Source organism: Dipodomys spectabilis, unplaced genomic scaffold (assembly GCF_019054845.1).
Source record: "Dipodomys spectabilis isolate Male_0828 unplaced genomic scaffold, ASM1905484v1 ptg000163l, whole genome shotgun sequence".
NCBI lineage: Eukaryota > Metazoa > Chordata > Mammalia > Rodentia > Heteromyidae > Dipodomys > Dipodomys spectabilis.
The window spans coordinates 8195311-8420123 of NW_024870840.1; the positions used below are offsets into that span (position 1 = coordinate 8195311).

The 224813-nt window shown below is 39.9% G+C and overlaps 4 protein-coding genes and 1 long non-coding RNA gene across 5 annotated transcripts; 3 read left to right on the plus strand and 2 right to left on the minus strand.

Annotated features, from left to right (window-relative positions):
- Positions 1-7074: 7074 nt before the first annotated feature.
- Ntn4 (netrin 4) lies at positions 7075-104932 on the minus strand. The gene is made up of 10 exons (XM_042693191.1): positions 104369-104932; positions 100918-101447; positions 64072-64350; positions 46202-46328; positions 43723-43911; positions 22272-22485; positions 21370-21485; positions 14852-14920; positions 12295-12465; positions 7075-8444 (listed from the first exon to the last, which is right to left on the minus strand). Exons 1-10 carry the CDS (start codon positions 104421-104423, stop codon positions 8308-8310), a joined length of 1887 nt encoding a protein of 628 aa, XP_042549125.1. The 5' UTR covers positions 104424-104932; the 3' UTR covers positions 7075-8307.
- Positions 90684-97436, plus strand: LOC122119188. The gene is made up of 2 exons (XR_006149516.1): positions 90684-90731; positions 97398-97436. It is a non-coding gene; the product is annotated as an uncharacterized LOC122119188 (long non-coding RNA).
- Positions 104933-151520: 46588 nt separating the features above from the next.
- Positions 151521-157385, plus strand: Snrpf (small nuclear ribonucleoprotein polypeptide F). The gene is made up of 4 exons (XM_042693383.1): positions 151521-151663; positions 154809-154934; positions 156725-156789; positions 157153-157385. Exons 1-4 carry the CDS (start codon positions 151661-151663, stop codon positions 157217-157219), a joined length of 261 nt encoding a protein of 86 aa, XP_042549317.1. The 5' UTR covers positions 151521-151660; the 3' UTR covers positions 157220-157385.
- Positions 157386-157481: 96 nt separating this feature from the next.
- On the minus strand, positions 157482-193415 carry Ccdc38 (coiled-coil domain containing 38). The gene is made up of 15 exons (XM_042693037.1): positions 193376-193415; positions 192226-192326; positions 189962-190124; positions 187030-187094; positions 180211-180374; positions 180026-180106; positions 177642-177793; positions 175220-175312; positions 174267-174318; positions 172862-172931; positions 170502-170653; positions 168575-168710; positions 162494-162699; positions 159663-159756; positions 157482-158427 (listed from the first exon to the last, which is right to left on the minus strand). Exons 1-15 carry the CDS (start codon positions 193413-193415, stop codon positions 158314-158316), a joined length of 1683 nt encoding a protein of 560 aa, XP_042548971.1. The 3' UTR covers positions 157482-158313.
- Positions 193416-198496: 5081 nt separating this feature from the next.
- On the plus strand, positions 198497-216020 carry Amdhd1 (amidohydrolase domain containing 1). Its single transcript, XM_042693382.1, has 9 exons — positions 198497-198683; positions 203372-203478; positions 203737-203801; positions 205433-205710; positions 209640-209865; positions 212154-212278; positions 214124-214217; positions 214902-215062; positions 215919-216020. Exons 1-9 carry the CDS (start codon positions 198544-198546, stop codon positions 216004-216006), a joined length of 1284 nt encoding a protein of 427 aa, XP_042549316.1. The 5' UTR covers positions 198497-198543; the 3' UTR covers positions 216007-216020.
- The last annotated feature ends 8793 nt before the right edge of the window (positions 216021-224813 follow it).

Sequence of the window (224813 nt, forward strand, 5' to 3'; positions counted from 1 at the left end):
TCTGGGCCTGGGTGCTGTCTCTGAGCTCTTTAGCTCAAGGCTAGTGCTCTACCACTTGAGCCACGTATGTGGTGCTGAGGAATTGAGCCCAGGACCTTATGCATGCAAGGCAAGCACTCTACTATCATGGGATTTATATATTGGACTACCTTTTCCATGAGAGAGTTAGAAAGGGCAAATATCTAGTGCCACAAAGTAGGTTCTAAACTACCCTTTATATGTAATGGTATTTATTATTTTCTTAAATGTTACTTTACTTTCTGTGTAAAAAAACTAAAAACATTTCATAAAGATTCTGAATCTTGAAAAAAATCAACTGTGGCCAATACAGGGCCTTATGCACTGCTTCTTAAATAGCCATCACCCAGTTCTAGGAGGCTAATCTTTGGGTTGAGTATGTGTAGTGGTTCTTAAACAATTTTGTTTTCTAATAAAACATGTGAAATTTGAGGGCTAATAAATTAAGTATACTTATAAATACTGTTAAAAAATGTCTTCTGTATTTTTACTTCAAGTGATTTAATATAACATTTACCAGAGGCAGAGCACATGCTGATAAAAATATCTAATTTTGTACTCTCAGTTATCAAAATCTCTCTAGGTCACTGAAGGGCAACTGTCCATGTAGGAGGTCAGAGAATCTCTGTGTGCAGGACAGAAGGGCTTCTGATATAAAGAGATACTGTTTACAGGGAGGCAAGTCATATATATTTTCTTGATTTTGATTTTTTCTTCTGTATCTAGCAAAGAAGATATCCTGTATTTTACTTCTTATTTGCAAGAATGAGAAAAGGAAAATGTAGTGTGCATGGTTATTGATATTTATTTGCATTTTGAATACTCATTTTTTTGAGTGAGGGAGTGAGGTAGTCTCTATGTTGGCCATTCCCAATGACACTACTTCACCCCTCTCCTTACTTCTTGAGCCTTTCTGGGGATGGTGGTAGTGGTGGTGAAATTGAGTATGTGAGCAGGACTGGCACTGCCTAAAGGGAAATTAGGAAGCTGTCCAGGCAGCCTGATTTATGAGGCATTGAAAGCCACATCTGACCAAAAATATCCTCTCCACTGGCCTGCCACCAATGCCTGAGATTCTCATGATTAGAATCACCCATTAAAGCTTTCTGTACACATGCATGGCTTCTTGGGGTCATAAAACATTGTGTATGGGGAAATTGGGAAGTAGGAAATGGGAAAATATCTCATTTGAATTATTTTATTTTTATCCATCTATCAATCCTTTGGTCTAGAGTAACATATTCATAGGTTAAGTTCTGTTTTATACCAGAGGGAAGTATTATTTAAGGATTATTTAGGTTTTGTTTGTTATCTTAGTGTGATTCCCAAACAATATTAAGCTCAGGACATGGGAGAGAAGATGACCCTAAGTGAATTGAGAAGTTAAGGCATCAAAGACAACTTTAGGTACTTAACAGTTTAATTCCAGGTTGAGAAATAAGTATAAATGTTAGAGGTATAGCCTTTCAATGTTTTCATTCTTTTTTTTTTTGGTTGTTGGTCACAGGGCTTGAACTCTGGGCCTTGGGTGCTGTCCCTTAGCTCTTCAGCTCAAGGCAAGCACTCTACCACTTGGGCCACAGTTCCACTTCCGGTTTTTTGGTGATTTATTGGAGATAAGAGTCTCACAGATTTTCCTGCCCGAGCTGGCTTTGAACCATGATCCTCAGATCTCAGCCTCCTGTGAGCCACCAGTGCCTGGTACCATTTTCATTCTTAAGTAACTTAAGTATTTCTTTTTTTCAGTGTTGGGGATTAAGCTATGCAAATGCTCTCCCATTGAACTATATACCTCTAGCATTGGTAATTTAGTTCTTATCCCCATAACAGGACTAAGAATTGTTATTCATGAAATTTGTGTCAAAGGTCAAATCGATTTATGACCAATTGGAGACATATTTGCAGGGACAGAGCTAATGGATAATTCTTTGACTTTATGGATCTACTGCAAAATAGTATCTTAGAGCAGGATTTCTCAGTCTTGTCTGTACTCCACCTGTATCTGAGTTGCCACCAATACTCATTAAAATTTTCCTCCTGGTCCCTACCCTGACCTTTATTATTTTTTATTTTTTTGGTGGCAGCGGTGGGATACCCTGACCTTTATAAATAGTCACCAAGGGAAGAGCCTGAGACTCCCTTACAGGGATTAAAAGGCCATGTTTTCATTAATAGTCCATGTCTGCCAATAATTACAGTACTACTTAAGAATAATTGATTTTAAGGCTGTATTAGAGCAGCTTTAAAGTAAAAAGTATAAATTGTAAAGGTAGATGGCTAGCTTTACCACTTAGTTATTTTATGACTTTGGGCAAGTTATTTGCCTTTTCCTGGCTCTGTTTCAGCCTAACTGACTTAACAAAGCTATTATTACAAAGCTGATCTATGTGAAGTTTAGCATAGCATCTGGCACATAATGAAAACAAAGAGTCATAATTATGATAAACATGTACATTGAAAAAGCTTTTTGGGCAATGTTACTAATAGTATTTTGTGAGTAGGCACTTTGTAAATGGCAAATTTAAAATTATATTTTTGTATATAATAAAACATTGTTTTTCTAATTTCCTACTTACTATTTATGTGAAGTTTCTGTATTATTTTGATCTGTAGCTTTTCTAGGTCTTCTAACACAGACAACAGCAAGTAAGTTAGACAGAAAAAATTTTGTAGTAAGTATTTAGAAATATCTTATATAAATTATGGTGCCAAACAATAGAGCACTGGTTTGCATATATATGTTACTTTTATTAACATGCTAATCGTACATAAGGGTTTACTGTAATATTGCCATACATGCATAGAATATACTTTGATCAAATTTACCCTTTTTATTCCTCTTTGTTAATTCTCCTTCCCCCTTTTAAAACAATTTTAATGGGTTGAATTATTTTATTTGCATACATACATATGAAGTACTTTGATCATATTTGATCCTTATAACTCTCTTTTTTTGTCCTCCCTTTTGGTTGAATGTTCTATTTTGAAATACTTTACATATTTCTAGTAGACTAAAAGACCTGGTTCCACTTCCAGTTCTTACTTTCCTTCATTCTTTATGTCTTTGTCCTTTATTTCCTGCCTTTTCTCATTGGACAAAGTGCTTAGATTCTTTAGTTTTCCTTTTTTCTGTTTCTTAGTCTCTTTCTAGTAGAATTCTTTCCTTCTTATTCATTTTGCAAGCAGAATTTCTCTACACAGCACAAGTCAGAGCCTAGAGAGACAATTGGAAGCCCTGTTAAATCTCATGATATCTAATTCATTGTTAATAAATTCAAAAGCAGCTCTTTTGCTCAAATGGATCTTCAAAGGCCACACTAAGAGAAAAAACAGTGGAAGGGGGGAAAATGGAGTCCTTTTTTTTTTTTTTTGCCAGTCCTGGGACTTGAACTCAGGGCATGGGTATTGTCTCTGAGCTTCTTTTGCTCAAGGCTCATGCTCTCCCACTTGAGCCACAACACCATTTCTGACTTTTTATGTTTATGTGGTTCTGAGGAATTTAACCCAGGGCTTCATGCATGCTAGGCAAGCACTCTACCACTGAGCCTGAAAAATGGAGTCTTAATAATCTCATCTTAGTATAAATTATGGCAAGCAGCATTACTCTAATGGTGATGTAACAGTGAGAAAGACAGCAGAAAATTATGTATTCAGGGAGCAAAATACTTTATAATTCTGAGTAAAGAAAAGGAAACCTGGGCTGGGAAGGTGGCTCAGTGGTAGAGCGCTTGCCTTGCATGCCTGAGGCCCTGGGTTCGATTCCTCAGCACCACATAAGCAAAAAGAAAAAAGCTGGAAGTGGCGCTGTGGATCAAGTGGTAGAGCGCTAGCCTTGAGCTGAAGAGCTGAGGGACAGCGCCCAGGCCCAGAGTTCAGGCCCCATGACTGGACCCCTGCCTCCCCCCCGCCCCCCAAAAAAGAAAAGGAAACCAGAAAAGACAGCCAGTGAAAAAAATAGTGCAGCTAGCATCACTCCCCAGGGACACTTTTCTGAATGTAAGAATTAGTCAGAATTAGTGTTTAAAAATATGAAGTATGTGTTGAATGCTTGGATTCAAACCTGGGCTTCATAATTATTAGCAAAGTACCCTTGAACAATTGTTAATCTTTTGTGCTTCAGTCCTTATCTAGAAAACAGAAATAGTAGTAGCCTGCCCCCCTTCCCCTCCTCTATGACTGCTTGGAAGGAGAATTACATGTGAGAGTAACACATTTAAAACACTTCAGAAATACATCACTTATAAAAGTCTTAATCATTGCCTGTTATTTTTTTCCTCATTTTTAAAATTCACTAATTTTAAATGTTTAGTGTCTTGAGGTTGTGAGCAGATCACAGTTGTAATTCTATAAAATTTTGCTAACACTGGTTATTTTTCTTTCTGGTAAGCAAGATTTCTTGCCTGGATGCTGTTACCTCTTGCTCAGGTTAATGCAATTCAATCCAAGGCTTTAGGCATTCCAGGTAAGTGTTCTACTACTAAGCTACATTCCTGTCCCTAAAACCTTCTCTCTATGGAACATGCAGCCTCACATTACAGAAATACCTATTTTACCCAGTGTATTTCTTCTCCAATGTTAAATCTGTGCTGGGCCTAGGGCTTGAACTCAGGACCTACGTTTTTGTTTTTTTTGTTTTTTTTTTAAACTCAAGACTAGTACTCTCTACCTGAGCCACAACTCTACTTCTAGCTTTTTGGTCGTTAATTGGAAATAAGTCTCACAGACTTTACTGACCTGGTTGGCTTCAAACTGTGACCTTCAGATCTTAGCTTCCTGAGTAGTTAGTATTGCAGGCCTGAGCCATTGGTGTCCAGCCATTCTGAATTTTTAGTTGTGATGCATGAGCTAATTATAAATCTTAAAATATATCATTTAAAAAGAATTGCTGGTTTCAAACATTTACTTTTTTTCATTAGATACAAATCCCAGAAAAATAGGGAAAAGTTAAAATTTCTTTAGTGAAAGTATAAAAATGTAAGGACCAGGGGATCATGTTCAAAAAAGTATTTTCAGTCAAACCATTTAGACAAACCATTCTCTGAGGGAATGATTGAAAAACAAACCATCAGTCATACCAGGCACACCCCTTTGCTTTTATTCCATTTTTATCATACCAATCTCCCTTGCAAAATTGAAGTTGTTGATAAACATTTTCCTCTCAAACTGTGGGAAATAAGTCATGAGTGACCCTGGCTCTTTGATAAGGTTAGGAGACTTCTGCTTATCATTGGAGCCATGAACACAAAGCAATTCAGTCCTGGGGCCTGTGACCAAACTCAATGGCCAATCAGTCTTGCTCACTAATATTATTCTCAGGCATTCCAGAGGAGTGGTAAAGGGGCAGACAGCACAAGACATTTTTAAGATTTTCCCTACCCTCTAGAGTCTCTAAGTCTCTAATCATTTAGAAAAGGATTTTTTTGCAAGAACCTAATATATCCCCCCCAAAACTATGTTTGTCCATACTAGGTCTTGTTCTGTTTAGTATAGCCAGATGGACACTGTTTTGTGACTTGTGGTCACATCCCCACAGATTTGACCTCACTTAGTGGACTCTATTAAAAGATTATCCTATTATTGAGAATTTCCATTGCATCAAAGACTAAATATTAGTAACATTCCTCTTCAGGGAAAATGATGTAAGAAGAGGCATAGACTATGTTACCCTGAGGCACATCATGTGGATAGGTATGTGGCGATTACACAACTCTCTGCTGACTAATAAAGTCTGATGGTACATGGGGGCAAAGCTCTGGGGGCAGAGACTTTCCCAGCAGTTCTCAAAGGAAGTATTTGTGTTTATATGAAGCCATAGATGGAAGTTTAATTGGCCTCTGTTGCCTTGGTACCGAGTTGATTATTTGGTAAGATGCTGTGGAGAAGGTATATAAGGAAGTGTGGTAATGTGATGGATGATGGAATGGAAATGGGGTCATGAGGATACTGACTCATACTGTTTGTTTGCTTTGAAAAATAAGGAACACGAAGTTTCTTTTTTTCTCCTCCTTCTTTCTGTGTCCTCACTTCCCTCTTTCTATCTCTCCTTTTTTTTTTTTTGGGGGGGTGCGGTCGTGGGGCCTGAACTCTGGGCCTGGGTGCTGTCCCTCAGCTCTTCAGCTGAAGGCTAGTGCTCTACCACTTGAGCCACAGCGCCACGTCCGGCTTTTTATCTTTTTGTTTACGTGGTGCTGAGGAATCAAACCCAGGGTTTCATGCATGCAAGGCAAGCGCTCTACCACTGAGCCACCTTCCCAGCCCCTCTCTCCTTACTTTGGAAGTGAAAGGTTACACAGGAAGTTTAAAGCTATAGTGGAACGGCTGCAAGTTAGTTCAGAAACAAAATGTTAAGAAATTATTGTAACGGGAACATTTTTTTCTTTTGAATGTTGCAAAAAAAAAAGTACTTGGAAAGAGGAACTCTAAAGTGGAAGATTCTGGTCACAGACTGGCTTATGTTAGCTTTCTACTATGGTGACAAATACCTGAGGTAAGCATCTTAAAGGAGGAAAGACATATTTTGGCTTACAGTCAGAGGTTTCAGTTCATGATCACTTGGCTGTGTTGCTTTTGAGCCTGTGGCAGGGCAGAATGCCATGGAGGGAGTGTATATGAGAGCAAAGTTGCTTACTTCATGGCAGCCAGAAAACACAAAGGAAGGGGTCAGGGTTCAATATTCCTTCAAGGGCACACTTCTTTTACTTGACTTTTGGTGGGACTAGCTTTTGAGCTTAGGACCTTGCATTTTCTTGTCATGCCGCCAGCCTTTTTCAAATTTCCAACAACAAACTTTGATTACTTTTAAAATTAGTTTATAAATAAATGTGCTATTAGAATTGTCTTATACCTGATTTAAAAAAAAGTTCATGCCAAAGGCTTCAGAACCTAAACCTGACTGAATTAGCTCCCACTCTGTTCTAAAATCTTAGAATAACTGGCAGAATACTGGGCCTTCTTTTTCTCCCTTAATTTACTTTCTTAATTTAAGGAATTTAGATTTAAGTTCTAAATTTAATGTTTAATGTCACTGAAAGAGTTGATCAAGAAATGAGACAAAAATCAGGTGATCATATTCCTTTATTACATATATGACATATAAAAACAAATTAACAAGCAATATATATATATTTTTTGCAAGTCCACAGGACCTCAGGAAACATAAATTCTGTATGTGAATTTAATCTTATGGCACTGTGGGTTCATGTATATTCAAATACAGAAGAAACTTTGTGTATAATGGTTACGCATGGGTTCAGAAGATGAAAAATTTGGTAAATTATCACATACATTGTGTTAAAAATAGTAAGTAAATACAGTGACCTTACACTGTTAATAAGGAGAAGGAGCAAAACTATTTCAACATTCAGGTTTAAATACTAAACACAAAAATAGAACAAATTCTGTGTCTACATTAATTGTGAAGTGTACACAAGTGCATCATGAACAGCTGAGATTTTTAAAACTTAAAGTCCACTTCCCCTTTATGCAAATGTATTTCTATACTTCAGACTTTTTTCTCTTATTTTAAAGTCTCATTGTATTTAATTTTCAAGCATATTACCATGGCCACTATGTTGGAATCTAGTCGCTAGCTCAAAGCTAGGCTTCATGTCAATATACTCTCTTTCTATGTTGTTTCTCACATAGTTTCTCCAAATGTTCAGAGTTAAATCATACAATTTCTTTTACATCGTCCCTTTGTCCACTTGGTGTGGCAGTGCTTCTGTTTTAGTAGGGTTTTCATACATACCCTCTTCTTTTCTTCCATCAACAGCAGTCTCCAACCATTTACAACACAAGTTGTAGGTAGTAAAGTGCTTTATACAAGAGAATACTATATACATATGGAGAGGCTCCATTCAACATTCTACAGACCAAAGGACACAACAGACAAGAGAAGGCTCTTTTTAAGAAAACCTTTCCTGATAGTAGGGTTGGGGATTCTTTAGAAGGTCCTTAATTACTTAAGTAGCATCAAAGCTGAGAGGAATCCTTGTTAGAGATACTGTCCTCAGTGGATTACTAGGTATCATACTGCTATTAAAATATGTCACTAGTTATGTCTTTCATTTCCATAGAAAACAGATCTCAAGATTTTTCATGCCTCTTTATGAAACAAAACTACATTTAAACATAGATCCAAGAGAGACAGGTTGGACAAGTCCCATTCATTGGAACATTTCTCTACATTTTGGCACTTAAAATTCCAGTCTCATTTTTGAGGTCTCTTTTAAATTACATTTTGTGTTTTGTACACAGAGAAACTTTATTATGTACTGTATACCTTTATTGCTACTTGCACTCTCTTTTTAAAATATCCATGACTTTTCTTCCAAGAGATGGTTTCCAGAGCTGGACAAAACTTTTCATGTTTACGATTAATTTACCTGTTCTTACATCCTCATGTCCGGCTACAAGGTACTCCAAACCTAAAAGAGAACAGAATTAGGAGCTACATAGTATTTTATGCTTTATTCAATGGAGAGGTAAGACTTCAGCAGTTTTATATATTTGTAATTCATAGTTTTATATAGTTTGGTTAAAACAGAAGAATAACACAATTTCCCAAGCAATTTTAGTGAGACTCTTCTGCAAAATAAAATAAACAGGGTTAGAGATGTAGTTCAGTGTTAGAATGTCTGCCTAGCTTTCTTACGGTCCTTAGTTCATCCTTTAGTACTACCAAAAATAAATAAATCAAAAAAGTATATTTGTATGTATGTATGCAATAGTTTTGGTATATAATCTAATATCCAAAATAGAAACATCCTCTTTTAAAAAATACAACAAGCTGGGCACTGGTGGCTCACGCCTGTAATCCTACTCAGGAGGCTGAGATCTGAGGATAACAGTGCAAAGCCAACCTAGGCAGGAAAGTCTATGAGACTCATCTCCAATTAGCGACCAGAAAACCACAAGTGGCACTGTGGTTCAAGAGGTAGAGCGCTTGCCTGTAGCTGAAGAGTGCAGGGACATCCCAGAAGCCCAGAGTTCAAGCCTCATGACCGACAAAACAACGACAACAACAATAACAAATAGGGCTGGGAAGGTGGCTCAGTGGTAGAGTTGCTTGCCTTGCATACATGGGGCCCTGGGTTTGATTCCTCAGTTCCACATAAGCCAAAAAAGCCAGAAGTGGCCCTGTGGCTCAAGTGGTAGAGTGCTAGTTATGTGCTAAAGAGCTGAAGGATAGCGCCCAGGCCCAGAGTTCAGACTTCATGACTGACAAAAAAAAAAAAAAAAGAAAAAAAAATTAAAAACACTACAAAGTTTTTTTAAAAAAAAATTCAAGATTAAGTCTAATTTTTAAAGAATGTTTATTGCAAAGGTGATGAAAGAGGAGTTACAGTTACATAAGTCATGTACTGAGTACATTTCTTTTTGAATAGTGTCATCTCTTCCCTCATTTTCTCCTAGTTTTTTTTCCTCCCAGTTGTTCCCCCTAATATTTTAAATGAATTTACTTAGAAACTATCAGTAGAATATATACTACAGGAATTTCCCATGAATTTAATGTATAAATATAAATGGTGATGAATAAATCCATAAGTTACAGAGCAACTTTATAGCAAATAGAATACAAAATAATGCTATCTTTTACATCTTTGCATACTGGAGTTTGAACTGAGAATCTGGAGCTTGCTAGGCAGGCACTCTAGCACTTAAACCACATCTCCAGTCTATATTTTACATCTTATTGTTACATTACATTTTTCTATCTCTATGCTTTGACATCTATATGTTTGAGAATACTAAGTTTTATTTTGTATACATAGAAAGGGAAAAATATATTTTAGTGTTAGTACTGGTATTATAAAACGTGAATGCTAAGTGAATGTTTTCATGATTTAAGAGATGCCAGATTTGCAAGGATACACACTTAGATTGCTCTCTTTTTAAAGTAGCAAAGGAAGCAAGTTGAGGTGTAAAGTTTCAGAGTTCTTATCAGCTTTCTTTCTTTGGACTTAGCTATTGAACTTGTAAAAATAGAAAGAAAAAAAAAAACAAAGTAAAATGAAAGAGTGTCTGGTTTTGCTTTGGCAGGTTCCAATCTTCTCTTCAAAGCAAGTAAACATGTTTTCAAGAATTCTTTGAATAATTGGGCTTATGTTTTCAATTGTGATGAACTCAGTTGATTCTTTGACTCTGGCAGAAGCCTGATTAGGAAATATAGTTCACTTCCTGGAGGGTGGCTCAGTTGGTCAAGCTTTTGTTTTTAATATCTTAACTGAAAAACCAAGCAGAGTATTTTTTTCTTCTTTTGCCAAGATAATAAAAGAGGAATAAGGAAACCTCCTAAGCACAGATCATTGGAAATAGAAGAACTGAAATTAATGATTCTTAATTTCTTATAATTTAAATCCAGGATTACTATTATTTCAACTTATTTTTGGAAACTACATATTTTTATTATTTAAATGTCTTTTCTCCTTTCTTAACATTAAAATGTAAACGAGTTAAATAGAAAAGAGTGTTAAAAAGTAGAAAAGAGTGTAGGAAATACTTAACAGTTGAGAAAACATAAAAACTTATTTATTATTTAGATGTTTGGTGGTATATTTTATCATTGCTAGTCTCTCTCTTCTCTCTTTGTATTTTGTTTCTTAAAATGCATTAATGGCTACAAAGACTTCTGATTAACATAAATGCGGTTTCCTAGCTCATAGAAAGAAGAAATTAAATCCATAACATAAATTATGCACCTGTTTCAACAGTACTGTTAAGATACAGATGACAACTATATAAACAAGAAAAAACAATACAATACATAAACTTGGAAATAGAGGACTTAAAAATTATTTGTTTATCTATAACCCACTCTCTCAGAATTACACTGCCATTATCTGGGTTCTGAGAAAGGCAAATGAGGATGCTAAAGTCAAAAACCTAAACCTTGTACTCAAATTGAAGTGAATAGTCTACAACACAGTTTGAAGAGTGTTCATATTCTTGTAGAGTGTAGAGCAGTAACATCTTTGTTCACAGGCTTCTTTTCACCCCTGCCATACATTTTAAGGTTCAAACAAAATTTCGCTCCATTGCAAGTTTCTCTAAAATGTATTAATTTTTTTCTGCTGTTTCTAATTTGAAACAAGAATGATCACTTAATGAAAAACAATATGATGAGAACTTGAGACTTGTTTCTATCCAAGAGAAACAGATGCTTCTCATGCAACAGTAAAATCAATTTAATATTATTTATACAGATGGGATTTTACATTTGAGTTTCCTTTGGGAGCTCAGATAACATGCTAGTGGCAGATAAATTCATGAAAGTGATTTCTATGCAATTGACACCTGGAACCAATCTAAGACTATTCTTTTAGGACAGAAAATATTAAATTACTGGGTTTTAAAATATTTTACTTATTTTTTCACACATACACGTATCTCCATTTTTATGATATATAGATATTTTTAATTTTATTGTGAAGGTGATGAGTTACAGTTACATAAGTAAGGTAGTGATTATATTTCTTGTCTAACTTGTGACCCTTTCCCTCATTTTTCTCCTCTTTCCTTTCCCCCCATCTCCAATCCCCGCCTCAAGTTGAACAGATCATTTCCAACATACTGTCTTGTGACTATTGCTGTTGCATAGGTTCCCCCTTTGTCCTTTGTCTCACCATTTTGTTGTTCCCCTTCCTTTCCCTAGTTCAGATATGTATATATAATACCCAGGGTACCAAAATCAAATGCAGTGACAACAGGGGTAAACCATAGGGGGAAAAACAAAAAAGAAAAAAAAAATCACATAGTACATTAAGAAACAACAACAATAAAGCAAAACCTCTGTGTCCATATCTTGGAGTTCATTTTGCAGTATTTTACTTCTATATAACACATACAAGAGAATTTTTTTTATGTCAATTCTAAGAATTCCATTTGAATTTTTTTTTTTTTTGGTCAGTTGTGGTGCTTGAACTCTGGGTCTGGGCCCTATCCCTCAGCTCTTCAGCACAAGGCAAATGCTCTACCACTTGAGTCACAGTGCCATTTCCAGTTTTCTGGTGATTTATTGGAGCTAAGAGTTTCACGGACTTTCCTTCCCTGGGCTGGCTTTGAACCCAGATCCTCAGATCTCAGCCTCCTGAGAGGCTAGGATTACAGGAGTGAGCCACCAGTGCCCAGCTCCATTTGAATTTTTCCAAAAATTCAGATGGTGGAAAGGAGAGATGCCCATAATGAGTTTACTTAGCTTGTGACCCAGAGAACATAAAACAAGTAGCAAATTGATGAGACAAGGTAGGTGTTAAGATAGGAAAGTCAAATGCTTACCAGGATTGAGGATTGGACAAGTGCAGCCTCTATTTGTCCATGATTCTGGATATAATGTTCGCTTTCCCCGTAAGATCTTTAGTTTGGTGGATTTTAAGACTTTCTTAATCTTCACATTGACCTCAGCATGGGACCCTTTATCATGAGCTGATAAAATCTTTATTTTTAGCACTGTAACAACATATTTCAAAAAGTCAAAATACATAGATTGCACCTTATTTCTGAAATTTGGACAACTTAAATAGGCATTTCAGAGTATAATAGAAAAGTGAATGTGGAAATTTACTTTAAAAATCATCAAGATCATTCATCTTTGCACTGGATCATTTATATTAATAATATTCTTAATTCTTGGGCAATTTCACTTTCTTCTCCCTCCCTTATCGCTAAACTAGGAGGCTATCAACCATTTGCCTATTGCAAATATAATAAATATATTCAGCTATCAAATCTATAGAGAAACAAGAAGAATTGTTAGCTTTTATTTAAAAATCGTTTATACTGTATGATGTTATGATAGAGAGCAATCTGTTGTGACCAGGATATATTCTAAAAGTGAATATCTAATATTATCAATCATTTACTATTCTTTTTCTACCCCTGCTATATAATGCAAGATGTCTAGGATTGATGGATCTGTCCTTGTGCATGATGGCAGAACTTGAGTCTTTTTATTTTTAAGACAGATTAAAACTATTTTTGAATTGACACAGAAAAATAGTACATATTGTTGGAAACCTACATGAATTTTAATATATATATATTTTGAAACAGAGTAAGCAGAATTACTCAATATTTATCATTTCTCTGAAGTGAAAAAAATCCTTTCTTCTAGTTTTTTTTAATATTCAGCATAATACATTATTATTATAGAGCTTCAGTATTCTGCTTGGCTTGTGATTCTGCCATTCTCTTCCACCTATGGAATGGATGTAGCTGAAGATTAAGCAACAAGATTAAGCAATAAATTAGAGTGGGGAAACAGACCTAAGGAACACTAGGAAACTATTTTTCATATCATTAGGTGAGTATAGAAGATTGTGTGTAATGAAAGAATCCTATCTTTCTTTCCTCCCTTCCCTTTCTCTTCTTTCCTTTCTTTCTTTTTTCTTTCTCCTTCCCTCCCTCCCTGCCTCCTTCCCTCCAACCCTCCCTCCCTCCCTTCCTTCCTTCCTTCCTTCTTTCCTTCTTCTCTTTCACAACCAGGACTCATACTTGGCATCTGATGCTTTCACTCATTGGCTGTCTGGCTGTACCACCTGAGCCACACCTCCAACCCCAAGAACCCTTTCTTGGTTGATCTTATATTCGGAGAGTAAGGTTGTATTCTCAGATTTTTATCAATAGTTTAGACTTGTAAGAAGTCTTAAGTATTACTCATCTCATCTTGTATATTTTAAGAAACTAAGTGTACAGGTCAAGTTCACTTGAGCAATTGGATGGTTAGAGGTAGAGTTTGGATGAGATGAACACATGAAGGGCTAGCATAGAACTTGGTCCTGTCTGATGCTCATTAAATGCTCAACCATGATTATCTCACTATCCTATAAGCTCAAAATTACAGGGACCTTATCTGTTCACAACTATTATACAATAAATATTTTATAAAGGAATAAACAAACCAAATGTTTTTTTCCATAAGCCAAAAGATTAGACAGGGAAAAACATTTTTTTGCAATGAAAATGTATGTACATTGTCTTTTAATATGTACATTTCCTTGAAAAAAGTACATTAAAAGATAAGCGTTTTATTACATCTTTTAGAATGATCAAGTTGTCTTCAGTAAAACATTAATACAGCTAATTTAAAAGATTGATGAGTTTTCAGAGCTTCCAATGTGATATTGAGAATCAACAGATATTTTTCACTGAGCTAACTGACTTTGGACTAAGTTGTCCTCTTTCTGGCTTTTAGAATTTACCGAAAGTAAATGCTATTCCCTGTGAACTGCCTTCTCTTTATTGGGCACTACGCATTTCAAAAGTTTTCTTCTATTGTTTAGCCAATTATGGAAGAGAGAGAAATATTTATGTAATTTTAGATAAGATTTATATGGTTCTTGCCACTTTTTAATCTTTTATAAGATTAAATACAATGTTATCAGGAACATAAATACAGTACTTGGCTTCAGAAATCTCTACTTTAAAAATTTCTCTTTATTCTAATGCATATTTTAGGCCATATAAACAATGGAGCAATAAAAAAATTTCCAGTGCTAATTAAGAATGTGTTAGCAAGATAAGGCATCTTGATATATTTAATAGCCAATATAAAGCCATTTAGAATTTGAAAAACCATCATACTTAAGGCTGTTCCATTTTCCTTTTTCTATATGATGATTGCCTGTCATTTTTGAAAAGCTCAAATTATTCAAAGAAGTTGGGGAAGAACTAGGTAGATATCTAGTCTTCACAAACATATATTCTTTTTTGGCATTTCTTAAGTATCTAGGATGTGATAAGTAAGGTGGTAATATCATTAGCCAGGCCACCCATTTCCTTAAAACTCCATCCTTCATTTGAAAGATAGAGAAACATTGGAAGACTTCAGACTTACCATATGAATATTTCATTCCACAGAAAGCCTTGGAGTTTCCTAACACTTGTTCCTTACATTCACATTTACCTATGGAAAATAGTGTCAATTATTTAGGAAGAAAGGGAAAGAGAAGAAAAGAAAAAACAATAACAAAAAAGGAAAAAGTCCACAAGTAAATCCAGATAGCACTCTAAACCTTGAATGATCCCTACAAATAAGCAACCATAAAGTCATTCAAAGGCAGTCACTTTCTGAATTGAATTAGTTACCATCTGATAAAGTACTGACCTACTGGAATTATAGAAAGTAGTAACAATGCCATACCTTCAGTGCTTATAATTGATGTTATAGGTAGCACCTTATAATAAGAACAAATAATTGATCTTAGGGTTAATATGTACCAGCTGGTACTGGAAGAAACCCACCATTTTGCTCCAAAAAAAAATGGAAAAAATTGGGGCTGGAACAGTGGCTCAGTGGTTGAGTGCTCACCTTGCATGCATGCGGCCCTGGGTTTGATTCCTTGGCACCACATATTCAGAAAAAGCCGGAAGTAGTGCTATGATAGCTCAAGTGGTAAAGCGCTAGCCCAAGCTGAGTTCAGGCCCCACGACCGACCCCCTCCCCCCCCCCCAAAAAAAAAAAAGTTTAACAAGTAGAAGTTTGATTAAAAGAGTGAGCAAAGACACTTAAGAGTGACAGGACAGACGTTATGGAAGAGTCAGTGGTCCAGTTGCTTAAAGGTATTGGCTGAGAGTGAGTGGTTCAGGTATTGACTGAGAGTTAGTGGTCCAGATACTGAATGAGAGTCAGTGCACCAGGTACTTACTGATTTGAGAATAATAATAGAGGGCATGAAGGAGGACCTTTATTGTTTCACTATTAGTGCTTAGCTTCAGTTTGTTAGATAAAGAGATTTTTCAGCTGGGCACTGGTGGCTCAGGCCTGTAATCCTAGCTACTTAGGAGCTGAAATCAGAGAATCGTGTTTTAAAGCCAGCCTAAGCAGGAGAGTCCGTGAGACTCTTGTCTCCAATTAATCACCAGAAAACCAGGAGTAGTGCTGAGGCTCAAAGTGGTAGAGCACTAGCCTTGAGTAAAAGAGCTCAGAGATCACATTGAGGCCCTGAGTTCAAGCCCCATGGCCAACAAAAAAAAGAGATTTTCTCTTTCTTTTCTCTGGGCCTGGACACTGTCCCTGAGCTCTTCAGCTCAAGGCAAGCATTCTACCACTTGAGCCACAGCCCCATTTCCAGTTTTCTAGTGGTTAATTGGGGATAAGAGTCTCATGGACTTTGCTTGCCTGGGTTGGCTTTGAACCATAATCCTCAGATCTTAGCCTCCTGAGTAGCTAGGATTACAGGTGTAAGCCACTGGCACCCAGCTCAAGAGATTTTCAAAGCTATCAGTTTGAAGGGGCTACTTGAATTAAAAATTACATATTTGTGGAAATTAATTATGTATTGGAAGGAGAGGAAAGGAGGTAGAGATCAATTAGGAGTTAGTGAATTCAATTCTTATAACAATAACTTGAATGATAAAATATGTCATGAAATAGATGAAGAACTTTAACCATATGATCTTATTTAATTTTTATGATGACCTTATGAGATAGGCATTATTAACAACGACAACAAAAAAGAATGAAGGCTCAGAGAAATTACCTGTATAAGGCATCATAGCTAAAAAGTAGAAAAGCCCTAAAACCTAATGGAACTCAGAATGGACTATACTGTTTCTCTTTAGCCTATTAGCCTTTTAGGAATACCTAAAAGGTCTTTCTTTGGCTGCTTTGTAATATCCATTTTTTTTATATGCTTAGAGATCAGATACTAAATTTGTTGGTCAAATCAGACTTGGTGACATATCCCTGTGGGCCCAGTGACTTAAGAAGCCTAGCATTGAAAAATAGTCTGAGCAACACAGTGAAAAATCATTCAAGAGGGGAAAACTTTCTTGTTATGCCTCAACCTAGAAATATTTTCAAAAAAAGAAATTTAGGAGGGGAGAAAAGTGCTTAGTTATCCTAGGTGCCTAGAACATTAATTTTTTTAAAAAAATTCCAACTTATTTTTATGGATTCAATAAAGAAAATAAAATACTCTGTAAGTAATCCTCTTGCCCTGGAAATGTTATTTTAGTAATTAAGTTGCAAGTTAGACTCAAATCACATCAAAAACATCAAGCCCTTGACCACTGCTTGAGTAAGTAAACATGCTTAATGGGTTTTACAAATGTATTTTTGACCAAGAGCAACTCTGGTGTCTCATATTCTGCTTATTAACCCCACTTACAAATTCATTTACTTCTGAAGCCATTGAATTTCCATTTTTTCTGGCACCTTGGAGTTAGGTGTTCATCCTGCTGTTGAGAATTACTCTCTCCACCTGTGTTCTGGATTCTTTTATTTTCAAGCTGAATTTTCTTACACTCCTTTTCTTTTTTTCTTTTCTTTTTTGTCAGTTGTAGGGCTTGAACTCTGGGCCTGGGAGCTTTTCCTGTGCTCTTCAGCTCAAGGTGAGTGCTCTGCCTCTTGAGCCAATAGCACCACTTCCAATTTTCTGGTGGTTAATTGGAGATAAGAATCTCATAGACTTTCCTGCCCAGGCTGGCTTTGAACTGTGATCCTCATATTTCAGTCTCCTGAGTGGCTAGGATTACAGGTGTGAGCTACTGGTGCTCAGCTTTAGAATACTTTTGAAAAGGAATATCATTTATAGTTCTGTGGTATGTTAAAGCCAGTTTTGTTATTTAGAAGGTAAAATTTCACATCTGGTGTTTTCTTTCTTACAAGAAATGGTAATAGTTAAGGGTACCAAGGGGATGGGTATATAGGACAGTGGTAGAATCTTTGTCTAGCAAGTGCAAGGACCTAGACTCCAGCCCTAGCCTCAAAAAAAAAGGGGGGGGGGAGCCAGGCACTGGTGGCTCACATCTGTAATCCTAGCTACTTAGGAGCTGAGATCTGAGGATCACTGTTCAAAGTCAGCCTGGGCAGTAAGTCCTGTGAGACTCTTATCTCCAACTAACCACCGGAAAACTGGAAATGGAGCAGTGGCTGAAAGTGATAGAGTGCTAGCCTTGAGCAAAAGAGCTGAGGGACAGCGCCTAGGCTCTGAATTCAAGCCCTACAAATGACAAAACAAAAGTCAGGGAAAGAAGAAAGGAGGGAGAAAGAGACAGAACACAGGAAAAAAAGAAGGGAAGAAAAAAGGGAGGAAAGGAAAGAAGGAGAGAGGGAAGGAAAGATAAAAAAGGAAGCATACATTTAAGAGTGCTTTATTTTTTTATTTTTTATTTTTTGGGGGGTCTGGTCATGGGTCCTGAACTCTGGGCCTGGGTGCTATGCCTCAGCTCTTCAGCTCAAGGCTAGTGCTCTACCACTTGAGCCACAGTGCCACTTCCGGCTTTTTTTTTTCTGCTTATGAGGTGCTGAGGAATCGAACCCAGGGCCTCCTGCATGCAAGGCAAGCGCTCTACCACTGAGCCACCTTTCCAGCTCCCAAGGGTGCTTTATTAATACAATACTTGTATTTATTATTGTACTTGTATTTTATATTAGTATACACTTGTATTTGAAAAGTTTTTGAATAGAAACTGATTATAGATCAACAGATATATATTACCTAGATTAGAGAGGATATGCTTGTTTATAACATGCTTAACAAACTGGTCATCAAGGCACCCAGGAGAACTTTCCTACACCCAAAGGGAACCTTGTTGTTCAGCAGGAAACTGAACAAAGTCTTCCTGTATCTAAAGCTCATCCACATGAATCTCATAGGCTCCCCAGGGACATCACAGACTAGCAGCTGTGGTAGATGTGAAAGTCTGGAGTCATTCTGATCTAGCACATTACTTGCTCTATTCTTCCAGTTCCCTCAAAACATGACTGATGGGCTTAGTGATGTGTTACAGTCCTCACAATCAGGTCTAGCAGGTAACATGGTGGGGGGATTATAAAGACGCATTGTTTCAAAAAAGTGTAAGTAAACTTTCAAAGTTAACATTTTTAAATTCAGATGAAGTAGCATTAAGGCAAATAAAAGGTAAAGATTTATTTTCTTTTTCAAATGCCTAAAAGATAAATATGGCAACTTCATATTACTTTATTTTTCTCCCACTCTTCTTTCTTTCTTTTTTTTATTATTGTGAAAATGCCATACAGAGGGGTTACAATTACATGGGCAAGATAGTGAGTACATTTCTTATCAAGCATTGTTGCCTCCTTTGTTTCCCCTTCCCATCCCTTCCCCTCTCCACTCCCTCCCACCCCCCTTTCACACCCCCATCCCCCCCCCCCCCCACTCTTCTTTCTTGTTCTAAACTGACCAACAGGGCACTGGTGGCTCATGCCTGTAATCCTAGCTGCTTAGGAGGCTGAGATCTAAGGATCACAGTTCAAAGCCAGCCTAGGAAAGTCTGTGAGACTTTTCTTTTTTGGTTGGTCATAATGCTTGAACTCTGGGCTTGGGCACTGTCCTTGCACTCTTCAGTTCAAGGCTAGCGTACTCCTCGGTTTATTGGAGATAAGAGTCTCATGGACTTTTCTGCCCTGGCTGGCCTTGAATCGTGATCCTTAGATCTCAGCCTCCTGAGTAGCTAGGATTACAGGTGTGAGCCACCAGCACCCGGCTGCTGTGAGATTTTTATCTCCAGTTATTTACCAGAAGACCAGAAGTGGCACTGTGGCTCAAAGTGGTAGAACCTGAGCAAAAGAGCTCAGAGACAGAGCCCAGGCTCTGAGTTCAAGCCCCACAACCAAAAAACAAAAACAAATCCAAAAACTCATGATAACCATTGTTTGTAATGGTAGAAAATTAGAAATATCCGAAATGGAAAAGCAGGAGAATAAAACTAATATATTTACTTAATAGAATAGGCAAATCAAAAAAACCCCACACATACTGAGATCAAAACTATTTTTAAAAGGTAGGTAATTTATATGCATGGACTTAAAAAATAACAATAGGTAATAAAATAATTAAAACATGAAGACAGAAAACAAATAAATTTATGATTGTAGTTATTCTGAGGAAGAAGGAAGTACTAGTGAGGTTGTGGTTTGGTACACTCAAATATATCAGTAACATCTCGTACTTCAGATGAAAGTTGGAAGCATATATGGGAAAGTGTGAGATCTGATAACACTTTGAACGTATTCTTGTATAACACTGTAGCTGCTTGTAAATGTTTCATAACACTAGCTTTAAAGTTTTATTTGTACTATTTGGTGAGCCCCAAGTTAGATTTCATGCCCACATTTTTGTTGTTGTTGTTCTTTTGTTTTGTTTTGCTAGTCATGGGGCTTGAACTCAGGACTGGGCACTGTCCCTGAGCTCTTTTGCTCAAGGTTAGCATGCTATCATGCTGAGTCATAGCACCACTTCTGGTTCCCCCCCTTATCCCGCCCCCTCCTGCTGGCAGTTAATTGGAGATAAGAGTCTCATGGACTTTCCTGCCTGAACTGTGATCCTCAGCTCTCAGCCTCCTAAGTAGCTAGGATTACAGGTGTGAACCACCAGAGCCAGGCTTCATGCTCACATTTGAGTTTGTGTTACAGAGCAACTTGGTTCACTAGGAGTATGGCTCAAGTGGTAGAATACCTAGCAAATGCAAGGATTTATGTTCAATCCCCAACACCCTCAAAGAGGGGTCTGGGGAGAACAGTTTGGTTCCTGAATAAAAATGTTTGACTTTCTACAAGTATGGACAGGTTCAATACAGAAATAAAATATCTACACCAATATCACAGTATGCTCATCCAAAGAGGAAATAGGATAATTGTGTCAGAGGAAACTACAGATTTGGACAACTTAAAAGAGCTAGATTTATGTTCTGAACAGTATTTCATGTTCAACTAATCTTGATTATTTGAATTTTACTGATTTTGCTACTTGGCTTATATTTATATCATTAAGTGACTCTTGTTTTCTAGTTATACAAAAGCTATTAAGATAGAGTTCACAGTAGCTTTTGCCTTGCAGTTATTAAGTTCGACTAAATCTGTAAGAATATTTTTCCTTTATTTTATTTTATTTTTGTTTGTTTGTTTTTGTCAGTCATGGGGCTTGAACTCTGGGCCTGGGTGTTGTCCCTCAGCTCGTCAGCTCAAGGCTAGCACTCTACCACTTGAGCCTCAGCACCACTAGAATATTTTTCCTTTAAATGAGTCTGTGCATTTCTAAACCTGATATATTCAGTCAGCTTTTAACTGTGTAATGAGTGAGTTTTAGAGAGAAGGTAATATACAAATTTTTAGCAGTGGGAAAATGAGATTTGGGGCAAGTTTTTCTTTTATGCGAGGTTTTACATTTTCCAAATTTTCTATACTAATGACTTATATTACCATAATAATCAGATATAGACAAAAGTGTATTAGAATACCTCTAGGTTATATTTCAGTTTCATATTCGTGGGGCTATTACTTTATTCAACCCTACAATAAAATCCCAGTGCAGACCTTCTAGTTTGTCACATTCACTGTTCCTCAAGACCAGACATGGATAATTAATCACTCAATTTAATTTGTCTTACCTGAATGTCGAAGTGCGGAAAATCCTTGCTCATCCTCCCATTCCCAGGTTGGTTCACTCTTATTGTGTATGGACTGGAAGTTGGGAATTTCTTGATACCAGTCTAGGTCTGTATTACTAATAAGATAGAAATGATTATTTTATTTTATTATTATTTTTATCAGGAAGATATGTGAGTGTTTATTTCATAGCCATGTTAAATTTACCATTTGGAAGCTGGTAGGGGTAAATGTGGAACAGCATATTTTCAATCAGCTCCTCTAAATGCCTGAGACCATAAACACTGGGCTTCTAGAATGTGCTTCTCTTACAGTTGATGATGCCTCCATTTTCCACATGTGGCTACCAATGGGAGCAAGAGGCAAGACCAAATTGATGTACACCTTTTATTGTTGCCATCAAAACTATGGTCAAGGTTTCTTTTCCAGTTTCATTTTCCACATGATTGAACTATTAAATAAGGGACAGAAGTAACTGCCAGAAATCTTTGGTTAGCCTCCATTTGGCAAATATTATATATGCCTATTTGGAAGCTGAGGTTGCCTAAGACATCATTTGCTTCACGTTCTACAACAGTTGAAATGATGATTTTATTGCAGAACATTTTTGAACTTATGTAGATATGAAGCTATTCCTAGAGATTAAAACCTTATCATCTATCTTCCAATATTTCCACTTTCCAAAAAGCAGCAGTGTTTTAAGAAATTATTTATTATGACAGATAATTTGTTTTGCAAAATGAACCAGATGACCTTCAGAATCTTGGAAGAACAGATTACTTGGCTTTGCAAACTGACAAAAATTGTTCAGAGATATGAAAATAATATATTTTCTAAATCACTTGAAAATCTTCCAAAGAATCTGCACTACACGTAGATGTGAGCAAAAGGCATGCACACGTACCTGCTGATGCAGTCTCCTGTGAGGGGGTCACAGTTCCCTGCACAGTCACAAGGTCTGCAGCCATAGTCTCCAAAGCCCCAGTATCCCACCATACACCTGTCGCAATGGGGTCCTGCCACCCCAGGCTTACAAGGACAGTCACCATTGCTGGGGTCACAGAAGGTCACTGAGCTGAAAGGAAGGATAGCTGATCCAACTGGATGGCAGGAACACACTACAATGGAAAGGAGGCAAGAATGGATTGTAGATCATCTGTGTAGAGATTAGGCCTGGCAATCCCCAAATGGGTTTTCTTCATCCCACACCTTTCTTCTGAGACTCCTGTTAGCCAGTTGGTGTATGGTCAGGTTAAGAAAGTCACTCAAATTACAGATAAATAAAACAGTCAGAAAGAGCATGTCTGCTACAAAAAGAACCACATAATGTATTAACTTTTAATGGCTTTTGGTTGAAGTGATGAAAACAGTGAAGAAAACAGAAGGAACTGTCATTGAGGAAAGAAGGAAGGAAAAGCAAGGAAGTTTTAAGAAAGAAGACAGCATAAGCTGTGTTAGATAGGTGTGGATAGGGCAAAGGAGAATGAAATTGGATATTGAAATGGTTTTCTGCATTTAACAACTGGAAGGCCATTGGTGTCCTTGAAGAACCATTTCAGTACAGTAGTGAGTAGAAATGTAAATGAGAGCTCAATTGAGAATGGGGGCAGAGGAGTTTATGCTGAGATAATTTCTGGCATAGAAAGGAAATGATAACTTCAACTGGATTGAGAAATGAACTCAAGTGAAGATTTGGAATTTTGCATTGTTTTAAGATGGAAGAAATTATAGCAAATTTGATGTGGATGATTGATAGGAATGATCCAGTAAAAGGGGGAGAGGGTTAATGACCAAAAGAGAGAGGAGGGAATTGTTGGAGAAATACTTGAATATATTTGAGTAGGGAAGGGGCAATGGAATTTGGTACAAGAGAAGTTTAGGGCAGGAGCATGACCAGCCACACTGACAGGACAGATACAAGTAATCGGGTGAATGCAATATAGAAACTAGATGGATTTCCCTTCCAATTGCTTGTATTTTTTTGGATGAAATCTTGATACTTCTCAAAGAATCAAATGAAAAATGCTGGAGAGAACTTAGTCCATACCCTTCTCTCTCCCTCCCTCTCCCTCTCCCTCCCTCTCTCTCTCTCTCTTTCTCTCTCTCTCTCTCTTTGATTGGTCATGGGCCTGGGTGCTGTCCCTCAGCTCTTCAGCTCAAGGCTAGTTCTCTACCACTTGAGCCACAGTGACACTTCCGGCTTTTTTTGCTTATGTGCTGAGGAATTGAACCCAGGGCCTCATGCATGCAAGGCAAGCACTCTACTACTGAGCCACCTTCCCAGCCCCATACCCTTGTCTCTTATTAGGCCTTTGATTCAAGGTAAGAAATGTACCTTTCCTGAACCTTTTTTTGTTTTGGTTTTACTACAAAATCTACAGCTTGTGATGATTTTGTAAGGGAAGTTTTTTCTTTTATTAATTTACTTTATTGTTACTCTAGAGGTGATGTACAGAGGGATTACAATTACATGAGTCAGGTAATGAGTAATTTCTTTCATATTGTGTCTTTTGTTCCCTCATTCTCTTCCAGTCCTTCCCTCCCATCTCCATCTACAAGTTGTATAGTTCACTTTCATCAATGTCCAATGAGCTCCACTATTGCACTTTTTCTACTCTTTTCCCCCCAGAGTTCCATGCTCTCCCTCCAATTCTTCCAAAGACACTACATAAAGTAAAGAAGATAGAATCATCAAAGACTTTTTAAAAACTAAAAAAAAGGGAAAAAAGAAAGAAAAAGAATGTTCTTGTTTCCATATGTTAGAGTTCATTTCAGCATGTATATTATATGAAAAGGAACTTAGGCATTGCACCTTTGTGGTTTTTTTCCTAAGAATATCCTCTCTTGGTCTCACTGTGTGTGAGCATTAGAATCCTGTGTAATTTATCGTATCCCAGTGCATTTTAGATCTAATTTCCACATACCAGAGAGAAAATGTACTGTTTGTACTGTTTAGCTTAGCTCACCTAACATGATTTATTCTAGTTTCATTCATTTCCCTGCAAATGACATTATTTTATTCTTTCTAATGGCTGTGTAAAATTCCATTGTGTACAGGTACCACATTTTTTGGGTCTGTTCATTTATTGTAGGGCATCTGGGCTGTTTCCATATCTTGGCTATTGTGAATAGTGCAGCAATGAACATAGATGTGTAGATGTCTTTATCATATCCTGGCTCATGATGTTCAAGGTAGATTCCCAGGAGTGCTGTGTATGGATCTCAGGGAAGGTCTGTGTTTAGTTTTTGAGGAACCTTCCGAATGCCATACAGAGTAGTTTTACTAGTTTACATTCCCACCAACAGTGCAGTAGGGTTCCTTTCGCCCATATTCCTGCCAACATTCTTGTTCTTCAAATACACAATGTTGGTCAATCTTACTGGGTGAAATAGAATCTGAGTTGTTTTGATTTTCATTTCCTTTATGACTAGGGATGATGAGCATTTCCAAGGTCAGTTATTTTAAATGAAACTCCAGCAAGGCATATAACACAGTGCATGATCTAGAATAGGCCAGTTTTCCCTGCCATGTCTAATCAACTAATATTCAGATCCCATTCTCTCCCTTTCCCTTTTCAAACCTTTATTTACTGAATGTTTTGTCTTTAATCTCAATTTGGCTTCACATCTCCACTTCTCAACTATATATGGTATTTCAGCGAGATAACCACCCTGTCATTTCAAGTCCTTTGCCTCTAAAAATGGAAATAAGAACATACTTATCTTTATATAGGTATAAGATGAAATGAGACAAAATGTATGAAAAGCTGTTAGTTTGTGCCTGGCACAGATTACTAGTAGTAAATTAATTAAGAATGCAATTAAAAGTTTTATGTAGATATAGTTTCTATGTATGAAAATGGAACTCACAGCCTTGTAGGGGAAACAGGAGTAAATGGAAGATACCACACAATGTGATGTGCTTGTTATAGGCATATATAGAGACCAATGGCTGTTTCAAGGAAGGCAAAGGAGACCTAGGCTAAGAGAACCACAAAGCCCTCACAAAAGAGGGCTTGTTTTGAATATGAGCCAGCTTGACAAGTTAACAAGGAAGGGAATGTAGGCACTTCTCATCCAGGTTGATTTTAAGATACTCCCCACATTGCAGTTTGAAAAATGTTTGCATTTTTAATTATGGTGAAAATAACCATAAAACTTACCATGTGGGCTAGTTTTAGATGTATGTTTTTGTTTTTGCAGTTTTTGTTCCTGTACTTTGTGGAAGGAACTTAGGTTCCTTCATTGCTCAGTGCTCGTGGTAATGTCTGCCTTTCCCATCTTGTCTTTTCCCCTACTTCCTCCAGTTAACTTCTCTCCTCTGTGTTGCCCGTTTGCTCTGTATTTCCTATTTTGTGTATCACAGTGCATTATTATTTTCTGTTTATTTACTAGTCTCCCTTACTCATTGACAGAAGGATCTTTATCTTATTTTTGTTCTGCAGGCCTCAGAGTAGTGTCTAATACGTAGTAGATGCTCAAGTAAGCATTTGTGAAATTATTTGAAGGACATTTCAGGCTGTGGGAATCGTGTAAGAAAGGAAATGACCTATTTGAGGAATGTGAAGAGAATGGGAAGTAGCTGAAGGGAGATGAGGCAAAATAAAAACTTGTAGAGTTAGGTTGGATTGTGTTATAAGTCCAGATTGTGGAAGGGCTCATTCCAAGAAGCTGAATTTTGTTTTATGGATATACTGGACAATGTTTTCATGACAGAAGAATCATGACAAGAGTTCCTTCCTTCCTTCCTTCTTTCTTTCTTTCTTTTCTTTCTTTCTTTCTTTCGTTCTTTCTTTCTTTCTTTCTTTCTTTCTTTCTTTCTTTCTTTCTTTCTTTCTTTCTTTCTTTCTTTCTTTCTTTCTTTCTTTCTCTCCTTCTCTCTCTCTCTCTTTCTTTCTTTCTTTCTTTCTGGTCCTGGGGCTTGAACTCAGGCCCTGGGCACTGTCCCTGAACCTTTTTATGCTCAAAACTAGTGCTATACCACTTGAGCCACAGGGCTACTCTGGCTTTTTCTGAGTAGTTAATTGGAGATAAGAGTCCCAAGGACTTTTCCTGCCTGGGCTGACTTCAGACCATGATACTCAGCTCTCAGCCTCCTGAGTAGCTAGGATTACAGTTATGAGCCACCGGTGCCCAATGTAATTTTGACAGGCACGTTGGTGGCACAGTGTAGATTAGACTTGTATTAGAGAAATCAAAGAAATGAGAGATAACATGGTCACGACAAAGGAAGTAAGTACATTTTGGAATGGGATAAAAGTGTGCGTATTAATTTTTTTATTTAAAGTTATTGTTGGGAGGTTTGGTGATACATCCCTGTAATTCCAGTACTTAAGAGGAGTTTGAAGTTACAGGATGTTAAGTTTAAGTCCAGCCTGGGCTACATAGCGCGATCCTGTCTCAGAAAAGATAGAGTTTTGAGACATCTAGAAAAGCTATAAGAAAATGTTGATAGAGAAAAACAGAAGTTGTGGAAGATTTCAGAGTTTCTCATTTAGGAAACTGAATCACTAGTATTTACAGACTTGGAGTGTAGGGCTAAAGGAACCTGAATAAAATAGAACCATATGGGGAGTGAAGGTATGGGAAAGAGCGGAAAAAAGGGATGAATTCAGACATACCAACTGAGCTACCTAAAAGATCTGTTAATAAGTCACTTTTGACAACTGGAAATCTGAAACTTAGGAGAAAAGTTGAGGTCACTGAATAGTTTTGAGAGTTGTTAGCTGATGGAGAAGGCTGGTTGATACCTCTCAGGGGTGGTGGTAGAGTGAGAAGGTAACCACTGAAGAATATCCATGGATATGAAACAGAGAATCAGGGGCCAGGTAGAGAGGGAGGAGAAAAATTAAGAAAGTTGTTATAGAAACCAAAGGCTGAGTGTCTCAACTAATTAACAGTGTCAAATCATGGAATGTTCAAGTCATCTAAGATTGATAATAGATCAGGAACACTGTCAATCACTGGAGGCTCTTCTGAGAGCAAGACATAGAAAGTATAGGCAGTGATGACATACTACTGTGTTTAGATTTCTCATCTTTAATCAGGAATTATTAAAGCATTGGTTCTTAAGCTTGCATTACTTAGGATGAAATTTGCAAAAACTCTTTTTTTTTTGGTGGTGGGGGGGGTCTGGTTGTGGGGCCTGGGTGCTGTCCCTCAGCTCTTCAGCTCAAGGCTAGCGCTCTACCACTTGAGCCACAGCGCCATTTCCGACTTTTTTCTTTTTGCTTATATGGTGCTGAGGAATCGAATCCAGGGCCTCAGGCTTGCAAGGCAAGCGCTCTACCACTGAGCCACCTTCCCAGCCCCAGCAAAAACTCTTTATGTAACCTCCAATCCTCAAATGCTTCCTTGGTTGAAAACAAGTATAACAGCAGTAAATGTTGCTTTTTCAGTAAAAGATATGAATTATTCTCTTGGGAAGAATCACATATTCTTCATTCAATCTACCAGCAATGATAGTTATTAATGATAACTAATATTTACAAAGCATCTATAGTTTAAAAGATGTAGTCAGTCCTTACTCAAATCCTTCAAGGCCTTCATAATATGACCCCAGCGTACTTCTCCAGTTTACCTTTCATTACTCTTTTGCTTATAGCTTTTATTCCAACTAAATAATACCATTTGTGGACATACCCCACTTTTTCCTGTTCTGTGCCTATATTAATTTCTGAAAGGGAAATTCCTTTTTCCACATCTGTCTTTCAAACTTAGACCTATTCAAGATATATCGCAACTGTCAGCTCTGAGCATTGTTTCAATTCATCCATTTGGAGTGGTTAGAGTGCTCAAGTATGAGTTCTGTTGGCCAATATCTTGTTAATGACATTTCATTACTCTGGCATTATTGGAGTTTGAACTCAAGGCCTTACTTGCTAGGCAGATGCTGTACTCTCTGAGCTGCATCTCCTTCCTGGCAAGACAGGACTTTGAAATTCAGATGTAATGATACCTAGAAGAGAATAGTGAGGTGCAGCACTCTTTGATCCAGCAGCCTCTCCTACCTCCCCAGATGAGAGCCCATGGCAGCCACTCTAGGGGCAGGTTCACCTTCTTTTAGAAATCATTCTTCATTCTAAAACAAGACAATATAATCCTGTCCTTTCTTTGGAACCTTCAGAGCTTTAAAAATAAAATTTCTTCTTATAGCTGTGATCATGTTCCATTTTGCACTCATATAGACAATGAATGCTTTCCTTCTCTCCCTCTGTCAAGCCATTTATAAGCTCCAACATGGGCCACAATCACCTATTCTCTGTATTTAGTTTATACATTAATAAGCCAACAGCTGGGAAGGTGGCTCAGTGGTAGAGCGCTTGCCTTGCATGCCTGAGGCCCTGGGTTTGATTCCTCAGCACCACATAAGCAAAAAGAAAAAAGCAGGAAGTGGTGCTGTGGCTCAAGTGGTTGAGCGCTAGCCTTGAGCTGAAGAGCTGAGGGATAGCGCCCAGGCCCAGAGTTCAGGCCCCACAACTGGACCCCCCCCCCCCAAAAAAAAAGAAAACCATTAATAAGCCAACAGTATAGAAATGACTTTTTTTTTTGTCAGTTGTGGGGCTTGAACTCTGGGCCTGGGTGCTGTCCCTCAGCTCTTCAGCTCAAGGTGAGCACTCTACCACTTGAGCCACAGCACCACTTCCTGTTTTCTGGTGGTTAATTGGAGGTAAGAGTCTCACAGACTTTTCCTGCCTGGGCTGGCTTTGAACCATGATCCCCAGATCTCAGCCTCCTGAGTAGCTTGGATTACAAGTGTGAGCCACCAGTGCCTGGCTTAGAAATGACTTTACTACCATTTTTTTGTTTGTTCTTTACTCCTGAATTTAGTCATTCTTTCATTTTTAATTGTGTTATTATTTTTTTTGTGTGTGGCACTTGGATTTGATCTTAAGACCTTGTGCTTGGTAGAGGGATGTCTCCAGCACATCTCCAGAAATGACTTTAAATGAAATCACATACAAAAGTTTTATGATTTTGAGATGACTAAATAAATAGTTACTATATCCTTTGTTAAGTCAGCTTGTTTTTTGATAGCGGCTAGGGAAGACTGATTGAGTCAGAGGAGAGATACTAGAGGACCTTAATCCATAATAGTATAATGGCATCCTGCTTCGATAATTTTTTACTAATAGGAAATTGAGTGTTTTTAAGAGTTGACCTCTCTGTAAGACCCTGTATTTTAAAACCTACACACATTTCAGGAATGGCCAGAGAAGAATGTGATTCTATCACATGTGCTAGTGGATTTCTGTCAGTGTGACTTTTTGCATAATTACAAGATGAAAATACCACTGGGAAACTATGCAGAACTAGCTCCAGGCAGAAGGTCTGACATCTTTCAGCCAGCACACTAAGACTTGCCTTGCATACCTAAGTCCTGAAGTTTGCCAGCAGTCAATATCTGATGTGTAGTTCTTATTTTCTCCCAGAATGCAAATATATTTTCTTCTTGCTTGAGCAGAGGAAGGCTTTTCTTAAGTTCTGGTTCAGTTTTGAGTTCCAGCATATACTTTGTACTGATTGTTGATTCAAACTGCAACTACAGCATGCACTTTTCATGAGGAATATCAGTTATGACCCAGAATGACATAAATCCTTGACTTCAGCTTTGTCTTCTTGTTATAGATATGAATCCCATTAGTAAAGACTGAACTTTATTCTTTTTGTTATAATTTTCATTATTGAGAAAATGTCCTTAGAAGCTGAAATTGTGCTTTCCAGTGGCAACCAAATATATTTAGGAGCTGTGTGGCCTATCTAGATAGCAAGTCATTCAATATTGGAGTCATCATTTTCCTCTACAACAGTCACCTTAAGCTATTCTCTCAACCATGGTGAGAAAGTGAAAATGTTATTTTAATGACCATCGATGTCACAACCATTCTTTAAAAGTGCAAATGACTTACACTGAATAGTTCAGGAGGTACTGTGGAAAGAATACTTAAAGGAATAATAAAAATTCAAAGCAGTTGAGATAGAGGAAATAAGTATTTTACAAAAGATTTCATAATTGGTTCACAATAAATTTGTATTATTTGCTAATTCAATTTCTATCTGCAGTAATTTGCATTAATACATTCAAATTAGATCTTCAAATTCTATTGCATTAATACATCTATGCTGTTTAATGCTGCCTCTCTTTGAAGCAGTTACATACAGGAAAAAGGACACGAAGCTGCTCTGAGGGCCTTCTAACAGGAAATACAACACTCAATCAAACAGCATGTGGACACATTTTTAAACAACCTTCTACATCCATAGGCTGTAAAGCTAATATTTGTTTCAATCACAAGGGCTAATAATAAATACAGCTGTTTGAAAATTGCTTATAAGCTCTCTTAAGACAGAAAATAAAAGAGGCAATATAATAAGCTTAGTACAAGCAGAAGCTTGGGAGTCAGACTGGGTGAGTTCATGTTCTGGTTTTGAGGGTTATTATAAGACTTAATGAAACCTGACAATTCTCAATTTTCTTACTAATGATATAAGAATAATGGTATCTTTGCCACAGGGTGCTTTGAGGTTTGAATAAGGAGGGTAGGAAATGATAAAAATTACCTGGGTCAAATAATTATTATTTATTCTTGTTGTGCCAGTATGAGAGCTTGAACTCAAGCCATGAGCTCTTACTTTTTTTTTCATTCAAGGCTGGTGTTCTACCACTTGGGCCATACCTCCACTTGTGGCTTTTCCCTGGTTAATAGGAGATAAGAACCTCACTGTCTTCTGCCTGGGCTGGCTTCTGTGATTCTCAGATCTCAGCTTCCTGAGTAATAGGATTATAGGTGTGATTACAGCTCTTGGCTCCAAACTATTATTTTAAAAATGCCATCTACCCATACATTCTTCTATTACCTCATCTGCTAATACCTTCACCAAAGAGTTCTTTCTGTTTCCCTCCCTTCCTTCCTTCCTTCTTTCTTTTTTTTTTTTTTGGGTCCGGTCGTGGGGCCTGAACTCTGGGCCTGGGCGCTGTCCCTCAGCTCTTCAGCTCAAGGTAGCACTCTACCACTTGAGCCACAGTGTCATTTCTGGCTTTTTTCTTTTTGCTTATGTGGTGCTGAGGAATCGAACCCAGGGCTTCATGCATGCAAGGCAAGCGCTCTACCACTGAGCCACCTTCCCAGCCCCTTTCTTTCTTTCTTTTTCTCTTTCTTTCTTTCTCTCTCTTTCTTTTTCTCTCTTTCCTTCCCTCCCTCCCCCTCTCTTTCTCTCTTTTCCTTTCTCTTTCTTTCTTTCTCTTTCTTTTCTTCCTTTCTCTGTCAAAGTGTTCTTGAAGTTTAGTTTGAACATAAACTGTTAGAAACTAAAAATACAAAAATAAATACTAAGACTAAAATCTCTTAAGAGGAGAGAGATGTACAAATAAATACAGGGCACTAAGTGTTATAACTATGCCTGAGAACACACAGGAAAGAGCAGTAACTGCCTTATTGCAGGTGTGGATTATTATTTCTTTTAAGGAAATAAATGATCTCACTGGCTTTGCCAGTATACTGCTTGCCTTATACCTGGGAGGAGTATGCTGGGAAACAGGAGCACAGGTTTGACTACTCCAAATTCTTTAGAATTAATTTTCATGTTCCTTTCCTGGGATAGAATATATCAACCCACTATTTCTCATTTTGTAGGCCAGTCTATGATGAGAAAAAGTAGAGTGTGATCTGTGGCTCTGCTGTGTGCAATGATCTACACAGCAGTGTTTTTCAGGACAAAACTTATAGCTGTCTACTTTCAGGGACATAGTAAATATATAAATTCAAGGACAAAATGCCAGGAACCTTTATGGTTCCCTTGATTCTGATGGAATTGCTAAAGCCTTCAGTGAGGAGGAAACCATTGCTGCCACTCCATCTTTATTCCCACATTTGGAGGAACTCTAGTTGTCTGAATGTTTTCCACTCTTTTACCAAGGTTGCTGTAAGAACAACCCCTTGGGCTTGGCAGATTTACCTCTAAATTCTCAGGACTCCTCAATATTACCTGATAGCGCTAACTTTTGATTCTCTGTTAGTAAAAGCTACATTGGGAGCAAAATACCCTGAAAGTATTTGCTACTGATTTAGCTTTTCTAAAAACAGAACTCAAAGTTCAAGGCCCTTAGCTGGGAAAGAGACCTTTCACCACCATCCGGTGGCCACTCCTTTAGCGGTGCCTCCCAGGCTCCCAACATCGTTCTCTCCTGAAAAGGCCAAGGCCCTACAGAACTTCTGATGGGAGAATTTTTAATAACAAATTCGTTTCAAAAGCTGACCAGCTGCTGGCTGAGCTTCTTAGAGGAAATATAACTGAAAGGAGATGAGTATGAAATGCAGCTCCAAGCAGAGAGAAGATAGTATGAGCTGTTATAAATATATTAAGTGTGAAGTTAAAGAGTAGATAAAAGGAGTCTTCCCTCTTTTTTTGTTCTTTTTTTTACTCCTTTCTTTGTACTATCAACTACTTCTGCTGGTAGCCGAACAGCCAGAAAAAAAATAAAGACAAAAATGATAAGTGAACTTTATTCTGTGAAAGGTAATATAGTTCCCATGGAACTTGTTTCTATTGATCCTGGAAATGTTACACATAGAGTGTTCAGTGATAGTTCTATAACATTCAAGGTATATTTAATTTCAATTTCCATTATGCTTGAATAACCTTACAAGGAAGTAGTAATCTAAATTAAGATTTGTCTTTTATTTACTGAAACTCAATCTAATGAGTTGTCCATCCCACAAAAAGAGGAAAATTCATTTATGCATAAGATCTGCACAAATCTTACTTAATGCTTTTTAAAAAATGACTGTAATGCGGAGTAACATTTCCTAGATGTCTTCTTTAAAATTTTGAATATATAATGCAGATAAATACTAAAGTCATACTTTTTATCTTTAGTTCCTTACTAAGTGACTGCTGCTCAGACCTTCTTTTTGATTTTTGTGTCATTCCTTTCCTGTTTACTAGTTGTAACTGAGCCAGTTACTATTTATTCCTGGGTATATCTAAGCAATCTTATGTAGTTAAAAAATACAATTTTATACTCTTGGTTTGCTTCTTAATTTAAACTAAAGAAAACAATTTTGAGTATATACCAAATGTTATTGCTGGAAAACTTTGGATGTAATTGTTAACACTATTTTGTTTTGAAGAATTTGGTTATATCATGTCTGTTTAAGTTGTTATAACTGAAGAAATACTACCTCCTCAGCCTCCTGTGTTCTAAACCTACTTAGGCATCCCCTACCCACACACACTCATCTATGGTCATCCCGAACTTCTTTTTTCTTTGGAAAAACATCCTATTCTCTACTGACTTCATTGATCTTAGATCTCCCACTTTGAACAATATGGTTAGTCCTTGATATAATGTGTCATGGCACCTCTTCTCTTGCATATTATACATATTATAATCTTTAATCACTTATTTACTTGGGGGAAATTTAGCTGTAATCCACTTACATGGGGTAGGGACTCCATTTTATTTTATGTTCAGTGATTAGAATAGGCCTGGCACATTCTAGGTGTAAATAGGTTTAGTTTTTAAAAAACCAATGTCTGTGACTGTGTCACTTAATAAATATTTGATTTTTTTTTTTTTAATGATTTTTTTTCTGATCATGGGTCCTGAACTCAGGGCCTGGGCGCTGTCCCTCAGCTCTTCAGGTCACGGCTAGTGCTCTACCACTTGAGCCACAGCATCACTTATGACTTTTTTCTGCTTATGTGGTGCTGAGGAATCAAACCCAGGGCCTCATGTATGCAAAGCAATCACTCTACCATGGAGCCACCTTCCCAGTCCCCCCCCCCTTTTTTTTTTTAGGTTTTTTTGTTTTGTTTTGTTGTTATTGTTGTTTTGTCAGTCATGGGTCTTGAACTCTGGGCCTGGGTGCTGTCTCTCAGCCCTTTAGCTTAAGGCAAGCGTTCTACCACTTGAGCCACAACGTCACTATGACTGTTTTTAAACTAGCATACATTGGTTGGACAAGGGGAATTTCATTGTAATATTCCTACCTAGTAGTGTAATGTATCCCAATCATTCTTCATCCCTGTATCATTCTCCTTTACCTCACTTCCCCTTCTTAAAACAATTTCAGCAGGTTTCATTGTTCTGTTTTCATATATGCAAATAAGTTACCTTGGCCATATTCATCTTCATTTACCTTCTTCATTAGCCCTTCCTGATCTTATTTGTAGACCCTCATTAGAGCCTGATTTTACTTTCTAGTTAATTCATTTAAAAAATAAATATTTCTTAAATTTTTAACAAATTGATGGTGTTTGGTCTTCAGCCATCTCTTCACAATTTTTGTCTCATTTCCATCTCTGTACTGTAAGGCCAAGAAAGTAGAAGCCACATCTTTACATGTATGTATCTGTAAAACCCTAGGACCACACCTGACCCATATTACCAACTCTGTCTTTGTTGAATGAATGACCCTCTCGGTAAGTAACAACTGTGATTTTATGTTTTGTTAAAAACCTCTTGAAAGACCCGTACAAACCCTTCTATAGGATTTTTAGTCTTTCTTTCGTCAGTCATGGGGCCTGAACTCGGCCTGGGCGCTGTCCCTCAGGGTTTCAGCTCAAGACTAGCACTCTACCCACTTGAGTTACAGCTCCACTTCTGGCCTTTTCTGTTTATGTGGTACTGAGAATTGAACCTGGAGCCTCAGGCAAGCACTCTACAACTGAGCCACCTTCCCAGCCCTGGGTTTTTTAGTTTCTTTGCATCACAGCTCATAATACCAAGGTAATAGAAGCAGAAAACATACCCTCCCCCCATAAAAAAAAAAGATCAGAACACAATAGATTATTTTAAATCACCAGGTCATGACTTTCCTATGTTTAATGTTTCACTCAGTCAGTTTTATTTGTTCATATTTGTAATAAAAGCTCTGCATTTTAACTCATCAGGAGACATTCTCCATCTATATATGCCTCTCACCAGGAACAATTTTGTTTTCTCACATTAATCAAGTTGATATTTCTTTTCTTTTCCTTCATGTAATTATATCTAATTATAGCTGTTTAAAGATAGTACATTTTGTTTTTGCTATACTACTGCATGCTCTTGTACCTTTAGAGTATCTGTAGAAAACTTTTGCCTCCTTTCTGAGAAGTTTCTTAGTTAATTGAGTACATGTATTATCTTCCTCTCACAGTTCATTAGTATTTCTTTTACATTGGCCTATTGGGAATACCCCAGTCACCTCCATTTTTTGTTGTACTAAGATTCCTGAGGATGAATGCAGTTCTTCAATTTGGATTTTTTTTTAATGCCAGTCCTGGGGCTTGAAATCAAGCCCTGGGCAATGTCCCTGAACTTTTGTGTTCAAGATTAGTACTCCATCACTTGAGCCACAGCTCCACTTCCAGTTTTTTAGTGGTTAACTGGAGATGAGAGTCTCACAGACTTTCTTGCATTGGCTGGCTTTGAACTGTGATTTTTAGATCTTCGCCTCCTGGGAAGTTAAGATTACAGGTGTGAGCTACTGGCACCCACCTGTATAAAGTTGGTCAAACAAACCTGGGTTAGCACTGACTAGTTGTATGAACTTAAATAATCTTTCCCATCAAGTTGAGCCTTACTGTCTATCCTTCCTTATGTGTAAATTAAAAAGGCACTTGTAACTCATGGCCTGCTAATAGAGATAACTTACATAAATTGCCAGCATGTCTATAGTCATCACTCAACAAATGCTAGTATTATTTTTTTATGTCTTTCCTAATTTGTCTGATTTTTTGGATTTTTTTGGATTTTTTCCAATTCTTGATTATTTAATGCTTGTTCTCATCAAATATAGAATGGCATATTATTTATTGAATAAATTACATTTTCTGTTTGGAAATCACTGCAGAGAATATTATGACTTCTCCCACTTCTCTTCCCTACCTTGACTTTTATTAATCAATTTGAAAGGTTCTCCTTTTGAAGGATGAATTTTAATATGTGCTATTTAATTTTTTTCAGTACTAGAGATTGAACCCAGAGCCTAACATTACTAATGGAATCATTCTCCTCTCTCCCCTTGGTCCTTTCGTAGTTTTTTTTTCTTTTTTCTTGTGTGTGTGTGTGTGTGTGTGTGTGTGTGTGTGTTTATTTTGTATTTTTGAAATTGCATCTTACTAACTTTGTTAGAATGGCCTCAAACTCAAGAAGCTCCTGCCTCTGCCTGTCCTGTAGCTGAGCTTAAGGCATATGCCGCCATACCCAGCTTATTTGATGTTTTTAAAATGATTGTTATAATTATTACGTACACCTATTTTTTCTCTATTCTTTTCACTTCTTAACCCTCTGGTTTTGTTTCTTAGTTTAAAAGAAAAAGCTAAGATTAAGGTTTTCCAACTATTGCTGCCACCTCACTGATTCTATTTAAAGTTTCCTTTTCAAAAACATATTCATATTGATTCTATGCCGGAGTCACTCACAGTTGCTTTGAATATAAACCAAAGACAGCTATACTGTTTATATGACACAAAATGAACTCACGGTGCCTTTGCCAAAACTACAGTTTGAAAGAAAAAGTCCACTAAGTTACTATCTGAAGAGACTTCAGGGAGTTCTGGGAAAAGATGGACTGGACACAGACACAAGAGTAAAAAATAGAAAGTGCCCATGAGTTCCTAGATGTGGTGTGGTAAGGTATTCTGGATATAATTTTTACTTGTAAGAAATTGAAAGAGAAGGCTCATTGTACTATAGGGAGAATGAATAATTGTTGGACAGATATATGAGTTAATAATGTACAAATTCTTCCTGAGAACCTTGTGAGAAGGTACTCATGACTAGACTGTGAAGGATTCCCATTCAGGTACTTTCATTTCTATCACTTGAGAACTTTTCACCTAAACCAGAAAGAAGAAAAGAAGAAAAAGCAAAAAAGCAAAAGAGTTTTGGATGACAGATCCTTTTTTTCACAAAGATGCTAAATTGTTTTGGGTAACCATAACCAAGTAGTAAGTGATATCTTGGTAGATCTTACAATATTTAAAAATTATGAAGCTGAGCACTGGTGGCTTACTTCCTGAAATCCTGACTACTCAGGAGGCTGAGATCTGAGGCTCATGGTTCAAAGCCAGCCCAGGCAGGGAAGTCTGTGAGATCTTTATCTCCAATTAACCACCAGAAAACCAGAAGTGAAGCTGTGGCTCAAAGTGGTTAGTGCACTAGTCTTGAGCACAAAAGCTTAGGTACAGTGCCCAGGCACTGAATTCAGGCCTCATGACCCATGTATCTTTTTTTTTCTTTTTGTTTTATTGTGAAAATACTGTACAGAGGGGTTATAATTACATGGGCAAGATAATGAGTACATTTCTTATCAAGCATTGTAGCCTCCTCCTTTGTTTCCCCTTTCCATCCCATCCTCCCCCTGCCCTCTGACCCATGTATCTTGACATAGAAGTCAGGACACAGCTAATTGGCTGTGTACTGAAGAGGGAGCTAATTCTGTTCTGAAAGGCATTTCTTTAAATATCTCTTTAAAACATGTTCTACTAAAAAAGACATTTTCTACACAACACTGTCATGGAATAGTTATTAAAATTTCCTACTCAATTTTCTATCCATGCAGCATTTATCATATCCTTTAGTGCTAAAATGGAGAGATGGGGAAGGAGATATTTCATGATCTCAATGATTATTCAATAATTATTAAAATACCAGTGCCATAACATACCTACGAGAAGCTTAATGCTACATTCTAAAGTATGTCAGTGTGGAAGCCAAACAAAATGTCATTGTAATGGTCAACTAATTTTATTACATTACAATAACTCAGTTTAAAGTATAAGGTATTTATGACCAAATAAATTTATACATCATGAATAAGAAGGAGTTCTCTGGTTAGAATTACCAGGTATTTATTTTAAAATGGTTACATAGAAAACAGACATCTTAAATTTCTGCCATAAATGTTCTTGGAGAAAAACAGAGGTCCTATATCAGACATTGTTCAGTTGGAGAAGATAGCACACAAATGCTAAGCAGTATTTATGCTTATCAGTGTGTCAGAAAAAGTGTGTCTAGCCAGACTTTGGGTAATCCTTTAAAATTTTCTGCCAGAGATACAGCTTATTCAGTGGTAGATTAAGTTACAGATAATTGTTAGCATACAATCTCTCATCTAAGGATGGAAATGAACAGTGCTCGCCCCAGAAATAGAACTGGCATATGCATTTGTTCTCAGATGCCAGCCAGGAAACCAAAAGGCGATATTGGACATCACTAATAATGCTTGTAAAGATAGGATGATTTCTAGCCTTATGCTTTGATATAGGTACTAAGTCAGGAGATCTGGGTCAGGCCTTAAAGATTCCCTATGTTTGGTAAGTGCTCCCAAGTGTTTCTGATCCACATCCAGATTTGCAAGCCAGTGATCACAGGGAGCAGTGAGAAGTGCTTGAGTTTAGAGAAGTGGGCTATGGAAACGGAGGCTAAGCTTAGTCCAAAGGACAGAAGCCATCTCACTTGTACCTTAAGAGTCTATCTGGCTTCCTAATGAACAAAAATGGTCTAGTAGCTTAAAATTGACCATGGTGGGAATATTTAATCCATAGAAATTGGCAAATATTCCAGATTACCTCCCATCCCCTCATCCCAAACACTGAGTCACTACATCACTGTTTGGTTAAGTTTTTCTTACATTTTTAATATGCTTGCCATAGAAAAATCAAGTAGATTATATGATACCAAGGTCTTTAGAGATTTCAAATGCATTCTTCTACAAGAGACTATGCTATTTCAAACCAGGGATAATACTGCTTGAAGTACTTCAGTACTACTTGAAGTACTTCAGAACTATATTTTCCTTCCGTCCTTTGTCAGTTTGCTAATTTAAGCCTCCATTTCTGTTCTCAGCTCTTGTTTCAGCTGAAGAGATTCACATTTTCCCTTGTGTTTACAGACCTTAAATGCACTGTTCTTTAAAACACTTCTTTCCCCTTGAATTGTAGAAATAAGTTCAGTTTCAATGATCCCCACTTGTCTTACAAAAACAAACAACAATTCTGGAATCCTCAGAAGTGATATCTTGGCACGAAAATGTGTAGTTGATTGTCTGGTCTCACAGTAGACTCCGCTCATGGTTGAAATAAAGCGGAAATCAGAACAGAGATGATTTAATTGCCCCCAGGAATAAATTTACTGGCCAGTATATTTGGTTCAGGGCCTTGTTTATTCAGGTTTGATGAATTTATGATAATTAATGTGTACACATAAGGACCACCACATTTAGCACAGTACTTATCAGGAAAGTTATAGGGAAAAAACACTCTAGACTATGAATAGGACAGTAAGTTCTTGGCTTATTTAGTGGGAAACTACCTAAAACTGATTCCCAAGTTGTATATCGTTATATTTGTTGAATACATTAATAGGCCTAAATAAAATGTATCATTAATTCATTTTATTTTCTAGATCAACTCATTAAAAGCAGCAAAAGTACCACTTAGATTGAAAAGCTGTACAAGCTTTATGTTTCAGTACTTTTGGGGAAAAAAAAGCATCTCTCAAAGAAATATTTGGTAAATTTCCTCAAGGAAGTCCTTTAAACTGTCCCACCCACCTCCATACTCTCTTTAAGGCACTCGGTATCTTTTCAGTGATACTGACTTTCTGTAGAGTGAGGATCACAATAGTTTTTATATCAAAGCACCAACAAAACTGGAATGAGTTAATTGTCCTTTGGACATTGAAAGAAAACAATATTCATCTGCAAATGTATTCTAGTATAATAGTCATTATTGTTCTATTATTCATCATTATTACCACCTTATTGCACTGAAATAATCTACTACTGTCAAATTCTCCCAATGTAGAATGTAAGATCTTTTAGGGAAGACCTTATCATTTGAACAGATACCATGTACAACTCAGTGTCTGATAAAAAGGAGACACTCTAAATGTTTTCTACATTAAAATAAGCTGTAACATATACTTTACATTTTTCTGGGCTGCTTCTTCAGATTTTCAGTAGTTCCAAGTCTAGAGAAGATACAGACTGGAGATTGCTCAGGGCTAGTTAATACTATGTCATTATTTTATTGTCAGAAACATAAGATTTATTAATTTCTTTATTATATAACTGTAGCCTCTAATACATGGATATTAGAAATCAATATGCAGAACCTTCTAGAAAATGTCTCTTCAGACGAAATCTTCATATAAATATGGTCACAAAATGAGATTTATGATGTCTATCAACAAATTAGGCCCTGAGAAATCCTGAAGTAAAGCAACTTGTGATTAATTTATCATATCCTAAATTTAGAGACATGTAATTCCTACCAAAATCTGTTGGATGCCTGGTTAACTATGGTGTTCAAGTGAACAAAGTAGTTAAACAATTTAATTCTTGAATAAGTGCTAATTTTTTTTTTTAATGTGCTGGTCCCGGGGCTTGGCTTGAACTCTGGGCTTTAGCACCATCCATGAGTTTCTGTACTCAAGGTTAGCACTGCCACTGAAGCTATAGCTCTAGCATTTTGGTGCTTAATAGAGATAAGAGTTTCACAGACTTTCCTGCCCAGGCTGGCTTTGAACCATAGTCCTAAAATCTCAATCTCCTGAGTAGCTCAGATTATAGCCGTGAGCCAACATACCTGGCTCAAATGCTTTTAATCTTTGTTGAAAAGCAGCCTACAGCATTCTCAACATTGGATGTGAGAATTTTGTTAAGGTGCATATTTGATGTTGTAGGTCTGCCTTGAAATCACAGTTTGTACATTTCTAAACAACCAGACATGCAATGAGGCTAGTCTGTGGACCAAACTGAGGAGTAGTTACTTTTCTGCCCTGTTAAGAACAGTAGGACAAATATAATAAAATTATTATTTTAAATAACATTGTGAATGTTGGTGATGGAACCACACACTGAAATAGTTTAATTTTTTAAAAAATATCAACTTACTTTTCTTTATGTAGTTCAGGCTTCCCTCAAACTTGTGATCCACCTGCCTCATCTCCACTGCTAGGATTATAGGCCTGTGTTACTATGCTTGGGTTTTGTTCTTATTCTCTGTTTCTGTTCTCCTTACTTCACATCCCCTTTGCTCCCCTGCCCTTTCTAACAGGATATCACTAGGAAGCCTAAATTGGCCTCAAACTCGTGAAATTAATAAGGAAAAAAGTTTTAGCAATATCTCCATCAGTACCTTGCACAAACGTGTTACATTGTAAGTACTAAATATATGTTAGTTTTATTAACTTATATTTAATAAACTTTATTATCAGAGTTAATAACTAAAAACAATACATGGATATATTTGCTAAGGAATTAGTGATATGCAAATATTACTAGACAACAAAATGTCAAATATATTACCAATCAAGCAATATACTATGGAGAATATTTAGATAGAAGAATTGGATTGCTACCAAGTGTTGAGATCAAGTGCAGGCTCAGAAAAGGAAAGAAAAGGACCAGAGTAGTTTTCTGTACGAAGGTACCAGTAAGGAAACCCATACTAGGAGTGATTAGCAATGTGACTTATTAGTAGTTTGTAATTTTAAGTCTTTCAGTAGCCCACGTGTAGGTAATCTCAAGACAAGAAGCTGAGGAGCTCATCCAGAAAAATATATTACAATTACATTATTATGTTTCAGGGTTTTTGTGTACTTGTTTCTAGAATGTCTTCATATGGTGCTGATGAGTATATTGCAATGGTTTTGGTTTTCTGATAACTTGAATATAACCTGTAAATATCCACTTGGCGGTCCCAGTCAGTTATACCAAATGAAGGATATTGACTGGTTTTCAACTACTTTGGGTAGGTCAATGCGTGAATTACCCTTGTTCGTTTGCTGAGATGTCAGACAACTCTAGCCAACCACTCATGCTTTGCCACTGTTATGTTCATACTGCTGTGGTGCCCTCCCTGCTCATTCTTACCTTTGTGTCTATTCTTTTTTCCATTCCTTTTTTTAGCACTGGTGGTTCTCTTGCTGGGAGCATCCCTAACTCATGTTACTTCATACTCCCTTTGTGGAATTCAGAAGCCATTACTTTCTCCTCTGTGAAGTTAAAAATGTGTGGCTTGAACAACCTGGGTACTGTCCCTCAGCTCTTCAGCTCAAGGCAAGCACTCTAGCATTTGAGCCACAGTGCCACTTCCAAAAAATGTGTAGCTTTAAAGAGCAATGTTCGGTTTTTCTTTTAAAAACAAAACAGGCCACAAACTCAAGGATTTTTAATGTTCATTTTCCATTGTATCGCTCTCTTCCTGTCCCCATTTTGGGGTTAGAACATGGTTTCCTTGATAGGAAAAGGAAGAGCACGATAATCAATCTCTATTTGTACCCCTGAGTTGTTTCTGTTGTCTTATAATTTCCCGGCTGGTAGACATGTAAATACCAATGTAGTTATTTGAGCTGTTTATCCATTCAACATCAGTCAACCTCTGCTTTCACTCTTCATAGTCATGTGTAGCAGACCATGCATATGATTAGGTGGATCCCTTAAAATCTGTTCTTTTTAAAAATAAACTTTTTCTTGGAGTTATGCCAACAAAAAAGCTGTACCCATTCTGTAAGAGTTTAGTGTATGTGGGGAGAGCATGAAATTACTGGTAGACTCCAAATTAGTTAAGCCACAGGGAGGCCTAGGAGCAGTGTCAACCAAAGTACATTCATATTGAAACCAAAACCTGTGGGGTATTTAAGATGTCCAAGTTCCTCATAGAAAACAATGGTAGGATAACCCAGTTGCATATAAGCACTCTTTTATTAATTCCATTCCATATATTATCTAATTTTTATTCACTTTTCTTTAATCCTCAGATCCTCTTAAAACTTTCTCTTTTCTCTTTCTCTCTCTCTTCCTCCCTCTCCCCCTCTTTCTTCCCCCCTCTGCCCCTACCTCTCTGTCTCTCTGTCTCTCTCTTTTTCTCTTTGCTGCATTTGAATTCAGGGCCTGGATGCTATCCCTGAACTCCTTTTGCACAAGGCTAGCAAAGTGCCACTTCTGGCTTTTTTTTTCTGAGTAGTTTATTGGAGATAAACTACTTTATTGGGCTGGCTTGGAGCCATAGTCCTTAGATCTCAGCCCCCTGAGTAGTTAGGATTACAGGATTATACCTATTGGCTGCTGTTTTCTTTTTTCTCTTTTATTCATCATCTTGTTCCCTCAAATGTGATGCTACAAAAAATTATTTTACTTCATGGATTTTATTTCAATGATTTTACTTCATGAATAGTGTACTGTTTTTGCCTAATTGGGTTGAAAATTCTTATCCCTTATCAATGGAGAAATAAAACTGATATCTCTTATCTGAGAATTTCATGACCTCTCTCCTGTGGACCAGGAAAGTGAAGGAAGGAATGACTCATCTCTTTTGTATAAAACACCCTTTATTCTAGGGCTCATGAGCTCACTTACCTTTGCAAGCATCTGGAGCAGAGAAGGGTCTGCGGAGGTCACGGTAGAAGCCGGGCTTACAGCGCTGGCAGTGCTGACCTTCCGTGTTGTGCTGGCAGTTGTTGCAGACACCCCCGCTGCGATTCCCTGATGCCTCCCACACACTGATGTCAAAGTGACAGGTATCAGCATGCCCATTGCATTTGCAGGCTGCAGAAAAGAAGCAAAGGAAGGACACAAGGAATTAAAAATAGGATAAGATACCTTCTCCTATTAATCATATTTATAGCTTGTGAATAGTGTATACAGTATAGGAATAAAAATGTAAAAAGGAACATGATGAGAAGTCTAGCTTCTCCATACTCATTATCTTGTTTCCCTTGCCTTTAATAGATTACTACTCAATAGGGTAAAAAAGTTAGTGTTAGGATATGCAGGGAAGTTAACAAAGTATAATTTGTTTATTCAGGCAGGGTTAGTCTGGTTGTCTTGAAACTGTATTTTGGAAAGACTATGAGTAAGTAGCCATAATTTCTATTTGCTCTTTTTTTTTCCTTCTGTTGGTTGTGGGGCTTGAACTCAGGGTCTGGGCGCTGTCCCTGAGCTCTTTTGCTCAAGAAAAGCTCCACTTCTGGTTTTTGAGTAGTTAATTGGAGATAAGAGTCTCATGAGGACTTTTATGCGTGGGTTGGCTTCAAACCATGTTCCTCAGATCTCAGCCTCCTGAGTACCTAGGATTACAGGCATGAGCCACCAACACCCAGCTCTATTCCCTTTTTGATGGTAACATTTCACTACTTGCAGTCTTGCTATTTCCCAAGGGTCATCACTGTGGGTCTCCTGACCTTGCTAAGAAAAGCCAAGGCTATCTGGCATTATTTGAAAATGACAAATTATATGGAAGATCCAAGGCAGAATTCATGTTCACTCAAGAGCCTGGAAAGAAATGTCTGGGGGACAGGCATGACTACTCTTCTACAGAGTACTGCACCCCAACTGTTCTCATTTTGGTGACTATAAGGCAATTAGCTCTAAACACCTCACTTTCTTACAGAAGAGGCTTGTTGTGTTATGTAATCATTGCTCAGTTGCATTTCTGTTTGCTTGTTTTTGTACTGGTCCTGGAGCTTGAACTCAGGGCCTGGGCACTGTCCCTGAGCTTCTTTGGCTTAAGGTTAATGCTCCAGCACTTTAGCCACAGCTCCACTTTTGGTCTTTTCTGAATAGTTTATTGAAGAGAACAGTCTGGTGGACTTTCCTGTCTGGGCTGGCTTTTAACCATGATCCTCAGATCTCAACCTCCTGAGTAGCTGGGATTATAGGCGTGAGCCACCAGTGCCTGGTGCTCAATGGCATTTCTAAGATCATCAGTCAGTAGCATCAAGTGGTTTGTCTCTCTGTTCTATGTATATTTTAGATATGAAATAGACTTCTGAAGAAAGGATCAGAATGGCACTCCAGGAATTTTAGAGAAATACTTTAGATTCTCTTGATGACTGATTTATAGTAAGAATCTAGACTTTTTGTGGATGTCAACTGTATTTGAAAATATTTATGCTATTGTTTTTCATTGTTTCCTTGATGTGTTATGATATTTTGACCAGATTCATATCTTTAAAAACATGTATTGTAAGATAATTTAAGATTCATGCTTTGAGGAAATCCTTTACATTTCCTAGAAATGAAATAAATCAATTTGACTCGAAATTATGCACGGTAAGAGATTTCTCACAACTTCACCCATGGTACTTGTCTTTAAAAGTCCTTATAAAAAATGAAGCTTATGAATATAAACATTACTAAGGACATGTGAATTTCTCTCAACATTTAAAATTGCAAATAGAAAAGTAGTTTGTATTCGAATGTTTTTTACTTGCCTATCTAATCTCTAATCTCAAACCCAGAGTTAGTCCTATTTAAAAAAAAATCTCATTCTTAGTGATTTAATTTCAAATCTGATCCATCATTACAAGCATATTAAGTGAAAAGAAAACATGATGATATTATGGGAAAAGTTATCTAACTGGAGTCTTAAGACTTGGGATCAACAATTCCTGACTGTTTCATTTATTAACTTTGGCAAGGCACTTAATGAGCTTTAGTTTCCAGGTCTCAAAAATGGGATGAACACTACTTGCTTCATTGACTTGTTCTGAGAACTAAATTAAAAATAACCATTTTCTTTAGAGTTCCAGAGCTCACCTATAGTCCTTAGTTGCTCTTACGTCTCTCAGGGTTCCATTATATCAAGTTCTCAAGGAGAGTACTTATTTAGGTGCCACAAAGTATCTGAGCAAATAGATAACATCTTCTTGGCAAATCAATCCTATTAGCATCTTTGCAAACTATTACCAATGCTTGAAGAAATAATAGTGGTGATTGTATAAGTTACAGTCTCTGACACCCATTACTTCATATTTTGTTTTTAGAGATAACAATGGGTTCACAGGCAAGTTTCTACTACAAGAAGGCATTTGAGTATTATGATCTTGTTACTTACTTCTGCACTCATTAGGAGCCCCTGTTTTTCCATCAGCTGCCTCCCAGGGCCTGTCATTGTATAAGGGTGCGCAGTGCTGGCAGTTGCTGCCTGCTGTATTGTGCTTACACATGCACTTCCCATGGACCTGCAAACAACATTGAGAGCTGTGAGACAAATGAGGCCAAGAAGGGCATTCTTCCCACAATCTCATCCCATTGGTTGGCTTTAGCCATTGACATTTGTTCACTTTCCTGAAGAAGTTAGCTAGCAGGAAAATAAGATCCCCTAGCTAGTCTGTCTTGTTATTAATTAAAAAGATAAGTAATGCTTTTTTCTTGACTATAGGACATATGACACTAAGGAAGGGAAGGAAAAGGAAAGGAGGAGGAAAAGGGAGGAGAAGAGGAAGCAGGGGTGGAAAGGGAAGGAAAAAAAAGGAAGGAAAGAAGAAGTACTGTTAAGAAGTATTAAGTGAATATGCTAAAGATAAAGGCCAATAAGTGCCTCATACAGAAAACTTAGTCTCTGAGGCTGTGTCATGATGGGTATATAGGATTGTCTTTAGGGAGTAAAGGTAAGAAGAACACAAAAGGAATATTCAAAGGATAATCAATAAATCAGATGTATGCAATGGAGACATAAGTTCTGTCCAGATCTCTAAACTTCAGTCTCAAGAGGTCAGAATTTATCCTGTAGACGATGTTGATCAACTGAAGAGTTTTGAGTACGGAAATTATCAAAAAGTATGTAGATATACTTACTTTTCTTCATTCCAAAGCAAAATTCTACTTTTTGCCTATCTTGCCTATTATGATCTTCCTTCCCTTTCCCCTTTTACTGTTTCTTCTCTACATCTTCCTTTCCCAATAGCAGATGGTACCCACATGTATTTTTAAAATAACATTCAGAATCTCAAAAGGTTGTTCATTAATTATTGTTTACTGCCCTCTTCTATCTGTTGTACTTTAGGCTACTATTTATTGAGGGCTATATGAAGATAGATGTTGAAGAATATTGTTAGTTTTCTTTAGAGGAAATCAACTGCTGTCATAGCTTCAATTTATTAGGTTTGGTCTAAGGATGTCCAAGGACTGTTAGTAATTTCATTCCACTCATAGGTTCATCTTGTCCCACAAATTTCAGGCCTCAAGAGGTCACAGGTATTTGGGGTAACATCTCAAACATTCACATGTATCACAAGATAATGTTGAAGTGGTCAATTCCCTTTGGAATAAGGATTTTAGAGCATTCTCTTGCTCCCACATTTGAAGAATTGGGATGAACCTCCCAGGGTCTGAAAGATGCTATTCCAGCAAATTTTTCTGCATACAGAAAAATTCAAGGAGCTGTCATTTTGAGAATTACCAAAAATAGCTGTAAATCATTACCTACACAGTTTGAAATAAGAAATCCTTCCTCAGCGATACAACTGTTGCTGTTCAAGCTTGAAAGATCACCTACTATTTGATGCTCGTGAAAAATGTGCAAGTAAAACTAGGACTTCATTGAAAAAAACTTAGAAGTTAAACAGAGTGAGCTCTTGTTGAGTACAGAAACAAAAACTAGGTAAAGAACAGGAAAATGGGGTCATATGCTTAATATTTAGTTAAAGAAGAGTGGTATTTGGTTGTCTAATTGGAAAATAAGAAAAGTTAACAATGAAACTACAAGTATGAATTACCTAAGACATATTCTGGATATTGAAATAGTTCAGAAACACCTCGTTAATTCTAAGAATACTTTTCTGTTTTGATGTCGTTTTCATAGTTATAATTTCTTGAGTTTATTTTCTATTGATATTACTCTATTTTGCTAGTCTTTTGCAGCGCATTTATCTTCTAGAAAGGGTGTTTGGGCTAACAAAGGGTCTCTTACAAGCTTTGAAATTATTGAAGAAATTGCTGAGACAGTACGTTCACTTAGATCTATGCATACTTAGATCTATGCAGCTTTGTCAGAACTTTATTATATGTTCAAGCAAAATAGAGATAAAGGAAAATAGTATTTCTTTATACTTGAAGCTATTGACATAAGAATTTAAATGGGAAGCCGGGCGCCGGTGGCTCACGCCTGTAATCCTAGCTACTCAGGAGGCTGAGATCTGAGGATCATGGTTCAAAGCCAGCATAGGCAGGAGAGACCGTGAGACTCCTATCTCCAATAAACCACTAGAAAAACCGGAAGTGGTGCTGTAGCTCAAGTGGTAGAGTGCTTGCTTTGAGCTGAAGAGCTGAGGGACAGAGCCCAGGCCCAGAGTTCAAGCCCCACAACCACCCCCCCCCCCAAAAAAAAGAATTTAAATGGGAGAAAGATGAAGAAATTATTATCTTTTATATCCCATCATTGGGAGATATTCAGGACTTGCCTACAAAAGTTTTTCATTGTTGTTCCTGTCAGGACAGAAGACTTTTGGTAGTCAGATATCATGTCATTCAGGACAGTGACCATGACAAGAGTTTGTGAGAATGTGGTTACAGATAGCATCAAGCTTGTGCGATGGATATTCACTTATCAGGATGTTGCAGAATATTTAAATATTGGATGGATGATGAGCTTAGGCAGTCTTCATGGTGCTTTTGAGTCCTAAGGTTCTGTGATTTTAAGGACTTCTTTTATGTACTTTGGATACTATTATGTTACAGCCAACTATCTACAATTCTTTGTACTAGAAAAGATATGAATAACAGAGATAGCTCCTCTTGCTTTCTCAGCAGTGCAGAATGTTCCAGAATTATCTGACATCAAACAAGGGAGAGTCACACAATGTTTCTTCTTTCCCAATGTGACACAAACAGAAAGATAAATAAATACTAACAGTCTCTGAAGATAGACTTTTATTTTTCTATATACTGGTAATAATTAAACGAAAATTGTACTTCATTCATTTTTTTTCTTTCTGCTTTCTTCCCTACTTCATGGTTCCCATTGTTTGTGGCTAATCTCAGACTAAGTATTATTCTAGTTCCTCCTCTCACATAAAGATGTACTTTGTCATCTGGTGGTGATGCTCCCCCACATATTCACCACAATGGAATTTCAAAGCAGAAAGCAAGAAAAGTATTGGCAGATTCATGTTAGCTAGATTCTCTAAGGGAAATCTGGTAAAAATTTGCTTTCCAGCTGCTTTCCAAGAAAGATGGCAACAACTGGTGTTTGACTCTCTTGTTGTTTAAGTCTTACTAAAAATGATAACAAAAGGAGGTGGGAAATAAGATGTTTTTTTAGCTTAGTATTCAGAAATTTATGGATTTCATAAGTGAAATGATCACCTTGTATCATTATTGTTCACATTTACCTGACTTTATTTTCATTCATTATCATGCAACTTTGAATTCCAATGGAAAACAAATATTCTTTCTCATTCTCATTGAAAACTTTAAAAAAAGTTTTGTAAAAACAGGCTATAAACAGTGTTTATTGTATGAGGCAGAGGAAAGGGCCCACATGGGGACAGCGGCAACAACTAGTGGGCTTCTGTGTAGCTTAAAAAATGATTTAGAAAGTACAACAATGCTATGTAGCAATGTTAGACCAAATGAAAGTAAAAACAGATTCCTAAGGAGATAGTACGTTCCCTTTAGAGAAAAAGGATTAACTTCTAAAAGAATGAATTTCTTATGCATGAAAAGAGATAAATTCTAATAACAAGTTAATGTGTTAGATCTTGCTCTTCTTGTTCAGGACCAAAACATGCACAACAATACTACCTCAAAAACGTATGAATAGAAAGCATTGTGGGGAAAACATGTCTTTTCATTAATAAACATGACCTTTGCCCAACAAATATTTATGTGTTTTAATTTAACCAAAGTAAAAGTTCTGCTTGTGAAGATGAAGCACAATAATTGAGTTTGATGAAAATGGGCCATGAAACATTCTGTCAGAATGAGGCAAAACAGATTAAAGGCCAAGTATTCCAACTCTTGCCCAATAATCTAGATAGGAAGAAGGCAAGCAAAAATTAAAACCTTGAATTTTATTCTTTGGTCTATAATGGAACACTAGAGAAAACAGCTCTTATCAGAAAGCATGGTCAGCCTGGTGGCTCACACCTGTAATTGTAGTTACTCAGGAGGCTGACATCTGAGGATCACGGTCTGAAGCCAATCCAGCAAGACACTCTATGCTGCTCTTACCTCCAATCACCAAAAAACCAGAAGTGGAGCTGTGGCTCAAATATAGCACTAGTCTTGAGCAAAACAGCTCAGGAATAGTGTTCAGGACTTAAATTCAAGCATTATGACCAAGGGGGGGGGGGGTAGCGTGGTCAGTAAAATATAGATAGGTGTAGGACAAAAGCAGTTAGGACTACAGAATAAAAGTTGGCCAGCTGCAGGTAACCTGAAGTTCTTTTTGTAACAATTCCTTTCTTTAGTTCTAATAATTTCTCTGGTTCAGGAGATCTTCACAAAAATGCCCTTACCCTCAGGTGGGGCATAAAACGTATCAGCAGCCATTATCACCATCTGTTCTCAGTCCTACAACTGGACTCAGAATAGTCTGAAGGAGGAAGGGACTTGCTGGCATAGACAAAGGGAATGTCCTAAGGCAGAGAAGGAAAGAGCCAAAGACAAACTATGGCTACTTCACTAATTTGCCAAGAGCCTGCTCTGACTGACAGATCTGGGGAAAAAAAAAAGCATGAATGGAGCCAATGCAAATTTTGTAAGAAAGTGTTAAGCTTTTAGCATTCTGTATGGGAATCAAGTGCTTATCTGCCTCTCTCCAGTGGATTGTAAACTTTCAGAGAAGAAATGTCAATTTCTTTGAATTCTCAATAACTGACCTATAGAAGATTTTCAGTAAATATGTGCTAGTTTTTCATTCTGCTGATATTTACTTAGAGGAGCATTGAGAATTTAAGTTATTGAGATCAGTCCCATTTTAAAAAACTACTAAGAAGGCCACCAGCTAGTTTTGCATTTGAAGTGTGAACAAGATCCTTTCAACTGTTTATCACATTCAGCTTTGTTCACAGTACTTCCTGTAGAGGATGTATTAACTCATACCTAGTGTCTCCAGGAGATGGACTGGAAGCCTGAGGGATATGAGGGTCATGGAGATGATGAGAAATAACAACAATAGTAATAGTAATACAGCATTGCTTTACACTATCCTAGGCATTGTATAAATACTAGCTAATTTGTTCACACACACACACACAAAATCCTATAAGGTGAGTATAATTACTGTTAGACAATTTCACAAATGAGTAAACTGAGGCCCAAAGGTCTTAGTCATTCTCCCAAGGTCACAAACTCTACCAGTTTGACTCTAGAGTCCCCCAATTAATTACTGACCTATCCTTTTATATGACATTGGAGTGTGAATTTGAGGGGCACATTTTGACCAAGTCTCTCTAGGGTGACACTAAATGAAATGATGGGTATATCCCAAACTAACTTGTCCTTTAAGAGCTTTTCAGAATAGAAGCTAGTTTAAACTCCTGGAGAAGCCAGGCAGTTCTGAGGGTAAACAGTAAAGGGAAGATTGGTCCCAATTTCCTTCTGCTGACATGAATGAGTTCACAGCAAGTAGGGGCAGAGGATGCTTTTATATATTCATTGCTTCCATGTACAACTTTCCTATCTGCACACTGGAAATTCTGATGCCTCCTAGGGGAGTTTTCATGACACTGCAAGCATTAATAAGTCATAGGAAACTCCACTGAATAAATCGAAACTGCAAAAACAATGCAATTGAAGTCCTATTAAAATAGGTTCTGAGCCGGGCACCAGTGACTCACACCTGTAATCCTAGCTACTCAGGAGGCTGAGATCTGAGGATCTCGGTTCAAAGCCAGCCCGGGCAGGAAAGTCTGTGAGACTCTTATCTCCAATAAAAGCCACTAGAAAACCAGAAGTGGCACTGTGGCTCAAGCGGTAGAGTGCTCACCTTAAGCTGAAGAGCGCAGGGACAGCGCCCAAGCCCAAAGTTCAAGCCCCACAACCAACCAAGGGAAAAAAAAAAAGTGTTCTGTAGATAGCACCTCTGTTATGTTATCCCTAATCAGAATAGTCTGGAGAGGGATAGTAATATCATATGGGTGATGATTTTACAGTCAATTTTCATTGGGGTAATGAAGAATAATAAAGATTGGAACGGGTACTTAAAACTACTTTTGCTGAAAAATATTGACTATTTACTTTGGCCCATAAATTAATTAAAATCAAAGAATCAAACTAAATCAAATTAAAAGAAAAGCTAAGTAGTCCAGCTTCCTCCATTTTGTATCTGTATCCTTTGTCCTGAGACACTCTCTCCTGCAGTTACTTTACAGCCAGCCATCTTAGAAGCCAGGCAAGAGCAATAGGAGACTGAACCACTTGTTGAGAATCAAGGATCAAGACTCCTAGTATAGCAAGGCCCCACTTGGCCAATGCTGAGATAATGGACTATCTGCTGCCACATATGACCACCAGAACACATTTGTGACTGAGACTGCTTAACTATGCATAGTTTTTGCCTCCTGCCTCTAGTTCTTTGTCTATTTAAACCTATAGCTTGGGTCTGTACCCCAATAGCACTTCAGTTCCCTGAAGATGGACTGAAGTGTTATTGTCCTGTGGTTTCCTGTGCTTCTGAATAAATCTTCCTGTGTCCTTCATCATGTCTTTTTATTTGAAATAGAGGAGAGAATGGTTGGACCTGAACATGTGGAGCAACTGTAGTTTTGATGTGGGGTCTGAAACTCCAGTTTTAAGAACTCTGTGCAAAGCTAATGTTTCAGGTGCATTTTTTAGATGAGGATTGCTGGCTTATTTCCCTTTTTTTGCATGAATACATTTTGCATGTAATATATTTTGATTTTATCTGAGTGAAAGTGTATCTATCTCATTAAATATGCAGTTTACCATTAAAAAAATAGGAAATGAAGGGCTGCTCAGAAACACACACACACACACACACACACACACACACACACACACACAATGTATGCACTCCAAATTGTAGGCATTGATTTTCAAATCAATATGGTTTGGCAGAGTTTTAGTTTATAGTATCATGGCTAGAACTCATTAATACGGTAATTCTTTTTAAAGCCAACTGAGCCAGGTATTGATGTCTCACACCTGTAATCCTACCTACTAAGGATGCTGAGATCCAGGATCATTTGAAAGCCAGCCCAGGCAAGTAAAGTACATGAGCCAGGAAGATACATGAGACTCACCTCCAATTAACTACCAAACAAACAAACAGAAATGAATTTGTAGCTCAAGTAGTAGAGTGCTAGTTTTGAGTACAAAAGCTTAGGGACAGTGTCCAGGCCCTGTATTCAAGCCCCAAGACTGATACAAACAAAATGCCAACTAAGAGATATTAAAGTGTTCTCATTGATTTAAAATGCAGAATTGGCTCAATAGCACCTTTTTTGCAAGCAAGTAGTGCAGTATAAATGTTGAGATCCTGAGTACTTTTAGGTAGGAGTCTCTTTCCATTTAGTGAAATTATTTCTTAGAACAAAACAAATCTTTCCTTTTGTGGAGCCAGGAATAGAGACTACTTTTCTAACTATGGACTTAAAAGGTTCAAATATAGCACTTGCTAGGGAAACTTCATTAACCTTTCTTTGCATAGTTCCCTAATTATTAACATAGTATTCTTATAGCTGAGAAAAATCATGATATACTCTTAAAATGGGCAAAAGTATACATTTCTAGGCTATCTCTGTGTCTTATTATCATTTATTTATATCTAAGTTATAGCAAACTAATAGTAATGCAAATAATTCTTATCAAACTCACATCAGTTTTGTTTGCTAGAATGCACATGGCCCCTTATACTGATCTGATTTGCAATTATTTATAAATATATTTCAGCATTATTTGCTTATACATGTGTGATTCTTTGAATTTTTATTTGAATTGGTTGTAATATTTTACTGGTCCTTAGTAATAGATTAAATATGTCTGCATAGTATCTGTTAATATATCAGTGAGAGTCATGTCTTTTTCTTTTAAATTTTTATCCATTTTTATTTGTTTGAAATAGAGTCTGGCTGTGAACCAGGCCAGACTTGAACTTAATGATCTTCCTGCCTCAGCCTCGGGGATGCTGGCATTACAGGTGTGAACCACTGTACCTGGCTTTAAAATTTTATTCTTCAGCACTTCCATTTATTACCCTCCCTATGTTACCTAAAGATTTTTTTTTTCATCAGTTATGAGACTTGAATTTTGGGCCTGGGAGCTGTCCCTCAGCTCTTCAGCTCAAGGCAAACACTCTACCACTGAAGCCACAGTGCCACTTCTGGTTTTCTGAGTGGTTTATTGGAGTTAAGAGTCTCACAGACTTTCCTGTGTGGGCTGGCTTTGAACCGGGATCCTCAAATCTCAGCCTCCTCAGTAGCTAGGGTCACACGTATGAGCCACCAGCGCTCAGCTTACCTGAAGATTTTTTTTTGTTTCATTTAAAATAAAAAATAATTAAAAATTGACTTCTAAAAATGGAAATTTAACATGCTTTATATAGGTAAGTGGGTTTGAATACTTATGTTTTCTGAAGACTGATATAACTAGTTTCCTTCTTTCTTTACCATCAGGCACTTTTATCTTCCTTCTGGGAAAACATTTCTGTCATAAAAGTACAAATAACATTGAACTAAAAACTATAGTGCCCATAAGGCTCATGAAGATGGCATGTAGATAAGATTGTATGATGACTAATTTGAGAGCTTTCTTCCCTCCTTACCACTACTTCATTGCACAGAACTCTTTCTCATTTGTTCTTGATTTCCAGTGTGTGTGGGGGGGGGGGGGGCGTGGGGGCACGCGCACACATGCACGTGTGTATGCTCAAGGCTAGAACTCTACCACCTGAATTACAGCTCTACTTTTGGCTTTTTGTTGTTGAACAACTGGAGTTAAGAGTCCCATATATTTTCCTAACTCAGCTGGCTTTGAACCATGATCTTCAGATCTCAGCCTCCTGAGTAGTTAGGATTACAGATGTGAGCCTTTGGTGTCTGGCTTCCAGTGTGTTTTAAAAATTATTCTGACTACTGGGCTTTGAAAAATAATTTGGGTGCAATAGATAATTTATTACAAATGAATTGGGCTAAGATGTATGTGTGTGTGTGTGTGTGTGTGTGTGTGTGTGTGTATAATTTGGTTTCAGATTTACATGCATGTCATGTCAATATAAGAAAGCATGATGATGATGATGATGATGATGATGATTGTTGGTCCTAGGGCTTGAATTCAGGGCTTGGGCACTGTCCTTGAGCCTCTTTATGCTCAAGGCTAGTGCTCTACCACTTTGAGCAACAGTACCACTCCTGGCTTTTTCTGAGTAGTTTATGGAGATAAGAGTTTCATGGACTTTCCTGCCAGGGCTGGCTTTGAACCGGGACCCTCAGATCTCAGCCTCCTGAGAAGGACAATGTTTGTTAAGGCATTTATTTTAGTGTCACAAGGTGGTACATGCTTCTGTGTTTCTCATTGGCTGCAAGCAGCCATCTGCTGTGTAGATAATTTTCTAAGGCCCAAGAGTGATGTTATAAATACCTAAATGGTCCTTGACAGAAAAAAGGATCCTCACCCTTGTAAGTTAGAACATCATATTGGCTCCCTCCCCACTAGCAGCCACAATTTCTCCAACTGCAAATATCACTAGACTTTGTGCAATTCTTGTCCATTGGCAAATTTTGAGTCCCCTGTAATTCTGAGTTTCCTGACATAGTACACAGATGATTTGAATTTTCTCTTAAGCCAAATGGCTGCCTGATTAACTAAGCTCAGTTATGAGGACAGCTGCTACAAGGCCATGCAGTTTGCTCCAACTCTGCTCTTACATGTGACCCCCAGTTAGTTTGGTTTTCATAGTTTTACTTTGCACTTGACTTTTTATACACCAACTTGTCCAAGGTCACATAGGAAATCAGTGGCAGAATAGGGAGCAGAACTCCCAAGAGATTCCTAAAATATTAGAAGCTCCATCTTAGAACAGTGATGTCATCAAGGGAATGTTTAAAATTCTTCCCACAAATACCTAAAATAATTTCTTATATTGTAATCTTATTGATGGGGGAAAAAGGAATCATCTCAATTTTAATTTATTAATACCTGTTTAATTTTAATCATTAGTAAAAATAGTAAACATGGATTAACGATATTTAAGTGTTAAAAATCTTAATATGTTTTAAGGCAAGAACCTGGGAAAGTGGGCAAAAGCAAAAGCAAATAGACTCATTCGGTAGGCAATTTATCTGTTAAGCAGAGTTTGACATGAGAATGAAGGAAGGTTTTGTTCTGTCTTTTAGGATTTAGCTGAGTTTTTATAATGAGTTGGGGGCCAGGTAAATTCTATTAGAATTACTGTGGGGGTTGTTAAGTACTTTTCACCCCATTCACATTCACTTGCTCAATGTGTTCACATAGCTTTTGCTTATTTTAAAGGAAAATTCCTTTGCAAACTACTTTGCATTCTCTTACAAAGTTTTTTTTTTAGATTCATTCTAGTTCTCATTTCCAACTGTTTTCCTTCTCTCCTGACAGCTCTGTGCGACTGTCACTCAGTATTCTATCCAGTGTAGAGGGTATTACAAAAGTTGACTTGTTTAAGATAAATGAGCCCCTGATTGTAGTACAAGAAGCCAGTTGCTAGGACATATTTTCTTCCGTAGTTTTTTGTTGTTGAATTAATTCATTCAGATGATTCTCTTCACATTGGAAAATTGCCTGTTTCTAGGTGAGTCTTGTAAAACACAGTCTTTATCACTGAGCAGCTGATATGCAAGATCAAAGTAGAAATAACTGATTTATCAAAAAGCTGTGGGGCTGGAGGCATGGCTCAGGTCATAGAGCACCAGCCAATGAGCAGAAGCAAGCAAAAGAAACTGCGTTTGAATCCTGGTCTCAGACAAAAAAAAATCTGCTTTTTAGCAATTCTTATCAGAGTAGACAGCCATTAAGAAATCTGTGATCATCTGCATGTGGCCAGAAACAGCAATCATTGAAAACATCTATCTTCTTCAAAGCTCCTGTAACCAAAGATGTTGATTTTAAAACATTTTAGTGACCAGGACTTGAAAAGAAATATACTAATTCTTCAAAATTCCTATTTAAACAGTTTTTTTGGTTTGGTTTGGTTCATTGTTGTTGTTTTTTTAAACTTTGTATTTTCTTAATGAGATAGGATTCACATAACAGAAATTTATCATTTTAATCTTTTTAGTGTATTATTCATTGTATTATTCATTTAGTGTATTATTCAGTATATTTACTTCTGTATGATTTATTGCCAGGATATAGAAACAGCAGATTTTTTTCTTTTGTATTTTGAACATACACCCTACAACCTTATTAAACTTGTTTATAAGGTCTAATAGTTCTTAGTGGGGTTTTTTTCTCCCTATAAAAGATATATGTCATCTATGAATAAACACTATATTATTTCTTCTCCTCTAAGCTGGATGCCTTTTCTTTTTCTTGTTTAGCTGCCATGGTTAGAATTTCTGGTACAAAACTGAATATATGGTGCAAATAGGCATCATCTTCCTGTTCCTGATTATAGCATGTGGAGGAAAGCATTTGGTCTTGAACCACTAACTAGGACTTTTTATGGATGACCTTTAGTATTTTGAGAAAATCCTTTTCTATTTATAATTTGCTCAGTAATTTTTTCATTTTTTACAAAAGAAGTTGGGTTTTATCAAATTCTTTATCTGCTTCTCTTGAGAAGATCAGGTACTTTTTATCCTTATTTATGATTATGACATCAACATTGGTTTATTTTCTGATGCTAAACCAACCCCAAATTCAAAATATATAGGCATCTAGATTTTCATTGGATAAATATTTATGGTCAAAATATAATACTCTCTTCTTAGGAGGAAGTATACTCTTTCTAATAATTAGAAAACATAGTGAATAAAATGTATTAGTCATGACTAATTTAGTCATAACTAAGTAAAATAAAAATATTTTAAAGATTTATCTTAACTAAAATGCCTAATTCTACAGAATGATTATGTTAGAGGCTTTTTTTTAAAAAAAACTTGTGAAAATTTAATACAATAAATTGGAAAAACAGTATAATTTATCATGTTGAGGGAATAGCTGATATATTTGAGTCAATCTATGTCTTACGAGATACTTTTGTGTCTTTAGTTTCTGGGCATTCCATATAAGCAGGTATTTCTATGTTTGAATGGAATAATTTATTCCTAAAACTTGTACATTGTAAACTTTAAAAATTACCACTATTTAACATCTCAAGCACAAAGAGCCGGCCCTTGCTTCTCTACATCTGTGTTGCACAGTAGCAGTTTAATTCTCTGGCAAGGCTGTTTCTATCTCAGTTCAGAATCTAAGAGAGTAAATAGAGTGGAAGGTCTCAGATAAATTAAGAATACATAATCTCACACTGAAGCAAATTGGCAGGCCTTGTGTTTGGTTCATATTAGGAATATATTGTGTCACCATTGGTGATAGATTAACATATCTTCAGATTCTAATGGGAACAATGAAACAAGTAGGGTTGCTACTGCCTTTCAGTAGCAGCAAAAATCCAAAATGTTCTCTTCCTAATGAAGCCAAAGATATCCATTAGCTATCCCCCAAAAGACAACCACTTCTAAATTAGTTACTTGCAGATTATCTAAAGTGATTGCTTTCATTCTTTCTCATTTTCTTTCCGTTGGGCAATCCACTAATCATTGAATGAAGGACAAATGAAAATTAATACTAATATCTTGGTCCATAAGAAAATGTGGATGATGTGAATATATTGCCTATTCCTGTAACAAGAGGCTTTATTAAGATTTTTCTTGGTAACTACTGGGGTGACAATAGAAGTTTAGTAGTCAGAAGTAATGAGTGTGAATTATTGCCCTGTTACTGTGACTTCAGATAATCAAACTAGCCTCTCTACTTTGATTTCCTTTATCTTCAGAATAGGTATAAAACCATGTTCCTCCCAAGTCACGGTAAGGATTCAGAGCTGGGCATGGTGCTACCTATCTGTATTCATAGCACTTATCAGGCTGAGAAAAGAGTATGATGAGTTCAAGACCAGCCTGGGCTACATAGAGACATCCTGTCTCAAACCAAACCAACAAACCAAACAACAACAAAACCCTTTATAAAAGTTAGAGCAGCTAAACTTTGGTGATAAGAATTGTCTTTGCTCTTTTACATCCTTACATTAGATAAAATGGTTCATCATGACCTTTTTTTTTTTTTCTGCTCTTGGCATAATGTCATCCCTGTGTGGATCCCTGCCTTTCATAGCACAGCAATAAGAAAATGGACTTTGGTGTCTGGCACCAACACATAACTCTACCTTTATTAGCTTTTAGGAAGTCAGTTAACATTTGCAAGCTTCAGTTCCTCATCTATGAAAGAAAGTTATGAAACTTTATATAGTTATCATAAAGAATAAAATCAATATTTTCAGTATGAGAGCATAAGACCTGGCACAGTAAGTGGTTAATTATAATTATTTGTATTTGTAACATATGGCGGTTAAAATGTTCAAATCTATAAATTTAGACAAAACTAATTTATAGATGTTCATATCCAAACATGCATGTATGTTTTATTATATAGGAATATTAAAATTTTTTATTTAATGATCCCACTTAATAGCTTAGTAATTATGTTAAAATCTTCTGTTCTTTTCCTTAAGATTGTGAAGATTTGCCAAGCACTGGTGGCTCATACCTTTTATTCTAGCTACTCAGAAGGGTGAGATCTGAGGCTTGCAGTTCAAAACCAGCCCAGGCAGGAAAGTCTGTGAGATTCTTATCTCCAATTAACCACCAGAAAATTAGAAGTAGAGTTGTGGCTCTACATGCTAGAGTGGTACCCTTGAACAAAAAAGCTGAGGGACCAAGCTGAGGGACAGCACCCAGGCCCCACAACTGACACTGACAAAAAAAAGATTATGAAGATTCAACAGAGTTCTAAGTATACTTTGGTTTTTCAAAAAATAGTAACGTGTGTGTGTGTGTGTGTGTGTGTGTGTGTGTGTGTGCGCGCACATGCGTGCGTGCATGCATGCATGCATGCGTGTGAGCGTGCACCAATATAGAGCTATAACTCAGAGCCTGGGTACTGTCCCTGAGCTTTTATGCTCAAGGATAGTGTTGTACTAGTTGAGCCACAGAGCCATTTCTGGCTTTTTGGTGGTTAGTTGTAGGGAAGAGTTTTATGCACTTTCCTGCCCAGGCTGGCTTTGAACTATAATCCTCAGGTCTCATACTCCTGAATGGCTAGGATTACAGGTTTCCAGCTTAATGAATTTTTTAAAAAAGATGAAAATAATGGTCTTAAATATGCTCTGAAATTATGACACATAAAATATGTAAACACTAATACATAAATAAGTATACTGATTCAGTTGCTAAAAACTTTTGGAATAAGACAATATGAATAATTCTAAAACCTGCTTTAAATAGCCAGGTGACTAAATAACTATCATTAATTCCATTAATATGGTTCCACAGGTCTCAACGTTGACACTGAGATATAAAACACATAGTCATAATATTGACTCTGTTTGCTAATGAGTTTCTGATAACAAAAGAAAAGCCACCTTCACAAGTATAGCTCAAAGCACTTAAATTTCACATGGTACTCTGAGACCTCTGTGTAAGCCAATGGATATTTTAGTAAAACTCCAAAATGCTCCACATTCCTTCTTATTCCCATCCATTATCCAACAGCTGTAACATCACCAGCTGTTAGGAAACAGTTCTCCACAGCTGCAAAGAGAAGAACACTTAAAGTCTTTTCTTCACATAATTCCTGGGATCTCAACAGGCTGGAGTCAAAGTAGAGTTTTTCTTGCCACAAACCCCCTAATACTGTAAATATGTCAAACAGCACATAATCAAACATTTATTTTTGTCATTACTGGAAAAGAAGTGGATGAGGGAGAAAGTGTAGACAGAAGTGGCTAAGATATTAAATATAATAGTAACAGCAATGTAAGTTGCCTTTACCATAACCCAGACACTGGCCATCATATTTATTTATTTATTTACTTACTTTTGTGTTGGTCCTGGGGTTTAAACTCATGGTCTGGTTGCTGTCTCTTATCCTTTTTTTCCCCTCAAGGCTCTCTACCACTTGAGCCACAGCTCCATTTTCCAGCTTTTTGGTGGTTAATTAGAGTTAAGAGTTTCATGGACTTTCCTAATTAGAGTTAAGAGTCTCATGGACTTTCCTGTCTAGGCTGGCTTTGAATCATGATCCTGAGATCTAAGCCTCATGAGTAGGTAGGCTTACAGGCATAAACTGCCAGCACCTGGCTTGCCATCATGTGTTTGAATCTTCATAGTAACTACAGAAGTGCATATCCTTATTTCAGAAACTGTGACTCAGTGACAAGGAGTAAATGCTGGGATGAGTCACATTCAGGTTTGTGTGGCTTCAATACTAGGTTCTTAAGCCTTGCATTCTTCTGTTTTCTACAAGATAAAGAGGTAAAAAAGTAAAACTGGAAAAAGCTAAAAGGAATGATCTGGGAAGAAGGGGGGGGGGTCATGTAGAAGGTGGTATTATTTAAATTTTTAAATTTTTTCTCCCAAAGAAAGGAGCAAAGCCTAAAATCTCACTTAGCTTTAGAAATAAACCAAGTATCATTTCCATTAACTTCCTTAACTCACTATCATTAGCCATGAAAACTTCTAGCCCTTATTATATCAGATTTCATTAAGTAGTTACTCATTCCAGCAACAGCGTGAGCTGTGAGAACCAGCATAGGGTTCTCAAACGCTAGCAAGCATCTGAATCATCTGAGGAGCTTTTTACATAGATTGGTAGGCCCTTCATCTATACTCTTTGATTCTGTAGGTCTTCTGTAGAGGCTGAGAATCTGCATTATTTTTCACAAGCTGTCAGGTAATACTAAGCAACCTGAGGTGAGGCAGGAAATGAGGTTTTCATTCTATGGAGCCCTCTCACTCTTAACTTCCTTCAGAAATGGAAAAACATTTCATAATCCCCTCTACTTGGCTACTTAATTTCTTCTTAGAGGCTCACTTTATTGCTGACAGAATATTGTATAGAATAATTTTATTTTAAGGCTTCTACAAAAGTCTGTTGAACCTTGAGTGAATAATTATGCCTTACTGAAACTGTCAAAATAAAGAGAAACTTCTGGAGTTTTTTCCCCTTAGGAAGTATTGATAAGTCTTTGGAAGTTTATATTCAGAAAACTTATTAATTTTTTTAAAGAAATGACTTTTTAAATGGACACTCATGAATGTTTCATAAAGCTTTTTGACGATGCTGGCAATTCAGTCCCATTGATGAAAGCTTTTCAGGTTGTCATATAGGTCATTCATTCTACAAATATTTATAGTCTGCCTACTCTGTGCTACATTATGGTGTCTCTAGGAGTGACTTGGTCCTTTTGCTCAGGACTCTACTTTGAAGTGGTCTTATAAAGCTTGGATTATAAGAGACAGTTTAGGAAACGAAAGGCCTGTGTGTTGTACTTTCACTAATTCACTAAATATAATGGTGGAAATTTATGAGCAGCCTACTTGACACAAGCCTTTTAGTTTATAGACAGTATAGTAGATAGATCACGGGCTATTTTGAATTCAAACCATAACCTGAATGGATCAAGATATACCAAAAGTATTACAAACTTTGTTTGAGGCACTATTTCAAAGGTCCTTTGGTGTCTAGAAACCAGGGGGTATTTATTGCATGAAAGCTGCATTCTTTCCTACTTCAGAAGCCTGAAATTTACTTCTAAAAGTAATAGACTATTTCTCGCTTTGTTATTCATTACTTGCCTGCCTCTCCCTAAGACCATGACCTTCCTGAGGACAGAGACTATATGATTTTTGCATCCTCAGGACTTAATTGTCCTATTCATCTGAATTACCCCATCAATGCTAGTGATTCAGCCCAGCCAGCACATGTTGTCATGCTAGCTAATTGATCCTTGGCTCCTGGTAGTCCAGCCTATACCAAGATGGGAGAAAGAAAAATATGGAATCTACCCTTTAACAATGCAGCAAGGATACTCTGAGGCCTTTTTACTTTTCTGTGTGGGTTTTCTTTGCTCAGAAATGTCAAAACAACATATAAAATTAAAGGAGTAGAGTGTTATCCTAGTTACCTTCCCCTTGCCTAATCCTCATACATGGCTCTAAATGTGTCCCAACAAGACACTTGTTATCTGAGACCTTCTGTTTCTTTCTGGAAGATGATGAAATATGGACAAATAAATGATGATACTAACTTTTTATCATCTTCCTATTTCTCTGATGCAGTCATTCAAATGTTTGCTGACCTCCTACTTCTGGCTCAGCTAACACATTAAGTCTTGAGGATGCAAAAATCATACAGGCTGTGTCCTCAGGAAGGTCATGTCTCCAGGGGAGGAGGCAGGCAAGTACAAGTTCAGAGGAAGCACAAGAGAAGACAGAGAGGTTAACTCTGCCTTAGAGTTCAGGGAACTGGGGGTTCTTCACAGAGGATCCTTCTTATTCACGCTACTGGCTAGAAAGCAAAGAGACCAGGCATTAAGTTGAGGTTCTTTTTTTCTCTACTTCAAAATCTACTCAACAATGGTCCCTATTTACTGCCAAAGCTGGCTTCAGTGCAGTAATGCCACTAATATGATTATGCCTGCCTCTTGCTACTGATCACCTTACACTTCCTATCTGAAGGCCACAGTATTAAAAACTGGCATGGATGTTTTCCAAGGAATCTAGTTATCATGCTTGACTATGATTCTAAAATTGAAGCTTCAAAAACAAGTTATGAGGCACTTTAAAGGATGGTTGTGGCAGTAGAAGAGAGAAAGAAACAAGAAATGCTATGTTGGCATATAGCAACATTCAGGAAATTTAGACAACTAATGCCCAAAGCTGAAGGTAATTTGTGGTTTCTTTTTCATAGATTAGGATTTATTTTACCTACCACATGGAATGTTCCTGGGGCCTTGACAGGTCTGAAGCCATCAACAGGTACGCACTGATCAGCATGGCCATTGCAGAAACAACTGCCCTTGACGATGAAATCATAGATTGCATAGTGTGTAAAATGTTGAGGCTTTGTATTCAGGTCATTTCGGTGGCAGGGACAAGACTGCCGTTTTAGCAGCTGCACACGGAGGTTGGTGATCTTCAGCTGCTCCTGAACTTTGGCACTATAAGGGTTCTCCACATCATATGGTGGTGACAAAGCTCTGAAAATAACCTGTAAAGAGAAATAACATACCATGTGTGCACAGGACTGTATGCAAACCCCAAATTGTTTGCCCAGTGTACTCCAGTTTAGTTTTTATGTCTTGTTATCTGTGAGTGATGAGATAACATAGACCATAGTTACACCTGGAGAAAGACCCACCTTCTTATTCTAAGGAACAGATGTGTGGCCTGTGTAGATATAGACTAAGTATACATTTAAGTAGCCTGCAGAGATTTGGCTTCTTGAGAAGGCAGCCAGGTATAGATCTTGAAGAAAAACATTGTTAGCAGAAGGAACAGCAAAATTAAATGCCCTGCAATGTACTCAAGCTTGACTTGTTCCAGAAAGAACAAACAAGGTCAGTGTGAAGCCAAGTGTGGTGGTGCACAGCCTACTTGGAGATTAACATGGAAAGATCACTTGAGCCTGAAAGTTTGAGACCAGACTGGGCCACATAGTGAGACTCCATCTCAAAACAAAAATGAACATCACTGTGACTGTCTGTGACCGGAGATGGAGGAGCAAAAGTGGCTAGAACAGACAGAAAACATGTGCTAGGTAACATAAAGCAAACCCTTTAGTGGCTAAAGTTAAGAGATTTTCTAACTAGTGAAAACACTGGAAGGCTGTAGACAGAGAAGATATCAAATTTGAACCGTTGTTGTTGTTGGCTGTGGGGCTTGAACTCTGAGCCTGGGCACTGTCCCTCAGCTCTTTAGCTACCACTTCAAGGCTACCACTCTCCACCTGAGCCATAGAGCCACTTTCAACCATTGTATTTTTTAAAAGGGATACCTTCAGTTTGGGGGAAAGACTGGATTTTTTTTGTTTTATATTTATTTATTTTAAGAGTGATGTCAGAGAGGTTACATTTATATAAGTAAAGTAATGAAGGTAATGAGTACATTCTTGTTGAACATTGTTATTCTCCCTGTTTTCTCCCACTTTCCCGCCCCCATCATTGCTGCTCCCCGCCCCCCCCCCCCCCCCCCCCCGGTTGTAAAGTTCATTTCTAACATAGTGTCTTGTGAGTATCACTGTTGCATTGGTTCATCCTTTGTCATTTGTCTCACCATTTTGTTATTCCTTTATCCTTCACCAAAATGGATAAACATATATACAAGACACAGGGTACCAAAATCAAAACCAGTGACAACAGGGGATAAATCAAAGGGGAGAAAAGCAAAAGAAAAAAGAAATAACTTCTTTACTCTTATTTATTTAGGTGCTGAGTATTGGACCTAGGGCCACAAGCATGCTAAGCATGTGCTCTACCACTGAGTGCCCTTAGTTTTTGCCTTTTAGAATGCAGTCTGGATTCTAGGCTAGAATCCAGTCTAAGTCCAATCCCCAGCACCTAAATAAATAAGAGCAAAGAATTTAAACAGGTAGACTAGTTAAAGAGCAATTGCAAAATCAAGTTTAGAAACTTACATTTTTAAATGAAATATGCACTTTCAAATACTAACCAGTTATTGATTGGGGCTACACTACTACTGCTACAAACACCTTAAGGTTTCTAGAACTGTCTGATAAGCTTGTAGCACCTTTGTTCTTCATGTCCTTATCTATAGTAAAAATACTTCCCTTGAGGACAGATTTGGTTTCTGAAATAGTCAAAATCACTTAAAGTATAGGGAGAAAAGTGACTGTCAAGTTGGTTAGCAGTACTTCAATGCAAGGTTAATTATCAAAATTTCTTATTCTGCAGTTTATAGACTCTAAGGGCAATTTAAAACTGGTTCTGAGATGGAAACTGGAAGACTACTGGGAAGCTTTTGGGTATGTGTGAATTAATATATTATAGGAGGGTGACAAAGAAGCTCTGGGTTGAGTGGCACAAAACTCTCTAATGGATCTGTTATCTGGGGGAGCAAGGGTCTGGTGAAAAAGGAAATATTTTGATAAGCAAGTAGTATGAAAATAAAGTCATGATCAAATATAGAAAAAACGTTTTTTGAAAAACTTCCATTTAGTAAGAAGGTATCCAAAAGTAACTTACAGAAAAAAAATGATTTAGGAATAATTTGGCTATAAAAATTTTGTCACATAATATTTTTCTTCACAAAAAGCATTGAAAAGACAAAAAAACAAAAAATGAGAGTGTAGGATCACATCTCCAGATCTATAGGAAACAGAATTGTCCTCAGCAAAACATCATCGCAGGAGGTGGTAACTCAAGGTACACCCAGCCTCCATGAATAGCCAGAATGATTCTCTAGAAACAATAGCTGGATCACTTCATTCCCTTGACTCTCCATCTCCATTCCAACACCCCATTTTCTTCAGAATAAAATACTAGCTCTTCAAATGGTTCTGCCATATTTTTGTTCATAGTAGTACTACTTGACATTTTCTATGTAGTTGACTTTCCAGTATACAATTAAATTTCTTAGGGGCGATCACTGTTGTGTCCCAGGTTAGTGCTTGGCACACAGTAGATATTTAATAAATTTTTGGTAAGTGACTTAATCACAAATTTATTCTTGCTGCTTAGGTAATAGATAAGGACTCCAAAAAACTTCCTTATGTTCTACATAGATTGACACGCTGAGTTCCATGTTATAGTATTAGAAGGTGAGAGGTAATAACTTGTTTTGTGCAAACATTGTAATAATTAAACCATGTGTATACATTTTTATTTAGTTAGAAACATGTAAATCTTACTTAAAAAGCTACTTCTAAAATAATATTCACTACACCTATTTACAGGTGAAGTGGTAGAAAACAACATATTTGGGAATAAATTTTTCCAGCAAAGTAATAGGTCATGTATTTGAGAGTCAGTGTAGAAATCGTGCCTTTTTCTTGTAAAGATAGAAACCAGAACATGGTTTCATGTTTTCATATTTTGAAAGACAAAAAACTTGACTGCACTGTGGTTTTAACTGGGATTTATTTTTAAGATGCCATTGCAAACACTAGCATTTTTGTTAGATGTTCATGAAGAACTCTTGCCCTAAGTAGTATAAATGATGTGGCTACCCTACTGTTTTACCAATCATAGTAACACAAGGACAAAGGAAAGAATAACTCAGTGCTGACCAAAGAAGTATTCTGCTGAAAAGTCTATGGTGCACTTCTGTATGTTGTCTGCCCACCCTTTCCTTTTCCTGAACATTGGTGGCAGCTGTTTGGTCTCTTGGTTCCGGTCACATATTTACCCTTGACATTTACCCTAGCTCCCTCTCTCTCCCTTCCCTCTGACCCCTCCCTGTCTCTGGGAGTTGGTTCAGCAAAGCTGGAGGAAGATCTCTCAAGGTTTGGGACAATTTAGAAGCCCTTTTTGCTTCCTGATCTCAGCCTGTGGAGGCTGAATGGCAGCTCTGTCTGGGCGTGCATGACACCACAGTTGGCACGCTGCTATCAGTAGGGAAGGGACATCATGACCCCGGAGGCTGCCTGCTGGAAGGGATACAGCAGAGTGCCACAGACACAAAAGTCAACGGGAATTTAAACCATGAAATCTATTTTTTTTTTTTCCAGAAAGGAGACGCCTTAATCTGATACCCTGGGAAGTGGATCTAGCCTGGATCAGGAAACAAAGAAGCTTCTGGCAAGTCGCCCTTTGGGTCCCACCCAGGTTTTCTCCAAATGTCCCCAGAAGAAACCTGTGTGGCACTACTGAAATGAAGAAAGACAAAATTTAGAAACCCTCTATCTCACTTCAGTCTTTTCTGGATTTTGTCACCGTGAGGACCAGGATGTATCTATGGGTCTCTGTCTCGGATTGCTTCTGAACATACACCCCGACAAGGTATGTTTTAAAAGCCAAGATCAAGGTTTTCAGATGAGGATCAAGCATAGTTTGATACTTTTGTCCTGTCAGTGCTATTGGCTGAGACGTCACAATCCTGTCTCCTTAAATTAAGTAAATTTTATTATATTTTAGTAGTTACTGTTTCTTCTCAGTGGAAAAAATATCTGTCACTTAAAATGTAGAAGACAGTAGATACCTACAAGGTGATCCATCCCAAGACAACTAGCAATTCTAGTAAGTAGCAATTCTCAGTAACCTTTTCTTCTAAATGTCTGTGTCCTATATACACACACATGTTTAGTATCCTGTCAGCTGCTTTGTATACCTTTGTGAGTATTCTTTCAAGCTGATAAACACATCCCTACATCAGTGCTTCTCACAGTGTGGTCCTCAGACCAGCAGCATCCCTAGTGATCTTGTTAAGCACATTCTTGATGCACATTCTTGAATCCTATCCTAGATTAACTGAATCTAGTTTAACTCTGCAGGACTGACCCAGCCATCTGTGTGTTAACAAGCCCTCCAGGTGATTCTTATGCACAGTAAAGTTTCATACTATTCTTGGTATTAGCCAAAAGTTCTGGAAGCTGTAGGAAAGTCTGAGAAACAACGTTATATAATTTTTGACACACACACTTAGAAAACCAGTGCATGGAAATGACATAATTTATTTAGCCAGGCTGCAATCAGTAGGCAAACTGATGAATAACATTTAGCTCAAATGTGGACACACATAGTAAAGTTCCAAATGTGAAATCAGTTCATCAAAGAAAATGTATAATAAATTTAAAAATATTTAATCTTTTGAATGAATCATGGACCCTTTGCTGCTTAGTTTGTAGAATCTTCACATTTTCCTGGTATGGCCTGACTTCTCTGAATGTAGGTTCCCTCAAACTTCACCTGAGGATGTGCATTCTACCATTTCTTATGCCTTATGCCCTGGTTTAATGAAGCAGTCATTTGAAAGTCCTAAGTAGGTTAAAAATACTTAGGTTGACTTTCATTGGTAGAATTTACACACATACACATTAAACAGTATCAGTACAGTCTGGACAGAATAAAGAGTAAATATCAAGCTAAAGGCATGGTTTAATAGTAGAGTGCCTACCTAGCAAGCTTAAGGCCCTGAGTTCAAACCCCAGTACTGTAAAAAAAAAAAAAGTAAAATAATGAATATTAGGTACACAGAATCTAAGGAGGTCATACCTAAAATTTCATTGCCTATGCTGAATCATAATAATTGAAGAAACATGGAATTGGGGATTATAGCTCAGTGGTAGAGTGCATGCTTTACATGCACAAGGCCTTGGGCTCAGTCCCCAGCACCAAAACAATACAAATTTAAAAAAAAAAAGAAAAAGAAAGAAAAGAAAACCACACAAAATGTAGTTATCATGTAAAGAGTTCCTTTTAGCTACTATCTTGGGGAGCAGTTCAAATCCAAGTTGATTATCCATTCTATGGATACCTTTGGAGTTGTGCTTTCCATGCTAGTACCTGTACACTCACCCATTATGAGTTGCTATTTACTTGGCTGTGTCTCTCATTAGTGTTTAGAGGGCAGGGATCTTGCTTGGTTGCAGCTGTATCCCCAGCATGTCTCATAGTCTCTGGCACATTGTAGCATTTCATAATTACCACTAAGATGTATAAAATATATAACTGTTCTTTGGATTTCATTTAAAAGACGCAAACAGAGAATAGAGTTAGAAGAACTAAGAAAGCAAGATGCTCTTATCACAAATCCTGCACTCTGGAAGAAAGAAGCTTATGAGCCTCTCAAAACAGCTCCATGGATTCTTCATGTTCTTAAGAAGGATCAGATAGATATGAGCAAACAACCAAATAAATACAAACATTGCATCTTTCCCATGGCTTCTGGACTCAGTTTCTTATTTACCAAAAATGGGGCTTTGGGAACATAACTGCATTTGTCCTTTTGTTCCTTTATTATTTACTTTCTTCTGCTTACTTTGGATTCCTATAACCAGTTTCTTGAAATGGAGCCTTAGATCACTGATTTGAGACCTTTCTTTTCCCCCCAAGTCATTTTTCAGTTGCATTCTTAGCTTTTGTTGTTTCGCTTCTTTTCACCTTTTATTCCTCCTCTCCTTTTCCTTTCTTCTTGGTGGTACTGGGATTTGAACTCAAGGTCTTGATTGCTGGCAAGAAATGGAGCATTTGAGCCACACCCCCAGCTCTACTTCCCACAAGTGTCTTCATCTTTATTCAGTTGAAAAATTGTTACAAATTTTTCTTTTGATTTTGTATTTGACCTATAGGTTATTCAAAAGTATGTTAATTTCCAAACATCTAAGAATTTTTCTGATTTTTTTTGTTGAATACGAATTCAGAGGAAATACTTTGTGTGATATGAATTCTTTCACATTTATTGATACTCATTTTGTGACCCAATTCATTATCTATCTTGATAAATGTTCCCTGTGCCCTAGGAAAGGTACTGAAATCTCCAATTATAATGACCAACTTATATATTTCTTCTTGCACCTTTTGCTTTATTTATTTTGCAATTGGGTGCATTACATTTAAGGTTGTTTTATTGTCTTGATAGGTTGACTCTATCAGTATGAAGTATCCCTCTTTATTGCTGGTAATTGTCTTTGCTCTAAAGTCAACTTTAAATGAATCAGATAACCACTAATGCTTTCTTTTGAAGTGTCTTTGTATTATAACCTAACACCATCATTTTAATTGAGGCATGCAATTATATTTAAAGGGTGTTTCTTATAGATAGCACAGTTAATCCTTTAAAACATTTTATTAATCTGATAATCTTTTCCTTTAACTAGAGTGAATTTTTCTGGGTTTTTTTTTTAATTGATCCTGGGGCTTGAACTCAGGGCTTGCATCCTATCCCTATGCTCTTTTGCTTAAGGCTAAAAGCTCTACCACTTTGAGCACCACCCAGTTTTCTGGTGGTTAACTAGAGATAAGAGTCTCTAGGACTCTTCTGCCTGGGCTGGCCTTGAACTGTGATCCTCAGATCTCAGCTTCCTGAGTAGTTTAGGATTACAAATGTGAGCCACCAGTGACCAGCACTGGACTGTTTATATCTTTTATATTTAATGTGATTATTGATGTGGTTATGTTTAACTCTGTTATGATATGTTTTTTCTTGTCTTCTTTTTTTCTGTCTTCTTTTGGACTAATTGTGTGTGTGTGTGTGTGTGTGTGTGAGTGTCAGAGAGAGCGAGATACTAGGGTTTAAAATCAGGATCTCAAAAAAAAAAATCAGGATCTCATGCTCACTTAGCTTGCTTGCTCAGCTGGTGCTCTATCACTTTCTTTTAGTTACATTTAAAAAATTATCCATTAGTAGATGCAAAAAGGATTTACCATCCACAGTTTCATTTTTCCTAACATGCTCCAAGCTGGGTTTCTGCTTTCCTGACTAGGTAATCTCTAGAAACATGTATGGGGTTTCTGATGTTTTTAAAGTGTTGTAGAGAGTGGGGATTCTGATTTTCAAGGAAGGAGAAGGCTGGACAAGAAGAAGACGCAATTGACATATGGGTGTTCTTCTGTGGAGCAGCTGGCTGGTTTAATTTTAGAATATATGTCCTTGACTGTACCACTTTAAGTGAAGCACCTACTTGTCTTGGAGAAGTGTGTCTGTCTTTTGCGCTGCACCTTAATCCTCTAGCTCACACTCCATAGCCTTAGGCACCCTGTTTCATCAGATAGCCCACTTTTGAAAATAGGGGAGTCTTATCTCCTGAGATAGGACAGTAGGACCCACTAAGGCTCTCATTGAAGCAGCCTGAGGAATGCAGTGTACTCAAGTGACTTACTTGTACGGTAATAACCTCGAGTTGTAAGTACACAAAAGCCTCTTTGCATGTTTCAAGGGCATATTTACAGTTTTAAACTGATGAAAAGACTGCTTTTTAAATATCTTCAAAGGGAAGAAGAATGACAGAACTGCAAGGAGGAACAACAAACAGCAGAAGATCAAAATAAAAATAAAATCTAAAATTTACCCCAAATGTATGGAATCCTAATGTTTCCTTTGCCTTTGGAGTCAAAGGACATGAGTGTCAGAAGTCTCTTTGCAATCAGTGATCCATACCAACTAGGGGAAACTGAGGCACATTAAAGTAACCTGTCAAAGGCCAAGCAACAGGTAAAATGGAATCCAGAAACTTCCAGCCTAATGGTTTTTTTCATCCTATTACACATCTGCTTTGCAACTAGTCATTCCTGGTCCAAATAAAATTTAAAATACAAGATTAAAGAAAATATCACATATGGTTCATCCTACCTGTACTTGTGATTCTAATAAACGCATGAGATTAATGGTATCCTTTGAAAATGTAATGATACTGATTCCTCCTTGACACACAAAGATGCAGGAAGTAATTTAAAAACAAATCACTGAGATAAATCACTGTAACAAATCACTTAAAATCTTAATAAATAAATTGGCTGGTATGTAACCTTTGCCTGGGCACATGTCTTCTTGCTTTCTTTAGGATGCAGCCCAATCGCTGAACTGAGCTCAGGGGCTGAATTCATTGACAGACCTCTTAGATGCTGATTATCAATCTGGGTAACATCCCAATAATGATGAACTTGATTTTTTAAAAATTAACGTGCTTGGCCATATCTTGGATAATTGATACCTTGTGTTTGCTTGCTGTGTTTTAGAATTGCATATATGGATCTACCTCTTTTACCTGCCCATCCCTTGCTGCATTTTTCTTTTCTTTTCTTTTTCTTTTTTTGTTAGTTGTAGGGTGTGGGCCTGGGCGCTGTTCCTTAGCTCTTCATCTCAAGGCTAGCCCTCTACCACTGGAGCCACAGTGCCACTTTCAGTTTTCTGGTGGTTTACTGGAGATAAAGAGTCTCATGGACTTTCTGCTCAGGCTGGCTTTGAACCGTGATCCTCAGATCTCAGCCTCCTGAGTAGCTAGGATTACAGGCATGAGCCACTGGCACCTGGCTTCCTTCCTGCTTTTGTTCCCACTCTTTGTACCCAACTTCCCACTCTGACCACAGTATCTTCTTGTTCCTAGAAAACTCTGTGATGCTCCCTTCCCAGCCCTTGTCCTCCATATGCCCTTGAACACATTTCACACCATTGATGCCCAATGCCTCATCCTCTGACTTGGCCATCTCAAACTTCCTGGGTATCATCTTAGATGTCACTTTGTTCAAATTTTCTTCATCATCCTTCTTTTTCACAGTCTAGATTAGATTCTTCTCATGTGTTATTTCAAGCACCAACACCTTTATTTCTTCCAAACTCAGAATTGTACCACATCTATTTTCTACTTGCTTAATTGCTTTTATTTCTCTGCAGATTACAAGCTCCACAAATGCAGGTGACCTTGTCTGCTTGCCCACAAGTGCATAGCCAATGATCAGCACATATAAGAAACATAGATTTGTTGACTTTTAGTCACATTTCATAATGACTTCTATTGGTCAAACTGCTTTTATCTTTTCTTGTTCCATTCTTTCTTTTTTTTTTTTTTTTTTTTTGGGTCCAGTTGTGGGGCCTGAACTCTGGGCCTGGGCACTGTCCCTCAGCTCTTCAGCTCAAGGCTAGCGCTCTACCACTTGAGCCACAGCACCACTTCCAGCTTTTTTTCTTTTTGCTTATGTGGTGCTGAGGAATCGAACCCAGGACCTCAGGCATGCAAGGCAAGCGCTCTACCACTGAGCCATCTTCCCAGCCCTCTTGTCCCATTCTTAATCTATGGTGTATTATTCCTTCTCATCTGAGAAGGAAACTCTGAGAAAATGTTAATTTATTTAAGATCATCTCATGAGTAAGTTGCAGAGCTAATATTTGAACAAAGGTTATTGGAGTCCAATTCGGAGCTATTACTGTACATCACAGTTGACTTTATTCAGTTATAGAATATTTGAAGAAGCTCAGGTGGTCAGAGGACTGAAAGTTCTCTTCTAGAGCATCAACATGGCAAAGAGGAGAGCAGTGCAGACAAGGAGAGATGGTGCTAAGGGGAAGAACAGCTCACATGAGAGGCAAAGGAAGCAATGTGAGAACAAAAGCTAACATGAAAAGCCACACTTTGGGGTCTACCATGGTGATATATCAGAAAGAAGAGCCTGAAAAAATACAAGAAAGGATCAGTAAGCAATGCAGGAAAACAAATTTCATTATTGTAGAGGCACAAAAAAGAAGGGTGTAAAGAAAGAAACGTAATGTGCAATTAAGAAGAAAAGAAGACTGAAAACCATACTGAGTTTAGGTAGATAGAGATAGCTTTGGGACCTTGGAGGGAATAAGGGACAATTCATAAAGGTTTCAGAAAAAGCACATGGACGAGGGAACCAACCATTCAAGAATTGAGAGATTAACCAGGCACTAGTGGCTCATGCCTATAATTCTAGCTACTCAAAAGGCTGAGACCTGAGGATTGTGGTTTGAAGCCAGCCTAGGATAAGAAAGTCTGTAAGACTCTTATCTCCAATAAACTACCAAAAAAGCAAGAAGTGGAGCTATGGCTGAAGCCTTGAGCAGAAGAAGGTACAGACAGCACCCATGCACTGAGTTCAAGCTCCAGGACTGGGGGTAGGACTGGGGGGAGGAGAAAAAAAGAAGTGAGAGGTGACATTTGAGTTGTTTATAGATTTCAGCTATTATGAATGAGAGTGATAAGAATATTCGCATGGGAGCCATTTTGAGGACATAAGTTGCCACTGTACACTGGTGCTGAGGAAAGGAAGCACTAGGTGGTATGTAAGTAAAGGTTGATAAGGAGCTGCCAGGCTTTTTTCTAAAGTTGTAGTGCTCTACTGTATTTCCACGGATGGTGTATATAGACGGTTCTAATTGTTACACATCTTCACTATCACTTAGGAATTACCATTCTTCTTAACCCTAGCCTTGATAGTGAATGTGAGCAGTATCCCATTGTGATTTTAATTTTAATTTTCTTGTTGACTGATGGTGTTGAGCTTTTTATTAATGTTTTTTCTAACTGAGGTATATTTTTTTATAAATCACTATATATAAATATATGTTAGGCATGATTTTTAAATGGTTTATCCCAGTCTGAGGCTTTAAAAAATCTTAACAGTGTTTTAAAATGGTTTAATGTTTATGAAGTTCTGTTTATCAGTATATACCTTTTAACAGTTTGTGTTTCTTATGCCCCATCTATGAAATTTTTGCTTGACTCAAGATCATATCTGCTTTTTTTTAGGAGTTTTACAGATGGTAGCTCTTACATTAAGTCTAAAGCCCAGTTTGAATTAATTTTTCTGCATGTATAAACTAGCTATTTACATGTGATTGTCTAATTCATTCTTGTGCCATTTGTTTTAAAAGCTACTCATTCTTTGAATCCCCTTGACAAGTTTGAGATGCATTCCTTTCTGTTTCTTTTGTTTGCACTTTATTGAACTACTTAGATTTTGTGGATTGATTATTTCCATCCAATTTGGATTTTTTTCCTATTATTTTTCCTTCTTCAAATTGTTTTTGACCTCTGCTTCTTTTAGACTATGATTATGTGGATGTTAGAACACTGAATATTTTGCTCTTTCTCTTTGTACTTCCTTTGGAGCTTCTATTGGTATGTTCACCAACTTTTCTTCTGTACTGTCTAACCTGCTGTCAACCTCTTGTGTTATACATTTATTTCAGATATTATATTGTCGTGCTTTTCATTTATGGAAGTTCTATCCCTTTCCGTGTTTTCTCTTTTTTTGGGGGGGCTGGGTCCAGTCATGGGGCCTGAACTCTGGGCCTGGGCGCTGTCCCTCAGCTCTTCAGCTCAAGTCTAGTGCTCTACCACTTGAACCACAGTACCACTTCTGGCTTTTTCTGCTTATGTGGTGCTGCGGAATTGAACCCAGGGCCTCATGCATGCAGGGCAAGCACTCTACCACTGAGCCACCTTCCCAGCCCCTGTGTTTTCTCTTTTTAACATGTTTGTGTTGAGCATGTGGAACATACTTATAATAACTGCTTAAAAAAATACACTTATGGGGCTGGGAAGATGGCTCAGTGGTAGAGCGCTTGCCTTGTATGCCTGAGACCCTGGGTTCGATTCCTCAGCACCACATAAGCAAAAAGAAAAAAGCTGGAAGTGGCGCTGTGGCTCAAGCGGTAGAGCGCTAGCTTTGAGCTGACGAGCTGAGGGACAGCGCCCAGGCCCAGAGTTCAGGCCCTACAACTGGACCCCCCCCCCCCAAAAAAAAATACACTTATCTGCTAATTCTACCAGTTGTGTCATTTCTGGGTAGGTTTTTGCCTTTTCTTCCAGTTCCTAATCAGAAATTGCTGGGTGCAGTGACATTTGCCTGTATTTCCACATATTTATGGTATGGAGATTTGAAGGATCATGATTTGATATCAGCCCAATAAAAAAGTTGCTGAGACTCCATCTCAAATAAGCCAATGTGATGATGACGTATACTTATAACCCCATCTATAAGAGTGGTATAAATAGAAGAATCATGGCCCAAGACAACCCAGGCAAAAAGTTCTAGATTTTATCCAAAATTTAGGGCAAAAGTGTTGGTGGTTTGGATCAACTAGTAGAGCTCTTTTGCCTAGCAAATGTGACACTGTGGACATTAGGAACTGTGAATGGGTAGGTTCTTGCTGGCTAGATTTTTAAGTGCTTCTTTAAGAAAGATTACACTGTGTTCTGATATGTAATTGATTTCCCTGGGATAGGATGATCCCTTTGAGTAATGTTTTTATGGGTGTTTTGGGTGTGTGTGGGTGTGTATGCACGTATGCACACGCCTCTTGTGTTTGTGATGTAACTCTGTTCCACAAGGCATGTGCTGTAAAAATCCTGGTCATCTCTGGACAAGATAGGATAGTTTTTGCCAGTTTTTAATATTTGTTATGATGAATCAATCCAATCTACCCTTTACTCTAGAGTGACAACTCTACTGTGAGGCTTTTTGACATCCAGAGAACATTATTGAATGCCTTTCCAGACTGTATTGTGGGGAAGATGAACTATTTCTAGTCTATGAGAACACTAGGGATTATTCAACTTTACTTTCTGGGGACTTTTTTTTTTCCATTTTTGGAGGTTTAGCTCACACATAGTCAGCTTGATATTCAGCCCAAACTTTGAGAAGACCTTTGTACAGACCTCTGGAGTTGTCTCTTTGGGTAGCGTCCCTCCTCTCTAATGTTCTAGTGTCTTATAACTGTCTTGGCTTCTTTGAGCACTCAACTCTGTCTGCTTAACTCAATGGACCAATGGAATCTGGGTTTATTTTCTCATTCTACATCTTAGAACTGTCACATCAGCAAGCAGAGGCAATTATAGAGCTTGCCATGTTTCTTTCTCCTTTCTCAAAACTCAGTCTTGTGATACTGTTTCCAGTGACTAAAAACAATTATGTTATAGAATTTATCTGACTTTCTAGTTTTAAATTGTGGAAATACAAATCTATAGCAGTATTTTCTCATGACAGATGCAAAAACCCATTTCAAATTCATGGTTTTTAAGATGGTGCATCTTGTGAAATATCAGGAATGGGACAAAAGATATGTTTGAATACATAAATGTAATTTTTCTTTCTTTTCCTGTCCATCATCTACCTCCCTTTCCTCCATAAAGTGTTGTGGTGGTTGATCTTGACAGTCAGACAGTCAACTTGACTGGACTGAGAAGCACCAAGGAGATTACAAAGCTGTTCTGACTGTATGTCACAATTAAGGGTGAAGACCTATCCTACAAGCAAGAAGCATCATCCTATAGATTGGGGGCCTGGATAGACTAAATCAGGAAAAAGAAGAAAGCACACTGGACACCAGTGGCTCATGCCTGTAATCCTAGCTACTCAGGAGGCTGAGATCTATGGATCCTGGTTCAAAGCCAGCCCAGGCAGGAAAGTCTGTGAGACTCTTATCTCCAATAAACCACTCGAAAACCGGAAGTGGCACTGTGGCTCAAACGGTAGAGCCCTCACCTTGAGCTGAAGAGCGCAGAGACAGCGCCCAAGCCCAGAGCTCAAGCCCCATGACTGACAAAAAAAAGACAAAAAAAAAAAGAAGAAAAGACAAAAAAAAAAAGAGAAGAAAGCAAAACACTGTTTCTCTCTGGTTTCTTGATGTCATAATGCAAGCTGCTCTGCCTTGCCACTCTTTGCTTGCTATGATGGATGCAAACATCTGAAATGGTGAGCCAAAGTAACTCATTTTTTTCTTTAAGGTGTTAACTCAGATGTCTGGTCACTGCAAAAAAGAAATGACTTAGAAAAATGGTACAAGAGAAGGAAGATGTTGCTGTGTTTAGAAGCCTTTAGAACTGTTTCATGGGAAGAGTTTACCAAAGGTTAGAGAAGAGGGCAAGAGGAGCCCTAGAATGTTGTACACAGAGCATGAATGTTTCTTGTGGGAGCTCAAAGATCAGAATGCTGATAGGAAGGTAGACATTAAAGATTATCTTTAGAAGATTTCATATGAAGACAAGGGACTCCACCTGGAATTGTACTTGAGGCCATTTGTGTGCATTGTGGCAAATAACTTGTCTATATCTTGTCCATGTCCTGAGACTTTGTGGGAACTTGAGTTTAAAGGTGACAGACTAGGTAGTATAGCAGAGGACATTTTAAGGCAGCCCAGCATTTAGGCTGTAGCATGGGTTTACTGGCTGCTTTTAGTCAAGTTTACAATGAGACTTATGAGCAAATTTTACAAGAAGTGCTTGTAAAGTTAAAGCCCAGGCCAGAATGGCTGCTGAAGAAATCAGATCCATTAAAAAGAAGCCATGTATCAAGGCTCAGGAATTGGCTGTCTTCCCCTCCACCCCCTAGACTAGAGACACAGGGCAGGCTTAGGGATGTAAAGAGGCCTATAGGCCTGATTTTTGCTCAAGTTGGCATCATATCTTGGTTTTATCCACAGGATGCTGGTTTTGCAGGCATGCGGAAAATAAGAGTTACAAGAGATCTTCAGAGAGGTTTTCACACAGACTTCTAAGGGACAGTTGGGGACCAGGCAATGTGTGCTAGAATCAGATACCTGCACGCTTCCTCTGAGAGGGCAAAGTGTGAAGCTGTGAGAGAGAAGCTGAAGAAATAGTAGAAACTCCAGGCTGTCAGACATGCCAAGAAAGAGGAACATCTGCTGAGGAAAGCTGCAGGCAATGAGTGGCACAGGCCAAGAGAGAGGCCTGTAGCTGCAAACACCACAGCTATAGGGCAGGGGCTGCCTAAGACCCTTTGGCGCTCACATCGTGACACCATATGCTCTTGATGCTGGACACAGATTTCTAAGATTTAATATTTGCCTTTCTGGGTTGTTGTTGTTGTTGTTCGTTGTGGGGCTGAACTCTGGGCATGGGCGCTGTCCCTCAGCTCTTCAGCTCAAGGCTAGTGCCCTACCACTTGAGCCACGGTGCCATTTCAGGCTTTTGTCTGCTTATGTGGTGCTGAGGAATTGAACCCAGGGCCTCATGCATGCACTCTAGAGGCAAGTACTCCACCATTGAGCCAAGTTCCCAGCCCCCTTGCTGGATTTTAATCTTGATTTGGCCTCACTTTTCCTTTCTCTTGCCCTAGCCTTCCTTTTTTGGAAAGTAATATTAATGCAGTGCCATTGGCTCTTGAGAGTATGTAACTTGTTTCCAGATCTTCATAGGTGTTCACAGTTGAGTTGACTTTGGACTTGGGCTTTTGGACAGTGTTGGAATTGTTAAAAGTCTGAGTACTCTTGGAGAGGGACTTGAATATATTTTGCATTCTAAGATGGACATGGGCCATTTTAGAACCAGGAGTGAAATGTTATGGCTTGAGGAGATTTGTTTGGGTAACAAGTTAAGAACAGTACCTGTGGTGCTTTATCTTGATTGTCAACTTGATTGGTGAGAAATACGTAGGAGATTAGTGAAGCACACCTCTGAGGAAAGTGTATCTCTGATGGTATTTCTTGACAGGATTAACTCAAGGTAGAAAACCTGCCCTGAATGTGGGAGGCACCATCTTATAGGCTAGGGGTATAAATGGGAATAAAAGGGGAAAAGGAGAAAGCCAGGTTATGTTCTGTTTTGCTTGCTTGCCACCACAATGTGAATTGTTCCATTCCTCCTTGTCTCACCATGATAGACTGAAACCTTGGAAATCATATGACGAAACAGGTCTTTCCTAACTCTAAATCCTTTCTCAGGTTATTTGTCACAGCGATGGAAAAGTCTGACCCAAGTGTAGAATATTCTACTTGAGATTTTTTTCTCTTCTGCAAAGTACAGTTGCAGGCATTGTTTTCTATATAATTTGTTATATTAGGAGATATAATCAGCATCTAAATAGCAGGAAATAGATTATTGGAGATATTATTTTCCTTGAAGTAGAGGAAAACTACAACTGCTTCTAGAGTGTAAAGTTCCTAGGCTTTCATTTTGGCCTTATTGTCATTCAACATGATCTGAAAAAGCTATTTCTATACTCTGCTATGTCTCAGCTATGTAATTGTTACATCAACATATTTTAATGAAGAAAGTAAAGACAAAATTTGCTGAGACAGGGCAATGAAGATATTCTTTTAAATGAGGTGTATGAAGAGTCAACTTTGGTTTTCATACACACATATAATGTTAAAAACGAACATTTCCCTGAGTACTATAGAAAACCACAGCTGGCCTTAATTTTATATTAAAAGTAGCTTTCCTGTTGAACATAGGTTGTGCCTTTTGGGGATTTCCATAATGCAAACTTCTACTAGAATGTGATTTCAATTTTTATACAAGAGACTTTATCAAGAGCAAACAGATGTCTTGATTAAGGGTTTTGTTTTCTTTTCTTTTCTTCCTGTTTTTTTTTTCTTTTCTAAGTATTAAACACTATGGAGAGATCCTGGCTACCAAACAAATAGACTTCAAAGGGACCTCCCACCTTGCACTAAGCCACAGACAAATATTTGCTATTACTATAGAACTAGGTAGGCTAGGGCCACTCTGCCCTTCACTTGTAGGAGACCTTGAGTAGCAGTATTAATTACCACTATGAAAAGTTTTCCCAGTAGAGATTAATCTCACATATCTTTCCCATTAAGTTTCAGTCTGAGGTATGAGGATTTGTTTCAGGAGTTGAATTAAGGAGAACTAAGAGCTGAATCAGGAAGAAAGATGTGTAAAAATAAAGCCTAGCAATTAGTCTCTGAAAAGTTATAGCATGTAATCTGTTTTATTTACATGTAGAAGATACCAATGAATATATTTTCTAGACATTTTTCCCCATACAATGTCAAGCAATTTCTAACCTCTACTTCTGAATATATCTCTTTCCAATTACATCCTTTTTTTTTTTTTTTTTGGTCGTGGGGCTTGAACTCTGGGCCTGGTCGCTGTCCCTCAGCTCTTCAGCTCAAGGCGAGCGCTCTACCACTTGAGCTACAGCGCCACTTCCGGTTTTCTGGTGGTTTATTGGAGATAGGAGTCTCACGGTCTCTCCTGCCCGGGCTGGCTTTGAACCGCGATCCTCAGATCTCAGCCTCCTGAGTAGCTAGGATTACAGGCGTGAGCCACCAGCGCCCGGCTCAATTACATCCTTTTTGATTCAAGTATGTTTCAGAGGTTTTTCTATAATCCAAGCAATATTCAGACTTTAAATGTCATAGTCTTCCAGTATAGTTAACATAGTTGACTGAGTGTAGTGGAGACAAAGACACAAGAAGGGAAAATGTATTGAGACTCTTTGAGGTAGTCTCTTACACAGTCATCTCTACTGTGGGTAAAAGGATGCAAGACTGAAGATCCAGTGTCATTATGGGGAAGTGTAAGGGGAGGGAAGAGTCACTTTATATCTGAATTACAGTGTAATGATATCATCTGTACTCTATTATTTACATCATTTGAGGTTGCATGACAACTGAAAGGGACAGGGAGACTGGCAGGTAAACAGGCTAGGCTGAGTTAATCAAGGGGTGGAAGGGTAGAGAAGCCACAGAAGGCTAAATACTCAGTAGTTACTTGTGAAACAGACTTGGCACTCCCTGTTCCCTAAAAGCAGTAGGGCTGGACAATGACCAAAAGGTTAACATGGCCTTTGAGGATGACAGTACCAGGTCCACCTGCATAAGCCACATTCACAGCATCAGCCAGACCATCTAGAAGTAGCTAAGTGCATCACTAAGCATCACTAAGTTCTTAAGGGAGGACAGTTAAAAAGAAGCAGAAATAACGTATCTCTGAACTCCTGGCTATGAATCTCCACATGTGCTTTGTGTATGTTTTATAAACTCCTTGGAAAACAGGTGTGTTTGAGTTCTGGCTACAGTATTTCAAAGCGATAATTCTTTAAACATACTGTAACTCCCTAACTTGAATAGGACCTTAAGAAAGATTTTGAAAAGCATGTTTTGTTCATCCCCACAACAAGCCTGTCATATAACATTACATAAAAATCCTTAACAAACAAATAAAAGCAAGTCTAGAGGGAACCTGGAGAGGAGGAAGACCAGAAACCTCACTCCTTGCTCATGCTAAATTCACTACAGAGCACCCCCTAAACATAATCACTTGGAAATTCCTTCATGAATCTGAAATGCCAGCAAGGTGTGGGTAGATGCATTTCTTTCTGTTTTGATAAGATATTTTAGTTTAAACTCAGGCTTTTATCTTACATACCACTGTCATCTAAATATATCTTAAAAACTTAGCTCCTTATCTTGTACCTAACATTCATAGTGCAATTTTAAAATAATTCATTCATTCACAATGTATACAACTAAATACAGACAGGAGAGACACAAATTGTCCTTTTATATCAAATATAATCAGTTCTCTCCAAATTTAACACTTCCTGTTCTCTTCTTGCTTATCTAGGAAAATGGTTTGGGCCACTGTTATAATAAGATGTATGTAATTATTTACATTGACTTTAATATTAAGTGGCCAGTATTGATGTTTTTCTCTAGCCAAATGTCTGTTTGAAAGCACTGAGTAAAAATTGTAGAGCCTTGCTACTGGATAGCATTGACAGGAGAATACAGTGCAGGAAGTCCCTAACTTATAACTACATTGTTTTTCAAAATGTACTTTTAGGTCAGTTGTCTAGACATTAGAACCATTTGTAAACAGAACATGTCTATTCTTTTTACACTATCCCCAGAGCCTGAGAGATTGCTAGATGCATAGTAGGCGCAAATATCTACTGAACGACCAAATGAATCGGCACAGTTTCTACTTCAGTGATAATGCAACATTATATTACTAGGAGTTAGAACTTATATAGTACTTAGCCATTTCTAAACACATTTCCATATGCCTCATTTTAGTCTTTCTACACTGACCTAATTTACAAATGAAGACTCTAAGATCCTTACAATAAAGTCAGCCACTTAGGCTACTTGGTGGCTCAAGTATGCCAGAGAGAGTTGGAACTGAAGTAGTGCAGGGGAGGTAGGGAACTGATGTAAAAGCTAGAACTGCCAGAACCAGGGGACCAACCCATGTGGGAGTCTAACTCCTGTACTCATATTGTCATATAGCATCTGGCAATATTAGAAAATATAGATAAAATGTAGGCATAGTGGCCCTCACTTGTAACTTCAGTGAGTGAGAGGATTTCAGTCTGAGGCTAGTCATGGGCAAAAACAAGAGACCCTACCTGAAAAAATAGGTATGGCATGGCTCAAGTGGCACAGCGATTGCTAGTTCAGGGCCTGAGTTTAAACCCTAGAACTGTGAAAAAGAAAAAAAATAGATATACTATCATCATTCAACACAAAGTGCTCAGAAGATATTCATTTCCTTTTTATTTCTGCCTTTCCTTTTTCTAGCTGTTAAGTGACTTCCTTATGTTTAATTTTTAAGAAGAAGGAAGCTTGGCATGGTGGTACACACTTATAATCCCAGTATTAGAGAGGTATAGGCAGGAGGGGCAAGAATTGGAGGCCATCCTGGGTCATATGCTGAAACAATGCCAAAAAAGAACAAAAACAACAACAACAACCTCAAAACCCAGCTCCTTTCACAGTAGCAAGAAATGAGGTCTTTCACAAATATGTACTCCAAAATTTAGGGCGCTTGCCTTGCTAACAGGAAGACAAATAAATCTAGCTGTGGTAGTGCTTGACATAAGTCCTCTGCTATGAAAAGATGAACATGAAAGATGTCTTTATTGTGGTGTTTGAACTCAGTGCCTCGAGCTTACTAAGCAAGTGTTCTGCCACTTGAGCTGCACCTCCAGCCCAAAGATTCCCTTAAGTCATAATTTGCATATTCAAAGTTGGATAAGACCTTTTTAAAGGACTCTGAGACAAACCTCTGATTTTGCACACAAATTCTCTAAAATATTTCCCAAAGTAAATTTCTTCAGCTTTTCCTGAAATATATCATAGGATGAGAAATGGAAGAGTGTTCACTTTGTCTTTGGATACATTGAGCTTTTAGAAAGACTTACTTTGGTCCTACTCTGGCCTTCTGAAAGCATCAGAGTCCATTTAATCCCTCCTCAAACATCTGAAGAATGCTAGCAATTCTTGGACATCCATAAATCCTCTCTCATAGGGGAAATATCCTGAGTTAATTGTTAATTACATAACAAAGTTTCTAATTGATCTCACCAGTTCTGCTCAGCTCTCTCTAAACAGGAATATCTTGACCTGAGCATGACATTCTTGCTATGCTTTAACTAGAGAAGAGGACAGAAGGACCATTCTCTTCTTTGTTTAGAAAATGGTTCATCCACTAATGTGCTCTAAGGCCACATTAGCTTTTTTTTTTAGGCAGTCATGGTAAGTTGTTAAATCACATTGAAATCACAGTCCACTAAATTGTTCAGGTCTTCTCCACACATGCAGCGGTAGGTCACATCTCTCTGGTGATAACACAGCAGGTATTTGAAAGGAAGAATTTGTATGTATTGCTGACAGGTTTATTCTCATAAATTCTGCTTAAAGATCTTCCATGTGGGGATCCCTGTGGTTCCTTTCCAAATGTGCTATTATGTTATTCCTGCCCAGTTGTGCTGATGGACCTTTCAACACTACCCACAGCATCAAGTCCAAAGTACTTGGCTTATTCAGCACTGAGCCTTCGGGGCCAGCTTCATCAACCTCTCCTCTCAGAGCCTCTTCCCCCACTGCTCATTGCACCATACTGCACCATTCTGCAGATTAACTTTCTTATTCATGGACACTATTTTCTTTTGTTTTTGTCAGTAGCAGGATTTGAACTCAGGGCATGTGCTTGCTCAGTTTGCTTGCTTGCTTGGCTGGTGCTTTACCATTTAAGCCATGCCTCCAGCCCTACTTTTTTCTGCTTAATTAGAGATGGAGACTTCTAGAATTTCCTGCTTGAGCCAAATTGGAATTACTCACAATCCACTAGTGGTGTGAGCCACTAGTATCTATCCTAACAGACTTCACTATGGAATTCCCTTCTCCACCTTATCATCCATGCTTTTAAGAGAGAGCAATTTAAAAGTCTTAACCAGATCAAATTCCTTAAAGACAGAAATATACTTCAGTGAAGTACAGCTAATAAGGAAGATATTACAGCTTAGAAGGTTTTTTTTGGTGGGAGGTTGGCAAGAAAATGTTGTTTTGCGTTTATAACAAAATGATCTTTATACTGCTTTCTTAAAAAAATTCTGTTTGGAAGTGGCGCTGTGGCTCAAGTGGTAGAGTGCTAGCCTTGAGCTGAAGAGTTGAGGGACAATGCCCAGAGTTCAAGCCCCACAACCAACCAAAAAATAAAATAAAAAAGAATAAAAAAAATTCTGTTCAAACAAGTTTCCCCTCCTTGCTCTAGAAAATCAGGTGAGTTGGAGTTGGTTTACTTAAAAGAGCAGTTCTTTGGGAGAGAATAACTAGCTTGTTAGTTTATCTGATTGAAACAAATAGCCACATAGACTGTCCATAGACAGTGTCACAAAGCGACTGTTTCGAGAGTCACAAAACAAAACCACCTTTGGGTCAACACCAGGCTGTAGCAAGAGCCCAGCTGGCAGTACTATAGAATATTAGCATGAGACCTTCTTCCCAATCACTTGCAATGACTTTGATGAAAAATTGAATGAAATCCTAACCAGCCTTTACAGGTACCTTACATTGTTTTTTCTGAGAGGTGGTGATAGGGGTGAACCTTTCTTTGTTCCAGGCCTCTGCTGATTAGCCACAGAGCCTGTGATTGAAGTTTGCAAAAGAATGGAACCCATGACATCATCCTTGTTGAAAAACTATACTTGACAACAGTCTGCCTGAGGATCAGTCATCCTAAATGGCAAACTTAGGAGACACTTGGCAAGTTGTCTCTCAAAACACACTTTTAATGTGCCCGTATACCCTGTCCACTGCCATAAAAGTGACATCAATCACAAAAAGCAATGAAAAGATGGCTTCCCTGATATTAAAAACCACTTAGCTTCAGAGCTCATTTATTTGATAAACATGTATTTAATATGCCAGGCAGCAAGTTAGATGCTAAGGGAATTGTCTCAAGGTGTGGCCAACACTTTCTTAGGGAGCTCACATAAGCATGTGATGACTACTGGGTAGTGGTGAAACTAAGGGTGCACACCTGTGACACACCATTACAGTGCACCTAACCCAAAATGTTGGCAGTAGGCAAGGTCTAAGAAAATTCATTAAGGACAGATGGGACATATCTGTGGATTCATCCATCCATCCACCCACCCACACATCCATCTGTTTGGCAACGTAGCTACATGAATGAGAGGTAGGACTAGTGGGAAGGAAAGAGCCGAAAGCCGAGGAAACAGGGCAAGAAAGAGCATGACATCTAGAAATGATACAAGTAATTCTAGACACACTGGAGGCTAAAGCATGAAGAAGAGATGGGAGTGAGGCCAGGTGGCACTCAGTAGGGACTCGTCATGTCACATTAAAGAAGGAGACATTATTATGAGGAAACTGGGGAGTCAGTGGAGACTTAAGCCAGGAAGTATCACTTGGTATTCTAAATAGATCCTTCGGTGTGCAGTATAGGGAATAGATTGGAGAGTAACCCAGATAGACGAGAGAAGGGCAGGGAGGAAGAAAGGAGGAAGGGAGGGAGGGAGAGAAGGAGAGAAGGAAAGAAAATCAGGACCAGGACCATACTGTAATATGTGTACAGATGAAAAATAATGATGTTTTGCATGACAATAGTGGCTGTGATGAAGAAAGGCATACATACTCAAGAGGGACCCAACTATCAGAAACAGATAAAACTTCACTTGAAGTGAACTGAAGGAAAATAGGAATGGAGAATGAATCTCAGCTTTCCATTTTGATGAGTCTTAATGAGCTAGCTGGTGAAGCCTCCTTTCAGGTTGAAGATTATCAGAATGGAAGTCCACTGAGGGTGCTTTTGAAGAGGCCCTGGGTTCGATTCCTCAGCACCACATAAGCAAAAAAGAAAAAAAGCCAGAAGTGGTGCTGTGGCTCAAGTGGCAGAATGCTAGCCTTGAGCTGAAGAGCTGAGGGACAGAGCCCAGGCCCAGAGTTTAGGCCCCACGACCGGACCCAAAAAATAAAAGAATAAAAAAATAAAGTAGCAGGCAAGCTCTTGATCTAAGTGTGAGCAGGAGCTTGAGAAGGACATAAAAAGAAGAGAGGATGAGAAGGCTCATTGTAGGAATGAAAAGGAGGTGAGGAAAAGATTTCTGGGCAAGTTTTTGGGTCGAGGTGAGTGAAAACAAACTGTTAGAGACATCTCTTGCTATAATTGTTATTATTTCCTCCCAAAGAGTTCAGCAATCTAGTCAGGGAAGAAAAAGGCAAGCAGCCAGATTGATCTCATATTGGGATGTGGTAGAGACAAAGAGCAATGGAGTTGAGGGCATTGGTAAAAGGTTCCAGAGAAAAAATCATGGGGGTGATCTTAACATGATGTCCATTTTTTCAAAGAGCCAGAAGAAAGAGAAAATAAGTAGTCTACGGGGCCATAACAAATGCTTTGAGAGAAGAGGAGTAAACTAGAAAGAAAAAATGTCCAAAAGTGTCAAGCAGAAATGAACAGTTCATAGGAAGTGAGAGTTGAAAAGCGAAGGTTGAAAATTACCCACTGTTTGTTTATTTTTTTTGTGAACTATACATTATTTTTACAAACTTCCCTCTTCAAAAGCACCCTCAGTGAACTTCCATTCTGATAATCTTCAACTCTGATAATCTTCAGAGAGGGAGCTGTTGGTTTTATTCATCGTTTGGTATGTTGAGATGGAAACAAATGATGGTTGTGGAGAATGAAGTGTCTGGTTTTTTGAAACAGCCATTGTTTGATGTGTCCACGTTTACCTTTGGCTTTGTTTGGTGCTAGAGACTGAACACAGGTTGGGCTCTTCCATTGATCTACAAGTTCCATTCTGTCTTTGTGTGTGTGTGTGTGTGTGTGTGTGTGTGTGTGTGTGTGTGTACTGGAGCTTAAACTCAGGCCTGGGTACTGTCACTGAGATTTTTCACTCAAAGCTGGCACTCTATGGCTTGACCCACATGTTCTATTAGTTTTTTTGCTAGTTAATTGGAGATATAAGAGTTTCTTCGGACTTTCTTGCCTGAGCTGACCTCAAACGGAGATCCTCAGTTCCCAGCCTCCTGAGTAGCTAGGATTACAGGCATGAGCTATTGGCCTCTGGCTCCCAGCCTATCTTTAGTTTTTATTTGGAAGTAAAAGGGAAATCAGAAGGCTATTCATTGGGACATAGGCTATGAGAGAAATGTAAGCATCAGTAAAGCAGACTAAACAATACAAGAGCATAGTCATATTTTCTTTCTTTAACTTATTAAAACAGAGAAAGCTTTTTCAGAAGCAACCAAAAGACAAATGGACATGATGTCATGTAGGAAGCATTAGAATATTTTTCATAATTATTTTTTCAACACATGAACTGTGATTATCAAGTGTAAAGTAACATCAACAAACATAAGTTGAGGCCTGGGGAGAGTTCTGCTCCTTTGCCAGTGCAAAAGGATGTAGAAGAGAAAAGAAATATGATCTAGAAAGAAGGGCGTTGTTTTTCTTTTTCTCCTCATTAGCTAGAGAAAACATCCAAGGAAATAATTTGTATCTTAAAGATAAAATGAATACACACAAAATAAGCACACACAGGGGAACTTTTCTCTAACAATCTCTAAGTGTTAGTTTTCTATTCTCTTTAACATTAATAAGCTGTGTGTTTTTTAAAATATGTACACAAAGTAAAACTGTGAAAATGTAAACATTTTTTCTTAAATTATATTGTCTAGCCCTCTGCTTTAGGTAGATGTTCTTCAATAGATCAAATTTCCTAACACACTAGCCTGAAGACGGTGGCTTACATCTGTAATCCTACCTATACATGAAGCTGAGATTTGAAGATCGTGATTCCTAGCCAGCCAGGACAGCAAACTCTGTGAGACTTTTATCTCAAATTAACCACCCCAAACATAGAAGTAGAGCCGTGGCTCAAGTGGAAGAGAGTTAGCCTTGAGCACAGAAGCGCAGAGACAGCACTCAGGTCCTGGTTTTAAGCCCCAGGATTGGCACGTGCACCCATGCGCGTGCACGCACGCGCGCGCGCACACACACACACACACACACACACACAATTTCCTAAAATACTAAATAAAAATGTGAACAATGCTATGCTTTAGATTTGTCTCTCAAACTGTAATTACTCAAGAGGTGTTTCCAAAAATTGCTACCATACCGGGAGTTTTGAGAGTTGTACATAAAAGGATATAAAGTTGGATAGTTTCAAGTGAAACAGTCAGGTGCATGCCACAGTCCTCAGAAATTTGAGACCAGCTTAAGCAGCCATACCAGACCTTGTCTTAAAAGAAGCAGAAGCGGAAATGGAGAAAGCAGAGGAAGAAGAAGAAAGAAGAGGAGTAGGAGGCAGCAGGAGGAAGAAGTAGAAGAATGAGATCATTAAAATCTTAAATTCCCTAAAAATTAACATTCCTCTTTCAGCATGGCATTTTCAGAGATGTTTTTCTCCTCTAATATAATTGATTTGAACTATTCTTCTTTTCTTTCCCCTCACCATTGATAGTATTTTTTCTTCTCTTTACTTTTTCTGGTTCTTCTTTCAAAAACTTAAAATTTGCCACTCCCAACTTCCCCTTCTCCCTTGGCATTTTAGAATTTATACCTATCCTGAAATTTTCTCATTGTGGTAACTCAATGGCATTTAATTCACATTGTTGCTTAGCCATTGGGCCCATAACTTAGACTGGCTGTTGTGTATGCTTTAAAATTTTAAATGTTTTCAGTAATGGCAGCATCAATAGACAAAGTTTAATCCTCCAGGCTCAGTTCCTAGACCTTCCTCTTTTCTACACCCACTCCCTGGATGATCTCATCCAGTTTTGTAGCTTTAAATATCATCTCTTGCCAAGGCAACAGTGATACTCAATAGACACTATGTTGGAAATGAACTTTACAACTTGGGTGGGGGAATGAAGGGGAGAAGGGGGGAAAATGAAGGAGGGGTTAACACTTCAAAAAGAAATGTACTCATTGCCTTACTTATGTAACTGTAACCACTCTGTACATCACCTTTACAATAAAATTTTAAAATAAGTAAATAACATCTCTTCACACCAGCCACTGGTGGCTCACACCTGTAATTCTAACTACTCAGGTGGCTAAGATCTGAGGATCATGGTTCAGAGTCAGCCTGGGCAGAAAAGTCCATGAGACTCTTATCTCCAATTAACCACCAGAAAACTTGAAGTGTTGCAATAACACAAAGGGGTAGAGCATTATTAGTGCCTTCAGCAAAAGAGCCCAGGGACAGGGCCCAGGCCCTGAGTTCAAGCCTCATGACTAACAAAAAGAAAAAAAAATCTCTTCCCCATTGACTCCCACATTCATGTATTTCATCCAGACTTTTCTAAACTCACAGACCCATTTGTCTTCTTAGTATCTCCACTTGGGTGTGTAATAGGGAACTCACAATTCTCTGGTATTCCAGGACAAACCTGTTCCCCCCTAGTCTTTCCTTCCCATCTGTGTAAATGGCTATTCCATCCTTCCATCCTCAAGCTGCAAACATCTTTACTCTTTTCTCCTATATCCTATATCCAGCCTGTCAGTAAATGTATTGTCTCTTTCTAGAAAAGACATCCAGGATTAAACTATTTTCCTCATTTCCATGTTGCTGCCTTCTATCCATACACCATCAGATCTAGCCTGAGTTATTGCAACAGCATTCTTACTAGTCATTCTGCTTGCTGACTTGCCCTCTTTGCCTCTTTGGTCTTAACACACAAGGCAGTTATCCTGTTAAAAACAGATTATAGCACTACTCTGTTTAAAATATCCAGCAGCTTCCATTACGACTCAGAAGAAAAAACAAATGCCATTACAAGTTTATGCCCTTAAGGAACTTCCTTAAGAGGGAAAGAGCACCAGGTACAAGTGGCTCATGCCTGTAATCCTAGCTATTCAACAAGTTAAGATCTGAGGATCGTGGTTCAGAGCCAACCCAGGCATGAGACTCTCATCTCCAATTAACCACCAAAAAAGCTGGAAGTGAGCTGTGGCTACTGTGGCTACACTGTGGTAGAGAGCTAGCCTTGCACCAAGAAACTCAGGGACTGAATTCAAGCCTCAGGATGAGGCAGGGAGATGACTGAAAGAGGATGTTTAAAATAACTAACTGGCTTTAATTGAACTAGGAATAAATTTGTCCCATTCTGGAGCATCTTGAAATTTTGTCCCCGTCACCTCTTGGATCTCACCTATTCCTCTGCCTCTTTCCTCTTTCCAACTGCTTCGGCATCCTCTGCTTCCTGTCCTGAGGATACCTATAGGCTCTTTCCCTACATATGTCCACAACTCATTGATTTTCTTCAGAACTTTATTCTTGAGAATTTCCATGGAAGCTCTATTTAAACATTAATCTTCCTTCCCAGATCTTTTTTCCCACTTTCCTGTTTAATTTCTTCTTGCATGTATCACTATACATATATACATATTTTACTTGGTTAGGATCATGCATTGTAGAAAGTAAGCAGAGGGCAGGAATTTTTCCCTTTTTGTTTTGTATCTCCAACTCATGACACATAGGAAACACTCTACAAACATTTATTTTAAAAAATGAATGACTCATGACTACTCTGAAAGGATCAGCACTTAGTATCCAACAGTCAGTAGTTACAGTATTATTACTTTATAGTTATCTTCATAGAATTCAGTTCAACAATGTCTTATGGACAGTTGCTCCTTAGAGGGATCTGTCCTGGGTGCGGAGGTTGTGGGGCTAAGAACCCCAGACTGAATACAGTGATAACAGGGACTCTGTCCTTCAGGGAGCAAACTCTATGGGGACATCAGGGCCAGTGGACATGACATATAATTTCTTGAGTAGCCAGGAGTGCAGAGGGAGAGATTATCCCAAGTTTCCATACACTTCTGATTACTGATCAGAAGCATTTGCTTCCATGTTATCTGATGTGATTCATCTTCCTCATCTGCCATAGTTCCCAGTCCTCCATACATTCCCATTCTAGTTTATATAGTTTATAGAGCTCTTTATTGCTTGAAGCTCTTATCCCTGAGATACCTAACTTCCAGTTATCTATCCCTCATCTGTTCATCATCACACCTTAGTTTTTCAATGAGTCATCAGATAACTCAACACTTTATAATTGCTCAAGGCATCCAGAATATTTTGGCCAAGTACTACCGAAGTTAAACCATCAACTAAAACAAACACAAAGCAAACAAATCCTACGCAGACTTTTAAAAATAGTTAGCAAGAATACATTTTGGGAAAAAAAATATACCCTTTGGAATCAATGAATCAAATTGATTGGACATCTGGGCATTACTATGTAGCTTCTGTAAATAATTATAATGATAACTGCTCTGTGGGTTTTCTTTGAATGAAAGGCATTTTTAAAGAAAACATGCTGCTATAAATCTCTAGCTGCATCCCCTAAAGGAAGAGAGTAGTTCAAGGCTGGGTATAATCACACTACTATATGTAAATATACAGAGCATTTTATTTTCAGGGAAGTACAACAAAATTATAGCTGAGATTGTGCTTCAAGATGATACATTAATACATTAGATGAATAACTTAAAAGTAGTTATTCACTAGATAAAAGTATTCTCTTCCTCTCTAAAAACAACCTAGTCAAAAAGCATGTGAACCTAGGAAAGTTGAGATGGATGGGAATGAGATAAGTAAGTGTGCATGGGGGAAATGATTGAAAGGATGATTCTGATCAATATTCATTGTACACATAAGTGGTCATGTTAAATTGAAACAACTATTTGAAGATAACAAAAAAGGGTAGAAAAAAACTATGTGAAATGGTATTAGAGAATCATGCACTTGTTCCTATATAGCTTATTTTAAAGGATAATGGGTAATGTTAAGTGCAAATAGTCTTTACTTGTTACAGATAACTTTTTCTACTTAATGTAAGAAAATACTAACTTTTTTTTTTTTTTGGTCTGGTCGTGGGGCCTGAACTCTGGGCCTGGGTGCTGTCCCTCAGCTCTTCAGCTCAAGGCTAGCGCTCTACCACTTGAGCCACAGCACCACTTCTGGCTTTTTTTCATTTTGCTTATGTGGTACTGTGGAATCGAACCCAGGGCCTCATGCATGCAAGGCAAGCACTCTACCACTGAGCTACCTTCCCAGCCCAGAAAATACTAACTTTTATGCAAAGTATATATAATCTTCTAGGAATCATCCATTAAACTGTAATATGCATACCATTCCTAAAAATTATCAGAGTAATTTGGTTTTACTTTTCTCTAATTTACATTTTGAAGTAATAATAAAGCCTATCCAAATGAATAATTTTAAAACAAGTTAATTATCCCAGCATATGTTAGTTCATCATCTATTTGGTTCTGACTGAGTTACTTTGATTTACTAAGTCTCCATTTCTATGTCTCTAAAATGGAGTTTATTTTCCTTAATCAACGAGGTTCTTGTGACAATAGGGGATACAGTACCCTTACAGAATGAGTGGCCCCTGACTTAAGACTGCTGCTGCTGAAGACATACACATGAGCAGAAGTCAGTAATTGAGGAAAACAAGTGGTTAAATGAACAGGGTTTACAAAGCATTGTACTCACATTACTTTGTTTTATCTTTTAAGTTAAAAAAATTCCAAGTGTCTGCTGGGTGCAGTGACTCAAGCCTGTAATCTTAGCTACTTGTGAGGCAGGGATGGGGGTGGAGTAAGGATCAAGGTTTACTTGTCAGTCTGGGGAAAAGAAAAAGTTCACCAGATTCCCATGTCAACCCATGCCCCAGACACAGTGGTGTCATCCTAACAATTCTGGGAAACACAAATAAGAGGATCACAGTCCAGGGCCAGCTGAGGTGTAAAGTGAAATTCTATCTCCAAAAAACCCAAACAATGTAAAAGGGGCTGGAGATGTGGTTCAAGTAGTTGAACTCAAGCACCCTTCCTCCTCCCCTCCCTCAAAAATCTAAGTATAGCTTAACATATAAATGTAAATACCTATAAAAACCTGTTTAAGTCATTTAGCATTTTCTGTATGCTGTGACATACTGACTTTATCACTGTGTCTCAAAACTAAACCTAAAGAGATTACTAAATGCTTAGATCTTGAAAGGCATATTTTATACACAACATTATTTGGGAGTATTAATTGTGTGCTACCTCTTATTATTTAAGGAATCAGTCCATAAATTATCACATTAACTGTCTTACCAGTAAACTGTAAGGACTGTGAAGGAAAGGAACATACAGTTTTTGTCTTTCAGGCTACCTGCTTTGGCACAAGGCAATTTGAATCTAATATATTTAGCCCTGGGCTCGAAGCACAGTTTTTAGCTATGCTGTCATAGACAAGTCACTTAAACTCTATTTCAGCTTCAGATCACCCATGGATAATATTCTTTTCCATCCATAGCATTAAGATTACTTTTTTAGCTGTGCACAGGTGACTCGTACTTATAATCCTAGCTACTGGAGGATGATAGTTTGAGGCCCACCTGGGTAGCTTCATGAGTCTCTCAAGATGGGCACAATGTCACTTGCCTGGCATCTCAAGCTATGTGGGAGGCTAAGATTAAGAGGACTGCAGTATCAGGACAACCTGGGTAGAAAAGTCCATGTGACTATCTTCATAGAGGAAAGCTAGACACTGGTGCATGCCTATGATCCCAGTTACAACAAGAAGCCTAAAAGTTCCGATTTCCAATGTGACCTTTAATTATAGACATTGTTCATCCATGAACACTTGCCACTACTCAGTCCTTTTTCTGTCCATTCTATAAATCACAAATCCTTTAATACATTTTAAAATAGCACACTCCCATGTTGTCCTTCTCCATCCTCTAACCTCTTTTTGTTGTTATTGTTCTTCTTACTATTTATCACATTCTAACATATGGTATATTTTTACTTATTTCCACTCCAGTAAGAAAGTAAGTTTAGTGGGGACAGATATTTTTATGTTTGGTTTATTGCTATATCTCTAGAACCTGGAATGGGATCTGACACATAGCAGTTCAAAACTTATTTGACTGAATAAGTGAATGAACAGTGTTTAAAATTCTTTATTAATTGTCTTTCCCCAAACTATAACTTGTCTAATGTTCTACCAACTCAGTTTCTCTATGTTAACAAGGCCTTCCGCTCCCATCATTAGGTTTATTCATTTCTCCCTTTCTGACATGTAAGGATATTCTTCTACCTTTTCCCTACAGGTTATATCATCCATCCATTCATTTACTTCCAGATTTATTGACTGCTTATGTGATCCAAACCATGTGCTAAGTGCTGGAGCTGAGACAAGACTAACTCAATCCCTACCCTCCTTGTCCATTCAAGGATTGCTTGAGAATCCTTAAAGTACTGTACTCCCTTGGCTCTTGGCTTCTCTTACCATAACTCCTGGGTTTACTTTGAAACTGTGGTTGGTTTGGTTGCTATCCAATTTTGAGTTAAACTCTTTTAATAGTAAGTTAATAGAGCAAAGAGCAAGGGATGCTCACTTCCAATGAATCCATATCTGCATCACTTTTCTGTTGAGCCAGTAGAAGAGGTGCTTATTCCTGAACAGTGATAGTCAAACTTCCTGATCCATAAGGCCTGAATGTGCAGGACCTAAGATGGACAACTTTTAATTGACAAAGTCTGTTTTGGTTTTGTTTTTGCGGGACTGGGGTTATTATGCTGAACTTAATATGACTGCTGAACCACACCTCACTGGTAGTTTTCACTGGTTATTTTTAGGATAGGTTCTCTTTTCTTGTTTGGGTGTGCCCTAGAGCTGCACTCTGACTTCTTTAGGTTTCCTGTCATTGCTGGGATCGCAGGCATGTGGCACTAAGTCCAGCTTTCTTCCATAGAAATGGAATTTCTTGGACTTTTGTGCGTAGGCTGCTTTGGTACCACAATGCTTGCAATCTTAGCCTCTTGAGCATATAGTGATGACAAAAGCCTGCCACTGAGCCCAACTATGGGTTAAGAAGGAGTCTCATGAGCTTTTCTGGCTTCAAACTGTGCAACTCTCCCATTCTCAGCCTTCTAAGTAGCTAGGATTATAGGCATGAGCCCCTGGCACTAGGCTGACAGAGAGTCTTGAAATCATCCCATGCTCATGGCCCTAGGTTTGTCTGTACCTTTCACCAGAAATTTGGGAGCACTTAGTTCCTGTACCTAAGGATTTCCCCCATTTTGCTCTGTGGACCTTTTAAATTCCTGAGAGTCACTTGGAGTTCTGCAAAGAGAAAATCCAATGGCCAAATACCATCACCTATTTATTTCTCCCTTTTGGTGATGCAAGATAGACAATTAAAAATATTGGTGTATTTGCAAATATTTAACTTTGTTATATCCAGTTGCAATAGCTTGAATGAGTCTCTCATGTATTTCTCTTCCAGCAGTTGTGGAGGAGATGGTCAGTAACAGAGAGAAAACATAGTTTTATGGAACAAATATAGACTTCAGGAGGTCATAAAGCTAGTGACTTAGTCACTAGCCTTCGGTCACACTGCTGGGCAAGACACTTTACCTCTGAACCATAATGTCATCTCCTAGGCTTTAGGAGAACCATTTTAGGATAGGGCCATAATTCCATTCTTTGAAACTTCTAGTCAGTTTAGGAAGTTTGTATATCAGGTTTAACTGGTGTTGAAAGTGGTCTTTTGGGTGGTGGTGATGAGGGAGGCATAGCTCAATGGCTTAGCCCTTGCCTACTATCATTGGGTCCCTAAGTTGTATAACCAGTACTCTTGTCTCCAAAAACATGGTCTTCCGGGTAGTTTTTGGACCTATGTTTTAAAATCTTCTCTCAGGGGCTAGGAAGGTGGCTCAGTGGTAGAGCACTTGCCTTGCATGCCTGAGGCCCTGGGTTCGATTCCTCAGCACCACATAAGCAAAAAGAAAAAAGCCGGAAGTGCACTGTGGCTCAAGTGGTAGAGCACTAGCCTTGAGCTGAAGAGCTGAGGGACAGTGCCCAGGCCCAGAGTTCAGGCTGCACAACTGGACCCCAAAAAAAATCTTCTCTCAAAAGAGAAGACTGATTACTCAAAAATGAAGCTACAAGATCTCAAAATTCAAAGCTGGAAATGAATTGTGTCCGATATGTCTTTATGGTAGCCTGACTAGTAGGGTAATACCTATAGAAGTTATAAGCAGTCTAATGCAGGAAAAGACAAGTCTCTGATTTATAAATAAGCAATAAATGAAATTTGAGGCTTTGATACTGGGTTTGAGCCCAGGGCCTGGTTTTTGCTCAGCTTACTTGTTCTGCTGGCACTCTACCACTTCAGACTGGGATCCTCCAGATATTAGCCTCCTGAGTAGTTAGATTATAGGCACAAGACACATGCCACCAGTGAAATTTGAGACTTATTATTTGAAATGAGATTAATTGGCTTATTTTTTGGAGTACTCAACTTCCAAAGATATAGGCAGATGATACCATAGCTATAACTGCTAACTTAATTTGCTGCTCAGCACTAATTTAGATCCTAAAGTGGCAGGATAGAGGCAGGTTAGCAACATTTCTGGGAGGCTTCTGTGGTCCTTAAAGGAAGATTCTCTTCTACTGACGAACTTTGAAAGGAAAGATTAATTCCCAAACTTATCCTATGAAGGAATGAAATTCTGCTATGACTTAATGTATGCTTATGGGGGGAAACGAAGTGGCACTGGATGCTATTCTTGCCATTAAAATGTAAATCTGGGGCTGGGAAAGTGGCTTAGTGGTTAAGTGCTTGCCTAGCATGTAGGAAGCCTTGAGTTCTGTTCCTCAGCAGCACTTAAGCAGAAAAAGCTGGAAGTGGCATCAAGTGATAGAGTGCTAGCCTTGATCAAAAGAAGCTTAGGGACAGTTCCCAGGCCCTGAGTTTAAGCCCTAGGACTGGAAAAACATAGTAAGTCTGGCCCAATGCTGGTGGCTCATGCCTGCAATCTTAGCTACTCTAGAGGCTGAGAGCTGAGGATCCAGGTTCAAAGCCAGTTTAGGCAGAAAAGTCTATGACAGTCTTATCTCCAATTAACCAGGAAAATATTGGAAATGGAGCTGTGGCTCGAGTGGTAGAGTGTCAGCCTTGAGCAAAAAACAAGCTAAGGGACAGTGCCCAGGCCCTGAGTTCAAGCCCAGTATCAGCACACAAACACACACACACACACACACACACACACACACACACCATGAATATGTTGAATTAGGAACTAAAATGAAAAATATTTATAAACTGGATGAAAGGGTATGTTGTAATAACTAACAAATTTTGGAGTTCTTAGACTCTGATGTAGGCAATGATGACAAGAAGTCATCAATGTCTTTAAAGGAGACACAGTTTGCTTCCAATAGGTTAGATAACTGCTTCTTTATTATTGTAAAGTAGCTATTGGACCGTTATGATCAGTTCAATTTGGTATCTGCTAAGTGAGCATGCCTGCCATCTGGTTCTCAAAACTGTGTTTTTGCTGCTTCATCGATGCACACGGCCCAGTAGCACTGCGATGTGAGGAGCCAACACACATTTGTGGATCAATTCCAAAGCAATTTGAGAGTTCTAGCCACTCACTTGTTTTCCACACAAACTGTTCTCCACTTAAGAAAACAATGGCTCTAACTTATTGTCTCTTTTCTGTCCTGGTATCTTTAAAAATGTCCATCATGACAGGGAACACAAATGGGCTCTCAATATTAAGCAAACAGGGACCAGGAGCAAAGTGGCAACCATCAGTGTGCAGCTTGTGTGTCTATGAAGTAGCAAAAATCCAGTTTGGGCAACCACATGGCAGGCATGCTCACTTAGCAGATATCCCATTGAATCAATTATATAAAAGTCCAGCAGCTACTTAAAGATGACTAAAGTAACAGTTGTCTAACCTAGAGTGGAAGCAAAATCTGCCTTCTTTTAACTACCTATTGTCATCAAATTCCAAGAAGGCAAAAGTCTAACATCTTGGGTCCTTTCTTGGTTTGGTGCCAGCAAGCATTGTTCTTGGTAGTCTTGTCAGGGTGCACAGAGAGCTACAGGTAGCTGGTACAGGTCTGTATGTGTTCATGGGAGTGGAAGGAAGAAGTTTCCAAAGCAATCTTTTCAGCAGATCCCTGGCAAGCAGTGCTGCCCCACAACCCAAGGCAGAATTAGCACAGAACACAGTGCCTGACACATACCAGGAATTCAATGTTTAGTAATGACAGCCATCCAGGAAGTTTGTGAATAGTTATATAAATGACTGTTAGAAGAGTGCTTATCTTAGTGTCTGTAGCCATTGTAATTTGTGCATTGGACATATGCCTAATGCCTAGTCCAGGCTTCTCAATCATAGCACTATTGCCATTTGGGGCTATAGATAATTCCTTGTTGAGAATGGAGGAGGGATACTGTCTTGCTAATGCTGAGGGTTTAGTAGCATCCTTGGCCTCCACCCACTGGACTCTCATTTTCTATGCCTCCCTCCCCCCCACCCTTCCAGAGCAAAAATATCTCCAAACCTTGCCAATGCCCCCAAAGTCTGGGTATGTGTGTGAAATCAGATACCTAGTTAAGAACTACTTATTAGTCTGTATATTAATGACATACCAGGGTTAGAAAGAATATTGCCTCTTCTTTGTTTCTGAATCACTATTTCTTGGTCTGTTTACTGAAGGTATTAGAGTCTGTTAATCTGCTTTCATCCACTTCCCTCTGAATGTTCTCATATATCTGGGGAGCCTTTTAAGGTACCTCCACTTATGTTATTAAAAAGGAGGGGGCCCATTTATCCCTTAGGAAATGGAAAATATTAAGCAAAGACAAAAAAGCTTACAGATGATTACAGTTTTGCAAAATGAGTATGGGCTGCAATGGGGTCAGGGACAGATCCAAGTCCTTTATATGTTGGGACCCATGTGTAGGTGAGTCCCAAAAGAAGCTTGTGTTAAAAGAAATGACTCCATTTCTTGCTCTGAATTCTTGGAATCTCAATGATAAAACTCTACTGTCACACAAAAGTATCCTTCTGACAAACAGACTTTTCCCCTCTGTTGGCATTGTTTTTATTTACTTCCTTTTTATATGAAAACAGTATCAGAAATATACCACTGTGGCTCCAGGAACAAACTTATCTCAGTAGCTCTCCCCCTTCAGAAACAGTATGTAGTCCTGCTAATTGAAGAAACCAGTAGCCTTGTAAACTTCTAAAGCAAAGTAATGATATGTGTCTATTCTTCAGTTAAAAAAAATTAGAATCTTAGAATTCTAACTGAAACCCAGGCCAATGGGCAGTCTGCTTGAAAATGACTGCACATCCTTGTCACAGGGTGAGGAATAATTTATGACAAATAAAGCTCATGAAAAATTCTAATTTCATTCATGTTGCTACAAGTATAGCTTCATGCTTTAAAAAAATGTGGGCTGGTAACATTTTTCTAGCTTATTTACTTACAGTGTAGAGTTAAACAGGTGTCCTTACCTCTCCTCCAGTGCACGGAAATGGGTTGGAGTATCGAGAGGTACAAATGGCTCCCTTCTTGACAACATCATCTTCCAAGCCAAAGGTGGCTGAGCAGTTAGTTGCAAAGTACTTGTATGGCTTCCATGTCTTTCCAAAGTCCTGGGAGCGGTCTAACACCATGGCTGCAGGCCTGGGAGACTTGAACACCATAATTAGGTGAGTGAAGTAGAATTCAGCTTCCAGATCTAACTGGATCTTTTCTCTGTGCACATCCTCTGCAGACTGCCACCATGTGCGGGGAAATCGGAAGGATGAGTCTGCCATGGCAGATGGCAGGTGAGCCAGGTGAGGATGGGCAGCATTGCACTTGTCACATTTGGGCTGCCGGCAAGTGAGATCTACATTCTCGCTGTAGAAGCAGTACAGCTCTGTAGCGTTCTGACCACAGGTGGTGTCTGCCCACAGTTTTCTCCCTAAAGCCAGATTCCCCATACGAGGGTTGCAGGCTTTTTCACAGCGGGAACTTGCTCCAGCTACTCCATTCAGTCCTAAGGACAGAAATGCATATGTCATTCAAGACCAATCCTTTGGGAGCTCAGTCTATCTGCAACAATCAAGGTAACCCCAAAGACCCATAAGGCTTTCCATAAAGGGGAAAGCCTACCAAACTTAACCATGAATAGTTTCTGCATTTGTATGTACAAGTGTGTGTTTGATGTTCACATATAAAATTCACAAAAGAGAAAAAAATCATTTCAGATAAAGGATGAGGGAGGGAAAATGGAAACATTGGGGTGAAGAATGTTGGCCTAATAGTTTCAAATACTTGGCATCCTCTTCTTTTAAAAACATGTAATTGTTTTTGAAATAATGACTGGAGCAATATAAAAAGTAATGTGTTTAAGATTGCCTAAGTTAATATTTCAAATATAATTGAGTCAAGTTGAATTTGGTTTTGTTTCTATCTCATATACTCATGAGAGTATATACTCACATGCTCTCATATGAGAGTACATTTAGGAGGAAAGTAGGAACCTATTTTCTTTATATCTTTAAACCAATGAGGAGGGATAAATCCCTGAAGAAAAGCATTATGAGATGTTTAACACATAGACAATAGAATGTCACTGAGGGAGGTAAAGCTAGAAGCCTGGATCTTAAATGTGCAAAATCTATTTCTAATATTAAGTAAATATAATGTGAAAAGGCTGCCAAATGACAGCTTCTTGAATGCTTCTACCTATGACAGGTTTTGTAGTGGTTGGTTACCTGTTTGCTTAACAGGAGAATGTTTACAGTCTGGCAGCCACTAAGAGTGCCTAAATATTGTCTGTGAACTAAATAAAACACCTTCTTAAAGAAACACCCTTCCTCTCAGACAAAGGTCCAACAGGCCTTAATGTTTCAAAATTGCTTAAAATGATAAACATTATCTGTTCATTAACGTTCTGACTACATACCGTAATCTTTTAATTTGAGTTTGTCATTTTAATTATGAACACCTTCAGCAAAAAAAAATCACTTATTTTAAAAGTTAAAGCAGAGAAGCAAAAGAAGGAAAAGGAAATCAAACCTCAAATTCTGCCTAATTGAACGTTCCTGCTTAAGAGGGAACACTTCTGAACTGTTATCACTGTAGTGTTGGAAGGAGCCAAATGACAGCTTTAGCTGGAAGGAAGGTTCACACACTGGCAGAATCACCACCCCCTCGGCAGTATTGTAACCAAAATAAAGGGGTTCCTTAGATGGTATTTTTTAAAACGTCAAATTAAAATGTGCTCCATGCCTCGGCTCTGTTTGCCATTATTCTGATTACCGAGGGCAAGGGCTGCCTGTGGTCAGAATCACACAAGCACAGTGTGCCATGACTCACCTGGGAGGCATTTTTTTTTGGGGGGGAGAAGAAGAATACTGCCTCTACAAGTATTTTTTTATTTGAAACGCTTGCCTGGTGATAGTTATTTACAAGAATTGATTGCTCACTTTTTTTGCTGCTGAATTGTTTGCAACGTGAAAAACTTTATTAAAAGTTCACTTTTTGACTGGGTTGCACCTAAGGGAATCTAAGTGAGCAGAATTAAAATGTTAGACCTTTGACAGCTTTCTGAGAACAATTACTGAGTAATTATACAATGCCCCTACACGAATATGTCCCGGAAAATTAATAATCAAGAATAAGAACAATAAAAAAGAAGAGAGCAAAATACTTGGAAATCTCTACAGCAGTGGCCGAGCAGACCAAGCCCGGTGTCGGATGCTGACTCTTAACCCTAAAGCCTGGATTTTCCTGGATGCCAGGGGCTCAGCGCCCCAGAGGGGAAGAAACTGAAGTGGGGAGGGCGAAACAGGGAGAGAGGAGAGAGATACAGAGACAAGAGACAGACCAGAGAGATGCATGCAACAATACTCTAGACTCGGAGCCAGCCACGTCCTCCTCAGTGGCTGGATGGCCGCAGACAGAGTCCCTTACTCCTCCCCCCCCCCCCCCCCCATTCCCCACAGTTGCATTTACTATCTGGAAAGCAGGTGACCTGCAGGAGGGAGGGCGAGGAGCAGAGGGGCTCCCGAATTTAGAAACAGCGAGCTGGGAACCGGTGGCCTAGCGGCCCGTCCAAGGAAAGCCAGGACGGGGGGGGGGGGGGGGGGGGGGGCGGTGCTGGTTATCTGACGCCGCCGCCCGGCCAGTTGTCCAGTAACGCACGCGGGGAGCGGACCCGCCTCCGACCTCCCGCAGGGCCCCGGCCAGGGTACCAGTTCCCCAGGGGCGGCCAGGCAGCTCGGTGCACACACCCTGAGTGATCGCAACCTGCGGATCCCAGCCCAGGGGCGGAAGGGGGGGCACTGCGTGGCGGTCCCTCTGCCCTCCCTTCCCCCCCACCAGGGGAGAAGACGCTCAACCCCGCTCCAGGTGGCCCTACCTGGTCCCCGAGTACCAGGGAGCGAGGTCGGGGGTGGGGAGGGGGTCCGTCGGGGATGGCTGTACACGCGACACCGGCCCCGGCCCACGCGCGCGCAACCCCCGGGTCTCCGGGCCACCGCGCCCTCCTGACTCCTCAGGCCACGGAGAGCCGGGGATGGCGAGCTGGGTCCTTTGTTCCCTTACCAAGTGCAAAGCCAAACCCTGGTTTGAGTAAGACCCCCCCCCCACACACACACACACAACCACCACCACCACGCACACACACCCAGGTCTCTGGATCTCTGGCGGGACGAACCCAGGATAGCGGGTGACCCAAGGGCCGCGGATAGCGTTAAAAAAAACAACAAACTCGATAGTATTTGAAACTGAGGCGCGGGGGGGGGGGGGGGGGAACACGGCCATCCCCGTGCCGAGTTCACCCTGGAGCCGAGTTCTGTGCTTCCTAGCCCCGGCTCCCCAGCACCCCCCCCCCCCGCCCCCCGAGTCCCGAGCCGCGGGATCGAAGGAGCGGGGGAAGGGGGGTGGGGGCCCGGCCGCGTCTCCACCCACCTGCGGCCACCGCCGAGCTGAGCCAGAGCAGCAGCAGCCGCGCGCGGCTCCCCATGGCCAGGGAGAGCCGGGAGGCAGCCCGGACCTCTCGACTGTGGGCTGGAGCGCCAAGCGTCCTCGGGAGAGCCCGGGGCTCTTTATTTCTTCCTCCTCCTCCTCCTCTTCTTGCAGCGCCAGGCTCGGGTCAGTGGGCACCGGCTGCACGGAGCCGCGGGCCGGGGCCGCTCCGGGTGGCGGGGTGACCCTCGCGCACCGGCCTGGAGGGGCGCGGGCACCTCGGGGGTGGCGGGAGCCCCGGGATCATAGCCGGCTTGCTCGCCCTGCCCTGGCGATCGGCGGCCCTGGGGGCCGGGGTGGCGGGGGGGCTCAGTGCCCGTCGCCGCCGCTGAACTTTGCGAGACCTTTCACTTCCCCGCCGCCGCCTCCCGGGCGTCCTCCTCCGCCTTCGCCACCTCCTCCGGCTGCCGCCGCTCCGTCCCGTCCTTCTCCACCGGCAGTTCCATGGGATGCATTTTTATTGCAACGCCGCCGCTGCGGCGCTCCGGTGCCAGCCCTCCTCCTCCCCTCGCACCTCCACCCCTTCCTCCCTCCCGCCCGCCGCCCCCTCCACCCCCCCCCCCCCGCGCGCTTGACAGTCCGGGCGGACCTGGTCGCCGCCGCCGCCGGGGGAGGGGTCTTCCCCGCCGCGACCCGCCACCCCCGCCAAGACGGGGGCCGCCTGCCCACCTCCGGCCCGGGCGCGCGTGTACGCTGTCCCACGGCTCGGGCGCACGCCCAGCATCTCCCCGCCCCGACCCCCCGCGTGCTCTCCAGCATCTCCCCGCCCGACCCCCCAGTGCCCTCCAGCATCTCCCCGCCTGACCTCCCCGGTGCTCTCCAGCACCCACAGGCCTCCCGTGGGAAGCGCTCTCCCACCTTCTCCTGGAACATTCCTGAGAGCGGTTGGCTCTGCTCAGTTCAGGTCAGGGCATGCCAAGGGGCTTTATAAAAAAGGAAGAAGAAAAAGCAAGAAAGAAGAAGGGCGGCGGGGGGGGGGGGGGAGCCAACCAGGCCAGCATCTATTTTCCACACCCCCCAGCCAAAAATAAAATAAAATAAAAAAGCCCTTCTTCCTCTCCTGCCACTTCTCCCAGGCCCACGACCCAGGTTGCAGAACCCTAGCTCAGCCCAAGGTACTGGAATGCTTCACTAAGTAGCGTTAGCTGCTGCCCCAGGGGGCTGGGGGATGCAGCCTAGCTGCACAATTACTGTCTACAGGGGCTGAGGATGGACGTATTGTAGGATGAAAGGTGTTTCCGATCAAATTCAGTGTGCTGGAAGGCAAGGCTCAGGGACTAGCTAGTGGGCAGTTCAAGATCACCCTTGGCCAGAGGCAGGGGCTTAACAAAGAGACCGGCAAGTCCCTTCCAAGCACTCTCCTGTAGAGTATGGTGGTGTGCTGGTGAGCGATAATGTTATGAAATAACTTATTCAGAGCAATTTAGTGGCAACCACAAGCAGCTAATTGTAGATAGCATTGCTCAGGGCTGGTGTTTATGGGAGGAAATTAAATAGCACTTGAGACTGAAACTTTTGTAACTTCTGTGAAAATGTAATTCTGCTTACACATCCAGGGAAATTGGCAAAAGTTAAGTCAAAGGCAATTTCGTTTTGCAGCATTTAGTGAGTGCCTTTGAATAGTTTCCAGAAAAATAACTGCTTTCCAGATACCATTGAGTTATTACAAGTCAACAATGTCACTGGTGGAGGTAGTTCAGAGCCCTGCCTCACATGTAGGTATTATTTATCATGAACTAGCCCAGAACATATAACAAATTTTTTGTCTCTCAGGAGGAAGTGGGTTGAGGTCGGAGTAATCTACCCAATAGACATCAAAATGATTCTTTTGGCCAACTCTGGGAAATGGGAAATGGTACAAGCTGGCAATTTATGTAACATCACTACGTTAGAAATCATTTGAGTTTTCAAACTTTGACAAGGTTGGCGCTCCATCTCGCACAGATAGGCTCCTAATGAAGCCACCAAGAGTCACCTCTCCATCTCTGAAGCACTTCAGCTTTTTATATTAAGTAAACAAAAGAAAATTGTAGCAGCTGAGGTTCTTAGCACAATTATCAACCCTATAGCCACAGGGGGAAAAAGAGAAGATACTTAATGAGTCTACTATGTTTAGGCTGAACTATTTCATGTCTCATTTCAAATAGCAACAGCAGTTACCCTCTTCACCTGTCATACATTTATAACATACTTTCCTTCATTGCTCTATAATTTGTCTCCTTTAACAAAATGGTAAGCTTCTTAGTGATAGAACTCTCTTTGCTATGTAGTTTATACAAAACATTAAAATATTGGGTTTTGTTTTTGTTTTTGTACCTTATATTTCTTGTTGTTCTCAACTGAGAACACTTGCCACACATGCAGTAAATGTTCATTAAGTATTTTTGATTGTATTATGTTAAAATTGTTGTATACTGAGAACAGGGACTCAGAGGAAAGCCAGTGAAATCAATGATTTTTCATATATAGTCATCTTGGTTCATATATTCCCATTTTTCTAATCAATTTCATATGCTTAAGCTCTATGTAATTTGGACAACTTATATTTTCATTTTGAAGAGGATAGTTAAGGAAAGTTTACTAACTTATGGAAAATCTTGCCAGTGGTTTATCATTGCCTATGATTTTGTGCTTCAAAAAATTTCTGTAACACTCAGAACTTTTTAAATATTATAACTTAGGAAGTTTAGCAAACAGAAGTTTCAGCACAAGTTTTCAGAGCCACATAATTTACAAATTAAATCTAGAATATTCCTGATGAATTGGAAGAATGCTAAAGGGGCTCTTAATAGCTGAAAATCGATAACAAAATGTTCACACACTAAAGATACAATGCATGAGAAATCCCTGGGCCTTCACTGAGATTGTTTGTGCAATTATAATACAGTTGATCATTGTGATGGTGAATCTTGGTTGTTAATGTGATTGGACTGAGAATCACCTAGGAGATTAGTAAAGCACGCCTCTGGGTGTGTCCAGGAGGATGTCTCCTGAGAGGATTAGTTAATGAGGACTCTGACCTTAAGAAAAGAATTAACCCCTTCAGGGGAGTCGTAATAAGATGACATTATTGGGAAGTGGTGAAAAGCAGGAGGAGGGGCCTACTTAGAGAACTAACCCTCTAGTGTTAAATCTTCAATGCTTTATCTTGCTTTGACTCATCCTGTATCTCTTCTTTTCTCTGCTTCCTGGCTACCATGATGTGAAGTGCTCTATTCTGTCAAGCCTTCCCTGCCATGATGGACTGAACTTTCTGAAACTTTCTGAAATCAAAATAAATCCTTTCCCCTTTACATTGCTTATGTAGATATTAAAATTGTCACAGTGTTGAAGTCATATCTTTTTGAGACCACAGCATATTAGAGGTCACCATTTAGAATGGAGCAGGACTCTGTTAAAGGCAAGGGGAGAATTGAAGCAATCTAGCAATAAAGAGAATAATGAAACTACAAAGAGCATAAAAAAGGAAACCTCACAGCAGTTGAAGGCTTATCAGTTCAGAGAGAGCATCTCAGGCTATGAAGGTGCCACTCTGTTATAACTCAGTACAATAAGTGAGCTTCCTAGGGTTTGGAGGACATTCAGAATCACACAAAACCATCACATCCAACTTCCTACTCCATTGTAGCCCTTCCCCATGAAGTCTCTATCCAATGACCACAGTTTCTCTTTTTGTTCTTAGCATCCCAATAAACAAAAGCCCCCAAAGCCGCACTGCTACTTAACTGTGACATCTCTCCTCTTAACATTTTCTTTATAAAGCTGGGTGCCAGTGGCTACTCAGGAGGCTGAGATCTGAGGGTTGCCGTTCAAAGCCAGCCCAGGCAGAAATGTCCGGTGAGACTCTTATCTCCAATTAACCACCAGAGAATTGGAAGTGGTACTATAGCTAAAGTGGTAGAGCGCTAGTCTTGAGCTGAATTGCTGAGGGACAGAACCTCCAGGCTCTAGAGTTCAGACCCCACAACTGACAAAAAAAAAAAATTCTCTTTATAGCTTAGTCATCTGTGACTGTAGAGAGTAAGTCCAGTTTCTCTGCTGCTAAGTATTTAAACATTTGAAAAGCCAGGTTTTTTTCCAAATATATTGTTATTGCTATTCTTAAGGTGTTCTCTGAAGGGTGAAATCAAGTTTTATTGCTTCTCATAATGATTTTTCTTCTCCATGAGTGTGTTTAATCATAGATATGATATCCAGACCTCACCGTCTGTGTCATTCCTTTAAGGATACACTCTAGTTTCCCTTCCATCATGTACTGAGAACTCAGCTCCAAGTCTGACAAGATACTTGAATATGACAAGATCCTTGATCATTTAATTTAGATCTAGGACTTGTAATTCTGCACCTAAAAATGCACTAGCAGCTTCATGGTGGTGGCTGACATTATGCTTGATGTCAACTAAAATCTTTTTCATGTATTTATAGCTGGTAGTCATAAATAAAAGGAGAAATATATTTTGTGTAACCACAGGAAAGAGTTACAATAAAATACATTGTGTATCTTAACCATTTGCTAAAATGCTGATTTAAAGAATAACTTGACAAATTCAAAACACTAAATTTAAAAGCTGGCTAAAATTGTAAAAAGAAACATTGTGTTTAATGATTCTTCAGTAATATCATACATATGTGGCATTGTTATACATTTCCAAGGGAAGACTTTGAAAATAGTGATGTTGGCTGGGTGTGGTAGCTTATGTCTATAATCTAAGCTACTCCGAAGGCTGAGGTTGAGAGGGTTGAAGTTTGAGGCCACCCCAGACAAAGAGCTGTGAGACACCATCTCAGTCAATAAAAGCTGAATGTGGTGGTACACACGTCCTCCCAGCTACATAGAAAGTATAAACAGAAATGCAGTCTGAGTCTAGGCATAAACATGAAACTATTTAAAGAAGGAAAAGAGCCAGGCACCAGGGGCTCACACCTGTAATCCTGGCTACTCAGGAGGCTGAGATCTGAGGATTGCAGTTCAAAGCCTGCCCAGGCAAGAAAGTCCATGAGATTCTTATCTCTAATGAACCATCAGAAAACCAGAAGTGGCACTGTGGCTCAAAGTGGTAAAATGCTACCCTTAAGCAAAAGAGCTCAGGGAAGGTGCCCAGGCCCTGGTCAAGCCCCATGACTTGATAGCACAAAAGGACTGGGTGTGGGGCTCAAGTGATACTAGAATGTCCGTGTAGCAAATGCAAAGCCCTGAGTCTAAACCCTAGTGCCACAAACCAGAAAAAAAAGAGTGATATTTTTAATATACCTGATATCCTTCTTCCTTCATGGAACTATAAACATTATCTTATTATCCCTATGGCACCAGTGTGTGGGTAGGAACAGGAATAGTCGTGATCACTTACAAAGGGAAAGTGATAGGAACCATGTAAGTGCCAAGCTTAGATAGTAAGTAAATGCATACATACTGCGGAGAGAAACTGGGTTTGCAGATTTTAAAAAACAAACAAACAAAAAACCCACACCAAACCCTTGCTTATCTACCGAGCTGTAAAAGCTTCTCTCACTTTTGGACTGGAAGCCCATTTGGAGATGAGCAAATGGGGCAATGCTTCCATTGAAAGAATCCTGCATTCTGTATTCTACCTGGCCCATGCCCTTCAAATGCCCTTTACAAACATCATCTTGGGAATTTCCTTAAGCTTTAATCTAAGCCTTCTGCCAATGGCACTGTTCCTTGCTGCTGTGCTTCCTGGCCACAGCTGCTCATTCCTAGGAAGGGAGTGAGGCCTTTGGAAACACATGTGCTCTTCCAGGAAGGTAACCAGTACTTTTCTTTTTTAAAAAAATGCACACATGTTCTCTCATGTTCAAATTAATTATATGGAGCCTAGAAAATTTAAGCAAACAAGAAGAGTTCTGTTGTTATTACAGAGATAGTTACTACTGGCAGCAATATAGCCATCTACATGGTGAGCAATGGTCCTGTACATAGCTGGCAGCTAAAATTTTCTACACATATTGCACTTTCTGGCATTGATTAAAAGATGCTCTGAGACAAATTACCACTTTTTTTAGTGTCAGGAAGTAGAGAATAGTATGGCAGAGATTCTTTTTCTTTCTTTGTTTTGTATGGCAGTGTAGTGGTTAATGTCTGAATTATAGGGGGTCTCATGTCTCCCTTCTGTAGCTTACTAGCTGTATGAGTGTGGATGAGTTTCTTAATCTCTCTGTGTATCCCTTCCACTTTTGCTACTGGGAATAATATGTCAAATTCATAAGGTCGTTATGACTATTAAATGCATTAATACATATCAAGTGTTTTAGAAAAGCATAAAGCATCTTACTTTGTTAAGTCCTTCATGTACATATAGTTTCTTTTGAACTACTGCCCTGAGATTCCATCTTCAAGTTATAGATCAGTAGATTTAGTGAACATTTGCTCAGGGGTGGCTCTGGATTAGCTGTTTTCCATTTGTAAAAGGGAGGGGAGGAAAAGTGTGAAGCAAGCAGTCTTCTCTAGCTGGAAGGAAAAAGGGATTCATACCCATGGGCACCTCTAACTGTGACTCTTTAAGGTAGGCATCCAACCAGGATGGGTGAACTGAAGCTCAGAAGAACAGAGTAACTGAACGTAGGTTGTGGAGCTAAGGAAACAGACAAGTCAGAATTTGAACTGCTGTGTGGCTGTGGACAGAGCCACATCCTGGCCTCAGACTGTGATCCTTTGGTCTCTATTTCCTGAGAAGTTGAGATAACAGGGATGTGCAACCATGTCTAGTTTCTAATTTATATGATAAAAAAACAGCATAGAAAAAGATACTAGAAGTTATTTAATCAAACTCCTTTATTGATACAGAAAAATGAAGGCCCATTGAGATGACACATTTTAAAGGTATTATTCCATAGGCCCTAGCCTAGTTAAGTTTATACATAGCTAGCTGGGGTTATGACTAAGCTGATATTGCAGATTTAGCCATCTCTGTGCTTGGATCAATACTAAAGAATATTCTTTGCAGAATACTCATGTTCAGTGATATATATATATACATATACATATATATATATATATATGTATATGTATATATATATATCCTGGTTTTTGAGTGAGCTACTCAAAGAATTATAATATTAGGTTCAACAAAGTTACATAGAATCTCCCAGAATTTTAAATGCACTATGTCAGGTGTAAATGTCTGAGAAAGTAATATATAATTGTACTAAAAAGGATTGCATTCAATTGCATAAACGGAAACACAGCCCCATAGTGTAAGCAAATTGAGATGGATTTTTCTCACATACAAGAAGCCAGAAGTTACACAATCTAATATAGTAGGACTGCTGTTTAAGGAGTCATCCGGATTTTTGTGGTTTTCTTCCTCATGGTCACAAGGTAGCTGCTACACCTCTAGGATTTGTGTTCCCATTTTAGGCCAGAGAAATGGAAAAAGAAGGAAGACAGATACAGCCAAGTGAGCCTTACAAAGCTTTCCTAACAGCCTCATGCCTTTGTTTATATTTAATAGTGCATAATTGTGTTAGATGGTCTCGTCAGATCTCAGGAAGATCTGGGGAGCACATTGCCACCTTTAACCAAGATGGAATTCTACTAGAAAGAAGGGGAAGTTGATATTAGGAAGACAGCTAGCTAGATATATCATCAAAAGCTAGTAGTTTCTCCAATGCATTTGGGCCAACACTTACTAACATATTCCATGGCTCCTCCTGTTAGCAGATGGGTTTGTGCTGTTTGGCTTGGCATGCAGGCTTTTCGTGCCATACCAGTTCTTGCCTTGGGCTTCTCGCCACCACAGTGAACTTCCTGCAGTCTCTGAGATGGTCAGCTGCCTCTTCTTTCCTTCTGGCTCACTCTGGTAGGTTGGAGATTAAGTTCTATCCATGACTGCTACGACCACTTTCCTTCCTTCTCTCTTCCAGAAGGGTGAGTTCCCCTCCAGTAGCCCATGGCACTCCCTGCCCCCCAATTCCTTCATAATACCAAGCTATGTTTTTGTTTTTTGTTTTTTACTCATTTCTGGAGTGGGAAAAAAACCCAGGGAACAAAATTGAGTACATGCTTTCAATTGTATCTAGGGGTAACATACTGATGAAGAAGGAATGGAAAGAAATATATCAAACCTGAGATGATTTTTTTTCTCTAGCAATCGCATATACTAGACATAATTACATTTTGCTTTAAAAATACAACTTAAGACAGGATTTTTGTTGTTGTTGTTGTTAGTTGTGGGACTTGAAATAAGGACTTGGATACTATCCCTGAGCTTTTTCTGCTCAAGGCTAGTGCTCTACTACTTCTGAGTAACAACACTACTTTGGATTTTTCTGGTGGTTAATTGGAAATAAGAGTCTCAAGGCCTTTCCTGCCCAGGCTGGCTTTGAACTGCCATCCTCAGATCTCAGCCTCCTGAGTAACTAGGTTTACAGGCATGAGCCACCGGCACCCAGTAGGGAGGATATTATTTAAAAGCATGAAGCAGTGGCTGAAGAGTGACATGTTAGGTAGCGATGGAACATGATGAATCTAGAATGGAGAAGCTACATGGTAGGAGAAGACTTTAGCTGGGCCCTAACAATGGCAGGAGTGGATGGAAATATGAATATAAGTGAACCTTCTAGGTGATGGGCACTTCAGGGCTTAGATGTGAAAATGTGAGTAGAGATTTTTAGGAAATGCAGGAAGATTAGTGTAAATGGGGGGGGGGGGAGAGGGAGAGGGGAGAGGAGTAGAAAGGGCCAAACAGATGAAAGTTTTGGTGAGTCAGGCCATTTTGTGTTAGGAAGTTCTACAGTATAAGCCTTCACTATCTAGAAATGACCTGTGTCATAGATTGGATAAGAGAGGGGAGGCTGAATGACTACACTATAAGGTACTTGAATCTGTAAAAAGCCCATGATCTCTTAAAGCAGTAATTCAATTAAAAACCAAAAGTTATCCCTAGGTGGAATTTCAAAATATATGATCTAGTACAATGTCTTTCACACTGTTTAAAGCTAGAAAGGCTGCTAGCTTGGTTTTGCCTCCAGGTCTTTATAACCTTAGATATTGTCTAATTCTAAACTTGTGCTGCAAACACAAGCATCTTTCTGAATTTTTATGTCAAATCTCACAAGATGCAATTAGAAAGCAAATTATGACACAATTGTCTTTAGCCCTAAATGGACCTCATTGTCTAGAGGGCTTCCTTTTCCCAGCTCTCATTTATTGATATTGAACTGTAACAGTGCCTCCAGAACTCAAGGTAAGAACCTCAAGTGTGCGTAACATTTTGAAAATCTGTAAATAAGGTGTAAAAGAAATTAGAAGTCTATAGTCACTCAATATTACAATAAAAAGAAGTTCCTTTATAATTTTTTTTTTTTTTTGTCGGTCATGGGGCTTGAACTCTGAACCTGGGCGCTGCCCCTCAGCTCTTCAGCTCAAGGCTTAGCACTCTACCACAACCACAGCGCTACTTCTGGTTTTCTAGTGGTTTATTGGAGATGAGTGTCACGGAAGCCGGGCGCCAGTGGCTCTCACGCCTGTAATCCTAGCTACCCAGGAAGCTGAGATCTGAGGATTTCGGTTCAAAGCCAGCCCGGGCAGGAAAATCTGTGAGACTCTTATCCCCAATAAACCACTAGAAAACCGGAAGTGGCTCTGTGGCTCAAGCGGTAGAGCACTCGCCTTGAGCTGAAGTGCCCAAGCCCAGAGTTCAAGCCCCACGAGCTTAGATAATCTACCTTAGATCTTTTGTACTCCGAAATGCTGTTAATCACACAGATATTCCTTACTCAATTTGAGGAATTGAAACCCTAAAGCCAAAGTCAATACAAAAACATTTATTGCTCTGAAGTCTATGCATGTAGCTTTTCCCTCTGATAGAATTTATAGATGTTTACTTTGTAATAAAGGGAAAATACATCATTGCACTTTATACTCTCCTTCAGGAATGTTGGAATCAATATAGGGAGAAGGATTCTGCTTTAAAATTATTTACTATTGTCAGGCACTGGTGTCTTATCCTATAATCCTAGCTACTCAGGAGTCTGAGTTCTGAGGATCATAGTTCAAAGCCAATCCAGACAGGAAAGTCCATAAGACTATCTCCAATAAACTGCCCCCCCAAAAGTTGGAAATGGAGCTGTGACTCAGGTGATATGGTGCTAGCCTTGAGCAAAAGAAGCTCAGGGGCAGTGCATAGGCCCTGAGTTCAAGCCCCAGGACAGGCGCACGCGCACACACACACACACACAGAAGATTTTCTATTGTTATAATCCATAAGATGCATTCTAAATATTATGTATATATTATTTCTATTATGGTTTTGGTAATGAAATCAAATAGAGTTATTTTAACACTTGTGAAATAATGCTAAATTTCATATTGAAAGGAGTCCTGCTACCACAAGGGATTTCTCAATCCACTCATGACCCCATAGGAATTTAGTTGTGTGGATTATTTTATTCTCTGGTCTCCCATCCACCCAACAGAAGGACAAATTACTGTCATTTATTTTGGAAAAGAAAAAAAAAACAACGAAAACAACCCACAATCAAGAACTACAAAATTGAGGAAATAAGTAGTCAAAGTCAGTAGTTTTGAATTCTTTTCTCTTGTTTTATTATCTTGCCTTGGGCATGGCACTTGTAAATACACTAAGAGTTAAATACACTTACAGTTTCCCAGTGTGTACTTTATATATGTATAAAATTTAATCGTCTCTTTGTGGACACAAAATACCAGAAAGCAGTATATAAGTGTGTAGAATTTGTTTAAATTAACTTTGTTTAAAGTAATTAGAGTCCTGTCTCAAAATAGACACTATGTCAATCTGGGTGACATTTTCCCTTATGTGCTCACTTGATAGGATTTTTTCCCATTATAATCTGTAACAATACCTAGCATTAAATAAGGATTCAGTACATGGAGGACCCTGTGCCGAATACTCTGTATACATGATCATCTTCAAACCAGTCACCCTGGAAAGAGACCTTAAACCACCATCTTTAGTTTAAAAAAGAGAAAGGACACTCACAGCCACTGAGCTGAGGCCCAAATCAATGAACTCCAAATAAAGTCCATGAACAAAACCATCATATTCCCCAGTGGAAGGGTGTTGGGGAAAATACAGAGATGCAGTAAGAAGGGCCAGCCCATGCTCTGAAGAAACCAGGTCCCTTCTGATATATTTCCTTCTTATCATACACATATCCATACAATGTTTGTTCTATTCTCTTTTCATTATTAAGTTATTACAAATTCCATGAAGACATCTTTGTGTGTGTGTGTGCATGTGAGTGTGTGCTGGTCCTGGAGCTTGAACTCAGGGCCTGAGTGCTATCCCTAAGCCTTTTTTGCTCAAGGCTAGCACTCTAGCACTTGAGCCACAGTTCTACCTCTGCCTTTTGGTAGTTAATTGGAGATAACAGTCTCACAGACTTTCCTGCCTGGGTTGAACCATGATCCTCAGATCTCAGCCTCCTGAGTAGCTAGGATTACAGGCGTGAGCCAGCCATCTATTCTATTGAATAGATATACTTTGCTCTACTAATGTCATACTTATTGATAAGGACACATGGGCTGTTTTCAGTATATTAATAATACTTTTTATAGCTATCTTTATGGATTAAATGTTTTCATATTTTGTGGTGGTGTCCTTATAGTATGTTAAAATAAAAATACCAGGTCAAAGGAAAGGTACACTTTAGCCATATTACAAAATTTCTTTCTAAACAGCTAGTATCCATCTATACACTTATCATCAATATTTGTTATCTATTTTGCCTCATTAGATACTACTTTTTAAAATATCTAGTTTCCTAATTTGGTATGTGAAAAATGATCCTTTGATTTGCATTCTTTATCTGGATTGCACTTGAAACTGAACTTTTTTTCTGAGCATGCTAATCAATATTATTTCACCTTTCCCACAAACTACTAAAGGCCAAATTTTGTAACTGCCTAAGGAGGTTAGACCTTTCTTCTTTTCTAGTATGTGCATCTAACCCTACCAATTTCTTCTAAACACTGCTTTTTCTGAGCCATATAAATTTTCCATTTAATTCAAAGTGTGTGTGTATGTGTGTGTGTGTGTGTGTGTGTGTGTGTGTGTGTGTGTGTGTGTGTGTGTGTGTGTTCCATTACTGAGGCTTGAAATCAGAGCCTCAAGCTCTTGATCATTTTTAAAAATCATATCTGGTGTTCTACCAGTTAAGCCAGGCTTCTAGTTCCTCCTTTTTGCTTGTTAATCAGAGGCAAGAATCTTATGAACTTGTCTGTCCATGCTTGATTTCAGCCTCATTGTAGCTATCATTATAGGCATGAGCCATCAGTACCTAGCAAATTCAAAATATTTTTAAGTTAACTCTTGAGGTTTCTTATTTGGGCCGTAAGTTATTTAGAAATATGTTGATTTGCACATATTTGAAGATTCTCCAACTGCTTTAATCCCATTGTGGTTTAAGAAAAAAACTGTATGGTATCTGTCCTTTTAAGTATCTGAGGTATGCCATAAACTAGCATGTGATTTACCTGGCTGTGTATTTCATATACAGAAGAATGTCTGTTACACCTTTGTTGATGGAATATCCTAAAAATTAAGTTACACTTAAAAGTATATACTGTGAGAAACAGATTTCTATGCATACTTTCCTCACAATTTTTAGTTTGTCTGTCATCTCTTTCTAACAATGAAGAGGATGTGTGAAAGGAAAAGCAGGGTGAGAGGGTGAATCAGAAATGCAAAGAAAATGTGGGGAGGAAACACCAATCACGTCACTAGTCTGAATTTTTTCCATATTATATGTGATATTTTTATGTCTACTTAAAAAAAAGGATATTGACAAGGGATTTTTATCTACATCTGTATTCTTGAGGATTCTTATTTTATAATGCAAATGTAATATCACAACCCTTACAAACAGCATTTATAAAGTCTTTTGCTTTGATTTTTCTTTTCACTGTACAATACCAGATGCTCCTAGTGATACAGTTGTTAAGAGTAACTATAGTATAGAAAGGTTAACTGATTACATAGTGTTTTAAGAGCTGCTTCAAAAGTAATCAGTCTATTTGGAAAAAAACCTTTTCATAGCAAATGTGCTCTTCCTTTAAAATGTAAACATTGAGTCAGTCTTGCAAGCAAACATTGACTGCACAGTTGGTATAATTACTCTAGTTATAACAATGCCAAAACGTGAAACATAGGTTTACTTTTTAACTCCAACACTGTTCAAAGATCACTTATTGGCCTCTGAAGGAACAGGTGGCATGCCAGTTACAGTTTAACAAGTGGCCTTAGGGTGAGGTATAGTCATTTAGATACCTTTAGATGCTTTCGATGCTCTCATGTGTGGCAAGGTGCACTTGCTAAAACATTTTCTTCTAGATTTGGAATCCTATGTCAGTATCCCTATTAGGTAATAGGCAGGTATTCCAGACTTTGTTTCTGAGTCATGGAGGAAAATTTCAATCTTACAATTGAGATAGCAATTTCTTTTGCCAAGAAATCACACTGTTAATCTTGTAATGTTGACATAAATATCTAGTTCTTGATAAATAAGATAGCTTTTTATACATACACACATATGTATCATATTCATTCATCTTCTTTATCATACAGTTTTATATTTTTTCTAACAGAAATGCCATTAAATTATAGTAGGCTCCCCAAAGAGGTCAACTCAGTTGCTATCCATGGACATATCTATTGGGTTGAGTTGGGTTGGAATTGTATTACATTTAGGGTTAATTTGAGAAGTGTTTATATCTTTAGGGAATTGAATTCACATTTTTACAAACATGATATAATTCCTCATGTAATTAGGTCCTCTAAAACATATGAATTCAGTTTTATAATATTCTTCATAAAAATCTTAACCAATCTTTCATTAGGCACATTTCTAGACATATTTTGGTTATTTTTATGAATTATATCTTTTAAAATATAGTATTTTCTGCTTGTTGTTGGTGTATGGAAATGAAATTTTCTATATATCAATAGCATATTCTGTAACTTTACTAAATTTATAAATCTAATCATTTGTAGTCTTAGATTTTTTCCATATAAATACCATGTACAACTAAGTAAAATTTGTTTCTTCTCTTCCAATATTTGGGGCTTTTCCTCCCAATTTTATTTGTTTTTCTTTCCTAATTACATTGGTTAGAACATTTAGTATATTTTGAATAGTCACAATATTGGAGAACTGGTGACATTTCAAATTGTTTTGTGAGGTAAGTGATGTGTCTGAAAGTGTTTGGTTACCCAGCACTAGATTGTTTTATTTTTTTTGTTCAATCCTTGGGGTTGAACTCAGGGCCTAGGCATTGTCCCTGATTTTCTTTTGCTCAAGGCTAGCACTCTGCTTGTTGATCCACAGTGCAACTTCCAGCTTTTTCTGAGTAGTTTATTGGAGATAAAAATCTCAGAGACTTTTCTGCTCAGGCTGGCTTTGAACCTCAGTCCTCAGATCTCAGCCTCCTGAGTAGCTACGATTACGGGTGCCACTAGCACCCAGCTAGTTTTTTTAAAGTAAATATTTTTGTTGTTATTATAAAGGTGATGTGTACAGGCATTACCATTTCATTTTTTAGGTAATGAATATCTCTCTTTTCAGACAATGTCACCCCTTCTTTACATCTCTCCCAGTTTTTCCCTCCCATCCCTATCCACAAATTTTGCAGCTCATTTTCAATGCAGTGTCTAGTGAGGACCACTGCTGCATTTGTTCACCCTTTGTCCCTCCATTTCTGTGCCTCCGCTGCCACCTCCTCCCAACCCCCAACAGATAAATGAACAAACGAGACAAAAAGAAAAGGAAAAAACCCTCATTTCCATTTCAGCACTAGATGTTTTGTACTGAGAGAATTTAAGCTGTGGGAGCTGCACTGTTTCTAGAGTCATTTCCTGTCTTCAATCTTTTTTCTGTATCTTTACTTTTCCAACAATTTGATTTGCTGACTATACATTTTCTAAGTTCATGTTTCACATTTGTTATTTCCAGTGACAAATGTGTGAGTTGAAAATTGTTGTGAACTTCCTTCCTGAGAAATTATCTTTCCAAATACTGCCTGATGCAGGGCTGCCAAATATACAGGTTGCTTCATGGTATGGCATCAAGGGCATCATTCATATCAGTGTTTCTGTTAGTGGCATGATCTTGAATGGCCCAGGGCATGACCCACAAAGGTGAACCTAATTTCTGTCTGGTCTTCTTTAATTAGGACTATGGGATTTCTTTTAAGCAAATAGTGAGAATCAGCTAATGTTTGACTCCCAAACAGCTATAAATGTGTTTTAAAACAACCTTTTTTACCTTGGCTGCAAGGTAAAAATGTCACGTCTGGGAGATACAGCACTATAATATAACTTATACCGACAACTTCCTTTTTATCAGAAATCAAGTATGGATTTGATGTTCTTTGGTTTAGTATTATGTAATTAAGCAAATGTCACTTCTATTTATATAAATACAATAAGGACAAGGTTAAAGATGGAAAAAATGGGGAACTTCTTCAGAGAAAAGGGGATATATGTATATAAAATACAATTACAAAAAAATCTCAGTAGTTGTGTTGATAATATTGTTATGAGATATAGTAAGGTGGTAATGATATTCATAATAATAGTAATAATGACAAACCCATGAATTCTAGTTGTTTGGCTTAGTTACAAGTTTAAATTGCATTGAAGCTTATTTCTGTCATAAAAGATCTCTTCAGATAGAGAGAAAGAGAGAGAATTATATATCATAACTGCTGTTTCCTTAATAATAAATGTCACTCTTAATGATATAAGCCAAACTTAAAATGACATCAGATTCTGTTTTAAATTTAAAAGCTCCATCCCATGCCTAAGCAATGTCAAAATTAATTTGTTCTGATTAAAATCCTAAAGATCAATTTAGAAAGGTAGGCTTTGTATTATATACTAAAAAGGACAAATACTATAGCCAACTTGTCTTTGTAGCTACATATCTAGAGCTTTAAGATACATGTATATATACTTATAGAGAGAGAAAGATATATCTCTCTATATATACACATTCACACACATAACTGAATATGTTTTACTACAAGCAAGATATCTATTGGTCTATGATCTGTGTGTATACTTATGTGTATGTATATATATGTGTGTATACATATTCATGCATATGTATACACAGATATGTACATACATGCACACACATACATTGTTGTGTGATATATATACACAATATTTATAGATTATGAAATACTTTACCACTCATAATTCAGTATGCGTAGAAATGCCACAAAGGGAATAATTTAGCATAATGTGCGAAGTATATACATGTAACTCAGTTACATAATCAGAAAAAAGTACTGAGGTAGCTAGGGATATAAAGCTATCATGAGCACGATAGAAAAAAACAAAGTTTGGATGCTCTGAAATAATGCTTGAATGAGAGCTAAACAGTTGGCGAAAAAGGAGACAGTTTATAAGAAAAAGTGATAAATATTCAAGAGTTAGAAAGCAACTTACAAAAAAAAGTAGTCCCAAAGGATAAAGTACATGAAGCTTGTTGTTGCTACAAAATGGCCCAAGGCAGCAACTATGATTAATTCATCTTTCTAACCAGTTCCAGTTACTGGTTGAGAACTTACTGAGACTACTAAGTTCTTAATAAATATTTGTTTTAAGTAAAGGAAGTGATCAGTGAGATAGCTTTGTGGCCAACTTAAAAATATCCCAATTCATCAGTGTCATGTGTGGTTAAGGAAAATCTGTTTCTGAGTTGTTTTGTGGGTGTGGTTGACAGTCAACAAGGGTGATACAGCAGGGAGACAGTAAACAGATCAGAACAGCTACAAAAGTGACCTCACCATGGGTGGGCCTGGGAAGTCAGTTCTTGTGCCCGCACATTAGTTCTAGAGAGCTCTCCTAACACAGAGGAGAAGCTGACAGAAACAGAACCAATTTCATCATGAAGCACACAGAAAACATTAAGTAGGTAGTGGAAAACGTTGAATGAGGAGGAAACTTTTTTAGATGTTTTTGTAACTTTCTGTACCTTTTATACCTCTTCGACTGAATTCTTTCTACCTCTACCTTAGGAACACAAGCAAGACAGGGATGTTGCTCTGTAATCCACTGAAAAACCAAACTCGAAAGCTCCTGGTCATAATTTCTACACTAAACTAGATTACATAGTAATTATATATGACAGCCAAGAAGCAAAATGGCTTCAAAGTTTTGTTTTGATTTTTATTCAGTCATGAAGCAGCGATTAGCCTTCTTCTCAGTCCTAATTAATGATTGTAGTCTTACTTGCCAGCAAAAGCCATCTAGAAGTTTCTGAACCACCCACTGGCGTAATATACAAGAAAACATAAAATATCTAGGATTCTGTTGGAATAAGGAACAGAGGTGAGAAAAGGCAGGGTACATGTGTTTCCTCCCCCCTTGATCTCACTCATAAAATAGATAAAAAACAACAGTTACTTTATCAAGCTGTGGTAAGGTTAGGTATCATCAATGAAAGCCCCTAGAACAATGTTTGGCACATAATAAACACTTAATAAAGGTTAATTATTATTTATATTTATCTTACCAGGTACACCAGTTTTCCTTTAAATTTTTTTCACTAATTAGCCTGTAGAAAATGTCAATATTGAAATTTTATTGTGTCTTTCATTCCTGTAGCCTGAGAAAGTAATTTCTAGCAAGGCACTTATATTTCTGTAAAGTCTAGATAATTTATTTGGATGTATTCTGTATTGCAACAGACTAACCTACCATAACTTGCTATATAATTGGACATTCTAATTGCTTTAATGAAAGTGAATTACATGATTATCAATCATGTTGTCAAAACAGAATGGAGAAATGGGTCTGAACTCCAGTGTCTTGACTCTAGGCTGGAATCCTAGTCAACAGCACAGTGGTTTGGGACATGTAATCTACCCCCTATGCACCGCACCTTAGTTTTTCTCATTTATAAATTGAGATGGTAATATTATCTATCTCATGAAAATTAAATGAGTCTTTTACATGTAAAGTCCTAGGAATTAGGCCTTGCACATGATATCACATACATGTGAGCTACTTGTTTGGTGTTTTTTTTTCTTTTTTTTTTTGGTGGGGGGGGTCCGGTTGTGGGGCCTGAACTCTGGGCCTGGGCGCTGTCCCTCAGCTCTTCAGCTCAAGGCTAGCACTCTACCACTGAGCCAAAGTGCCTCTTCTGGCTTTTTTTTCTTTTTGCTTATGTGGTGCTGAGGAATCGAACCCAGGGCCTCAGGCATGCAAGGCAAGCGCTCTATCACTGAGCCACCTTCCCAGCCCCTGGTGCTTTTTTTCTACATTGAAAAAATACTTTTACCAACTGATATTCATAAGCTTATCATTAAAACATTCGTAGAGAAAAATTTAAATTTCTCCACACTAATTACCTCAAATATATTTACTACCTAGTTAAAATCCAAGCTTTTCTCTCTAGTTTAAATATATTGTAGTTATTTATCACCTTAATTCTATTTTAATACCAGATTCATTTAGTTAGGGTCATTACCTTTTATTATTATTTCTTTTTCCAAACTCCAAACATATGTTTAAATTACAATGTTTATAGCCAACTCCCTAACACCATAAACTATTCAACTATAACAAATGTAATACATACTTAGAATATTTTTATTTTTTCACTCAGACACTGCTAAACATCATAAATCATAGGGCTTAAAATATTTTAAAGTACATGTTTGTGTATTTAATCTTTATGCTTAACTACTGTTTATGAAGTACTGAAATTAACAACAGGTTCCAATCAAGCAGTGACATATACTAGTGACTCATCACATTTTAATGCTGCTGAATTTGTGGGCTTCCTGTGTGAGTTAGCTAAGAGATACAGCAATTCAAAGAAGAATGACAAAACACTTTTCTATTTCCGGCTGAAATTTCCTTTTAAAGAAAAGTGTTTTACAAATAATACAACTCAAGAACAGTTGGTAAAAGAAAGCCTGGGAATTAGAATGCTCTTAACAAGCATCTTCTAGAGCTAAAATTTTGAGATGAAGAAGCAAATGACTTGAATATCTTGAATATATATTATCGTTATAAGAAAAGATGCATCACTTTTTTTTTTTTTTTTGCCAGAACCACTATCTCCTAGAAATTTTCCAAAAATGATGCACATAAGGCAGGCTCACGCCTGTAATCCTAGCTACTTAGGAGGCTGAGATCTGAGGATCACAGTTCAAAGCCAACCCAGGCAGGAAAGTCTGTGAGACTCTTATCTCCAATAAACCACTAGAAAACAGAAGTAGCACTGTGGCTCAAGTGGTAGAGTGCTCGCCTTGAGCTGAAGAGCTGAGGGACAGCGCCCAGGCCCAGAGTTCAAGCCCCACGACCGACCAAAAAAAAAAAAAAAAAGCATGTAGGGAAAGAGGAGAGGTGCCTGCTCTGTATTTACTTTGTCTTTTGAAACTTGGAGTTGTTTCTTTGGCCACATACATGAGTTGTGGCCACAAATTTGTGTATCTGCAGGAAAGATGATATTGTAGACATCAAGGGAATGATGTTGTTCAAAAAAGAACACCCTATTAATGTTTCCATGGCAAAATGAGATAGCCTACAGTGTTACCCGGCATGTTGTTGGCATTGTCATAAACAAACAAGTTAAAGACAAAGTTCTTTTTTGGGGGTGGGGAGGGGTCCGGTCGTGGGGCCTGAACTCTGGGTCTGGGCACTGCCCCTCAGCTCTTCAGCTCAAGGCTAGCACTCTACCACTTGAGCCACAGTGCCACTTCCAGCTTTTTTCTTATTGCTTATGTGGTGCTGAGGAATCAAACCCAGGGCCTCAGGCATGCAAGGCAAATGCTTTACCACTGAGCCACCTTCCCAGCTCCTGGGCAAAGTTCTTGTGAAGAGAACTGAAAAGAAAAAGACATGTTTTTTTAAAAAATTAAGAAAAAGAAGCCAATGGGATCAGCTGTCCTACTCATAATTACAGGAAAACTCTGCAGACCTGAGAAAAATGAGCATTTTCAAAGCTGGGAGAGATTTCTGGAATACATGGAGGAAAATGATCAGAAAAAAGAAGGAAAACAAAGAAAAAACTTCTGAATTCAGTGAAGATACCACGATGCTCTGACCAGAGCAGCATACTTTGTGAGAGGAGCTGGGCTGCTGGAACCTTTTTCCAATGGACTCCTGGTATAATAAGTACAAAAGAAAGGCCTCTGGCCTATGAAATAAAAATGCAAAATATAAACCTCTGCAGTTTACATAAGAACAAACTCTTCATCCATTGTTGTCTGTGTCAAGATATAATAACATCTTGTTGAATCTCTCAGTCTGATCTTAATGCCTAGCATCAAAACATACCTATATACCAGGTGTAAGTGACATGGGGCCACACATCAGTGATAAGAGCACCATGAGAAATACAATAAAGAATGTATTTGGGTCACTTCCAGGAAACTTTCAGAGGCATAATAGAAAAAAAAAAAGAGAGAGAACAAAACTTCAAAGGCTTTTTAAAGTTAATTTATAAAGAAGCTGAAGTGTCTGGTGTGGTAGCACACTACTGTAATCCAAGCACGTGGGAGGTAGAAGCAGAAGGATTATGAGTTTGAGGCCAGGCTGCGCTACTTAAGGGAGAGACAGCCTTGAAAGCAAACCAAACCAACCAGCGAAAGAAGCCAGTGTGATCAGCTATCCTACTCTTATTTACAAATAAACATTAAACTTATATTACTTCAACTATGTCTTCTCAGCAAACTGAGTGTTTTCTTCTATTTTGTACTGGATTTTAAACAGCACTTGTTTAAAATCAATGGACTATTCAAAAATGTGTCCTGTTCTGCTTCTATTCTGTGATTTATAAGGAATTAGCATTAGCACTGCTTTAGAATGTAAGTTGAAAAAAAGCATTTTACTTTCCACCTCAGAGTAATTTTTAAGCCACATCAATTATTTTTCATGCGCAGCTGTTTTTTATCCACAAATTATTGCTTGAGGCATTATTGCTTTACCACACATTTCAGAAGAGAAAGAATGAAGGGGAACCAGCTACTCTACAAATGTCTTACATACAATAGATTGGCCCAATAAAAAGGGGGAGATATAAACCAAAACTTTTAAAACTTTTAAGACTATGTAATCTACTTCTCTTGAATTTACTTAGCACTAATGAGTTGATTCCCAACTTGACCCTCCTCTACCATTTATTCATTCAATAAATACATTCTAGGAAACACTGTCTCCTTTGACACAGGATTTGCCCATAAACCAAGCATCATGACCCATGCCTCGAATCCCAGCACTCAAAAGTCAAAGGCAGGAGGATTATAAATTCAGGACCAGCTTGGGCTACAGAGTGAGATAAAATAATGAGATAATACTACAAAGCAATAAAACACATTGCCTAGATGGTTAAAAAAAAGTTGAATGGAGATGATGAAGTGGTTTGGCCAGGTTAATAAGTGGCATAAAGACCTTCTAGAAAGATACATAGAAAGGCTGTGAGATACTGAATGTTAATGTTCTATGGGATAGTCCTGTCATATGAAGGAACAAAATTTAGCAAAAATTTAGCAAAAGAACAGAATTTTGTGCTGCATAACAGCTTAAAGTTCTTCTAGCCCAATCTTTCTGAGCATGCAAAATTCTTTTACAACAGGACAAAGAACCACTTAGCATCTACCATCATTATGATACCTGTTTGTTCAGCATTACACTTTGTTCTTCGTGCTGATCTAAAAGATTTAACAAGCATTAATTCAGGTAGTCTCATAACAACCTGGCAGCACAAATATTATCATTCCCTCCACGTCATAGAGAAGGAAATGAAGCGAGGAGAGGAGAGTAATTGCCTCTGGTCACAGAGCGGGTATGTGGCTGAGCCAGGACCTTCCTGCAGATGGTCTGCTGGCACAGACCATACACACTCTGAGCTCACATTTCCCAGGGTAGATGGCCCTGCCCTTGCTGGCCAGCTTCAGTGATAAGATGAAGTTGAAAAGTTTCAAAAAGTTTTCTTAATTTTCAGCGCTATTTGTGATGTAGATTTACTATGTACAAATTTAGATTTCATTCACAAAATATCGTGGAACTTTAAGGATTTGAGTATAAGTGATTTAAAGTGGCCACAAAGTATAGTCATGTAGTACTTGCTTAATACTAAAACCAAATGATGTCTGACAAAAACTTCTCTTAAAACCAGGAACGGTGGTATACAACTATAATCCCAGCACTTGGGAGACTGAGGCAGGAGGATTGGGAGTTTGTAGCCAGCCTGGATTACATAGTGAAAATCCATTTCAAATAAAAACAAAACCAAAAGCAAACAGATTCTCTTAAAATAAGTAAAGCAAACCTAATTTGACCAATCTAGTGATTCTGTACATAAAAACAAATATATTGTGAAAGTTTTTAAACAACAGAATAGCTCAGATTAGTATAAAATATATATGAACCAGGCAATTAAGGACCAAATTTCTCCATTAATTTTAAGAATGTTTACAATTTAGAAATTCCCATTGGTGTTCTTTAAAAAAAATCGCTGTGTTTAGGGGAGACTACAAGGAGTGCAATAATAGTTCTGCCTCCAAAGCCAGGTTCATACCTTCCTTAATGTTGGCTTTGCCATCTCTGTGGATGATGACCAAACATCTCTTATGGCAACTCCAGGCAGATGCCTGCTGTCACACTTACATTTTGGAGGGATGGTAATTTAACTGGGGTAGCATTCAATCAGGATATAAATGTATTTTCTGTTTTGCTAAAATCATACTATATTAAATTCCCTCCTACACCCAATTATTAATATTGTGTTGTCTAAGAAGGAGAAAAGGCTACAAGACTTTCAGATGTGCTCATATGCTCAGGTATGCCTGAGAAAAGATGATGTAAGTCGACCCTGGAAGCAAATCACACTTCATTTAGAAGACCATGTTGTCTAGTCCTCGTAACAGGTGGAGGCCTTAGCTGAAATTCTAGCTATCATCTGTGTGGACACAGAGAAAGCTCAGGCGAGACTGGGGTTGAAGCTTATCAATAGAACATTGGTTTAGCATGTTCAAGGCCCTGGGCTCCATCTCTAGCACTATTGACACCAACCCAAGGAGAAGGCTCAGAAAAAGCAAATGCTTTAGCAAGGATCCTAATCTGGGGTCCATGCATGGGATTTAAAGAGAGCGGCAAATCTGCAGAAACTACATGTCACAACTTCCGTGAATTCATAGGAAAAATTTCAGAGTTCACGGCTATTAGGATCATATTAGGTGTTTATTTCCTTTAACAAGTTACAGTTGTTGGTTTAAGAAGTCTTTATTTGTTCAAAATCCAATGCTTCATAAACTGAGATATACCGTTGGGGTAAAAGATCTGAAGCTGTCTCCTCTTCATTGACTACAATGGAGCTTTGCGATGAGGGCTTTCAGCATCTACCTGGAATCTGTTTCACACACCTCGCTGCAATTCCAAATGAAAATTTCAAACATCTCTTGGAGTCCCTGGTATCTTTTGTGTATTCAGTTGCCATGATTTCTACCACCCCATTATGAGCTGCAGATGCCAAGGCCCAACAGACATGTTTCCCAACTTCTGGGTGTATGAGTAGTGTAGAACACCCTCAATTTTCTTTATTTTCAGTATCAACTTGGCAAATCAATAAAGCACATCCAAATTCATCTTATTCCAACCAGAAAGAGCTCAGATTTAGATAGTTAATACATGAAGTAAAGTGACATCTAGTGTTGGTTAAGTGACACTGAACTCTAGTTAAGATCGGGGATTTTACATTGTTTGGTGTTATATGGCCAGCTCTTACAGATATATTTTTTGTTTTTGTTGTTAATGCTTGCTTTTTTTTTTTTTCGTGTCAGCCCTGGGGCTTGATTTCAGGGCTGGTGCTGTCCCTGAGCTATTTTGCTTAAGGTTAGCACTCTACCACTTGAGCCTTAGCTCCACTTCAGCTTTTTTCGTAGCTATTTAGAAGTAAGAGTCTCACAGGCTTTCCTGCCAGGGGTAGCTTCTAACTGTGATCCTCAGATCTCAGCCTCCTGAATAGCTAGGATTATAGGATTATAGGCCCGAGATACTGGTTCCTGGTTTGCTTTTGTTTTTAAGAAACAAAACACACTACAAACACACTGTAAAAACACAGCTCAATGTTCTGCCTTAGAAGGAAATTGAGCCCAATGGATCCTGCTAGAATTTGTACCTGAAAGGTAAGGAAAATGTGAATTCCAGGGAAAAAGTCCTTGAGACATTAACTAGTTAAGCAAAATAGTCTGGAAAATTATTTTTTCAGAATCTATTGGCAGCACAGGAGTGGTATCATCACGGTGGTTGTATAGTGGTGGTATTGCAGTAGGGGTAATGGCGGTAGGTGTAGTGGCAGTGGGTATAGAGAGAGTGTAGTAGTGGAGGGTATAATTGCGGCGGTATAGTGGCAGTAGTGTAGTGGTGAAATAGGGATACTGGGTCAGGGCTGGGAAGGTGGCTCAGTGGTAGAACGCTTGCCTTGCATGCCTGAGGCCCTGGGTTCGATTCCTCAGCACCACATAAGCAAAAAGAAAAAAAGCCGAAGTGACGCTGTGGCTCAAGTGGTAGAGCGCTAGCCTTGAGCTGAAGAGCTGAGGGACAGTGCCCAGACCCAGAGTTCAGGCCCCACGACCGGCCCTTCTTCCCCCCCCCCCCCCCAAAAAAAAGAATACTGGGTCTAACCAGTGACATCATGGCCACGTGGTGGATGATAGAGAATTGGGTTCAATTGGTATCATCTACCAACTGGTAGAGGCAGGAAGTACCACCCTAGGTGATGGGTGTGTCTGAATTACTAGAGGCAGGGGCAGGGACATGGACCATAGGTTACTGGACCTGTCAGTCTTGTGCTTCCAACTTGAGAGACTCTTAGTTTACTGTGACCCTGCCCTCTACCCCTGATGCTATTTAAGCCCAAACCAGCTCAGGTGCCATTGTACCATGCTAGTGTCTCCTGGCTCCTGGCTAGCTCCTCCAGTCACCATGGCGTCCCATTTCAGCTCTCCAGTGGAGTTGATCTGGTTTGTTGGTATTGTTTTTCTGCTCTGTCTTTGCTTTACTACTGTCATGGCTCAGTTTTCTAACAATGTTAAGTGTATTTGGGACAGGAGTCCACCTGCAGTTGCCGGCTTTCCAATAAAGACTCCAATGCGAACTCTTAAAATGTGACTTCTCTGTTTCTTGCAACTGAGTTCCAGTACAACAGTGGCAGTGGCAACAGCAATGGTAACAGAGTGGAGCTGAAGAATTCTAAAAGCAGCAGGGGGAGGAAAAGATGGAGAGCAGAGGCAATGGACACAAGGGACCACAGAAGTATAGAGAAGGGGAGAGCAAGGAGAGAGCCAAGACTGAAGAAAGGTAGTGAAGAGCTAAATATGAGCCACTATAGAACCTGACCACAGGGGAGCTATCAAGTCTTCAAAAGCTAAGGGTCTTCACACCTAAGGGCTGAGAGCTGCAATACTAACCACCTTTGACAGCTAAGGTCCCAACATCTTAGGCCCAAGAAGTTATAACACTAGGTGCTAGTGGGAGCTGAGGGTTTCAACACCAAGGTGTTCCAGGAGATACAACATTAGCAGACCCCACCTGCTTCATCTGGAAGTCCAGAAATAGAATAGTTGTCACATGCTGGGGCCACTAGTGTTTAAGGCCCAGCTAAATAAACTTCCAACCTGAGTACCTAGAGCCATAGGTGTCTAACTTCTAAAACCTGAAGCAATAAGCCCCCAGCTGGTAGGCCCTGGAGCTAGAAGCTGCTGTGCCTGCCCAAATAGCTCCAAGACCTTAGGCACTCAAGAGCCTTGACTGCCCAAATTAGAACAGCTTCTCCTCACCTCTGCATAATTTCTTGTAGCAAAAAGACCCACCCAGCCAGTTGGTAACAATAGCATGTATAATATTGTGAAACCAGATCTTTCTATTTTTCTTCTTATTCTCAAGTACACAAAAAGAAGTCATCAAATGTTCCATAAGGAATTAAAGTGTTAAACTTAGGTTCTTTCCCAAGTCTCCAGGGATGGGGAAACTACTTAGAAAAGACATCAGTGGTCTGTAGACAAATGAATATCTTCTAGAGGTGCCTTTACACACTGACAACACTCAGGCCTCACTTTAGAACATTACCTTTGAGGCATTGTATTTGGCTCTTATTTTTAAATGTTGTTTTCAGGTGACTGTAATGAGCATCTAGGGTTAAGATCACTGTGTTAAGATGAGAAATACTGTGTCAGTAAGTGGCTCTTCCTCCTTTACAAGGAGGAAGAGGAATTTAGAATTCTTTTCCCCAGGGAAAGTGTTTTCCATGTAGAAGAATACAAAAAAAGTCACTCTCATATCCTCTTCCAAATGTAACCTTGCTTAACATCTCCCTTCTTGCTTAGCTTTCAGCGTTTCATGCAAAAAAAAAAGCCCTATCTATCTAATAGTTTCTAATCTTCACCTGAAGGCGCAGGTGGCTCATATCTGTAATCCTAGCTACTGTGGAGGGTGAGGATCACACTTCAAAGCCATGTCAGGCAGGAAAGTCTATGAGATTCTTACTTCCAATTAACCACCTAAAACAGGAAGTGGAGCTGTGGTTTGAGTAGTAGAGCACTAGCCTTGAGCAAAAAAAGCTCAGGGATGGTCCCCAGGCCCTGAGTTTAAGCCTCATGACTGACAAAACAAAACCAAAAACCATTTGAGAAAACATTTTTGTAGACATAGAGCAATAGAACTATTTTCTTTTTTGCTTTCCACAATGCATTATAGGTTGCCTTAGTTAACAAAGAGTGAGCATATTCTAAATAGATTCACTGGAGTCTGGCTTCATCTGACAAAAAGAATTATATTTATTCCCTGTGTGAATAGAGCTCAGAAGCTCATTTGTGCAGACGGAGTAGGGAAGTAAAAGAAGAGAGAGCAGGAAAACAGTAAGTACGTATCTTCCAACTGTAAAAGGATATGAAACAAGCCTCTTTTTGGGAATGAGAAGTGCAGGTTATAGCTGTGGATTGGAGGTTTTCTTTATGCAGACTCAAGTGCAATCTTCACTGTTGCGTAAGATAAGACCCAGGGGAGGTAAAGTGTTTAGAGCTCAATCTCTCTCTCCCTCTCCCTCTCCCTCTCCCTCTCCCTCTCTCTCTCTCTCTCTCTCTCTCTCTCTCTCTCTCTCTCTCTCTCTCTCTTCCTTCCTTCCTCCCTTCCTTCCTTCTTTCTTCCTTTTCCTTTCTTCCTTTCTTTCTTTTCTCGGTCATGGGGCTTGAACTCTGGGCCTGGGCACTGTCCCTCAGCTCTTCAGCTCAAGGCAGACACTCTACTACTGGAGCCACAGCGCCACTTCCAGTTTTCTGGTGATTAATTGGAGGTAGGAGTCCTGGACTTTCCTTCTTGGCCTGGCTTTGAACCATAATCCTCAGATCTCAGCTTCCTGAGTAGCTAGGATTACAGGCATAAGCCACCTGCACTAGGCTAGAGCTCAGTTTCTTTCTATTACATAAGAGTTTGGGGAATCATGTTGGTTTCATGGCTCTTACTTTACAGCTAAAATCTGGCTGAGCCTTTCCAGGAATTCTGGTTCTAGTCTAAGGCCATGATCTGCCTATGAAATGTTCCTAGCTTTAATTTTCTTTTTTGAAAAGAAACAGATTTTTTTCAAGCACATTTTATGAACAGATTATAATATTGACTGATTCCTCAACATTTGGAAACACACAAAAAAATTTAAAAACATAATTGTATCAGCCAAAAGGAGCTACATTTTGACATTTCTCTCTAGGAAAAGGGTAACAAAAAGGCAGAAATACATATGCAAATTAGGAATGGGGTAAAATGGGATGCATGAATAAAAGCAAGTAGGAGAATATTTATTAATTTGTGAAAATAAAACAAGGGATGCATGACTTGGAATGAACCATAATTTACTACAAACAACCCAGGAATACATAGCAGAAAACCTAAGCAGACCAAAATTAAGAAAAAGTTAACATACCCAACAAAGCCGAAATTTTTGTAGAAACCTTCTTCTACAGTGGATATCATTATGGTCATCATTTTATAGAAGAAGGAATCTTGAAATGCCACACAAGTCATTCGTAGAGCTGGGACTTATCAATAATTTCTATGACATCATCTCTAAATAGATCTGTCTCCAGCAAGAAAAAGTTCAATCAGTGGTAGAGAACTCACTTCACAATCAGTAATAAGCATCTCCTCTGTGCTTGGGTACTGTTCTGCATGCAGGGAATGTGGTAATGAATGTAATGAATAAGACACAGTCCTTGAGTTTAAAGAGCCTCTAGTTAAGTCATGGGTTAGCAACAGTCACATAAACTCTATTGTAACACGTTTACTGCCCTAACAGAGGTAGGAAAGTGTTTTTGGAACCCAGATGAAGGAGCAATGCCTTGGAAGACTGGGTATAGCTCATTTTGACATACTATTTGGGCCTGCTTTAAAATGGGAGATAGAGGAGAGAGAGGAAAGCATTCCATGCAGAGGAAACAGTGTAGGCAAAAGCAGTGTATTTTACATAATCTATACATCGACATCTTCCCTAGGTCCCTTTTTAAGAACAGTACAAAGAAACACTCTGCTGCTCTTGATGGGCCACAGATCTCAGCAGCATTCTCTTCTTCCTTCACAGCAAAAACTATTAGGTCACATTAAAATGATAGTGATATTTGGCAGAAACCTACTGTATCCTTCCCTAATGAGTTGTCAGAGGTTCTGCCATGCCATTTGTCTTCCGAACAGGTTTTTATGAAGGCTGTCAGTAATGAGCAAAGATGGGGATACACAATATATTCACAAGTCGGCAGGAGGCTGAGAATCTGTTCATTCAGAGTCAGCAGGGGACCGTGGGAAAATGTCTATTCTTGAAGCATGCCTGTGAAGGACTCCCATTCAAAGGACAGGGTGGGGTTTGTCAGAAGCTAAGAAAGTCTTGCTCTAATTTAAACTCCTAGGCGTTTCTGTGGGCCCTCTGTCTGCTTACAGGGAATGAAATACAGCAGAGCAGACATTCTAACTTAGTGATCTTACTTTTGACTACTCACCAAACCAAATTCACAAACAGACAGATGAATGGGATGCTATGCAGGTCATGTGCATATGCAATTAAGATATGACTGCATATCCACTTGGGTAGCAACATAGGAATGTCACTGTCTTACTGTGGCAATTACCAAGTTTGTGTAAAATTAAGAAATAAGGTGGTTTCGGGTGGTGTACTTGTTTTATTCCAGAAGTGCTTATAATCCATTAGAGGATCTAAGGAGCAAAGTTGGGAAGCAGACAGATACAGATTCTGTGGCTTATTGTTTGTGGGATGCTGAGCAAGTCAAATGTAGTTAACAATCCCTTCTTAACAGGATTGCTGTAAGGATTAAAGGAGGCAAATGCATGTAAAGTGTTAGCAAATAAGTGCCCAATAAATGATAGTCATAATGTTGATGCTTCAGCAGAATGTGATTGTAATGTAGCAGTGTAGGCTTTCCTCAATCAGAATGTGTAATTATAGAGGCATGAAAACTTTTATAAAATCTAAATAACTGTGGACAAATAAATTATATATATATTTATACCAAATACATTTTATATTTCGAACAGATACAAATAAAATCTAGCCTGTTATTTCTACTCAGACAGAAAACAGAACTAGTTTTTATTCCCCTTCTTTAATTTATTGTCTTTCTAGGTATTGTGTTAGAGCTGGGATGGTCCCTAATCTCATTAATGCAAAACTAAGGTCTGGAGAGGTCAAAGATAGCAAAGAGGTCAAAAGACAGCAATAGTACCAAGTTTAATATTTATACATTTTTGCTTTGAATTACAGCAACTAGAAGAAGTACAGCTTGATAAATACTAAAAATAAATAATAGAGCTTACGTTTGATGTAGGATAACACTGACTTTTCCTATAATTAGTGTTTTTCCATACCTAAGGACAAATATCAATTATCTAGAACACTGTGAATAACATTAAATACCTCCTTTCTGTACTCTTTGAAGGAATAACCTACATCACTTCTATAATGTATGAAAAAGTATCATAAAAGTTAAAAGTTAAAGAACAACTCACGATCTCTCACTGTAGGTGTCATATAGCATTAAATGCAGAATCACATGTGACACTGGAAAATCTTAGTTCCTGGCATGTAGTTGATACACCCGTCAAGATGGTCTATGCTGTTGTGTTCAACGTGGACTAAGTATATAAAGGTCAAGGTGAGATACAAGAATTCTCGACAAAAGATTCTATATGCAAATAACACAGATATGTTATTTTTTGCAAGTCAATGTTACTCTATAAAATGTGGTAATTATGGCAAAATGAAAATAAACTTATTAAACCTTTTAGTTCAATAATTTTTTTCAGTCATACCCATTCAGTCATGCATAGAAAACTGTCATCTCCAGTTTAGACTATTTCTGATTAGTCAGCTATTCTGAAGCAATGCCAATCAGAGTAATTATGTCATCATTATTCCGACAGTTAAATACTCCATTAGTTCACTGCTGAATACACAATTGGTCTGATACTCAGTCAAGATACCATGTCTAATATTAGCGACTGCTCACAATGTGCTTTTTCTAAGTTATTTCTTAAAAGTTTAAAAAAGTAACTCACAATGAAAATTTTGGTTAATTAAACAATGTGTCAGACATTTTCAGCTGAAGATCTGTTTGTAGATATTTGTAATAATGCTTACTAAAACCAGAAGTGAACACATAGCTCATAGGAAATTGTCCTGATACATGTATTAGAGACAAACGTCATATTAGTTAATAGAAAGTTATTTTTCTGTCAGTCCTGGGACTTGAACTCAGGGCCTGGGCACTGTCCCTGAGGTTCTTTTGCTCAAGGCTAGCACTCTATACCACTTGATCCATAGTGCCACTTCTCATTTTTTCTGTTTATGTGGTACTGAGGAATTGAACCCAGGACTTTGTGTGTACTAGACAAGCACTCTACCACTAAGCCACATTCCCAGCCCAATAAGTAAAAAGGGAATTGAAGGCATTCTTTCGAGATTGACCAAACTAAACCCAAAACTCAAAACATCAAATTAGTTAACAGTTTGAAGAAAATGCTGGATTTTGAAAAAAGATTCCTTGATGATTGTCAACTGTCAGGGACACATTTCAACGAATCTTTGCACTGGCATTGTACCATCCAGTACAATGGGTTTGATGACATAAAGAACACCAAAAGGCACTGTAACAAATAATGCTGCTTCAGGAAGTCAGTGGCACCTAAATTTCAAATTTACCAGCAAAAACTTAGAAGTGGAAGATTGGCTCAAGTAGACTGCTGTGAGCAAAAAGCCATGTGAAAGCACAAGGCCCTGAGTTCAAGCCCCAGTACTATTGCAGACACACACACACACACACACACACACACACACAGAAGGCAATGGCTAGTAAGTTTGCTGTGTTAAAAATAATCGACTGAGGTATATCCTGAAATAAATGTCTATCCACTGGGAAAAGTGAAATGAAAATTTTCTCAAAGTAAAACACTATAAAAATAATATTTGGATTTGACCCACAGAGAACAAAATCTTCCCCTTAAATTAGTGAGTGTCAAGACATTGACTATGCCTATGCCTCCCAAAGGACACTGGGCGATGTTCAGAGATCTTTTTAATAATCAGGTTTGAGGAGAGAGAGGAGAGATGCTATTGGATTCTAATGGCAGTGTCCAGGAATGCTGTTAGATATTTATAGACCCCACTACTTCCCTAACAAAGAATTATTCAATTCAAAATGCCAGTAGTCAAAAAACATGCTGGAGACAAGTAGTAGGATGATTGCCAAAAATGTGTGAGTTTACTTAATGCTAGTGAAACATACCACTACAAATGTTAAACTAATAAATTGAATATAGTATATATTTTTAGCACACATGTACACAGACATACACATAAAATCAAATGCTGAGATTGAGAACCTAAAACCATTGAGAGTCCTTCAGCAAAGTATGTACTTTGGTACTGCTAGACAGATCAGAAGGTACTCTGTACCTGGTAAAATGACATTTAACAAAACAACTTTTTTTTTCTTATAAACTGTATTTCTTCCCCCCCTTTTTTTTTTGTCAGTCATAGGGCTTGAACTCTGGGCCTGGGCTCTGTCCCTCAGCTCTTCGGCTGAAGGTGAGTTCTCTACCACTTGAGCCATGGCTCCACTTATGGCTTTCTGGTGGTTAATTGGAAAGAAGAGTCTCACAGACTTTCCTGCCCCAGCAGGCTTTGAACCGCAATCCTCAGATCTCAGGTTCCTGAGTAGCTAGGTTTACAGGCGTAAGCCACCAGTGCCTGGCTTTCCTTTCCTCTTGACTTGTTTCCAAACTTTAACCAGTTATGAATGATCCCTAACAAAAGTCTTCTCTCCTGCAAGCCTAGTGCTGCCATAAAAATGGCAACATTATAATTTGGTTTTCTGGCTCAAACTAGTGTTTGAAAAACAGAGGCAACAAGGAAGCTTAGACTGATACAGCCTCCACCACAGGATAAGACAGGTGACTTCCTTGACAGACCAGCAGACCCATCTGTGAGATAAAACCATACCTCTCACAAGCACAAACCCCAGTGTGGGGTTCTGTCAGGTCAGTGAATTCCCTAGCACAGGCCAACATCACACAGGTCAGCCTTTTGTTCTGCCTATCTCAGAGAGGGGCTATCTTGCGGGAGGTCCTCCTGCTTGAGACTGAGGTACCCAGAGCATCAGATTACATGGGTTTCAGGCAAACCACCTGCAGCCAGCCAGGTTCAGAAACTTGAGACACAATTGGGATTGGAAACAAAGAAATAATCAGTGAACAGTGAAATCTGTAGCACCCAGTGAGTGTCCAGGTAGCCAACAGCCATCAGAGGTAGACACAGATAGGAAGGATTGACCTTCTCATTGAGAACAACTTCATAATCCCAAAGCTAACCATTCTGGAATACTGAAGTCCTGGCCTCTACTGGTAGAAGCATGATTACTGAGTGATCAGTTTACACTGATTGCAGGCAGGCAACCTGCAGCCAGGCAGGCTTTGGAACTGAGCCACAACACAGAAATGGAAATTAAGGAACATCTGGTGACCAGAGAGAGCTGGGATACCCAGCCAGGGTCCAGATGGCAAATTTCCATCAGAAGTGAACATAGGAAGGAAGATTCTTAATTCAGGCCAGAGTCTTCCGACAACTTCATTCCCTGAAAGCCATTTCTGACAACAAAAGATTCAGCCTTTGCTAGTAGACAATCCACACTACAGAGAGATCAGTTTACATTGATTGTGAACAGCCTGTGGCCAGACAGGCCTTGGGACTGAGCCATAACTAGAGAATTTGGCAAACAGATTTAGGGACTTCTGGGTCATCCAGCCACAGTATTCCCATGGAAGACTGCCATTTGAGGCTGAGAGTGAGAGAGGTAGAGTTTTTGATTCCAACAAGCTGAGGGCTCCCAAGGAGAGCTGGGGAAGCTGTTGGCAGCCCCACCCTGCTTGTGAGAGCCAGTTGATTAGCTGAAGGACCCTTCAGAAAACCAGAAGCTCACCTCTGCTGGTGTTAGTTCACATTTCAGGAGCTGTCAGCTCCTCACAGGCAGTCTGCAGCCAGGCAGGCCTAGGTTCTGAGCTGCATGTACCCTGGAAGCTTGGCGATCAAGGAGAGCCAGAGAAGTAGCCTTGGAGAGGGAGGGATTAGGCACAGACAAGTTGAAAATTCAAATCAGCAACAGGAACACGGGCAGTGAAAAACCTGGGAGTTGGAGACTTCACCCTTCCTGGCTATAGTAAGTGCCAATGCCTAAGGACCACTGTAACAAAGTACCAAGCCCATGGTTAGCAGAGTATGCAGAAACTAGGAGCAATCTGATGGCTTTGGGAGCTTACTACTAAACCCAGAGCTAACTGGATAACCCCACCCAGTCTCAGCTTTACCACAGGGTGGCAAACTTGCTGATGGGCAGGTTCTGAAAAAACCAATACTTTCAGAAGCACTTGAGTTCCTCAGATCATCACTTGTGAAGAACTCAGTGAGCTATTTATTCCCTTGTACATGAAGGGAACACTGGGAGAAGCCCATTTGCTGCCCCAGTGGACACTCCTGTGTAGCAAGTAGGGTCTTAATGGATTTATAGTCTAAAAAGTACTCAGTGAAGGCAGAGTTCCAGTAAAGGAAGGAAACTTCCAGGGTGGAAACAGCACAGACAAACAACCTTCAATCAATCACACCCTCAACTCACATATAACACCAACCCAAACACATGGAAATACAAGAGACTCTAGCTAGTTTCGTCTATCTGAGTGGTGTAGAGGGTCTAAGCCTGGCACTGTGAGCATGTGGGCAACAGCCTGAACACTAAGCTATTCCTCCAGTCCAGTGGGGAGAAACTACACAGTAACTCTTCCAACTACACAGTCCTTCCTGAGCAATAAGTACACTTCATCTTTAAGACTACAAGTGATTAAAATATTCACCCAATGAATTGACCTCAGTCACATAAATCTTACTGTAGCAACACAAAGTTCCATAACATCTTCAAAGATTAACCATCCAAGAGTAGCAGCTGCCAAAGATACTGAAGAAGAAAGCCTAAACAAAGAAATCAAAAGCATGATTGTAATATGCATCACTGAGAGGTTGAGTGTGTGGCTCAGGTGGTACAGTGGCAGCCAATGAGAAAAAGTGTCAGATATGAGTCTGAATCCCAGTCTTGGACCAAAGAGAGAGAGAAAAAAGAATAATTAATGAAATGAAAGGTGATATGAACAAAAATCTGAATAAATGCAAAGAGGATGTGGACTAATACCAAAACAAAGGAAGACAATCCAGAATACCTAAGAGGAATTCAATAAAGATACAGAAGTCCTGAAAAAGAATCAACTGAAATTCTGGAAATGAAAAGCTCAATAATTCAAATAAAAGAACTGAAAAGTCTCCCCGATAGAGTGTATCAAATTTAAGACAAAATATCAGGGGCTCAAGGATAGTATAGATATATTAGAACAGTCAAATGAAAAATTATGAGGGAAAATTAAGAAATATATGTGGAACACGCAAAGTTGGCTACTATTAAAAGATCAAACCTAAAACTCATGGGCATAGAAGAAATAAAAGTGGTGAAACCTAAGGGAATGGACAACATACTCAATAAAACAATAAGAGAAAAAAACAACCCATGTTTGAAAAAGCAGCAGCCATTCAGTTATAGGAGGCCTTTAATCTACTAACAGACTAGACCAGAAAAAAACCCATTCAAGATACACATTAAGTGTGCAGAATAAGACAATAATATTGAAGTGGCAAAAGAGAAGCATCAAATCACACACAATGGTAAACCCATCAGAATAACAGTAGATTTCTTTCCTGAAGCCTTAAAAGCAATAGGGCATGGAATGATGTGCTTGAAGCACTGAAAGTAATCTGATTAATTTAGATTTATCTGTCCAGCAAGGTTATCATTCATAACTGAGGGACAAATAAAAATCTTCCATGATAAAACAGAAACAAAAGCAATTTATGACTACTAAACCAGCACTATGCAGATACTTGGAGAAATCCTACACACAGAAAAAAATAAATGTCAACATAAAAATAGAGGAGAAAATAAATCCTACCACTGAGCATATAAGCAAGTAAAATATGAAAGAATCCAACAAAAACAATAAAGTGGCTAGAATTACTGTGAAGCTTTCAATAATAACACTGAATGTTAATTATCATCTCAAGTCTCTAATCAAAAGGCATAGAATTGCAAGGTGGATTAAAAAGCCAGACCCACTCAGGGCCACATTTATTAGTTCTGAATACCCTGAGCCTCTGAGCATCTTGTTGGGGCAGATGGCAACTGAAAAAAAAAAACCAACAAAAACAAAAAACCACGGCCTGGTCATTTATTGCCTACAAGATATACAATTTACTGACAAAAACAAATACTAGCATACAGGGAAAGATTGGAAAAAGACTTAGCAAGCAAATGGATCCCCAAACCAGGCAGGAGTAGCTAGCTATATTCGTATCTTATAACCAACATCATTCAGAAAAGACAGAAGGTCACTTCATTTTAATAAAGGGATCAATTCATCAAGATGAAATAACAATTACTAACGTGTTTATGCCAAATGGCAGGGTGCCAATTTCATTAAACAATCACTACTAGACTTATTTACACAGCTAGAACCCAACAAGATGACATAGTGGGAGACCTCAATACTCTATTCTTAACCACACAAAAAACCAGCAAAGAAATCTTATAATTAAATGACATTATATAACAAATGGACTGGACACATCTGCGAGTACTTTATTCAACAATGCCTAATATGTATCCTTCTCAGCAGCTATATAACTTGCTCTAAAATAGATCATATTTTAGACATAAAGCAAGTAAGTCTTAGCAAATACAAGAAAATTGAAATAATCCCATGTTCTACAGAATAAAACTAGAAGTCAGCAGCAAAAGAAACTATAGAAAATATGCCCCCAAGTTCAATCCTCAGTTCTAAAAGAGAGAAAGAACAAGAAAGAAGAAAGGAAGGAAGGAAGGAAGGAAGGAAGGAAGGAAGGAAAGGAGGGAGGGAGGGAAGGAGGGAGGGAGGGAGGGAGGGAGGGAGGGAAGGAGAGAAGGAAGGAGGGATGGAGGGAGGGAAGGAGGGAAAATATTCCTTAAACTTGTTAGGGAATTCTTCTGCATTCTTGTTTGCACAGCTAATTTTTTCTTAGCACTTTTTATTTTCAGAGAACAATCATATATTCAGCTCTAATGAATTTCTATAAATTCCAAATTACTCATTTATATTGTGTACAGTATTATAATAAATACTCCAGAAGAAATGAGTAAGAACAGTGTATCTACTTTTCTCCAGAAACCTAAAAGTATATGAAATCATCTTATGAAGAAATTACCTCCATTGATCTCATATAAATTCCTGTATTTGTCATGAACTAAGACACCAGTATGTTTAGATATGTAAATACTCACTATTGTGCTATAGTTGCCTAGAGTATTCAGTACCAGTAATGCAGTGCAGGCTTATAGCCTAAGAGCAAATAGGCAATACTTCATAGCCTAGGTGTCAATTAGGCTATACATCTACTTTTGTAGAAGGGCATTCTGTTTGTATAATGCAACAAGCCTGGAGATGTATTCCTCAGAACACATTTCAACATTGAGCAATGCATGATTGTATATAGAACAGATACTAGAGACAAAAGATCACTAGATTCAACCTTTGCATTTTTTTCAGTTGAGGAAAATGAGAGCCAATGTGTTAAAAGATACCTATTCAAGGATGCAAAAAGTTTACTGAGTAAATAAAAGCTGGAGCCTCAGTCCCTTGGTGCTACTCTACCTGTTTAGAAGGAATTTTATTATGTTTTCGTCACTAATATCAATTATCTGCTTATTTAGTTATTCAATCTCTGACTATTATCTTCCATCACAGTTTTCTGCACTTGTTTTCTCTACCACTCCCTACATTCTGCCTTAAACCATATGGCCCTTTTCAACCCTCCCACTTCCTAGAATGTTCTTATAAAGATCACAAATGACGTCATTGCTCAATCTAGTAGACAGGCTGAGTGTTTCCAGTCTTCATTCAGCAGCAGCAGCATGACAGCATGGATTACTTTCTCATCTTGAAGTGCTTCTTCATGCGGTTTCCAGCAAATCACTCTGTCTTAGTTTCCTCCTCTGTTGTAGATCTACTTCCCATACTCAATACTGAAGTATTTCTAGATTCAACCTTTGACTATCTTCTCTTTTTAAATTAGTGCCTACTTTCTATAGCAAGCATGTTTTTATGCCATTAGTAGGGCTACTGTATTCATCTGTACAGGTGGTAGGTAGGGATCACCTTCTATGTGCACAATACTAACCTAGCCATGTACTCTGTCATTAGGCTCTATCAACCCCAAAGGAGGGATGCTTTCCTTCCTTCCTTCCTTCCTTCCTTCCTTCGTTTCATTGGCTGTGGGGCTTGAACTCAGGGCCTGGGCACTATCCCTGAGCTCTTTTGCTCAAGATTAGCACTCTACCACCTGGCCAAAGTGCCACTTCCAGTTTTCTGGTAGTTAATTGGGGATAAGAGTCCTTCAGACTTTCCTGCCTGGGCTGCCTTTGAACCATGATCCTCAGATCTCAGCCTCCTGAGTTGCTAGGGTGCAGGCACGAACCATCTGCACCTGGGTGAGGGGTGCCTTTTCTTAATTTCTCCACTTAGAGGGAACATCCTTTTCCTTTTGTGCTCATAGCAGTCCTGCCCCTTAGTGAGATGGACATATAATGTAGCATATCTACATGTATAATTTAAGATTAAATATAAAAGTTATACTGAAATGTGAGGCAGAAATAAATAGAAATAATTTATAATAAAAGTAATAATTTGGTGGACAAATGTATAAACACTTCTATGCTAGCAAGTATCATGAAATAGTCATCAATCAAAACCTATAAACAGGGTTATGGTGGTTACACTAGTCATTCAGGCAAAACTTGGAATGTTGGCATCAGTTTCCAAAATAGTGAACATTTTTAGCTAACATTCCAAACAAAATCAAGTACAATATTCTTTGTATTTACATGATTTTTTTTTAAATTAAAGAGTAGAGGGCTGGGAAGATAGCTCAGTGGCAGAGTGCTTGCCTTGCATGCATGAGGCCCTGGGTTCGATTCCTTAGCACCACATAAGCAGAAAAAGCTGGAAGTGGCGCTATGGCTCAAGTGGTAGAGTGCTAGCCTTGAGCTGAAGAGCTGAGGGACAGCGCCCAGGCCCACAGTTCAGGCCTCACATCCAGAAAAAAAAGAAAAAAGAGTAGAATTTTTGGGGGGTCGTGGGGCTTGAACTCTGGGCCTGAGTGTTGTCCTGAGCTCTTCAGCTCAAGGCAAGCACTCTACCACTTGAGCCACAGTGCCACTTCCAGTTTCCTGGTGGTTAATTGGAGATAAGAGTCTCATGGACTTTTCTGCCTGGGCTGGCTTTGAACCAGAGTAACTAGGATTACAGGCATGAGCCACCAGTGCCCAGCTGACAAGAATTTTTATGAAAGATAATGATAGACACCTGAAATCTCTGGAATATATTATGTGCTATGTAAATATTGGCTGTTGTTATCTTATGTAACCCTGTGAAACATTTAACCCATTTTATGATAAGGAAATAAACAATACCTAGTGACAGAGATTCCTGATTGCCTGCTCCAAACATCCTACTGGTATTTACTACCCTTAATTCTTAGCTGGGTACAGGGCCTCCTGTCCTGTAGCAATCTGTATTCCAGCAGAGTGGCCATATATCATGTTCTGGTCAATACTCTATGTAGCAGAAGGATTGTGCAGTGGCTTTTATAAAATTTCCCTTAAGGACGGTGGTGCTTGCTCAGCTCGCCCACCTCCTTTTTCTGTTTAGTCTTTACAACACATATGTGGTAGGTAGAGTTCCTGTTTTGGATGATGAAGATGAAGTTTGGGCCCAAGGAGTGACAACAGCCGGGGACAATCAGCGCATCCGAAGATTTCATTTTCTTTTCTTTCTTTTAGGTCTGAGACCAAGATTTGAACTCAGTACCTGCTGCCTTTTTGCTCATTGGTTAGTGCTCCAATCCCTAAGATTTCATTTTGAAATCAATTAATTATTATTTCCTCAGAAAGGCCTTCTCTGATTTCCAGAAAGCCAATTCACTAAATAATACATTCTGAACTATGCATTTATTTAGAAATTTTGAGTATAAAGCAGCTTGTGGCTGCTAGGATATCTGCCATTTCTGTGGATGGATTTCTGTTAAAAAAAACTTGTGCTGTCTTCTCTATTTTGAGTTGGAGCTGTGGTTCTCCCTTTGGTGATGACAGTGAATCTAGAGGATTACCTCAAAACCTGCTTTGGGTATATAGTGGGTGTATGGCAGTTTTTGGTGTATCTGTCATTTAGCAAATTGATCTCTAGGCAAATTTTGACGAAGCAGACATACTTAACTTACTCCAGGTGGTCTTGGAATGTACTATGTAGCCTAGGTTGGCCTCAAATTCTTGATCTTACTGCCTCTTCCTCCCCAGTGCTGGGATTGCAGGTGTGAGCCATCATGCCTGCCTACACCACCCCAGTATCCATCTTCTTTCTCAGCTCCCTTCCTTACAGCAATAGTAGCTGAAATTATTTACTTTCTGACAAGCACCTATATCATCCTTTCCTTTTGAAGCTTTTGTGTCCACAGCACCTAGAATAGTCACCTGCACATGGTAACACTTGAGGAAATATTTGTTGAATTAATGAATGTTTCTTTTTCTTTTTTCTTTGCTGTTCATGGGGCTTGACCTCAGGGTCTGGGTGCTATCCCTGAGTTTATTGTGCTCAAGGCTAGCACTCTACCACTTGAGCCACAGTGCCACTTCCAGCTTTTTCTGAGTAGTTTATTGGAGATAAGACTCTTACAGACTTTCTTGTCTGGGCTGGCTTTGAATCACAATCCGCAGATATTAGTATCCTGAGTAGCCAGAATTATAGGCATGAGCCACCAGTGCCTGGCTCATGAATATTTCAAGAAGAAAAACAAATCTTTTAGTGCTTTAAATATATTATAATTGCGTTAATCATCACAGACTTTGGGAGATAGCATTGTTGGCTACCTCCCAAATTCAAAGTCAGGAAGCTCATGGCTGCTTAGATAGGAATTAGAAGAGACTGAATTCTGAATTCATACATTTAATTTCCACACTAATCTTCCTCTAGTACAACAGAGATGTTCATGCTACAAAAAAACTCACAGAGATGTGTAGACAAATAGGAAAGAAATAGCATTGTATAAGCTATCCCTACAATGATGTTTAAACCAGCAGCAAATCAAGTCACTATTTTAAATGCCAAATACTTTGGATATAATATCTAAAGTATATTATGTAGCCATTAAAATATTACTGGAGAGGGCTGGGAAGTTGGCTCAGTGGTAGAGTGCTTGCCTTGCATGCGTGAGGCCCTGGGTTCGATTCCTTAGCACCACATAAGCAAAAAGAAAAAAGCCGGAAGTGGCGCTGTGGCTCAAGTGGTTGAGCACTAGCCTTGAGCTGAAGAGCTGAGGGACAGTGCCCAGGCCCACAGTTCAAGCCCCACGACTGGCCAAAAAAAAAAGAAAAAAGAAAAGAAAATGCAAATGTTTACTCCATTAGTATTATGCAAACACTAGAGCACAAAATGTTATTTCAATTATATTAAAGTATATGCAAATGTATTCATAGAATAAAGAAAAAATAACAAAGTGTTAACAATGGTTATTTCAGCATTCAAATTAAGCTGATAAAAAGATAAAAAAGATGATTAAAACTTGATAAAAATATCAGAATAGAGCAGAAAATAAAATGAAAGAAATTAGAATATAAGAGGACAAGTAAAATTATAACAAGTAACCAATCTAATTATAAGTATGGCAGAAAACATTGTCCATATTTCTCTTTCATCCTGAGCATTGCTAGACTATATTTCTCAGCTGCCATTGGAGTTAGGTGAGGTCATATGACCATGTTCTATACAAAAGAATGTGGAAATTGATGGGTGCCCATCAAATCTCCCATGGATGATCCTCTATGCTTCTTGTTCCTTCTGATGTGATGCAGAAAAGTAAGGTGACCGTAAAGCATATGCTGAAGAAAACCTGGAGAAAGTTATACCTGGAACAGGAACACCTTTTTTGGACACAAGTGGAAAATAAATGTCTATTTGTAAAGCTATAGATGCTTTAATTAGTATATCAGGTTATGATCTCTAATGCAATATAAAAGAAAAATAGGTAAATAATATACAAGAAATAAGCTAGATGACTATAAAAATACAAAAGTATCTAAAATATGCTCATCACTCAAGTGTGTTAAAGTGAAGTTTGAGGATTATTTATATACACGTGGTAGATGATATGGAATTATCAGTTTCATTTCAAAGTACTGTGAATAAAAGACACATTAGTAGAGTACAGAGCACTAAGCAAATATGGTAATAGATAAAATCATAAAGCCTCTGTTATACCACTCTGCTTTCATAAAAGCAAGTAATTCTCTTTTCCATACTCTGTGTCCAAATTAGCCTATTCTTCTGAGTAAGTAGGGTGGATACTCTGCTCCCTTTTAATTTTTGTATCTATTCTATATATTTAGACCTATAATATTCAACTTGGCATAACATTTTCAAGTCCAAATCTATTAATGCATTTATTTATTTATGGTGAAATTTGCAGCCAAACATGGTAGTACATGTCTACAATCATAGTTCACAAGTTCAATGCCAGCCTAGACTACATATAAAGTTTGAGGCTAGCTAAAAAACTAAAATACTGTTATGTGATTAGGATTCTACTGCATGCTAGGCAATTACTAGTAGAAACAGTGAATGAGTTAATGAGAAAAATAATATTGAAATAGATGTGTCATATCTGGGTAATGGAGAAAAATGACCCAAGGAAGTCCATGAAAGCTTACTAGAGGCTGAGTGTGATGCTCTACACCTGTAATCCCTTCTATGAAGAAGACACAGTAGGAGCATCTTGGTCCTAGCTGACCTTGTGTACGTGTAACAATGTGAGATCCTAGCTAAAAATAACTGAAGTTAAAAAAACAAGAAAGACCCAGGAGCGAGCAGTTGCCTAGCAAGCACCAACCCCAGTACAGTCTTCCCTAAAACAGGATTAAGCAGGACCATGGAGGTAAGATGAGGAAGAATTTTCCAGGGAAAATACAGCAGAAGAAAGAGACTCCTGATTGGAGAGAATCTCCTGTCTGAGTACCTGAATTGTGAAAAGAGCATGATTCTTGTCAAGGTCACAGGCAGGCCTTCTGGTCTGTGGGACAGAAAGGAGAGAGTTGAAGGAGTTTCTCTCAGGCTGTTGCGCAGGAGAAATTGGCCAAAGGTTGGAGAGTAACCAGGAATATGTCCAGATTCTCATTTTGTTTTGTAGGAGAGGAAGTGTGAGATGCATCTGGGCCATAGGGTAACAGATGAAGAAGTAGAATAAAGAGCTTCACTTTTTATTCAGCAGAGACTGGATTCAGTGGAAACATCTGAGGGATGAGGGACATGGTTAAGGTTGTGGGGAAAATCCCACGGGGCTTTGTTTTATTCAGTATTAAGTTCTGAGGGCAGTGAAGTCCTCAGTGAGGCTGATCATCTTCCAAGTGCGCTTGTGGCTATTTGAAAGTTGACTCAAACATCACACTGGAAACATGGCAAAGAACTAAACTGAATTTAAAGTCAGTGTTCAACACTGGGCATTGGCTGAGTGGTCCTCTCCAAATTGAATCTAGAATCTTAAAAAAATAAAAGTCACCAGTAATCCAGAGTAGCTAGGTATCTAACATAAATGTCCAATTTTAGTTGTTTATTTAATGAGAATGGCTTGCAAAGCATCCATAGTACCTGCGGTATCTATCCAGATCCAGGGCCTTTATTTACAAACCACTGTTCTCCAGTGGTTCTCAACCAGGGCAACTGAATTCCCTAGAGAGGCATTTAACATTTGTTGGGCCTCACAATTTAGGAATGAGGGAATTCCTACTGCCACCTAGTGGGTAAAGCCTAGAAATGCTGCTAAACCTGCAACATCAGGCAACTCACACAAGAGTATTCGGCCCAAATGGCAATAGTATTGAGGCTGAAAGTTCTGTTTTAGTCTAATCCTTTCACAGTATGAATGAAGAAAAGAGGACCTAGAGTAGTGAAATGACTTTTCATTTTATTTAACGGTTTTTGATTAACTTTTAACAAGGCAATATAGTCAAGGGTTCTAAGAACAGAACATGAGGTATGCAAGACTTGAACAGAAATTTCTCCAAAGAAAATACAGCACAAATGGCCAACAATCACATGAAAAAATACTTAACAGCACAAGATCTAAACCACAATAACATACCACTCCACATCTATAAAGTTAGCTCCAATGAACAAAAGCACACCTCCACAAATATCAATTTTCTTCCTACATAATCACTCTAACATATCAGATATATCTTTACCGTCTATTCTATATTTTTATTTTTTAATTTTTTGGTCTGTCGTGGGGCTTGAACTCTGGGCCTGGGTGCTGTCCCTCAGCTCTTCAGCTCAAAGCTAGCACTCCACCACTTAGCTACAGAGCCACTTATACCGTCTATTCTAATACATCATACCTTCTTCCTAGTTTTCTCCTTTTCCATATTTGCAAACCTTTGTCTGGTTCCAATTGTCACGAATGTGTTGAATCCAGTAAGACATCTCCCATCCTGCCACTGTCCTTCCACTGGGTTCCTCCCTCACTTCATTCAGGTTCTGACACCCTGTGCCAGGTTATTCTTCCCTTTGGACACTCTCCTGTGTCCCTTAGGCTCTAATATTCCATGTCAGGTCCCCCAAAGCCTGCTTCTGAGCAGCCCCTAGACCTGCAAGGCCACCAACACTACCTCCTCGTCTTTCTGCTCAGGCTTGGACATTCTACTCTGAGACATTCCTATCCTCTAGCACAGATTCCTACTTTGCTAGGCTCCTCCTAATTATGTTCTAAAATGTCCTAGAGGAGGAGAGAAGCCTTTGTATTAACAGCATTCACTACCACTCTGGGAGGAAGTGGTTAACTCTATGTAATGGGGTGGGGGGAGTTAGTGAAGGCAAGATAGTCCATGTCTATTTTGTTAACCTCAATAAATAGTTCATGGATAAATAGTTCATGGTCATGAACTATTTATCTTGAATGATAAATTCATGCTTAGACGTTTGTCTACCACTGGAATTTTGGGAGTACTGGTAAACTCAGTTCTTACCATAAACAAAGCAGTGGTAAACTCAGTCCTTACCACACTATTCATCTTAATTAGAAGCTGTTTTCTCTGTGTGTTCACATTATATTCTATCTTGTATTCCAGTTGTTCTGATGGATATTCTATTCAACCATTTGTCAACATGACAATACTTATTAAAGTCTTTGGAAATCATAATGCCCTTTAATCTAGGAATTTTATATTCTAAGGATTTATGGGTAAGAATCAGTATACACTTAGGGATAGATGTACAAGTATGCACAATACCCATTCTTCGTAATAGGGATGGTAAAAGCATATAATTACTAATTACATTTGCATAAGTTTAATGGAGATGTTAAATCATATTTTGGAGGATTTTTTAATTATATTAGTTTGCTCAATATAAAGTGAAGAATATGTTACCAAAGTAAAAAATCCTACATGTATATTTATAGTATACCAAATAAATAGTATATATAGTACAAATATATAGTATATGTAGTATATATATATGTGTGCTACATATATATACTACATATACTATATATAGTATACATAAAAAAAAACACAAAAACTTAGTTTTCTTTGATTGGTGAGATTACCCCTTACTTTAGGCTTATTTTTTTTTACAAGTTTCTATATTTTCCACAAGGTATATATAGATAATATAATACTTGCAATTAAAAAGATATGAATAGTCTTTTTCCCACTTAACTAAAAATAAAATATTTAATATTTAACATGAAACTACTTTAAACACAACTATCTTCACGTAAAATGCTGTAGTACTTTGATTCACTTTATTGAGAAAACAGCTAAAGATACAAGTCAGATTTCTAAAGTATATTTTGAGGTTTTGAGAGGTCACTTTCTACAGTGGAAAAAGCAAAGAACTTTTGGGTTGAATTTGAACTGTGCAGCCCTGATTAAGTTATAAGCTGGACCTGTATCTTATCTTTAAAATAGGGCTGTATCCCAAATTATACAGTAGTGAGATTTCCAAAAGGATTGTTAAGAGTACACAACAAAATCCACATCAAAGCTCAAGATTCATAAAATGATTGACAAACTAAAAGAAAAACCCACTGAACTTTATAGTAAGTAATTACAAAAGCAGGTATAAACTACACACAGAATCTTACTTTAAAAAATTAATGAAAGAAAAATTAGCCAGTTGGGCTCACATCCATAATCCTAGATACTCAGGAAGCTGAAAAGTATGTGAGTCTCTTATCTCCAAATAACCAGCAAAAAGCCAGTACTAGAGGCATAGTTCAAGTGGTAGAGCACCAGCAATATGTGCAAAGCTCTGAGTTCAAGTCCCAGAATCTGCAAAAGGAAAAAAAAAGGTGTTTGTTTGTTTGTTTGTTTTACTATTTCTGTGTTTCCCAACATTTACCTGGGCAATATTAAGATAACAAGTAACTGGGAGAGAGCCAGCGAGGGATGTGGTGACATTGTCCAAAAAGAAATGTACTCATTATGTAGCTGCAACCCCTTTACATCATCTATAGAATAACAATAAAAAGAAAAATAGTAACAACTCAAAAAGGTAACAGTTAACTCACCAACTAAGCTTTTATTTGGCCAAACACAATTCTAGACACTTTTACAAGATTTACTTCTCCCAACAACTGTGGGAATGGTGACGATTTTACACCCCTGTTACAACAAAGGGGTTAGGCGACCATCCAACACCATTCCACGTGACAGACGATGACTGGAGCTCCAGTTGCCACCAAAGCCTTCCTACTCCAAGCCCCCAGACTGACATCCAATGCCCAATTCTAGGTCGATCTCCTCAGGGCTACAAAGAAGCCAGTTCTCCCCGAGTGTGCACTGCCCAAGAACTGCAATCGTATGTCGGATCCAGTGAGCCGATCACCTCTGCAGCGAGGCTGAGAAAACCACGCGACCACGGTGGTCCCTCCGCGTCCCACGCACGCGCCCGCCACGGCGTAGAAGCTGCCCACGTCCTGAACTAAAAGCCCGCGCCGGGTCTCGGCTGGCGATTCGCAGCAAAGCCCCGGAGCAACTGCGAGCCGGAGGCAACCTGACCTGGTCAGAAGTGAAATCTGCGCCCGACCTGGGGTGCGTTTCCCTCCCCAAGCCTTTCAGTAGAAGGGGGCCGAGGAGAGCCCCGAAACGCGGGATCCGTGGGGCAATGGACATGGCGAGAAGCCATGTCTGGAGTACTCGGTACCCCAACCCCGTTCCATCCTGGACCCCGGCAGCGTCGCCGCGCCGCTCAGGACACTAGAGCCCCGTAGGACGGCTTCCCAGAGGGCTGCGCGCCGGGGGGGCGGAGCCTCAGTGTAAATGCCTTCGTTGGTTGCTAGGAAACCCTCCTTCCTCCAATCAGCACTCATCTCTTTGGGCCCAATCGCAGAAGCCGAGAGAGTGGCGGTGAGAGGTGAAAGGTGACGCGGTGCTTTGGCGGCCATTTCTCTCTCGGCTCAGGGGTGCGGGCTCGCAGCAGCGGCTCCGGTCACGAGGGACAGGCGGCGGCGTGGCGGTCGGCGGCGGGGAGCCTGTGGTATCCGCCCGTGTTCGCGATGGTCAGGAGAAAGAGCTGGCGGGGAGGGGAGGGGAGGAGCGGGAGGGGAGGCCGGTCTCGCCCGGGCTGGCGGCGGCGGCCCCGCGCGGTTCCCATTCATCCCCGCGCGGCGCGGCCCGGCGCGGGCCGCCGCCCCTTTCCCTCCGTTCTGGCTCCGGGGTTCCCGGGGCCCTCCCACCCGCCCCCCGAACCCCGCTTCCTCCGCCTGAAGCCTGCGGGGACCCCCGGCTGGCAGCACTCCGAGGCGGGCTTTTCGCCTCCCGCCTGCCAAGCCCAGGCCGGGAGCCTTGGTTTCCTTCGTGGAGCGCCCTGTACCGGTCTGTAGCTGTTCCTGGGGGCCAGGAACTTGGGTTACGAGGTCTGTGCTCCAGATGGACTCCTTGCTGTGTGGATCACAGCAGACCTTTGGAACTGCTGGGGAGAAGGCAGGCCGGGGGCCGGGAAGGGAAGGGGGCGGCTCGGTACTGGAGTGCTGCTGAACGATTGCCGCCCTAGGTAAAGCGGGGTTTTTAGTCTGAAACCTAAGTGACAGGAAGAGCCGGGAGAGGAGAGTACCAAGCAGTCGGAGAAACCGCAGCCCGAGCCTTAGGCTGCTTCTAGAGTAGCAGCTACAAGATGGAGGGGGGAGGACCTTTGAGACCATCGTAGGAAGTTTTGATTTCGACTGCTAGTGCAGTCAGAAGCTATTGAAGCATTTTAAGCGGAGATATGCATGGTTTGATATGCGCAATAGTACTTGCTTCAAGGATCATATAGTTGAGATGCTGGAAGGTTCTGTAGTCCTTAAGTTCTCAAGATCACTCTTGAGCATGCTGATCTTGATTCTTTGGAATGACTTGAGTAGATGGGGAGGGGGATCGAGTGGATCTCACTGGGTTCCTTCTGCAGTTGTGTAGTTGAGACTCTCAATACTGAATTGTTTATGTGTCTTCTAAGATAGACTCTGTGCTTCAACACTCCTCTTGCCCTTTGGAAATAACTGTCATCCATTAGAGCCGAAGCATTCCTTACTTCAGGGAGCCTTTCTGGTTTTGTTTTTCCTCTGAATTAGTGCATCCCCATATATGCATTTTGTAGTCTTCTCATAACATCTTGTAATATACACATTATGTACAAATAAAGCATTGCATATTTGTAAGATGCAGTGTAATTATTTATATACCCCCCTCCCAGGAGAACAGATGAGATTGTCATAGCATCTTTTTTAAAATGTCTATATCTTTTTTTAAATTTTTATTTTTTATTGTGAAAATATCATATAGAGGGGTTACAATGACATGAGCAAGAAAATGAGTACATTTCTTATCAAACATTGTTGCCTCCTCCTTTGTTTCCCCTTCTCATCCCTTCCCATCCTCCCCCTCCCCCCCCATCCTCCCCGTCCCACCCTCCCCACCCCCCCCCACCCCCACACCAAAGTTGTAAAGTTCGTTTTCGACATAACAACTTGTACATCTCATTGTTGCAATGGGTCCACCTGTATCCCTATTTAAACGATTTGTTTTTTCCCTTCCCCTCCACAAATTATACCAACATCAAATTTAGTGAAAGCAGGGGTTATACCGTGGGGGAGGGACATACAAAGCAACAAAGAAATAGCTTATAAATATGTTAGAAACAATCGCATGAAAGAAAAAACATTTGAGGGTTGGGAAGGTGGCTCAGTGGTAGAGCGCTTGCCTTGCATGCCTGAGGCCCTGGGTTCGATTCCTCAGCACCACATAAGCAGAAAAAATAAGCTGGAAATGGCGCTGTGGCTCAAGTGGTAGAGTGCTAGCCTTGAGCTGAAGAGCTGAGGGACAGCACCCAGGCCCAGAGTTCAGGCCCCAGGACCAGACTCCAAAAAAAAAAAAAAAACATTTGAATCCTTATCTTGGGGTTCATTTCACCTAACATCAACTTATCTGACCTTTTCTGCTTGTCTCAGACATATACTAATTATTGCAAATAAGGGAAACCATGGGACCTATGTTTCTTTTTGCCTAGCTTACTTCACTTAATACAATTTTTTCCAAGTCTTTCAATTTCCTAACAAATGGGCAATGTCATTCTTTCTGATGGAGGCATAGAATTCCATTGTGTATATATACCACATTTTCTTGATCCATTCATCTACTGAGGGGCATCTGGGTTGGTTCCATATCTTAGCTATAGTAAATAATGCTGCAATAAACATAGTTGTGCTGGTAGCTTTAGTATGGTCTTGTTTTTAAGGCAAGCACTCTACCACTGAGCTACCTTCCCAGCCCATAGTATGGTCTTGTTTGTGATCATTTGGGTAAATGCCCAAAAGTGGAATTGCTGGGTCTATGTGGAGTCTTTTGAAGAACCTCCATACTGATTTCCAAAGTGGTTGAACAAGTTTACACTCCCACCAACAATGCAGTAAGGTTCCTTTCAGTTCACATCCCTTCCAGCATCTGTTGCTATTAGAGTTCTTGATTATAGCCATTCTAACTGGGATGAGGTGGTATCTCAGTGTTGTTTTGATTTGCATAAAAATATCTTTATTTCTTTCGCACTTGACAGTGAGTGAGAGAGGTATTCAGTGTCTCTTAGGTGAATAATGAATATTTCATTTTGATAAGTTGAAGATGAAAATGGATATTTAAATTTCCCCGATGCTTTTCAACATATATAAGTGAAAATTACCAGGCCCCAGGGGCTAACCTCTGAAATCCTAGCTACTCTGGAGGCTGAGATCTGAGGACCACATTTGGAAGCCAGCTTGGACAGGGCAGTCCATAAGACTCTTATTTTCAATTAAGAACAATAACAGCAACAAAAAAAACGAGGAGTTATGGTTCAAGTAATAGAGTGCCAGCCTTTGGCATAAAAGCTCTAGGATAGTACACAGGCCCTGAATTCAAGCCCTAGGATCGTTACCCCAAAAAAGTGAAAATTATATAGTAAAGTAATAGGGTAACAAAAGTTGGGTATTATCCACAGTTATAGTCCCTGCCCTCTGAGGCACAATTCAAGAGTTCCACACAAGCCTGGGCTATAGAAGAGACCATGTCTCAAAACTATAACAAAAATTAAAAATTTGCTTCATTTGAATGTGATAAAATATTCTCTGATAATTTGACAGAGTGGAAAGTAAACTAAGCAAGAAGGCTCAATTGAATACTTCTTTCTTCCTACAGAGTTTACCTCTCAATCCCAAACCTTTCCTCAATGGACTAACAGGAAAACCAGTGATGGTGAAACTTAAGTGGGGGATGGAATACAAAGGCTACCTGGTATCTGTAGATGGCTATATGAATATGCAGGTAAGCTCAAAAGTTTAAGGATTATAAAGTTGTATTTCTTTTCCTGCTGCTTATTCCACAGTGCTATGTGTGACTAAGAAGAGTGTGTATATATATATGTGTATATATATATATATATATATATATGTATATATATATATATATATATATATATATAAAAGCTAGGTGCTATTGGTTCAAGTTACTAACTTGATTAGCTACTTGGAAGGCTGAGTTATGGAGGATTGCAATTTGAGGCCAGCCTGGGCAGAAAAATCCAAGATTCCATTTCAATGGAAGAAGCTGGGCATGGTGGTGTATACCTATCATCCGAGCTTTTTTGGTAGTTAATTGGAGATGACAGTCTCATGGACTTTCCTGCCCAGGTTGGCTTCGAACCATGATCCTCAGATCTTAGCCTCCTGAGTAGCTAACTAGAACTACAAGCATGAGCCACTGACACCTGGCTTAATCCTAATAATTCTTATAAAGCATAGTTTTAGTCTGAACAGGACTCATTTACTAGGCTATAGAAAAATCTGAAAACTTTAGCTAGTGTTTTGAAATATTCTGGAATTGATGATAGTTACACAACTATATATGGAAAAAGAGTCAACTGTACAGTTTAAAGTGAGTTTTATATTATGGGACTTGCACTCAACTAAAAAAGAATGATGCATGTATTTGCTTTTTGGATTTATGTCGTTTCCTAGAGTTAGAAAATGAACCTTTAAGCTGGGAACTGGTTGCTCACGCCTGTTATACTAGCTGTTCAGGAGGCTGAGATCTGGGGATTGCAGTGGAAGCCAGCCCGGGCAGGAAAGACTGTGAGACTCTTATCTCCAGTTAACTACCAAAAACCTGGAAGTGGAATTAGGGTCAAGTGGTAGAGTGCTAGCTTTGATCACAAAAGCACAGGGACAGTTCTCAGGCCCTGACGTCAAGCCCCAGAACTGGCACACATACAAAGTAACTCTCCTCTCCTTCTTCTTCCTCTTCTCCTTTTCCTCCTCTTTTTGGAGATAAGGTCTCACTAAATTAACATAGGATGGCTTCAAACTTGTGATCTGCTTGCCCCTACCTCCCAAGTGCTGGGATTATAGCAGTGTACCACTAGTCAACTAAACACCTTTTAAGAACCCTTTCTTTTTTTTTTTTTTTAAAGTTTATTAGTACATAAACATTTTTAAATAGTTATTGTTCTGTTCTTTAGCTTTGTTGAGTAATACATTTTAGCCATAGCTTTTGTATAGCTGTTTGAAGACCTCAGAATGATTTAATTTACATGAAAAAATGATTTCAGTTCTTTAGAACCGAATTTTCAGAAAACCTTTTTTTTTTGGCAGGTTCTGTGATTTGAACTGAGAGCCTAAACTAGTTGCTAAGCTGAATGTCTGCCACTTGAGCTATACCTCCAGTAGAATTTTTTGTTATTGTTGGTCATGGGGCTTGAACTCAAGAGCCTGGGTGCTGTCCCTGAGCTCTTTTCTCAAGCTCAAGAGACACAGTGCCACATCCAATTTAGAGGCTGCCTTTCTCCACACACTTTATATATCTACTGGAAATATACAACTTGAAAGGTGTAACAACTCACATTGAAACAAGCTTTATTGTGTATTTACATTCATAAATGTTATTTTATACTGAATGTTTGAAACAAAAGCATTACAGTAGTAATAGAAGCTGATCTTGTGTAGCGTAGACAGATTTGAGTTGTTGGCATAGAGGAGACTCAGTTAATATGTTCTCATCAGTAGGTATATTGTTCTTTTCATGATTAAACTTACATGTATTTTCTTTTTAATTTAAAGCTTGCAAATACAGAAGAATACATAGATGGGGCATTGTCTGGACATCTGGGTGAAGTTCTAATAAGGTAACATAACAGGAGTAATATATGTAAGGTCCTACTGATAAACATTAGAAATGATTGTATAAATAAACAGTGCTTCCGTTTTGGAATTATTTTTTAAAAAATCATTATTTACCAAAGTGCTCTACAACAAAAGTCTTTGAAGTTGTTAAATCTGTCATCGGCATAGTTTGTCATTAAAATGCCATGACAAGCACATGTTATAAGGTAAATGCCACACGCTCTTTAACAAATCTATATAAAACTTAAGAAATAATAGAATCTAGTATTCTGCATTTTCATAATCAAGAAAAGCTAACACTGGTAATACAGATCATAGATGGTTTCAAGTTGAAACAATAAAATGGACTGTTTTTCTGTTTACAGATGTAACAATGTCCTTTATATCAGAGGTGTTGAAGAAGAAGAAGAAGATGGGGAAATGAGAGAATAGCCACTTGGGGGATCTTTTTTATATATATATTTCTAGACAATATTTTTTTCCAGTCCATCTTGTGACAGAAGGTATTGAAAAAAAGATGGGAAATGAAAGAATGGCGCCTTTTTGTGGGTTTTTTTTATATATATATTTCTAGACAATAAAAATTTGTCAGTCTGAATTGCTTACTATTCATATGTAGGTATTTACATGCAAAGCTCATTGTTGAAACTGTATACTGTTGACACATTCTTTTTTTTTTTTTGTAAGGTTAATACTTTTTCTGTAAGAAGCGAATATATCCCTTGAATGGTGTTATAAAAGTGAATTTCAGCCCTTATCTATTAAATGAAACCTTTTAAAAGCAACTACTTTAAGGTTTTTAAGCCACTTTTTACATGTATAAAGTTCAACATTTCTTATTAATACATACTGTATTACTTAGCAAACTACATGCATATTCTGTATCAGTATATGCTAAGCAAATTACATAGTATGGCTAAAGTTGAAACCTCACCTAGAAATTACAGTGTGGAGATAGGACAGAACAGAAATAGTGACCTGACATTTAGGTTCAAAGGGCTGTGCTTTGTTCACTTGAGAGAAACTTTTCTGAACAGAACTTAATGTGAGATGAAAACAGTCTTAGGGGTATGTTCTGACACCATTAATTATCAGAAAAACTCTTGAGACTTTGAGAGTTCTGCTCTGTATCATTCCAGTTTTGGTGTATGTGCTGCTTTGTACACTCTTAATGTACATTCCATACTGTTAAGAGCATACTATGAACTTCCCTTTAGTCCAGTTGAGAAAATAGTATTTAAATTCTCATGTCAGAGAACCGGCTGTTATTACATCTTAATGGTCATTTCCCTATATATAGGTATATCCCCAAGTGGGACAACTCAAAATAGACAAATGTTTAGCCGTATGGAATAGTACTTAAGAATAATAGGAAGCTTCAACAAAAAAAGGAAAATAACTCCGATCCTAAACCTTTGCAATAAGGGTCTGTCTTCCTTAAATTAGGATAGTGTATGTGGCAGGATCTGCCATTACTCAGTCAAAATCTATGAAAACATTTGTAATAAAAATCTTGTTGCTCCTTTTCAACTAAAAAAATACTCTTCCTCCAGTGATTTTGCTCGTGAGTCAGTGACTAGAACTATTTCCTCTTTGTTAGAAGATAGAGGTTTTGAGCGGTAGACGAGTCGTCTTCCCAACTGAAACAAAAGGAAAACAATATTAATACTAATAGCTAGCTCTGTTCTATTGAGGTACATAAAATGTTAATGTTGACTTGGTTTTTACATGAACAAAACTTTAAAATACTACTCACAGTTCCAAGGGATAATCTAATGGATGTCCAACATTCTAGGCAAACTTAAATGGCAAATTGAAAAGGGAAGATCTGGGTAAAGTCAAACATGCTCCAGATAATGGCCAGTCTAACACCATATTAGAAACTAACATTTGATTTCTCGACAAGTGCCATAAGTGAGTTTTCCTTCCATGATTGAGAGAGATTAAAAACCACGGAAAACAGCTGGGTGCTGGTGGTTTATACTGTAATCCTAGCTACTCAGAAGACAGATCTGAGGATTCTAGTTCGAAGCCAACCTGGGCAGGAAAGTCTAGGAGTCTCCAGTTTATCATCAGAAAACAGGAAGTGGCCCTGTGGATCAGAGTGGTAGAGTGATAGCCTACCACTGAGCGGAAAAAGCTCAGAGATAGGGCCAGGCCCTGAGTTCAAGCCCCACAACTGACCCTCCAAAAAACCTCAGAAAACCAAGTACTTTCTTCAGATGAGCAACTATAGTTTTGTCATACCAGGAAGTTTCTTTGTAAAAAAAAAAAAAATGGTCCCATTACTGGGGCTTCACCTCAGGGTGTGGGCACTGTTCCTTAGCCTTTTGTTTAAAACTACCACTTGAATCACAGGCCTACTTCCAGCTTTTTTGGTAGTTAATTGGAAATAAGAAGCTTACAGGCTTTACTGCCCAGACAGGCTTCGAATCCATGAACCTCACATCACAGCCTCTTGAGTAGCTAGGATTAATAGCTAGTGTTGGAGGTTTCCCTCCCTCCCTCCCTCCCTCCCTCCCTCCCTCCCTCACTTCCTGTCATGGAGCTTGAACTCTGGGCCTGGGTACTGTGCCTGAGCTCTTCAGCTGTAAGTGCCACTTCCAGTTTTCTGGTGGTTAACTGGAGAATAAGAATATCATGGATATTCCTGCCTAGGCTGGCTTTGAACTGCAATCCTCAGGTGCCAGCCTCTTTGGTAGCTAGGATTACAGGCATGAGCCACTGGTGCCTGGCAAGGAGGTTTCATTCTTGACATGTGCACATACATATACAATATTTTCGTTTAGATAAGTTATAAGGTGTTTTGATTTTGCATCACAGAAACAGACCCTTGAATACTGTTGTGGCTAGACTCAGTGAGCACAAAACAGACCTTTTTCTTTGGTTGTGCTACGGCTCTTTCCAGAGCAGCTCTTAATCTTTCCTCTTGGTGGCGTTGTTTTTCTCTCATTTTCTCATCACGCAGCCTGTCACAGGAGGGAAGGAATATTTTTGTAAAAATTCTTAAATCCACAGAAATTTTAAAGAGTCTGCATCATTCATATTTGATAACGACCTATCTAAATGTAGGGTCTTCTATAACAATCCCACTTTGAAATGGGAAGGAGTTTCAGTATCATTTTGGAAGAAAAATATACCCACATATTAGTCAAAAATATGAGCAAGTCTTGTCACTCGCAACCTAGCATTTTCTGTACCATATTAACTTTCAGTTATTTTATACATACCTGTGTGTATGTGTGGTGAAATATATATTTTTAAACTTCTTTAAAAGTAACAGAAAAATCACAAGTGTGTAGCACAATGCATTTCCAGCAAAATGTACGGCTCATCTTTTTGAATGATATCCTAAATTCCAATAAGTTCAAGTAGTCTTTTTTAGGGATGTTGTAAGGGAAAAAATAATTGATGCAAATTATCTAGTATAAGATTTGGTGCAGAATAGCTATTCTATGGTCCTTTATTATTATGTCTTCAGTATAAAAGTTATAAAGGGTGGGGTGGGGGGAACCAAAGCTTTTTTTTTTTTTTTTTAGTAGTACTGTGTCTAGAACTCAGAGGCTCATAGCTTGCTAGGTAGGTGTTCTATTACTACCACTTGGGCCATGCCCCTGGGCCCCCTTTGGGTTTAGTTCTGTTTTTCAGATAGGATCTCATGTTTCTGCTAGGGGCCAGCCTCAAGATTGCTATCCTACCTATACTCTCTGTAGCTGGGATCACAGGTATATGCCACCATGTCCAGCTTAAGATAGGGTGAGGTGTCCTACTAGCTTTTGCCCAGAGCTACCTTTAAGCTGTGACCCTTTCAGTTGTTGTTTTTGTTGTTGTTGTTGTTATTGTTGTCGGTCATGGAGCTTCAACTCTAGGCCTGGGTGCTGTCCCTAAACTCTTCAGCTCAAGGAAAACGCTCTACCACTTAAGCCACAGCTCCACTTCCCATTTTCTGGTGGTTAATTGGAGATAAGAGTCTCATGGACTTTCTTGCCTGGGCTGGCTTTGAACTGCAATCCTCAGCCTCCTGAATAGCTAGGATTACAGGCGTGAGCCACCAGTGCCCAGCCCTTCCAGTTTTTTGAGTACCCATACCCAGACCCATATCCACATTTTTAGTGCAAGTCAGTATACTGAGGACACTTATGAAGAGAACAATCCTCTTCCAGATATTCTTTTTTAAGTTTGTTTTATATTCAATAGAATTTCATCAGATCTTAATATATTCTGATTTCATTTCTACAATATATGGGAGAAACTATCCCCAATAGTAATATAGTAAAGAAGTAACAAACATTAGTGGCTAGTATCTCAGACTTTAGTATGTGCTGAGTGGTTCCCTCCCTGCTTTTACATGGATTAATTTTTTTTTTTTTTTGGTCAGTCATGGGGCTTGAACTCAGCCTGGGTGCTATCCCTCAGCTCTTCAGCTCAAGGCAAGTGAGTGCTCTACCACTTGAGGCACAGCGCCACTTCTGATTTTCTAAGTGGTTTATTGGAGATAAGAGTCTCATGGACTTTCGTGCCTGGGCTGGCTTTGAACTGCCATCCTCAGATCCCAGCCTCCTAAGTAGCTAGGGTTACAGGTGCAAGCCACCGGTGCCCAGCTATACATGGATTAATTTAATCCTCACAACAATCCTGTGGGATAAATACCATTATCACTGCCATTTAACAGATCAATGGAATGGCCTGCCTTATGCCACCTACCTGAAGTCTCCCAAAATAGTAAATAGTTGAGCCCAATAGGCAGGTTTTATGTCCATGCTTGCAGTTGTACTATCCTGCCCCTTATGTTTTTTGCTAAAGCCTAGACATCCCACTTCAAAACTTGACCTGTACACCACCTTGTTCTAGTGATTATATTTGTTATAATCATTGTTCCAAACAAGATACATAATGTCTTTGTTTAACTTGTAGAAATCTAGATACCAGTGTATTCTAAAAGACCCTGATGAGGTATGGGATGGGGTTTAAGGAATGATGACCCGCAGGAGATTGTCTTGAGGAATAAAAGAGTCAGTGAGTAAATGCTCTATCAGTGTTGCCAGTTTGGCACCTCCTTGTGTGGCTCTGACTCTTAGGAGTTTTGTTTTTTTGTTTTCTTGGGTCCAGTCGGTCGTGGGGCCTGAACTCTGGGCCTGGGCGCTGTTCCTCAGCTCTTCAGCTCAAGGCTAGTGCTCTACCACTTGAGCCACAGCGCCACTTCTGGCTTTTTTCTTTTTGCTTATGTGGTGCTGAGGAATCGAACCCAGGGCCTCCGGAATGCCAAGGCAAGCACTCTACCACTGAGCCACCTTCCTAGCCCCTTTTAGGAGTTCTTTCATAGAAGGGGGTCTCCCTATGTTTCCCAATGAAGGGCTCCTGATGCTATGCTTCGGGACCCTGAACGTAAGTGCAGCCCTTGTATGTGCTAGCTATTCAAAAATGTTGCTATAATGAGAGTTCACACTGAAGATTTATGTTACCAGGCTAAAGGGTGAATTCACCTAGCTCTTATACTGTGTTGGTTATCAATGGTAATAAATAACACATTCTTTTCTAAGAACATTTGATGAGCACATACTAAAGAATAGCCCTCTGAGGAGAGCACCACCGCCTCCCTCTATGGCAATCCTTGCCATCCAACCAACTGCTCAAGGTGGAATCCAGGCTAAAGCAGCCACGCATGAGGTCATTCACTACACTTCTATGAAAAGACATTGACAGTACTTTTGCCGTCTCTCCTTCTGCTTTATCCTCTCAATCGCCTCCATATTTTCTTTGGGAATGGACTCGATGAGATCACTCAGTTCCACCAGGCGATTCTCTACTTTGACCAGTTTCTGAACTGCTGTCATGCTGCCAACCTCAGCTTCTCCAATGCACATAGTGTACACTTGATTGATTTTTTTACTAAGTGACTGTATCAGCTTTTCCTGAGATAGAGAAGAAAAGAAAGAGCAGAAAATAACTATGTCACTATGCTCACTCAATAAATGCAAGATTCCATTTTATTACGTTACAATGAAAAGTTCTATAGCATTAAATGCATCCTTTTCTTTTGGTGCAGGAGGTGGAACCTGTATGTTAAGTGTACGTTCTACCACTGAGCTCCACCCCCAGCCTCCTAGATGTTTCCTTTGAAAAAGAAAAACTTTAACATCATAAAGATCAGTGATAAGTGGTATTTATGTCATGGTTTACACCATGGATTATTTTCTCAAAACATTGAAGTGTTAAGTATAAGAAGTAATGGAAGCTGGGTGCTGGTGACTCACACCCGTAACCCTAGCTACTCAGAAGGCTGAGATCTGAGGATCAGGGTTTGAAGCCTCATATTTCCATATCTTCAGTTAACCAGCAAAAAGCCAGAAGTAGACTTGTGGGCTCAAGTGGGAAAGTACTAGCCTTGAGCAGAAAATGCTAAGGGAGATCATATGGCCCTGAATTCAAGTCCCAGTACTGGCACATACACACACACAAAAGGTAATGGTAATAAGACAAAACCTTGTGGCTCAGACATTTTTATCTGACTACCTAAACATTCAAGCACAGGCCATTACACATTTTAAATCTATCTGTGCCACCCACGTCATGTGTGAGCCCCCACTTTTTAAAATTCTAATGGCTAAAACTATAATGATTCTGGGTGATGGTTATTTGCATACATGCCCTGTCTTTCTAAGCACCTAGAAGAAAAAGGCTACTTGTAATGTTCATAGTTACACCCAAAACAGTGCATTGCACATAGCTACACACTTAATAAATGTTTGCTGAATAAATGAAAGTATTCTATTAGAGAAAACGGTAAGCAAAAGAATTTCCAGGCTGGCCTGTGAGAGCCTTTAAAAAATTTTCATGGCTCTCCATTGGAAATCCATTCTAAAGAGGTATTTGGGCCAAACCTTGCTGATCCCTGTACCTCGACAGTGTGCTGTTTAAACTGTCCATGGAGTATCTTGAGTGTGGAAGTAACATGTTTCGGGACCATGAAAACATTCTCATTCTCATTTTCATCCTCGCTCTCGTTCTCATAATCCTCTGTAAAACTGGTGTCAGATGCTAAGAGGGTCTCAAGAAACTGCTGGGCAAAGCAAATTGTTCTCCAGGGAATATTCTGCCCCACTTCCTGGTTCTGCTCAAGAAGATGAGAATCACCATAAAGCTGAGAACAAACAAACACCCAAGACCTCCATGATGCCTACTTCTGTGGACAGCCCATTCTGGAACCACACATGCCCTCCAGAGGCACCAGCATTCAATGAAAATCAGGATCTGATACCAAGAGTGGATTTCAACAGCTTGTCTCTTCCCCGCCTGCCTTACTGAGCATTCTTGTGGTTCTATTTATCATAAAGTTCCTTTTTTCTCTCTCTAAATACTTAGTGTATTCCCTATTAAGAAAATCTTGGAGAAATATGAGAAAAATCTTGAAATATAAAATAATACGTAAAAAAAAGAAGTCTTATTTGCCATTAACCCCCTCAAAATAACACACATTTCCTATTTATATAACTACATATTCCTTTTAGAAACCTTGGAGATCTATAGAAAAATAGAGGAAAAAAAGTAAAAGCCCAGTGGGCTGAAATCTGCTATATATGGCAAAACACAAATCCTTAAAGCAGGAACAAAATACATGGCAGTTTTAAAATAGATATTCAATACTAGTTTTGGGGAAAAGCAGCTTAAATATGAAAATGGCTGTGTTGATGGTGACTGGTTAGAGTTTTAGAGATGAACAGGCAGTAACTTTTCACAATATCTTTTCTCTATCTTCCCCATCTAAAACATGCTTCCTTATCAAACAGGAGAGGAAAAGTTGTGGCATTTTCTTCAAATAACAAGGTAGAAATAACATTAAGTTAGTGATGGGAACGAGATTAAGGAAGATAACTTATGTGTAGAAAACAGATGTGACCCAGCAAAGCTAAAGGACAGAGAAAAGAACCAGGCAGAGACCAACTAGTGACAGCAGGCAGAGAAGCGTGAGGCTAGATATCTGCTCTTGCCACCAGATGGCAGGCCTAGCCCAGAGCAGGGTGGAGGCGAAGCTGACCTGGACAGCTGCAGAGCAGGACTATGGATTAGAACAGCAGGGTGAGAACTCCAGCCCAGCAGTAAAAGGCAGATGATGTGACCAGAGCACTATTTTAGACTGAAGAGAATGCCATCACAAGTTCTTCCCAACCCAACAATTCTGTAATGCTACTCCACACGTCCCAGACTTCCTGGCTGATGTACAAAGGACTAGAACAAGACAACTGAAGCTCCATTTCATGTCCACTGGAAACCAACTGGAACCAGATGGATGAAGCTCACAAATGGTGAGAGAAAGGAGGACACATCACATGATTCCATGTCTGCAAAGTTCAGCGGATGGTAGGAGAAGCCAGGATGGTATGGTAGTCACCTCTGAGGAATGATGGAGACTGGAAAGGGGAAAAAGGAAGACTTTTAGGGGCTGCTGATGATAGTCTATCCCCTGTTGAATGGTACATGACTATGTTGAGAAGTACCCTAATTGTTTATGTATGTTTTTAAAAATTTGTGATCCTAGAGTTTGATCTAAGTCCGGGTGCTCTACCACTAGAGGCACACCTCAATGCTTTTTGCTGAAGTGTTTTGTTTAGTTATTGTTTAGTTTTGTATTTTCAGTACTTAGGTTTTAGCTCAAGGACTTGAACTCTACCATTTTGAACTATACTCTTTGCCCTTATTGTTTTTGTTATTTTTCAGATAGGTTTTGATTTTTGGCCAGCAGCTGGACTGTGATTCTCTTATGTACACTTCTTGTCCAACTGGGATGGCAGGTGTATACCACTGTGTCCAGCTTCTTATTGGTTTGAGATGGAATCATTGGCTTTTTGCTGGGACTATCCTTTTGATTTCAGCCTTCTGAGTAGCTACAAGCCACTGTACCCAGCTTATTTGTTTTTCAGATAGAGTTTTGTGATGTTTTGCCTGGATGGGTCTGGATTACAGTCTGTGTTTTTACACTTACTGAGTAGCTGGAATTATAGGCATGAGCCACTAGATCCAGCCTAAGTTTTACTTTAAAATAAAGGGAAAAGATGCAGGGATTAGGTACAATTAGAAATGTGACCATTTTGAAAGAATGAAATACTTGTAATTATCATAGCTCCAAGTAATCATTTTTTATGAATATCAAAAATAGGTACCTCGGGGCTGGGAAGGTGGCTCAGTGGTAGAGCTCTTGCCTTGCATGCATGAGGCCCAAAAAAAAAAAAGCCGGAAGTGGCGCTGTGGCTCAAGTGCTGTAGAGCGCTAGCCTTGAGCTGAAGAGCTGAGGGACAGCGCCCAGGCCTAGAGTTCAGGCCCCATGACTGGCCCCCCCCCCCCAAAAAAAATAGGTACCTCACATATATCAGTAAAGATAGAAAACAAAAAAATGAGTTGTGACTGTGTATTTGCTGACAAAGGATTATGTTTTGTATATTTTGAGATCTGAAGGGATTGGGTTGGAAATTGGTAGGAATTGGTAGGGAAATTGTAAGAAAAGAATCCTGTGCTCTTCTGGGCTTTTTTTTGTTTTTTCGGGGTCCAGTCGTGGGGCCTGAACTCTGGGCCTGGGCGCTGTCCCTCAGCTCTTCAGCTCAAGGCTAGTGCTCTACCACTTGAGCCACAGCGCCACTTCCAGCTTTTTTTCTTTTTGCTTATATGGTGCTGAGGAATCGAACCCAGGGCCTCAGGCATGCAAGGCAAGCGCTCTACCACTGAGCCACCTTCCCAGCCCTTCTGGTTTTGTTTTTTTTTTTCAACTCTACTTTCTCACTCTATGCTGAAGAGTTCTGGAAGACTATAAATTATCAGCCCATTGTCCAGAGTGTATATATACATTGGGCATAACTGTGACCAAAATTTTAATGGCTAGCCTTCAAAAGGTAATTTTCTCTTCTCTAGGGATCTGGTGGCCTCAATGGTGAAGAGAATTAAAAATCCCACTTTCTTCCAAAGTTGAATGAAAGGGGCTCACTTTAGTGGAGGTTTGGTAAATGTCATAGATATTTACCTTACATTTCTTCAGGTCAGTCAGCTTCAGAATTACTTAAGATACAATTGAAGAGTGCCATCAACTGAAGAATGGGTACACGAAATATGGTAGCTATGATCGAGTATCACTCAGTCTTTTTTTTTTTTTTTTTGGGTCCGTTCGTGGGGCCTGAACTCTGGGCCTGGGCGCTGTCCCTCAGCTCTTCAGCTCAAGGCTAGTGCTCTACCACTTGAGCCACAGCGCCACTTCCAGCTTTTTTCTTTTTTCTTATGTGGTGCTGAGGAATCGAACCCAGGGCCTCAGGCATGCAAGGCAAGCGCTTTACCACTGAGCCACCTTCCCAGCCCTCACTCAGTCTTAAAAGGAATTCAGTTCTGATACATGTTATGTATCAGATGCAGTTATGTAAAATAAGCTAGACACCAAGGGTCAGCTACTGTATAAGTGCACTCAGGTGTTACCTAGCAGAGCCAAATTCCTAGGGATGGAAAGGATGGTGGTTGCCGGGGAACAGAAGAGGAAGGGGGAGAAGTTAGTGGTTCCTGGAGTTTTGCTTTTACAGTATGGAAGAGTTCTGGAGATTAGTTGCAGCACAACACAAATGTACTTAACACAACTGAACTGCATTTGTAATCATTAAGATGTTAAAATGCATGTTGAAATTTTGATGAAAACCTGGAAAAGATAGTAGTGATGGTCATGCAACATGGCAAATATACTTAATGTTACTGAATTACATTTATAATAGGTGGTTTTATACACACACACACACACACACACACACACACACACACACACACACATAATCTGGCAGTACTGGGAATTAAACTCAGGACTTCATACTTGCAAGGCAGGTGCTCTGCTACTTCAGCCACACTCCTATTTTGTATTAGTTATTTTCAGAGTAGAGTCTTGCTGTAAACCTAGCTCAGTCTGGGCCAAGATCCTTCCTCTCGTGCTTCTGTGTCACTGGGCAGAGAGGTGCACAATGCTGTGCCCAGCTATTGTGTTTCCCCTACGCTGGGATAACAGGTGCACGCTACAACACCCAGCCATTGGTTGAGATGGAGTCTTGTAAACATCTTTTCTCCCCCTGGGATGGCCTCAACCTGTGATATCCCACCTCCCAAGGATCTAGGATTACAAGCTGGAACCACCAAGCCTGGCTCAAATGTATGTATATATGACTATAATTTTTAAAAAATGGTTAAGAAAGAAATCTTGTTATAGCTCTTGCTACAGTTTTGCATGAGTCCAGCTCATGCTAACTCAGGTTGTAATGCCCTAGGATGAGAGAGAGAGAGAATTTAAACTGCTTCTGCTTGTTAATCTAGTAGGCAAGGGGGGATAGTCATCTTTTTCTGATGAAGTTCCTAAAATCTATCTGAACTCAATCTGTTTGAAAAATCAAGTGCATGGCCATAAATATATTAGCCTCAAAGATTCACATTGAATTGTTAGTTCATTTGAGGACATCCAAGAAAAGTAATTTGAGATGGAGGTCTGAATATTAACCTCAGCATTCATTCAGCAAACATTTATTGAGCACCAGATTTATGAGGACATTAAGCAATAAGGCAATCTTTGCACTCAAATCCCTGCCAATTTGAATTTTTCCAGTCTAGTAAATTGACCATTTACATCCTGGCAACAATGATGCTGGTTTTTCTTTGGACTGGCGATTGGTTTAAACTCCTCAATTCTAATGCTTAGGCAAATGATGATGATTATCTTGAGCCCAAGTAACAGGCATTGGAAAAACAACAACCCAAAAACAACAACAACAACATCATTACCTGAGTATCTGAATTAAATTCTCCAAAACTGAAGAGCCTGGATCTCAATTCCAATTCTGCTGCTTTTTCCTCCTCTCTCACACACTGGACCTTGAGCATTTCCTTGTGCTCCAGCAAGAAGGAGACATTGGCATTTCTATTGTAATAGAAGAGAGGGATCCTCGTCTCTAAGTTGCTTTAACGAGGAAAGCAGCAATCTGGAAGCTTCAGCCCTCTTTCAGAATGCATCATCACTCGCAACTAGCAAGTCAGACAGGACTTTGTTTTGGAAGACATGGCCTAAAGTGCTCAAGTTACAATGAGGAAAACAAACAACCGCTGCCTTTTGCTTCCATCAGGAGTCATTTTCCCCTGTCTGCTCTTACGGTTCCCTGAAGATGCCCAAACACAGAGCAGCAGAATGGCAGCTTCAAGAACTCAGGCTGTAGTGTGTGTTCTCAAGCTAGGTATGTGTTCTCAGATCTGGCCAATTAGAAAAACCTAAGGAGCAAAGGAATCCCTCCCTTACCCAGAGATTAGATTCTTGGAAAGAACCTCTGGGTCACAGGGCTTACCTTCTTTTCCCTATCTGCCTACACCTGTCTTATCCCAAAAAAGTATGGGGGGGGGGAGGGCAGGCATCACACACTATAAAGACTGAGAATAATACAGGATTCAAAGGACATGTAGTGGTAATGGTGGCTGGGTTTTGGACAAATTAATTTGTTCTGAAGATACGTGTAGCTTGATTCATTGTAAAAAAGATTTCCATCTTCTGGCAGGAAATGGTTCTCAATGCCTGGCTTATGAAATCGTAATCCCTTTGCACAACACAGTAATAACAATAAAATTATATTTAAAAGTTTTACCCATTTTTTTCCTAATGGATAGAAATAGAGATCTATTCTCTGCGGCTATTTGAATCTCTTTTGTGAAACAATAATAATATAAAATTTTAGAGTAAGTATGCAGCCTCCTTCCCCTGACATAAGTCTTGATATGAAATAGCCCTGATATAAAACGGTATAAGCCAGGCGCCAGTGGCTCACGCCTGTAATCCTAGCTACTCAGGAGGCTGAGATCTGACGATCATGCTTCAAAGCCAGCCTGGCCAGAAAAGTCCATGAGACTCTTATCTCCAATGAACCACCAGAAAACTACAAGTGGTGCTGTGGCTCAAGTGGTAGAGCACTCACCTTGAGCTGAAGAGCTCAGGGACAGTGCCCAGGCCCAGAGTTCAAGCCTCATACTATTTTTCTTGTTATGGTACTGGAGTTTGAACTCAGGATCTCACACATTCGCTTTTGTTATTTTCTGATAGGGTCTTGTGTTAGTTTTCCTGGTTGGCCTAGACTTTGATCCTCCTATTTACTCTTCCCACATAGCTGGTACTATAAACATGCACTACTTCACTCAGCCATGGTTTCACTAGCTTTTGCCCAGGATAGCCTCTTACTTCCACCTTCTCGATTTCTACCCAAGTAGCTGGGTTTATAGGCATGAGCTACCATGCCTGGTTTAAAAGATTATACTACTAAATAATAGAAAGTTATTTTTCTGAGAGTCACAAACTAGAGAAAACGCACTTATTAACACCCAAAACATGACATGATTTAATTACAGAAATGATACCTAGCTATGTGATGCGGTAAACATTATACTGGGAAAAAAATTAAGGCTGTAGAGACATTGTCTTATTTTTAGTCTTCTAAACTATCGTTATTACTAGCTAGGAAGACATGTTCACAAGGAAAAGGAAGCGGGCCAGGCTATTCTATGCAAGTACAGCTTCTCCCTTTCACACCCATAGAGTAAACTATTATTAATTTTAAAACATCCTACCCACATCCTGAGACGTCATGAGCAAGAGCCATCATCAATGAGCTGGACATAGCTTCTGGTCAGGAATTGCTTCATAGATTAAATACTGTTGTTTTTAATGACTTACATCTTATCCTGTATAATTTTTTCTCTTCTGTTGACCTCATCAAGATTTTCATCTATTTCTTGGGAATACTGGACCAGATTAAGATTTTGCTCTTCCAGCTCAGTGAGGACTTGAAGTAACTCTTCTGGTTCCTTGAAGTAAATCTCAGGCTCCTAACCAATAATGAAGAATGCAAGTCATATATACATATACAGATACATACATACACATACACACATGTAACTCATCTGGAAAATGGAGTAAAGTAACACTGGTGCTAGCCAGATTGCCATCATTGTGACAAGAATACCTGAGATATCAACTCACAAGGAGCAAAGGTTTGATTCAGAGTTTCAGGGGTGTCAGTCCAGACACTTGGCCCATCACTTCGTACTTGTGGTGACACATCATGGTAGGAGCACATGGTGGTGGCAACCTGTTCACCTAATGGTGGCCAGGAGGGAGGAGACATGGGCCAATGTCCCAGTAACCCCTTCAGGGGTACATGGCCAATAACCTAACTTTCTTCCACTAGGCCCCACCCCTAACTTATCTTTACTACCTCCCAAAGCATGGGCCTTTATGTGAACATTCTTTGGGTGACCGTAAGATAGACAGGGAGAGAATTGATGGGAGCCTTGCATATTTCCAAGTGGGAGATGGCTCTTTGGAAAAGGACAATTTAGGAATGAAAGGAGATCAGAGACACTAGATAGAGTAAGAGAACACACAAAAAAAGAGTGCAATCAGGAAAAAAGAAAAAAGAAGGGGTATAGCAGACAAGAAATCAAGGACAGACATTATGTCGAAAACAAACTTTACAACTTTGGTGCGGGGGGGCGGGGGGGGGGAGAGGGGGAGAAGGAAGGATTGGGGGGGGCAGGGGGAGGATGGGAAGGGATGGGAAGGGGAAACAAAGGAGGAGGCTACAATGCTTGATAAGAAATGTACTCATTATCTTGCCCATGTAATTGTAACCCCTCTGTACAGTATTTTCACAATTAAAAAAAAAAAGAAATCAAGGACAGAAAAGAGGGAAAGGGAACAGCAAGAAAGAAGAAATAGAAGACAGAGGTTAAATGAAAGTGATTTTCTCCTCACCTTGCAATTATTTTCTTTCATATTTTCCAAAGTTTTAAGAATAGTTCGTATGACTTTAAACATTTTTTACAAAAATGACTTGTGTGTTCACATATCTATTTTCATCATTATTGACAAGGAGCAGAATCAACCTTGATGTCTATGGATGGCTGAATGGGTATTAAGAATGGAATAGAGGAAATGTAATGCAGACATATAATGGAATATATTCAGACTTTAAAAAGGAGAACTTGTTGATGGCTGAACTTTGGGGAAAATGTTATATGAAAGAAGCTACCTATAAAAAAGACAAATACTGGGCTGGGAAGGTGAGTCAGTGGTAGAGTGCTTGCCTTGCTTGCATACATGAAGCCCCCGGTTCGATTCCTTAGTACTACATAAGTAGAAAAAGCCAGAAGTGGCACTGTGGCTCAAGTGGTAGAGTGCTAGCTTTGAGCTGAAGAGCTGAGGGACAGCGCCCAGGCCCAGAGTTCAGGCCCCACGACCAGAAAAAAAAAAAAAAGACAAATACTATACTATTTGTATGAGTTATCTAACATAGCCAGTCTCTTAGAAAGAGCTAGAGAAGTTGGGAGAGGGGGGTGTTCAATGTGGGCAGGGTTTCAGTTTTGCAAAAGGAACAAGTTGTGTAAAGATCTTTTCTCAACAATGTGAATAATTAATGCAACTGTGCACTTAAAATGCTTAATTCTGTTTATAGGTTCACACAAAACACAATTGTTAGCTGGGTGTTGGTGGTTCACACCTGTAATCCTAGGTACTCAGGAGGCTGAGATCTGAGGATCATGGTTCAAAGCCAGCCCAGGCAGAAAAGTCCCAAAGCCAGCCCAGGCAGAAAAGTCCCCATGAGACTCTTTTTTTTTTTTTTTTTTTGCTGGTCATGGGGCCTGCATTCTGGGCCTGGGCACTGTCCCTCAACTTTTCAGCTCAAGGCTAAAGCACTCTATCACTTGAGCCGCAGCACCACTTCCAGCTTTTTCTGCTTATGTGGTGTTAAGGAATTGAACCTAGGGCCTCATACATGCAAGGCAAGCACTCTACCACTGAGCCACCTTCCCAGCCCTCCCATGAGACTCTTATCTCCAATAAACCACTCAGAAAACTGGTAGTGGTGCTGTGGCTCAAGTGGTAGGACGCTAGCCTTGAGCTGAATGCTGAGGGACAGCGCCCAGGCCCAGAGTTCAGGCCCCATGGCTGACCAAAAAAAAAAGCACTCCGAAATACACATGTATGCTTTTCACAAAGCACATTATGTAAATTGAGAAATAACACCTGGTTACCAGAGCAAAGTTGATGTCATTATCTAAAATGAAATCCAAACTGTCTTCAGAGCTGCTACTCTCAGGCCGGCTGTAAAAGAAAAAGAATTCTTTGTGACTTTTCTGTCAACATATTGGCTTTCATTGGGCTCCAACTGAAACAGTTCTTTTCAGCAGCCTACCAGTTAGCCTGTTAGGAAACTGCTCATTGCAGAAATCAGTGTGGTGGGGCTGGGAAGATGGCTCAGTGGTAGAGCGCTTGCCTTGCATGCCTGAGGCCCTGGGTTCGATTCCTCAGCACCACATAAGCAAAAAGAGAAAAGCCGGAAGTGACGCTGTGGCTTAAGTGGTAGAGCGCTAGCCTTGAGCTGAAGAGCTGAGGGACAGCGCCCAGGCCCAGAGTTCAGGCCCCACAACTGGACCTCCCCCCCAAAAAAGAAATCAGTGTGGTTCCTGAGAATTCAAAAGAAATTTGCTTAGCATCATCTTAGCATCATCTACCTAGATATGACCATATTAGATGATGCTAAGTGAAATGAACCCCAAGATAGGGACACAAGCGATTTTTATCTTTCTTGCTGTTGTTTTTTAATGTACTTATAATCTACTATGTGATTGTACAGTATCTGTACAATTATATATATATATGTATATATATATATATATATATATATATGAGAAAATTGGGTTCAGTTCCAGTAGAGGGTGTGGCTACAAATGGGCCATATAACAAGGATCCTCTATGGATGTTTTGGATTTGCTATGTCTGTGTCAATTTGCTGACTGTGGCATTGGGCTACACTTTTGTAAGATGGTGTGCTATTGGGAGAAGTTGGGGCAGTGGAACATGGGATCTGTCTGTACTATTTTTAGAATTGCATGTGAACCTATAGTTAGCTCAAACTAAAAGATGAATTAAAACTCTAGTGATGGGTGAATGCTGCAGAAATAGAGTGGCTTTGGGGCCCCTAAAATTCAGAGTCAAGTGTCTGAGTAATCATTGTGGGCACTGTAATGCTGCCTCAGAGCTCTCCTTCAGGGCTAGTAACCTAGGCATACTATATTTTCTTAAGTCTCCCTTGTCAAAGCCAGAGTTGAAAACGAGCCCTTTTACAAAACAAGTGTACATGAATCAACAGTCCAGACTACTGTAATAAACCATAGGACAGTGGATGGTGAGAGAGGAAAACCCCAGAGGCAGGGGACTGGCACTTTCTACAAATCAGACTTGCAGGTCCTTGTCAAAGAATTCAGATGCCAGAGAGCTGGGTCACCTCAGGAGCACACAGAAGCAGCTCCAGTATTTGTCCTGATATCTGGGACAATCTGAGATGGGGGTCTCTGTGTGGGGGGAAGAGGGCTAACAAGAGCTACTTTCTAAAACTCGCTCTCAGCTTCAATGCAGGTGACTAAGTATGTACTGTACCTGAATGATTTCTTGGCCTCTGGGATTAAATTGGCCTTCTTGAGGTGCTTTCCTGTTCAGAGTGCCCGGGGAAGTCGTCCCATTGTGATGGTATAGGGAGAGAAAGAACGTGGCTTTAGAAATTAGTCTTTGCCATTTGGGATGAGATATTCAATTTCACTTCACATTACTGTTTCAAGTTGTGATCGTTTTATCGTCAGAAAGATAATCATATGGAAAATGGAACTTCTACTGAAACTGGGATCCAAGAATAAGTATAAAATCAAAGGCATTTTGGCTGCGATGGTGGGGGACATGATTTGTCATAAGCATGTTGTAACTACTATTGGAAGTCACAAACTAGGGACCAAAACTAAGAAATGCATGTTAATAGATATATATGTGTGTGTGTGTGTATATATATATATATAACTAGTATATACATGTTCATGGGTTCCTGTTTGTATATGTATATGCACATATGTGTATGAAAGAGAAATTAGATGTGTTATACATGTATGTACACATAACACACACACACACACACACACACACACACACACACACACCCCACGCTCACATCCACACCTGATAGGGCAGGTACTTCCAAAATGGGGAAGTTCCTAGCTTGAGCCCACACTACAGATCTTGTGGTTTTCATAGGAGGATGTTGATTTTTAAATGTCCAAAAATCAAACAAGGACAACACACTGGAGCCAATTTCCTGGCCTGTGGTTGTAGGGGCCTGTGGAGGGAGGAGGGGACCATCCATCTAAAGGGGATCATGGCCTTAAAGAAAGTTCTGGAAGTTTCTATGCTTCCCAAGAGAGATTTATCTAAGTCACAGACCAATGGCCATCACTTGATTGCCCCTGGCCTGGTGTCCTGGACTGTAGCTAGGCCTTCCTTTTCTACTTGGAGGAACATTCTCCAGTTTTCCTTTGGGGAATTAAGTCACACTTCTCAACTTTTACCTTTGTTCACTTTTACTGTATAATGTTCATCTGATGATGTTTTTTCAGATCCATCCACCCGGTGGTGTTTTTTATGTGAACTTCCCGTGCTTTCTAAAAATGAAAAAAAAAAAAAAAAAAAAGGAGGAGGGAGAGGAAATATTTTGTTTGTTATGTTTTTAATGTAGAATGCCTATTATAGAAGTTAACAGTTTTTATAGATTGCGATGAGAGTGTCTCATCATCAGGGGAGATTATTTTTTGTAGAAACTTTCAGACTCTGAAATACAAGATGGAGATCTCTTATTCTGCAGGTGATGAAGGTTGGTCTCTGGCATAGGCAGAATGGACTTTGGGAGATTGAGGGGCTCCATTGGTCCTATCAGTCTGTCATTACCTGTGAAATTCCAGTAATTGCCACTGACACTTCTTGACTAAGTGGGTTCTGAGCATTCCTCTATTTACATATGCGTCTAGGAGGACTAAGTCTTAAGCTGTCAAGTGCTTGCAAGTAACTTCTTTATTTTGATTCATATTTCCCTCTTGCTCCATTTTTCTTTTTCCTTTTCTTTCTTTTTATAGTACTGGCATTTGAATTCAGGGCCTTGTGCTTGCTAGGCAGGTGCGTTACTGCTGAGCCATGCTCCAGTCCTTTTGTTTTTAGTTTGTTTTACAGATAAGGTCTCATGCTTTTGCCTGGACTGGCTTCAGATTGTGATCCTCCTATCGCTACCCTACCTATAACACCATACCCGGTCCTACTTGTTCAGTACCCTTTAGTGAACTGTGAGCAAGTGTCAGTACACACACATACATACACACACACACACACACACACACACACACACACACAGGAGAGATGAGTGGTAAAATGAGTAAGGTAATCATCAGTGGTATCCTGGGAAATGCTTAACAATCAGCTCTCTGAAAAACACAATCTCCTTTACTTGTGCTTTGCTTGTGTCTGTGATGTAAATGCTCATCTCTCAGCTGGGCTCCACTGTGGCTCTCTGTCTTTTGGGACATCCTGGAAACACCCTAGGAAGAAAGCTGTTTGCTTCATTGCCCTCTCTTCTCCCAGGGATTACTCTGCTTGGTGCTTGGTGGGCAAGGTCTGCAAACTCATATTTCTTACATTTAACTAGCTTTCCAGAATGTTTTTCAGGTGGGAACATGTCTAGTCCTAATTACCACATGTTGCTGAAGTCTTCCATTTTTCTTTCTACCTCCATTTTTGATCACTGATGAAAGTGTTTATAGAATGAGATCAATTTCTAGTCCATTGAGTTGACTTCCCTACCGCTATTCTGCTTACTGAAATGGCATGACATTGTAGTATATAATATGCTAAAGGAATAGTAACTTCCTTTATTACTTTCTCACTTCAAAGTATTTGTTTCTAGGTAACAGTAGCTCATGGTTGTAATCCTAGCTACTTAGGAGTTGGACATCCAGAGGATGACAGTTTGAAGCCCCAGACAGAAAAATCTTTGAGAATAATAACCAAAATAACCAACCAAGTCAGGATGGAGGTGCAGCTCAAGTAGTAGCGTTCCAACCTAGCAAACGGGAAGCCATGAATTCAAACTCCAGAATTGGAAACAAAACAAAACAAAACAAAAAAATCAGTACTTGTTCATATTTCTTTGGGTAACATGTATACATTCATTTCAGGAAAATTGGTAACTTTATAAACTAATCTTCCTATCTGAAAACATAAATCTTTCTGTTTGTCAGACTAGCAGGTCACATACTTTAAGGGTTTTTTTTTTATTTAATTTGCTTATATATTTATAGTTAATAAGATCAGCTTATTTAAGATAATAGGTTAATAAAGTATATAAAGATATAAAGTATATAAAGATATAAAGTCAATTGACTTTATATCTGTTGACTGTATAGAAAACTTTATTATATTTAATAGTTTTTGAGACCTTTAGAAGGATTTCTATGCTATTTATTTCATCTCAAAATAATAAGTTTCTCTTTTCTATGTATATATTTTTATGGCTTTACACTTGCAATGAACCTGAATTTCCAAATGAACCATTTATAGTAAGAGGTAGTAGGAACCAGGCACCAGTGGCTCATGCCTGTAATCCTAACTACTCAGTAGGCTGAGATCTGAGGATCGCAGTTCAAAGCCAGCCCAGGAAAGGAAGTCTATGAGACTCTTATCTGCAATTAACCACCAGAAAACCAGAAGTGACACTGTGGCTCAAGTGGTAGAGTGCTTGCCTTGAGCTGAAGAGCTCAGGGACGGTGCCCAGGCCCAGAGTTCAAGCCCCATCACCACCACCAACAACAAAAAAGAAGTAGTAGGAATCCTTGCTCAGGTTTGTTTGTAAAATTCTAACTATTCAAATAAATACCACCCAATTGAAGCAGAATATTTCAGAATCAAGGCTATTTACTTAATTAAAATTAAGACTACATGACTTACTTGGTACTATTTTTGGAAGAACAGTATTACTTTTTTGCGCCTGCTCTTTTTTTAGTGTTTGTTGTATTTGCCAGTGTTTTGGAGATAATTTCAACAGAAAATATCCATATTGCATGTACTCCCTGAGAAGGAATTCTGTTTTTGTTATGTCACTTCAAAAGAAACAAGAATATGGTTAGTTCCATCAGTATTAAAGCATATAAAATACTTAAAATTAATTCTCTTGATAATATACTTATATAACAACGTACTCACAAAATTAAAAGTGTGACTATAAACATACAGGCTTCAACAATGTATGATTAGAAAGATACCTATAAGGCTGTTATCTGAATAAAATATGCTAAAACTAGCTGGGTGCCAGTGGCTCATGCCTATAATCCTAGCTACTTTGGAGGCTGAGATCTGAGGATTGTAGTTTGAAGTCCATCCAGGAAGAAAGGTCTGTGAGACTCTTATCTCCAATTAATCACAGAAAAAGCCAAAAGTGGCATTGTTAATCAAGTGGTAGAGTACTAGCCTTGAGCAAAAAAGGAGCTCAGGGACAGCACCAAGCCCAGAGTTCAAGCCCCAGGACTGGCCAAAAAAAAAAGTTAAAAACTATAATTTTCCTTTGCTTCCTTATTTCTGAATGAAGCATTGTACTGTATTAAATTTTAGACACGGGAAGAAATTAAATAGAATAAAAGACAGTACTGACCCGAGGGGAAGAGAGAATACTAACACTTTGTGATAACCTACCATGTACTGAGGGGATCATTTTATCCCTCTCACATCGTACAGGTAGCTGTTCTCACTTCAGTCTTTTCTTTAGAAGAGATGGATGCCTTGCAAAGTCATCCTTTGAGTGTGTAATAGAGTCAACACTCAAGTGGGACCATGTAATTCCCTAATGCTTAAGATACCTGACAGATATCTGGACTGAAAGGTTTCCACCCTTGCTCCACAATGGTTGAACCCAATCACATTACAAAGTAGACCCAAAGGAATGCAGGTCAGGAAAGCTCAAGTGAAAAGGCGCTCATCTTTCTAGGTCTTCCTTATTAAGATCCTTGTCAGTATTCTTACTGCTATTATAGCATATCAGTGTACTCAGCTTCCATCCTTGATCTGTTAGGCTCTTCCTTCAGCTCTGGTGAGAGCGAGGCTGTCAAGGGCTGTCTGGAGGGTGTCACTGGGTGGCCACTGTGCAGAAATGTAGAACTGTACACAAACATAGAGGCTGCTATTGGGAGTCTACATATATTCTTGGAACAGACAGAATCATCAAAGTATATCACAGGGTGAGAGAGGGAAAGGAATTCTTTATGCTGAAGGACTTTCAATGTCACAATCCTTAAACAGAGGAGGAGGCTTCTGTGGCCAGGATCTCTTGTGGGTCCTGTAATTATTGTCCCAGGATGGTGAATCTTTATGGAAATTTAAAATCAGTTCAAGTGAGTTTCCTCGACTATAGAAGAAAGAAATATGCAGGTTCAAAAGACAGTGGCAGAGCCAAGTGCTGGTGGCTCATGCCTATAATCCTAGCTACTCAGGAAGCTGAGATCTAAGGACTGAGGTTCAAAGCCAGCCCAGGCAGGAAAGTCCATGAGACTCTTATCTCCAATTAACTAGCAAAAAGCCAGAAATGGAAGTATGACTCAAGTGACGTTCTACTAGCCTTAGCAAAAAAACTAAGTGAGAACACAAAGCCCTGAGTTCAAGATACCCCTACTAGCATGCACATATGTGTATGTACACACCTACACACACACACACACACACACAACCGCACATACACAAAGTGGCAGATGATACACAAATAAAAATATAAATCCCAACTCCTGCCCTTGTAAGTTTTTTCATTTTACAGATTAATTGCAATGTGAGATTCTACTTAACTGGAAGTATAAATTGATTAAAAAATCGTAAGGCAATTGTAAGAGGAATCCCAATTACAGAGAGCAAAATGTAGGGCAAAAAATGTATCTTAAAATGAATAAAAAAGATTCATTATTTAGCCTGACATTGCTTTGTCTTTCAACCCATTTCTGTATCGGCAAGTTAGAAGACTTTTCCAGACAGAAGTCATGTACTACTGATACCCAGGCAAGAATAGTCCTTGATTGATAGACTAGTAGGACTAATGAATTAAGTAGTTAATTGGAGATAAATGTCTCATGGACTTTTCTGCCCAGATTTCAAATCTCAATCTTCATATCTCAGCCTCCTGAGTAGTTAGGATTACAGGTGTGAGCTACCAACCAGCTCTTGATCAGAATCGTCATTGCCACATAGGTCTTCTTGCTGAGCATCGATAGGCATCTTTATGGAATGTAAGAATCTAATGCTAAAACATCTGTAGGTTTTATTATCTAAAGGGGAGCAAGTGGCCCAGACCTCACCTTTTTATCACCTGCATCTCCATGTTTGCTTTCTTCAGCTCGGCTGTCATTTGGAGTTTGTTTAGAGTTTCTTGAGCTGCACTGCAAAGTTGAGAGAGCTGGGTTAGCATGTGCCATTGTGGGTTCTGAGAAGCGAAAACAAAGCAGCAGTAGGGGAGGGGTTTGGCTAGAAGGAAGACACTGACACTTTGAGAGCGTCTACAGATCTCTGGTCATTTTCTCGAAGGAACTCTTCAAAGGCCATCGCGTCCTCCTGAAGCTTTTTCTCTGCTTTTCTCAGTTGATTCTCCTTTGTTGTTATACATTTATCAAGCTTTTTAATCGTGTTTTTTTTGGTCGCCACAGCATACTGGGAATATTGAAAATGAAAGTGCATCAAGAACATTAGCACACATTTCTAGAACATTCCAGCAGTCTCACAATAAAGAGGAAAAAACGCTATACAGGAAGGGATCATTTGTGTTCAGAAGTCATAGTAGGAGGACATCTTGGGACAATGGCTTAGCTTTTAGTTCACAAAGGAATGTGACCTTGAGGGGTAGGGAGAAGGGAGGTGAGGTCCTCTAGCTTACTTGTGGGAGGAGAGTCAGGGTTGTTGCAAATTGGCTCTGCACGACCAATCAAAGAGCTATGAAGCTGTGAAGAGTTACATAACTCTTCCAAGAGCTGGGCTATCTGCTCCCAGCATGCAACACCCTCCGTCTTTCTTTCTAGGCCTGCGTCAGCTGGGCTGTCTGCAGCCTCCACGTCTACCAGCTTCTTCTCCAGTAGGAAAGGCCAATGGAGAAAGCAATTTCTACTCCACCCTGCCAATGACACATTCTTCTGAGCCATTTAGGAGAGGCCTGTTTAGACCCCTAAGTACAATTTCCACATCTACCTACGTGTTTTTAGGACAGAATGTAAGAATCTACTTGAGTTTTTAATGTTATACATGAACAATAAATGATAAATAAACAAAGCTACATCCATTACAATGAATTTAAAGCATAGAAATGACAGCTGGGTGTGGTGGTGCATGCCTGTAATTCCAGCACTCAGAATGAGCAGGCAGGGACAAACCTAGGCTATAGAGTGAGACCCTGTCTCAATAAATATTTATGGGTCAAACATAGAAATGAGATAATTTTAGGAAATTACAATCAATAATTGGCCCTCTGAGTTTATAACAAAAATATTTTATGTATTACTTTATTCCCCAAGTGTTTATTGAATGTTTGCTATGTGCCAGGTCTGTTTTGAGTGGTGAACAAAGTAACCATGATTGCTTTGACAGAGTGTCTAGTCTAGTCAAAGAAGAGTTGATGATATCCAAAGGAATGGGTTACCAGTGGGCAAAGGTAAGAGAAGACTAGCCAGTGCAAAACTTTCTGATAAAAATTAATCGGAAACTGGACAGAAGAAAGGAGCCAATCATGTCTCAGAGACAGCTGTGTGGTTCACTGACCAGTGCCTCTACAGGGAAGAAAGAGAATGTGTGGGGTATTTCAGAAACAGCCTGGAGGCCCTGTGGCTGCAACACAGCGAACAAGGTGAGGCAATGGGAAGAACGAGCTCACAGACAGCCAGGGACTAGAGCAGGTTCCTCCAGATCTTCAGCAGATGAGGGACTCAATCTTATTACTGTGCAGAAGAGATTGGCTGAAGGAGATCAAAGCAGGAACAGGAGGCAGGGTTTGGGGGGTGAGAGCAACAATTTATATTGTGATATACTTTGGTGTTCTTGAATGTGGATGGTAGGGAGTTGAAAATAACTCCCAATATTTTGGCCCAGTCAACTAGGAAAATGGAATTATTATTCACAGCACAGGGAATCTTGCATGAACTATGGATCGCAAGCACAGCAAAGAGTAAAACAAAAGCAAAATTTTGAAAATGTTAAGCCTGAAATGCCTACATATAAGTAGAGATATTAGGGGATTACAGTTGCATCTCTGAGTTCTAGAGTTGAGGCAGAAGGACCAATTTCAAGAAATAAATTTGCAAGATTTCAGCCAGGAGACTGGCGAGAGTGTGGACAGAGCAGAGAGGGAGGACTATGCATTAGGGCATTGTAACAATTCAAGAGCAGGGAGAGGAAGAACTATGAAGGATATATGCAGTATCTGGCAACCAGTTCCTGGAGACCAACTAATGAAAATGTTTCCAGAAAGATAAGAGTTGAGATGTGGTATGATGGATCAGGCCTATCATCCTAGAAGGACAATCCTGGGGTTCAAAGCTAGTCCAGGTAAAGTTAGCAAGACTCTATCTTTCAAAAACAAAAATGAAACAACAGGGAATATAGCTCAAGCAGCAGAGTGTTTGCTAGCAAGTGTGAGCCCTGGGTTCAATCCACAGTACTAACAACAACAGAAGCAAAAGATAGAGTCAAATGGGTCAACTTTGACTCCCAAGTTCAAGGAAAAAGAGTACTGACAATTTGGTGTGCAATCAGAAGTGATGTTGGCAAAAGCAGTGTTGGTGGATGATGTGGACAAAAACCTGATTGGGGTTAAGAGAGAATAAGAAGAGAAGTAGAAGTGGGAAATGAAGACAATTCTTGGAAAATTTTTTGCTTATCCAAAGGAGAACACCAGATTGAGACAGAAGATGGTAAGAAATCTGAGAGCTAATGAAAATTTCTTTCAAGGTAAGTAACAAGATGTTTGTATGTTTGTGACTCTAAGGGAAAACTAACCTTAACAAAAGAGAGACAGACTGGCACTGATGGCTCATGCCTGTAATTCTAGCTACTCAGGAAGCTGAGATGTGAGGATCACAGTTCAAAGCTAGCCTGGGTAGAAAAGTGCGTGAGAGTCTTATCTTCTTTTAACCACCAGAAAACCAGAAATGGAGCTATGGCTCAAAGTGGGAGAGTGCTAGCTTTGAACAAAAGAGCTCAGGCCCGGTGCCTGGGCCCTGAGTTCAAGCCCTATGATTGACAAATAAAATAAAAGATAAGAAAATTCCTGGAAAATCATTACCTTCGCTCTAGTTCAATTGAAGCATAACTGATGTTTAACAACTCCACATGCTCAATGTACATGAATTGGTAAGTGTTGACATAGGTGTACACTTGGAAAATCATCGCCACAGTCAAAATAGAGAATAAATCCTTAATGCCAAGAAGTTTCCTCAGCCTCTTTGTAATACATCCTTTTTTTTCCCCTCTTTCCAATTTGTTGCCCTGTCAGCCACTGACATGTTTCTGTCTTAGAGACTAAATAGAATTTTCTAAAATTTTACCTAAATGAAATTTAAGTACAAACTATTTTGCTGACTTTTTAAACTTGGCATAATTAGACTCATCCATGTCATTGTGGATAACCACAATATATTCCATATTACTGTTGTATAGTTGTCTATCATGTTGAAGTATTGACTTTGTTTACTTATTTACCCACCCATGGATGTTGCATTGTTTCCTGTTTAGGTCACTTCAAATAAAGTTGCTATAAACATGTTTGCTTTTTCTTGGTTAAATACCCAGGAGTAGAATGGTAGTGAGTAATTAGGGCCGGGTGCTGGTGGCTCACGCCTGTAATCCTAGCTACTCAGGAGGCTGAGATCTGAGGATTGCGGTTCAAAGCCAGTCTGGGCAGGAAAGTCCGTGAACCTCTAACTACAATAAACCACCAGAAAACCTGAAGTGGCACTGTAGCTCAAGTGGTAGAGCACTAGCCTTGAGCTGAAGAGCTGAGGGACAGCGTTCAGGCCCAGTGTTCAAGCCCCACGACTGACAAAAAAAAAAAAAAAGAATGGTAGTGAGTAATTAATCTTTGGCCCAGAAATGTGATGTCTCCTACTAAAATGTGAAACTTATTTCTTAGCTTGCATCTATGGTGGTATTTCAGAGCCTTCCTAGCTCTTGATATCTAGTTTTAGTATTCTACCTGTGGATATCCAGTTTTCCCAGCACCATTTGTTGAAAAGACTATCTCCAACATACCTTTTAGACTCTCTTTAGCCATCTGTCAAAAATCAAATGGCTGTTGGTTTGTGGATTAATGTTTGAGTTTTCTAATCTGTTCCATTTGGTCTTTGTGTCTATTTTTGTGCCAGCACCATGCTTTTTTTTTTAAATTACCATAGCTTTGTAGTATAATTTGAAGGCCAGTATTGTGATATTTCCAGCATTGCTTTTTTTTTTCTTTTCAAGATTACTTTGGCTATTTGGTACCTTTTGTACTAGTTGGTGACCATTTTGTGCCTTCTATCTAAATGTAAGAATTGCTATTTGGGGATTTTTATGGATATTGCTCTGAATTTGTAGATGTCTTTGGGTATTACAGTCATTCATGATATTGATTCTGCCAATTCATAAGCATAGGAGGCCCTTCCATCTTCTGGTACCTTCTTCAATTTCTTTCTTCAGGATTTTATAGTTTTCTTTTCTTTTTGGGGGAGGGGGTCAGTTGTGGGGCTTGAACTCTGGGCTTGGGCGCTGTCCCTGTGCTCTTCAGCTCAAGGTGAGGGCTCTACTGCTTGAGCCACAGTGCCACTTCTGCTTTTCTAGTGGTTTATTAGAGATAAGAGTCTCATGGACTTTCCTGCCCTGGCTGGCCTTGAACCATGATCCTCAGATCTCAGGCACCTGAGTAGCTAGGATTACAGGTGTGAACCACTGGCACCTGGCTCAGGATTTTATGGTTTTAATTGTAGAAGTCTTTCAACTTTTTAGTTAGGTTTATTCCTAGGGTTATTTTTGGGGTTTTTGTTTGTCTTTGCTGGTCCCAGGGCTTGAACTCATGGCCTATGCACTGTCTCTGAGCTTATTTTGCTCAAGGTTAATGCTTAACCACTTGAGCCACAGCTCCACTCTCGCATAGGTAGTTTTATTGGCAATAAGAATCTCACAGACTATCCTGCTAAGGCTGGCTTTGAACTGTGATCCTCAGATCTCAGCCTCCTGAGTAGCTAGGATATAGGTGTGAGCCACTGGTGTCTGGCTGGAATTTTGTTTTGTTTTTTTGTTTTTTGTTTTTGAGGCTTCTTTAAATGGAACATTTTCTTCTAATTTCCCTCTCAGCCTGTTCATTGTTGGTATACAAAAAAGATACTGAGCCGGGTGCTGATGGCTCACACCTGTAATCCTAGCTACTCACAAGGCTGAAATGTAAGGATCACAGTTCAAAGCCAGCCCAGACAAGGAAAGTCTGTGAGTCTGTTATCTCCAATTAACCATCAGAAAACAGGAAGTGGGGCCTGAGCTGAAGAGCTGAGGGACAGTGCCTAAGCCCAGAGTTTAAGCCCATTACCAACCAAAAAAAGATACTGATTTTTGTTGATTTTACTTCATACTATGTTGCCAAGGGTATTTATAAGATGTAGGAGTTTTGAAGTAGAATCTTTAGAGTTCTTTAGATATAGGATCATATAACCTGCAAATGGGGGTAACTTGACATTCTTTCCCTGTTAGCATCCTTTTATTTTTCTTGCCTTATCACTTTGACTAAGAAGTCCAATATTATCACATACTTGTCTTAATACTGACTTTAAGAGAAATTATTTGCTTTTTCCCACTTAGTGTGATATTGGCTGTAGGTTTGTCATGTATAATCTTTATTATATTGGGGTACATTCCTTCTATTCTTATTTTTTTCAGAGCTTTTTTTTTATCACAAATGGAATTTAAATTTGTCAAAGGGTTTTTAAAAAATTAGTTGAGATGATTATGATTATTGTTTTTGATCCTGTTTCTGTATTGTATTACACATTATTGATTCACATATATTCATGCTTAGAATAAAACCAATTTGATCATGACATGCAATCTTTTTGATATGTTGTTGAGTTTAGTTAGCAAACATTTTGTTGAAAAAATTTTCATGTATGTTCATCCGAGATGGCTCTATAGTTCTCTTCGTTTGTTGTGTCCCTTTCTGGTTTTGGAATGACATAATACTAGTTTTATAGAATGAGTTTGATAGTGTTCCTTCCCTTTCTATTTCATGGACAAGTTTTTGAGTAGTTCATTAAAGGTCTTGTAGAATTTTGCTATGAATATCAGATCATGGGCTCTTCTTTGTCAGTAGATTCTTTATTACTGTTTCAATCTCTTTATTTGTTATAGATCTATTAAAATGATTTATATACTCTTGGTTCAGGCTTAGTAGGTCAACTTTATCTAAAAACAAATCAATTTCTTTTGGAGTTCCCAGTTTATTGTATAAGTTTTCCAAGTATTTCCTAACGATTGTGTGGATCACATCACTAATTTTTTTTAACCTAGGTTAACCTAAAATTATGATCCCCTACTTCTGTCTCCTGAATATCTGGGATTACAGGTATGGGCTGGGCACAAATACATTTTCACTTACTCATTAGCATCAGAGACTTTAATAGATGCAGGCTGTCTTTAGATGATTGATTACATACTTGACAATAGAGATTTAAACAACGCTCAATTAATTATTTTCATAATTATCTTCCCATTGAGATACTAAGTGAATATGTGTAGTCACATCAAGATACTAAGTGAATATTGAATATTCATATAGAGATACTAAGTAATCACATTTTCAGTTACATGGACTGGTTTCTCATTAAAGGTTTTTGGTGGTAGGATAAAAGTTTTTTGTTATTTTCATCAAATGCTGAAACAAAGATATGGGTTAGATTTCAGAATTCTCTGAATTTCCAGTGTGCTTTGATTCCCACCATATTCAACCAAAACTTCAAGAAGACCTAAATTAAATTGGATTTCTTGAGTGTCACCAAGGTTTTTGGGGGAGAGAATTGAAAAAATGGGAGATATCCTCAAAAGTAATTTTCCTAATAGATTACTAGAATATAAACTCCCCGAGGAATGTGTGTGTGTGTGTGTGTGTGTGTTCACTACTTGGCACATGGTAAACATTCAATAAATATTACCCAAGTAAATGAAGACAAGAATGAACCAATTCATTCAGCCAATAGACTTGGGACATGTTGTGAAAAAATACTATGTCAAGGCAAATATTTGGCAATGCAATACAAGATGTTTTCTGTTCAGCTAGTGGAAGAAAATTTATCTTTACTACCTCAAGTAGAAACCTGCTTCTCTGGTCATTTATAAAGTCAAAGAGAGTCTTTTTTGCATCTGCACCTGTAAAGAATATTGAATATTGTCTTTAATGTTCATTATCTTTCAAAGATGCTATATGGAAGAAGAATAAAAAAATCATTACATTCAGCATGTATCTAGACTTAATTTTGGTGTCCAATTGTATTCTAGAGAATTCATTACTACCTATTTGGGTCCTGAAGTTTAGCAACGTCAATATCTTTGCATAAGTCCCTTCAAGTCAGACAAGGGGAGAGGAGGAGGTTTTTTCTAAGCCTGTGCTGCAATGGACAGGATGAAACTGCTTAAAATCATAACAGATAGTCAATCTAGACAGAAACATGGGGTCCTCAGGCAACATGTTTTTTGACACCACAGCTGAATTTGTATCAGGAAAGGAGAAGATGATCATTCATTTGATCATGTAGAAAACAAGACAGGAAATACTAAAAAAAAAACTATGAAAAGTTTTTTCCCCCCAGTTTGGAAAATTATACACATAAATCACTCAGCGGCGGTGAGGTGTGGCCACGCAGTCACATGGACACAATCTCTGTTTCTTCCAAGCTGAAGCTTTAAGAATTACTACCCATTTCTCTCTGGCTCTCCTTTTGCTGTACCTTCTGCAATGTACCAGATAGGGATTGTTGCTTTAGGAGGAGGAAACCAAGGGGAAAACACCAAATTTGAAAGACAAACAATACTTATTCTACCTCTGGCTTTTTAGAAAGCTTCTGAAATAGAGACTCAAAAGTTAGCCTAAGTAGTTTATGACTTGGTTACATGTGGTATTGGCAGAAGGAAATGAAGCAATAGATTATAAAACACTCAGTGACTTCTTAATAATTGTTAGCCACTATTATCTAGACAATACAATTAGAATGTGCAATCATTTCATTTTGCAGGCCATTATATAATGGCAACAACAATTGTACTAGGTGGTAATCACTATTACTTGGGAGGTAACAACAAGCTTTGGAGTCAGACAGGCCTTGACTTGACTTCTGTATCCACTTAGAGCTTTGGGGTGACTCAAACTCACTGAACTACATTCATCAGGTACAAGGAAGAGGCAAACACATCTGATGGCATTTTGTTGAGGATTAAACTATATGCCAAAGTAACCAGCCCATAAAACATAGCTCTCTTTTAAATCTTAAAAAATATTATAGCTGGGCACTGGTGGCTTACACCTGTAGTCCTAGCTACTACTCAGAAGGCTGAGATCTGACGATCATGGTTCAAAGCCAGGCTGGGCTGGAAAGTCCATGAGGTTCCTATCTCCAATTAATCACCAGAAAATTGGAAGTGGTGCTGTGGCTCAAGTGGTAGAGCACTAGCCTTGAGTGAAAAAGCCCAGGCCTTGAGTTCAAGTTCCAGGACTGAAAAACAACAACAACAAACTTTATATAATGGAAATCATCAATACTGATGAAAGAGGAGAAGCATCTAATGGACCCCCATGTATTTGGCACCTACTTCAACACTGTTTGGATCATTTTATCCATCTTATCTTTTGTCCCTCTCCTCCATTTTCCCTTTCTGGAGTACTATATAGAAAAATCAGAATCCTTGGATCATTTTATCCATGAGTGCTTTTGTATATAATTCACCCAGACAAGGCAGTTTCAAAGCATAAGTATACTACCACCTTCACCTCTAACAAAACTAACAGTATCAGGGCTGGGAATGTGGCTTAATGGTAGAGTGCTTGCCTGGCATTCATGAGGCACTGGGTTCGATTCCTCACTAGCACATAAACAAAATAATAATAATAATAAAAAAAAACCTAACAGTTTCAGCTAGAAGCTGGTGGTTCATGCCTATAATTGTAGCTATTCATGAGGCTGAAATCTGAGGGTCATGGTTCAAAGCCAGTTTGGGCAGGAAAGTCTGTGAGACTCTTATTTCCAATTAACTACTCAAAAAAAGCCAGAAGTGGGGCTGTGGTTCAAATGGTAGAGCACCAACTTTGAGTGAAAAGGCTAAGGGTCAGTGTCTAAGCCTTGAGATCAAGCTCCCAGTGGGAGGGGAAAGGAACCAAGTCAATTTCCCTCAGAATTCTTTCTCAGATATATGACTTGCTATTTTAAATGTACTTGATGACTTTCAGCTCGCCATTATATGTGAAGTCAAACTGAGACATAAAGATAAAACCCACCTATAATCAATTATTCTTTTAATTATTGTAGCTACTTTTCATTAGCATCTTATAATATTTTAGATGCTAAAGGTCAATAAGATCAGGGTTGTATTTGATTTTGTTTTTGCAATAAAAGGCAAGCTTATTTAATTCCATTAGCTTCCTAGTTCTATGAGTTTTTAAGCATGAGCAATCCTAGTTTCTCCAACCTTAGAAAATTTCTATATTTCTACATCTAAAACTCAGTAGGAGCTGGGTGCCAGAGGCTCACACCTTAATCCTAGCTACACAGGAGGCTGAGATGTGAGGATCACAGGCAAGGAGGTCCATGAGACTCTCAGCTATAATTAACCCCCAGAAAACTAAAAGTGGCTCTGTGGTTCAAAGTGGTAGAGTTCTTACCTTGAGCAATGAAGCCCAATGGGTGGCACCTGGGCCTTGAGTTTAAACCCCATGACTGACAAAAATAAACAAAAAACAAACAAACAAATCTCAGTAGGGATAATCAGAGTCTTTAGTTTTTTAAGTTACCCCGCCCCCACCTTTGCCAGTGAGTTTCCTCTTAAAAGATGTGAAAATCAGTTAACCTTTTTGTTGGAAGGGTATGTTTCCTTATTTAAAATAGACTTCTCTCCTGCCTCTCAACATCTAAAGACTCTCTCCATCACTGCGAGACAGCTGTTTTTCTCACCTCCAGAAAATTCCCCAAATTACTTAAGGTAATATTCAAAATCATGTTGTCCAAGAAGTAGTCATTCAGACTTACCTTCTGTCAACCTGAGAATGAGAGTCGGATCTAGCCCCATATTTTCCAATGAACCGCCTGGGTCAGAGTAAAAAGTCAGCTGGTTCAAGTGTGACCGGCTCTTCATTCGGGAGGAGAACGTCGTCTTCTGGTAGACTTTCATGCTACGGTTCAAAACTTTCTCCTGTCCAAGTGGAGAATGACATTAATAGAATGATGCTTTATTGAGATAGTGATCTTATATAAAACTAGTCTTTATAACATAGGCTATTAAAAAAAAAAGCAATTCTAAATTCTCACCTTTGAAGGAGTGTGCACAGTTTTAATTTTAATTCAGTTTTTAATTTTTTCCCCCATAGGAACCTGAGCAGAAATATTTCTAAAAATTAACTGGGCACTGATGGCTCATGCCTGTAATCCAAGCTACTAGGAGGCTGAGATCTGAGGATGGCAAGCCCCATAATGGAAAATCTGTGAGACTCTTATCTTGAATTCACCACCAGAAAACTGGAAGTGGTAGTAGAGCACTAACTTAAGGGAAAGAGCTCAGGGACAGCACCTGGGACCTGAGTTCAAGCCCCACAACTGACAAAAATAAACAATAAAAATTATATATATATATATGTATATATCTTTGGAGTCAGGTGCTAGTGGGTCACATCTGTATTCCTAGCTACTCAGGAGGCTGAGATCAGAGGATCATTGTTCAGAGACAGCCAGGGCAGGAAAGTCCATATGAGACTCTTATTGCTCCTTAGCTACCAAAAAAGCTGGAAGTGGATCTGGAATTCAGGAACAGCGCCCAGGCCCTGAGTTCAAGCTCTAGGATCAGCACACACACACACACACGGAGAAACTGAAGCTTTATTAAACTTTATTTCACCAATATGGGACTTTTGGTTTTTTTTTCACATCTTGTCCTACAGGCAGGCCAAACTTGTAAACTCTAAGGAAGGACTGGTTCTACAGAACTGAAAACTTGAGAGGAAACAGACCTCCAGAGTGGAGATATATTCATAAACTCCTGAATTTTATTAATATTCTTTCCATTTAATTTTGGGTTCAGTTCAATGAAACTATACAACATCTGCAGAAAAGTGATCACACCCAGAGGAATCACACAGAGAAGAATCAACTGTTAAGCCTTTCTTCATTCTATTTTCTTTCCCTTCTAATCAAGGCTGAGAAAGTCTTGTTGAGCCTGGCCTCAGGGAGGAAAGGAAGAAATCTCTAGAAATGTGAACCTACCCATGACATCAAGGACCACAGAAATAGTGAGATTAGTTGTGCAGATACCACAGGAATGATTGCCTCATTGCAGATGTAGCTTTATACCAAATATTTCTAAAATGATACCCTCTCCTCTACTTTAATCCTCCCCCCCACCCCCCACTGCCAACACACACAGAGACTTGTCTTATCCCTTTCAGCTTGGTAAATTTTGACTTGTTCTTAAACATTCAGTTCTAGTTAGCTCAGTGAAGCCTTTATGTTTACCTGTGTGTGTGTGTGTGTGTGCACGTACACACAAATACCCTTCCTTCTGTCTTTTCACCAACAAAGATAAGTATGCCTTTCTCTGTTTCCTGTGCATGCCTATGTTATTATAGTCTATCAACTCTAACATGCCATTTATTTTATGGCTCTTAGAAAGAATAAAGATGTGTTGTTATTTTATACAGGGACAATGATGGATGACACTGTGGAAGCCAGACTCAATTTCAGAAATGTGAAAATGAATTGGATGCCATTAGTTCACATCTGTAATCCTAGCTACTTAGGAGTCTGAGATCTGAGGACTGGAGTTCAAAGCCATCCAGGCAGGAAAGTCCTTGAGACTTTATATCTCCAATTAACTACCAAAAAGCCAAGAAGGGAGGTATGGCTCAAGTGGTAGAGCACCAGCCTTAGGCAAAAAAAGCTCTCAGTTCAAGCCACACTGGCATGTGTGCCTCCCCCCCCCCCCCCACACGCACAAGGAAAATGTGGATGCAAGAATCAGGAAAGTGGGATGCACCATATCTGTCACACTGGATTATAACAGTATCTGTCTCCTCTCATTAGGTGGCAATCTTCACAGGTCTCTGCATTGCACTTGATGTTATTATGCTGTTGCTGCGCATGGCTGTTCCCCAAACAGCGTCCTCCACATATGACACTCACTGTGTCAATATCTGATACCATGTCTTAACACATAAAAGCTCAAATAAGAGCAAATTATTCTACCATTAATGAGGATTGCAATTTTCACACACACACACACACACACACACACACAATCATACCTTTTTCTTGGCCGCCAATTCATTTTCTTTAAAAAGAAACAGATCTTTGACAAAGACCTTATAAGGCTTGTCCTTGTTGTCTGAGTCATGTTTTCCTTTACCTAAGAGACAGAGAGAGGTGGGGGGAAAAGGAAGGAGTCAGAGAGGGAAGGAAAGAAGGAAAATGGGAAATTTTCTTTCAAGATTAACCAAAGAATAATTTCTTCCTCTTTTTCTTTTGGCCAGAAGGGTAGAGCTCCCCCTAGCAGCGGCAGAGTGAGAGGCATCGTGGGGTGTGTGAGACAGTAGCATGCAGAGACCTTGCCTCCCCAGGTAACGGAAGATTCAGGTCCCCAGCTCCCAGGCACAAGGCACAGACCTTCTGTGGCACCAAACTCAGTATTTGTAATGCTCCTGAGACCCAACTCCATAAAACAAAGAGGTCTTTAGCAGAGTAGATACTATTTTGAGAATGGCTGGGATTACAGAAACCCCAGACACATTTCTTTTGGTAGATCTATGAATTAGAGAGAAAGGGGGCAGGGGGGGGGGGGGGGGGGGGGAGAAAGCAGCAGACATAAACAAGAAGGTAAGGAATTTCCAGGTCCCCACAGAGGGCAGGCAATCAAACTGTTTGAGTCTGTTTGTGTGTTCATGGAGAAGAGCAATCTACTAGATTGCAGATGAAGTAAATTGTAGCTGCTCCAGCTGACAGATTAACCAGGTGGGGACGCTTCTCATGAGATGGGTTCACATCAGGACAAGAACAGGAGAACTTACTTACTAGGCTTTTGGGGCTCTGTGAGGCTTGAAGATGTCAGGGAAGTACTTGACATCTTAGGCCTGGATGGAGAAGAGACAGCTGAGGGTGAGTCCAAGCAGCTGGGTTTAAGGATAGTAGGAGTATGGAAGAGCACAAGAACATGGCCAACAGAGGTTCAGTACTCAAAGGGTCCTGGGACTGGGTGGCTATAAGGGTTAGTGTTAAAAGTGTTAACGTGTCTAGACTAAGAGGTGCCCACATTAGACACTTTCAGAAATCCATCAGCTAGTTCATGAGCTCTTTGTCTCTCATGCTTGTGGTGTAGCATTCTTGTTTATATCCTTACGAACTGTGGGGCCTAATGGCACTAGGTACAAAGCAAGAACTCATTGATTGATTTCCTTTTACCTCCCAAATTCAATCTTGATGACAATAAATGTGATGACATTTTGTCTCCTAGTCCTGTCCAAACAAAAGGAAATACATTTTAGAACAATTCTGTAGCTATTGCACAAAGAGGCTAAATTCAAGTGCTAACCTTTCTGGTTTTTAAAGGAATCATACACACAGTCTCTATAACCCAGTGATTTCAGTTCTAGCAACTGATCCCCAGAAAAAGAATCAGATATCTAGGTAAAGAAAAAAAAAGCATAATGTTCATTCAGTGTCAATAAGTGAGAATTGAATAACTGGTATACCTGTAAAATAAATTGTCATGTGGCCCTTTAAAAAGATTCTATAGGGGCTGGGAAGGTGCCTCAGTGGTAGAGCGCTTGCCTTGCATGCATGAGGCCCTGGGTTCGATTCCTCAGCACCACATAAGCAAAAAGAAAAAAAGCTGGAAGTGGCGCTGTGGCTCGAGTGGTAGAGCGTTAGCCTTGAGCTAAAGAGCTGAGGGACAGCGCCCAGGCCCAGAGTTCAGGCCCCACGACCAGACCCACCTACCCCCCAAAAAAAGATTCTATAGTCACTATTTGCCCTGCCTACCACATATTATAAGTAAAAAAACCCACTATTTCAAAAGAATGGAAATCATATGAGTAAAAAAACAACACATGCAAAAACCTGACGGGTGTATGAGAAGCTATTTTCCAAACATTAAGGTGATTACCTCTGATTTGGCAAACCTCTCCTTTCATTCCGATCAGGTTTACAATTAGGGTTAGGGGATTGAGGTGCTCACCTTCGTTGTAAAATTTAAGCAACTGTCGTCCTCCTTTAAAAAAAACATGAAAGACAAACATACACCTCAAGAAAACAGCTCAGTTATCAACATAAATAACATGCTAATACAGTTATTCCTAATTAATGCAGGAGAAATATATAATTCATATTATAGTTTTGTTCTTGAATACCCCTCAAAGACTGATTAAAAGGGGTTCCCAGCTGGGTGCTACTGAGGGATGGTGCCTACTGAGAGGTTTTTAGGTTATTCTAAATGTGCTTTTGGGAGATTCTGGGAGTCCCGTTTTTTTCCTTTTCCTCTGTCTTCACTTCCTGAGTTTGTATTGATGTGACCCCCAAAATCCTCAGCCTGAATCTAGCTCACATATCTTGTCTTTATTTAAACACTTGATATTTTGCTCATTGTGTTTAAACATTATGTTTTGCATTTTCAAATAATGCATTAAGAGTATTGCTTATTTTAAATACTGGGTTTTTTGCTTCCTTCTTAAATGTTATATCTAAGCCAAGCCAAGCGTCAGTGGCTCATGCCTGTAATCCTCACTACTCAGAAGGCTGACATATCAGGATTGTGGCTCAAAGCCACCAGGCAGGAAACTCTGTGAGACTCTTATTTCCAATAAACTATCAAAAAGCCAGAAGTGAAGCTGTGGTTCAAGTGGTAGAGCACTAGCCTCGAGCAAAAGCAGCTCAGGAACAGCACTGAGTTCAAGCCCAGGAACACACACACACACACACACACACACACACACACACACACACACACACACACACACACACACACACACACACACACACACACACACACACACACACACACACACACACACACACACACACACACACACACACACACACACACACTCCTGCATAGATTCTCTCAGACCCAATGTCTTTCCATTTTTCTCCCCACCTCCTCCCCACCCACCTTGGACAAATACTGGGAGGAAGGGCTGTGCACTGTGCCCTTGGATGGTGTGGAGACCTCAGAGCTAGCAGATTTTTGTTTACCTGAAAGTCAGAGGCCACCAGGTCCTTGGCCTGCTCCCTGACCCACCTCTTCTGATTAGATCAGGAGCTGAGCACAAGGATGAGGAAATTACTTTCAGCCTGACCTCTGTGGCTCTGCTGGCGTCAGGTTTGCTGTTTGGTATGGACTTTCTGTTGACGTTTCTGACTAGAAACTGGAAAAATAGAACTGGAGGTCAAATGGCAGGAAGTATAGGGGAAGGAAGTCGGAAAATGTAGTCAGGTGATGGGGAAAATACTTTGCAAACTGACAAGATCAACAGGGATGTTAGTTATTACTAAGGAAAAATTAGTTATCCCCCCTCTGTCCGCCCCCCTCCCCACCTATTCAGCAGTAACTATTGAGAGAAATCACGCTTAGACATCCTGCTTTGCAAACCTCTTGTTTGCAGGTGCAATCAGATGCATTCACTTCACCTACAGACATAAATGCTCATGGAAAAGAAGGATGCTTTCTGTAGATGAGCCAAAACTTTGGAAGCTACAAGAAGAGTGTGTACTTAATATGTAATACTTCTCTGAAGTGAGGAGTGGAACCGGTACTACTGTCTGAAACCAGATCCTTAACCCAATTGGCCAGCGAGACAAACAGCAGGATTAAAACAACCTGATGGAAGCAGGGCACCTGAGGCTCACTTTTGTTGTTTTGTTTTTCTGTTGTTTGTGGGGCCTGAACTCTGGGCCTGGGCGCTGTGCCTCAGCTCTTCAGCTCAAGTCTAGCACTCTACCACTTGAGCCACAATGCCACTTCTGGCTTTTTCTGCTTATGTGGTACTGAGGAATCGAACCCAGGGTCTCATGCATGCAAGGCAAGCACTGTACCACTGAGCCACCTTCTCAGCCCCCCCAAGGCTCACTTTTGTATTCCTAGCTACTCAAGAGGTTGAGTCTTGAGAGGATTATGGTTCAAAGCCAGCCCCAAGAAGGAAAGTTTGTGAGACTCTTTATCTCCAATTAACCACATTCACAAACAATAACAACAACAACACCAAAACTCCAAGTGAGAGCTGTGGCTTACGTGATATTGCTCCAGCCTTGAGTGCAAAAGCTAAGGGACAGACTCTGAGTTCAAACCCCAGTACAAGTGCGAGTGTGTATGTGCACGCACACACACACACACACACACACACAGAGAACCTAATGATGATGACACTACTTATTACTCATTTAAAAGTAAGCATTGGCCTAAGTTATTTACTTTTTTTTTTTTTCATTTAAAGCTCAAACAAATCCAGAGAGCAGAAACAATTATTCCAGTAATAGGGACAAGAAAACAGGCTTAGGGAAAGCATAATAACCTGAGCTCAAGTAGCGCATAACAAAAGCAGCAATCCCCTAAACCTTCCTTTATCCCTATAGTTTTAACCCATGCTTTATATCAACAGCTGCACGAATCTGCAACTGTTCTTATAGTGGCAAAATAAGACAGATTAAAGTCAGCAGAACATTTATATTTAATATTTCTCTGTGAATCAGTGGTAGCATGTGTTTCTATTTCCTTTCGTTCTTTAAAACTGCATAAATACACAGAGGCTTGTTATTTTGTGCTTAAGGGGGGGCGATCATTTTTGGATTTTTCCCCCCTATGGTGTCTCTTTCCATTGCATTATTTCTTTTCAGTTGTTTTCCTTTCTCTCTTTTCCCTGGCCTCTCTTTTTTTAAGGTCCTAATTGAATGTGGTTTCTTTTTAGATTTCTTTCTCTTTTTTTTTTTTTTTTTTGCCTTTTTTGTGTATTTTTTATTGTAAAAATACTGTACAGAGGGGTTACAGTTACATGAGTAGGGTAACGAGTACCTTTCCTATCGAGCATGGTTTTAGCTTTGTTTTTCTGAGGGAGTTTTTGCTCTTGGCTCTGTAGGATTTGTTGGTGGGGTTGGCAGTGGTTAGACAGTGTCTAACCCAAAGTAATTAAGCATTAACACAACACCAGCCCGTGTTTCCTAGCAATAGATGGAGAGGGAGAGGAAGAGGAAAAAAGGTGTGAGATTCACAGAGCATCTTTCTTACGCTTGAGGAGAGTATACTCTGGGGTACGGTTGGGATGGGTGGGGCGGACCCGGCTGGGGCTCGGGCTGCGGCCTGCTTTACCTCCGCGAGTTTGGGCCCAGGTGCAGCTCCAACCTAGCCTTCAGGAAGCGGTAGGGGCGAAGTGGGCAGAGGCGTCCGGCGAGGATCCGCGTGGTCTCAGATCTATCCCCCCTCACCCGGGTTCCCCTTCATCTTGGGGACGCTCTGGAAGCGAATCCTGGAGCAGAGCTGACCAACCGAAAAGTGCGGGCGCCCGCCGCGTTCCTCCACGCCGCGCGACCCCACGCATCTCCCACACGGCATCTCCTGCCCAGGGCAGCCTCCCACCGCCCCGCTTCCTGTCCCCCACCTTCTCTCCACTGCACCTCTCCCCACGCACCCCTGTCCACACGGTGACCCTCGCGCCTCCTCCCTCAGCTCACCCCCTTCCCAGTGGGTCCTCTCTGCGCCCCCAGATCTGTCCCCAGCTGCGGATTCTTCCCATCCTCTCCCCTCCTGGAACTCCATCTCAGGTTCTGTTCCCACCCCGCCCCCGGCCGCTACTCTTGGACAGACTGACAGACACACAACACACACACGTGCACACACCACACACATGCGCACACACGCACACACACGCAGTGCACATATACACATACACGCATATACAGGCGCACACGAGTGTGTGCACACCACACGCGTGCACATGCACGTGCACACGCATGCACGCACACATACACACATGTACATGCATAAGGCACACAATATACACCTGCACTGCACACATGCACACCTGCACACACACAGGCACGCGTGCGCACACACAGGCTGTGTCCACTCCCGGGGGGGGGGGGGGGGAGCTCCTTTCCTGTCTCTCGATGTCTCTCACTGTCTGTCCCCGTCTGTTCTCTCCGGGTCCCGTCCCAGCATCCCCCATCCCGGCAGAGGTCACCCCCTTTCCCTGGCTAGGTAGGTGATCCACAGAGCCCATCATCTTGCTCTCTCCAGGTGACGCATCTTCGATTCCCTTCTCTGAGAAGTGGGGACACAATCTCTACCTCCCTTAGCCCCATGCGTGTAAGAGTGACACAGGAAAAGACCGGAGGCCGTGGCCGAGCGCATGGCGGATTGTACTTCTCGGTGGCACTTGTTATTGTCACCTTTTTCCCGCGTATTGTCCGCCCCCCTGCCCTCCCCGGCGCCCGAGGGCAGCGGCTGCCAGTGCCCGCCCCGCCCCGCCCCGTGCTCGGGATGCTGGAGAGGCCCGCGCTGGCCCGCCCGGCCGCCCGCCCTCCCGCCCTCCCGCTGCCCAAGCGCGGCGGCCTCGCGCCCGGAGGAGAGCCGGGCCGGCGCCATGGCGGGCGGCCACCGCCTGCTGCTGCTGGAGAACGCGCGCCAGGTGGTGCTGGTGTGCGCCCGGGGCGAGCGCTTTCTGGCCGGGGGCGCGCTGCGCAGCCTGGCGGTGCTGGAGGGCGCCAGCCTGGTGGTGGGCACGTAAGTGGCTGGGCGCGCACGGTGGCAGACAGATGGCGGCGGGGGGCGGGAGGGGGCGGGGGGGGCCCTAGTCCTAAAGACTAGGATAGGCTTGCACCTAAACACCCGAGGCCAACACCATTGAGACGCACCCCGCCCCGTCTGGCTAACCATCCATTCCATCCATTCCGGTATGGCTTGGGGTTTTTCTTTTTTCCCTTCAGTACTGGGATTTGAATTCGGGGCCTTGCTAGGATGTTGTTCTATCACTTGAACCCCAACCCTCACCCCCCACCTCTATTTGCCTTGGTTATTCTCTCCTCCCCTCCCCTCACGTCCTCTCCCCTCCCCTCCCCTCCCCTGCCCTCCCCTCCCCTCCTCTCTCTTCACGTCAGTTCTCCTCCCCTCCCCTCCCTTCTCTGCTCCTCTCCTTTCCTTCCCCTTCATTTCCCTTCAGTTCCCTTCCTTTCCTCCCTCCCTCTTCCCCCCTCTCTCTCCTCACGTTCTTTCATTTCTTCCTTTGCTTCCATTTCCTGGCATACCTATCGTTTTGGTTAGCGTTCTTTTATACGAACAGAGGCACCCAGGCATTACCCGTTGTGTTCCTCCCCTAAGAATGTTCTCCTTTGGTCTCACTGAGTGTGAATGCCTGCAGTCCTGTATAATTGATCATATCCTGGAGTAGTTTAGGTCTAGCTTCTGCTTATTTATCCGTCATTAGTCTCTCTGAGTTTGGCTTACCTCAATATGATTTGTTCTAGGTCTGTTGTTTTGGTTATTGTACGAATAGGATATTACATCTGTGCACAGTCTTGACTAGTTAGGCTTTTCATGTAGTTAGGATGAGCTGCTACCAAACCCAGCTTTTATTGTGTGTGTGTGTGTGTGTGTGTGCGTGCGCGCGCGCACGTGTGTGCACGCACAGGCGTATGCATGCAGGTCCTGGGGCTTGCACTCAGGGCCTATACACTGTCCCTGATTTTTTTTTCTCTCTCAAAGCTAGCTCTCTACCACTTGAGCCACATCTCCACTTCTGGCTTTTTTTGGGGGGTAAATTGGAGATAAGAGTTTCCCCAAACTGGCCTTTCCAGCCCAGGCTGGCTTTGAACTGTGATCCTAAGATCACAGCCTCCTGAGTAGTCAGGATTACAGGTGTGAGGCTCAGCACAACCTGAATCTTTATAGAAGACCTTTCTTGTACCTTGATCTGCACACTCAAACCTGAGAACTAGAAAATGCTTACATGGCAGTGGCTTTGAATGATGAGAAGTCAGGATTTAACCTGATAACAAGAGTTTATTTTCAGTTGTTTCCTTTTAACCTTTGGAGCTTCCTGCCGAACGTGAATAAGAGAACAGCCAGAGTTTGCTAGGGCCACTTGGAGTAAGAGTGGGGATTGGATGCGGATCCCCATGCCAGACCTGTGGGGCTCCAATTGCCTGGGATTTCACAAACAGACCAAGGCTTATCTGAGACTGCTTAGGGTTGCATAATAGCCTAGTGTTTAGGGTTTGTTCTAGTTAGCACAGGGCAGAAATAGTTTCCTACTAAAAAAATGTTAAAATAATAGATCTGATGAGAAAGCTGAGAAAATATCTACCTAGTGGTGGGAAACAGAATATCTGTAGAAATGATAGTAATATAGCAGACATGAAGTCCTAGGTTCTAAGACATGTTCTCTATAGCCATGTGCTCATTAGGACCACATAAAATAAGGAAGAAAAAGGACAGAATCGACTTGTGGGCTGGAAGATCACTTTTTTCTTAATTTGATCGGCTACATGGTTCTCAGAGTTTGTTGGGTTTGTTTATATTAAAATGTATTTGCAGGCTGGGAAGGTGGCTCAGTGGTAGAGCGCTTGCCTTACATGCATGAAGCCCTGGGTTCTATTCCTTAGCACCACATAAGCAGAAAAAGCCTGAAGTGGTGCTGTGGCTCAAGTGGTAGAGCGCTAGCCTTGAGCTGAAGAGCTGAGGGACAGTGCCCAGGCCCAGAGTTCAGGCCCCTTGACCGACAAAAAAAAATTAAAAATTATATTTGCAAGAATATTCAGAATTTTGCGTTGCTTTCAATTTACCTACTTATTCATTATTTTACATGCTGCCAAGTAATTATCTGGTAATGTCCACATTTACACTTTTTTTTGTGAATGTATGTGTCAGTATTGGGGCTTACACTCAGAGCCTTATACTCTTGCTTTCCCCCTTCCCCCCACTCCAACCTATTACTCAACCACATGAGCCACATTTTCACTTCCAGCTTTTTACTGATTACTTGGAGATAAAAGTCTCAGGCTTTTCTGTCCAGCCCGACTTTGAACTAGGCTTTTCAGATCTCAGCCTCTTGAGTAGCTATAACTCAGTAATATCAACTAGTAGCCAATTCCTGTAAGCTGTAGATATAGAAGATGGGCCCTGGAATAAAAAGTGCTTTGGGAGAGTCTAGAAACTTCTTTCTAAAATTTTAAAATCTCAATGCTTACCTGTCGCAGGGCATTGCATTTATTCATTGAGATCTCCAAGTCTCTTAAATTAAGCTGTGTGTGGGAGGGATTATAGATAACCTTAAAAAAACTTCTGACTCTGCCACCAAGAGATGACAGAAGAGAATCACAAACTATCACCCCCTTTACAAGTGTCCCAGCTAAAGTCTAAGAGCAAATTGAAAATGTCTAAATGAACAAAAATAATAGGAATGCAAACACAGTTTCACCCATAAAAACTATTTGAATGCTTCAAGGGAGCAGCCAAAATGGACTGACATTTTATCATCCTTTTTGAAGGCCAGTGAGAGTCAGGTAGACAGCAAACCTAAAAGTGTAGACTCTTTTTATCCACTCAACATAGATGAACTGAACAGTTAGGGAGATACAAAAATGATTAAGGCTGGTTCTGTCCGGAAGAGCTATGTAGTGAGGGACAAGACATAGGAAAAGATAACTGGAGCACAGAGTTATGAAGTGCAAAGCTAGAGAGATCTGTGCTGGATGGAGCTGATAAGGACCACACAGAGGGCTGCTGAAATGGATGGGGTACATGAGCCGTAAGAGAAGAGCAATATTAAGGATGATATACATAAGAAGAAACACATCATCTTGCTATGCTAAGCTGGACCTGAGGTGTATGTCTGTATTCCCAGCACTTGGGAGGTTGAGGTAGGAGGACTGTGAGTTAGAGGCCAGCATAGACTCCAGAGTGATACCTGAACAAGCAAATAACATAGTAACCAAAATGTCTTCCTTAAATCGCCCTCCCTGCAGTTTTCATGGTAATCACCCTGTAGCTTCTAGGATTTATTTGGGATTGCTGATTAGCTTGACTGCTTCCAAAAAATTATGTGGACTTTTCCTTCCTAAACTGTTCAGAAATTAAACAAAGAACAGCATATCCTTCTCTGTCCTTCTCCTCTCCTTAAAAAAACTACCTGTGATGATGGGCATAATGGCACATGTCTGTACTTTTAGCTGAGAAAGGAAAATTGTGAGTTCAAAGTCAGCATGAGTTATATAGTGAGACCCTATCTCAAAACATTGAAAGCAAAGGTCTAGCGGAATGGTGTCTGGGACAATTTAGGGTTGGTTTGTGCTGAGTGGAAGGTCTGAGAGCCCCTCACACATGAGGGGCTATTTATGGTGAAGTTTGTGAATGGCAGGTTGTGGTGACATAATAGTTTTTCAATAACAGTGTTTCCACTGCACGTGCCCATTTGCACAAGGCATTTTGTTGTGATGATATGGATAGGTAGAACAAAAACATGAAGGCTTACCTACGGTTCCTTAAGGACAGCCAAGAACAATGTCCACATGTGCCACTTAAGGAGGGTTCCTTTCTAAGGATACCACTTTTATTAAGATGTTTTGATGACAAAATTACCACCTATGGAGTGGCTGGGGTTCTAGGGTTGGAACTTGGGTGATAGGTTTGCACCTCTTCTGAGATTTCTACCTACTTCCTTACTTCACAACCTTGCTCTACTGTGCACGATCCATTTTCTCACAGTCCTTCCACCATCCAAGATGGCTGCTCCATCTCTAGTTTTGTCTCCTTTCCAGCCAGTGAGAATAGAGAGTGAAAACAATCCTATTGGCTAGAACCTCATCACATGCTTCTTCTTGGCTGATGGGATGAAAAAGTAACTTTTTTCCTGAGTGGTCACATGTCCAGCTAAAACTTAAGGGGTCTAGTCCTGTAGGAAGGGAGAATGGCCATGTTGGGGAGCAGCTAGCAATCTCTACTACACGTAAGTTGGCCTTTTGTCTTTATGGTGGCTACAGTCACTGTCTCAAAAACTCAAGTTCAAGAGGGAATCACAGTTAAGTGTTGGCTGGTTGACAGTATGGTATCTGAAGACATTTTAGATCATTAGCTTTCTTGCAAGAAATATATTAGGGGCATGGTTGACCAGCAGATGGGCTTTTGGGAAGTGATTGGACCTTAATTCCTAGATGGCATTATTGGAGGTGGTGAAGGGCAGGAGGTGGGACCCAGTTTGAGGAAGTAGGTAACTTGGGGGGGGGAGGAGACTTGTCCTGCAAGCCTCTGCTTGCAGCATCTTCTGTACCATGGTGGGCTTGCCCATCTGAAACAGGAGCAAAATCAATAGTTCCTCCTTTTAAACTGTTCTTTTGGGTAATTTGGTCACAACAATATAAAAGTAAAACATATGGTTTCCCACAAAATTGGTAACTATTACTTGCATTTTTCTCTAGTGATGGGCTCATAAAAGCTATCGGTCCTGCTGATGCTATCCAGCGTCAGTTTTCTGAAGACACTTTTGAAGAAAGAATTGATTGTTCTGGGAAATGTGTCCTACCAGGTATTTACTTCCTTCCCCTAAAACAAACAGCTTCGAGAGCTGTTTTGAACAGTCACTCAATGAACGTAAAGAGGGAGAATAGCAACTTGTTTTAGACAGGTCTTATAATGTATGACAAATATTTGTGGGTCCATGTACTAAATTTCTCCTTTCGAAGGTCTGGCCTTTTCACAACCATGCTTTCCCCTGCAAGGTTGATGCATTAGTCTGTCCTCCTTCTTCATTTGCCTTCTCCTTCTTGACCTTCATTGATTGCAGGTTTGGTGGATGCACATACACATCCTGTCTGGGCTGGAGAAAGAGTTCACGAGTTTGCAATGAAGGTAACCTCAATGCATGATGGGATATCAACATAGAGTACAAAGATGAAGTCTACCGAGTTCATCAGCTAGCAGACTTTGCCACATTCAGCAGTCTTGTGTTTTTCTTTTCCTTAGCGCTAAGTAGTTGTACAAAGGGGTTGTCATTCAGCAAAGCAGCTTACTAATACAAAGCATCCTGATCAATGTCACCCATCCTCACCCCTCCTCCCAACCCTCTCAACATCCTCACCCCTCTCCCACGCCACCCCTTCCCTCACTTTTCTTAATTTTGTAGGGTGTGCATTGAATTTTTTACTTCATTCTCCCCATCTACATCTTCTTAATGCATATTTTTACTTGCTGGAGTATAGAAAGCAAATAGCGACAAAGCTAACTTATTTATAAATTCTACCAACTCAGATGCCCAAATATGGACCTGTAAAAGCTGCCTTCATTCCCCAGAGATTCAGATGACTGTAATGAGATTCCCTGAACTCTTTTCTTACCTTTCGTGTGTGTGTGTGTGTGTGTGTGTGTTGTACTGGGCCTTGAACTCGGGGCCTATGCTCTTGCTTAATTTTTTCACTCAAGATTGGCACTCTGCTACTTGAGTTTTTGACTTTTTAGTGGCTAATTAGAGGTAAAAGTCTCACAGAGGGCTCAGATGTAGCTCAGTGGCAAAGCCATTGCCTAGCACGTGCAATCTCCTGGGTTCAATTCCCAAAAAGGAAAAAGACAACAACAACAAACTCTCACAGACTCCCTTCCCAGGACTGTCCTTCAATAGCTATCCTCTGATCTCATCCTCCTGAGTAGCTGGGAATAAAGGTGTGAGCCACATGTGCCCAGCTATTTTGTGTTTTTTGTTTGTTCCCCCTCTCCTTGTCCTGGGGCTTGAACTCTGTGCCTGGGCACTGCCCCTATGTTTTTGTGCTCAAGGCTTGTGCTCTACCATTTGAGCCACAGCCCCACTTCTGGCTTTTTGTGGTTAATTGGAAATAAGTGTCTTACAGACTTTCTTGCCTGGGCTGGCTTTGAACTGCCACCCTCAGATCTCAGTCTCCTGAGTAGCTAGGCCAGCACCTCGGCCTATCTTTGCTTTTTAAAACATGTTAAGGGGCTGGGAAGGTGGCTTAGTGGTAGAGTGCTTGTTTGGCATGCATGAAGCCCTGGGTTCAATTCCTCAGCACCACATAAACAGAAAAAGCTGGAAATGGTGCTGTGGCTCAAGTGGTAGAGTGCTAGCCTTGAGCAAAAGAAGCTCAGGGACAGTGCTCAGGCCCTGAACACAAACAAAAACAAAACCAAACAAAACACGTTAATAGGAAGTTTTGGGGCCGTGGGTTGTTAAATACTGAGATACTCCTGCACTAAGATATTGCTGTCCTGAGATCCTCAGCTACCCATCAATGCCCATCTCTGCCGTCCAGTTCTTTCCTGGGACCCCACCCCCACCCCGGCCTCCATCCCACACTATCTAAGTAAGAGCAGAAGAGTTGGAGAGGTAGGGGCTTTCAGAAATAGATACATCCATGCCAGTACCCGGTCGGTGGGTACTGGAGCTGACGGCTCCTTCATCACCTCTTGCTCTCACTCGTGGAGGTAGGTCTGTAGACGCGTCTGCAGCCCTCCTGAGGGGGCCGTGCGTTCAGTTGGCAGGAGCCACCTACATGGAGATCCACCGGGCTGGAGGGGGCATCCACTTCACGGTGGAGCGCACGCGCCAGGCGGCGGCGGAGGAGCTGTTCGGCGCCCTGCAGCGGCGGCTCCAGTGCATGGTGCGGGCGGGCACCACGCTGGTGGAGTGCAAGAGCGGATACGGCCTCGACCTGCCCACGGAGCTCAAGATGCTGCGCGTGATCGAGCGCGCCCGCCGGGAGCTGCCCATCGGGATCTCGGCCACCTACTGCGGGGCCCACGCAGTGCCCAAGTAATGCCGGTGGAGGGAGGGATGGGGTGAAACTCAGGCATGGCTCCCCGTGGGCGTGGAGGTGCAGCAAGGAGACCCGCAGATCACCACCCTCGGAAAGATGTTCTAGTTCTTCGCACGGCCAATCACGTTGCCCATCTTGTTGTTGTTGTTTTTCTCTTTGTCGGTCATGGGGCTTGAACTCAGGGCCTGGCTGCTGTCCCTGAGCTTTAGTGCTCAAGGCTAGTGCTCTACCACTTTGGGTCATAGCATCACTTCTGGTTTTCTGGTGGTTAATTGGAGATCAGAGTCTCACGGATTTTCCTGCCTGGGCTGGCTTTGAGCCATCATCATCAGATCTCAGCCTCCTGAGTCACTAGGATTACAGGCTGGAGCCACCAGGCCATGCGCCCTATCAGTTTTTCTAGACATTTAATGATGAAAGAAGAGGAAAGGTGCAAGCTCTTTGGGTTAGCAAAAAAGCAAAGGTCCCCCTTAGGTCCTTTCACATTTTACTCATTTGAGTGATTTCCTGTGCTAGTTAAGTAGCACAAAGCATTGTAGCCATGGTAATACTCTCCGCCGGATGATCACACCTTATCATCTAGGAAGCTCAGAAGGGATATTTTGTTTTGTTTTGTTCATATATTTACTTTACTTCAAATGCTTGATCATTGCAAAGGGTCTTGTTTGCTTATTTAGTGCTGGGAGTAGGGCTTGAACCCAGGGCCTTGCAATAGCTTAGCTTTCTCAACACAAAGAGTGATGCTCTACCACACTTTCACCATATCTCCACTTCCAGCTTTTTCTAGTTAATTAGCGGTAAAACTCTCCCAAATTTGTCTGCTTAGCCTGGCTTTGAACATGGGATCTTCAGATCTCAGCCTCTCAGCTAGCTAGAATGAAGTATCCAAACTTCCTGGGGTGGTGGGACTTCAGACCCACCATCAGCAAAAGGAGTCACCAACCCTTAGTCAACCAGGCTAGGAATCTTTATTATAAGCCATGACAGCTGCTCTCCACTGTCAGGGCAGTGAAGAGCTGCAGCCAAGCTCTCTTGCAGCAAGGTTTTAAAAGGACAAACAGGCCACACACAGGTGGCAGTGTATGTGAGAGCAAGCAGGCTTACAGAAGCAAAACTAGCAGTTAGTGATCACAAATAACGATTACAATTTCAACAAGCAAAGCAGTAAGTCATAGAGGCAAAAGTTACACTTCCAGGCTCCCCCTTCATTTCATTCCCGATCAGGTTTTAGCTGACATTTACCAGAACACATTCCAGACTTCTTACTTATCACATTCAAAATCAAACTACCTTCCAGGTTTCCTGGCTCTTTCTGAGCTTCCCTATTATTTAACACACTTAGCGTGTCTAACTCCCTAATTTTCTCTGAGTCTCTACTTCTGAGAATTTCCCTTAATAATGAACCTGGAGTTTCCACAAAGAGGTCCTGCCTTTAATGCTTGCCCTATTCTTACAGTATGTGTTGGCAGTTCAGATGGGATGCGACTAGAAAATAGATTTAGAAAATGATGGATGATATTAATTGGGGTACACCTGGGAGCTTGCAGACTTACATAGGCCACTAAGCTCTGGAGTCACACACTCCTCCTCTCCCAAGGGAGGGGGCCTCAGGGGAGAGAGTAAGTTCCCTACAGCACAAAGGACAGCCAGACAGCAGGAAGGACTTCCTGCTAGTGAGCAGTAGCTCAGATGCCCTAATTTTGATGAGGGTCACTTTAAGCGTAGCTAGGATTACAGGTGTCAGCCACTGGTGTCTAGCTCCATTACAAAAGGTTTTAGTCTACCCCTTTATCTAAACCGGTTTCTCCTACATGGCTTTACACGGCTTTACTCCTTATGCATACCTGCCCAGAGTCCTTTTGATCCTGGAATTTCTAGACAGAAAAGACCGTGGTTCTAGAGCACAAAGATTTAAAAGAGATCCATCTGAAAGAGATGGAGCTGCAGCATTCAGCATCGATGACAGGTGTACATATGCTATACACTTACAAACATTATTTGAAAATTCAGCCATTTAAATTTATTTTATATTTTTACTTCTGTGATCTTCTAAAAGTATAACTTATTTATTGGAGATGTGAAATTTGCACATATTGTGTACAACATATTTTGCGATGTGAAATGTGGAATGTCCTTAATTATATGTATCGCTTTATCATTTCTTTTGGTGAAAACATAAGAGATTTATTCTTGGAAAAGAAAAAGACAGGCTTCAGCCAACTATTTGTTGTCACTTCCCAATTTCAAGTGAAAACTGATATACTTAGGTCAGCAAAATGAAGGATGTATAAAGTATAAAACCATTGAGAATTGGTAGCTAACACCTATAATCCTAGCTACTAAGGAGGCTGATAATTGAGGATTGTAGTTCAAAGCCAGCCTGGACAAGAAAGTCTATGAGACTTATCTCCAGTTAACTAGCATAAAGCAGTTTGAAAAAATATAGTACACTATTATTAACTATATTCACCATGTTCTAAAGAAGTATAAAAGTTTAATGCTAATCTCCATTTGCTCTCCTCAATCAGAGGAAGTAAAAAGTTATAATATTTCAGATTCACAAAACTAATTCTGTAGAAAAGAAATAGAATGTGTATGATTTCCAGAATCTTTGTCATACATTTTATCATGTGTATTCCTAAACTTATTAAAGTTTAATGCTATATTGGGACTCAGCCTATCTACAGACAATTGTAGATGTTTTCGAACAAAATATGAAGTGTATTTGAAGTGTATATATGAAGCCAGTCTGCTTTTCCTTTTCCTTTTCCTTTTTTTTTTTTGATAATGAAACCTGGATTTGATTCCATTTAGCTACTTCCAACTTTGAGTGTGGGATATAAATATTTAAAGCATGAATTATGCATCTGTAATATAGTGCTCCCTAACATCCTACTCTATATGACGGTCTTAAATAGAAATCATTCTCATAAGTGTCCTCCTCATTGCTTCCCTCCACCCATCCACCCACATAGTTTCCCAGAAATTTTCTCCAGCTGCCAGTCAGTGTCTGAGATCTATATCTTGGTTCCTCTGATTAAGCACGCCATGCAAATCATTGCTAAATGATGCCAAAGATATGGAACCAGCAAGAGGTAGAGCTCTTTATTCATCTGACTTTTACAAAAGGCCCAGCTCCAAACTGGGAGTGTGGCTTAGTGGTAGAGTGCTTGCCCAGCATGCATGAATCCCCGGGTTCCATTCCTCAGTACTACATACGCAGAAAAAGCTGGAAATGGCACTGTGTCGCGAGTGGTAGAGTACTAGCCTTGAGCAAAAGAAGCTCAGGGACAGCTCCCAGGCCCTGAGTTCAAGCCCCAGGACTGGAAAAACTAAAGCAACAACAACAACAACAACAAACCCAAGCATTCAAAAGGTCCTTTAAAGTATCCAGGGCACAGAGCTTTAACTCTGCAGGTGGGTGGCCTTGGGGGCATTCCCAAAGACAATACTGGGGTGCTAGGATGGTGGAGCAATTTACATCTCTACAGATAAGGTGGGAGCAGAAAAGAACTCTTACTTTTGTTTGTGGGTCATGGGGCTTGAACTCAGGGCCTGGGAGCTATCCCTCAGCTCTTCAGCTCAAGGCGAGTGTTCTACCACTTGAGCCACAGTGCCACTTCCAGTTTTCTGGAGGTTAATTGGAGATAAGAGTCTTACAGACTTTCCTGCCTGGGCTGGCTCTGAACTGTGATCCTCAGATCTCAGCCTCCTGAGTAGCTAGGATTACAGGAGTGAGCCATGGGTGCCCGGCCAGAAAAGAACTCTTATGGATACTTCCACTATGTAGGCTTAACCCAGTTAGGAGTTCTGAGTTTTAGCTTTGATTCTTGTCTTTTCAAGGCTTGAAGTCATGCTTTCTCTCTCTCTCTCTCTCTCTCTCTCTCTCTTTCTCTCTCTCTCTCTCTCTCATTTCTGGCATCAGAGGGAAGACTGCCACTGAAGCTGCTGCTGACATTGTCACTAGCCACCTCCCAAAGCTGCAGGAACTTGGCAGAAACGGGGAAATACAGGTTGACAATATAGACGTGTTTTGTGAGGAGGGTGTCTTTGATCTGGATTCCACCAGAAGGATTCTTCAGAGCGGGAAGGAGATGGGGCTACAGATTAACTTCCATGGGGATGAACTTCACCCCATGAAGGCTGCGGAGGTATGATGACCTTTGTCCTTCCTGTGTCAACACATACTTGCACATTCCTGCAATGGGAAACGTCACTCCTTTGTTCTAGGTTAGCATAGCCTTCTGAAAAGAGAGCGGACTGGGAGGACAGTATGCAGCTGGGTCTAATGGAGCCTGGGAAATTCTCATCTCTATTAGAAACCTTGTGATGGTTTTCCTTTTTCCTTTCTTCCTTCCTTCCTTCCTTCCTTCCTTCCTTTCTTTCTTTCTTTCTCTCTCTCTTTCTCTTTCTTCCTTTCTCTTCCTTCCTTCCTTCCTTCCTTCCTTTCTTTCTTTCTTGCTCTCTCTCTCTCTCTCTTTCTTTCTGACTCTGTCTGTCTGTCTGTCTGCCTTTCTTCCTTCCTTCCTTTCTTTCTTCCTTCCTTCCTTTCTTTCTTTCTTTCTTTTTGTTTGACCATTTACTTTGTTGCTGTTGGTTTTTTGTTTTTTGTTTTTTGGTACCAGGAACTTGCTCTTGGTAAAACTACCTGATTATTTGCCTTGATTAGTAACTGCTCACAATGTGAATAGAAAAAGAAGCATATCTATGATCTTATCTTCTAAATTCATGGTGTACTCTGGTTGCTACACAAAGCTATATACTAACACAATGTAAGAATTTTACATGTATCTTTTTGTCACTTGTAGATCAATGTTAGTAAAAACACACCATTATTAGCCACAGGGCAGTGTTTAAATGTATGTTCAGTATGTCCTTCCCACACTCACTTATTCACACTTGTAGTTAGTGTGCATGTGTGTGCATATACATGTGTGCACTAATCTTATGGCTTGACTCGGGGCCTGGGTGCCATCCCTGAGCTTTTTTGCTTACAGCTGGCATTCTACAACTTGAGCTACAGTTCCACTTCCTACTTTTCTGTTTGGTGGTAATTAGAGATAATACTTTCATGGACTTTCCTGCTGGCTTTGAACCATGATCCTCAGATCTTAGTCTCTTGAGTAGCTAGGATTACAGGCATAAGCCACTAGCACCCTGCTGCTCATTTATCCTTTTAAGAACATTTGAGCTGGGTGCCAGTGGCTCACGCCTGTAATCCTAGCTACTCAGGAGGCTGAGATCTGAGGATCGTGGTTCAAAGCCAGCCTGGGCAGGAAAGTCTATGAGACTCCTATATTCAATAAACCTCTAGAAAACCGGAAGTGGTGCTGTGACTCAAGTGGTAGAGTGCTTGCCTTGAGCTGAAGAACTGAGGGACAGTGTCCAGGCTGTCCTATGACCAACAAAAAAATAAAAAAAGAACATTTGAGTACGTATTGTGTGCTAAGTGCCATTTCAGATATTAAGAATTCAGTAGTGAGGGGCTGGGAAGGTGGCTTAGTGGTAGAGCGCTTGCCTTGCATGCCTGAGGTCCTGGGTTTGATTCCTCAGCACCACATAAGCAAAAAGAAAAAAGCCAGAAGTAGCGCTGTGGCTCAAGTGATAGAGCGCTAGCCTTGAGTGAAGAGCTGAGGGACAGCGCCCAGGCCCAGAGTTCAGGTCCCATGACTGGACCCTCCCCCCAAAAAAAAAAAGAATTCAGCAGTGAGTAAGAAGGTCTTTGCCATCATGAGTCTAGATGTCTTTTCTCAAAGCTTTATCTGAAGGTGTTGGTAGAATAATTCTTTTCATATAGCCAAGGCCTCATGTTTGATCCTCAGCACGCACACTCACACACGTGCATACACACACACACACACACACACACACACACACACTTGAACAATTACTTTGGGTCATAAATATAGTTACAGACTACCTACGAACATCTCAAGCATGTGTCCAACTTGGTGTCTTAATACCATTTCCAACTTTTGTTCTCTTTTTCCTGGGCCATTACATGACAGCATCATCTGTGTGTGCTAAGTCCAAAATTTGGACATCATTTCAACTGTTCTCTCTTTATCTACCATGTTTGAACCATTAAGTTCTTCTTCCTTTCTTTCTAAGAAGTTTGAAAAAAAAAAGTAAAACTCTACCTGAAAAGTAGCTAAAGCAAAAAAGGGCTGTGGGCAGAGTGTAAACCTGCCTAGCAAGCATGAGGCCTTCAATTCAAACACCAGTTACAACTACTCCCCTCCCCCACAATGATTAATTTTAGAAGGAGCATGAGATGGAAATGCATCTCTATTTTTTCCATTTGGGAGATTATGCTCCTAAGAAGTAGTTGGTAAGAAATCCTAATGGAGAGCAATTGCTTTTTGAAGGAAAGATAATGTCATAGTACTTTATTGATCGTCATTTATTAAATCTTGTCCTCTGTGCCCAATGTGCCTAGCTGGGGGTTGAGCTGGGAGCCCAGGCCATCAGCCACCTGGAAGAAGTGAGTGATGAAGGGATCACTGCCATGGCCAAGGCCCAGTGCTCTGCTGTCCTCCTGCCCACCACGGCCTACATGCTGAGGTAGGCTTGCTTCTGACCCTGAAATGAAGGCTGTAAGGACCAAGTCCTGAAACACACAGATGGAAAATGGAAGTTTAGATGCTGCGAAGATGCCAACTCTGCTTTGATGCTCATAAAGGAGTTACCCAGTGTGAATGAGCCATTTTCTACAAGGATGCTGCTGGAACCGTAACTGAGTACCAGTCCTGGCATTGTGGGGGTCTGGGTGGGGAAAGAACTGAGGTCATATAGAAAGTGTATTTTGTCAAATATCCCCAGCGATTTTGCTGTAGGCTCCATATGAATTGACTACACCTCGTCTATCTTTTGTAATGGCCATTGTTCTAATTCGGCCAACTAGGAGATCTGAGGTTTTGCCACCCTTTCCAGTACACAGTCCTGTGATGGCTGCCAAGGAGTCTGTAGTCTAGAAAAACCAGCTAGGGCTAGATATTGGTAAGATACATGGTCTGCTGGACAGCAGTTCTGCAGTTAAAACTTTAGGGTGATTTTGTCCCTCAGAGGACAGTTGGAAACATTTCTTATTTTCACTATCTAGGCAGGGAGGGGTGCTACTGGCATCTAGTGGGTAGTGGCCACAGATGTTGTTAGAAATCCTTCAATGTATAAATAGTACCCCCCCCCCATACCCTACACATGCAACAAAGAGTAATCCAGCCTAAGATATGAATTGAGAAAGGCTAGACTTACACTAACATTTAGAATATTCAATTGCTTTTAAACTCTAATTTCACACACACATATATACAATATAATACAGTTTTATTATTAATATTCTTTTCATTTGAGTTAGACACAATATAGGCTACATGCAGGAAATCAGTAGATATTCTTGTTCTTGGTATAACCAACTACTTTCCTTACACATCTCAATAGTTATCAGTCAGAGCCCTCAATCAGTATTGAATTTGGAGACCTTTCCACCACTCAAGAAGCATGTTTTGCCAGGTGCCAGTGACTCGCTCTTGTAATCCTAGCTACTCAGGGGCCTGAAATATGGAGTATCAAGGCCAACCCAGGCAGAAAAGTCTGAGAGTTGATTTCCAAACTAAGGTAGGGCTGGGATATCAGCTGAAAATCCTAACACTACATAAAAGTAAAAGGAAGTAGAAGGTTTTCTTCTACTTTCCTAAAATCTCTTAATATGGAACAAAACCTGGAGACTTTATGCTACTGAAGGGCAGTAGCCTTGGAAATGAGAGCTGCCATTGTCACAGAAGGCTTCCATCTTGTTTATATGACCAGGACAATAATAACAGAGGCTTACTCTTCCTCTGGCTCCTCTGGTTCTATATTTTTCTGATTTCTCCATCAAGAATTACCTCTGTTCCCTGAATTCTCTTGATTAACTCTGTAAGTTATTCTGGTTTCCAGGAAAGACATTTGAAACCATCAGAGAGAGAGAGAGAGAGAGAGAGAGAGAGAGAGAGAGAGAGAGAGAGAGAGAGAGAATTGAGAAATGGATAATGCTTTATGCATTATTTGTTGGTTGTTTAACTTGGAAGCCACAAAAGAGCTTATTAGAATTTATTAGAATAGTTTCTCAGTTTATTCATGCTTTGTAAATTCTGAATTTCTCCCTTAGCAAGAAGCTCTCAGAGAGAGAGAGAGAGAGAGAGAGAGAGAGAGAGAGAGAGAGGAGAGATTGGCCAGAGAATTAAATAACAGCCAAGTAATTCCCCAAACAGTATGAAAACTTGAGTCCCCATGACCCTATGTAAAGCTCTACCCAATCCTAGTGCTATCCATTTAACCTTGAGTTTTGTTTCTTCTCTTCCATTTTGGTCACCTATTCTGCAAAAATTCCAACTCCTAGAGACTCATGTCTTTTTCTTCATTCCTTAGGTTGAAGCAGCCTCGAGCCAGGAAGATGTTAGATGAGGGAGTGATAGTCGCCCTGGGCAGTGATTTCAACCCCAATGCATATTGCTTTTCAATGGTAAGTATTAGCTCAGATGTTTTTCTGCAGTTTTAACCAAGCATAGAAGTAACTTAACTTCACTAGCTGCTAAAATATATAAGAAATCTAAAAGTATTTCCCTGTGAAACAAGATTTTTAAAAAGGTGTGGCTCATAGTATAATTGGATCTTTCTTTACCACATGAATGCCTCTGGACCTAAAGAGAAGAGAGAAGCTTTTGTTTGCATCATCACTTGTTGGTTTAGCCTTGAGCATTATGGTTTTACATTAATTCATTTTCACTGGAACTCCATAATAATAAGTAAGGGTGGCGGTAAGCTTCATCATACACAGGGTCTTGAAAAGTCATGAATAAATATTAAATTACACAATCTTGATATTAAAGGAATTTTTCCCCAAAGCATAAGAATCCTTGTTTTCATTTTGCAAGTTTTAAATTTTCTTTAGTTGTACAAAGGGTAATGCACCCCACCCACTTCATTTGTAAGTTGAGATTTAGAAATTTAGCAAGTCTTACCACCTGTACATTTTTGGAGTCTGCTGAGATTAAACCCAGGTCCTCATGAATGCCAAGTCTGAGCTCAACCATGGAGCTACATCCTGAGCCCCACCACCTTAATAGTTGTGCTGTTTGGAAAGCCATCCAAAGTAGCTGTTGCTGTTCTGCTACTTTCCTCCCATGCTTTCCTCTTCCCATCTTAGCCAATGGTCATGCATCTAGCCTGTGTAAACATGAGGATGTCTATGCCTGAGGCCTTGGCTGCTAGCACCATCAACGCAGCCTATGCACTGGGAAAATCTCACATGCATGGATCTCTGGAGGTTGGCAAACAGGGAGACATCATTATCATCAATGCACCCAGGTGAGCGTTCACCTAACCTATTATTTTATGTTCACTCCCACATGGAGACAAGGTTCCGGGCCCCTTTTCTCTCTTAGCGTCAGACTCAGTCATTCATATCTAGACTCAGACAATAACCAGTTCCCTCTAATGTCATCCCTTTCCAACCAGAAGGTCTATCTCCAGATTGTACACTAGGACTAATCTTGGGGTCCCTTTCTCTGTAGCCCACCTTTCATGGATCTCCAGGTTCCTGCTCTATACTGGGACCTTTCATTTGTGCTTCCTGGCCTGTGTTTTTGGTTTTCTGCTTGGCCCTGACCTTTTGCTTGTTCTCAGCTCCAACTTGTCACTCTGGTTCTGATTCATTCCGTCTCCACCCCCACCTCCTTGACTTGGGATACCAATTTGATCCCCAATCTCTTTACGACGTGATCCTGTTTCTTATTATTCATGCCCAGTCCCCTACCAGATGGATATCCAATGGGACAATTTGGATCTTGTAGTTCCAGATCTAGAAGTTGTAAATGCTGTCCTTCCTTGACCCTTGTGAGCCTGCTGCAGGCCTCCGGCATCATGTTCATCAGAGAGAAGCAACTGTATGCTTCTGTCTCCATGGTCACAATATACTCCCTCCACTGAAAATCATGTGTTAACTGTTCATGTATTATGTCGTGAAGCCAGTATTTAAGATCAAGTACTTAAATATTTTTAAACATTTGGTTTATCATGGGCCATATCATAAATGATATCCATAATGGCCTAACTAACAATAACTATAGATAAATATTTAGAAATTCATTTTAGATTTGATTTTATTGTTATAGTAGAGATTTTGACTTCTTTGAATTGAAAAACAGTTTTGATTTCTTTCTAGATGGGAGCATTTGATTTATCAGTTTGGAGGCCATCATGAATTAATTGAGTATGTTATAACTAAAGGAAAAGTCATCTATAAAAAATGATAGATCTGGAAGGATCAAATAAGTTGATACAGTTATATTTAAATAAAAACACTTGGGTGAGTTGCCAGAATTATGTATCTTAGAGCAAAATACATTTCTATGATCTTTTAGTCTACTTGAAAAACCCCATGGATTGATTTATTCAAATTGAACATGTATACTTGGATAGATGAATGTGTAAACCTGTTGTGAGGATCATCTCAAACCATCAAATTGTTTCACAAAGATTGGTTACAAATATTCTGAAGATTAATATGAAGGGTAGCTCAGGGATGCCCTTGTGGGAAAATGGACTCCATTTTGCTTTTGCATCTCCACTTTCATTTTTTAAACTATATTTAGTAGATATAAGGAAAGACATCTTAACTGACAAGACCCAAACAAAGCTAAATTATGCCCTTTTATAAAAAGCACACAGCTTATCTTTGTCTTCAGATGCATTAGTGTCCTTCTGTGTTTAATGTCTTTCAACCCTAAAAACACAACTAGCTCTGTTGCAATTTCAAGACGTCATCTACACAGAGCAACAGTCTTCCTGCAGTGAATACATTTAGACCAATACCAGTAATGTAGCTTTAAAAAATTGTTTAAGGTTTTGATTCTTCCTATCACAAATCTATTAAAAAAGATTTGAGTCATTATTTACTGTGATTACTACTGTTGTTTCCTTATAGCTCTGGAAATAGAGCATCAGTGTTGCCCAAGATTTTTGAATGAAGTTGAACAGAGCATACAATTATTTGCAGAGTGAGCAATTATTTATATAAATTGATGCTTCTAGAATTCGGAAATGGTTTTTATTGTTTTCATTATCTTCAAAAATGTAATTGTATTATCAAACTTCATCCTACTTACAAAAAGCAATTTGTCAAGTATACAGTCATTATAAAATGATCACCAAGTTGAGGTTAATAAGTCTGAATTAGGAAGACTTTCCTGTATTCAGTGGATGATATCAAGATGCATTGTACTCAAAAAATGACATGTTGAATTGAAACTCTTTGTACAACTACTTAAAGAGAATAAGAAATAAATATAACCAAATCAAGATTCATGTATTAGTCAGTTTTTTACTATAATAAGATACCCAAGTCAAACCTATTTATGAAGAAAAGAAGCATATTTAGCTCATGAGACATGCTCTGGTCAGGGCTTCTTCCTCCTCTCCCTCCTGTGTATGTGGGAGGTAACTGTCACAATTCTATACAAGAATCCAGAGAGGAGGCTGGGAAGGTGGCTCAGTGGTAGAGCGCTTGCCTTGCATGCCTGAGGCCCTGGGTTCGATTCCTCAGCACCACATAAGCAAAAAGAAAAAAGCCGGAAGTGGCGCTGTGGCTCAAGTGGTAGAGCGCTAGTCTTGAGCTGAAGAGCTGAGGGACAGTGCCCAGGCCCAGAGTTCAGGCCCCACGACAGGAACACCCTACCCACCCCCCCCCCCCAAAAAAAAAGAGACGCCAGAGAGACACTGGGTGGGGCTAAGAGCTGGCATTTATAACAATGGTCTCACAGGATCTAACCCAATCCCAGGAGAAAAGCCTCCCCAGGACACACAGACACCTGGTTGATCTCAGGATGTCCCATGGTACTTCCCCTCCTGAAGGTCCCATCCCTTATATTTCCATCCTGAGGACAGAGCTCCTAACATATAGGCCTTTGGGGACAAAGCACACCAAATGGTGGCATTCCTGGTTGTTGGAAGGTTAAAGATAGCACGGCATGGCATGATCACTACGTCAGGGTCAGCAATCCGGTGACTGGTGAAGGAGGTTTGTGGGCCGTGGGAGGAGGACGTGATTGCTGTGAATATAGAAGAGACACAAAACCCAGATCGCAGTGTTAAGTCTGCCCAGGTCCCAGGCCACCACGGGCTATGTCCTCAGCTATTACTCCAAACATGTCTTTTTGTATGGTAGCAGAGGAGGGTGCCCACCCAACCACCCCACCTCCTACCAGTCCTCCAAGGCCAGTGCATTCTGACACCTTGTGGCTCATGGGAACTTAAAGCATAGAACTTTGTTTTTTGGGGGCATGTGTGTGTGTGTGTGTGTGTGTGTGTGTGTGTGTGTGTTATCAGTCGTGGTGCTTGAACTGTGGGCCTGGGTGCTGTCCCTCAGCTCTTCAGCTAAAGGTGGGTACTCTACCACTTGAGCCACAGCGCCACTTCCAGTTTTCTGGTGTTTTATTGGAGATAAGAGTCTCATGGACTTTCCTGCCTGGGCTGGCTTTGAACTGTGATTCTCAGATCTCAGCCTCCTGAGTAGCTGGGATTACAGGCGTGAGCCACTGGCACCTGGCTCAAAGTATAGAACTTTGACCTCAACTTAGACCTGCTGGGTCAGAATGTGGAGCTTCTCCTGAAGCTTGCAAATGTGCCACAGGCCTATTACTCTGAGAAGGTGGTGTCTAGGCCCTGGCTCGGGGATGTGGCTTCACCCCCTACCCCAATACAAGCTCTGGCAGCACTGTCCCCTGTGCACTCAAGGCAGGCGCTCCCCCTTGTCCAAGCCCCCCAGTGGATGCCTGCAACCACCAGTAATGCTAAGCCCTACATAGACAGGCACTAGGCTTTCTCTATTACATACATACATACCTATGATAAACTTTATAAGCCATTTGCTTATAGGCTTTATATCAATGATAAATTTTGTAAGCCAATGACTCATGCCTAGCTATTCAGGAGGCTGAGAGATGAGGATTGTGATTTGAAGCCAGTCCCAGCAGGAAAATCTGTGAGAGTCCAGTTTCCAATTAACCAGCAAAAAGCTATGGTTCAAAACACTGTGGTTCAAGTGGGTAAAGTGCCAGTCTTGAGCCACAAATCTCAGGAACAGTACCCAGGCCCTGAGTTCAAGCCCTAGTACCTACATGCACACTCACACACACACACACACACACGCACACACACACACACACACACATGTTTATTAATTAGACAGATATTAACAGTTACTAGCAAAATAGGAAAATCATGACACTGTACCATAGTAAAAGTGCACATAGATGGTCATTTCCTTCTGAAATATTGTGCTGTACCCACACTTTGTCAAGAAAGCACTTGATGACTTTTCTTTGGCATCTGAATAGCCAGCATTGCTACCTTTGTATTTGGGGATGATTACTAAGAGCAAGTACTGCCTAACCACCAAAGGCACTCTGCAACCAAGATGCTACTAAGAGCTAATCAGCAGGTAGTGTTTCCAGCGTGGAGATGCTGGCCAGATGTATGACTCATACTTCAGGTGGGGCACAAGGAGAGGGCTTTAGGTTTCATTGTGCTACTCAGCACAATACACCATTGAAAACTTGGAAGTTATTTATTTCTGGAATTTTCTATATAATAATTTCAGCCCATAGTTGAACACAGATAAATGAAACTATAGAAAAAAAGAAAAAAAGCCATGGCTGAAGGAATAACTGTACTTCCCCTCTCCTCTCTACATGTGAGGTTGTCCCTCCTCTAGGCTCCCACATATTTGAGATAATATTTACAGTGCCATAATTTAACTTTTCCCCATTCAGTTATAAGGTATTAGAGAATAGGGTCCTTGTCCTGTCCCTAGAACCAATATGGGGACTGGTTGATTAGTAGATGTATTAATGAATAAAAAACACATAGGGATGTGAAAGTTTTTTTGTTTTTATTATTTTTATTTGAAAATATAAAAACAGAGGGGTTACAGTCAGGCAAAGAATTCATTTCCCTTTGGATAATGTCACCATTCCCTCACTCTCTCTCAATGATGTGAAAGTTATTTATCAAAACACAATGTCTCTGGGCCTGGAGGTACAGAGCTGTAATCCCAGCATTTTTGAGGTTAAGACAGAAGGATCAATAATTTGAAGCCAACCTGGGCTACATGAGGCCTTGTCTCAAATAAAACAAGATAAAATTAAACAACATTGCTAAGCAAACCAATCCAGGATGCTGTACAAGTTCTTATTCTGTATTTCAGAAGGAGCATATGAATTTATTACTTAGCCCAAGGATGATGCTCATGGGAAAGTTTAACTGTAAAACTAAACAATTGTAAGGCAGGTATGCTGTTGTGCACATATAATTCCAGCCAGGAGGTGTAGGTAGGATGATCTTGGTCCAAGGTTGGCTCTAGACAAAAAGGACATGAGTTTTTTTTTTCTTTTGTTGGTCATGGGTCTTGAACTCTGGCCCTGGGAGCTGTCCTTCAGCTCTTCAGCTCAAGGCAAGCACTCTGCCACTTGAACCACAGCACCACTTCTGGTTTTCTGGTGGTTAATTGGAGATGAGAGTCTCATGGACTTTCCTGCCCAGGCTGGCTATGAACTGTGATCCATCTCAGCTTCCTGAGTAGCTAGGATTACAGGCATGATTTTTTTTTTTTTTTTTTTTGGCCAGTCTTGGGGCTTGAACTCAGGGCCTGAGCACTGTCCTTAAGCCTTTCTGTGTTCAGGGCTAGAACTCTACTACTTGACCACAGTGCCACTTCTGGGTTTTTCTGTGTATATGACTGAGGAATTGAACACAAGGCTTCAGGCATGCTAAGCAAGCACTCTACCATGAAGCCACATTCCCAGCCCCGGACATGATTTCATCTGAAAAAAAAATAAATAAATAATGAAAGCAAAAAGGGCTAGAAGCCTGGGCTAATTTGTAGAGTGCCTGCTCAGTATGCACAAAGCCTTGGGTTCAAATCCCAAAACAGAAAAGGAACAATTGCAGCTTTGAAGGTTGGGAAGGTTTTTGAGGAAGTAGAACATCAAAAGGCAGAACTTCAAGAAGTTTTTAGGAGGTGCATGACATGTTCCTCCAGCGCAGAAGACTCAATGGGGAGCTAATGCTGTAAAACTGGGCCATTATGGTTGCACAGTGCTTTGAACATCAAGATCACTAATTCAAACTTCATTCTTAAAGCCAGGGGAACCAGGGAACAGTTTTGAAAAAGGCAGGGCCAGGACAAGTGTGTTATAGAAAGAGTAATGAGGCTTCAGTGAACACAGTAGGCCCTCAAGTATTTGTTAGGTGAATGGATGCTGGCAAGACATGTATAAAGCTGACTGGGTCCTTTGGTAGAGCAGGAGGTGCCCAAATCTAGAACGAAAACGCAGTGACTCAGGAAACTGAAAATCCCTACTGTGTGTCCCACTGAATCAGATCCACACTGATTTCCCAGCTTTTGAAAGCTAGCAGCTATTTCAATAGAAAAATTACATTTCCCCTAAAAAAAAAAAGATTTTGTGAATCAGGCTTTAGAGAACCACAAACTACTATAATAGGCTCATCAAGAACAATTATCTACTCCCCTCTGGGAGCCTGGAGAAGAGTACACATTATTAGCTGCTGTGACCGTCAGGCAAGCTGGTATCACACTAAAGAAAACACCTGTAGGCCTTAATTCCATCTTAAATTCTTGAGGTATATATCTGAAAAATGTAAAGGGTGGGTTCCTTTCATCTCTGAAATGCTATCTCTAAGTTGGACACTGCCTTCAGGAAATTTATAATCCAACTAGGCAATAAGATGGATTTTTTTTTTTTGGTCGTGGGGCTTGAACTCTGGGCCTGAGTACTGACTGCACTGTTCCTCAGCTCTTCAGCTCATGGCGAGCGCTCTACCACTTGAGCTACAAAGCCACTTCCAGTTTTCTGGTAGTTTATTAGAGATAAGAGTCGCACAGACTTTCCTGCCCAGGCTGGCTTTGAACCGTGATCCTCAGATCTCAGCCTCCTGAGTAGCTAGGATTACAGGTGTGAGCCACTGGTGCCCAGCTTTGGATTTCTTTTAAAGTAGAATCTATAGTATGAAGAGCTTGCTCTCTTACAAGAAATTACACTAATGAGACACATTCATTTCGTTATTTAAATCAGTTTGGCCAGATTTTCCCCTAAGCATGAAGCTCTGGGTCTCTTAGTAAGCCTTTTTTCTGCCTGATGGAACGTTATTTCAAATTATGAACCCATGTGTTTTCCAAGGGGCTCTACAGAAACCCTTATGGTCATGGCATGCCTGGTACCCAGAAGGTGGAAACTCCTGAAGTCACAATGATCTACCCCACTCATCCTAAGATGTCAGAGTTGTGTGAACACTTCCAGTGTTTCTTCCCCTACTGTACCTTTAGCACAAACTTTTGCTTTTCATGACTGCCCCTTCCCCAGTCTGCTTTCCCATAGTGTTTGCACACATTGCCATGGTTTCCTCCTCTGGTCCAATGCCTGGAATATGAACTGTGAGGGCATCTTAGTTCCCATATATTTAATGATGGAAATTGGTCAAAACAAGGGTGGTTCCCTGACATGAATGGCTTCCAGCATGGATTATCATGGCATCCAACATGGCAGCTCTTCTGTCTTCCTCTAGGGCACATGTGTTGGTTGTGCAGTAGTTGTTATAGTATAGTAGATGGGAAGAGCCTAAATACAGAACTGCATGACACAGTTGATAAACTCCAGTCCTGGTACAGCCCCTCCTTGACAGTGGCTGGATCGGGTAGGATGCTAAGAGCAACAAGCATCAAAAACATGGGAGTCTTTGCTTATCATCGCCACCTCAGAGGCAGAGTAGGTGCCAGCTTAGTTTATCTAAGAAGCTCAATGGAGTGGAAGAGCCAGATTTCTTCCCTCCTCTGCTGCCATCCACAGTGGCCTAACTCTGGCTGTCAACAGGCGTAGCTCTGTGTCTACCCATTGAGGTCAAGGAAGAAAGGTGGCTTCCTGTTCTCAGGGCAGAAAATACTTTGCCAGAAACCTCAAATAAATCTCTTCTCTGTCTCACTGACTTAAATTGCAATCTCAGCCTTTTGTTGTTGTTTGTTGTCATGGGGCCTGAACTCAGGGCCTGGGCACTGTCCTTGAGCTTTTTTACTCAAGGCTAGCACTCTACCACTTTGAGCCACAGTGCCATTTCTGGTTTTCTGGTGGTTAATTGGAGTTAAAAGAGTCTCACAGACTTTTTTGCTCAGGCTGGCTTCAAACAGCAATCCTCAAATCTGAGTCTCCTGAGTAGTTAGGGTTACAGGCATGAGCCACCAGTGCCCAGACCATCCCTTCTTGAAATAACCATGGAACAACAACAACAACAAACCCATCTTTAATCAGGCCCACACCTCCCAGTATTCAAATGGTCTCCATTTCTCTTTCTCTTTGTTTTTCCTTTGGTGGGGGGAGATGTACTTCCAACATTCACATTTGATAAACTAGTACCTTTAACGCAGATAACAAAAGGGCAAAATTGTTTTACTGCACATGGAATAACATGTTTAATAAAAAGATAGGAATACAGTGGCCAAAATGATCATAGTGTTGATAACTATACTATTAATAAAAAAAAAAGATAGTACAGGAAGCAGACCCGGAAACAAGAAGTTTAAAGCAATTGAAAGATATCTTCTTTTTTTTCCCTTATCTAACAGCTACAGATCCTGCCAAGGCACATTCATGCCTTGACTGCCACTAGGAGTGTCCTGTGGCTTGTTGTTACTAGGACATCAGCAGAGCTGGCACAGCAGAAGCATGAAGAGTCCTTGTTTGGGGTCACGCCCTCCCCAATTAACCTGAGACAGATGAAGAAGCCAGGTGAGTTCTCCCTCAAGAGACCTGATGTGTCCAATTCTTTCCCTGATACTCAAGACAAAAGAGGGAAGAGTACACCGGGTCCATCGAATTTTCTAAAAGACATTATCCATTGGTGACTGTGTCTTTCAGAAACCCGATGACCTACCTTTAAAATAGCATTCCTTAAAGAGCTCTTAATCTTTAAGCCAAGTGTGACAGCGCACACTTGTAATCCCAGCACTTGTGAGGCAGAGGCAAGAGGAAGATCTTGCATTCAAGGCTAGCATGGGTTACACTGTGAGACCCTATTTCCCAAAAACTTCAAACAAAAATCCCAAGGACTTGAATTATAGGTCAGATAGTAGAAATACTTACCTAGTAACCATGAGGCTCTGAGGCCAAACCCCAGCATTCTCAAAAACAAAATCCCCAAAACTGTTCAGAAAAAAATCCAACAGGGACTGGGGGTACAGCATATACTTAGCACATACAGAACTCTGGGCTCAGTCCCCAGCATCTAAGGGAAGAAGAAATTCTAAGAATAAAGTGACAGCAAGACCATTGGGATATACAATTTATTTCATAGTTATCTTGAAGATAGGTGATATAAACTCAATAACAGAGCAGTATAGAAAACCCCCATGACCAAGAGTCATTGTGTCCTACAGGAATCTAATATTGTCCAAGTTGATGGGAAAAACAACCACCTGCTAGGCTTCAGGAGCTCAGCTGCACTCATGTGTAAGAAGGAACCATCACTACTTGTGTGTGTTCAGCCAGCAAAGGATGGTGCTGCCAAGAACCACCTTTAGATAAACACGTTCCTCAGCCCATTTTTCCCCTTTATGATTTGCTGTCTCCAGCAGTTCTCACTTGGGTGAAAGGTTTCACCTTTCCTGTGGACAAGGTACATGTTAAAGGGTGAAGACTTGATTGTGAAACATGATGTGGTGCCCATGCTAGGCTGTGGTCAGTAAGCAAATGTCTGTCCTTAGGTTGACCAGCTGCAGTCTTTAGTTTCAGCTTCCTGCACATGGAGTGCTTTGCCCGTACTTGCCCAGAGTCAGCCTTGGGAGGCTTACAGGTCACGTGACCCATTCTTCTCCCGAACAATTACATTTGAGCCTACCCGTAGGATCCTTTGTCTCTTTTTTGGGGGGGGGGGGGTTGGGGCAGGGGAGATAGATTAGGCAATACCTTGTAGAACCCTAGCTGACCTGTGTCAAAATAGTTCCAAAGATTACCATTACAGGGAAGGAACTGGCCAACCCACACAGATTCCT

What these genes read in the sequence shown, in the direction of transcription:
- Ntn4 (XM_042693191.1), bottom strand. Translation starts at nt 104,423, where the DNA reads ATGGGGAGCCGCGCGCGGCTGCTGCTGCTCTGGCTCAGCTCGGCGGTG. An exon ending in CAGCTCGGCGGTGGCCGCAG is followed by an intron (nt 101,448 to 104,368) that starts GTGGGTGGAGAC and finishes TTCTGTCCTTAG; the next exon opens with GACTGAATGGAGTAGCTGGA. An exon ending in TTCCGTGCACTGGAGGAGAG is followed by an intron (nt 64,351 to 100,917) that starts GTAAGGACACCT and finishes TTCTCTTTACAG; the next exon opens with GTTATTTTCAGAGCTTTGTC.
- Amdhd1 (XM_042693382.1), top strand. Translation starts at nt 198,544, where the DNA reads ATGGCGGGCGGCCACCGCCTGCTGCTGCTGGAGAACGCGCGCCAGGTG. An exon ending in ACCCCATGAAGGCTGCGGAG is followed by an intron (nt 209,866 to 212,153) that starts GTATGATGACCT and finishes CAATGTGCCTAG; the next exon opens with CTGGGGGTTGAGCTGGGAGC. An exon ending in ATGCATATTGCTTTTCAATG is followed by an intron (nt 214,218 to 214,901) that starts GTAAGTATTAGC and finishes TTCCCATCTTAG; the next exon opens with CCAATGGTCATGCATCTAGC.
- Ccdc38 (XM_042693037.1), bottom strand. Translation starts at nt 193,415, where the DNA reads ATGTCATCACATTTATTGTCATCAAGATTGAATTTGGGAG. An exon ending in TCTGTAGACGCTCTCAAAGT is followed by an intron (nt 180,107 to 180,210) that starts GTCAGTGTCTTC and finishes TCAACTTTGCAG; the next exon opens with TGCAGCTCAAGAAACTCTAA. An exon ending in GAGATGCAGGTGATAAAAAG is followed by an intron (nt 177,794 to 180,025) that starts GTGAGGTCTGGG and finishes TTTCTTTTGAAG; the next exon opens with TGACATAACAAAAACAGAAT.
- Snrpf (XM_042693383.1), top strand. An exon ending in ATGGCTATATGAATATGCAG is followed by an intron (nt 154,935 to 156,724) that starts GTAAGCTCAAAA and finishes TTTAATTTAAAG; the next exon opens with CTTGCAAATACAGAAGAATA. An exon ending in CTGGGTGAAGTTCTAATAAG is followed by an intron (nt 156,790 to 157,152) that starts GTAACATAACAG and finishes TTCTGTTTACAG; the next exon opens with ATGTAACAATGTCCTTTATA.